Here is a 285,097-nt window from a genome sequence, read left to right as displayed (position 1 = left end):
AGGGAAATGTCATGGTAATGCTCAGCTAGGATGGACTGGAGAACTCATCTAGTGAGGCTTTATAGGTGGAACTGAGTAATAAGAAAGGTATGATCATGTTAATGGGGACTATCCAGGCCACCCAATGATCCCAGTGAATTAGAGGAACAAATTTCCAGAGAGATTGCAGAATGTTGCAAGAAACACAAGGTTGTCATAGTAGGTGATTTTAACTTTCCACGTATTGACTGTGTCTCACATACTGTAAAAGGACTAGATGGGAGAGAGTTTGTCAAATGTGTTCAGGAAAGTTTTCTTAATCAGTATGTAAAAGTCCTGAGAGAGCGTGTGATACATGATCTGCTATTGGGGAATGTGACTGGGCAGGTGACAGAAGTTTGTGTAGGAGAAAACTGCTTCTAGTGATCACAATGCTATCAATGATAAAGTAATTATGCAAAAAGATAGGTCTGGTCCATGGGTTGAGATTCTAAATCGGAGAAAGGCCAATTTTGATGGTATCAGGAACGATCTCTGTGCAAGGACAGGCTGTTTTCTGGCAAATGTGTACTTGATAAATGGGAGGCCTTCAAAAGTGAAATTTTGAGGGTACAAAGCTTGTAAGTGCCTGTCAGAATGAAAGGTTAAGATAACAGGTGTAGGGAACCTGGGTTTTCAAGAGATATTGAGACCTGGTTAAGAAAAAAAGGTGCATTGTAGGTAGAAACAAATGAGGTGCTTACGGAGTATAAGAAATGCAAGAGAACGCAAAAAAATCAGGAGGGCTAAAAGGCAGCATGGGTTTCTTAGCAAATAAAGTGAAGGAGAAATCCAAGGGCTTCTACAGATACATTAAGAACAAAAGAATTGCAAAGGTCAAAATTGGCCCTCTGGTGGATCAGAATGTGTGGAGCCAGACGAAATGGGGGAGATGTTAACTGCACTTTTTGCACCTGCCTCAGGAGATGGATATAGAGCCTATAGAAGCAAGGCAAAACAGCATCAACTTCATGAACTCTATACAGATTAGAAGAGGCAGTGTTTGGTGTCAAGATAAATCCCTAGGGCCTGATGAGGTGTAAAGCCTGATTTATACTTCTGTGTCAAAGTGACGCTGTAGGTACGGCGCTGCCGTGAACCCTACGCAGAGCCCACGCGGATCCCTATGCCGTAGCCTGATGCGCACCTCTCCCAAAATGTAATTACAGCCTAATTTATACTTCTGTGTCAACTTGACCCTGTAACCTACTCAAGTGGCCTACGCGCGTTGTGAACATTTATACTTGTGCGTTGGTGTGTCTGCGTCACTCAACAATTGTGTTTTCCATAATTTCGGAGGTCTGTAAGGCTTTATGGAAAGCATTGCAGCCAGAGTTCCTTCCCTGCCCTTCAGTTGCCCAATGGGAAGCTATTGCAGCGTAGGAGGAAATGCGATGCTACCAAGCAGACCAATCACAGTTGTTGCAGTTTGCATTGCCCCGACGCGTAGTTACATTTTGGGAGAGGTGCGCGTCAGGCTACGGTGTAGGGATCCACGTAGGCTCTGTGTAGGGTTTGCGGCCACACCGTACCTACAGCATCGATTTGACACAGAAGTATAAATCAGGCTTAACCCTGGACCCTACAGGAAGGAAGTGCAGAAATTGCTGGGGCCCCAGCAGAGATATTTAAATCATCTTAGTAGCAGGGGATTAGAGGATAGCCTATGTTCTTCCACTGTTTAAGAAAGATTTCAAAGTAAACCAGGAAATTGTAGGCTGGTGTGCCTGACATCAGGAATGGGAAAGTTTTTGGAAGGTATTCAAAGGGACCTGATATGTGAATATTTGGATAGACACGGACCGATTAGGGATAGTCAGCACAACTTTGTACATGGGAGATTATGTCTAACCAATCTCAAAGTTTTTTGAGGAAGTTACCAGGAATGTTGGATGTTGTCTGAGTGGACTTTAGCAATGCATTTAACAAGGTCTCACATTGGAGGTTTGTCAAGAAGGTTCAGTCACTTGGCATTCAAGATGAGGTAATCAATTGGATTAGACACTGGCTTTGTGGGAGAAGCCAGAGAGTGGCAATAGATGGTTGCCTCTCTGACCGGAGGTTTGTGACTAGTGGAGTGCTGCAGGGATCAATGCTGGCTCTGTTGTTTTTGTCATGTATATCAACAATCTGGATGATAATGTAGTCAACTAGATGAGCAAATTTGTGGATGACAGCATGATTAGGGGTGCAGTAGACAGGGAGGAAGACCATCAAAGCTTGTAGCAGGATCTGGACCAGCTGGAAAATGGGCTGAAAAATGGCAGATGGAATTTAATACAGGCAAGTGCGAGGTGTTGCACTTCGGTAGGACAAAACAGGATAGGTCTTACACAGTGAGTGGTAGGGCACTGAGGAGTGCAGTAGAACAAGTAGAGGTCCATAATTCATTGAAAGTGGTGTCACAGGTAGATAGGGTGGTAAAGAAAGCTTTTGGCACATTGGCCTTTATAAGTCAAAATATTGATTACAGGAGATGGGATGTTATGTTGAAGTTGTACAGGACATTGGTGAAGCCTAATTTGGAAAGATGTAAATAAGGTTGAAAAGAGAACAGAAAACTTACAAGGATGTTGCCCAGTCTAGAACACCTGAGTTATAAGGAAAGATTGAACAGGTTAGGACTTTATTCCTTGGAACATAGAAGATTGAGAGATTTGATAGAGGCGTTCAAAATGAGGAGTCAGAATAGGGTAAATGCAAGCAGGCTTTTTCCACTGAGGGTGGGTGGGACTACAACTAGAGTCATGGGTTAATGGTCAAAACTGAAAAGTTTAAGGGGAACGTTTTTCACTCAGAGGGTCATGAGAGAGTAGAATGACCTGCTAGCTCAGGTAGTGCATGCAAGCTTGATTTCAACAATTAAATTTGGATAGATACATGGATGGTAGGCTATAGTCCTGGTGCAGGAAGTAGGCATTTTAAATGGCTCAGCATGGACTGGATGGGCTGAAAGGCCTTTTCTGCACTGTACTTTTCTATGACAGTTGTTGCCTGTTCTCTCTATCAATTGTCTGGGTTTCAAATTCCCTTCATTTCCCATTTCTAGGAGAAGATACAATTCCTCCTTCTCCAGTATATCTACACTTTTCTTGATTCATAACACTATGGCTCTTTTGACTGCATGTCTTAACATTTATCAAGATATTTTTGTTATAATAAAGTGCATCACATTTTGCTCTGGAACCTGGTGTATTGAAATACCCAAAATGCATTTTGCCTAGCCCATTAGATGAACAAAACACTTGTATATTGAGGAATGACTGTAATTAAGGTTCATTTTCAAAAGCAAGAGCATTCCAGCCGAACATATGCCTCTTGCTTCTCCCTACAGCCCTGCAATTTTTTCAACCTGGTGTCTATTGAATCATCCTTTATTACTTGCCACCTCCAATTTTCTAGATTTTAACCTCTCATTGTATTTGCATATTAGTTTTCAATTACTTTTACTTCATTGTCAGTGATTATCATTCTGAAATTCTTACTGTCCTTCTGAACAATACTCCAATTGTGCTGAACCAATGTTTTATGAAGGTTCATGACTTCTTGCTCTGAAAATGTGCCTCTTTATATAAAAGCCAAGGTCCAGGCTGCTTTCACTAGTTTCCTCATTCTTGTAATTGATTCTTAAACAAGTTTTTTTACTACCCCCTCCCACAGAACTGTAACAGGATTATAGAGTTATTAGGCCATAATTTTACAAGAGCTACATCTCTCTACTTGTGTTTGTACTCTTATTTATAGACTCTAGCTGATAACCTTCTATTGACCATTAGGTATGGCATGATAGGTGATAGTTTTACTTTGGAGGCAGGAGGTTGGCAGTTTAATCCTCAGACTGGAAATCTAATCTAATTTCACAGAAGAAAATGCATTGTGCAAGGTTCCACCCTTGGAATCAGATCTCCTAGGTGCATACATTACTGTTTTGAGAAGGATAGGTGCAAGTTTTTGTTCAGTTGTCTGTTCCCCACATATATTTTAACTGCTATATACAAAATCTCATCAATATCATATCTTTTATGCAAACTGCTGTATACCCTATATTATAATCAGTGGCTATTCACATCATTGCACAAGAATAAAAGAGGTGCTACATAAATGCAGATTTAATTTTAGGATGGGAATACATTTGAAACAAGACACTCAGTATCTTTGAAAGAGAATACAATTGTGAAAGTCGTGCCACCAATGTTACTAGCAGTTAAACTCCAGGTTGCAAACAAATTACTGCAATAGCTGGACTCTTCCTCTACTCTGGAGAAAGCTGAATCATCTTTGATCTGCATATTTTCTATAGCAATTACAGTGTGATTAGAGGAAAGTGCCATTGCCATTCTGGAAATTTGAAATGTAGTGGACTAGGAGAGAAAAATGGATCCAGCAAATTTTATTGGCAGTTATTTAGGATCACATTCCAAATGTGTCTCCATGGAATAACCCATACATCAAAGTGACAAGCCAGTGTCTGAAAGAGAAGTGACATGAGTTAGTAAGAACAAAAAATGTATTAATTGTGTACACATCCATCTCACAGGAACTTAGAACATAGTACAGCACAGTACAGACCTTTCGGCCCACAATGTTCTGCTGACCCTCAAACCCTGCCTCCCATATAAGCCCTCACCTTAAATTCCTCCATATACCTGTCTAGTAGTCTCTTAAACTTCACTAGTGTATCTGCCATTCCACGCACCAACCACTGAGTAAAAAACCCTCCTCTAATATCCCCTTTGAACTTCCCACCCCTTACCTTAAAGCCATGTCCTCTTGTATTGAGCAGTGGTGCCCTGGGGAAGAGGTGCTGGCTATCCACCCTATTCCTCTTATTATCTTGTACACCTCTATCATGTCTCCTCTCATCCTCCTTCTCTCCAAAGAGTAAAGCCCTAGCTTCCTTAACCTCTGATCATAATGCATACTCTCTAAACCAGGCAGCATCCTGGTAAATCTCCTCTGTATCCTTTCCAATGCTTCCACATCCTTCCTATAGTGAGGTGACCAGAACTGGACACAGTACTCCAAGTGTGGCCTAATCAGAGTTTTATAGAGCTGCATCATTACATCGCGACTCTTAAACTCTATCCCTCGACTTATGAAAGCTAACACCCCATAAGCTTTCTTAACTACCCTATCCACCTGTGAGGCAACTTTCAGGGATCTGTGGACATGTACCCTGAGATCCCTCTGCTCCTCCACACTACCAAGTATCCTGCCATTTACTTTGTACTCTGCCTTGGAGTTTGTCCTTCCAAAGTGTACCACCTCACACTTCTCCAAGTTGAACTCCATCTGCCACTTCTCAGCCCACTTCTGCATCCTATCGATGTCTCTCTGCAATCTTTGACAATCCTCTACACTATCTACAACACCACCAACCTTTGTGTCGCCTGCAAACTTGCTAACCCACCCTTCTACCCCCACATCCAGGTTGTTAATAAAAAAAAAATCACAAAAAGTAGAGGTCCCAGAACAGATCCTTGTGGGACACCACTAATCACAATCCTCCAATCTGAATGTACTCCCTCCACCACCACCCTCTGCCTTCTGCAGGCAAGCCAATTGAATCCACCTGGCCAAACTTCCCTGGATCCCATGTCCAACAAGGAATTATAAAGTGCAGAAAGCAGCCATAATGTTAGAAATGACAACTGCCAGCTATCCCCTCCCCATTGTTCTGCGTCTTGTGTTACTTCAGGTACACACTCAGTTGCCACTATTAAGTATCCTGTACACCTGCTTGTTAATGCAGGTATTTAATCAGCCAACTGTGTGGCAGTAGCTCAATGCAGACATGGTCAAGAGGTTCAGTTGTTGTTCAGACCAAACACCAGAATGGGGAAGAAATGTGATCCATGTGACTTCAACCGTGGAATGATTATTGGTGCCAGACGGGAAGATTTGAGCATCTCAAACTGCTCATCTCCAGGGATTTTCATGTACAATAGTCTCTAGAAATGACAGAATGATGTAAAAGAAAAAAATTCGGTGACTGGCAGTTCTTGGATGAAAAAACACCTCATTAATGAGAGGTGAGAGGAGAATGGCCAGTTTGGTTCAAGCTGACATGAAGGAGACAGCAACTCAAATAACCATGTGTTTCAGTAGTGTGCAGAAGAGCATCTGAATTTTGAACCTTGAAATGATCCAGAAGACATACACTACAGGAAGTACCTAATCAAGTGGCCACTGAGTGTACAAATCCCTTTTAAGTATTTCCCCCCGCCGCCCCCAAATCTGGTTTCATTAAGAGCAGCGTCACAGCAGTTAGTACGGTTGTATTGATTCCTGGGACCTGGGTTTGATTCGCACCTTGGGATCAACTCATGGAATGTACATATTCTCTCCATGATCATGTGGCTTTCTTCCAGAAACTGTTTTGTCCCACACCCCAAAGCCATGCTGATTAGCTATTTGTCTGAATTACCCCTGGGAAGTGCAGGAGCATGAAGTATAGAGAAGTAGACAGGTGAGGTAGAGAGCAAGCAACAGGGAAGAGAAAATGAGGGAGATGGTCTGGTGGGATCTGATGAGGTGGGTGAAATGGCCTCCTTTGTATTCAAGATAAAGTTTAATGTCATTCAACCATGCACTTGTATACAGCTAAATGAAACATTTTTTCTGGGGCTAAAGGGGAAAAATATATTCACACACAGCACATACAGTTACGATCCAGCACATGCAGTCGCAAAATAAAATTAGCACAGGTCCCCAAGTGGCAGGGCCTGAAGAATGACAAAGATGTAAAGTGACCAGTGCAGGATGAGAGTGGGTCTAAGAGTTGTGCAGTGGGAGGGCATGATATTCATATGGGGTGTACATGTGTGATGGGTGACAACAGAGTGTAAAGAAGCCAAAAGGCTGGGGGAAGAAGCCATTATCCGGTCTGACAGTTCTGGTTCTCATGTTGCAGTACTTTCTGCTGGATGGCAGGAGGTCAAAGAGATTGTGGGAAAGTTGGAGGGGTCCTTGATCATCCTGGTGGCACTGCATATGTAGTACTTCTGATGTATTATAATTGAATATAGATATTACCTTTTAAATCTAACACACCAGGTATTAAAAATTCCCATTTCCTTTCACTTTCCTTCCCCCAACCCCATTCCAATGCTCTAGACTGAACACCAAACTTTAATTTTGTCCCCATTTACCATCACAGCTTTCTATAGCAAGATTGTCAACTAATAATTTTTCAGAGAATAAAAGGCCAGAACATACAAGATGGTCAAAAGAATAGAAACAAGTAGCAAGAGAGTTTGGGACCAGAGGACATAGCCTCAGAATAGAAGGAATCCCTTTACAGAGATGAGGGGATTTCTCCCCCAGCCAGAGGATGGTGACCCTGTGGAATTCATTACCACAGATGGCTGTGGAGGTCAAGTCACTGGGTATATTTAAAGCAAAGTTTGATAGGTTCTTGATTGGCAAGAGTATCAAAAGTTTTGGGGAGAAGGCAGGAGAATGGGATTGAGAGAAACAATAGATCAGTCACAATTGAAAGGTAGAGCAGTCTTGATGGGCTGAATGACATGATTCTGTTCCCATCTCTTATGGAGACATGGGATTCAGATACAGAAAGTAGAGATTGATAAACTTTAAAAGCAACATTATTGGATCCTTTAAAACACAATGGGAAGGTAAGAAAGGTAGGGTAGCAACATCAAACCATTACAAATAATTCAGTTTTGTTGTCATTAACATTTAGAGACCAGCTTTGGGAAAGTTACTGATGATCTTGCATAGAGTGAATAAACAATTCACTAAGATGATTGCATGTTTAAAAGGAATTGGCACAGAAATTTATAGTAGAGAACAGTATAAGCAAATTAGTGTTCAAAAGGTTCCTCATGAAAGAATATATTTTTTTTTGCAGTCACTTAAAAGGTAAATGGGGCCATTAATTGACTGAATCAAAAAAATTGATTTTAGTAGTTGAAATAAAGCAGAAACTGAAACATTTGGTCCCTTGTGTCTGCACTTCCATTCACATAGATCTTCTACCTTAATTCCACTTTCTGGTACTAATCCTATATTCCCTCAATTCCTCCAAAATCCAAAAAAGAAATGATTTATTGATATCCATCATAATTATATTGTGTGGAGTCTCCACAACTCTTGGACAAGAGTCCTTCCCATTGCTGCCTTGAATGGTTGGCCCTATAGATTTTATTTTTGCAAAGTTCAGTAAGGCAGAAATGCTAATGTTTAGGCACACCGAGTTTAAATGAAGGGAAACAGATGAAAGTGAAGTGAATTTAAAAATCAGTCGCTCTTGGTTTCAACGGTGTTAAAGATTTCCTCCAGCTTGGCAACAATTGGAATCTGCTGGCTGGAGGCCAGGAGCTTCTCACAGGAGAAATCTCTTATCAAAACTTCTGCAGAGTAGAGATCTGTTCCTGATCCAAGAACATTCGCTCTTTAACTTGGAGCTCGGTGCCAAAAGAGGGTGTCACAAAAAAAAGGGGAAAGGTTGCCAACATTTTCCAGGGTTAGTGATTACTTGCTAAGCACAAATTCAATGGAAAAAAGCAGTGATAGGCTTGTGTTGCCATTCGCTAGACCCGCTGAGTTAGTATGTGTTTAAAAAAAAAAAAAATTATTTAAGGTCACCCTATTAAGACCACAAGACATACAACACAACACAGGCTCCCTGCAACACTACCCGGCCCCCACCTGTCTTTGTATCTGCAGACTTGGCTACAAAGCCATCAATTCCATTATCCCAATCATTGACATAATGTGAAAAGAAATGGTCCCCACACTGGCCCCTGCAGAACACCACTAGTCACTAGCACCATCTCGGATCTCAAGACCCTGCAGCGGATAGTGAGGTCAGCTGAGAAGATCATCGGGGTCTCTCTTCCCGCCATTACAGACATTTACACCACACGCTGCATCTGTAAAGCAAACTGCATTATGAAGGACCCCATGCACCCCTCATACAAACTCTTCTCCCTCCTGCCATCTGGCAAAAGGCACCGAAGTATTCAGGCTCTCACAACCAGACTATGTAACAGTTTCTTCCCCCAAGCCATCAGACTCCTCAATACCCAGAGCCTGGACTGACACCAACCTACTGCCCTCTACTGTGCCTATTGTCTTGTTTATTATTTATTGTAATGCCTGCACTGTTTTGTGCACTTTATGCAGTCCTGGGTAGGTCTGTAGTCTAGTGTAGTTTTTGTGTTGTTTTACATAGTTCAGTGTAGTTTTTGTATTGTTTCATGTAGCACCACAGTCCTGAAAAACGTTGTCTCATTTTTACTGTGTACTGTACCAGCAGTTATGGTCAAAATGACAATAAAAAGTGACCTGACTAGCAGCCAACCAGGAAAGGTCCCCTTTATTCCCACTGTACCTTCTGCTAGCCAACCTTCTATCTATGCTAGTACCTTTACTGTTATTCTCTTGTTTGGCAGCCTCATGTGGCTTCTTGTCAAAGGCCTGAACATCCAAGTACACAACATCCACTGACTCTCCTGTGTCTATTCTACCTGTCACTTCCTCAAAAGAATTCCAACAGATTTAAGAAATATTTCCCCTTAATGAAACCGTGCTGATATTTGGAAGGCTGTAGAGGCTTTGGAGAAGGTGCAAAAGAGGTTCACCAGGATGCAGCCCAGATTAGAGGGCATGTGTTACAAGGAGGATTATTTTCTGTGTTTCCCCAGAGTCAACATGTCCAGTAACAGAGCAGGAGGAAGTTCAGAGGAGGTATGCAGGGTAGTTTTATTTTAAACAAAGTAAGGGGTAGTTGGAATTTACTGCCAGAGGTGCTGGAGGCTCTTCTGATGTGGAAGAAGCCTTTAAGAGGCATATGAATGTCCAGAGAACAGAGGGACAAGAACCATGTGCAGGTAGTGGGATTTACCTTAATTAGATTCCATTAGCTTAGTTAGTTTGGCAAAACATCTTGGGATGAAGGGTCTGTTCTTGTGCTGCACTCTTGTTTTATGTAGGGATATGGTAAAGGCTAGAGCAAAAATGGTCTGATTATGTAGGGACGTGTAATCTTTCAGAGCTGTGTTCCAACCACAAAGAAAAAAAAGTCTATGTATCCAGTGTTTCCAATGTGGCCTTCTCCACATTGAGACCCAATGCAAATTGGAGAACTGCTTTGTCGAATACTTCTGCTCCACCTGCAAAAAGCAGGATTTGCCAGTGGCCAACCATTCCTGTTCTGACATGGCAATCCATGACCTCTTCTGCCACATGACACACTCTCAGGCTGGAGGAGGAACACCTCATATTCCAATTAGGTAGCATCCAACCTGATGGCATGAACATTGATTTCTCCTTCTGATAATATTCTCCCTCTCCTTCCCCCTTCTATTCCCCACTCTGGCCTCTAAATCTCTTCTCTTTACCTGCCCATCACCCCCCTTATGCCCTTCTTCCCTTTCTCCCATGGTCCACTCTCCTATCAGATTCCTTCTGCTCCAACCCTTTTACCTTTTCTACCCATCACTTATTAGTCTCTTACTTCATCCCCCCCCCCACCCATTTCCACCTTTTTAAGATGCTGGCATCTTCCCCTTCATTTCCAGTCCTGATGAAGGGTCTAGGCCCCCCCCCCCCCAAAAAATGTTTATTCATGGCCTGACTTGCCAAGTTCTTCCAGCATTGTGTGTTGCTTAAGAAAATAAAGCTAGGTTGTTTTACCTTAATCAATGGTGGGCTTGTTTGAAAGGAGCAGAATTTGAAGTTGTATGGCTTTCCTTTGCGACAGACTGTTCTTCCAATCTCAATGTGCAGAATGTACTTAAGTCCTGCAACAACCTACAAAACAAAACAAGAAAAGTGAATTCCCCTTTTAAGTATCTCCTTGGGACACACTTAATGGACTGGATTTACTCTAAACAACTGAGAGGCAAAGGATGGAATTAGTATCTAGATTTGCTATTCTCATGGCGCAAAGGAAAAACTAAATTCACTACATCTTTGGATTCTTAGCCTAGATCTGCATAATATTTTGAGGTTGATGCTATTTCATGCTAAATATCTTGGGTTAAGAAACAATATCTTTCAATTGGATCAGTGTGGCGTGGCTGCAAATTTCTGGATTGTGTGTACTGGTTTGGGGAGTGAGAATTAGTCTACGGATTCCTGGGTGTTCTGGAAGACTGACTCAGCAACCTTGCTTCAACTCACTGAAGGAGGGTCCAAGCCTTTTGAGTTGGGAAGAGTTGCAAAACCTTGACTCCTGGAGAAAGTAGTTTTCTTTGGAAGAAAGAGGAGACAGAAGATGGAGGGGAGATCTACAAAAAGTCTGACAGGGTGAACATGAAGACCCACTTTCCATGGCAGAGATAGTCAATAAACAAAGTGCGAGGATTGAGAGGGACAAAAGGAAATAAAGTACTTAGCAGTGGAGGCAAACCAAATGGTGCCTGGGTGAACGCAAGAACACAAGTAAGAGCCGAGAAAAGGAAGCAAAAAAAAAAAACAAACAACTTTTTGGGCAGTCTTGGATTAATGGCTTGAATGGCCTGGCTGTCTTCCATTGGATTGTTAGGGATGTAGTAGAAAACCACAGCCCTTAACATCTGAACATGATCCTTCTTACCTGTATCTGTGCTCTTTGTATCTTCCGAACTTTATACAGGTAGATGTCATTTGATCGGTTGTTGTAGTCATAGATTGCTAATATGGTGGCATTTTGAACTCCTGGGTTATTTTTGTCAATATCTTTTGGGGCTCCTGGTTCATCTGAAACATTGTAAGAAACAACGGCAGTGAGAGGAGGAAGGATCTGCATGCCAGTGGGATTGCTAAAGTCCCTTTATCATTAAATGACGGCATCAGATATCAGAGCTTAGATATCACCAACAGAAAATGTTGGAAATATTCAGCAGATTACACAGAAGCTACCTCTTCCTCCAGGTATGATTCTATGACTAGGCTGTGCATGATTGGAACCCAGAATCTGCATTTTGATGGTGTGTTTTGGTGCTGATTGAGCGTTCAGGTGCTTTACTGTCTCCAGGGGAGTTCAATGAGGTTTGGAGCTAAGTATGTGGCCTGGAGGACTGGTAGCCTGGGGACAAGGCACAAACCCATCACTGACTCCACTGTATCTTCCCACTTGGGGCATCGAGCAAGGTTGAAGTTGACTAGGATGAGAGCAGAGGACTGGTGGGTTTTTGGTGCCATATGCCTGTGTTTGCCTGGTTTTCCCTCCTCCTTGCTAGATGCTAATTGGAGGAAAGTGCAAGAGCCTTGGGATCCAAGTTGTTAGGATTGATCAACAAGGCTGTGGACTCATTTTGGGGGACTTTGAAGTTCATGTTAAATTCCCCAATTTAACCCTACCCTAATCAGGGGACAATTTACAATGACCAATTAGCCTACCAACCAGTTGGTCTTTGGACTGTGGGAGGAAACCAGAGCACCCGGAGGAAACCCACATGGTCATGGGAAGATTGTACAATTCCTTACAGGCAGTGGTGGAATTTGAACCAGTCACCTGTACTGTAAGGTGTTGTGCTAACCATTACGTTACCGTGCATGCTGGACATTTGATGTTTTCTTGAATGGGTTCCATGGTGTTTGTTTGTTTCGTGGCTGCCTGTGGAAGGACAAATCACAGTTGTATTCTGTATAGATAGCTTGATAATAAATTTACTTTGAACTGTGCAAAGAGAAAGATTTGACACATACACATTGAAACAGTGAACTGTATTATTTTTCATCAAATTATTTCAGTAATGATTGTACCAGGTAGCCTGCAAGTGTCACCATACTTCTGGTGGCAAGAAAACATGCCCACAACTCACTAACACTAACCATTTGTCTTTGCAATGTGGAAAGAAACTGTAGCACCCAGAGGAAATCCACATAGTCACAGGGAGAGCGTACAGAACGCCTTACAGGCAGTGGTGGGAATCGAATCCTGATCAGTGATCTCTGCCACTGTAAGGCAATTGGGCTAACTGCTGTCTGCATCAACTTGAAACATTGACTGTTTCCTCTTCCCTCAGATGCTGACTGTTCTGCTGAGTATTTCATCTCATTGAAACCTATTGAAGATTGAAAGGTCTCAATAGAGTGGGTGTGGAAAGGATGTTTCCTATAGTGGGGGAGTCTAAGACCAGAGGGTACAGCCACAGAATAGAAGGATGTCCCTTTAGAATAGATAAGGAGGAATTCATTTAGCCAGAGGGTGGTGAATTTGTGTAATTCACTGACATCGGCAGCTGTGGAGGCCAAGTCATTGAGTATATTTAAAGCAGAGGTTTATAGGCTCTCAATTAGTAAGGGCATCAAAGGTTACGAGAAGGCAGGAGAGTGAGGTTCAGAGGGATAATAAATCAGCCATGATGGAATGGCAGAGCAAACTCATTGGAACTGATTCTGCTCCTTTGTCTTAGAGTCTGATGGTCTATGGTTTTTCCAGCAATTTTTGTTTTCAATTTCAGCATCTCCAGTTTAAAAAAAACAGCAAGCATTAGATACCCTCTTTCCAGTGTGGGTACGAAGAGCCTCTGATCTGTGCAGTACAAGTTTCGCTCTAACTCTTGCCCTGAATTCAGGATACTATCCTCGCTGTGACACTAAAACAGTTTATTTTCAGCTTGGCAAAAATTCAAACCTCAAGCAAGGATTCCCAAATAACATGATTTTCCACTCTTTGCTCGAGGCTCAAGTTTCTTTGCACTAATCATGGCCACTGACACACACCCGCACATGCAGATATAAATTCACATCTCACTCTTTGAAACCTATTGAATATTAAAAGGCCTAGATTTAGTGGTTGAGGAGAGGGCGTTTGCAATAGTGGGAGAATTCAGGACCAGAGGCACAGCCTCAATAGAAGGATGTCTCTCTGCAACAGAGATGAAGAGGGCTTTGCTCAGCCAGAGGGTGGCAAATCTGTGGAATTCATTACCACAGACAGCTGCGGAGGTCAAATCTTTGGGTAGATTTATAGTGAAGACTTGTAGGTTCTTGATTAGTAAAGGCACCAAAGGTTATCAGGAGAATGGGGTTGACAGGGTTAATAAATCAGCCATGATAGATTGGAGAAGCAAAAAAAAACTTGAGTTGCATGGCCGAATTCTGCTCCTATGTCTTAATGTTACAAAACCATAAAATAGAATGACAGAACTAAGCAGTTGACATTGAGTTCAGCAAGGCCTTTTATCGTGCTATAGTAGTATTGATAGTGTTCAAATTTGTTCTGTATTCCATTTAAATACCTAATTTAATACTCAGTTTGTCTTTTGTTATACCTATTAATTATTTCCACAAAACTTTTGGCTAATTAGGCTAAAATTTACTGGTCCAGATGTGTCCCAGTTAATCAGAATCCATAGTACAAATAACATGGACAGGGAATTAGGGGTCATGGTTAGCAAGTTTTCTGATGACACGAAGACTGGTGGAGTTGCTGACAGAGTGGAGGGCAGTCCAAGGCTATGAGGTGATATTGATGTGTTGGTGAAATGGGATATCAAAAAACAATGGCAGAAAACAATGTGCAACAATGTATTTTGGGAACCCGAATGAGACCAGGACATATACCACAGATTGTAGGGTCTTGGGGAATATAGAAGAACAGCCGGACCTTGGAGTACAAGTTCATAGGTCATCAAGGTGATTATATGGTTAAGACAGCAAATTGGATACTTTATTAGTGGGGGGGGGCATTGAGTACAAAAACAGGGACACCCTGCTCTGACTTTAAGACATTGATCAGGTCTCGGTTAGAGGACCACGTGCATTTCTGGTCAGCCCATTATAGAAGGGATGTGACAGTGCTGGAGAGGGTGCAGAGGAGATTCATTGTGATATTTGCCTGGGATGGAAGAGTTCATTTATGAGGACAGACTGGAGAGTTGCTATGTCTGTCTGTAAGTGCATACAGAGGAGATTGGAAGGCGACGCAACTGAAATATGAAATGAAGGCTAAGGACAAGTTAAGCTGCAGGAAAAATTTCCCTCAAAGATAATGAAGCTAGAGGTGATAGATTTAGGGCAAGTGGTTAGAGGGGATCTGAAAGGGGGGGGGAGAGACCATCTTCACCCAGAGAGTAGCAAGTAATGTACTGCCTGAGAGAGCGGTGGAAGCCAAGAGGCTGGCAACATTCATGTTTCATCTGGTTCACCCTGGAGGCTTGAGAGAGCTGCAACTTGGATCAGCCTACCACTGGTCCTAAAGAGCTGGAATCATCGTATCACTACAGCCTTTCGCCTTCTTCTGCAAGTCATCCATAGAAAGCTCAGATCGAGCATCAACTTCATGTAGATGTATTAGGACTTGGGCCAAATGGCACTCTGCCAAGTTGCCCACGGTGCAGTAAATCATAAACACAAGAGATTCTGCAGATGCTGTAAATCCAGAGGAGCACACAAGTGCTGGAGCAGCTCAGCAGGTTAGGCAGCACCGGGAGATGATAAACAGCTCTGTATCTTCCTCTCCATAGATGCTGCCTGACCTGCTGAGCTCCTCCAGCATTGTGTTTGTGTTGCTGAGCAACAGCAAGGTTCATAAAAGTGCCAAAACAGTCGGAAACATGTTGCCAAAAATCATCTGACTTGGATGGTGCTATTAAATGGGAACACAACACCAAATGGATATATCCAAGCAAGCAATCTGAATAGTGCATTGCAACACTCAGTTGATGGTTGAAACTATGTGAAACTTTACTTAGATATTCCACTTCCTCTCTATGACCACAGCATTCATGTTGTAGGCGGTTAGATTAAGTTCCAGAACAAACAGTGTAAACACCACTGAAATAAAGATTAAAGAATGCTGGTATAGATTAAAATAACGGACATATGTAGTTAAAGGAGGAACTGTGTCAAATTGATGTGGGGGTGACAATAAGAAAGAAACAAAGTACAATGTGTCAGGAAGCACCCAGGGAGATTATAGAACTTACTGATGAGTCACTATAACCAAATGCATGGCTCAGTGCCTCTGCTTATTCACCACACTTGCCTCCTCACACACCAATGTCCTTCTTCCTTCTACCTCTGGACATAATCTCAGCTCTTTTTGCTTCACAGTTTTTCACCAGGCTATAGGATTCCTGCTCAATGGTGCAAGTCCTTGATTGGTAACACCTTGTTCAGGATCCAGTGCAGTGTGGGGTGGGAGAACTTTCATGATATGGTCAGACAGTACAGGAATAGGCCCTTTAGCCCACACCAGCAGTGTTGGCCAATAATCATCCATTTAAACTAATCCCATTTATTATCTTGCACCCATTCAACTATTAGGCCCTTGGCCCATCGAGTCTGCTCTGCCATTTTGTTATGGCTGAACCACTTCCTCCCCTCAGCCTCAGTCTCCTGCCTTCTCCCAGTATCCTTTAATGCCCTGACTAATCAAGCAGCGATCAACCTCCGCCTTTAATATGACTTGGCCTCCGCAGCTGTCTGTGGCAACAAATTTCACAATTTACTACTCTTGCTAAAGAAATTCCCCTCATCTATTCCAAAAGGACACACCTCTATTCTGAGGCTGTGTCATCTTGTCTTAGACTCCCCAACCATAGGAAGCACCCTCTCCATCAAGACCTTTTATGATTTGATATGTTTCAATGAGGTTACCCCCCCCCCCATTCTTCTGAATTCCAAACAGTAGAGGCCCTGGGTCATCAAATACTCCTCATATGACAAGACTTTCAATCCCAGAATCATTTTTGTGAAGCTTCATTGAACTATCTCCAATATCAGCACATCCTTTCTTAGATAAGGAACACAAAACTGCTCACAAAACTCCAAGTGAGGCCTCACCAGTGCTTTATAAAGCCTCAGCATTACATCCTTGCTTTTACATTCTTCTCCTCTCAAAATGAATGCCAACATTGCCTTTGCCTTCCTCACCACTGACTCAGCCGTTAGGGCATTCTGCACGAGGACTCCCGAGTCCCTTTGCACCTCACATTTTAGACTTTTCTTGCCATTTAGAAAATAGTCTACACTTATTTCTTCTGCTAAAGTTATGACATCTCATACAACATTGTTATTAAAATGTGTCATTTTCCAAAGTGTATTTTCTATTAAAGTTAATAGTATACACAGACACACATGCACTCAACTGGGGGCAGTGTGGTGTAGTGTCCAGGGTGGGACTGGTGCTGTCCACCCCCCCAGTATTCACTCAGTAGAAGACAGGCTCTGTATGGTCATCTGCAGATTTCAGTGGTGTTGGATGGCTTGAGTTTGGACTCTTTTATTAAGTGGCTGTATCTTTATCTCATACATGGCAAGTGTGCTTTGTGCTGTGTGTTATTGTCAGTACAGTACTGTGCTTTTGCATCTTGACCCCTGAGTAACACTGTCTCATTTGACTGTATTCAGGAGTATTCATGCATGGTTGGATGATAATTAAACTTGAAATGAAATGGAATTGGGGGGAAAAGCACAAGAACAATAATAAACTTCACTGCTTTTCTAATATTACAAGGAGCTCATACTGGATTGAACTAATTGTGACACCTTGTCCCATATCCAGAGCAGTGAGGGATGGGAGAAGAACACTATCATAGAAACATAGAAAATAGGTGCAGGAGTAGGCCATTCGGCCCTTCGAGCCTGCACCACCATTTATTATGATCATGGCTGATCATCCAACTCAGAACCCCGCCCCAGCCTTCCCTCCATACCCCTTGACCCCTGCAGCCACAAGGGCCATATCTAACTCCCTCTATCAAGTCAGGGTTGGACAAGCCCTGTAGCCCACGCTAGTTATGTTGGCCAATAAGCATCCAGTTAAACTAACCCCATCTGCTATCACAGCACCAGCAACCCAGGTTCAATTCCCAATATCATCTGTAAAGAGTTTGTGTATTCTCCCCACAAGCACATGGGTTCCCTCCCACATTCTAAAGACACACAGGGCTAGTTGGTTAATTGGTCACGTGCATGTAATAGGGCAGCACAAATTTGTAGGGCTGAATCCCCAAATAAAAACAAAAATAAATAAAACAGCCACAACATACTCCCCAGATCTCTCCCTCATATAAAAAAAATCATTTTCCCCACACTAAAGATTATTTACAGAGGCAAGCAGGGCAGTCTCAAGACATTGCTACCTTTAAAAGCATGGGTTTTTATTTAATGCCTTTAGAAGCTGCATATAAATTGGATACAACATTTGTCCTCAAGAGACTGTTGGAAGAAGTTGCTCAATCTAGCCTACATTTGCATACCATCCCAAATATCATCCTTGTACTCAAACTGTAGCAGAAGCCACATCCTCCCAGAGAGTACAAGCAACACATTTACTGAGCAAAGTGCTACCTCTTTGACTTGTTGCATACACCACTAACAATTCTCCCTCAGTTACTGCTCAGAAAGCATTCCACAAATAAACAGCCACTTCAAAGCAAAACACCATCACAGAAAGAAGAACCACCAGTTACTTGCCATCTGAATGAACTAAACCAGCCAGAAGCAGTAGAGTGACCATCAGCATTGTACCCAGACACTCCACACACACCAACTGCTTTCCTCTTTGACTTCACCATAAGTCAGGAGGGTTCAGCCACAACTGGGCCCTTATTGGTCGTCTCCTAATTACAAGCATCTGTTTGAGCCAATGGAATCGTAGCTCATTGTCATGGTTTTGCAACACATTGTTCAGAAACCACATGCTGCAGAGAGCAGGCAGCAGCCTTTCAGGTACATCTTGAAAATTAAGATATTAATAAGAGTTGACTAGAGGAGCTGGTCCAAAGCAAGTTGAGCATAGAACACCAGTCGGGTCAGAAGGTTCCTCTACTATGATAATGTTTAAATTGGATCAAAAGCCAATGTTACCTTAAATAACTAAAACACACAGCAGATCTGGCCCTAACTTCCAGATCACTTAAAACTGCCCTTGAATAAAAACGTTGTGTGTGAAAGGTAGCAGAGGGGGGTCGGCATGGTAGTGTGGGGTGGGTGGCAGCATGGTAGCGTAACAAGTTTGTATGTTGTCCTGCGATCCCATGGGATTCCTCCGAGTGCTCCAGTTTCCTCCCCCATTCCAAAGACGTACAATGAGGGTTAGTGAGTTGTGGGCATTATTTATTTATATAGAGGTACAGCGCAGTACTGACCTTTCCGAGAGAGAAACAGTTAATACCCTACAACCATCAGACCAATGAACCAGTGTGGATAACTTCACCCCCTGAACTGATTCCACAACCTGCAGTCTCACTTTCAAAGACTCTACAAATCATGTTCTCAGTATTATTTATTTTTTATTTGCACTATTTGTCTTCTTTTGCACATTGATTGCTTGTCAGTCCTTGCTAAATGTATAATTTGCCATAAATTCTATTGTATTTCTTCATTTTCCTGGAACTGCCTGCAAGAAAATTAATCTCGAGGAAGTATATGCCAATGCATATGAACTTTGATAATAAATTTATGTTGATTTGACATTAGCGTTTGGCTAATATCCCTCTAATTCTATCTAATCCACTTTCTGTACCTACCCCAGTTAAAACAATGGCAGACAAGAGTTGGAGGATGTTCTTGGTGTGGAGACGGGAGCTGGGTGCTGGAAGGTGGTTACTCTTACCAGCATCGTCATGGGCTGATAGATCTGCTGCGGTAAAGTCGCTGAAGATGGGGTCAGATAGGTTTATCCGCAGTATTGGTTCACTCAGTCCTTGCCTGACAGCTATGTCTGCTAGGACTCAGCCATTGGGTCACTGATGGCTTTACCAAGCAACTCGTTTGTGATGGACACTGAAGTCTACGCCTATAGTATATTCTGTAAGACCGAGTCCTGCTCCTAATAAGTTTGTTTGTTACTTGAAGTTTAGCTTTATTTGTCACATGTACATTGAAACATTGAAGCATACAGTGAAATCCTCAATTACTTAAAAGGATTGCTCCGGTCAGTCCACAAGAGCTGCCACGATTCTGGTGCCAACACAGCATGTCCACAACTCAATAACCTCACTGTACGTCTCTGGAATGGGAGAGGAAACTGGAGCACTCGGAGGAATCCCACGGGATGGCAGGGACAACATTCAAACTTGTTATTGACCAGGGATAAATCTCAGATCTGGCTCTTGTGGAGAGCTGTGGGCAACCAGCAACTGTAAAGGATGCCCAGTGCAATACGTTACTACACGGTTGGTCATGCCCCTCGCTCTGCCCATCGCGATAAAGTCAAGGGAGCAACCATGGTTCATTGGAGAGCGCGGAAGGTGCAGACACGGGCATCAGCAGGTACCAACCTAGAGCTAGTGCCACATGCCGAATAGACAGCAGGAGCACCATGCCCAGTGGATCAGATCACAGCTCTGCTCTCTTGTCTCACCCAGTAGTTGATGGAGCTGGACAAACAGCAGATGGGAAGAGGAGGTTCTGAGAGCAATACCCCCCCCCCCCCCACCAGCTCCAGCCACCTTGTTACAAACCTGAATAGTTGGCACAGGGGCCTTTTAGAGAACAGTCCAGCAGCAATTGCTGGGCTCCTTTTCTGGTTGGTTGCCGGTGACTAGTGGTGTTCCACAGGGATTGGTGTTGGGACCTCTTCTGTTCACATTATGTGCCAGTGATATAGATGACAGAATTGATGGATTTGTGGCCAAGTTTCAAGGATGATACAAAAGTCAGTGGAGGGGGCAGGTAGTACTGAGGAAGCAGGGAGTCTGCAGAAGGACTCAGACAGATTAGGAAAGAGGCGCCAAATGGAATACAGTGTAGGGAGCAGGCTCGATGGGCCAGATGGCCCACTCCTGCTCCTATTTCTTATGTTCTTATGTTGATCATGCACTTTGGTAGAAAGAATAAACAGGGAGAAAATTTAGAAATCAGAGGCGCAAAGGGACTTGAGAGTCCTCATGCAGGATTCCCTAAAGGTTAACTTGCAGGTTGAGTCGTTGGTGGGGAAGGCGATAGCAATGTTAGCATTCTTTTTGAGAGGACTAGAATATAAAAGCAAAGATGTAATGCCAAGGCTTTATAAAGCGTTGGTCAAACCACACTTAGAGTAATCTGAGCAGCTTCGGCCCCTCATCTTAGAAAGGTTGTGCCGACATTGGAGAGGGTCCAGAGGAGGTTCACATGAATGATGCCGGGAATGGAAGGGTTAACACATGAGGAGCATCTGGCGGCTCTGGGCCGGTACTTGCCAGAGTTTAGAAGAAGGAGGGGAGGATCTCATTGAAATCTATCAAATGTTGAAAGGCCTAGACAGAGTGGATATGGAGAGGATGTTTCCTACAGTGGGCAGTTGGGGTGTCTAGACCACAGGGTGCAACCTCAGAATAGAAGGATGTCTCTTTAGAACAGAGATACGGAGGAATTCCTTCAGTAGAGGGTGATGAATCTATGAAATTTATTGCCATAGATAACTGTGGAATCCAGGTCATTGGTTATATTTAAGGAGAATGTTGATGATTTTTTATTAGTAAGGGCATCAAAGATTACAGGGAGATGGCAGGAGCGATCTTGCTGAGTCAAATGGGCCTAATTCTGCTCCTGTGTCTTATAGTCGAATTTTATTGGTCTTAGTTTTGTTACCTCCATTATTAGCAATCAGCAAAATGCCTTTGAAGAAACTTGCGTTTTCACAGATTGGCTCCATTGCTGAGAAGGGTCATTTCTACCCACTCCAAGGGCTGATGGAGCATTGGTTTAACATCGCAGCTGCAAGCCTGGCCCGACTGAATGCTCCTTTCCCCGGATGTTTCAGCCTCGCTCGTGTCTCCCTCCCCCACTCCCACTAAGTCCCTGGAGCAGGGCTGGAACTTACAACCCACTGACTCTTTCCACTGGGCCACGGTGGAGCAAAGTGCAAGCGAAGCAACGGGGGTGGAGTATGTCACGCTAACATCCTTCAGCACAACATGTGAGTCACCGATGGTTAGCTCATCGGTGAACCCTTGCTAGGGATATTATGGGAACAGAACCTTTGGCTGATTTTACATGGCTGCAGTGGAGGGGTGTCCACTTGGATGAGTTTTACATTGCTTATGTACTTGAAGCACTTGAATTGCCAACATATAGAACCAAGTGGTGATAAACAGACTGCTAAAGTTAACCCCTTGACGTGGTGGGGTTAAGAGCCTGCTTCTGTGCTCTGTGACTTCCATGAAGTGGTTGCTCCTGAAGCTACAGGGGAGAGAGACGCCTGAAGTTCCCCTCCTAGTTTATAACCATGGTTCAGTGGTAACTCTTTGTCCCTGAGATAGAAGATGGTGAGATCAAAACCTGCCTCACAGTGCTGAGTAAAACCTCAAGGTGACACTTTTATTGAGACTAAACCAAGTCCCTGTCTGCCTGCTAATGGATATTGAAGATCCAATGGTATTTAAATTAAAAAAAAACAAAAAGTATCCTGGCCAACGTCTAATTCTCAGCCAGACATACACTCAGTGGCCACTTTATGAGGTAAACCTGTACACAATCATGTGGCAGCAACTCAATGCGTAAACACATGCAGATATGATCAAGATAGCTAGTTGTTGTTCAGACCAAACATCAGAATGGGGAAGAAATGTGATCTAAGTAATTTTGACTGTGCAATAACATTTAGTGCCAGACAGAGTGGTTTGAGTAACTCAGAAACTGCTGATCTCCTGGATTTTCATGCACAACGGGCTCTAGAGATGACAGAGAATGGTGTGAAAGGCAAAAAAAAAAACAGCCAGTGAGCAGTAGTTCTGTGGGCGAAGACATCTTGTTAATGAGAGAGGTCAGAGGAGAACGGCCAGACTGGTTCAAGCTGACAGGAAGGTGACAGCAACTCAGATAACCACGCATCACAATAATGGGGTGCAGAAGAGCATCTCTGAATGCGCAACCTGTCAAACCACAGACATACACGCAGTGGCCACCTTATTAAGTACAGAAGGTACAGGAACTACCTAATAAAGTGGCCACTGAGTGTACCTGTCAGTATTTTAGGTGACTTATTCTTACCTGTGGAATCTTCCTGTGCATACTTTGGCCACAGCATTATCACCTTGCAGCAGTGGTATAAAACTTTGTTAGAGCTACGTATTCAGATTCAAGTTTGTGAAATAAAACACAACCAGATTTGACATCTCTCAAGCGTTGCCACAGTGGTACAGTGGCTTTGTTCAGAGCAGGTATTTCTGATTGCCGTGTAATCTCCTCAGTCAACTGCAAATATCAGGGTTGAACAGAAGAAACGGCGATTGAAGGCGAAACAATATATTATGATATATTAACATTCAGGTCTCTGCTCAAAGAGTAACAGGAACAGAGAAAGCATTTTTCCATGTCAGACTCGCTCAAATAAAAACACATAATGCTGGGGAGACTCAGCTAGTTTGGCAGCATCGATGGAGAGAGGAATGCACTTAATGTTTCAAGTTAAACCTATGCCTTTAGGATTCTTCCTAGTTTATAACCATGGTTAGCGATGTAATGATTTACAGAACAGAAATAGGCCCTTTGGCCTATCTAGTCTGTGCTGAGCAATTATGCTGCCTAGTCCCATTGACCTGCACCTGGACCATAGCTCTCTGTACACCTCCTATTCATATATCAATCGACATTTCTCTTAAAGGTTGAAATTGATCCCACATCCACCACTTCCAGTGGCAGCTCATTCCACACTCACGCTCTCTCTGAGTGAAGAAGATACCTCTCATAGTCCCTTTAAGCATTTCACCCTTCACTCTTAACCCATGACTTCTAGTTCTAACCTCAGCCACTCTCAGTGGAAAAAACCTGCTTGCATTTATCCTTTACCCCTCCTAATTTTGTACGTCTCTATCAAGTTTCCCTCATTCTCCTATGCTGTAAGTAATAAAGTCCTAACCTAGTCAACCTTTCCCTATAACTCACGTTCTCAAGGTCAACAGTGAGATCCAAAGGCCAGGGTGGTGGTTCTCCAACACTTCACGGAGAGCGAAAGGCATGAAAATTCATAGGAGAAGTCACGGTCACCCTCTGCAACTGAGGAAGGCCCCAGTTTGTGACGACTGTTCATACCACTGGACCCAGACTCCCCAGGGCGAGATAGTGGAATTGTCCAAGTGCAATGGCTTTTCCACATTAAAAACCCTCCCCCACACTGTCATTGTCAGATACGATGGACAACCAATCAGTCAGTCATTTTCTCAGCTGTCAGAGTCATCCATGCTAGCTCTGCTAGTGGTGACTTAGAATCAAATTTAACTTCTCTCAATCCCTGTGATCCAATGGAAGGCCATTTCTGACTTGTTACTTGTTACATACACCTGTTAGGGTGCATTCTCCAGATACCTTTTTAGGTAACTGTAGCCTTCAGCCAGGAGCAGACGTCATCAGGTGGTTCCCAACCTTCACCGAGTGTTTCAACCCTTAACCACGATACTCTCCAGTTGGTGGGCCGGCAGTGGTGGCCAAATCACTGCCCATCTGCTCCTGGCTTCCAGCTTCCCTCCTCTAGCCTACTCCAAATCCAACAAGAGGCTCATTCTGCCTCTTCCCCCATCCTACGAGCTGCTTGTTTTTTGCTCCTTTCATCCAGGCCCAGATCTGACAACAACCGCCATGCTGATTTGGCTGGGAAATCTCTGCAGCTGATTTCCACAGGGAACAACCATGCCTGCCATCCCTTGTCTTTACACTCCTGCACTAAGGGCTGGTACTTCAAGGCCTTTCTCTCGTGGGCCTCTTCCCATCCCTCCTCCCACGGCACAGTCAGCTCAACCAGAATTATTTTCTTGTCTTCCGTTGACCACAGTACAATGGCCGGGCATAGGGTTGAGTGCACCACATCCGGGAACTGCAACCTCCTTCCCACATCTCCCAGGACTTGGCCGTTAGCAGCAGATTGGGCTTTGGTTGTTTGATTACGAAAGGCCTGGCTCCCTCTTTGATGAAGGTGATGGCCGTCCTCTTCTTGCATCTCTCTCGCTCTGGTGTGTCAGCAAGAGCCAGAAGCACCTTATCATGGTGCCACCTATACCGTCCTTGAGTTAGAGCTGTTTTACACCCAGACAGCATATGAGCCAGTGTCCCCTTTTGACCACAGAGCTTACAGTTCGGGTCCTCTCTCATCCCCCATGTGTCCAGATGTAATGGTGAAGGAAGGGTGTCATACACGGATCACAAGAAGAAGGAAATACGGAAGGGCTCCAGTCTCCATAACTCTGCCCATGAGATCTTGTGCTTAGGCAGATCCCATTTTGTCCAGGCACCCTGGGACCCTTGTTCCACTGCCTTTGACATCCGCTTCTCTTTCTCCGGATCCGTACTTCTGCCTGTACCATGTCTCGCCTGTTCCTTATGCTTGCGTTTTGCCACTTCTGGAAGTGAACTGAGCCGAGGCCTTGCCGCCCGACACAGGGGTTGCCAATGATAACTCGCAGCTTCAGAGAACACACTGCCTCCTCCACAGCTGCGTTGGCTGCCCACTTGCGCCCTGATCTGGTTGTAACGCCTGCTTGCTTTACCAAGACGTCATTGGAATCTCTCAAGCTTAATAAGACTCTGCATTTTGCCACCTTGAATTCCTCCACAACAGATGACAGGGAAAGCTGCAGTTGCCCAGATCGAATATAGAGGCCCACTGAAGAGAAGCTTGGGGGAGCCCCCAACCATCTCCGCAGGTGCTTGTTGGTTTTCCTCTCGATGCCCTCTATGGCATTCATGGGGAACTCATAAGGTGTGAAGAGCCAGAGAAGCCTGGGCAGAATGCCGTATTGGTACAGCCAGGTCTTGATAAGCATGTATGCAGAACCTTATTTCACACCGTCACAGAATGTGGATATCACCGACAGCTTTATTGTCTATCCCTTTCTCCCATGAGTTAAGCAGGTGGTTAAAGTGCCAGCTACTTTGCTTGTCATGTTACGACTCACATATGTACCAGACTCAGTAAAGAAAGGTCAGATTTCCTGATCAACGTTTCTGAACCAGATGGGGTTTCAAGCCCCAGTCAGTACACCTTGGTCACAACATCTCACCCACACCCACCATCAGCACAGGTGCACCACGAGGCTGCGTGCTTAGCCCCTTGCTCTACTCACTTTATACTTCTGACCGCATGGCTAAACACAGCTCCAATGCCATATTTAACTTTGCTGACAATACCAGTGTTGTTGGCCAACTCAAAGGCGGGGATGAATCAGCGCATAGGGGGGAGACTGAAATATCTGCTTAAGTGCTGTCACAACAACAACCTCTCACTCAACGTCAGCAAGACCAAAGAGCTGATTATCGACTACAGGAGGAAGAAACCAGACTTTCATGAGCCAGAAATCATTGGGGGATTGGAGGTGGAGAGGATCAGTACTTTAATTCCTTGGTCAGCTTTTTTGAACTACGCTCCTCAACTGTGAAATTCAATAGCTAAAACTATCAGGGATGCAGACTCAGTTGGCACTTTTAAATGCCAGCTCAAAACCCATGTATTTAACCTTGCTTTTAACTAACAACATTTTGTCTTTTATTTTCATGTTTATTTTTATTTTAATTTTATATTTGATTTTCATATTTGTACTTTTATCCAATTGTAAACGACATTGACCTATACCATCTCAATGAAAAATGCTCTTTAACTAAAGTCATTACTGATATTATTATTACAGTATTATTATTAACTCTGGACTAATTCCATAACCTACAGGCTCACTTCCAAGGACTCTACAATCAATATTTTCAGTAATATTTATTTATTTTTTATTTATGCAATTTGTCTTCTTTTGCACATTGATTGTTTGTCAGTAAATGCTTATGGTAAATTACAGTAAATGCTTTTTTTCCCATAGATTCCATTGTATTTCTTTATTTTTCCTGAAAAGGAATCTGAAGGTAATACATATACACAAGTAATTCTGCAGATGCCGGAAATCCAAAACGCTGGAGAAACTCAGCAGGCCAGGCAGCACCTATGGAAAACAGTTGACGTTTTGGGCTGAGACCCTTCATCAGGACTGGAAAGGTGGGAAATGCCAGAATAGAAAGTTGGGGAAGGGGCAAGAGGATAGCTTGGAGGTGATCGATGAGGCCAGGTGGGTAGGAAAGGTGAAGTGCTGCTGAGGAAAGAATCTGATTGGAGTGGCGAGTGGACCATCGGAAAAAGGGAAGGAGGAGGAGGGAACTCAGAGTTGCATATACAGTACATACTTTAACAGTAAATTTACTTTCAACATTGATACTGGTTTTAATTTCAGATTTATTTAGTTACCAGAAGTTAATCCCTCAGTTCTTGTACTGGGACTTGAACCCACATCTCTGGATCAATGGTCCAGTCACGGATTGGCACAACAGCTTCTGAATTACCCTCACTCCAATCTGCAGCCTGTAATCCCCCTTTAAGTAATGTATTTTTGAACAGTGTTAACAAACTAGTGATCTCATGATCTTCTGAAGGACTTGATGGACTTAACTCAAGGATATAGCTATGGCACATTTAAGTGGACAAAGGTATATTGCCATGGCTGTACGAGAGGGAGGAGGGGTGGACTCTAAGCCAGACTAAAAGGCCGGGCTAAGAAACTTCCTCTGCTCAGCATCTTGTGAGCAAATATACAGTTGCTGGTGAACAAGACTGAGGACCTACGGGCAAGAATGAAGTATTAGAGAGAAATAAGAAGTTGCTGCGTTTTGTGTCTCACAGAGACTTGGCTCACTCCAGACATGCCAGATTGGCAATCAGACCTGAAGTCTTCTCAGTACACAGCATGGACTGTACTGCTGATTCAGAGAAGGTAAAAAGTGTTTCATGATAAACTCTTCATGGTTCTTGGACACAGTGGTCCTGTCACACTCTTGTTCCCCAGATATGGAACATCTAATGATTGAGCACCAACTATGCTACTTACAGAAAAAGTTCTCTTTCGTGATCCTGACTACTGTTTACATACTGCCAAAGACCAATGTTGAGCAGGCACTTGAGGTACTGAATGCCACCATCAGCAAACAAGAAACAGCCTAACCCTATGCCTTTCACATCATTTTTGGGGAATACAATCAGGCTTGTTGAAAGAAATCTCTGCCCAATTATCATCAACATATTACCTGCAGCACCAGGGATCCCAACATACTTGACCACTGTTATACCTCCACTCAATCTCTAGACCACATTTTGGGAAATATGATCATTTGGATGTCCTCCTCCTACCTGCATACAGGCAGAGGCTAAGGAGCAAGGCTGCAGAAGCAAGGACAATGAAGGGGTGGTTGCAGGTGGCAGAGGTGTGGCTACAGGATGGCTTTGAGCTAACGGACTGGGCTGTTTTCAAGGACTCATCAGAGGATCTGAATGAATACACCACGGTTGTCATGGACTTTATAAAAACAGTTTTAGACAAGTGTAGCCCCACAAAATCATTCAGAGTCTTCCCCAGACAGAAGCTTTGGATGAACCATGAGATCTGCAATCAGCTGAGGGCCACATCAGAGGCATTCAGGTCTGGCAACCAAGTGAAATACAGGAGTTCCAGTACAATCTCCAGAAAGCTATCTCACATGCAAAGCGGTAATTGCAGACCAAACATGAACCACTGAAGGATCATCGACAGCTGTGACAGGACTTGAACGCTTTCTCCTGCTACAAAATGAAACCAAGTGATGTAGGTGACAACAAGGTCTTGCTCACAGAGTGTTCTCTGAGACCTTTAACCTCTCACTTCGGCAGCCTGAGGAACCCACCTGGTTCAAGTAGTCTATAGTTACACCGGTGCCCAAGACTCCTGCCTCAGTGACTGTTGTCCACTGTGATGAAGTGCTTTGAGAGGTTGGTGATGAAACGTATCGACTCCAGCCTGAGAAGCATCTTGGATCCACTCCAATTTCTCTACCGTTACACCAGGTCGACAGCAGGTGTCATTTCATTGGCTCCTTAATCAATTATACAATATCTGGACAGTGAAGATGCATAAATCAGGATGCTCTTCAATGACTACAGCTTGGTGTAAAATACAACCATCCCCTCAAAACTAATCAATAAGCTTCAAGACCTTGGCCTCACTACCACAAACAGGAGAAATCCGAGCAACACACACAAAATGCTGGAGGAACTCAGCAAGCCAGGCAGCATCTGTAGAAAAAAGTACACTTGGTTTCAGGACAAAATCTTTCGGCAGGACCCTCAATACCACTTTTTCTCGCTTGCAGACCCCAGTCAGTTTGGTTTGGCAACAGCATCTCCTCCACAATCTCCATCAGCACAGGTGCACCACCAGCCTGTGTGCTTGGTTCCCTGTTCTGCTTGCTTTATACTTATTTCTATGAGCGTAAGCACAGCTCCAGCACCATCTGCAAGTTTGCTGATGACACCACTGTCATTGGCCGAATCGAAGGGGGTGACAAATCAGCACATAGGAGGGAGATTGAAAATCTGGCTGAGTGACGCCACAGCAACAACCTGTCACTCAATGTCAGCAAGACCTAACAGCTGATTATTCACTTCAGGAGGAAGAAACTGGAGGTACATGAGTCATTAGGGAATCAGAGGTGGAGAGGGTCAGTAACTTTAAATTCTTTTGTGTTAACATTTCAGAGGATCTGTTCTGGTATCAGCATGTACGTGCCGTCACAAGGAAAGCACGACAGCACCTCTACTTCCGTAGATGTTTGCACAGATTGGCCATGTCATCTAAAACTTTGATAAACTTCTATAGATACAGAGTGGAGAGTGTACCACGGCCTGGAATGGAAACTCCAATGCTCAGGAATGGAAAAGTCAACAGAACATGGTGGATACATCACAGCCCATCACAGGCAAAGCCATTGTCAACACGGAGAACATTTACAAGGAGCCTGACAATGATGGTGTCGAGACCAGCGCTTGATTTGGATTTAAGTGAGGGAGAGTTGCACAGCGTCAGCCTCACTCTCTCTTCCCAATTCCCATCTGGATCCAGCGGCAAGACAAGAGTCGAGATGGCTGGAGATGGGACTAGGCGCAGTGGATGACCAGGACATCTTCTGTGTCTTGTCCTACTCTACATGTTCCACGACGCTTGCAGAGACCGCCTTCTTGTCCGTTGGACCTTCCATAGGTCTCGCTAACTCAGTCCGCCGGAGTCTGTCTTCACATGCTGGGATAGACAACTCCCTATCTCACCGAGGGTTTGAGACCCGTCGGCTGCCCTCACCTGGTTTAGCCGGCTTGTCAACTATGCTATAATCTCCACTCAACAACAGCAAAACAAGCAGTGTAACAACAGGAATTCTGCAGATGCTGGAAATTCAAGCAACACACATCAAAGTTGCTGGTGAACGCAGCAGGCCAGGCAGCATCTCTAGGAAGAGGTACAGTCGACGTTTCGGGCCGAGACCCTTCATCAGGACTAACTGAAGGAAGAGTTAGTAAGAGATTTGAAAGTGGGAGGGGGAGGGGGAGATCCAAAATGATAGGAGAAGACAGGAGGGGGAGGGATGGAGCCAAGAGCTGGACAGGTGATTGACAAAGGGGATATGAGAGGATCATGGGACAGGAGGTCCGGGGAGAAAGACGGGGGGGGGAACAGAGGATGGGCAAGGGGTATAGTCAGAGGGACAGAGGGAGAAAAAGGAGAGTGAGAGAAAGAATGTGTGTATAAAAGTAAAAAACAGATGGGGTACGAGGGGGAGGTGGGGCACTAGTGGAAGTTAGAGAAGTTGCTGTTCATGCCATCAGGTTGGAGGCAACCCAGATGGAATATAAGGTGTTGTTCCTCCAACCTGAGTGTGGCTTCATCTTTACAGTAGAGGAGGCCGTGGATAGACATGTCAGAATGGGAATGGGATGTGGAATTAAAATGTGTGGCCACTGGGAGATCCTGCTTTCTCTGGCAGACAGAGCGTAGGTGTTCAGCAAAGCGGTCTCCTAGTCTGCGTTGGGTCTCGCCAATATATAGAAGGCCACATCGGGAGCACCGTACGCAGTATATCACCCCAGCCGACTCACAGGTGAAGTGTCGCCTCACCTGGAAGGACTGTCTGGGGCCCTGAATGGTGGTAAGGGAGGAAGTGTAAGGGCATGTGTAGCACTTGTTCCGCTTACAAGGATAAGTGCCGGGAGGGAGATCAGTGGGGAGGGATGGGGGGGGGCGAATGGACAAGGGAGTCGTGTAGGGAGCGATCCCTGCGGAAAGCAGAGAGAGGGAGTAAGGGAAAGATGTGCTTAGTGGTGGGATCCCGCTGGAGGTGGCGGAAGTTACGGAGAATAATATGTTGGACCCGGAGGCTGGTGGGGTGCTAGGTGAGGACCAGGGGAACCCTATTGCTGGTGGGGCGGCGGGAGGATGGAGTGAGAGCAGATGTGCGTGAAATGGGGGAGATGCGTTTGAGAGCAGAGTTGATAGTGAAGGAAGGGAAGCCCCTTTCTTTAAAAAAGGAGGACATCTCCCTCGTCCTGGAATGAAAAGCCTCATTCTGATAGCAGATGCGTCGGAGACGGAGGAATTGCGAGAAGGGGATGGCATTTTTGCAAGAGACAGGGTGAGAAGAGGAATAGTCTAGATAACTGTGAGCGTCAGTAGGCTCATAGTAGACATCAGTAGATAAGCTGTCTCCAGAGATAGAGACAGAAAGATCTAGAAAAGGGAGGGAGGTGTCGGAAATGGACCAGGTAAACTTGAGAGCAGGGTGAAAGTTGGAGGCAAAGTTAATAAAGTCAACGAGCTCAGCATGCATGCAGGAAGCAGCGCCAATGCAGTCGTCGATGTAGCGAAGGAAAAGTGGGGGACAGATGCCAGAATAGGCACGGAACATAGATTGTTCCACGTGGAGTGGCGGGAGGATGGAGTGAGAGCAGATGTACGTGAAATGGGGGAGATGCGTTTAAGAGCAGAGTTGATAGTGGAGAGGAAGGGAAGCCCCTTTCTTTAAAGCCCCTTACACTTCCTCCCTTACCACCATTCAGGGCCCCAAACAGTCCTTCCAGGTGAGGCGACACTTCACCTGTGAGTCGGCTGGGGTGATACACTGCGCCCGGTGCTCCCGATGTGGCCTTTTATATATTGGCGAGACCCGACGCAGATTGGGAGACCGCTTTGCTGAACACCTACGCTCTGTCCGCCAGAGAAAGCAGGATCTCCCAGTGGCCACACATTTTAATTCCACATCCCATTCCCATTCTGACATGTCTATCCACGGCCTCCTCTACTGTAAAGATGAAGCCACACTCAGGTTGGAGGAACAACACCTTATATTCCGTCTGGGTAGCCTTCAACCTGATGGCATGAACATCGACTTCTCTAACTTCCGCTAATGCCCCAGCTCCCCCTCGTACCCCATCTGTTTTTTACTTTTATACACACATTCTTTCTCTCACTCTCCTTTTTCTCCCTCTGTCACTCTGACTATACCCCTTGCCCATCCTCTGTTCCCCCCCCCGTCTTTCTCCCCGGACCTCCTGTCCCATGATCCTCTCATATCCCCTTTGCCAATCACCTGTCCAGCTCTTGGCTCCATCCCTCCCCCTCCTGTCTTCTCCTATCATTTTGGATCTTCCCCTCCCCCTCTCACTTTCAAATCTATTACTAACTCTTCCTTCAGTTAGTCCTGACGAAGTTAGTCTCGGCCCGAAACGTCGACTGTACCTCTTCCTAGAGATGCTGCCTGGCCTGCTGCGTTCACCAGCAACTTTGATGTGTAAAACAAGCAGTGTTCTTCCTTCCCAAAGCACATCTGCTGTTGTCCCTCTGTTGGACAGGCCATCTCTGACCCCTAGCCTCCAGTGGACTTATGGATTCACAGATAATGCTCTTTGATGTCCCCAGTGGACTCACAGTGCACTCAGGCCTAAGGCCATTGGGTTTTGACTTCCAGACTATCATCGATCTTCCAGCCTCGGTCTTCATTATCAAACGCAGGACCCTGTCTCCAAAGACAAGGACCCCGTACTCCAGGTCTCAAACTCCAGACTCTCCAATGACCAGATCCCCGAACTCCAGGCCTCAGACACTGGAGTTTCCATTGACTGGGACCCAGAACACAGGACTGATGAAGGGTCTCAGCCCGAAACTTTGATTGTACTCTTATCCATAGATGCTGCCCAGCCTGCTGAGTTCCTCCAGCATTTTGTGTGTGTTGCTTGGATTTCCAGCATCTGCAGATTTTCTCTTGTTTGTGTTTAAACTGAGGTTCTTGATTAGTAAGGGAATCAAAAGTTATGGGAAGAAGGTGGGAGAATTGGGTTGGGAGAGATAATAATCAGCCATGAGTGAATGGTGGAATAAATTTGATGGGCTAAATGGCCTAATTCTGCTCCTATGTCTTAAGGCCTTACTCACTCTTCCTTCAGTTAGTCCTGACGAAGGGTCTCGGCCTGAAACGTCGACTGCGCCTCTTCCTATAGATGCTGCCTGGCCTGCTGCGTTCACCAGCAACTTTTATGTGTGTTGCTTGAATTTCCAGCATCTGCAGAATTCCTGTTGTTTGCCTTATAATCTTACTTGATTCCCAAGCCCTGTCTCCTTTCCCCCCACTCCTTCACCAAATAAAGCTCCCTGCATTTCTCCATCTTCTGCCTGACTTCCATCTGAGATATTCATGACCTGAGAACTGTTTTTACATCAATTGTTTCCCTCTGAAGGAGATTCTTGTAAAAGTCGCATTGATTTAATGTTGGATAAACAGCTCGAGTGTGAGTTATGGAAGGGTTCCTACAATTTGAGGCTCATATGAACTTCCCTTTCAATCTTTTCCAGCTCATTTTTGGCCATCCATATTCACATTCATGTTGCTTTGAGAGTGAACTTTCAGAATAATGGGCTCTTTCTTTTATTCACAGATATCGGAGATTTGCGTATACTTCATCAAGATTTTTTTTATTAACTCTTTCCTGTATATCACTTCTACTGTGGACTTGTTCGCCAACTTCTTCCAACCCCTACCTTCTCAAATTCCCTCCACAAAATATCAATATTCTAATTCATTTTTTGCTTGTCATGTGCATTTCTAGTCACCCCATTACGAGAAGGATGTGGAGGCTTTGGAAAGGGTGCAGAAGAGGTTTACGAGGATGTTGTCTGGTTTAGACCATAAGACTTAGGAGCAGAATTAGGGCATTTGGCTCACTGAGTCTGCTCTATCATTCAATCATGGCAGATTTATTATCCTTCTCAACCCCATTCTCCTGCCTTCTCCCTGTAACATATGATACCCTTTCTAATAAAACATAGAAACAAAGAAGCATAGAAAACCTACAGCACAATACAGGCCCTTTGGCCCACAAAGCTGTGCCGAACATGTCCTTGCCTTAGAAATTACCTAGAATTACCAACAGCCCTCTGTTTTTCTGAGCTCCATGTACTTGTCCAGGAGTCTCTTAAAAGACCCTATCGTATCTGCCTCCTCCACCATCACCAGCAGCCCATTCCACGCACTCACCACTCTCTATGTAAAAAACTTACCCCTGATATCTCCTCTGTACCTACTTCCAAGCACCTTAAAACTGTGGCCTCTGATGCTAGTCATTTCAGCCCTGGGAAAAAGCCTCTGACTATCCACACGATCAATGCCTCAATCAGAACCTATCAATGTCCGCTCTAAATATACAGTGGCATGCAAAAGTTTGGGCACCCTGGTCAAGATTTCTGTTACTGTGAATAGCTAAGTGAGTAGAAGATGAACTGATCTCCAAAAATCATAAAGTTAAAGATGAAACATTCTTTTCAACATTTTAAGCAAGATCAGTGTATTATTTTTGTCTCGTACAATTTTAGAGTGAAAAAAAAGGAAAGGAGCACAATGCAAAAGTTTGGGCACCCCAAGAGATTTGAGCTCTCAGATAACTTTTACCAATGGTCTGAGACAATTTGCTTGTTAGGGCTATGGCTTGTTCACAATCATCGTTAGGAAAGGCCAAGTTATACAAATTTCAAAGCTTTATAAATACCCTGACTCCTCAAACCTTGTCCCAACAATCAGCAGCCATGGGCTCCTCGAAGCAGCTGCCTAGCACTCTGAAAATTAAAATAAATGTTGCCCACAAAGCAGGAGAAGGCTATAAGAAGATAGCAAAGCGTTTTCAGGTAGCTGTTTCCTCAGTTTGTAATGTAATTAAGAAATGGCAGTTAACAGGAACGGTGGAGGTCAAGTTGAGGTCTGGAAGACCAAGAAATCTTTCTGAGAGAACTGCCCGTAGGATTGCTAGAAAGGCAAATCAAAACCCCCGTTTGACTGCAAAAGACCTTCAGGAAGATTTAGCAGACTCTGGAGTGGTGGTGCACTGTTCTACTGTACAGTGACACCTGCACAAATATGACCTTCATGGAAGAGTCATCAGAAGAAAACCTTTCCTGCGTCCTTACCACAAAATTCAGTGTCAGAAATTTGCAAAGGAACATCGAAACAAGCCTGATGCATTTTGGAAATAAGTCCTGTGGATTGGTGAAGTTAAAATAAATGTTTTTGGCTGCAATGAGCAAATGTATGTTTGGAGAAAAAAGGGTGCAAAAGTTCATGAAAAGAACCCCTCTTCAACTGTTAAGCAAGGGGGTGGATCAATCATGCTTTGGGCTTGTGTTGCAGCCAGTGGCACGGGGAACATTTCACTGGTAGAGGGAAGAATGAATTCAATTAAATGCCAGCAAATTCTAGAAGCAAACATCACACTGTCTGTAAAAAAGCTGAAGATGAAAAGTGGATGGTTTCTACAACAAGATAATGATCCTAAACACACCTCAAAATCCACAATGGACTACCTCAAGAGGCACAAGCTGAAGGTCTTGCCATGGGCCTCACAGTCCCCTGACCTAAACATCATCGAAAATCTGTAGATAGACCTCAAAAGAGCAGTGCATGCAAGATGACCCAAGAATCTCACAGAACTAGAAGCCTTTTGTAAGGAAGAATGGGTGAAAATCCCCCTAACAAGCATTGAAAGACTCTTAACTGGTTACAGAAAGCATTTACAAGCTGTGATACTTGCCAAAGGGGGTGTTACTAAGTACTGATCATGCAGGGTGCCCAAACTTTTGCTTCAGGCCCTTTTCTTTTTTTGTTATTTTGAAAGTGTAAAAGATGGAAGTAAAAAAAGTAATCTTGCTTAAAATATTAAAGAAATGTGTCATCTTTAACTTTATGCCTTTTGGAAAACAAGTCATCTTTTACTCGCTTAGCTATTCACAGTAACAGAAATTTTGACCAAGGCTCAAAAAAACTTCTGCATGCCACTGTGAGCTGGCCTCCAGAGCCATCTGTGGCAGTGAACTCCACAGTTTCACCACCCTCTAACTCTGCCATGGGTTGCGAAAGGAGGAGAGCTGGGCATGGGACTAGCAACCCCATCCCGTAAAAACCCAGAGCTACAGAAATGCCAACAGAAGCTCCGAAGACCTCATTCCTGGGAGAGGAAGGATCTTCTGTGCGCTACACCCGGGGGCAGCTTGAAAGACTGGCTCAGGGCAGAGGACCCTGTCGAGCTGCTGTTGGTGACCCATGTCCCAGTAGGGGTAATGGGCTAAGGACGAAGAAGAAACACCCTCTGGCTAAAGGCTTAGAGAGTTTTCCCTGGAGCATCAGAGGCCAAGGGAAGACTAGACAGAATTTAAAATTATGAGAGGAAAATTTAGAGTAGACAGTCCGAATCTCCTTCCCAGGGTAGCGATGTCAAACACCAGAGGACAAGCATTTAAGTTGAGAGGAGATAAGTTTAAAGGAGATGTCTGGGGCAAGTTTTTGGTGCCTAGAATGGAGAGTAGTTGAAGCTGATACAATATTGGCATTTTAGAGGCTGTGAGACAGACACATGCTTATTCAGGGATGGAGCGATATGGGTCATGAAGTTAATTAGTTTAATTTGGCATTGTGTTTGGTATGGACATTGTGGGTCAAAGGGCCTGTTTCTGTACTGTTCGATGTTCTGAGTTCTATCAGCCTTTCCTCTTCAGGTCTGGGTCTGTGGAGCTAAGCTGCAGACAGCCTCAATACAAACCTAAGCAGAGACGGGAAGGGCTGGAGACCCACAACACCGAGGACTCGAGGCATTAATCTGCAGACACTTGTTCTGCGCTTCCACCGTCTTCCGTTTTTGGTGCAGTTTACCACCTGGTGGAGAGGTGAGAACAGTGGTCACACAGCTTTTAACATCTAATTTAGCTACTGTATGATGAAATTCTCTGGGGTTAGAGGTGTGATGGAGAATGGGGATGTTTTCTTCACAGATTATGAGTACAGCCAATAGCATATCCTCTAAACAACTTTTGCCCAATAACCCTGTGCTTTCTTTGAAGGAGGCTGCTAATGTGTCAACTCACCATTTTATAATATAATAGCTAAGGCTGATATTATGTGTATTGCTGTTTGCTCTGCCTCACAACTATTTTAATCTCATTTCCTGCCTAGTTGAGACACAGAGCACTGAGCACTACAATGGAGAAACAGACCATTCGGCCCATCGTTTCAGTGCCAACCATGAAGCCAATCCAAACTAATCTCATCTGCCTGCCCATGGATTACATTCCTCTATTCCCTGCCTGTTACCTGGGTCTATCCAAACACCTCTGAAATGTTGCTATTCTTCCTTCCTTCTACCTTGTAAATCTCCTTTAAATATTCCCCTTCTCACCTTAGACCTTTGCCCTCTTCTCTCAGTGGCCATTTTGTTAGTTACACCTGTACATCTGCTCATTAATGCAAATATCTAATCAGCCAATCAGGTGGCAGCATCTCATAAAAACGCGCTGACATGGTCAAGAATTTTAATTGTTGTTGAAACCAAACATCAGAATGGGGAAGAAGTGTGATCTAAGTAACCTTGACCATGGAATAATTGTTGGTGCCAGATGGGGTGATTTAAGTACAATGCACAGCAGTCTCTAGAGTTTACAGAGAGTGGTGCGAAAAGCAAAAAACATTCAGTGAGCGCCAGTTCTGTGGATGAAAATGCCTTGTTAATGAGAGGCCAGAGAGAATGGCCAGACTGGTTGACAGGGAGACGGCAGCAGCTTGAATAATCACGCATTAAACAGTGGTGTGTAGAAGAGCATTTCTGAATGTACAACATGTTAAGCCTTGAGGTGAATGGGAGTACAGCAGCAGAAGACCACGAATATGCACTCAGTGACCACTTTATTAGGTACACTGCCACCCCTGGGAATGAGATTCTATATATCCTACCTATACCTCTCTTAATTTCACATACTTCTATCACTCTCCCCTCAGTTTCTGATGCTCCAGAGAAAATATTGTAAATTTGTCCAACCTATCCTTACCAACAACGTCGTCTAATCCAGGCCACATCCTGAGAATCCTTGTCTATACCCCGTTGAAAGCCTCATTCCTGTAGTGTGGCAGCCAAAACTGCACACAATAGAACATGGAACTTAGAGGAGTTGTCATGGTCTGTCTGTCTGTGTCTTGTTTTACGGCGGTTGGCACCCAGCTTAATGGTGCATTACCGCCACCTTCTGCTCCGGAGTGTGCGATAGACGTACATTCTAAATCCCTTCACCCAATCTCTCTCTCTCATACACACACACACACACACACACACACCCTATCCTATACTTTACCCTCCAATCTTTGGCCATCCTAGTACCCTATCCGTCATATCCTATAAAAAACCCCTGTACCCGTTAAGAAAGCTAAAAATACCCTAATCTGTGCTCTCTCACCCATGCCCAGCAACCCTTTTAATGTGAATTCCTGCACCCCCAATTCCCTTAGTTTAATTCTCATCATCTCTCTCTGTATCCCATACTTCCTGCAACACAAAACTACATGTTCTACTGACTCCTCTTCCTGACATTCCTCACACAATCCTGTCCGGTGTTTCCCTATCATTTTCAATGTTTTGTTTAATGCACAATGCCCCAGCCTTAACCTAGTCCACACAATTTCCTCTCTTCTGTTTCCAGTACCTACTCTAGTAACTGCAACACTTTTTTGTATTTGATATAAATGTCTCCCTTTCCCCTCCCTGTCACATCTTTCTTGCCACATTTGGTTGATTTTTTTCCCTCAGATTACACACTTAACCTCTGCTTTACTGATACTAATGTGCATTTCTATGTTTTCTTTCTTTAACGCCCTCTTGGTCAACTCATCCACTCTCTCATTCCCCTTCACCCCTACATGTGCTGAAACCCACAGAAATTTTACCTGACCTCCCTGATTTGCAATTCTTGCAACTAACTGAAGGACTTCATAAAGTACATCTTGCTGACTGTTTGTGTGAAAAGACCTTAAACTTGCTAGAACTGAGGATGAATCTGAGCATATCAATGCTTTGACTTGTCTGGCTTTCTGCACCCATTGCAACACAACCAACACTGCCAGCATCTCCACGAGTTGTCATGGTCCAGATCGGGGTCTCTTTAAATTTACTTTGTTTATGTTATGATCCAGACCGTTGACTCTCTGTTAACTTTTGGTTCCCTGTTTTCTCGTATCCCTCGGCTTTGGTGATTAGAGGCAATTTACTCTCGGCTGAACCGGGAGTTTATAGTCTCCGGCTTTCAGCTGTTCGGCGCAAGAACGTCTGCAAAGTCACCAAAGGTACGGCGTGCCAATGTCATCTGGCCGGAGCAAGCCTAGTCTCCGCCCAAAGCAAGTGCCGGTAATTCGCCTTTCCTCACCGGAGCAACCCTGTCAAGTTACCTCGCCAAAGCGAGCCTGCAAAGTTTCCTCACCGAGGTGGGTCTGTCAGTTAACCTGCCGGAGGGACTCAAGAACCGCTGTCTACTGTTCCCGGGCCGAGTCGAGAGCTCGCCACTACCTGGAGGCTCCAAGTCAAATCCTGGCTCCGGGGGCATTCAAGTACCAAGTCAAGTCCTGGCCCTGGTGGCATCCAAGTACTGAGTCAAGTCCCAGTCCTGGCGGCATCCAAGTACCGAGTCAAGTCCTGGCCCTGGCGGTCTGTGATTCCTGTCCTACCCCCCAGTCTGAATCTCTTCATTGCCCCTCTCGCCTCTAGCCCTCGTCTGCAGCCCTCGCCTGCCCCTCGGTCTAGGTCTATCGCGGAGCTAAATAGGTACTGTCTGGTGTTCTTTTGTGTTGGTCTTGTCTTGTTTTTGCCTCCACGGGGTAAGTCAGGCCGTCTTGCCGTTGCCCCGCGGGGGGTCATGTCTTGTCTTGTCTTGTCCTCGCCTCCGTGGGGTAAGTCTGGCTGTCTTGCCGTTGCCCCATGGGGGGTCATGTCTTGTCTTGTCCTCGCCTCCGTAGGGTCAATCTAGCCATCTTGCCGTTGCCCCGTGGGGGGTCATGTCTTGTCTTGTCTTGTCCTCGCCTCCGTGGGGTAAGTCAGGCCGTCTTGCCGTTGCCCCGCGAGGGGTCATGAGTCCCGGCCCTATGTCCTGTACCCAAGGAGGGGTCCCGGCTCTGTGTTCTGTGTGTGGGTCCCGGCCCTATGTCCTGTACCTAAGGAGGGGTCCCGACTCTGTGTTCTATGTATGTGTCCATGGTTCCATGTACCTGCTCTCCCAAGACTGAGGCTCTGTTTTTCCATGTTCTTCCTCTCCCTAGCCCATGTCACGTCCATGCCTGGTTCTGGGGTCCGAGCCTGAGGCAAGACCCAGGTACTGGGTCCTTGCTCAGTCTCTGGCTCAGAGTCCATACCGTGTCCTCTTCATGTCGCCGCTAGTTCTAGAATCCGATTCTGAGTCCTAGCCCAGACCCTTGTCCCAGCCTAGTCTAGTCCTCAGTCCTTGTCCAGTTCGCTATTCCTGCTTCTACTTTGCTCTCCTGGTATCAAACAATAAACTCAATTTAATTAACCTCACAAGATGTGTCTTGCATTTGGGTCCACCCTTGCTCCCAATGCCCCCCCCCATTGTAACAGGAGTACAGTTCAGGAACAGGCCATTCAGCCTATACTGCTGTGCCAAATAAGCTAAGAAGTAAATTTAAAAAACCCAAAAACTAATCCCTCCTGCCAACTCAATGTCTATATCCCTCCATCTTCCTCATATCCATGTGCCTATCTAAACATCTCTTAAAAGCCTCTAATGTATTTACCTCTACCACTATACTAGGCAGCACATTCCAGGCATCCACCACTCTCTGAGTAAAAAGCTTACCCCTCATATCTCCTTTGAACCTACCTCCTCTCACCTTCAATGCATGCCCCTGGTATTAGAGATTTCAATCCTGGGGAACAGGTACTCCCTATCTGTGCCTCTCATAAACTTATAAAACTCCATCAGATCTCCCCTCAGCCTCCAGGAGCAGTCTAATCAAACAATTATACAGCTGCAACTTGACTTCCCCAATGTTATTCGTCCTTACCACCGGAAACACATGCGTTACCACTTTCAGGGAGCTATGTGCTTGACCATTTCTGCGCATCAACGCTCCCAATGAGTCTACCATTGACTGTATACTTTCCCCTTACATTTGACCCTCCAAAAGGCACCACCATACACTTGCATGGATGAAACCCCATCTTCCATTGTATATTCTTGAACAACCTTCCTCATAGTCAAGAACTCCACCAATTTTCTTGCATTTCTTAGGGAACAGTTATTACCCTTCAACCATCAGGCTCCTGAACCAATGTGGACATCTTCACTCACCTCAAGGAACTGATCATTAAACACGACCTATGGCTCACTTTCAAGGACTCTGCAACTCATATCCTCAGGGTATTTATTTACTTTTAATAATTATTTAAATTAATATATTATACTATTTATAAAAAAGGAAATTGCCTTTTAATCTCATGAGAGAGCATAGACCATCAACTTTTTTTACTGTTGATGTTTCTGTAGCAGGCAATTTCTTTTTTTACGAGGTGAAGTTGCTAGTTCGATGCTCCACCCAACACGGATGGAAAGCATGTCAAGGGAGCCGGCTGGGTTCGAAATCGAGAGCCTTCGCTCCAAAGTCCGGCGCTGATGCCACTACGCCACCAGCTGGGTATACTATTTATATTATTATATAATTATTATTTATTAATTAAAGTGATGAGGGCAATTGCTGGTGAGAACGCTCTGCCCAGAGAGGGGAGACCGCCTTTTAACCGCTGGTGAGATTGTTCTGCACGTAGAGGAGAGACTGCCTTTTTATCACTGGTGAGAGTGCCCTGCTACGCAGAGGGAGAATGTTGCCCAGGTGTTTGCATTTTGGATGTGGACTTGGACTGTGGACTCTTTTTCAATCTTATGGTTATTTTGTATTCTGTGTTTTTCACACAATCCTTTTTGTTTTTTTGTGTGTGCGTCAGGGGGATTTGGGGGTCAATGTGCCTATTCCAGTTTTGTTCTTTTTTTGTGTGGGGAGGGAGGATTTGGGGGTTGATGATCGTGCTGTTTTTCTTTTCTTTCTTGGTTTCGTGTCTATCTGGAGAAGATGAATTTCAGAGTTGTATACCTTGATAATAAATGACCCTTTGAACTCTTGAACTTTTTTTTGTTATTTGTTTCTTTTTGTATTTGCACAGTTTGTCTTCTTTTGCACACTGGTTGTTTGTCAGTCTTAATATGTTTTTCACTGATTCTATTGTATTTCTTTGCTCTACTGCAAGAAAATGAATCAAGGTAGTATATACTGTGTCCGGTGCTCCCGGTGTGGCCTTCTATATATTGGTGAAACCCGATGCAGACTGGGAGACCATTTCACTGAACACCTACGCTCTGTCCGCCAGAGAAAGCAGGATCTCCCAGTGGCCACACATTTTAATTCCACATCCCATTCCCATTCTGACATGTCTATCCATGGCCTCCTCTACTGTAAAGATGAAGCCACACTCAGGTTGGAGGAACAACACGTTATATTCCGTCTGGGTAGCCTCCAACCTGATGGCATGAACATTGATTTCTCTAACTTCCGTTAATGCCCCTCCTTCCTCTTCTTACCCCATCATTAATTTATTATTTTTTTCTCTCTCTTTCCCTCTCACAATATCTCCTTGCCTGTTCTCCATCTTCCTCTGGTGCTCCCCTCCCCCTTTTATTCTTCCAAGGCCTTCCATCCCATGATACTCCCCCTTCTCCAGCCTTGTATCCCTTTTGCCAATCACCTGTCCAGCTTTTAGCTCCATCCCTCCCCCTCCTATCTTCTCCTATCATTTCAGGTCTCCCCCTCCCCCTCCCACTTACAAATCTCTTACTATCTCTTCTTTCAGTTAGTCCTGATGAAGGGTCTCGACCCGAAACGTCGACTGTACCTCTTCCTATAGATGCTGCCTGGCCTGCTGCGTTCACCAGCATTTTGTGTGTGTTGCTTGGATTTCCAGCATCTGCAGATTTTCTTGTGTCAAGGTAGTATATGGTGACATATATATATACTTCGATCATAAATTACTTTGAGCTTTTTGACTTTGATTTACTTCTTGAATTCCTGCGTGCATTTGCAATTGACTCAATTTCTGCAGTTATTTTCACCAACTCACTTCAAATTCTGTTAATCATTTTGGTGAAACCAGTTATTCCGATCTTCTTGCTTCTGGTGAGCTTCCTTGCCACAGATTGCCCGAGAGGTGGAAATGTTTTACTGCCTAGGGGGTGAAGTGAAATTTGATTCATTGGTACCATTCAGAACAGCAATAGGTTTGAAAAATAAAGGGATAAAATGTAACACACATGTGGGATTGAGGAAGTGATTAGAGTAAAAGTTGTAAATTCTGGGATCACTCTCCACCTCTGTGGGAAGAGAAACAGACTTAATGTATCAAGGCTAAAGACTCTTCATCAGAACTGAGACCAAAGACCACAAACCATAGGAGCAGAATTAGGCCATTTGGCCCATTGAGTCTGTCCCACCAATCCATTATGGCCGATTTATTATTCCCTTCAAACCTGTTCTTCTGCTTTCTCCCTGTAATCTTTGACACTCTTACTAATCAAGAACCTATCAAACTCTGCTTTAAATATACCCAATGAATTGTCCTCCACAGCCGTCTGTGGCAATGAATTCCACATTCCCTCTAGCTAAAGAAAAGCCTCCTGGTTTCTGTTCTAGAGGGACGTCCTTCTATTGTTGCAGTTGGGGAACTGGGGAGGAGACAAGTTCGTTAGGCTGCAGGGTGTGTGGGAAGTGATGATATTTTTTAAGAGGTATAACTGGGGTGAGGAAGATGTAAGCAAGGTTATCTGTTAGTGAATAGGGATAATTAGAGAGTGAGAATATAGACAGAACAAATTCAGATTCAGATTTAGGTTCATTTATTTATCATCTGTACATTGAAACATGCAGTGAAATGCATTGTCTGCCTTAACAACCAACATAAGCTAAGGATGTGCTGGGGTTAGCCTGCACATTCCAGGGCCAACAGAACAGGCTCACAATGTTCGGCAGAGCAACACAGGCAACAAGAACAACAGAATAACAGCAACAAAATGAGCCTCTTATCTCCCTCTTAGACAGACAGACAGGCAGACACACACACACACACACACACACACACACGCACACACACACCCCTCCAATCTCTGGACAGGCCTTGAGCCTCCAGTGGACTTCTGGACTCACTGACACTGGCCTTTGACTTCCTGGAATCTGTGACCCTGTTATCAGTGAGTCCAAGGATTGATATCGAATGTCAAAACCTGATGGCCGAATCACTGGGTCTACGAGTCTGAAGTCTGTTGGGGAAGTACATAGAGCATAGAACATAGAAATCTACAGCACATTACAGGCCCTTCAGCCCACAATATTGTGCCGACCATGTAACCTACTCTAGTAACTACTTAGAATTACCCTACTGCATAGATCTCTATTTTTCCAAGCTCCATGTACCTATCTAAAAGTATCTTAAAAGACCCTGTTGTATCTGCCTTCACCACTGTCACTGGCAGTGCATTCCACACACCCACCACTCTTTGTATGAAAAACTTACCTCCGACATCCCCCCTGTACCTACTTCCAAGCGCTTTAAAACTATGCCTCCTCATGTTAGCCATTTCAGCCCTGGGAAAAAGCCGCTGACTACCCACGCGATCAATGCCTCTCATCGTCTTATACACCTCTATCAAGTTACCTCTCATCCTCCCCCGCTCCAAGGAGAAAAGGCTAAATTCACTCAACCTATTCTCATAAGGCATGCTCCCCAATCCAGGCAACATCCTTGTAAATCTCCTCTGCGCCCTTTCTATAGTTTCCACATCCTTCCTGTAGTGAGGTGACCAGAACTGAGCACAGTACTCCAAGTGGGGTCTGACCAAGGTCTTATACAGCTGTAACATTACCTCTTAACTCTTAAACTCAATCCCACAGTTAATGAAGGCCAGCACACCATACACCGTAACAACACTGTCAACCTGTGTAGCAGCTTTGAGTGTCCTGTGGACACAGACTCCAAGATCTCTCCGATCCACCACACTGCCAAGAATCTTACCATTAATGTTATACATACTGCCTTCAAATTTGACCTTCCAAAATGAACCACTTCACACTTATCTGGGTTGAATATCTATCGCTTCTCAGCCCAGTTCTGCATCCTATCAATGTCGCGCCGTAACCTCTCTGACAACCCTCCAGTCTATCCACAACACCCCCAACCTTTGTGTCATCAGCATACTTACTAACCCATCCCTCCACTTCCTCGTCCAGATCATTTATAAAAATCACAATGAGGAGGGGTCCCAGAACAGGTCCCTGAGGAACACCACTGGCCACCGACTGTCACTACGTTTGGATATGGCCCAAGAGTGGAGCGAAAGACACTGAAGCAGGTTGATAGTTCACAGACTTTAATGTAAACAGAGTTAGAGGGAATAAAAAACAATAAACACTAGGCCAAACAGGGCTGTTAACTAAAATGCTCAAATGGAAAACAAAGCCAACACTGCAGCTGAAAGGAATAACTAAATATAAAACGAATACTGCTGGTCTTCAGAGTCAGTTGATTTGATAGCCCAATTTCTCAGGCAAGTCCAAATGCAAGCAGGCAGTGAAAATTTGCTGTGCTTTGCTCCAGTCTTGAGAAGCACTATGACGAAAAGAATGGAGCTAATTACCATCGCAATAAAATGATAATTAGCTAACGTTCATATTCATGAGAGCCGTTGCCGTATCTGATGCGCTGCCGAATCCGTGGTTGTGACACCAATCTCCACGTAGACTGTGAACCATTTACACCACCCTTAGCCTTCTGTGGGCAAGCCAATTCTGGATCCACAAAGCAAGGTCTCCTTGGATCCCATGCCTCCTTACTTTCGGAAGGAGCCTTGCATGGGGAACCTTATCAAATGCCTTACTGAAATCCATATACACTACATCCACTGGTCTACCTTCATCAGTGTGTTTTGTTACATCCTCAAAGAATTCAATCAGGTTCATGAGGCATGACCTGCTGTTGACAAAGCCATGTTGACTATCCCTAATCTGATTTTGCCTCATAAATGCTCACAAATCCTGCTTCTCAGGATCTTCTCCAACAACTTGCCCACCACTGAAGTAAGACACACTGGTTGATAATTTCCTGGGTTATTTTTACTCCTTTTCTTGAAACAACACACATCAAATTTGCTGGTAAATGCAGCAGGCCAGGCAGCATCTCTAGGAAGAGGTACAGTCGACGTTTCAGGCCGAGACCCTTCGTCAGGACTAACTGAAAGAAGAGCTAGTAAGAGATTTGAAAGTGGGAGGGGAAGGGGGAGATCCAAAATGATAAGAGAAGACTGGAGGGGGAGGGATGGAGCCAAGAGCTGGACAATTGATTGGAAAAAGGGATATGAGAGGATCATGGGACAGGAGGCCCAGGGAGAAAGAAAAGGGGGAAGGGGTTCCCTTTCTTGAACAAGGGAACAACATTTGCAATCCTCTAATCCTCTGGTACTTCTTCCGTCCCTATTGATGATGCAAAGATCATCAAAAGAGTCCCAGCAATCTCCTCCCTCACTTCCCACAGTGGTCTGAGGTATATCCTGTCCTGTCCCAGCGACTTATCCAACTTGATGTTTTTCAAAAGCTCCAGCACACCCTCTTTCTTACTGTCTATACGGTCAAGGGTTTCGGTTGCTGTAAGTCAGCCCCACAATTGCCAAGGTCTTTTTCCCTGGTAACTACTGAAACAAAAGTTAGAGGTAAGTTATCTACGAGTCCCCAAGTCCACTGGAGGCAGGAGGCCCAGAGGCCCATCCTGGGGTTGGAGGCATGTCTGTCTGTCTGTGTGAGTGGATGGGCCAGAGGAAAGGGGTTTTGCTACTTGTTGTGTTCTGTGCTGTTCTGCTGAACACTGTGGGCCTGCCACGTTGGCTCTGGAATGTTTGGTGACAGTTGTGGGCTGCCCTGAGCACAACCTTAGTGTTGCTTGTTAACACGGTCGATGCATTTCACTGTTTGCTTCAACGTACAGGTGACAATTAAATGAACCTGTATCTGAGGTTGTTTCCCATTCTTCTTCACTGCAGAGTCTAGGCCCAGTCTGTTTAACCACTCCCCATGTGGCAAGCCTGTCCCCCCATGTTAGTAACGTGAAGAGGGCATGACCCAGATGGTGAGGGTCTTTGCTTGCTGGACCAGCACATTAACTCTTGCCCATTGATTAGCATGTTGTCTGGATTGCAGGACTTTAGTTACTGACAAAATAGATATGTTGGACTATTGGATTGGAGTGGAGAGACCTGAGAGAAGTGTAACAGATCATAAGAGGCATAGATAGATAGGGCAAATAGTCAAAATCTACTTTTCCCATGGAAGGGGTATTAAAAATAAGAGTGCATGGGTTTAAGGAGAGAGCAAGGAGCTTTAAGGACCAGGGATCAACTTTATTCACCATTTACATTTACATGTATTTGGAACTTGCTGTGGTGTGTTTGTCAGGGCGCGACATGTAACAAAGACAGCATCATTATCAGAATAAAGAACTATATAAAAATAAAGAATTATATATATATGGAAAGTAGGTAATGAAGCTAGAGATTAAAGGATAGATATGGAATAAACTGTGTATAAATAAATACCAGAATGTATGTACAATGTAAATAGTGCTATAGAGGAGGAGGAGCTAAGGATGGCGCCAGAGGGCAACTTCTTCCAGTTCATCTGCGAAAGAGATTAACTTCTTCTCTTTAACGTCTCTTCTTTCCTTTTCAAGGTGCCCGGGGTTCTGTCAGAGTCCGTGATCTTCAGCTGTACTCAAACTGAGGTTCTTCACAGCCGTGGGTTCCTGTTCTCGGAGCCTGGCGAGCGGGCTGGCATTTTCGATATCTCCAGGAGCGGTCTGGAAGGTGTGCGCCTTCTGGGTGCGGCCCTGCGGCACCGTGGACGACCCGGTTCCTTGCCGGTGTCGCCAGCCGGAGCATTGTGGGAGATTAGAACGAGACAGCTGGGTAAGCTGCTGTTGAAATAAGCAACTCTGCGGGCTGCAATATTGGAATAGCGAACTGCTGCCCTCCCTTCTCACTGTTGCAGGAGAGATACCTCTCTTTCCCTCATTAGTGAGAGAGAGAGAGAGAGAGAGAGAGAGAGCCTGTTGGGTGTCGAAGTGCTAGGATGAACAGTGTTTTTTCTCATGGTTTCTTTGGGGGCTTTGTTATTGCTTGCATAGTGGGTGGTGGGGGTTGGAGCTGAGGCAGATGGGGGAGGGTTGATGCTTTACTGCCTCTTGAGCATGGGGGAAGGGGCTTTGGGGTTCTAATGTTTTTCTGTCATTCATTCTTTGGGGTCTTTATTCTGCTTCGTGGCTGTCTGCAAAGAGTAAGAATTTCAGGCTACGTATTAGATACACTCTGACATTAAATGGGACCATTGACCCATTGAACTATGAAACATGGTTTAAAGTGTTTTCAGTGCTGTGACGGGGCAATAGGATAGAGAGATTGGAGGGCAATATAGAATGATTGAACAAATTAACTGCCTGGGGGAAGATGGCGTGAATTTTTTCCAGAAGCAAGTTTTTCATTTGGAAAAAGCGTTTTGCAGGGTGGGTATTGTCCATAGTCATTTTCTCTCCCTGCATCTTTGTCCTGGCTGCATGCAAATCCTGCAGTGATAGTAGACTGCAGCCAGTGACCCTGCCTGCTGTCCTGACCATTTGCTGGAGTTTTCAAATACTCTGGGAGGATGCTGCACCAAAGCAGACAGTGACGGCTGAAGTGAGGATGCTCTCTGTGATGGCAGCGTAGAAGGGCTCTGATGGGTAAGTTCTTCTTTCCCACACAGGAAATGGTTGACATCTGGAGTGCAAGGCCAGAGGAGGTGATGGAGTCTGATGCAGAGAATCAGATTTAAAAGACACTTTGTTGGAATTTAAGCCATTCATCCATCCCTTTACCTTATGATACATTAGCTCTTATTTGAAGAGGGTTTGAGAGAAAGGCTGGAGAAATCTGACTCCATTTGTATAGCATCCTGCCGAGACTGCATTTGGAACATTGTACAGGTCTGGTCTCCCTCCCTAAGGATGGCTGTGGTCAGGGTAGAGCGTTTGCTCAAAGACTGATTGCCTAGTGGCAGGTTTGTCACAAGGGAAGTGATTAAGCAGACTGGGCCTATATTCTCTTCAGTGAAGAACATCTAGAAGCAGTCTACCATCACAGCAGGATGTCTAGGTGTCCAGGGCAGGAAAAGTCATTACAGACACCACCCACCTTGCAAAATGACTTTCCAAATGCTCCATTCGGGAAAGCACTATAGGGCAATTAAAACAAAAACTACACTCCACCTTAAACGTTTTTTCATCCGGGTAGTTAATCTGACTTTCATAATTGCCGAATGTTGTTTTTTCTTGCATGTCCTGCCCTGACCAACACACCACGGCAAATTGCAAGTAAAGTTGATGCTTGGAACACATAATCTGTTACTACATTTATGAAGCTGTCACCATTTAGCCCAATCCTTCACAAGATTCACCGTTCTACGACTTTGGTAATGAACTTGTGACAGCAACACTTGTAAGGCTTAAAAATGCAGCAGCTTACCCAATAAAATCAAGTTGTGACAGTTCCATTGGAAGGAAAGGGACTTTTAGCCAAATGTACTCCTGCCAAACACCCTTGAGATCACCTCTACTATTTTTTGCAACTGAACAATCTCAGTACTTTACAGTTTAATTATAGTTGGTGATTTAAAAACTTAAAATAATTATTTACTTATTTTTAAAACAACACACACAAAATGCTGGAGGAACTCAGCAGGTCAGGCAGTATCTATGGAAATGAATGAACAGTTGACATTTTGGGCCGAGACTCTTCTTCAGGACTGGAAAGGAAGGGGGCAGAATCCAAAACAAGAAGGGAAGGAGGGAGGGAAGGGGGAGGAGTACAAGCTGGTAAGTGGTAGGTGATATTGGGGATGGGGTAAGGGGTATGAAGTGAGAAATGGGAGGTGACAGGTGGAAGAGGTAAAGGACTGAAGAAGAAGGAACCTGTTGGGAGAGGAGAGTGGATCAAGGGCGATTGGGAACGGGGAGGGGCACCAGAGAGAGACAATAGGCAGGTGAGGAGAAGAGGAAGGTTAAAAGGGGAGCCAGAAGGAGGAATGCAAAAAGAGAGAATGTCGGGGGGGCGGGGTGGGGGGAGAAGCTCCGGGAATCGATGTTCATGCCATCAGGTTGGCAGCTACCCAGATGGAGTATGAGACGTTGCTCCTCCAACCTGAATGTGGCCTCATTGTGACAGTAGAGGAGGCCACGGACCGACATGTTAGAATGGAAATGGAAAGTGGGAATAAAATGGGTGGTCACCGGGAGATCCCATGTATTGTGGTGGACGGAGCAAAGGTGCTTGATGAAGCAGTCCCCTAATCTATATCGTGTAAGCCTGATGTAGAGGAGGCCTCACCAGGAGCACGAGATACTGTAGACAATCCCAACAGACGTCACCTCACCTGGAAGGACTGTTTGGGTTCATTCAAATGAAATGCCTCTTGCTTCCTTGGCAGTTTGCTTGTATTTATTTTATTCAAGTTAATTTAGAGCATTGCAAGTGCCCCAAATAACTATTTTGACTATATATACATCCACTGTGTAATTATAGAAGCGGGGAAGGTATGAATTAAATTTTAATTGCTATGTTATTAAATGTTAAATAATAAGAAGAGCTTGTATTGAATTTGTAGTTTATGATCCAATATCCACAGGAAATTGGAAGTCTCTTAGAACCAACGAATTACTCCTGATGTGTAATCACTGTTGCCTGGTGGGAGGTTGTGACAGACAATTTATACACAACGAGATCCCAAATTCAGCATTGGTGGAGGGAACTTTGGCTGACACAGAGAACAGGGGAGGGTACAGGTACACTGAATTATTCTTTTAAACAGGCAGAAAGGTTGCCTTCTGTGTTGTGTAAACCACACACTGTTTAGTATGTGCCCGGGATCTTGTACAAAAGGAAAGCTCCTTTGACACTGCCTCTTTTCTTCCTCACTGCTCTGAATTGTTGGCCGAGTTAAACGATCAATTGCATTGGCTTTTATTAGATTTTATTGCTGGTGGAAACTGAGTGGTGGATTTTACTAGAGACCCACTTTTAAGCTCAAGTCCAAGAGCTCATCAGATGTCTCCAACTCTTTCACCGTGGACTGCGGCTTTAACCCTTCCTTGATATTTTGAATACTTCTGTGATTACAGACAGAAGCCTGATTTTCAAAGCTTCCTGGGCCACAGCTCTCACCAAGTTGAAGTTCAAATTTATTGTCATTCAACTGTACACATGTATACAGCTAAACGAAACAATGTTCCTCAGAGATCAAAGTGCAAAACACACTACATATATCCCACACAGCACATAAAATAATATTAACACAATAATATTAACAGATTTAAAAATTCTGTAGATGTACAAGTTAACATAAAATGGATATATAACATATAGTTAAATACACACCACTATAATGCTACTGGTGCTCTCCTAAGTAATCTGTATTGTGTGGTAGCAGGACGTTCCCATGTCTCACAGCCTGGGGGAAGAAGCTGTTGCCCAGCCTAACAGTCCTTGCTATTGCAGTGTGGTACCTTCTGCCTGATGGTAGGAGGTCAAAGAGATTGTGGGATGGATGGGAGGGGTCCCCAACAATGCCGAGGACTCTGCACTTTTTCCTGGATGGGGCGGGGGGAAGGGGTGCAAAGAGACCCTGATGGTTCTGGCAGCAGTCCTCACAATCTGCTGCAGGGTGTTGCGGTCAGATGCCTTGTAATTCCCATACCAGACAGTGCTACATCAGGTCAGGACACTCGACGATGCTACGGTAGAATGTGGTTAGAATGGGGACGGGAGCCTCGATTGCCTCAGTCTTCTCACTTCTTCCCTAGAGCCACACTCAGTGCAAAATGCAGGCTCCGTCTGACTGAGTTGTCCTCCTGACAAGCTCCACATCACCCTTTTGCTTATCTGGCGATTTAACAAAAAGTCCTCCTGTCAGAATTGAACCCTTTATCGAACCCTTTATCAAAAGCCCTCTGGTTCATTCCTTCCCTATGCTCTTTCACCTTCCCTATCCAAAAACTTGCACTTACATTGGAGGATGGTGGAATACTGAACTCTTTCCTCCACCACCAATCACACCTTCAATAAGGAATCTTTCCCGTCAGAGAAAACAGCTCCTGGTTTCAGAATCCCATTCGCACCTTTTACCCTCTCCAGACCTTCTCGTTGGAAGCTTCCGATTCAGAATCGGGTTTATTTTCACTGACATATGTTGTGAAATTTAGCAGTACAGTGCAATACATAAATATACTGTACATTACAATCAGAAATATACAATATACATTTAAAAATATATGTACAGGCAGAGGAGAAGAAGCTGTTTCTAAAATGTTGAGAGTGTGTCTTCAGGCTCCTGTATCTCCTCTCTGATGGTAGCAGTGAGAAGGAGCATGTCTTGGGGTCCTTAATGATGGATGCCACTTTCTTTGAGGCATTGCCTTTTGAAGATGTCCTTGACGCTGGGGAGACAAGTGGCTATGATGGAGCTGGCTGAGTTCCCGCATGATGTTTGTCATCTTCATTTCTTTACTCTTCCCCAACATGACCCCTTCCTGAGCTTGCAGCATTCCAAGTCCAACCCCACGCAGTGAGTGAAGTAAAGGCAGGAAATGCTGGAAACACACAGCAGGTCAGGCAGCATCTGTAGGGGTGGAAACAGTTGACATTAGAGACACAGGGCCCTTCATTATTTATGATGAAGGGGATTGTTCCTCCCTCCACAGATGCTGCCTGACCTGCTGAGTTTTCCAGCACGTCCTGTTTCTGTTTCAAATTTCCTGTGTGTGCAGTTTAAAAAATGTATTTTCATCATGAAATAACTTTCTGACAGAACACTGGAGAAATCTCCCTATCTCTTACAGAAAATGCCATGGCTCTCTACCTTGACTTCAGAGTATTGATGGACGTTAGCTTATACAGTGCCTATAAAAACTATTCACCTCTCCCTTGGAAGTTTTTATGTTTTATTGGTTTACAACATTGAATTACAATGGATTTAATTTGGCTTTTTTGACACTGATCAACAGAAAACGATTGTTTCATGACAAAGTGAAAACTGATCTTTCCAAAGTGATCTAAATTAATTACAAATATAAAAGACAAAATAATTGATTGCATAAGTATTCACCCCCCTTTATAATGAAACACCAAGTCATCACTGGTGCAGCCAATTGGTTTTAGAAGTCGCATAATTAGTTAAATGGAGATCTGTGTGTAGTCAACGTTATTCAACCGATTGTAGTAAAAATCCACCTGTATCTGCAAGGTCCAGCTGCTGGTGAGTCAATATCCTGGCAAAAACTACACTATGAAGGCAAAAGAACACTCCAAGCAACTCTGCAAAAAGGTTATTGAAAAGTACGTCAGGAGAAGGATACAAGAAAATTTTCAGGTCACTGAATATCCCTTGGAGTACTGTTAAGTCAATCATCAAGAAATGGAAAGAATATGGCGCAGCTGTAAATCTGCCTAGAGCAGGCCATCCTCAAAAACTGAGTGACTGTACAAGAAGGGAGTTAGTGAGGGAGGCCACCAGGAGACCTATGACAGCTCTGGAGGAGTTACAAGTTTCAGTGGCTGAGATGGGAGAGACTGTGCATACAACAATTGTTGCCCGGCTGCTTCACCAGTCACAGTTTTATGGGAGAGTGGCAAAGAGAAAGCCACTGTTGAAAACGAATTCACATGAAATCTCAGCTAGAATTTGGCAGAGGACATGTGGGAGACTCTGAAGTCAGCTGGAAGAAGGTTCTATGGTCTGATGAAACCAAAATGGAGCTTTATGACCAACAGACTAAACACTATGTTTCGCATAAGCCAAACACCGCACAGCATCAAAACACACCATCCCTACTATAAAGCATGGTGGTGGCTGCATCATGCTGTGGGGATGCTTCAGTGTAGTAGGCCCTGGAAAGTTTGTGAAGGTGAAGGGTAAAATGAGTGCAACAAAATACAGAACAGGGAAATCCTGGAGGAAAACCTGATGCAGTCTGCAAGTGAACTGTGACTTGGGAGAAGATTTGCTTTTTAGAAAGACAATGATCCTAAGCATAAAGCCAAAGCTACACAGGAATGGCTTAAAAACAACAAGGCTAATGTCCTGGAGTGGTCAGGTCAGAGTCCAGACCTCAATTCAATTGAGAATTTGCAGCTGAACTTGAAAAAGGCTGTTCACTCATGATCCCCATGCAATCTGACAAAGCTTGAGCAGTTTTGTAAAGAAGAATGGGGAAAAATTGCAGTGTCTAGATGTGCAAAGCTGATAGAGGCTTATCCACACAGACTCAAGGCTGTAATTGCTGCCAAAGTTGCATCTACTAAATACTGACTTGAAGAGGGTAAATACTTATGCAATCAGTTATTTTGTGTTTTATATTTGTAATTAATTTATATCGCTTTGTAGAGCTCTGTTTTCATTTTGACATGAAAGAGTCTTTTTCTGTTGATCAGTGTCAAAAAAAAAGCCAAATTAAATCCACTGCAATTCAATGTTGTAAAACAATAAAACATGAAAACTTCCAAGGAGGGAAGAATACTTTTTCTAGGCACTGTATGTTTAATTGCGAAGTCCTCACCTCTAAGTGTGTAGTGGACCCTCAGTAAAGATCTATATTGTGTGTTTTGTTCTCCAGAACTTGACCCTTTTGACTTAGCTGTACAGCTCATCTCTTGAGCCAAGACTGAAACAGGAAATGAAGAGTCAAGATGAGGTAAAAACAATTTAAAGTATTTCCCACAGCTGTCCTCCCTTTGGGGCTTTTATTTTAGGTCTTTCTTCATTTACCACATTAATTACTTTCTAGACATTATTATCTGATATTAAAACAGTCAGCAAGCTATTTCTATTTGGTGGTCCGATTTCAGTCTGTCTTCTCTTTGCATTGCAACTCTATCCTCACTACGAAACACCTTTTCATAACGAAGTGTAGTTTTCCATTGATTCTATTGTATTTCTTTGTTCTACAATGCCTGTATACAATAAAATGAATCTCAGGGTCATATATAGTGACATATACGTACTTTGATAATAAAGTTATCAAATTTATCAAACTTAAATGATCAAATTTTCTTTGATCTCCTCAGCAGTTTCCAGCTGGAAGAAAATTATATTTTGTTTATGGTTTATGGCCAAAAAAGAAAATCAAAGGTAACAGCAAAACATCTGCCCCACAGTACTGTCACAGCTGTGGTAGGAAATGATCATCTGTTCAGTTTTAAAAACTGCAGATGGGAAGGTTTATTGGAGTGTCAATCCCCTATTTCCTTAATGTCAAAATCAAAGTCAAAGTATATTTACTATCAAAGGACATATATGTCACCATATGCTACCTGCGATTCATTTTCTTGCAGGTTTTCTTACAAGACATACAATAGAATTTATGAAAAACTCTACATAAACTGATAAACAATGAATGTGCAAATCAAGATAAATTATTCAAATAAAAAATAATAGTAAGAATATGAGTTGTAGAGCCCTTGAAAGTGAGTCTGCAGGCTGTGAATTCAGTTCAGAGTTGTGGTCAGTGAAGTTTTCCACGCTAGTTTAGGAGCCTGATGGTTTTAGGATAAGAGCTTTTCCTGAACCCTGGTGGTGTGGGATCTAAGACTCCTGTACCTCCTTCCCGATGGTAGTAGCGAGTTGAGAGAATGGCTTGGATGATGGGGGCCCTTAATGAGAGATTCTGCTTTCTCTGCTTTCTCATGGCAGAGCTCCTGGTAAATGTGCTCGGTGATGGGGGAGGCTTTGCCTGTGTTGTAATGTGCTCTCAATTCCCTTTGGCTTGCATGCTGTCTGTTGTGGCTCAGTGGGAGTATGCTTACTTCTGAGCTGAAACGTAGAATTGTACAGCATGGAAGCAGAAGATTCAGCCTAGTGTGTCCTCACTGACTGATGGGCACTCTGCTGCATAAATCACACTTGCCAGTACTTCCAAGTACAAGGTTCAAAATAAATTTATTATCAATGTACATATATGTCACCATATGCAAACCTGAGATTCATTTGCTTGTGAGCATTCTCGGGAAGTACAAGAAACACGATAGAATTGATGAAAGACCGCACCCAACAGGACAAACAACCAATCTGCAAAAGTCAACAAACTGTGCAAATACAAAAAGAAAGAGAAAAAAAGAAATAATAATAATAAAAGAACAGAAACAATCCAACACATTACAAGATCCTGTAGCAGTTTAACTCAATCTGATTACTTGCCCAGGCACAATCACTGGCAAACATCATTCATCAAAAGCTTGCTTTAAAATACAAGCTCAAAAATGAAATCACACCTCACTATAAATACAAGTGTGATTCAGTTTTAGAGTCAGAATGCCACAAGTTATATTATGAGTGATCAGTTGTTACCGATAGGGCAATCCATAATAACCGTCCGGGTATAATAATATAAGATAAACAAGCAAGAATGACTTATTTAATAGATATAGCCATTTCAAGCGCACATAACATACAGAAATCAATAAGTGAAAAACACCAGAAATATTCTGAATTAAAAGATGAAATTGAAAGATTTTGGAACATGAACAGGGAATATATTGTCCCGATAGTAGTATCTACAATAGCTATCATCCCAAAGGCATTACACAATAAGGGCTACACAGTAATATCTAAGTAAATCTTCAGAAAGCAACGATACTAAACAGAATGGTTCAAAAATTCCTAGCAATTGAAAAATGAATGAATGCATGTACTTGGTTGTACTTGTAACTCAGCTGAGAAAAACTAAAAATACGACAAGAGCATGAGATGAAGAGTCCTTGAAAATGAGCCCATAGGTTGTGGTAACAGTTCAGGGATGGGGCGAGTGAAATTGAGTGAGGTTATCCCTTCAAGTTCAAGAGCATGTTGGTTGAGGAGTAATAACTGTTCCTGAACGTGGTGGGTCAGTATAAAGTGAGTAGAGCAGGGAGCCAAGCACATGGCCTTGTGGTGCACCTGTGCTGATCTAGATTGTGGAGGAGATTTTGTTGCCAATCTGAACTGACTGGGGTCTGCAAGTGAGGAAATCGAGGATCCAATTGTACAAGGAGGTACTGAGGCCACGGCATTGAAGCTTATTGATTAATTTTGAGGGGATGATAGTATTGAATGCTGAGCTGTAGTCAATACAGAGCATCCTGATGTATGCATCTTCACTGTTCAGTTGTTCCAGGGTTGAGTGGAGAGTCAATGAAATGGCATCTGCTTCTGATCTGTCGTGCTGGTAGGCCAATTGGAGCAGATCCAAGTCACTCCTCAGGCAGGAGTTGATATATTTCACCACCAACCTCACAAAGCACTTTGTCACAGTGTATGTAAGTTCTATTGGATGGTAGTCATTGAGCCACGTTCTTCTTAGGCACCAGTATAATAACTGAAGTAGAAGGGTAAACTGGGCTGCCAAAGTGAGATACTAAAGATATGGGTGAACACGTCAGCTTAAGTCTTTAATGCATAGTCCGGTATTCTGACAGGGTCGGATGCTTTCTGTGGGTTCACCCTTTGGAAGGGTACTCTCATGTCGGCCTCGGAGTCCGAAATCACAGGGTCATCGGGGGCTGTGGGAGTTTGTGAGGGTGACCCCATGTTTGGATGGTCAAAGTGAGCATAAAAGGCATTGAGCTCACCTGGAAGTGAAGCCTTGTTGACACCTATGTCACGTGACTTCACTTTATAGGAGGTGATAGCATTCATACTACTTGGTCTATAGTCCATCATGCACATGTTTAAGTGATTTGTGTTCTCACCTAGATACTTCTGAAATGCTGTCATTGATGCAACGTCCTTCACTCTCTGAGGCAGGGCCTTCCAGGTACCTGTCACTCTCTGGCAAAGAGGTCCTTCTCTTAATCTCTCCATGAGAGAGGTCCCTCTCATATCCCCTCTAAACCTCTTCCCTTTAACTGAAATCCACGTCCTCTTGTTTTACTTACATCTGATATGGGGACATGTTTCCTAAAGTATCCCCTGCCATAATTTTATATACACCAGTCACATCCCCCTTAACAACCTCAGCTCCAAGGAGAATAGATGTAACTTCAAAGTTCAAAGTAAAATTTATTATCAGAGTACATACATGTCACCCACATGCAACTCTGCGATTCTTTTTCTGTGGGCATACTTAGTGAATCTATAGAACAGTAACTGTAAACAGGATCATTGGACAACAAACTGCAAATACAAAATAGATTTTAATAATAACGAGCATGAAATAACTGGATAAAGAGTTCTTAAAGTGGGACTATTGGTTGTGGTAACACCAGAAATAGAATAAGTGTAGTTATTCTCCATGTTCAAGAGCCTGATGTTTGAGGGGTAGTAACTGTTCTTGAACCTGGTGGTGCAAGTCCTGAGGTACCTGTACCTTCTACCAGGTGGCAGCAGCAAGAAAAGAGCATGGCCTGGGTGGTGAGGATCTTTGATAATGGATGCTCTTTTTCCACGGTAACATTTCATGTAGATGTGCTGTATAGTTGGGAAGGTTTCATCTGTGATGTACTGGGCTGAATCCACTACCTTTTGTAGGATTTTCCACTCCAAGGCATTGGTGTTCCCATACCAGGCCGTAATACAGCCAGTCAGCACACTTTCCACCAAACATCTATTGAAGTTTGCCAAGGTTTAAATGACATGACAAATCTCTGCAGACTCCCGAAAAAAGTAGAAGTGCTGTTGCACTTTTATCGCAATTATATTTATATGATGGATCCAGGACAGGTCCTCTGAGATAGTGACACCCAGGAATTTAAGGTTACTGACCCTCTCATTCTCTGATCCTCCAATAATTACAGGCTCATGGACCTCTGGTTTTCTTCTCCTGAAGTCTACAATTGTTGCTATTACACCACTCAGCCAATCTCCCTCCTTATGCTGATTCATCACCAACTTTAATGCAGCCGGCAACAGTGGTGTTGTCAGCAAACTTGTATATGGTGTTGGAGCTGAACTTGGCCACACAGTCACCGGTGTAAAATGAGTAGAGCAGGGGGATAAGCACACATCCCTGTAGTGCTCCTGAGCTGGTGGAAATTGTGGAGGAGATGTTTTTGCTAATCCGAACTGGCTGACGTCTACAAGTGAGGAAATCCAGGATCCAATTGCACAAGGGAGTATTGAGGTCCAGGTCTTGGAGCTTACTGATTAGTCTTGAGGAGATTATGATGTTAAATGCTGAACTGTAGTCGCTAAGGAGCATTTTGATGTATTCATCTTTGCTATACAGATGTTCTAGGGTTGTGTGAAGAGCCAATGAGATAGCATCTGCTGTAGACCTGTTGCTTCGGTAGGTGAATTGGAGTGGAACCAAGTCACCATTCAGACAGGAGCCGATATGCTTCAACACTAGCCTCTCATACACCTCATCACTGTGGATGTAATTGCCACTGGGCCATAGTCATTGAGACAAGTTACTACACTCTCCTTGGGCACTGGTATCATTGAAGGCTGTTTGAAGCAGGTGGGTACCACATACTGCTGGAGCAAAAGGTTGAAGATATCTGTGATTAGTTCTTCAATTCTCCCCTCATAACAGAACAGCTTCATTCCAGGCAGCATCCTGATGAATCTCCTTCGTGCCCTCTCCAGTGCTCTCACATCCTTCCTATAATACAACGACCAGAACAGCACACAGTACTCTAGCTGCAGTCTGACCGAGGTTTTATAAAGTTCACTACTTCTGTATTCATAGTCCTCACTAATGAAGGCCTGTATTCCTTTGGCCTTCCTAACCACATTGTCGACCTAATTTGCCATCTTCAAGGATCTATAGAAATACCACATGTTTCAGCCCTACCTCTGTGATTTAAGGAGCTAATTGACCCTTGCGCAGCTGAAGGAATGTTGCTCTTATTTGGCAAGTGATACCACCTACGAACTGACCACCAAGCCCTCGTTTTCACCAGTCTTATTTTATTCTGCCCACTTTTCCATCCACTCCTTCCCGGATTCTCCCACAATGGGTGCAATGAGACCTGTCACACATCTCATTGTGGGAAGAGATGGAAGCATGGGGTGTCGCAGGGAGGACACATCAACTCCACTGTGGTAGTGCTGGAGGTCAGGATCGAACCAGGATCATTGAAGCTCCACCTACTAGTCCACACTGCTGCCCCCCGGTGTGTGCCTGCACTCACTGCAGCTGGGAACAAAGGGAAGTGATGCAGTTGGAGTGGTTAATGGAGGTCAGTTTTCTTGGCCGATAAGCTCAGATCCAGTTGCATCTGCCAGGAAGAAAATGAAGGAGCATTTGTCTGCTCAGGGGTTGAGCATCTTTGGAAGTTGTGATCCCAGAGGCTCTGAGATTCCAAATTCAATGTGTCTGGAGCATGGAATTCTGTTATTGGTTAGCCTGGTGGGTTGGTGGGTGGTGGGGTCGATAAGGAAGAATGAAGTCCGCAAGTCAAAGCCTGGTGGCCAGAGCCCAGAGACTGGAGACGTATCCTGTGTGCGGGTAGGTGGGAGGGAGGAACGGGACTTGCTTTGCTCTTGTTGTTTTGTTGCTTGTTGTGTTCCGTGTTGTTCTTCCGAGTATTGTGGGTATGCTATGTTGGCACTGGAATATGTGGTGATCGTTGTGGGCTGTCCCCAGTACAACCTTGGGTGTGTGGGTTGTTAACAAAAGTGACACATTTCACTGCATGCATCAATGTACACGTGATAAACAAATCTGAAAAATGAATTTCCGAAGTTATAGGATTAAGGGGATTGGGAGAAGAGCGAAACTGAGATGTTGGTTTTCCCAGGAGTAGATGGTCCTGTCTGTGGCTCTGGGCAGATGTAAATTTTTCCTAGGACTCCTAGAAGAATAAGCGGTGGAGCTATCTATCACCGTGAGTCAATAGGACACCTGGCTGATAGTTCTGTGTAATGAGTTGGATTTTGCTGGGTTACAATGAACACATCATTGTAAAGTGTCTCTCAGATGATGGGAATTGGCTGTAGGCCAGATTCCAGGTGCTATGTAAATTAAAGCCTCACCTTTAAAGCAGTGTTCATCTGCACCCAGAGGAACACTCGGTGTGCGGCTCTGTGATCGAGCAAACCAGCTCCTGATGCGCTTACGTTTGGAGTAGTTGGCTGAAATTTGGAAATGCACTCAGCAAGTCCCCCAGACAGCATTCATCCTTATAGAGACCCCAGGATGCACCAGAATTGCAGAAAATCAGAAACAAAATGCGAAATCTGGAAATCTGGAAGTGCCAAAAACACTCCAGATCAGAGGACTTTCGTTATCTGTAGAGATTGGGTAGGCTTGTTTTGTTTTCGCTGGTTGAGGGGTGATTTCCCCAGGCAGTTAATCCACTTCTAGTCATACCCCCCAACTCCCCTTTATCTATCACACTTGTCACTGTGCTGTACTGGCATTTATTTATGGACACCTTAATCAATGTCCGTCCTTTAACCTCCAATTCTATTTATTTTTAATATATAATGCTTAATTTTTTATATAATTCTTCTTTCTTTATAATTTCTGAATGTTCTGTTTGGTGTTGCATATCACACAGTAAATTCCTAGTACAAGTAAACGCACATGATGAATAAGATTGATCCTTGAAAAAGTTGACCTGATGGAAGCATTTAAAATCACGGGAGGCACAGATAAGGCAGCGAGTGAAAACTGATGTCTTAATTAAGAGGTGTTTAGACAGACATTTATACAGGTGAGGCGTAGAAGGAGATTGTCCTAATGCAGGCAAATGGGATCAGTGTAGATGACCACAAAGGCCAGCGTATATATAATGGACTGAAGGGTCTGCTTCTGCACTGGCCAGCTCTATAACTCTATGGCTCAGCAGGTCAGGCAGCATCTGTGGAGTGAGAAACAGTCAACGTTTTTGATTGAGGACCTTTGAAGGAACACTAAGTGCTTCTCTTTCCACAGACACCGATGAGTGTTTCCAGCATTTTCAGAATTCATGAAATCCTTCCACATAACTGTTATACTCCACCAACACATCTCATTATGTTCAGTACAGAGGCATCGGTGGTTAATAATTTTCATTTTGCTTTGTATTCCCTTCATGGGTAATTCAATAAATTCAAGAAAGTAACATATTGTGAGGTATTAACATTTGACCATCAAATGATAAACTGTATGACTAAACATTATAATTCTTGCTAGGATTTAGTAATTACTTTGTGGTTTAAAGGATAATACTGTTTGTACAACTATTCTTGCCTGCAGTCTATGAGAGATTGCTGTCTGAGAAATAATTAAACTGAAAGGGATTTAATAGTACATTACTGGAGAATATAATTCTAACAGACTGGTTCTGCTGCTTGTTGGATGAAGGTGAGGATGGATACTCTGAATAATCATTGTATAATATAACCATTGTTAATTGCGCTCAGAGATAGCATCGGCACCTCTCTGTCAGATTGCTGGGGCCTCAATTCCTAAACTAGAATTTGAAATGGAGCTGCAAATCAGTTACAGACCTTCAACGTGGAACCTTAACCATGTTTCTCTCTCCACAGATGCTGTCTGACCTGCTGGGTGTTTCCAATATTTACTGTTTTCTGAGGGAGTGCCAGACAGTCAGAACTTGATGTCTTCAAGTGGAATTGTGGACACATCTTAGACCATCATGAATACCAGCCTCCCCTGGATGGACTCTCTCTACACTTGTTAATGCCTCGGTAAAGCAGCCAGCATATTCAAAGACCCCACCCACCTCGCTTCTCCCCTCTCCCCTTGGACAGAAGGTACAGCAACCTGAGAGCACGAGCCATCAGGCTCAAGGACAGCTTCTAGCCTGTGGTCATTTGACCTTTAAATGGTTACTTAGAATGATAAGATGGACTCTTGACCTCACAATCTGCCTTGTTGTGATCGTACACCTTACTGTTTATTTATTTATTTATTGAGGTATAGCATGGAGTAAGCCCTTTCAGCCTTTTGAGACATGCTGTCCAGCAACCCCTAATTTAACACTAACCTAACCATGGGACGATTTCCAATGACCAATTAACCTACTCTCCAGCGTGTGGACTGTGGGAGGAAATAGGAGCACTTGGAGAAAACCCACTTGGTGATGGGGAGGACATACAAACTCCTACAGACAGCAGCGGGAATTGAACCCCGGTTGCTGGTACTGAAAAGCGTTGTGCTAGCCAACACGCTACCGCATCGCTACTGTCAAGTGCCATCGCACTTCATCTCCTGTTGCTACACTTCATTCTGCACTCTGTTGTTGTTCGCTTTTGCATTGGTTCAAGAAGCACCTTGAACTAGAGTCGTGCCTCTGGAGAAGGAGCCCCCACAGGGGGGAGCAAGTTCATGGATTCAGTAGGTTTCCACGTCAGGATGGTGCCCTCCAGTGTGTGGTCTCCCCATGCGCCACCTTCTTTTCTCGGTGCTTTCGGAGCTGTTGTTGGAGTAGGTGCAGTTCGTCTTGCAGATGGGGCGCCTTTCGACCCTCTGGTGAAGGGAGAAGTGAATGTTTAGGGTGATGGTGGGTTGCTGGTTAAGCTGGCTGCATTGTTCTGGATGTTGTGAGCTTCTTGGACATCGTTGGAAACGTCAGTCAAGTGGATATTATTCCATCACACTGCTGGTTCGCGGCTGGTAGATGGCGGAAAGGCTTTAGGTGACATGATCTTTAGATACAGAGCTCTCCTGTTCCTACCAAGTCTCTGACAGTTTTCTGCTTTGGATGGTCAGACTTCCCTCTTGGTTCTCCTAATTACCAGGGAGGAATATTGCACACTTGCAACATGTTAAAGTGGATAAATCCCCAGGGCCTGACTGAGTGCATCTTCAGACATTGTGGGCGACTAGATAAGAAATTGTGGAGACCCCTGCAGTGGTACTTAATTCATTGTTAGCCACTGGTAAAGTTCCTTAAGAGTGGAAGGTGGTTAACATTGTTCCATTTAAGAAAGGTGGCAAGGACAAGCCAGGAAACTCCAGGCCGACCAGCCTGATATCAACAGTGGGTGAATTACTGGAGAGAATTCTGAGGGACAGGATCTACCAACATTTGGATAGAGAACGTATAATTAGAAGGAGTCATCGTGGTCTGTGTGCGGAATGGAAAGTTGCATTTGATAATTTGTAAGAAATTTTTTTAAAGGAGTTTTTTTTGAAGAAGTAACCAAAAGGGTAAATGATGGTAGGACAATAAATGTTCTTTATTTGGACTTTAGCAAGGCCTTCAACAACATCCCACATGGTAGGCTAGTCTGGAAGGTTAGATCCCATGAAATCTACGGAGAGCTATTAAGGCGGATTCAGAAACGGATTGGAGTTAGGAAGGTTGTATTTTGGTATGGAGACTGGTGACTAGTGGTGTGTCGGGGGGAAGGTGCTATTGTTTATTTAAATAATTGGGATATGAGTGTCTAAGTCCTGATGAAATGCCTTGCCTGAAATGTTGAATGTTTATTCCTCTCCCTAGATCTCCATACCTGATTTGCTGAGTTCTTCTAGCATTTTATGTGTGATATTCTAGATTACCAGCATCAGAAGAATCTCTTCATTTAGATTTGATCAGTAAGTTAGAGGATGATACAAAATTAGGTGATGTTGCTAATAGTTGAGAAGGTCATCATAAAATACAAGGATCTCTTGATCAGTGAGGAAAATGGGCTGAGAGTAGCAAATGGATTTCAATTCTGATAAGTGTGGGGTGATGCATTTTGTAAAGTCATTGAGTATCGGACTGATGTTATGAATGGTAAGGCACTATGGAGTATGATAGAACCGTGGGACTTAGGGGTACAAGTGCATAGTTTGTTGAAAGTCTAACCTAGTACATCACAGACAAAGCCCACCACCCAGGCTATGTTCTCTTCTTGCTATGACCATCAGGAAAGAGGTACAGGAGCCCTAGGTCCCACACCACCCGATTCTGGGGCACTTATTACCCTACAACCATCAGGCCCCTGAACCAGCGTGGACAACATCACTCAGCACAACTCTGAACTGATTATACAACCTACAGACTCACTTTCAAGAGCTTTGTGACTCATGTTCTCAGTATTATCACAGTACTGAACAAAAGTCTTAAGCACAGGTGAAGCGAAGATGTTTTCAAAAATAGTTAATCTCAAAGTACCTGGGTTTCATCTCCTAAGTTACAAAGAAAGGTTGAACAAGTTGGGTCTTTATTCTTTGGAGCATAGAAGGTTGAGGGGGGACTTAAATAGAGGTATTTAAAATTATGAGGGGGATGAATAGAGTTGACGTGGATAGGCTTTTTCCATTGAGAGTGGGGGAGATTCAAACAAGAGAACATGAGTTGAGAGTTAAAGGGCAAAAGTTTAGGGGTAACATGAGGGAGAACTTCTTTACTCAGAGAGTGGTAGCTGTGTGGAATGAGCTTCCAGCAGAAGTGGTAGAGGCAGGTTCGATGTTGTCATTTAAAGTTAAATTGGATAGTTATATGGACAGGAAAGGAATGGAGGGTTATGGGCTGAGTGCAGGTTGGTGGGACTAGGTGAGAGTAAGCGTTCGGCACGGACTAGAAGGGCCGAGATGGCCTGTTTCCGTGCTGTAATTGTTATATGGTTATATGGTTAAAGTAGTATAAGTTAACACATACATACTTTGCTACTAAACCTACTCTGACTTGACTTCAACTTTGAAAGCACCATCACAGGTAGACAGGATAGTGATAAAGACATTTAGCGTACTGGCCTTCATCAGTCTGGGCGTGGTTGGGACATTATGGTTCAGTTGTACTAGTCGTTGGTGAGGCTGCACTTGGAGTATAAGAAAGGTGTGGCTAAACTGGAAATAGCACAGAAAAATTTTACAAGGACAAGAGAGCCTGAGTTATAGGGGTAGATTGTCCAGACTACAGTAGGTCTTTATTCCTTGGAATGTAGAATAAAGATGACCTTATAGAAATGTTTAACATTATGAGAGGCATAGATAAGGTGGGCAGTGATAGTCTTTTCCCCAGGGAAGCGGAGACCAAAAGTAGGGAGTATAGATTTAGGGAGAGGGGGGAAAAGTTTAAAAGGGAACTGAGGGACAACTTTTTCACACAGAGGGTGCTGTGTTTATGGACCAAGTTGCCAGGGAAAGTAGTTGAGGCAGGCACAATAGCATCATTTAAGAATCTCTAGGATAGGTATATGGAGCGGAGGGACTTAGAGGGATATGGGCTGAATGCCGGATATTGGGACTAGCTGGGTGGACACCACTGTTCCCTTTAGGCTCTGTGGGTGCACAGCCACACAGTAACTGAAATGCTCCCATGCACAGAGCCTATATTGCCTTGCAGTTGGAATTTTCTTTTATATAAAATGATAATATCATTTTGAAATTAAGCTAATATATTTGAAAACTATGTTAATATCATTATGAGGATGTAACTAGTAGAGTGGATAGGGGAGAACCAGTGGATGTGGTATATTTGGATTTTCAAAAGGCTTTTGACAAGGTCCCACACAGGAGATTAGTGTGCAAACTTAAAGCACACGGTATTGGGGGTAAGGTATTGGTGTGGGTGGAGAATTGGTTAGCAGACAGGAAGCAAAGAGTGGGAATAAACGGGACCTTTTCAGAATGGCAGGCGGTGACTAGTGGGGTACCGCAAGGCTCAGTGCTGGGACCCCAGTTGTTTACAATATATATTAATGACTTGGATGAGGGAATTAAATGCAGCATCTCCAAGTTTGCGGATGACACGAAGCTGGGTGGCAGTGTTAGCTGTGAGGAGGATGCTAAGAGGATGCAGAGTGACTTGGATATGTTGGGTGAGTGGGCAAATTCATGGCAGATGCAATTTAATGTGGATAAATGTGAAGTTATCCACTTTGGTGGCAAAAATAGGAAAACAGATTATTATCTGAATGGTGGCCGATTAGGAAAAGGGGAGGTGCAACGAGACCTGGGTGTCATTATACACCAGTCATTGAAAGTGGGCATGCAGGTACAGCAGGCGGTGAAAAAGGCGAATGGTATGCTGGCATTTATAGCGAGAGGATTCGAGTACAGGAGCAGGGAGGTACTACTGCAGTTGTACAAGGCCTTGGTGAGACCACACCTGGAGTATTGTGTGCAGTTTTGGTCCCCTAATCTGAGGAAAGACATCTTTGCCATAGAGGGAGTACAAAGAAGGTTCACCAGATTGATTCCTGGGATGGCAGGACTTTCATATGGAGAAAGACTGGATGAACTGGGCTTGTACTCGTTGGAATTTAGAAGATTGAGGGGGGATCTGATTGAAACGTATAAGATCCTAAAGGGATTGGACAGGCTAGATGCAGGAAGATTGTTCCCGATGTTGGGGAAGTCCAGAATGAGGGGCCACAGTTTGAGGATAGAGGGGAAGCCTTTTAGGACCGAGATTAGGAAAAACTTCTTCACACAGAGAGTGGTGAATCTGTGGAATTCTCTGCCACAGGAAACAGTTGAGGCCAGTTCATTGGCTATATTTAAGAGGGAGTTAGATATGGCCCTTGTGGCTACGGGGGTCAGGGGGTATGGAGGGAAGGCTGGGGCGGGGTTCTGAGTTGGATGATCAGCCATGATCATAATAAATGGCGGTGCAGGCTTGAAGGGCTGAATGGCCTACTCCTGCACCTATTTTCTATGTTTCTATGTTTCTATGAAATACCCTGTAATTAATTATGTGTTAATGAATGTAATTCAAAATTTTTCTTAAAAATAAATGTACCACAACCTTTGTTTTGAAACATTTTAGAGCTTCAACGTATTTCCATTGTCAGTGTTTCAAATTACAACATTGTTACAAAATGTAACAATAAACAGAATGAATGTCGGAAGCTCATTGTTAATAAACCGTAGGCTCATCGAACGCTGATCCCATCTAGTCAAAACATTTTATTTTTGTCATTATACCCTTCAGTTAATAAATAATATCAAAAGTACATGATTTTTCAGTTTTACGTATATTACTAATAGGTATCATAGACTGTGATGAGACAACCTATAGGGAGGAGGTACAGCATTTGACAGAATGGTGTTGTCATAATAACCTGGACTTGAACATCACAAAAACCAAGGAGCTGATAGTAGACTTCAGGAAATCAAAGCGCGTCGAGCACTCTGCTCTGCACATATACGGGAAAGAGGTGGAGAGAGTAGAGAGTTTCAAGTTCCTTGGCGTCCACATCTCGGCTGACCTCACCTGGACTGCCCATATCTCTTATCAGGTGGGGAAGGCCCAACAGAGGCTCTACTTCCTAAGGAAGCTAAAGCACGCTCTCCTCCCTCATCACCTGCTGATCAACTTCTATCGGACAACTATAGAGAGCCTCCTGACGTATTGCTGTGCAGTGTGGTTTGCCAGCTGCACAGAACAGAACAGGAGGACTTGCAGCGTGTGGTGAGGGTAGCAGAGCGGGTTATTGGCACAACATTACCCTCCCTCAGAGACATTTATACTGGCAGACTTCAAAAGAAGGCTACTCGTATTTCAAAGGATCCCACTCATCCTGGACATCACCTGTTTTCCCCTCTACCTTCTGGGAAGAGATACAGAGCATTAAGGACGAAAAGAAAGAGACTCCTTAACAGCTTCTACCCACAAGCAGTGAAATGTATAACACCCCCTTCCCTTCTGCTGTCCCCCTCCTAAGACGGTGGCAGCTAAATGCATCACACTTCCAGGAATGGCGGGTGTGCAATAGTCCTACCCCGCTCCCCCAATCCATATATTATTAATTTTGGACTGCACTCCTGAGGTTTTAGAGTTTGTTGTATGTATATATTCTTTGTCATGCTGCAAAACCTTGAGCTGCTAAACTGTGTTTCATTGCTCCACAACAATGACAATAAAGATATTCTTCTTCTTCTTCTTCTTACAAAATAAACATTTAAACTGCCACGCAGTTTTCATTCAGTGTAACCATTTCCTGCTCGGAGCAATGGTTGGTTCACGCGGCCATAAAAAGACTAGAGGGAATATTGGTGGGCACCATCATCAGCAAAGACTCGTTGGACCATAGGGCTTGAATTGTGCTGTATTGCACAATGACTGTATGACTCTAATGGAACAAGCTACTGAATCTGCAATAAAATCATATCTGTCAGTTGCCTTTACTATGTGTCCATATTTCTTCCAACAGAGAGGCTGGCATAAGTTATTTCTAAGTATTTGACCTTTCTCGGAGCAGATGTTCATATCATTGGAGCTATTAATCATACAATATTGGCTGTGTTGACAGGACTGCGAGCCACCGCTACTAATATCCTCCTATCCATGCTGCCTGAAGTCCCAGATAGTGTGACAAAGGCAGTGGCTCACATGCCCTTTGCATGAATTGTCCTGCTGTGCTGGTTCAAACCATTCTACTGATCTCGCTCACTAACACAAGGGGAGAGAAGCACAGCTTGGCTACTCAGCCACCAAGCCTGCTCCTGGAATTCAGTATAACCTTGGCTGATCTACTCTGGCCTCAACTCCTCTTTTGTAGCAGCTTCCCATCACCCTAAATCCCTTCATTTTTCTAATATTTAATTATCTCCACTGTAATGATCTGGCTTCCACAGCCCTCTTGGGTTGAGAATTTCAGAGAGTCACAACTCTTGGAGCAAAGAAATCTCTACTCTCGTCAGTTTTAAGTAACTGTCCCCTTATCAGCGTGTTTGACATTCTCACGTTGATGAACCGTTGACACTACCCTGCCATAAGACCATAAGAAATAGGAGCAGAATTAGGCTGTTTGGCCCATTGAGTCTACTCCGGCATTTCACCATGGCTGATTTACTATCCCTCTCAACCCCATTCTTCTTGTAACCTTTGACACCCTTACTAATCAAGAACCCATCAAACCCTGCTTTAAGTGTACCCAATGACTTGGCCTCCACAGCCGTGTGAGGCAATGAATTCCAGAGATTCATCACCCTCTGGCTAAAGAAATTCCTCCTCATCTCTGTTCTAAAGAGACATTCTTCTTTTCCGAGGCCATGTCCTTAGGTTATCAAAATCTGAATCAGTTTTATTATCACTGGCATTTGTTTCCTTGCAGTGACATTACAATGTAATATATAATTTTTGTTTATAAGTTACAATAGGAGTTAAAAAATAAGTAGAAAGAGAATGAAAATAATGACGTTTATGGGTTTATGAACAGTTCAGAAAAAGGTAACCTGCCTGAACAACTGACATCCTATCGCACTCATCTCAATAATAAGCCAAAGCTTTGAGAGGCTGGTCGGGGACCACATCTGCAGCTTGCTACCATCCAAACTGGACCCCTTACAATTCGCCTGCCAACACAACTGATTGGCAGACGATGCAATAGCCACTGCTCTATGTACCGTCCTTACACATCTGGAGAAGAAGGATGCTTATGTGAGAATGCTATTCTTAGACTACAGTTCAGCATTCAACACCATAGTTCCCTTCAGGCTCGACAAGAAGCTCAGAGACCTCGGCCTTCACCCTGCCTTGTGCAACTGGATCCTAGATCGCCAGCAGGTGGTAAGAGTGGGCTCCCTCACCTCTGCCCCTCTGACTCTCAACACAGGTGCCCCTTGGGGCTGTCTCCTAAGCCCCCTCCTTTACTCTCTGTATACCCATGACTGTGTCACCACCCACAGCTCCAATCTGCTAATTAAATTTACTGATGATACTATATTGATTAGCCTTATCTCTCTCTTTTCTTTCTTTTTAAATCTTCTTATTAATTATTATTGAAAATCAACAACAGAAAAAAATACATCAAAATAATCAAGATAACATATCCATATGTAGAGTAAAAGTTAAGCTATCAACCAGACTAAGCAGTATATCAATAATAATCAAAAAACAAAGTATTAAAGCTTTTTTTTATGGAAAAGAGGAAAGGAGGAAAAAAAAGAACCCCTACTAACTAAAACAGAGAAAAATCCCTAATAACTAAAAAAAAGGGAAACAAAAACAACCCATTTGGAGCACAACCCCGGAGCTATGCGCCATACAAACTTCCATTAAAAAAAAGTCATCAAACCACCAACCAAATTCATATAACCAAGCATCAGAAAAGGACCATCTTAATTAACTCAAGTTAATTATCTCAAATAATTATGAGGTAGCCTACAGAGAAGAAGTCATCACCCTGACACAATGCTGTCAAGAAAACCACTTCTCCTTCAATGTCACAAAAACAAAGGAGCTGGTTGTGGATTACAGGAGGAATGGAGACGGGCTAGTCCCTATTGACATCAATGGATCTGGGGTTGAGAAGGTAAACAGCCTTAATTTCCTCAGCATTCGCATCACTGAGGAGCTCACATGGTCTGTACACACCAGGTGTGTGGTGAAAAAGGCACCACAGCACCTCTTTCACCTCAGACGGTTGAGGAAGTTTGGTATGGGCCCCCAAAACCTAAGAACTTTCTACAGGGGCACAATTGGGAGCTTCCTGACTGGCTGCATCACTACCTGGTATGGGAACTGTACTTCCCTCAATCACAGGACTCTGCAGAGAGTGGTGCGGACAGCCCAGTGCATCGGTAGATGTGAACTTCCCACTATTCAGGACATTTACAAAGACAGGTGTGTAAAAAGGCCCGAAGGATCATTGGGGACCCAAGTCACCCCAACCACAAACTCTCCCAGCTGCTATCATCCGGGAAATGGTACCGCAGCATAAAAACCGGGACCAACAGGCTCTGGGACAGCTTCTTCCACCAGGCCATCAGACTGATGAACTTATGCTAATTTGAGTGTATTTCTATGTTACATTGACTGTTCTATTTATTATAAATTATTATAAATTACAATGATTGCACATTGCACATTTAGACGGAGATGTAACGTAAAGATTTTTACTCCTCATGTGTATGAAGGATGTAAGAAATAAAGTCAATTCAATTCAACCTAATGAATTATTGCCTGTGCCACGTGAGTGAGTATAGGAATAGAATGAGGTGGAGGATAAATGTGTGGCTGAGGGATTGGAGCAGGGGGCAGGGATTCAGATTTCTGGATCATTGGGACCTCTTTTGGGGCAGACGTGACCTGTACAAAAGGGACGGGTTGCACTTGAATCCAAGGGGGGTCCAATATCCTGGCAGGGAGGTTTGCTAAGGCTATTGGGGAGAGTTTAAACTAGAATTGCTGGGGGGGTGGGAACTGAACTGAAGAGACGGAGGAAGGGGTGGTTGGCTCACAAATAGAGAAAGCTTGTAGGCAGTGTGAGAGGGAGGATAGGCAGGTGATGGAGAAGGGATATGCTCTGACTGATGGTTTGAAATGTGTCTATTTTAGTGCAAGGAGTATCATGAACAAAGCATGTGAGCTTAGAGTGTGGATCGGTACTTGGAGCTATGATGTTGTGGCCATTACGGAATAGCTCAGAGGCAGGAATGGCTACTAAGACTGCCAGGCTTTAGATGTTTCAGAAAGGACAGGGAGGGAGGCAAAAAATGTGGGGCGTGTCACTGTTCATCAGAGATAGTGTCACGGCTGCAGAAAAGGAGGAAGTCATCGAGGGATTGAATATGGAGTCTCTGTGGAGAGGCTGTACTTGATCTGGTATTGGGAAATGAACCTGGTCAGGTGTCAGGTCTCTCAGTGGGAGAACATTTTGGAAATGGTGATCACGATTCTATCTCCTTTACCAGAGCATTGGAGAGGGATAGGAACAGATAAGTTAGGAAAGCATTTAATTGGAGTAAGGGGAAATATGAAGCTATCAAGCAGGAACTTGAAAGCATAACTTGGGAATAGATGATCTTGGGGAAATATATGGCAGAAATGTGACAAATATTCAGGGGATATTTGCATGGGGTTCTGCATAGGTATGTTCCAATGAGACAGGGAAAGGACGGTAAGGTACAGGAACCATGGTGTACAAAGGCTGTTGAAAATCTAGTCAAGAAGGACAGAAAAGCTTAGGAAAGGTTCAGAAAACTAAGTAACGATAGAGATCTAGAAAATTGTAAGGCTAGCAGGAAGGAGCTTCAGAATGAAATTAGGAGAGCCAGAAGGAGCCATGAGAAGGCCTTGGTGAGCAGGATTAAGGAAAACCCCAAGGCATTCTACAAGCTTGTGAAGAGCAAGAGGATAAGATGTGAGAGAATAGGACCAATCAAGTGTGACAGCAGAAAAGTGTGTATGCAACCGGAGGAGATAGCGGAGGTACTTGATAAATAACTTCGCTTCAGTATTCAGTACCGAAAAGGACCTTAGTAATTGTAGGGATGACTTACAGTGGACTGATAAGCTTGAGCATATAGACATTAAGAAAGAGGATGTGCTGGAGCTTTTGGAAAACATCAAGTTGGATAAGTCACCAGGACCAGATGAGATATACCCCAGGAGATTGCTCAGCCTCTGGCAATGATCTTTGCATCATCAACGGGGACAGGAGAGGTTCTGGAGGATTGGAGGGTTGCAGATGTTGTTCCCTTATTCAAGAAAGGGAGTAAGGATAGCCCAGGAAATTATAGACCAGTGAGTTTTACTTCAGTGCTGGTAAGTTGACGGAGAAGATCCTGAGAGGCAGGATTTATGAACATTTGGAGAGCCATGATATGATTAGGAATAGTCAGCATGGCTTTTTCAAGGACAGGTCATGCCTGATTGAATTTTTTGAGGATATGACTAAACACATTGATGCAGGTAAAGCAGTAGATGTAGTGTATATGGATTTCATCAAGGCATTTGATAAGGTACCCCATGCCAGGCTTATTGAGAAAGTAAGGAGGCATGGGATCCAAGGGGACCTTGCTTTGTGGATTCAGTATTGGCTAGCCCACAGAAGGCAAAGAGTGGTTGTAGATGGGTCATATTCTACATGGAGGTCGGTGACCAGTGGTGTGCCTCAGAGCTCTGTTCTGGGACCCCTTCTCTTCGTGATTTTTATAAATGACCTGCATGAGGAAGTGGGGGGATGGGTTAGTAAGTTTGCTGATGACACAAAGGTTGGGGGTGTTGTGGATAGTGTGGAGGGCTGTCAGAGGCTACAGCGGGACATTGATAGGATGCAAAACTGGGTTGAAAGTGGCAGATGGAGTTCAACCCATATAAGTGTGAGGTGGTTCATTTTGGTAGGTCAAATATGATGGCAGAATATAGTATTAATGGTAAGACTCTTGGCAGTGTGGAGGATCAGAGGGATCTTGGGGTCCGAGTCCATAGGACACTCAAAGCTGCTGTGAAGTTTGACTCTGTGGTTAAGGCAGCATACGGTGCATTGGCCTTCATTAATTGTGGAATTGAGTTTAAGAGCCGAGAGGTAATGTTGCAGCTACATAGGACCCTGGTCAGACCCCACTTGGAGTACTGTGCTCAGTTCTGGTCACCTCACTACAGGAAGGATGTGGAAACTATAGAAAGGGTGCAGAGGAGATTTACAAGGATGTTGCCTGGATTGGGCAGCATGCCTTATGAAAATAGGTTGAGTGAACTCAGCCTTTTCTCCTTGGAGCGACGGAGGATGAGGGGTGACCTGATGGAGGTGTACAAGATAAGAAGAGGCATTGATCGTGTGGATAGTCAGAGGTTTTTTCCCAGGGCTGAAATGGCTAAAACGAGAGGGCATAGTTTTGAGGTGCTTGGAAGTAGGTACAGAGGAGGTGTCATGGGTAAGTTTTTTACGCAGAGAGTGGTGAGTGTGTGGAATGGGCTGCCGGCAACAGTGGTGGAGGCAGATACGATAGGGTCTTTTCAGAGGCTCCTGGATAGGTACATGTAGCTGAGAAAGATAGAGGGCTATGGGTAACCCTAGGTAATTTCTAAAGTAGGGACATGTACAGCATTGTGGGCCGAAGGGCCTGTGTTGTGCTGTAGGTTTTCCATGTTTCTATGTTTCTAATGGCAGAGGGCAAGAAGCTGTTCCTAAAATGTTGAGTGCGTATCTTCAGGTCTCCTGTAACTTTTCCCCGAAGGTAGTAATGAGAAGGGGGCATGTCCTTAGTGGTGGGTGTCCTTAACGATGGATGCTGCCTTCTTGAAGCATTTTAAGGATGCGACTGGATAGGAGGAGAGAGTGGGAAATTGGTGGCGAGGACGAAGTTGGTTCAGGCATGATCTTACTGAATGGTGAGGCAGGTTCTTGGAGCTGCTGGTTTACTCTGCTCCTTGCCTTCTCGTGTACTGTTTCATTACACCAGACAGCGCATATGCAGCCTACTAATTACAGACTGTGAAGTGTTGACACCAAAGTGTTGACTGCACAGGATGACCAGCAATATTGCTGGTCGAGAATGTTAGCTTCCTTTCTAATTTCCCTGGCATATTTTTAGAAATTCTTACCACACGAGGTTTAAAATAACTGCAAGTGACTTGGCTTATTTGAAAATGTTTTTCTTCACTGAACTGCTGAATTTGATTGTTTTCCAGATCGACTACCTCATTGCTTAAAGGGGAAAATAACTTTGGTTAGGGCATATAATTGAACCATATCAAATCGATTGCGAGAATGTGGCAACTGAGCATGGAGCTAATTGATTGTGGTGAATCGACTGTGTCTCCTACGCATGGAAGTCCCTCTCTTTTTCACAGGGTTTCAAGTACGTGCGTGTTTCATCTCGGTGGGCTCCCAGAGTTTGCTGCTCCCGCACTGTAAATTGCCCAGCATATTCCGTGGCTAATGTAACTCAGTTAAAATGTTTAATCCTTCTGCTCTGTTGTCATTCCTGTTCCATGCATATGTAACAATAGCTGGGATGTTAGGATTTATTTTAATGCTAACAATTAAAATAGTGAAAGATACTCTGAACAGGCATCAGCCCACTCACTCATGGCATTTCAACCTCTCGGTCAAAATATGTGACCTCAAATCATTACTTAAAACCAATGCATTAGAATTCCAGAGCAGAACTTTCAACAATCATGTTGTTCATGCAAAACTAGCCAATCATTTTACAGCTAATACACTGAATGTCACATACAATAAGCTATCTTTAAAATCGAACTCGTTTCTCTGGGACGGAGGGTAGCAGACTTGAAATAATGGAAATCGTTCTCGGCGCACATCCCTGGGGAGAGCGTATGGGGCACAGAGACATGCCAGAGACATGTGTGCAGGAACGTCCAAGGCACAGAAAAGGCCCTTCAGCCCAGAATGTCCAGGTTGACCATTGAGAGTTGATCTAGATTAATCCCATTTACCACCACTTAGTGAGTTAAGTGCTCGTCCAGATCCTTCTTTAATGTGAGAATATTGGATCTGGGATAGATGTGCTTTCAGACTCTATCACTAGAGGCCATTCCAGCTTCAAGTAAGTAGGTCTATCTCCTCTGCCATGGTGACTGACAGACCTTAGATAAGTGAGACCCCTGTCACGCAGTTGTTCAGGGTGAATCTCGGCAAAGACCCTTGCAGTTTTTTTTGGACCTTCTTGGCAACTGCACAGATGACAATGAGGTCATAGAGTCTTGGTGTTGTTCCGAGCAGAAGCTCCATGCAGCCGATGCAGAGACTCTGTGGGGAAGGACCACAATCTGTGAGTGTGTTGGGGTTATATACTATGTCTCTTGGTGTGGCCTCTTGTATATCTGTGAGACCCGACATAGATTGGGAGACTGCTTTGCCGGGCACCTACTCTCCATCCGCCAGAAGAAGCAGGATCTCCCAGTGGCCACACATTTTAATTCCACTTCCCATTCCCATTCTGATATGTCCATCCACGGCCTCCTCTACTGTCGTGATGAGGCCACACCCAGGTTGAAAGAACAACACCTTATATTCCGTCTGCGTAGCCTCCAACCTCATGGCATGAACATTGATTTCTCGAACTTCCCATAATTGCCCCCCCCGTTCAATAGTCTCCATCCCCTTTTCCTTCTCTCACCTTATCTCCTTGCCCCCATCACCTCCCTCTGGTGCTTCTCCCCCCTTTTCTTTCTTCCATGGGTTTCTGTCCTCTCCTATCAGACTCCAGCCCTGTATCTTTTTCACCGATCAACTTCCCAGCTCTTTACTGCACCCCTCCCCTTCTCAGTTGCACCTATCACCTCGTGTTTCTCCCTCCCTTCCCTCCCAGTTTTTAAATCTACTCCACACCTTTTTTTCTCCAGTCCTGCTGAAGGGTCTCGGCTTGAAACGTTGACTGTACTCTTTCCCATCGATGCTGCCTGGCCTGCTGAGTTCCTCCAGCATTCTGTGTGTGTGGCTCAGATTTCCAGCGTCTGCAGACTCCCTCTTGTTTGTGGTTGGATAAACTGTGCCACTTTTGTTTTGGAGTGGCAGAGGCTGAGGGGAGATCTGATAGAAGTTTATAAAATTATGAGAAGTATAAACAGGGTAGAGAGTTGTTATATCTTCCCAGAAGATATAACTGTACATTCCAAACCAAAAGCTGTGGATGAACCAGGAGGTACGTTGTCTGCTGAAGGCTAGATCTGTAGCATTCAAGTCTGGCGACCCAGGCCCATACTGTACTACGAAACCAGGTATGATTCACAGAGGGCTATTTCAAGGACAAAGAGACAATTTCAAACGAGGTTGGAGGTGACATCTGATGCACAGCAACTCTGGCAGGGTCTGCAAGACATTACTTCCGACAAAGCGAAACCCAACAGCATGAATGGCAGCGATGCTTCACTACCAGATGAACTCAACGCTTTCTATGCCCACCTTGAAAGGGAGAACACAACTACAGCTGTGAAGATCCCTGCTGCACCTGATGACCCTGTAATCTCCGTCTCAGAGGCCAATGTTAGGCTGTCTTTAAAGAGAGTGAACCCTCGCAAAACAGAAGGTTCAGATGGAGTACCTGGTAAGGCTCTGAAAACCTGTGCCAACCAACTAGTGGGAGTATTCAAGGACATTTTCAACCTATCACTGCCACGGGCGGAAGTTCCCACTTGCTTCAAAAAGGCAACAATTATATCAGTGCCTAAGAAGAAGAATGTGATCTGCCTTAATGACTATCGCCCAGTAGCACACACCTCTACAGTGATGAAATGCTTTGAGAGGTTGGTCATGACTAGACTGAACTCCTGCCTCAGCAAGGACCTGGACCCATTACAATTTGCTTATTGCCACAATAGGTCAATGGCAGAGTGGCCAAGTGGTTAAGGCGTTTGTCTAGTGATCTGAAGGTCACGAGTTCGGGCCTTGGCTGAGGCAGCATGTGTGTCCTTGAGCAAGGCATTTAACCACACATTGCTCTGCGACAACACCGGTGCCAAGCTGTATGGGTCCTAATGCCCCTCCCTTGTTCAACATCGGTGGTGTGGAGAGGGGAGACTTGCAGCATGGGCAACTGCTGGTCTTCCATACAACCTTGCCCAGGCCTGCGCCCTGGAAACTTTCCAAGGCGCAAATCCATGTTCTCATGAGACTAATGGATGCCTATTAAAAAATTAGGTCAATGGCAGACACAATCTCAATGGCTCTCCACACGGTTTTAGACCACCTGGACAACACAGACACCTATGTCAGGATGCTGTTCATCAACTATAGCTCAGCATTTAAAACCATTATTCCTACAATCCAGATTGAGAAGTTGCAGAATCTGGGCCTCTGTACCTCCCTCTGCAATTGGATTCTTGACTTCCTAACCAGAAGACCACAATCTGTGTGGATTGGTGATGACATATCCTCCTCGCTGACGATCAACACTGGCGCACCTCAGGGGTGTGTGCTTAGCCCACTGCTCTTCTCTCTGTATACACATGACTGTGTGGCTAGGCATAGCTCAAATACCACCTATCAATTTGCTGACAATACAACCATTGTTGATAGAATCTCAGGTGGTGACGAGAGGGTGTACAGGAGTGAGATATGCCAACTAGTGGAGTGGTGTCGCAGCAACAACCTGGCACTCAATGTCAGTAAGACGAAAGAGCTGATTGTGGAATTCAGGAAGGGTAAATGAAGGAACACATACCAATCCTCATAGAGGGATCAGAAGTGGAGAGAGTGAGCAGCTTCAAGTTCCTGGGTGTCAAGATCTCTGAGGATCTAACATGGTCCCAACATAATCTATGCAGTTATAAAGAAGGCAGGACAGCAGCTATACTTCATTAGGAGTTTGAAGAGATTTGGCATGTCAACAAGTGCACTCAAAAACTTCTATTGTTGTACTTGAGAGCATTCTGACAGGCTGCATCACTGTCTGGTATGGAGGGGCTACTGCACAGGACCGAAAGAAGCTGCAGAGAGTTGTAAATCTAGTCAGCTCCATCTTGGGCACTAGCCTACAAAGTACCCAGAATATCTTCAGGGAGTGGTGTCTCAGAAAGGCAGCATCCATTATTAAGGACCTCCAGCACCCAGGACATGCCCTTTTCTCACTGTTATATAAGGTAGGAGGTACAGAAGCTTGAAGGCACAAACTCAGCGATTCAGGAACAGCTTCTTCCCCTCTGCCATCCGATTCCTAAATGGACATTGAATATTTGGACACTATCTCACTTAAAAAAAAAATATACAGCACTTCTGTTTTTTACACGATTTTTAATCTATCCAATATACGTTTATTGTATACTGTATACGGTACATGGAGCTTAGAAAAATAGAGGGCTATGGGCAACTTGACGTAATTTCTAAAGTAAGTACATGTTCGGCACAGCATTGTGGGCCGAATGGCTTGTATTGTGCTGTAGGTTTTCTATGTTTCTATGTAATCAATCAATCAATCAATTTATTTATTTATTTATCTATCGATCTATTAATTAATTAATTATATATATTTTTTCTCTATATTATGTATTGCATTGATCTGCTGCTGCTAAGTTAACAAATTTCACATCACATGCCAGTGATAATAAACCTGATTCTGATTCTGATTCTGAAGTGTTAAGTACTAGAGGACATGCACTTAAGGTGGCTGTGGGGGGTAAATGCAGAAGAGATCCGTGGGGCAAGTTTTTTTTACGTAGAGGGTGGTAGGTGTCTGGTACATGTTGCCAGGGGTGATGGTGGAAACAGATAAATTGTGGCACTTAAGAAGCTTTTAGACAGGCACATGACTGTGCAGAGAATGGAGGGATACAGATAATCTGCAGACAGAAGGCATCATTAGGTTAATTAGTTCAGCACAACATTGCGGGACGAATGGCCTCTCCCTATGCTAGCCTCTCCTACGTTCTACGTAAGAGTGCAGAATCATTCTTTCGAGTCTCAATTCTGTTTTTGTGAACAAGCGTATTATGGGATGGTGGTTAGAAGGCCATACAAATAAATGTGTGCTTACAAGAATTACTGGATTAGAATTGATAAGTATTGCTGGTGGAGGAAATGCAGAACCATTTCCATTAAAGGATTAGCACTCTGTGTATTTGCCTTTAGCTTCACATGCTGAATGGTTTAGTGCCTGCTGCGGAGTTAGATAATCACCGCTTAACATTACAATTACTCAAGACAGCTTCCCGACATAGCTAAAAACTGCTGGAACCTGAAAACTTAGAGCCAGTTGTATTGTTTGGTGAACTTGCATACTTGCCTCTCAAGTCTGTGGATTTGCAGTATATGCTTGAAGTAGTTTATTCTGCTCACTGATCTCAGTTATTCTGCCTTTTGCTACCTTTACAAATCCCTGGGCACCCAAAATCCCCCAGCGTGCTGTCTATCTGACTTAAAGGCAGGAGAAACAGAGTTGTGTCAGAGAGAGATATGGCACAGAAACAAACCCTTCAGCTCACCAGGTATGTGTGTAAACCGCCATCTGCCTGTTTGCTCTAATCCTATTTTTTATTATTTCCATATTTTCACTGTCCACAATCTGCTGAGGGCCAGATCAGAGGCATTCAAGTCCGGTGACCAAGAAAGTTACAAGAGGTCCAGGTACCATTTCCAGAAAGCCATCTCATGGGCAAAGTGGTAATTCCAGACTAAACTTGAATCGATGAAGGATGCTGGACAGTTGTGGCAGGGCTTGAATATTATCACCTGTTATAAAGTAAAATTAGGCAACGTGGGTGACAGCAGGGCTTCACTACCAGATGAGTCTAATGTCTTCTATGCTCATTTTGACCATAAAGACACAGAGGAGCCATCATGAATTCCCATAGATCTCGACGATCCAGTGATTTTAGTCTCTGTGGCCAACGTGCAAGCAGCCTTTAAAGATTTCACATCACTGAGATCTTCAACTTCTCACTTCGGCAGTCTGCGGTGTGGACCTTTTGTAACTTCCTTGGTACCCACCTGCTTCAAGCAGGCTTCAATAATGCCGGTGCCTAAGAAGAATATGGTGACCTGCCTCAAAGACTATCATCCAGTAGCACTGACATCCACAGTGACAAAATGGTTTGAGAGGCTGGTATTGAAACATATCAAGTCCTGCCTGAGAAATGACTTGGATCCACTCCAAATTACCTACTGGAGCAACAGGTCCACAGTAGATGCTATTTCATTGGCTTTTTACTCAACCATGGAACATCTGGACAGAAAAGATGCATACATCAGGATGCTGTTTATCAACTACAGCTCAACATTCAATACTATCATCCTCTCAAAGTAATCAATAAGCTCCAAGACCGTGGCCTCAACACCTCCTTGTGCAATTGGATCCTCAATTTCCTCACTTGCAGACCCCAGTCAGTTCAGATTGGCAACAACATCTCCTCCACAATCTCCATCAGGAAGATGCACCGCAAGGCTGTGTACATAGCCCCCTGCTCTACTCACTTTACACTTATGCCTGTGTGGCTGAGCACAGCTCCAGCACCATATTCAAACTTGCTGATGACACCACTGTCACAGGCCGAATTAAATGTGGTGACAAATTAACCTAGAGGAGGGAGGTTGAAGATTTGGCTGAGTGGTGCCACAATAACAATCTCTCATTCAATGTCAGCAAGACCAAGGAGCTGATTATTGACTTCAGGAGAAGGAGACCAGAGGCCCATGAGCCAGTCCTCATCAGAGGAGCTGAGGTGGAGAGGGTCAGCAACTTTAAATTCCTCAATGTTATTATTTGTCCTGGGCCCAGCACATAAGTGAAGAAAGCACAGCAACACCTTTATCTCCTTAGGAGTTTGCGAAGATTTGGCATGACATCTAAAACTTTGACAAACTTCTATAGATGTGTAAGGTAGAGTATACTGATTGGCTGCATCACAGCTTGGTATGGAAACATCAATGCTCTTGAATGGAAAATCCTACAAAAAGTAGTGGATATGGCTTCGTACATTATGGGTAAAGCCCTCCCCACCATTGAGCACACCTGTTTGAAACACTGTGGCAGGAAGGCACCATCCATCATCAGGGACATACTCTCCTCCCACTGCTGCCATCAGGAAAAAGTTCCAGAAGCCTCAGGACTCACACCACCAGGTTCAGGCACAGTTATTACCCCTCAACCATCGGGCTCTTGAACCAAAGGGGATAACTTCACTCAACTTCACTTGTCCCATCATTGCAATGTTCCCACAACCTATAGATTCACTTTCAAGAACTCTTCATCTCATGTTCTTGCTATTTATTGCTAATTTATTTATTATAATTATTTCTTTCTTTTTGTACTTGCACAGTTTGTTGTCTTTTGCACAGTAGTTGAAGGCCCAAATTGGTGCAGTCTTTCATTGATTCTGTAGTGGTTATTATTCTATGTATTTATTGAGTAAGCCCACAAGATAATGAATCTCAGGGCTGTGTATGATGAGATTATATGTACTCTGATAATAAATTTACTTTGAACTTTGAACTTCTTGCAGTCTTTATCACTCACCTACACAGGAGGGGCAACTTACAGCAGCCAGTTAATTCACCAACCCTCGCCACTTTGGGATGTTGGAGGAAACTAGAGCATACAGAGGGAACACAGTCACAGGGAGAACTTTCGGACTCCGCACAGACAGCACAGTAATCAGGACTTTTCCAGGGTCTCTGGAGCAGTGAGGCAATGGCTCTACCTGCTGTACCACTGAGCCAACCTTAACACGACCAGCAAATTCATCTGGCTTGAGTTCTTGTTAGCTAAAGGAAGATGATTGGCCATCTGTCTCTGGCCAAATGAAGAAGGGTGGCTTTGTGGCCAAGTTTGCAGATGATGTGGAGGTAAGTGGAGGGGCAGGAAGCATTAAGGATATAGGGAGTCTGCAGAAGGACTTAAACAGATTGGGGGAATGGTCAAGGAAGTGGCAGATGGAAGATAGTGTAAGGAAGTGTATTGTCATGCACTTTGGTAGAAGGAATCAAGGCATAGACTAATTTCTAAATGGGGAGAAAATGGGGAAGTCTAAAGTGGAAGTTGATAGGTTCCTGATTAGTAAGGATAGAAACATAGAAACATAGAAAATAGGTGCAGGAGTAGGCCATTCAGCCCTTCGAGCCTGCACCGCCATTTATTATGATCATGGCTGATCATCCAACTCAGGACCCCGCCCCAGCCTTCCCTCCATGCCCCCTGATCCCCATAGCCACAAGGGCCATATCTAACTCCCTCTTAAATATAGCCAATGAACTGGCCTCAACTGTTTCCTGTGGCAGAGAATTCCACAGATTCACCACTGTCTGTGTGAAGAAGTTTTTCCTAATCTCGGTCCTAAAAGGCTTCCCCTTCATCCTCAAACTGTGGCCCCTTGTTCTGGACTTCCCCAACATCGGGAACAATCTTCCTGCATCTAGCCTGTCCAATCCCTTTAGGATTTTATACGTTTCAATCAGATCCCCCCTCAATCTTCTAAATTCCAACGAGTACAAGCCCAGTTCATCCAGTTTTTCCTCATATGAAAGTCCTGCCATCCCAGGAATCAATCTGGTGAACCTTCTTTGTACTCCCTCTATGGCAAGGATGTCTTTCCTCAGATTAGGGGACCAAAACTGCACACAATACTCCAGGTGTGGTCTCACCAAGGCCTTGTACAACTGCAGTAGTACCTTCCTGCTCCTGTACTCGAATTCTCTCGCTATAAATGTCAGCATACCATTCGCCTTTTTCACCGCCTGCTGTACCTGCATGCCCACTTTCAAGGACTGGTGTATAATGACACCCAGGTCTCGTTGCACCTCCCCTTTTCCTAATCAGCCACCATTCAGATAATAATCTGTTTTCCTATTTTTGCCACCAAAGTGAGTAACTTCACATTTATCCACATTAAATTGCATCTGCCATGAATTTGCCCACTCACCCAACATATCCAAGTCACTCTGCATCCTCTTAGCATCCTCCTCACAGCTAACACTGCCACCCAGCTTCGTGTCATCCGCAAACTTGGAGATGCTGCATTTAATTCCCTCATCCAAGTCATTAATATATATTGTAAACAACTGGGGTCCCAGCACTGAGCCTTGCGGTACCCCACTAGTCACCGCCTGCCATTCTGAAAAGGTCCCGTTTATTCCCACTCTTTGCTTCCTGTCTGCGAACCAATTCTCCATCCACATCAATACCTTGCCCCCAATACCGTGTGCTTTAAGTTTGCACACTAATCTCCTGTGTGGGACCTTGTCAAAAGCCTTTTGAAAATCCAAATATACCACATCCACTGGTTCTCCCCTATCCACTCTACTAGTTACATCCTCAAAAAATTCTATGAGATTCGTCAGACATGATTTTCCTTTCACAAATCCATGCTGACTTTGTCCGATGATTTCACCGCTTTCCAAATGTGCTGTTATCACATCTTTGATAACTGACTCCAGCAGTTTCCCCACCACCGATGTTAGGCTAACCGGTCTATAATTCCCCGGTTTCTCTCTCCCTCCTTTTTTAAAAAGTGGGGTTACATTAGCCACCCTCCAATCCTCTAGGATGCAGACCATCTGGCCCTGGGGATTTATCTGCCTTCAATCCCTCCAATTTATCTAACACCACTTCCCTACTAACATGTATTTCGCTCAGTTCCTCCATCTCACTGGACCCTCTGTCCCCTACTATTTCTGGAAGATTATTTATGTCCTCCTTAGTGAAGACAGAACCAAAGTAATTATTCAATTGGTCTGCCATGTCCTTGCTCCCCATAATCAATTCACCTGCTTCTGTCTGTAGGAGACCTACATTTGTCTTTACCAGTCTTTTCCTTTTTACATATCTATAAAAGCTTTTACAGTCAGTTTTTATGTTCCCTGCCAGTTTTCTCTCATAATCTTTTTTCCCCTTCCTAATTAAGCCCTTTGTCCTCCTCTGCTGAACTCTGAATTTCTCCCAGTCCTCAGGTGAGCCACTTTCTCTGGCTAATTTGTATGCTTCTTCTTTGGAATTGATACTATCCCTAATTTCTCTTGTCAGCCACGGGTGCACTACCTTCCTTGATTTATTCTTTTGCCAAACTGGGATGAACAACTGTTGTAGTTCATCCATGCAATCTTTAAATGCTTGCCATTGCATATCCACCGTCAATCCTTTAAGTGTCATTTGCCAGTCTATCTTAGCTAATTCACGTCTCATACCTTCAAAGTTACCCCTCTTTAAGTTCAGAACCTTTGTTTCTGAATTAACTATGTCACTCTCCATCTTAATGAAGAATTCCACCATATTATGGTCACTCTTACCCAAGGGGCCTCTCACGACAAGATCGCTAATTAACCCTTCCTCATTGCTCAAAACCCAGTCTAGAATAGCCTGCTCTCTAGTTGGTTCCTCAACATGTTGGTTCAAAAAACCATCCCGCATACATTCCAAGAAATCCTCTTCCTCAGCACCTTTACCAATTTGGTTCACCCAATCTATATGTAGATTGAAGTCACCCATTATAACTGCTGTTCCTTTATTGCACACATTTCTAATTTCCTGTTTAATACCATCTCCGACTTCACTACTACTGTTAGGTGGCCTGTACACAACTCCCACCAGCGTCTTCTGCCCCTTAGTGTTACGCAGCTCTACCCATATCGATTACACATCTTCCCGGCTTATGTCCTTCCTTTCTATTGCGTTAATCTCTTCTTTAATGTCAAAGGTTATGGGGTTAAGGCAGGAGAATGGTGTTGAGAGGGTTAATAAACCAGCCATGACGGAATGGCAGAGCAGACTCAATGGGCTGAATAGCCTAATGCTGCTCCCATGTCTTATGATCTTATGGTTGGAAGAACAGCTAGGTATGTGTCCTATTGAACCTAGATGCTGAGAACTGATTTATCAAGGTTTTTAAAAGGTGGGCGTATTAGATGATGACGATTAACAAGATATTATATCCTCAGCTGGAATAGTCCAGGAAAAGAGGGCATGTGGTCATTGGACCAAAGTATAGGGGGGACTCAGAGGTAAAATTTTTTTACACAAAGTTCCTGGGTCCACAACACTGAAGATCTATGCTGGGCCCAAAATATTGATGCAATTACAAAGAAGGCATATCAGTGGTGACATTTTATCAGGAAACTGAGGAGATTTGGCATGTCACCAAAGACCGTAGCAGATTTCTACAGATGTACTGTGGGGAGCATTCTGACTGATTGTATCATGGTCTGATTGGAGGGGGCCACAGCACAGGGTCAGAAAAGGCTGCCGAGGGTTGTGAACGCTGCCTGTTCTGTCATGGGCACGAGCCTTCCCAGCATTGCCGACATCTTCAAATGTTGATGCCTCCAAAAGTGGCTTCTGTCATTCTGGACCCTCGTCACCCGTGCTCTCTTCTTATTACCACCATCAAAGAGGAGAACAGGCGCCTGAAGAAACACACTCAACATTTCAAGAACAGCTTCTTCCCCTCTGTTATCAGATTTCTGAACGGCAATGAACCAACCCAAGCCACTGTCTCACTATGTTTGCTTCCTTTTTTGCTCTACGCATTTAATTTATTTTATTTATATTCCCTCAGTGGCCCTTTTTTTTAGTACACCTCCATACCGGGGAGGGGGGGACATCAGTGGTGAGAGTGTGGAGTGGGCTGCCAGAGGAAGTGGTGAATGCAGGAGCGATTTCAATATTTAAGAGAAATTTGGATGGATACATGGATGGGAGGGGAATGGCGGGCTATGATCAGGGTGTAGGTCAATGGGACAAGGCAGATTAATAGTTCGACCGTCTATAACAGCGACAAACCATGGAGGAAGCATTCCTCAAGGGCTTTGATTGAAATGCCTTCAGGTTTCTAATGCAACCGATCGGCTATTAATCAGCATGCAGAGGATGGTGAGCAGCGGGCTCCCTTGAGACAGTGATGCTCCAAGCTGCACTGCGTCGAAACATCTATATCGTAGCAGCCATGGAAATTCAATCACAGACCTCACACCCACTATTTTTCCAGGCTCCCTGATCAATTGTCTAGTCCTTCAGCTTGAAGCAGCGTGGATAACATCACTCACCTCAACGCTGAACTGATTCCACAACCTATAGACTCACTTCCAAGCATTCTACAACTCATGTTCTCACTATTAATTATTCACTTATTTATTATTATTATTATTATAATTATTATATATTATTATCGTGTACTTGCACAGTTTGTCTTCTGTTGCACATTGATAGTCTGAATTTGTGTGCAGTTTTTCATCGATTATATTGTATTTCCTTGCTCTACCATGAATGCCTGTAAGAAAATGAATCTTGGAGTAGTATATGATGACAGATATGTAATTTGCTAATAACTTCACTTTGAAGTGTACAGTGCTGTACATCAGCCGGGGTGGTGGTCGAGGCAGATACATTAGGGACAGTTAAAAGACTCTTAGATAGGCATATGGATGATAAAAAAAAGTGAGAACAATGTGGGAGGGAAGGGTACGATTGATCTTGGAGTAGGTTAAAAGATTGACACAGCATCCAGGCGTCGAATAGCAGGCTTGCTGATGACGGACTCTGTAATCCAGGCCTCAAATACCAGACTTGCCTTTGAAAGACCAAGTTCCAGGCTGCAAACTCGGGGCTCACTGACTCGCGTATCTGGACGGTCTCCAGCCCTCGTACCTTCTGCCTGCACAGACTTCTGATCCCAATGACCCCACTGGGGAATTACTGACCTGGGGGGGATGTGGTGGCTCCTCCTCACTGACTTGCTGTACCTGCCGGTCCAGCATCCAGTACAGATATCCTTCATCCACATTGTCACTGGCTTTCAACGGCGGAGTTCAGAGTGGAAGCCTCGTCTCTGGCCTGACCTCTTATCTCTCCTCCCTGGTCATAAACCCGAACCTGACCTCTAACTCTCACTCAGTCCCTAAAAACATCCTTACGAGCTTAAAAAAATAATAGAGTCTGAATTATAACCTCAATGGAGACAGCAGTTCGGTGCCATATTGATCAGTCCCTTCCCTGCCCCCCTGCACCCCACTCAGGTGCTGCTCAGTCTGCTGTGTTCCTGCAGAAGACTGCCTACTGCCCCAGATTCCAGCGTCTGCCCTCTCTTGTGTCACCTTGTCTCTGCTTGGAAAACCTTCCCCGAAGGACTCCAGATCAAAGTTTCGCCACCACATTCTCAAGGGCAATAAATGCTGGATTTGTCACTGACAGCCAGATCCACAGGAAGGGTTAATTTCACCCACAAAAGTTGGGATGCAGTGACTGGTGAAGAGAGTAGTAATTAGCTTTGGGGCAGTGCCTACCCCTTTGCACAGACGTCTTTTGTAGACCTGATCCTTTCTCGATCAACAGTGCAAGTGTATCAGCAAGCGTTCAGTGCAAATCGTCGTCAGGACAATTCAGTTCCTGGTGTGACCTGAGCGATGAAGTAGAAAGCTGCACTCATTGGCCACGGTATTGGGTACAGGGGTGGAAGCCAGTGCGGTCTTCTGCTGCTGTAGCCCATCCACTTCAAGGTTTGAGGGGTTGTGCATTCAGAGATGCTTCTATGCACATCGCTGTTGTAATGGTGTGGTTCTTCAAGTTCTATTTATTTAATTAGAGGTACAGTGTAGAACAGACCCTTCTGGCCCAACATTATGCATGACACAGTCATGGAAGTAATTATCAAGTTGCAGTTGGATACTTTGAGTTCTACCAGCAGCAGAGAATAAGAGGTGTGACTACGCACAATGGCTGGACTGAAGAGAGGGGATGGAAGAGAGGAGATTGTGGTCCATCTGGTCAGTGACATCAAGCATTATAAAACCAAACCCAGCACAACTAATGGACCAAGGTTACCTGTCGATGTACAATTCTCTGTTATTGGGCAAGTCATAGTTTGTGATCAATGACACCTGAGGGACATCCAAACCTCTATGGAAATGAGTTACTGTCACCTTCCTATCAGCTTGAACCTGTCTAGCCGTTACCCTCTCATTATCAATTGCCTGCAGAACAGCCACTCAATGGATGTTTTTTTTTTGTTTTTTTGCACTATTCTCTGTAAGCTCTAGGAACTGTTGTCTGGGAAAATTCCAGGAGATCAGCAGTTTCTGAGATCCATAAACCACTCCATCCGGCACCAACAATCATTCCAAGGCCAAAATCACTTAGATCACATTTCTTACCCATTCTGATGTTTTGACTGAACCTCCTGACCATGTCTGCATGCTTGTGTGCACTGAGATGCTGCCACATGATTGGCTGAAAGATGCTTGCACTAACGAGCAAGTGTACCTAATAAAGTGGCCACTGAGTGTAAGTATTTCACATGGTTATGTGAATTATTGCAGCAATACAGTGGTGGAGGGCCATTCCCTCTCTAGCCTGCACCAGCATTCAATACTTCACGTGTGCGTCAGGACCTCATTCCATCCACCTGCTCATTGTGTCACCAAAACCCCAATATCCATCATTCTCAGACTGAAGAGGAATAATTGAACCCGAATTACCACTGTTTGTGAGAGTGAGTTTCCACTGTCACTCCAGCCTGATCTCTTCTGGTAGCATCTCTCTCCCTGTCGCTGTCTCTTAGACCAAAAGACCAAAAGACCAAAAGACCAAAAGACATAGGAGAAAAATTAGGCCACTCGACCTTATAGTGGCTGCCCCACCATTCCATCATGACTGATTTATTATCCATCTCAACCCCATTCTCCTGCCTTCTCCCTGGAACCTTTGACACCCTGATTAATGGAGAACCTATCAATCTCCACTTTAAATATACCTAATGACTGTCTGTAGCAATCATTTCCACAGATTCACCACCCTCTGGCTAAAGAAATTCCTTCTCACATCTGTTCTAAAGGGACGTCCTTGTATTCTGACCCTGTGTCCTGTGGTCCTAGACTTCCCCATTACAGGAAACATCCTCTCCATACCTACTCCATCGAGTCCTTTCAATGTTCAATGAGACCCTCTCTCAATCCCACTCCCTGTCTTTGACCCTCTCTCTGTTCTTCTGTTTCCCTCCCTGTCGCTGTACTTATCTCTGCCCCTCATCCCTGCCCAGTCTCTGTTTCCGACACTTCTCTCGACCCGGCACAGTGGTGTAGCAGTTAGCATAGCACTATTGCAACACCAGTGACCCGTGTTCTGCTCCCGTCACTGTCTGTAAGGAGTTTGTACGTTTTCCCAGTGACTGCAGGGATCTCCCCCAGGTGCTCCAGTTTCCTCCCACAGTCCAAAGACAGCGGCCAGTAGGCCAATAGGACACATTGGATGGCGTGGGCTCATTGCTCTGGACAGATCTGTTACTGGGTTGTGTCTAAATAAGATGAATGAAGTAAACCCCATGGGTTTCTCAGAATAGCATTTCCTTTAAAAATGATATTAACTAAAGGACATTTCGACCTCTGTGTTACAGCTATTTTGATTTCACGTCTTGGGAAAGGTTGTTAGCATCTGTGCTGCACTGCTACCTGGGCCAGTGCTACCTTTCCAAGATACGGTGTTGCAGTTTGCTCAGTAGTAACAACACCTCGTCACATAGCTGGAAGGGCCAGTACACTGAGCTCATCCGATAGTTTTGTACCTGGGCAGACCGTGCACTCCTCTTTGAATGTTAATATTTCCTCCGTCCGGAAGTGGTCCACAAGGTGACCTTGACTTTCACCCAATAGCACCTGTAGAGAGCCCACACTTTATGGGCTACACTGAAGTCATTATGATGGGTAACCGCAGAGGGACTTTTGTCTCTCTATTTGCAGAACCAGAGCTGGTTTGCTGAGAAAGACTTTGAACTAGTTAAGCATGGAGCATTCACAGATATCTCCACTATACATCTTCTCACCCTGTCACTTGTAAAAATGACATCCCCTTCTCTCAGTTCCCCAGTGTCCGCCACATCTGAAGTATTTTTATTCCAGACCAACTGAGATCTCCTCCTTCTTCAAAGAAAGGGTCTTCTCTTCCTCCACCATCAATGCTGCCCTCACCCACATCTCTTCCATTTTGCACATATCTGCCCTCACCCTAACCTCCTAGTGGATAACCCTAACCACACCGGAGATAGGGTTCCTCTTGTCCTCACCTACCACCCCACCAACCTCTGAGTCCAGCACATAATTCTTTGTAACTTCCACCATCTCCAATGGGATCCCACCGTCAAGAACATCTTTCCCTCCCACCACTTTCCGCTTTCTGCAGGGATTGCTCCCTATGTCTATTCATCCCTCCAGACTGATCTCCCTCCTGGTACTTATCCCTGCAAGCGGAACAAGTGCTACACCTGCCCCTACACCTCCTCCCTCACTACCATTCGAGGTCCCAAACAGTCCTTCCAGGTGAGGTGATACTTCGCCTAGGAATCTGTTTGGGTCATTTACTGTGTCCGGTGCTCCCGATGTGGCCTCCTGTAGGTCAGTGAGACTCGAAGTAGATTGGGATACCGCTTCATATGGAATTTCCGGATGGCCATCCATTTCAATTCTACTTCCCATTCCAACATGTCAGTCCATGGCCTCTTCTACTGCCACGATGAGGTCCCACTCAGGTTGGAGGAGCAGCACCTTATATTCCGACAGGGTAGCCTCCAACCTGATGGCATGAACATCAATTTCTTGAACTTCTAGTAAATGCCCCTCTCCCCCCACTTCACCATTCCTCATCCCTGTTTCCCTCTCTCACCTTAACTCCTTACCTGCCCTATTGTCTGGTGCTCCTCCCCATTCCCTTTCTTTCATGGTCTTCTGTCCTCTCCTATCAGATTCCCCTTCTCCAGCCCTTTATCTCTTTCACCAATGGACTTCCCAGCTCTTTACTTCACCCCTTCCCCTCTCCAGGTTTCTCAGAATATCACCTGCCACCTTCCTCCCCTCCCCCCACCTTTTTAGTCTGACTCCTTCCCCCATTCCTTTCCAGTCCCGATGAACGATCTTGGCCCGCAATGTGCTGCCTGGCCTGCTGAGTTCCTCCAGCATTGTGTGTGTGTGGTGCTTTGGATTTCCAGCACCTGCTGATTTTCTTGTGTTTTTAAAGAGAGGTGAAGTGTAATGGTGATGCCTCACTTGCAGTATTGTGAGGAGTTTTGGGACCCTTATCGTAGAAAGGATGTGCTGAAACTGGTTCAAAGGAGGCTCAGGAAAATGATTCCAGGAATGAATGGGTTGGCCTGTATTCACTAGAATTCAGAAGAATGAGGGATGACCTCATTGAAACCTATTGAACGGAGAAAAGGCTTGGTAGAGTGGATGTGAAGAGGATGCTTTCTATGGTGGGAGAGTTTAAGACTAGAGAACACAGCCTCAGAATAGAGGGGCATCCCTTTAGAAAGGAGATGAGGAGGAATTTCTTCAACCAGAGAGTGGAGGATCTGTGAAATTCTTTACCACAGCCAGCTGTGGAGGCCAATTCTTTATATATATTTAAGGCAGAGGTTGGTAGATTCTTTTCTGGTCAGGGCGTGAAGGGATACGGGGAGAAGGCAGGAGACTGGGTTGAGAGAAAAACTGGATCAGCCACGATGAGATGGCGGAGCAGACTAGATGGGCCAAATGGCCTCATTCTTCTCCTATGTCTTATGGTCTTATGGTCAAGTAATGAAGAGAAATGAAGTAAGGAGGAGGGCTCATATTTCAAGTGACTGGAATTGAAAGCACAGATGCAATGAGAATAAATAATTACACACATTAAATTCTATGTTCAGGAATTCACTAAACAAAGGATGGTGGAAGCAGATTCAATAATTACGCAAAAGGAAATTAAATCAATAATTGAAGGGGAAGATATTGCGGAGCTGAACAGGGGTAACACACATAAAATGCTGGTGGACCTCAGCAGGTCAGGCAGCATCCATGGAAATGAACGTTCTGGACCGAGCCTTTTCATTGGGATTGGAGAGGAAGGGGGAAGAAGCTGGGATAAGTAGGCGGTGGGGGGGGGGGAGGAGAAGGAGGAGGACAAGGTAGAAAGTGATAGGTGAAGACAGGCAGGTGGGGGAGGGGTGGTGATAAAGTAAGAAGCTGGAAGGGGAGAAGTGGAAAAGGCAAACGGCTGAAGAAGAGGGAATCTGATAGGAGAGGAAGGTGGACCATGGGAGAATGGGAAGAAGGGGCACCAGGGGGAGGTAATGAGAAGAGGTAATAGGGCACGTGGGGAAATACAGAAGAGGGAAAGGGAGAGGAAAAGTTTTCCGGAAGTTGGAGAAATGGATGTTCTTGCCATCAGGCTGCAGGCCACCTGGACAGAATATGAGGTACTGCATAGATATTTTATTTCAACCTTTATCTTGTTAAACACAAAGAGTGTATTTTACCTAAGTCATAGCTCAGTTAGACCTGAAGATAATGTTTTAATCTGTTTATCATTGAACAGAGTACATCACTCCCACCTTAAAATCAAAGAGGCTATTTTATTTAAATCCCTTTTGAGTTAATACTCAAGAGAACACATACTTAAATAAAAGACTGAATCTCTCCATAAGATTATCTTATCTAATAAGAACTAATTAATATTGAATAAGTATTTTATTTTAAATTTAATTTTAAGGATGAAATTTATATTTAAACTCTAATGTAGTTCTCCTAGGCCCTCTGTTGGTTAGAGTTGACCATGGATGTTACTTCAAAGCTGTTTGTGTCACAGTTGATAGACAGGTCAGGGCAGTTAGATATGGAGAGCAGTCTGTTGCCTGTGCAGCAGGAACCCCTCTCCACACAGCTGACAAACCAAAGTTTAGCACCAACGGCGTCGCAGGAGTTGCCAGTCAGTGTTGAACTCAACGTAGGACTGCCTTAGAGACTCGAGCTGTGGATTTTTCCTCAGGGTTTACTCCCAAAGCTTTCCTCATGAGTGGGTCCAGCTGCAAGATGGTGGAGATTTGAGATCAGTTTTCCTTCTCCTAGACGAGCTGCCAACCACAGCTGATGAGCCATATCTGCCCTGAAATGCCTGGTTTTAAGGTGCCAGTAACCTCCTTTTGTCCCTTCTCCTGTCAGTAGAACTGGTTCTTTGGGGCTTAGTAACCAAGCCACACGTGAAGGTCAGGAGCTGGATGTGGCCTTCAGAAGCTATTTGAGGTGCACGCCATTGGGAGCTTGTCCGCATCAATTTCCACTCCCCACTCACCGCTCCCCAGCTACGACATCCTTAGGAACCAGGTTCTAGTACAGACTATCTAATGTCATTACAATCAAAATCAGAATCAAATCAGATTGATCCCTGACACTTGATGTGAAATTTGTTGCTTTGCAGCAGCAGTTCGTGCAAAGACATACTATTTCCAGAAAGCACAATAAATAAATAAGAAAAGGTAGCAAGTTAGCATTTGTGGTTCATGGATCATTCATATATCTAATGACAGAGTGGAAGAAGCTACTTGTTAATCAGGGTCTTCAATCTCTTCCCTGACACTGGAACAAGTCGAGTACCCCTTCTACAAAATGCAGGGGGCCAGAGGTGTTTTGCATTTTAGATTTTGAATACATAATGGGATAGCTTGGGATCACCATCATATCCAACTCTGAATTTATGCGCTATGAGTAAGCAGGTTTTGTCTTACACTTGTTCATCACAAGTATGTACCTAACAGTAAAAATTGTTACAAACCATTCATGTAATGAAAATATAATGTGTGCAGGGTAACAATAGCAGCATAGCGGCATCGGGACAATACCTGAATCAGCTGCTGAGTAATAACACGTAACGGCAGGCTTTCAGTCTCCGCCTGCCATGGTGAGTTTTGACTAAAAGATTACAGTGTTCGTATTTTACTTTTTCTAGGTTTTATGTAAGGCATAAAGTCAACCAGTATTGTAGACTTGTAATGGGGCTAGATTTTCATCAGCGATACTTTAAGTTAATGCCATTTTGTTAAGGTATAAAAATAATCAGCATTGTAGACTTGCTCTGATGTTAGATTTTCATCAGCAAGATACGTAAAAAATTTAATGCTATGCCTTTTCTTCAATTTCTGCAAGCAGCCTGCTGAATATTCACAATTATCTTTAATCTTGAGTTCATCATGATAGATTTTTGCTTGTTTCATGATCAATATACCATTAAGTGGCATATGTTCACTCTGATGCTGATAATATATGATTGCAATCTTCATTTTTCCCTTTATGCAAACACGAGGAAATCTGCAGATGCTGGAAATTTAAGCAACACACACAAAAATGCTGGTGAGCGCAGCAGGCCAGGCAGCATCTATAGGAAAGGGTACTGTCAACGTTGACTGTACTTCTTCCTATAGATGCTGCCTGGCCTGCTGCGCTCACCAGCATTTTTTGTGTGTGTTTCCCTTTATGCGGTGTTTTTCTATTTTGTATTAATTTCTGTTCACCTTTCAGAACTGTCTATGGTGCTTAGAGACCTGCACATCACCTGGGAACCTTTCCTGTGTCTTGTGGAATTTTCCATTTGAGATGGCATGTCAGCACTGAAAAAAAAACAACTTGGATTTTGGAGGCTTTCGGATTTTGCAATTTCGGATAAGGTGTACTCAATCTATAAAAAGATAAAAGTATATCTAGGCTAGCGAGGGTCCTTAGTGATGGATATTACCTCTTGAAGATGTCTTTGATGGCGAGGAGGGTTATGCCTATGATGGTGCTGGCTGAGTCTACAATAGGTTGATACCTGAAACAGTATTTTACTTGAACTTTATTTGTTAATATTGATGAATTACTTTTTTTTAAAAGATTGTCAGCTGGTTTCTATCTTGCCTTAATGTAATTAGTATCAAGAAGGGTATTTCACTTATATCTTAATCTAAAGGGTAATTTAATTTGGCTTTATGTTATTAGAATAGAAGAGGCATACATCATGGAAACCATTCTCACATCAGCCATTACTGTCTGGTTTAGTGCAGCATCTTCTCACAATGTACGAAAACTACAGTGGAACTCCCGAGTCAGTAGAAGACGTCACTGGCTGCAGTCCACCATCTCCGCAGGACCTGTATGTGCCCAGGACAAAGAAGTGGGCAGGATGAATCATTCCGGGCACTACCCATCCTGCAAACTGCCTTTTCCAGAAGATCCTATCTGGAAAGCACTTTCGGACTATTAAAACAAAAACTTCCCACTGTCTTCCCCCAGGCAGTTAATTTGATGGACTGTTCTAGTTTGTCCCACCCCACCCCCACTATCTATTACTTCAGTCACTGCACTGTAAACACTTCAAGTCACTTTTATAATGCTGCTTACAATGTAAATACATGCTGGTATTTATGTATTTAGGCACATTCTATTTCACATGCCTCTAAATCTACTTTTATATAAATCTTTATTCTTTTAATTGTTGACTGTCTTTTGTTGCATGTGGTGCCCTGATAAACACACTACAGTAAATTCCTAACCCATGGAAATCTGCATGGCAGATAAAGCAAATTCTTGAGTACTTGAACTCAGTGTGTAATGCCTCTGGCGAAGGTCTGATGCTGTTAACAGCCGTAAGGCATCTATTCCTGTCACGATAATAACAGCACTTAAATTTGATATGCTGGCGTTCAATCTTTAATAAAAAAAAACAATGACTCCCAAAGGTTTGGGAGCAGCATAGGCTCTGTCAATCTTGGTTGCTACTTTTGGAACACCGATGTTTCTAAGCCAATGTACTGAATCATTTTTATCGATCCAGAACACTCAGTACAATTTATTTCATTTTATTTTTCCGTGCGTTTGTGTGATTAACAGACTCTTCATTTTAAAACCGATTCCTCCCTCATGAAAGCTGCTTGACCCGAATGTAGTTGTACATGGCTGGGACAAAAGAGATTGCTCTGCTCTGAGGCAGGCGAGACTAGATGGGCCAAATGCCTCTTTCTCTGTTATAACCACTCCGTGATCCTATGATAGCCGTTCTTGGTCTTTGGAGTGAACCTAGTCTGTGTTTAAACCCACCAATCCTTTCACTATCACCTCACACCCATGGCTTTGACTTGAACAGGATATTATTTATGAGGCAGACCTATCTGAGGCTAGGCTGTTTCATTTTATCAGTCTCTCATAAGGAGTTTCTTTACCTCCTACATTACTGAAAAATGCAGCTACACCTTTGACTGATGAGAAGAATCAATTCCTCTTTAAACAGTCTCCTCTGACATATGGATTATCAATCTCCTCTCTGGGAAAGACACGTAAACCTGGCCACATGAGATTGGTTGGTGGTGTTGCAGGGATAATAAGTACATTTCTAACTGACTGTAGGAGTGTTAGGGCAGGATATTCAATATGCTGCAGGAACTCAGCTTCTACGGAAAGGAATAAAGAAAAAAATGTTGTTTCAGGCTAAGACCCTTAAGTGTGCTGCTCTTGATATCCAGTATCTGAAGAATCTCTTGTGCTCGTGTTAAGGCAGGGATGTAACGTGAAGTTTGATGGATGTTATTACAGAATGGCTCCTTAGGACTAGCACACTGCTCCTGACCCAATATCTACTTAAGAATTAACATTTGCTAAAAGTGACTCTGATCCTCTATGAAATGATGGGTTCAATATACTCTTCCTGAGTTGTGCCCTCAGATCTATGCACTGTACCGCAAATGTATGCTAAATCTCGACATAAAGGCAGCACCAGGGGTGTTTGTGCAATGGTGGAGAGTGTGAATAAGTTTATGATTATATCCCATCCAATTAGCTTTTCCAATAACTGGCCTATTATTCAGAAGAAGAATAAATCCCAGCTGAATGATCAACACGCATTCAAGAAACTCTCAGGATCAGAGCAGAAGTCAGAGTGAGATTAATGAACAATTACAGTAACAAATCACAGATGCATAAACAATATGGAGGTGTTTTTATTTTTAAATACTTTCTTTATAGATTCATAAATCTTTAAATCAAGATACTGATTGCTGGTCCCAATGAATGACTTTGGGCAATGGTTCTTGTGGAGTGTTCACTCTCTGTTGAGAATTCTTCCTATCCACGGGTTTGATGGACACCTATCATAATGGCCAAATGACCATCGCTAATGGACACTAGCTACAGTCTCTCTGTATGCTGTAACCATTCATTCTTCATGAAAACAAAGCATATAAAAAGGTTCTGTTTAAGGAATGAAGCAGACCCTATCCACAAATAATCAGAAGATATATACAGTAAATTTGCCAGTTTCTATTTACATTTATATCAACGGGAAAATCCAGTGTGCAATTCAATTAATACACATCCAATTTTACATGCAAACAGAACTTAAACCATTAACACAAGAGATTCTGCCAATGCCGGAAATCCAGAGTAACACACACAAAACGCTGGAGGAACTCAGCAGGTCAGACAGCTTCTAACTTAAACTTAAACCATTGTTTTAATAACAGGGCATTCATTAGTTGTTAAATTTGAATAAAGAGATATTTTGTTGCTTTTGCATTTTCTGCATGCTTGACTTTCAGAAAGCGTGGCAAGTGGCTGAAACGATACGTCGAACTTGTTCCTCAGTTGAGTTTCGCATGACTTCAGTGCTGCGGGAACACCGTCCAGCCTGGGTTTGACCAGATTTCCGCACTGAGTTGGCAATGAGCTGAATTCCAGAAACATTGCCATTAAGGTCAGCACTAAAGAGCCGCCCCTCCCTATGCCCCGTGGTGAGAAATAGCGTATGCTGTTGGCACTCTGAGGAATTCTGCGAAGTGCAAGCAGAACTCTGTGGCAAATCAGGCACTCTGATGCAGATCAATGCAGGAGGCAAAACCTGAACAGCAGGGGTGAGGCTTAGTAAAGCAAAGCTTTCCACTTCTGGTCCCAGGCTCTCGGAGCAATTTGGCAGGTGCGACCACCGGCGTGGTTAGTATCAGTTATCAGTTTACTCCCATGATAAGCAGATGCAGTGTCCTTGTCACTTTAATGGATCATAGACTCGAACAGAATGTGTAATGTGATCAGCTAATTTGGACACTACAAGTTCCAAAAGCAGAAGTGAGATAATTAACAGATAACTGATAACAGTTGAAAGATGAATATTGATCGCAGGGAGAATTCTGCATTGCTTCAGAATACTGCATTGGGATTTATTACCTGACGGGAAACATCTCAAATAGGATAGTATCTCCACATGTGGATCAGTCCCCCAACAGTATAATGGGTATGTCAAACTGCATTGTTGATCTAGAGCTAAACCAATGACCTCTGGTCGACTAAACCAAAGTTTTGCTCAGTGGAAATAATTGCATGGTGATAGATTAAGGAGATAAGTTTGGACCATATCAAGAAACATGTTAAGAAACAATTGAAGGGAAGGGAACTGGTTGGGGAACACAGAGAGTGGGAAGTTGGGAGGAGAGAAGTTACAAGATGATTGGCAAACTGTTGGTGCTTAAAGCACAAGGGCCAAGTTCTGATGAAGGACCCTTTTGTCCATTACTTATATAGAACAACTGATCACTAAATGATGCCCAGCCTCAACTTCCTGACATGGTTAGGAAGTGGTGAATTACTATGCAAACCGTTTGGTGATGATGTTATTACCATTAATAGTATGAAACTTCAAAGTCAGTGGAAGCTAACTGCTATGAGAGAACATAAGTCACAAGTGATATTGCTAATATGAAACAAATTTTGTTATGCTTTTGAATCGATGTGGCAAGAGAAGGAATAACAACTCATCCACTATGTCTTTATTGACATTCGTTTGATTCCCAGCTCAGCATTCCCTGCAAAGTGGGAATGGGTGGGACATCAAATTGTTGGGATGTGAGTGGAATCCCAGAAGAGGCAGCAATTACCACACTTGGAATATATTGAGTAGTCTTAGGCCCCTTATGTAAGAAAAGTTGTGCTGGCATTGGAGAGGGTCCAGAGAAGGTTCATGAGAATGATCCTGGGAATGAAAGGGTTAATCTATGAGTTGCATTTGATGGCTCTGGGCCTGTACTTGCTAGAGTTTAAAACAATGATTGAAACCTACCGAAGATTGAAAGGCCTGGATAGAGTGGATGTGGAGAGGATGTTTCCTTTAGTGGGAGAGTCTAGGACAAAAGGGTACAGCCTCAGAATAGAAGGACGTTCCTTTAGAACACAGATGAGGAGGAATTTCTTTAACCAGAGGGTGGTGAATCTGTGGAATTCATTGGCACACATGGCTATGGAGACCAAGTCACTGAGTATATTTAAAGTGGAGGTTGAAAGGTTCTTGATTAGTACGGATGTCAAAGGTTACAGGAAGAATAGCATTGAGAGGGATAATAAAATATTCATGATGGAATGGAAGAGGAGTCTTAATGGGCCAAAAGGCCTATGCCATTTGGTCTTATGGTCTCATGCCTTCCCACACTGCTGGAATCCAATACTCTACATAAATCTATCTGGGGCTCCAGCTGACCTGAAGCCACAGGAGGCTTTCAGGAGGGAATGCTCTGGCAAAACAGGAGTCACTTCATGACCTCACTCCACCTTGTAATGTTGCAATTATTTGCCCCTTGTCCTGGACCACCATGAAGAGAAATGTTAGGAAACTAAGTTATCGGTTGGATTCAGCCAAAGGTCAAGTGCCTTAGCTGAAGATGAAATGGGAGAAGATGCTTTGTTTGGACACTTGGGACCATCTGCCTCTTCAGGACCGTGTGCTCTGGCCCTTTTGCATTGCTCTGTGGATCCAGGTGCAGCTGATACCTCCAGATGATTTCTCTCTCATGGGACGTGGTGGCTGTGCCTGTGCCTGTCTGGAAGGATTTCACATGGGGTCTATCAGTAAAGTTGAATGCCTTATGCTGTAGTCAGACCACAGGCCAGTGGCTGGAGAGTCCATTGCAGGTTTTGCTGATCACTGGAGAGTGGCCGAACCTCGTCCCATCCCAGTGGAAGGGCAGTCTAATTGATTGGAAACACTTGCTCTGTGTGATGTTGTTGGCTGGCTTTGGTAGACTCACAGCAGGTCCGGAGGGAGAAATGGAATTTGAAGACCACCTGCGTGTCACAAACAGGTGTGGGTTCTACTGCTTGCCACAGAGATGGGTGGTGTAGAGGACTGGAGGGGCCTCTGATTATGCCTCCTATGTTCTAAGGAACCGAGTGCTAGGCTGCCCACTGACCAGTTTCACTGTGAAATTAACAGGAGGCCTTAGGGCGGGCAGTGCCTCGACACAGCCAATGAAAAGGCCGAGCGAAGAAACAGATGGAGTGGCAAAAGGCTGCAGATGCTGGAAATCTGAAATAAAAAACAGAGCAGCACGAAATACTCATCATCTGCGAGAAGGGAGAATAGATTGCAGGCAGCTGCATTTCAACAAAAGTTTGTCGACTTGAAAGCTGGAGTCCACTTCCCTCCCCATGGTCGCCGCTTGACTTCCCAGCAATTTCTGTTTCTCTTTGAGTCGGGGTGAGCGGAGAATGGATTCCAGACTCAATGTAACCTCTGTGAGAGCTGCACCGTGCTCATTTAATGCAGTTCCATACTCCCTGGAATTTAAGTCACTGCGTGGCACACTTTGGAGAAAGCACGCCCGTCTCTCCCTTAGCTGTGCCGATTGATGCTTCTTAGTGAGGTCAACACTCTGCTGCCTCCTCGCCCTGCTGCTGTGTACTGATATGATTAATTGCTGAATGAACACACCGAGAGATTTTGCGATGGATGGATCGTTCCGTTGACCACGTCTGAGACAGTCAGCTTGCCATCTGACTGGGGATTCTCCAGTGTAGCCTTTCCACGACGTTGGATGTTGTTTCCTGCCAACTCCTACCCACCCCCACCGATGGCAGCGGAGCGCTCTGCCGGCCAGCACCCTACAAATGGTTGTTCTTCGACAGGTAGGCGATCAGTGCCACAGCCACGCCCACGTAAATGCCAGTTCCAATGGTGATGGAGAGGACTGCCAGGAACAGGGCACGCTTGGAACTGGAGCTCGCGTGGTGATAGTCGCCCTTTGCCACCCCCTTGTTGGTCTGCAATGGAATCAAGAGAAAAGAAAACAACTCAGTGAGAAATGGCAAACTTGTGAAGAGCAGGTCAGTAAAGGCTGAGCTTTCTTTGCAAGAGGACTCAGTGCCCTGATTGAGGAAGGCCACCTGTGATGCCACTTTCTGGGCACCATGTTCTTGTAATCACAGGGCCCTCTGTTCTACAACACTGCCCCGCTCCACACCTACCAAATCAACATGTAAAAACAGGCTATTTGGTCCATCTGGGCCCTGCCAACCTAGATGCCCATCTCAGCTAGTCCCATTTGCCAGCGTTTGGCTCGTATCTTTCCAACCCTTCCCTATCCATGCACCTGTCCAAGTGTCTTTCAAATGTTGTTATCGTACATGATTCAACCAATTCCTCTGGCAGTTTGTTCCATATACGGAACACCCTCTGGGTGAAGAAGTTTCCCTTTAGTTTCCTATTAAATCCTTCCCCTCTAACCTTAAACATAAGCCCTCAATTCCCCAACCCTGGGGGAGAAAAAGAGTGTGTGCATCCACCCGAAACTATGCCTCTCATGAATTTGTATATCTCTATAAGATCACCCCCTTAGTCTCCTACCTCTGATGAATAAAATTCTGCCCAGCCTCTCATTATAAGCCAGTTCCTTGAGTCCTGGCAACATCCTCGTAAATCTCCTCTGTATTCTTTCCAGTTTAGTGGCACTGTTTTTCTATAGCAGAGTAACCAAAATTGAACAATGCTCCAAGTGTGGCTTCACCAGCACTCTGTGAAACTGCACCATTTTATACGCAAAGCTCTGATTGATGAAGAGCAGCACAATACAGCCTTCCACACCACACCATCTACCTGTGATGCCACTTTGAGGGTGCCATGGTTTTGTATTCCTAGGTCCCTCTGGTCTACAACACTCCCCAAGGCCTTCCCATTCTCTGTGAAAATTGACCCTGGATTAACTTCCCAAAGTGCAACCCCTCACACTTACAAGAATTAAACTCCATTTGCCACTCTTTGACCCGCTTACCCATCTGATCGTTGATTCAGAAGGGTGAGAACTCCTTCAAACTTCCTGAAGGGTTTTATTTCCTGTTGTCCAGAAGCAAAGGCATATAAACCCTCTTGGGGAGTGTTAGGAGCTACCAAAGCAGAAGGGCGTTGACTGCAGGCAGCAGAAGCCCAAAGGTCGAAGGGCGAGAATACCAACTAGAGGTGAACTTGGATCGAGGGAGATACATAGTACTCAGGATCTCAAACTCTGTTGGATTTACCCATCCTGGCATCCCTTCTATTAGCCATTTCCACCTGACTCTCCTCTTGATCCAGGCCTCTTATCACCTTGTACATCTCTATCAAGTCACCTCTCATCCTCCTTTATTCCAAAGAGAAAAGCCCTAACTTGCTCCAGGTATCCTCATAAGACATGCTCTCCAATCCAGTCAGCATCCTGGTAAATCTCCTCTGCACCCTCTCTAAAGCTTCCTTGTCCTTTTTATAATGAGGTGACCATACTATTCCAACTGTGGCCTGATCAGGATTTTGTAGAGCTGCGGCATTACATCACAGCTCTTGAACTCAAACTCCAAAATATTAAGTCCAATGCCACACACGTTTTCCTAATAGCCCTAACAATGTGCGTAGCAGCTTTGATCTATCTATGGATGTAGACCTCAAGATCCCTCTGTTCTTCCACATTGCTGTGAATCCTACCATTAACCCTGGATTTTGCCTTAAAATTCGACCTTCCAAAGTGAATCACTTCACACTTTTCTGGGTTGAACTCCACCTACCACTTCTCAGCCCAGCTCTACATCCTGTCAATATCCCACTGACAACTGCAACAACCCTCCACACCTCCACCAACCTTTGTGTCATTTGCAAATTTACTAACGCACCCTTCCACTTCCTCATCCAAATCATTTATAAAAATTACAAAGAGCAGGGTCCCCAGAACAGATCCCAGCGGAACACCACTGGACAACGATCTCCAGGCAGAATATTCGCCATTTACAACCACCCTCTACCTTCTGTGAGCAAACCAGTTCTGAACCCACACAGTCAGGTTTCCCTCGATTCCATACTTCCTGACTTTCTGAATGAGCCTACCACGGGGAAACCTGTCAAACAATTCACTAAAATCCATGTACACTGCATCCACTGCTCAACCTTCATCAATGTGCTTCATCACATCCTCAAAAAATTCAATCAGGCTCATGAGGCATGACCAGCTTCTCAGAAAGCCATGCTGACGATCCCTAATCAGATAATGCTTCTCCAAACGCTTGTAAATCCTGACGCTTAAGAATCTTCTCCAATATTCTTCACCACTGAAGTAAGGCTCACTTTTCCATAATTCCTTATTAATATCCTTGAACAAAGGACTAAAATTTGCTACACTCCGATCTTCTGGGACTACTCCTGTAACCTAGAGTACATCCCTTCCGGGGACTTACAGTACTGAGCAAAAGTCTTGAGCACGTAAATATAGCTAGGGTGCTAAGAGTTTTGCTTGGTAATGTATTTGTCAACATGGAGCACAGAACGAGTTTGCAAATGTGGCAGGAGCAAAGGATGTTGGGAATGGTGAGGGTGGAGAACCATGGGAGGGGTGTGGGACAGGTGGCAGAGAAGCAGTGCTGGGGCGGGGGGTGGCACAGGTGCAGACACACCCAGCCCTGGGACACCAGGCAAGGTCATTTAATTCCAAACAATAGGAATATTGATCACTACAGAATGTCTCTCTGGTGCTTCCCACTCCCACCCCTCAACCTTTCCTTTTTTCCTAACCGTGATTCCCCTCTCTCTGCCCCATTCCCACTCTCAGTCCACAATAGAGACCCATATCAGAATCAGATATATCATCACTCACATGTCATGAAATCTGCTTTTTTTGCGGCAGCAGTGCAGAGCAATACCTAACATTACCTCAGTACCATGCAAAAGTCTTAGGCTAAGACTTTTACACAGTACTGTATCTGTTATTAAAAAGTTCCAACACATCCTTTTTTAATATCAACATGTACTAGCATATCATCCTAATTTACACTGTCCCAGAAATATCGCATTCCCTCTCACAGGTGGATACTGACTTCCCCCACCTCCTCTGACTCCAGGCACATTTCCTTTTCTATCCCTGATCAATCCAATCCTCACTCTGGCCCTCCTCCTATTTTCCACACACATGTAGAACACTTTAGGTGTTTCCTTAATCCTACTCGCCAAGGCCCCCTTCTAGCTCTTCTAAGTCATTTCTTCAGCTCCTTCGTGGCTACCTTGTAACTCTAGAGTCCTGTCTGATTCTTGATTCCTAAACCTTAAGTATTTTGTTTTCTTCCTCTTGAGTAGATGTTCCACATCTCTTGACATCCATGGTTCTTTCATCCTTCCATCCTTTCCCTGCCTCTGTGGGACAAACCTATCCACAACCCCATGCAAATACACCCAAAACATCCAACATATTTCCATTCCCTGAGTACACCTGTTCCTGCCTTATGCTCTCAAATTCCTGCCTAACAGCATTATAATTCCCTTCCCCCTATTAAATACTGTCTGATCCTGTCCTTTTCCAAGACTATGGTAGAGGTCAGGGAGCTGTGGTCACTGGCTCTGGAATGCTCACCCACGAGAGGTCTGTCATCTGACCAGGTTCATTGCCTGGTGCTAGACCCAGCATGCTCTCTCCTCTAGTCGGCTTGTCCACATATTGTGTCAGCAATCCTTACTGGAGACATCTAACAAGTCCCACCCCATCTCAACCTTTTGTCATAAGGAGGTGCCAATCGATCTTAGGGAAGTTCATCACCCATGCCAAAAGCCCCGCTATTTTTGCACCTTTCCAAAATCTGCCTCTCGATCTGTTTCTCGGTGCCTCTGTTGCCATTGGGGGTCTATTGAAAACTCCTAGTAGTGTGGTTGCTCACTCCTTGTTTGATTTCCATCCACAGTGAATCAGTAGACAATCCCTCCATGATGTCCTCCCTTTCTACAACCATGATGCTATCCCTGATCAGCAATGCTACTCCCACCTCTTTTAACCCCCTCCCTGTTCCTTTGGAAACATCTAAACCCTGGAACACACCTGCCCTTATGACAGCTATGCCAAACCATTTAAACTGCTGATTCCCAATGACTGGTACTGGGACCATATCCCGACATACCTTTAACATTCATGTACCTATCCAAAATCCTCTTAAACCTTGAAATCGAGCTTGCATGTACCAATTGTGCTGGCAGCTTGTTCCACACTCACACAAATCTGAATGAAGAAGTTTCCCCTTCTGTTCCCCTTTCACACTTAACCCATGACTTCTGGTCATAGTCCCACCCAACCTCAGTGGAAAAAAGCCTGCTTGCATTTACCCTCTCTATACCTCAATTTTGTGTAACTTTATCAAATCTCCTCATAATATTGTATGTTCTTGTCAGGGCACTGGAGCATGGATCCAATTGCAGACCCAGGAATGTGCACACGGTGATATTAATTGATGAAGGTGGGAGGAGAGAGAGCAGCACGCCGCGCGGGCGCAGCCCTCCGGTGAAAATGATATCGTATCTGTTAAATAGGGGCCGTGGACAATTCTGATTTGATGGAGACGGGTGTGAAAGCACAGAGGAACATCTGGAGAAATTTCTGAAACACTCATTTGCTGCTGTTGTTACTGCGCGGTCGAGAATCTTCCAGAGGGAAGGCCTCAAAATCCCCGGCTTTGCCTGCTGTTGGCAACTGAGATTGAGGTCGAATAGTTCGGACAGAGATGGCACTCTGTGTCGGAGAGCTGATTCGGAGGCTCGAAGTTTTCAGATGACTCAGAGACGGATTGTGGTCGGGCATGGCAGGGAGAATTTTTCTTCCTTCTCCCGTCTGCATGAGATGTGGGACATTTGAGAGACTGAACTTTTTACTGTGCTCATGGACTTCTTCATCCAGTTATGGTATTGTTGCACTGTTGTGACTATATGTTATAATTATGTGGTTTTGTCAGTTTTTTCATTCTTGGTCTGTCCTGTGTTTTGTGATATCACACTGGAGGAAATATTGTATCATTTCTTAATGCATGCATTACTAAATGACAATAAAAGGGGACTGCGTGTCTTCATAATCTAATTGAGTAACAAATCCCAAGGTGCAAACAAAGTCAATGTCAACGTTCAGGCAGAGATCAAAACATCCAGAGAAGTCCAAAAATCAGAATTGGGAAACAGGCAGAGTCAATATTCAGACAGAGTATAGATGCAAACGCTGGAAAGACTCAGGAAAATTCACTAGCACAAACAGTTGAAAAGACAGGACTGAAATACACTGAGTAATAAACAGAGGGGCAGATGATAGGTGAAGCACAGTGAGACACAGGTGGCAGCAATACAGGTAATAATGAGAAACAGGTGAGAGACGGAGTACTCAGTAATACAGGGGCCGGAGTAGAGCAGGAGAGGGGACAGGAGCACATGGCAATACAAAACTACAGACTGACAGCCAGGGGGAAACACACAAAAAAACAGAGTTCAACTGGAGGTATTGACAGTTCTAAGGAATAAAGCCCTAAACCTATTCAATCTTTCCTTATAACTCAGGTCCTTCAGACTCAGCAACATCCTGTAAAGTTTCTCTGCACTCTTTCAAATTTATTTACATATTTCTGGTACGTGGGTTACCAAAACCACACGTAATACTGCAAATTAGGCCTCACGAATGTCTTAAACAATTTCAGCATGACATCTCATCTCCTGCACTCAGTACTTTGATTTATGAAGGCCAATGTGTCAAAAGCTTTCTTTATAACCCTATCTATTTGTGATGGCTGTACTCCCAGCCTTTGTCCTACCACACCCATAAGTGCCTACCGTTCACTGTGTTGGTCCTACTGAAGTGCAACATCTCCCACTTGCCTGCATTAAGTTCTATCTGCAAATTTTTTTAGCCCATTTTTCCAGCTGGTCCATATCCCACTACAAGCCATGATAGCCTTCCTCGCTATCCAGTACACCCCTAATCTTGGTGTCATCTGCTTACTTGCCAGTCCAGTTCACCACATTAACATCCAGGTTGTTGATATAGATGACAAACAACAATGGACCCAGCACCAATCCCTGGGACACTCCACTAGTTACAGGCTTCCAGTCAGACAGGCAACCATCTACTACCACTCTCTGTCTTCTCCCACAAAGCCAATGTCTAAACCAATTTACTACCCCATCTTGAATGCCGAGCGACTGAACCTTCTTGACCAACCTCCCATGCGGCACCTTGTTGAATGACTTGCTAACGTCCATGCAGGCAACATCCACTGCCTTGTCTTCATCAACTTTCCTGGAAATATCCACGAAAAACTCTATAAGATTGGTTAGACATGACCTATCATGCTGATTATCCTCAATTAATCCATGTCTAACCAAGTACTTATATATCCAGTCACTCAGAATACCTTCCAATAACTTTCCCACTATACTTCTTGCATTAAAACCCACAGACCAGGCCCATCTTTTTGCACATTTAATTTGAAACTAATGGCATTGTGATCACTAGATGCAAAGTGATCCCTTACACAAACTTCTGTTACCTGCCCTGTCTCATTCACTAATAGCAGATCAAGTATCACACACTCTCTCGTAGGGACTTCCATTTCCTAATTAATAAAATTTTCTTGAACACATTTGACAGACTCTAGCTCATCTAGTCCTTTTACAGTATGGGAGTCCCAGTCAACCTGTTGCTTCCTGACTTTGTCTGAGGTCTTGCTCCACAACCTCTCCACTAACTGTTCTTGCACTCTGGTTCCAATCCCTCTGCAACTCTAGTTTAAACCACACTGTGCAGCTTAAACAAACATTCCTGCTAGTATACTAGTCCTCCTCCAGGTCAGATGGAGACTGTCTCTCCTGATTTCCTGGAAGCGAGCCCAATCATCCAAAAATCTTATGCCTCCCTCCTACACCAACTTCTTTCCCACATAGGGGAGGGGAGGAGAAGATGGCGGCGCGACGCAGCGTGCGTGGCCGCTCCGAAATGATATCGTATTTGTTAAGTAGGTGCCGTGCACAATCCAGATTTGATGGAGACAGACGTGAGAAGCACGGAGGAACATCTGGAGAAACTTCTGAAATGCCTGCTTCGCTGCCGCTGCTACTGTGCGATCGAGAATCTCCGGAGGGGAAGGCCTCGAGTCCTCGGCTTTGCCTATTGCCTGTTGCCAGGGCCGGGGTTGAAGCGCTCGGCAGAGATAGTGTTTGGTGCTCGGTGTCAGAGGGCTGGTTAGAGGCTCGAAGTTTTCGGACAGACTCAAGAGTCAGCTGTGGTCGGGTGCTTCCAGGGTGCTGCATTGGCAAGTTTGCGGTGCTGGAGGTTCATGGCAAGAAGAGAGTTTCTCTTCCTTCTACCGTCTGCGTGAGATGATCGGACTTTCAAGAGACTTTGACACTTTTTTTTACCGTGCCCATGGTTTGTTCTTTATCAAATTATGGTATTGCTTTGCACTGTTGTAACTATATGTTATAATTATGTGGTTTTTGTCAGTTTTTTTAAGTCTTGGTTTGTCTTGTGTTTCTGTGATATCTTTCTGGAGGAACATTGTATCATTTCTTAATGCATGCATTACTAAATGACAATAAAAGAGGACTGCGTGTCCTCACAATCTAATCTAATCTAATATTAAACTGTATAATCTTCCTAGTACTGGGCTCACTAACACGTGGCAATGCTGAGATCATAACCCTAGATGTCCTTCTCTTTCACTTAGCACCTAACCCCCTGAACAAACATTGCAGAACCTTCTCGGTCTTCCTACCCATGTTTTTGGTATCCACATGGAGCACAACCTCTGGGTGTTCACCCTCCCACTTAAGAATGCTGAGCACCTGATTCAAAATTTTCCGAACCCTAGCACCTGGGAGGCAATGTACCATACGGGCATCTTGTTCTCATCCACTGAGCCTCCTTTCTGTTCCCCTAACTAATGAATTCTCTATCACCATAGCTTGCCTCTTCTCCCCCCTTCCCTTCTGAGTTGCAGAGTCAAACTCGGTGCCAGAGATGTGACTGCTGTGACCTTCCTTTGCTAGGTCGATCCCCCAACAGTATCCAAGGTGGTATACCTGTTGCTGAGGGGCATGGCAACAGGGGCACTCTGCACTGGCTCTATAACCCTTTTTCCCCTTCCTGACTGTCACCCAGTCTCCTGTGCCCTGCACCTTGGGTGAAACCACCTCTCTACATGTCCTATCACCCACTCAGCCTCCTGAATGATCACGAGTTTATCCAGTTCCAGCTCCAGCTCCTTAACATGGATTGTTAGAAGCTGCAGCTGGATCCACTTCTCCTAGTTGTAGTGGTCAGGGATACTGGCGGTCTCCCTGCCTTCCCACATCCCACAAGATGAGCATTCCACTATCCTGCCTGGCATCTGGACAATTCTAACTGAGCCGATACAAAGGAAGAACAATAAACTGTTGGGGAGGGGGGTGGGGAGATCTCTACATGCAGCTTTTTTGCCTTCTCTCACTGAAGCCTCAAAGAGCTAAGGTCTCAAATTCTCCGCTCTAACCCTGTGCCCTCCAATGATGGCCGCTCTGCTTGCCCCAGCCTTACTTTAATTTGTTCTTGCCCATCAATCCCGAATGCTAATTGGCCGCTGCTCAAAGCTCCATACTGCCACAAGTCACTGCCTTATCTCTTCCATCAGCAAACCTGAATGAGGTAAGTCTTCTCGGGCTTCCGATCTCGCCTATCGGGTGCTCTCAAAGCATCAAAACAGACACCTTTCAACCCATTCTACCGACTGCAATTTTGCAATGCCAACAGTCTCTCTGCAAGCAACTGCCCCACCCTCTGTCCTATCACTCTGGTTCCCGTGCTCCTACCGAACTAGTTTAAATCCTGCCTAGCAGCTTTAGCAGATCTGTCCAGAGGGATATTGGGCCCCCTCAAGTTCAGCTGTAACATGTCTGTTTTGTAAAGGTTATACCTTCCCCACTTTGCTTTGCATTCCCTTTATAATTGTGTTGAAAAACTGATTTCATTGTAGCTCTCCAGTTTAGAGTCCAAAGTCTCCTGTCCCAGGGATCCCTGTAAAGCACCTCACCTAATTATCAGGCAGGCAACTTCTCAGGCAGTCTAAGTTGTGCCTTAGCACCCCCCCCCACCCCAAATGAAAATCAGGGACCAAGTTCTGCAACAGAGCTGACTGCTGTGCTGGGCCACAAAAGGTTTGCTCCAGATCCTCAGAGAATGCAATGAAATTATTCTCAGTATCTCCTCTGTGGAATTAGGAATAACTGTTGACAAGGCATCTCATTGTTGTGGCTATCCCTCAAGGTCAAGGATGATAGTCTTCATTCTGTTGATCTATTTATGGGCTTGCAACTGGCTTATGAGTCCAATCTTGGCTTGCAAGTTCTTCCGCATTCAGGACAGGTAGTTCCAGATGGCAGATCGGGCTTTGGTTGTTAACACAAAATAATCTGCAGATGCTGTGATCAAAGCAACACTCACAGTACGTTGGAGGAACTCAGTAGGTCGGGCAGCGTCAGTGGAAACAATGATTCGACGTCGACTCATTGTTTCCACTGATGCGACCCGACCTGCTGAGTTCCTCCAGTGTACTGTGAGTGGAGCTTTGGTTGTTGCTGCCTCTCTTTCCATTTTCTTCTCTTTTCTTCTAAATCTGCACATCTGTTGGCTTCGAAAGTTGCTATTCCTTCTCAGATGATGGCTTGCCAGAGTTTCCTGTACTTGGCCTGTCCTTGTTGATGTCGATGTTACATTTCTTCATATTGGCTTTGAAGACGTCTTTGAATCTCTTCTGTTGTCCGCCTCTTTTACGTTTGCCTTCTTTAAGCTGGGAGTAGAAGATTTGTTTCGGCAGACGTTCGTCTTTCATCCAAACAACATGACCGCTCCATCTTAGTTGGTTCTTGATGACGTAGGCTTCAATGCTTGTTGTTTTTGCTTCATTTAGCACACTGACTTTGGTTCTTCTATCTTCCCAGCTGATACTTAAGATGTTTCAAAGACAGCATTGATGGAACTTTTCAAGTGCCTTCAGATGTTGTCGGTATGTTGTCCAGGTTTCTGATGTATACAGGAGCGTTGGGATTACCGTTGCTTTGTACCCTAACATTTTGGTGTCTGTTCGGATGTCACAATCATGAAAGACTCTTGTTTGGAGACATCCAAAAGCTGTTCCAGCGTATTTAAGACGATGTTGGATCTCATCATTAAGGTCGACAATGAAGACGTGCCACCAGACTTTAGAGACTCAGCAATTGTTACCATCTACAAAAGGAAAGGCGATCGATCCGAATAAGGAAACTATTGTGGAATTTCCCTGTTAGCAACAGCAGGAGAGATCCTCACCCGCATCATGAACAACCGGCTCAAGCCTTTAGCCAAGAAGATCCTTCTGGAGACACAAGCCGGTTTTAGACCATCACGTGGAGCAATCGACGTGATCTTCACACAGCATCTGAACACTTGTGATAATGGCCTTCCATGTCCCACCCTCCCTCTTTCTCCCTTCTCCTCTCTGCCTGAATATCTCCCCCTCTCCCCCTGGTGTTATCATTTCAAAAGATCCGTCCTAGGCGCAGCACACAAGTGCAATTATGAAGAAAGCACAGTATCACCCCCTTAGACGTTAGCAAAGATTTAGCATGACATCTAAAACTTTGACGAGCTTCTATATATGTGTGTGGTGGAGAGTATATTGACTGGTTTCATCACAGCCTGGTATGGAAACACCAATGCCCTTTAACAGAAAATGCTACAACAATAGTAACGGATACAGCCCAGTCCTTCACGGGTAAAGCCTTCCCCACCATTGAGCACATCTACATGGAGTGCTGCTGCAAGAAAGCAGCATCCATCATCAAGGACGCCCACCATCCAGGCCATGCTCCTGGAGGTACTGGAGCGTTGGGACTGACACCACCAGGTTCAGGAACGGTTATTACTCCTTAACCATCAGGCTCTGAGCCAGAGGGGATAACTTCACTCAACTTCACTTGCCCCATCACTGAACTGTTCCCACAATCTATCAACTCACTTTCAAGGAGTCCTCATCTCATGTTCATGATATTTATTGCTTATTTATTTATTATTATCATTTCTTTTCTTTTGTGTTTGCAGTTTGTTGTCTTTTGCACATTGGTTGTCTGTCCGGTTGGGTGTGGTTTTTCATTGATTCTAATACATAGAAACATAGAAAACCTACAGCAAAATACAGGCCCTTCGGCCCACAAAGTTGTGCCAAACATGTCCCTACCTTAGAAATTACTAGGGTTACCCATAGCCCTCTATTTTTCTAAGCTCCATGTACCTATCCAAAAGTCTCTTAAAAGACCCTATTGTATCCGCCTCCACACCACCGTTGCCGGCAGCCCATTCCACGCACTCACCACTCTCTGAGTAAAAAATTTACCCCTGGCATCTCCTCTGTACCTACTCCCCAGCACCTTACACCTGTGCCCTCTTGTGGCAACCATTTCAGCCCTGGGAAAAAACCTCTGACTATCCGCCCGATCAATACCTCTCATCATCTTATACACCTCTATCAGGTCACCTCTCATCCTGCGTCGCTCCAAGGAGAAAAGGCTGAGTTTACTCAACCTATTCTCATAAGGCATGCTCCCTAATCCAGGCAACATCCTTGTAAGAAATCCATTTCTTGAATTTACTGAGTATGTGCACAAGAAAATGAATCTCAGGGTTGTATGTGGTGACATATGTGTACTTTGATTATACATTTAGTTTGAACTATGTATCTTCCCCATCCTCTCCCTCCTTTTGCTCTCCTCTCCTATTTTGCTCTCCTCTCATGCTCTCTCCTTCCCTCTCTCAGCATCAATTCCCCTTTTCTCTTTCCATCCTCACTTCCTCCATCTTCCTCCCTCTCAGCTACCCCCTCCCTCTCATCACCTTTGTCCTTCTTCCTCCTTTGCCTGCTGCTCCTGATTCCCTCCTTCCTCCCCCTGCCTGTATTACTCTTTTCCACTTTCTGCTTCCACCACCTCTCCCTCCTTCATAACCTCACTGCTCCCACCACCGAGCCTCCTGGCCGAGCTGAAGATATTTTTTCCCGAGTGGGGCACATGCACTGAACACATCTGTGACACAAGTCCCTGGTCCTGTGGTGTCACAGCACTTCTCCTCTGCTTTACCAGTGGTACTCCTTATGCTGGGAATGTGACGATTCACGTGAAAGGCAGCCAGAGAAAGCCTGCATCAATACTTCAATACTGCTCCCCCCCAGAAGTTACCAAGCTAGGAGGATGTTCTTAATTACATCACCACTATCATAACCTTGAGAACAGCAAGTTCTTGCAAACATTTATTATCACAGAACATCAGAGATAGAAGCTGCAGCTGCTGCACGAACAGTAAAACCTGCACTACGACTCACAACACCAATGTCTCACCCTCCCTTCCCCACACCTTAGGTACTGAGTCGTTCCAGCCACTCTGTCCCTTACAAGGGTTGTGCTCTGTAAATGTCAACATAGTTGACTAGCATAGTCCAGAGAGAGAGAGAGAAAAAAAAGGAGAGACAGAGAGAGAGAGAGGAAAAGAGGAGAGAGAGAAAAAGAGGAGGGAGAGAGAGAGAGAGAGAGAGCGAGAGAGAAATAGGAACTCCCTTTGGTCCTACAAGTTGTCACCCATTCGTCTCCACTACCACTTCCCCCCCACTTGGCAATTAGTTCAGTATAACCAGCAGCCACTGTTGAAAAAATATACCTTTCCAGCCCCTTTGAATTTCTTCCCCTCACACCTTAAGCCTGTAAAGCCTGTCTAGAACCTTAGTTCTAGACTCTCCAGCCCTGGGAAGAAGTTCGGGCTACACGGAGGCATAGCGATTAACGTATTACAGCGTCAGTGACTCGGGTTCATTTCCCGCCGCTGTCTGTAAGGAGTTTGTACGTTCTCCCCATGACCTTGTCAATTTTCTCCGAGTGCCCCAGCTCCCTCCCACAATCCAGAGACGTCTGGGTCAGCAGGTTAACTGGACACATGAGTATATTGGGTGGTGTGGGCTTGTTGGGCCAGGAGGGCCTAGTACCATGCTGTAGCTCTCAATATATAGAAAAAAAAATAAAAAAAGATTGTCTGTCCTAACCAAATCCCTCAACAAGGTCTTTATTATAAACCTTGATCGACAAGGTCACTCCACAGCCTTCTACGTTCCAGTGAAAATAACCCCAGTCAATCAAACGCCTTGATGTTCCAACATTGAAACTCAATACTTCACTTACAAAGGCAAGCGATACCCTTGTCACTATCCCCCCGGTCGCAAATCTTTGCAGCTGTTCCTCAGGAGGCAGTAGAAGGGGAGTCTGGTTATTTTTAAGTTACCATCCATGCTGTGCCCTCTCATTGCTGCCTGAGAAGGCTCTCGGCCCAGATCATTGACTCTTTCTTCCTTTTCATAGATGCTGCCTGACATGTTGAGATACTCCAGCATTTTGTACATGTTGCCCTGGATTTCCAGCATTTGCAGAATCCCTTGTGTTTTTCATTGCTGTGATTAGGCAGGAGGTACAGGAGCCCAAAGACCCACACCTTAAAGTTTAACAGTAGCTTCTGCCATCGATATTCTTGAATTGACCCGGAAAACCCGAACTACCTCAGACTATATTTCCCTCAACTTGCACTCATTTTGTTTTGTTTACATTGTGGTGAAAATGTTAATTGGTTTATGCTTGTCATGTTTTTAATCTGCTATGCTGCTGCTGTAAGACAATAGTTTTCGTGGCACTGATACCCTGGTTATGCATGTCCCCAACACTAAGCTTGAACCTTGATTAGAAATGGGCACATGATTAGACAGGAATATGGGGTTGCCATTACAATCAAATTTTATGAAGTGGTAGATCTGGAGCAAGGGCTATACTGTTACTTTTGCTTCTGATCTGTATATCTGTCAGGCCACTATCCCCAGTCTGAAGCCATTACAGTCAGTGAATGTTATTCATCATGCTTTGATTGATTTGTCCTTCGCAGAGTAATTAGAAAAACAATTGGCAGCTGCTTGAATGACCTAGCTCTTTAACCTTCCCAAATGTTCATAAGATGTTCAAGTCTAACAGAGCACAAGGTACTCCGTTCTTCAACAGATTCTTCAGAGCACTGCCGTTACCGGATAAAACATAGAGGGGCTCTTAGCAACCAAGTTAGTTACTAGGCAACAGACATGTAATTCAATAGATAATGAAGGAGTGCAGATTTGAGTAATTGTAGCCTATTCCTAAGGCTTTTGATTTGTTTCCCTGATTAAGAAATTATGGCTGACATTATATTTTACACAGTGAATTTTTTGAATTTGTATTGTCAGTTGAGTCTCCAAGATAAGTGATACAGACTTACAAAATAGAATGCTAAGATATTCTTGCATGAACATGCAACACCATTAAAAGACTGTGGTGTATCAGTGTGGGAGACTTTCTTTCCAAGTTAGAAGTTGTGCTTTTATTTATTATTTCGAGATACAGTGCATAATAGACCCTTCAACCCTTTGAGCCTGCTGTCGGCAATCCTAGCTTTAACCCTCGCCTAATCAAGGGACAATTTACTACGACCAATTAACCGGTATATCTTTGGACTTGTGGGCACGTTTACTCTTCTATCCCTGATCGGTCCCACCCTCACTCTGGCCAGCCTCCTGTTCTTCACATTTGTGTAGAATGCCTTGCAGTTTTCCTTACTCCTACTTGCCAAACCCTAAGGTCCCTCTCACTGGTGAATACTGAAGCAAAACATCATAAAGGACCCCAAACACGAGGAAATCTGCAGATGCTGGAATTTCAAGCAACACACATAAAAAGTTGCTAGTGAACGCAGCAGGCCAGGCAGCATCTCTGGGAAGAGGTACAGTCAACGTTTTGGGCCGAGACCCTTCGTCAGGACCAACTGAAGAAAGAGCTAGTAAGAGATTTGAAAGTGTGAGGGGGAGGGGGAGATCCAAAATGATGGGAGAAGACAGGAGGGGGAGGGATGGAGCCGAGCTGGACAGGTGATTAACAAAAGGGATATGAGAGGATCATGGGACAGAAGGCCCAGGGAGAAAGGAAAGTGGGAAGGGGGGAAAGCCCAGAGGATGGGCAAGGGGTATAGTCAGAGGGACAGAGTGAGAAAAAGTAAAGAGATAGAAAGAATGTGTGTATATAAATAAATAAATAACGGATGGGGTATGAAGGGGAGGTGGGGCAATAGTGGAAGTTTGAGAAGTCAATGTTCATGCCATCAGGTTGGAGGCTACCCAAATGGAATATAAGGTGTTGTTCCTCCAACCTGAGTGTGGCTTCGTCTTTACAGTAGAGGAGGCCGTGGATAGACATATCAGAATGGGAATGGGATGTGGAATTAAAATGTGTGGCCACTGGGAGATCCTGCTTTCTCTGGCGGACCGAGCGTAGGTGTTCAGCGAAACGATCTCCCAGTGTGCGTTGGGTCTCTTCGATGTATAGAAGGCCACATCGGGAGCACTGGACGCAGTATATCACCCCAGCCGACTCACAGGTGAAGTGTCGCCTCACCTGGAAGGACTGTTTGGGGCCCTGAATGGTGGTGAGGGAGGAAGTGTAAGGGCATGTGTAGCACTTGTTCTGCTTACAAGGATAAGTGCCAGGAGGGAGATCGGTGGGAAGGGATGGGGGGGACAAATGGACAAGGGAGTCATGTAGGGAGCGATCCCTGCGGAAAGCAGAGAGAGGGGGGGAGGGAAAGATGTGCTTAGTGGTGGGATCCCGTTGGAGGTGGTGGAAGTTACGGAGAATTATATGTTGGACCCGGAGGCTGGTGGGGTGGTAAGTGAGGACAAGGGGAACACTATTCCTAGTGGGTGGTGGGAGGATGGAGTGAGAGCAGATGTGCGTGAAATGGGGGAGATGCTTTTGAGAGCAGAGTTGATGGTGGAGGAAGGGAAGCCCCTTTCTTTAAAAAAGGAGGACATCTCCCTCGTCCTGGAATGAAAAGCCTCATCCTGAGAGCAGATGCGTGGAGACGGAGGAATTTTGAGAAGGGGATGGCATTTTTGCAAGAGACAGGGTGAGAAGAGGAATAATCCAGATAGCTGTGAGAGTCAGTAGGCTTATAGTAGACATCAGTAGATAAGCTGTCTCCAGAGATAGAGACAGAAAGATCTAGAAAGGGCCCCACCTACCTCCTCTGACTCCAGGCACATGTTTCCTCTTCTATTCCTAACCAGTCCTAGCCTGACTACGGCCATCCTCCTGTTCTTTATGTACATGTAGAGCGCTTTGGGGTTTACCTTAATCTAGTCACCCACTGCCTTCTCATGGCCCCTTCTCCCTCCCTTAACTCTATTTTTTCAGAATCGCCTTCCTGTTTAACTTGCAACTCTCTAGAGCCCTGTCTGATCTTTGCTTCCTTCTTCCTGATGACCCACATCTCTTGTCATGGTTTTCTCACCCTACGAACCTTTCCCTGCCTCACTGGGACAGACCTATCCAGAGCCTCCTACAGGACCCAGGAGACAACTTCTTCACGCTTATGGTACAAGCGGCCAGAGAAGGTAGTTGAGGACAACATCTGCAAAAACATCTGGATAAGTATAGGTACATGGAAAGGAACACTGGAAAATGGGGCCTTCTTTGGAATGCACCCTGAGCAAGTTGGGATAAGGGGCCTGTTTCTGTGACATTTTATTATATGGCACTACAGGGTGGAAGTTAATAGTCCCTTGTCCAGATGGAGAATACAGAACTCAGAGAAGAGTTTAGCCACTTCACTAAGTTGAGGAGATATTTCTTCAGTCAGGGGACTGGACACTCAAAAGTTCTCTTCCTCAGACCAAGAGACATAGGAACAGAATTAGACCATTTGGCCCATCGAATCTGCTCTGCCATTCGACCATGACTGATCTATTGTCCCTCTCGCTCTCCCCGTAACCTTTGAAACCCTTACTAATCAGGAACCTATCAACCTCTGCTTTAGATACTGTATACCCAATGACTCAGCCATGTGTGGCAATGAATTGCATTGATTCACCACCCTCTAGCTAAAGATATTCTCCCTCACCTCTAAAGCGACGTCCTTGTATTCTGAAGCTGTGCCTTCTGGCCCTGGAGGATCCCCCTCTATAGGAAACACCCTCTGCATATCTACTTCTATCCAGGACTTTGAATATTCAATAGGTTTCAATGAGAAGCACCCCGCTTCATTCTTCTGAACTCCAGCAAGTACATACCCAGAGCCATCAAATGCTCCTCATATGTTAATCCTTCCATTCTGGAATCATTCTGGTGAACCTCCTCTGGACCCTCTCTAGTACCAGCAAACCCATTCTCAGACAAGGCACCCAAAACTGCTCACAGTACTCCATGATCAGAGGGTCAGGCATGATGGGCATTGAGATTATTTAAGGATGGGACTGCAGAACATTTTGGCACCGTGCGAATAGGGAGCTGGTGGCAAGGTGGATGAAACATATGGTCAGCCAATAAACCTTGGAGCAGCTCTGCAGGACCGACTACATGACACATTCCAGCTTCAGTAGATGTTTATATATTGGCCAGGAAGCTCTTCTTCTCCAGTAGTGTCACAATGTTTAAAGTTTAACTTCCCAGATGACAGAAAGTAGAACATAGAGCAATACAGCACGGGAACGGGCCATTCAGCCCACAAAGTTCTGCCAAACCAGCTAAAAATCAAAAACCCAATCAAAAACCCAAACATTAATTCTTCCCAGCTACACTGTTGATCATTTCTCTCCACCTTCCTTACATCTATGTGCTTATCCAAATGTCTCTCAAATGCCTGTAATGTATTTGCCTCTACCACCATACCAGGCAGCACATTCCAGGCATCTATGACTCTCTGAGTAAAATACTTACTCCTCACATCACCTTTGAACCTACCCCCTCTCACCTTCAATGCATGCCCCCTGGTATTAGACAGTTCAATCCTGGGAAACAGATACTCTCTGTCCATTCTATCTATGCCTCTCATAATCTGATAAACCTCCATCACATCTACCCTCAGCTTCCGACACTCCAGAGAAACCCAAGCTTTTCCAGCCTCTCGTGACAGCACTCACCCTCTAAACCAGGCAGCATCTGGTAAGCCTCTTCTGCACCCTCTCCAAAGCTCCAAGATCCTTCTGATAATGGGGCATCCAAAACTGTATGCAATACTCCAAATGTCGTCTAACCAGAGTTTTATAATGTTGCAATGTAATCGCCTGACTTTTGAACTCAGTGCCTTGACTAATAAAAGTAAGCATTCCATAGGCCTGCTTAACCACCTTATCGATCCGTGTAGCCACTTTCAAAGAGCTATGAACTTGGATCCCAAAATCTCTCTGCTCAGCAACATGTGAAGGATTTTGCCCTTAACAGTGTCTTCTTGCACTGTGTCCTTGCATTTGCCCTACCAAGGTGCAAGGAGACACACTGCCTCCTTCAATAACCTGGGGTAAATCCCATAGGCCCTGGGGACTTATCTACCTCATACTCAATAGGAAGCCCAACATTTCCTCCTCCTTGACGTCTAAACACCCTAAAGTATTTATACACAGCACTGATCTGGTCATCCATATCCTTTTCCTTGGTAAATACTGAAGCAAAGTATTCATTAAGTACCTCACTCACATTATCTGCAATGAAGCAAATGTTTCCCCCTTTATCCTTGAGTGGTCCTACCCCCTCCCTAGCTATCCTCTTGTTCTTGATGTATGTGTAGACTGCCTTGGGATTCACCTCAATCCTACTTGCCGAGGACTTCTCATGGCCCCTCCTGGCCGTCCTAGTTCCCTGCTTTAGTTCTTTACTGGCTTCTTTACACTCCTCATGTGCTTCATTTGGTTCCAAGTTCCAAAGCTTTACATACTTTTCCCTTTTTCTTCTTAATAAATTAATCATCTCTCTGGACATCCAAAGTTCTCTTTTCTTTCCAACCCTGTCCTTCCTTCCAACAGGAACGTACCTTTCCTGTACTCTATGCAATTGATCTTTAAACACCCTCCACGTGTCTCATGTGGACTTGCCAGAAAAAGAGGTTTTCCCAATTAGCACTTCTTACTACCTACCTAATGCTCTCATAATTTGCCCTACTCCAATTCAAAATTCTCCCACAAGGACCATACCTATCCTTATTCGATAGCTATCATGAAAGTTAAGAAGTTGTGGTCACTGTTCCCGAACTGTTCATCCACAGAAGGGTCAGTCAGCTGCCCGAGCTCATTAACCAACACTGGGTCTAGTGTGGCCTCTCCTCTCATTGGACCATCCACATACTGATTTAAGAAAACTTTCTGGATCCACTTAACAAATTCAGCCCCATATAAACCCCTTACATTAAGAAGGTCCCAATTTATATTTGGGAAGTTGAAATCCCCCATGACAACAACCCTATTATTTTTACATATCTCTTTAATCTGATTACGTATCTGTTCCTCAATGTCCTGGTGCCTATTAGGGGGTCTGTAGCACAATCCCATCAGTGTAATTGCACCCTTTCCTTTTCACGAGTTCCATCCAAAGTGTTTGACTCCTCCATTATGTCTCACCTGAGTGCAGCTGTGGTTCTTCCTGATTAGTAATGCAACTCCCCCCACCCCCCAGCACTCTTTTACTGCCTCCTCTATTTTTCTAAAACTTTGAAAACCTGGTACATTAATCACCGATTCCTGCCCCTCTCTCAACCTAGTTTCAGTAATGGCAATGACATCGTAGTTCCATGCACTGATCCATAAGAGCATAAGACATAGGAGCAGATTAGGCCATTTGGCCCATCGCGCCTGCACCGCCATTCAATCATGGCTGATCCTTTATTCCCCTCCTCAGCCCCACTCCCCGGCCTTCTCCACACAACCTTTGATGCTGTGTCCAGTCAAGAATCTATCAATCTCCACCTTAAATACACCCAATGACTTGGCCTCCACAGCTGCCTGTGGTAACAAATTCCACAAGTTCACCACCCTCTGGCTAAAGAAATTTCTCTGCATCTCTGTTTTAAATGTACGCCCCTCTATCCTGAGGCTGCACCCTCTTGTCCTAGACTCCCCCACCACATCTTTCAACATTTGAAAGGTTTCAATGAGATTTCCCCCCATCCTTCTGAATTCCAGTGAGTACAGACCCAGAGCCATCAAACGTTCCTCGTATGATAACCCTTTCATTCTTGGAATCATTCTTGTGAACCTCCTCTGAACCTTCTCCAATGCCAGCACATCTTTTCTTAGATAAGAAGCCCCAGACTGTACACAATACTCAAGGTGAGGCCTCACAAGAGCCTTATAAAGCCTCAGTATCACATTCCTGCTCTTATATTCTAGGCCTCTTGAAATGAATGCCAACATTGCATTTGCCTTCCTCACCACCAATTCAACCTTCAAGTTAACTTTTAGGCTGTTCTGCGCAAGAACTCCCAAGTCCCTTCGCATTTCAGATTTTTGTATTTTCTCCCCATTCAGAAAAAAGTCTGCGCATTTATTTCTTCTACCAAAGTGCATGACCATACATTTTCCAACATTGTATTTCATTTGCCACTTTCTTGCCTATTCTCCTAATGTCTAAGTCCTTCTGCAGCCTACCTGTTTCCTCAATACTACCTGCCCCTCCATCAATCTTTGTATCATCTGCAAACTTGGCAACGAAGCCATCTATTCTATCACCCAAATCATTTATATACAGCATAAAAAGAAATGGTCCCAACACTAACCCCTGCAGTACACAACTAGTCACTGGCAGCCAACCAGAAAAGGATTCTTTTATTCCCACTCGCTGCCTCCTACTGATTAGCCAATGCTCTAACCATGCCAGTAACTTTCCTGTAATACCATGGGCTCTTAACTTGGTAAGCATTCTCATGTGTGGCACCTTGTCAAAGGCCTTCTGAAAATCCAAATATACAACATCCACTGCATCTCCTTTATCCATCCGACTTGTCATCTCCTCAAAGAATTCCAACAGGTTTGTCAGCCAAGACTTTCCCTTATGGAAGCCATGCTGACTTTGTCCTATCTTGTTCTGTGTCCCCAACCTCATCCTTAACAACTGACTCCAACATCTTCCCAACTACTGAGGTCAGACTAACTGGTTTATAATTTCCTTTCTGCAGCCTCCCTTCTTTCTTAAAGAGTGGAAGTTGCTTTCATATTTCATCTTTTCCCCCTCATGATTCTTTTAGTTGATTTCTGTAGGTTTTTAAAATCTTCCCAATCCTCTAACTTCCCGTGAATTTTTGCTTGTTGTATGCCCTCTGTTTTGCTTTTACAACAGCTTTGACTTCTCTTTTGAGCTACGGTTGTATTATTTTGCCATTTAAGCATTTCTTTGTTTTTGGAATATATCTAACCTGCACCTTCCTCATTTTTCCCAGAAACTCAAGCCATTGCTGCTCTTCTGTCATCCCTGCCAGCATCTCCTTCCAATTTACTTAGCCAACTCCTCTCTCATACCACTGTAATTTCCTTTACTCCACTGAAATATGTCAGACTTCACTTTCTCCCAATCAAATTTCAAATTGAACTCAGTCATATTGTGATCACTGGCTCCTAAAATTTCCTTTCCCTAATTGCCTCCAGTTCATTACATAATACCCAATTCAGTATAGCTGATCCCCTAGTAGGATCAATGACAAACTGCTCTGAAAAGCCATCCCTTAGGCATTCCTGACAGTCTGACTGCATGTTATCTTTGCTTTTTTACCATCCGTCCTATCCTGAGTCCCTTCACTCTGGTTCCCAAACCCCTGCCAAATTAGTTTAAAACCTCCCCAAAAGCTCTAACAAACCTGTTCATGAGAATATTACGCCCCCACCCCCACCCCCGGGTTCAGGTGCAACCTGTCCCTTTTGTACCTGTGCCAGAAGAGATCCCAATGAACCAAGAACCTGAAGCCCTACCCCCACAACAGCTTCTCAGCCACGCACTTATCTGCCAAATTATCCTGTTTCTATCCTCATTTGCGCATGGCACAGGAGAGGTCCTGCTTCCCAGCTTTCTGCCTAGCTCCCTGAATTCTCTCTTCAGGATATCTTTGCTTTTCCTTCCTATGTTATTGGTATCAATTCGTACCAAGACATGTGGCTGCTCTCCCTGCCCCTCCAAAATGCTCTAAGCTCATCACCCTTGCTCATAATACTCCTAGCATTAAAGTATAGACACGTCCAACTATCCGACCCATCATACCTGTTATTTCGATTTTGTCTGTCAATACTTTCCCCGACATCTACCTTCTGGTCCGATCCTTCCCTTACTGCCCTGGGGCTCCGGTTCCCAGCCCCTGCAAAACTGGTTTACACTCTCCGGAGGAACATCAGCAAACCTCCCGGCCAGGATATTGGTTCTCCTCCAGTTCAGTCGCAATCCGCAACCACTCCTTCATCTGTGCCATCACCCCGTTCCTAGCTGCACTAGCCCGTGGCACAGGGAGTAGTCCGGAGATTGCAACATGCTGATGAGACTATATTGCACTCCATTTTATCTGTGCGCCCCAACGGGCTACCAAGCATGAATGAAAACACAGAGACATTGGGTCGTACAACGTGGAAACTGTCACAACCGTGGACTCCGTTGCAGGGTCTATGGCCCAGCTGGCAGGCTGCACAGCAGATTCGGCAATTACGCTCGTGAATATGCACGTGTCAGCTAATTATTATTTTGTTACGGCATATTTAACTCCTTTCTGTTCGCTTGTCGAGAAGTCAGCAAAGCACAGCATCTGCTGCTTGCTTGCAGTCAGCCTTGCCTAAGGGAAGTGGACCATCAAGTTGACTGACGCTGAAGACTAGCGGTATGCCTTTTACATTCCTCTCAGCCACAGTGTTGGCATCTAGCTGTCCATTTGAGAGTTTCGGTTAACGGCACTGTTTGGCCTAGCGTTTATTGCTTTCTTTTCCCTTAAAATACATTTCACGTTAAAGTCTGTGAACGATCTACCCGCTTTAGTGTCGCTCCCTCTGCCCTTTGGCCACATCTGAACATTCTGACAGAAACAGGCCCTCTGGCCCAACTGGTTCGTGCTGACCAAGCTTGACCCGTTAGCCTGTACTTGGAGTAAATCCCTCTAAATCAGGTGTTCCCAACATGGGGTCCATAGGCCCCTTGCTTAATGGCGTAAGAAAGGACGGGAACCACTACTGTAAATCATTCCTTTCCGAGCACCCGTCCATTATAATTGTAGCTGCCCCTAGCACTTCCTCTGGCAGCTCATCCCAGACACCAGCCTCTGTGTCTGCTCAGGTCCCTTTCAAGCCATTTCTCACCTTAATTCCATATCCTCTGGTTTTTGACTGGGGGGGGTGGGGGGAGACTGCAAAGACAATTTACACCCTTCAAGATTTTCTAAGCTTCTGAGATCACCGCTCAGCCTCCATGTGTCAAAAGTGAGGAACGGTGGGAAAGAGGTGCACTTGTCTAGCCCCAACCCCAACCCAGGGAATTGCCAAACAGACTATGGAGCACAAACACGGGGAAAATCTGTAGATGCTGGAAATCCGAGCAACACACACAAAATGCTGGATTATGAAGTATATTCAAAATGTAATCACTTCTAAAGCAAGAGGTTTAGCAAGGAGGACGACTTTATCAGTAGGCAAGAAGCTGGTGACCTGGGCTGTGCCAGGTGGTATACCAGATTTATGGTATATCACAAGACTGCGTTCGGTGCTCCTGGTGTGGCCTCCTGCATATGGGTGAGACCTGATGTAGTTTGGGAAACTGCTTCGCTGAGCACCAATGCTTTGTCCACCAGAAGAAGTGGGATCTCCCAGTAGCCATCCATTTTAATTCCACTTCCCATTCCCATTCTGATAAGTCCATCCATGGCCTCCTCCACTGTCGTGATGAGGCCACACTTGGGTTGGAGGAGCAACACCTTCTAATCCGTTTGGGTAGCCTCCGATCTGATGGCATGAACATCGATTTCTCAAACCCCCAATACCCCCAACCCCACCCCCTCCTTCTCAATTTCCCATCCCCTTTCACCTCATCTCCTTGCTCGCCCATCGCCTCCCTCTGGTGCTCCTTCCCCCTTTTTCTTCCTTCCATGGCCTTGCCTCTTTCACCAATCACCTTCCCAGGGCTTTACTTCATCCCCCCCCCCCCCCCGTTTCACGTATCACCTGGTGCTTCTCTCTCCCCTCCCCCACCTTTTAAATCTACTCCTCAGCTTTTTCTCTCCAGTTCTGCCAAAGAGGTTCGGCCCAAAATGTTGACTGTACTTCTTTTATTCCCCACAAATGCTGCCTGGCCTGCTGAGTTCCTCCAGCATTTTGTGCATGTTGCTCGGATTTCCAGTGTCTGCAGATTTCCTCTTGTTTGTATACCACAGGGCCAATGCTCCCCTGGGTGCTAGGGATTTTGCACAGAATGGGCGGGAGGGAAGGCCAATGTCTCCAGGAGGGAAGTCGGGTAAAACTTGGATTGATATAGCAGCCTCTGTCCTGTCCACCCCTTGTCTCTGAATCGAGACTTGGCCTGGTTGCATTTGGCTTTCCCCTCTCAGCCAGTGTGGCCATCAGAGTGAATAATATCTCAGTTATTTAATTTCACTTCAGAGGGGCCGGCTGCTATATGACAAAGTGAAGTACCTCCGTGCAAGTCCTCAAGGAGCGATTGGGCAACACGAGAGCAGCATTGCCTCAGGGTCTGAAGTGCAAACAGTAAACCTTCCCCTCCGAGGTTCCTGCTGAGTAAGATCATATCTGCCTGATTCTGACAGGGCTTTCTACCATTTCTGCATTGCAGTCTCAGCATTGGATAAAACAATGAGCAGCGTGTCACAGAGCACATCCCTCTGCTCTGCACGTGTTCAACTCAAATCCAGAACAATTATCTTTAATGACAGTCTCTGCTGACTGAATGAAATTTGCCCACACACTACACCTCCCCCAGCAATTAATAACCGGCTATTCATACACAATATTCCGCCACCACTGTTCTGTGTGGAGTACTTGGGCTGTTGGAACGTGTCCACTGAAACACTTGCTGGAAAAATAAAGCTCTGCAGTACCAAAAACAAGTGAAATAAAGGTGAAGCAAAAGGCAAATATGGAAAATGTACCAGATTGTGCTGTTTCTCCAGTGTTTACCCAGCTTCAGTCGTAAATCCATTTGCTGGATCTCAGTCAAGATCTGACTCCTCGAACTCTCACTATGAACAAATCGCAATGCTCCCAGTGGGCACCGCCCCTTCTCAGCAACCCTTCCAGTGGGCACTGCCCTTTCTCAGCAACCCTTCCAGTGGGCACTGCCCTTTCTCAGCAACCCTTCCAGTGGGCACTGCTGTTTTTCCACTACTTCCAGTAGATACTGTTCTTCCTTGGCAATACTTCCAGTGAGCACTGGAGACATAATAGACTACAGATGCTGGAATCTGGAGCCATTAGGCCAGAAGGAATGCAGCAAAAGAAGCAAAACTTAATGGCCTGATGCCAGCCAGCACACTTGCTCACCCTGTCTGAATGCCCTGCTGCTTCTCCCTTCCCCCACCCCCCACCTCACAGACACACTCTCATCCCGCACAGGCACTTCTCATCTGTTATTGCTGCTTTGTCATATATCCATACCACCGCTTGCTTAATTATAGTGCCAGTAATGTTATGCTGTCTTACATAAATGTGCCCTTCACACTTCATGTCAACCTGTCAATCTCCAGTCCATACCACTCAGGGACTCGTGCGCATACTTGGTGACTGTATGTGCTGGATTTTAACTCTGTGTGCTGTTTGTGACCATGTGTCCTGTGTTTTCCAGAGGAACAAAGTTTCATTTAGCTGTACACACGCCTATGGTTGAATGACAATCAACCTGAACTTGAAAAACAAACTGCTGGAGGAACTCAGTGCGTTGAGCAGCACTTGTGGAGAAAGCTTCAGGGCAAGACGTCTCAGGTTGAGACCTCGCTCCACCACCAGTGTAGGGTCTGGGAATTGAGGTGTTGACAATTCTCTTTTCTCTACAGGTGATGCTCGACTCCTTGAGTTCCTCTGGGAGTTTGTTTCTTTTCCCCCCAATGGACACTGTCTTGCCTCAACAGGGAATGTATTATAGCATGACACAGATGGTAACGGACATTCCTTGAGGGCACAGCTTTAAGACCATAAGATATAGGAGCAGAATTAGGCTGTTTTTCGCTTTGAGTCTGCTCCACAATTTCATTATGGCTGACCCATTTTCCCTCTCAGTCCCAATCTGCTGCTTTCTGCCCATATCCCTTCACACCCTAATTAATCAAGAATCTATCAACCTCTGCCTTAAATATAGCCAATGATTTGGCCTCCATGGCTGCCTGTGGCAGTGAATTGCATAGATTCACCACCCTTTGGCTAAAGAAATTCCTCCTCATCTCCGTTCCAAAAGAAAACCCCTTTCTTCTGAGGCTGTGTCCTCTGGTCTTAGACTCTCCCAACAGAGGAAACATCCTCTCCACATCCACTCTATCAGGGCCTTTCCCATCAGGTTTCAATGAGGTCACCCCTCATTCTTCTGCATTCTAGTGAATACAGGCCCAGGGCCATCAAACACTCTTCATATGACAAGTCATTCAATCCTGGAATCACTTTGAACCCTCCCCAGTTTCAGCACATCTTTTCTTAGGCAAGGGGCCCAAAACTGTTCACAATAATCCAAGCGCATTATAAAGCATAAACATTACATCCTTGCTTTTATATTCTAGTCCTCTTGAAATCCCACACAAGGACTCCCAAGTCTCTTTGCACCTCAGATTTTTGAATTTTCTCTCCATTTAGAAAATAGTCTATGATTTTATTTCTTCTACCAAAGTGCATGACCATACACTTTCAAACACCGTATTCCATCTGCCACTCCTTTGCCCATTCTCCTAATTGGTCTAAGTCCTTCTGTAGCCTCTCTACTTCCTCAAAACTACCTGCCCCTTGATGTATCTTCATATCATCTGCAAACTTTGCCACAAAGCCATCAATTCCATCATCCAAATCATTAATATATAATGTAAAAAGAAGCGGTCCCAATACAGACCCCTATGGAACACCACTAGTCACCGGCAGCCAACCAGAAAAGGCTCACTTTATTCCCATTCTTTGCCTCCTGCCGATCAGCCATGGTTTAGCCATGGTTTAGCCATGTTAGTATCTTTCCCATAACACTATGCACTCTTAACTTGTTAAGCAGCCTTATGTGTGGCACCTTGTTAAAGGCCTTCTAAAAACCCATGTACACAACATCCACCAATTCTCCTTTGTCTATCCTGCTTGTTATTTCTTCAACGAATTCCAACAGATTTTTCAGGCAAGGTTTTCCCTTGAGGAAACCATGCTTACCACAACCTATTTTTATCATATGCCTCCATGTGCCCCATGACCACATACTTAACAACTGACTCCAACATTTTCCCAACCACTGAGATCAGACTAACTGGCATATAATTTCCTTTCTTCTGCTTCTCTCCCTTTTAAAAGAGTGGAGTGATATTTGCAATTTTCCAGTCCTTCAGAACCATTCCAGAATCTAGTGATTCTTGAAAGATCATTACTAATGCCTCCACAATCTCTTCAGCCATCTGTTTCAGAACCCTGGGTTGTACACCATCTGGTCCATGTGACTTGTCTACCTTCAGACCTTTCAGTTTCCCAAGAACCTTCTCCCCAGTAATGGCAACTTCACATACTTCTTCCCCGTGATGTTTTCAAACTTCCAGCATACTGCTAGTGTCTTCCACAGTGAAGACTGGTGCAAAATAGTTATTCAGTTCATCCGCCATTTCCTTGTTTCCCATTACTACCTGTTCAGCATCATTTTCCTGTGGTCCGATATCCACTCTCGCCTCTCTTTTACACTTTATGTATCTGAAGAAACTTTTGGTATCCTCTTTAATATTATTGGCTAGCTTACCATTGAATTCCATTTTTTAGTTGCCTTCTGTTGGTTTTTTAAAGCTTCCCAATTTCTCACTAATTTTTGCTCTATTATATACCCTTTCTTTGGCTTTTATGTTGGCTTTCACTTCCCTTCTTAGCCATGGCTGGGTCACCTTGCTTTTAGAATACTTCTTCCTCATTGAGATGTATATATCCTGTGCCTTCCCAATTGCTTTCAGAAATTTCAACCACTGCTGCTCTACCATCATCCTTGCCACTGTTCTTTTCCAGTCAATTCCGGTTAGTTCCTTTCTTATGCCTCTGTAACTTCCTTTACTCTACTGTAATACTGATACATCTGACGTTAGCTTCTCCTTCTCAAATTGCAGGGTGAATTCGATCATATTATGACCACATTCCCCTCAGAGTTCCTTTACCTGAAGCTCTCTAATCAATTCTGGTTCATTGCACAACACCCAGTCCAGAAGAGCTGATCCCCTAGTGGGCTACTCCTTGAGCTGCTTTAAAAAACCATCTCATAGGCATTTAAGAAATTCCCCAACTTGGGATCCAGTACCAACCTGCATATTGAAATCCCTCATGACTATTGTACATTGCCCTTTTGTCAAGCATTTTCTATCTCCTGTTGTAATTTGTAGATCACATCCTTACTACTGTTTGGGGTCTGTATACAACTCCTAAAAGGGTCTTCTTATGCTTGCAGTTACTTAGCTTGACCCACAATGATCCAATACCTTCCAACCCTATGCTACCTCTTTCTATTGATCTGATTTCAATTTTTACCAGAAGAGCCACACCACCCTCTCTGCCTTCCTGTCTGTCCTTTCAATACACTGTGTATCCTTGGACGTTAAGCTCCCAGCTGTAATCTTCTTTCAACCGTGATTCAGTGATGTCCACGTCATACATGCCGTTGTGGTGAAAGGGGGAAAAGAGGGCATTTGAAGGAGATGTGTGTGCAAGAATATTTTTTTCACACACACACACACACACACACACACACACACACACACACACACAGTGGTGATGCCTCAGATGGGTTGCCAGGGGAGGAGGTGGTAGTAGATACAATAGCAATGTTTTAGAAGCATTTAGGCAGGCACATGATCAGTCAGGAAATGGAGGGATACTGACCATGTGCAGTTTAAATTGGCTTTCTTTTCAGCACAGCCACCATAGGCTGAAAGACCTGTTCCTGTATTCTACTATTCTATAGTATCACACAGAACACAGCAGGTCAGTAGAATCTATGGAAAGGAATAAACTGTCAATATTTCGGGCAGAGACCTTTCATCAGAGCTCCTATGTTTTGTTCTATGCTCTATCCCAATGCCAGAGGCTGAAGCTGTCAGTCGGGTTTCCCAATACCCGAATGGAAAGTATTTCACTTCACCCAATACCATACATGGGGAGACAGGATGAACGGGCCAGGAGCCATCAGTACCCAACTGGACGCTGACGCTGGGTTGTTGGATAGCTTTGCTGGGACACAGTAGTTGGAGGGGATGAAGAGCAGGAACTTTGCAGCAACAGAGGTACCAGGAAGAGAAGCTCTGGTAGGCAGATTATCTGATGGCGCTGGATGAACGTCAATGGAACCTCAGGCAATGGCCGTGGGGAGGCAGCGAACGGGAGATATTGTCAACCACCAGTAGTCAGGACGAGAGGAACAACCAGGGACAGATGATCACTGTCACAAACCTCGTATCACTAGTAACTACTAATGAATGCGGAGCTTAGGAGGGTTAATGGCGCCTAACGGCGACTCCTTTGCATGCATCTTTGGAAACAGCTCTATTTCAATCTTTAATATCTCTATTTATCCCTTTCAGGGTTCGTCTGAAGACCCTGACCTGGAGTCACATACTGACTATGGTTCTATGCGGGAATGGGACTGGCTCTCAGGGTTTCATGACTGGACGTTATTCAGTACGCCAAGGGCTTGGCCTAAGAGCTCCGCACACCTTCGGAGGACCGAGTTTTCGTGGCTGTGGAGACCGGGGGAATTGGAAGTTGGTGTCCGAGCAGAAGACTTTTGTGTCATGGGAGATGGAAGGTCTCTGGTTGTGTGCCCAGAGACACGCGATCTTTGGGCGCAGAGCTCAGAAAAAGTGACGCAACAGACTTTTAACATCGTAAACCAGTGAGTTGTTTGTTGTGACTCCCCTCTCGCTGTGAAACGGAGACACCTCTTTCTCCCTTATTAGGGAGAGAGAGAGCTTGTGGTATGCTGAATACTGGGTGAACAATGTAGTCTTTGGGGTACTGCAAGTCCGTGTCTTTGTTGCTGCTTTGCTCATGCGTGAGTGCTCGGTGGTGGGTGCTGATGCTTTGTTTTGCTGATGGGGGGAGGAGGGATTGTTGCTTTGCTGCCGCTTACACGCGGGAAGGAGGGGACCTTGGGGTCCTAACATTTAACTGTCATTCATTCTTTGGGGGCACTCCTCTGCTTTCATGGATGGTTGTGAAGAAAAAGCATTTCAGGATGTATATCGTATACATTTCTCTGACATTAGATGTACCTTTGAACCCTGCTGAGGTTGTGGGGACAGGAGCCCTCAGTGGCATTGCTGCCTTCAAATCAACAGCCACATTTTATTCATTAGAACAGCGAGCAGAGTTAATAGATAGTGACTGTGTTGACTTGAGGACTGCACTTGATCAACGTAAACACTTCATCTTTCCCCGTGACGGATTTCTGGACATTGGGAGAATGGAGGAAGATGGGGGTAGTGCAGTACGGGGCCCTGAATTGGAATTCTAGCCATAATCTTAATGAATAGTGGAGCTCTCTCAAAGGGCAAAATGGCTTGGTCCTGCCCCTATTTTGTTCTTAAATTCTAAGATTATGACACTACAATGTATTGTTGAAGGGATCGAATTCAGTCCCAGTATTTGGAATGACGTGACCCTCTCGGCACTGAACAACACTAACATCAGCAAGAGTCACATTTTTACAATGTACAACCTCAGGCTGTGTTACTTCTGTCCTGTTTTAAATTTTAAATGTTGGTGTTGTACCTGCAGTGCATTCCATATAGATGCGACCCTCTCTAAACAAGTTGTTCTCTCAAATTCCTGTTGAAATTTCCTTCTCACTTTAAACTGGTGTCCTCTAGTTCTTAGTCTCCCCTACTCTGGACGGAAGCCTGTGTATTCACCCTGTTGATGCCACGCATGTTTGTATACAGCTCAAGAACATCTCTCTTCAAACTTCTACGCTCCAAGGTGAGGTCTTACCCTGTCCAATCTCTCCCTGTGACTCAGTACCTTGAGTCTTGGGAACATTCTCAACATCTTTTCTGCATGCTTTGCAGCTTAATGCCATCTTTCCGATTGTGGGGTGACCAAAATTAAAAGCAATACTTCCAACTTCTAAACTCAACATCTGCAGCATTTTGCTTGTGGACCACCTTCCTGTCTTGGTGTTACTTGGGAGCCAAAGAATTTAATCGCTGGAATGGTGCTGCTCTGGAACCCAGCATCAACTCTCTCCTGTGCTGACTGTTGAAAGGACTGGATAAGGTGGGCATGCAGAGGATGTTTCCTCTGGTGAGGCTATCCAGAACCAGAGGGCACGGCCTCAAAACTGAGGGGTGACCATTTAGAACAGAAGTAAAGAGGATTTATTTTAGCCAAAGAGTGGTGAATCTGTGGAATGCTCTGTCACAGACTATGGTGCAGGACAATTCCGTGGGTATATTAAAAGCAGAAGTTGATAGATTCCTGATTGATTGGGGCATCAAGGGATATGGTGAGAGGGCAGTTGTATGGGGTTGAATGGAATCCTGGATCACCCATGATGAAATGGCAGAGTGGACTCGATGGGCTGAATGGCCTAATTTTGCTCCTGTACCTTATGCTCTTACATATCAAGAAAAAAATGAAGATATTGCATTATTGTACGTATGACCATAGCCATATTGAAAGGACTAGACAGACCAAACATAGAGAGTATGTTTCCAATAGTGTGGGGGGTGGTAGGGACAGTAGTCTAGGACCAGGTCCCACAGCCTCAGATTATCAAGACTTCAGAAAAGAGAGGAGGAGGCATTTCTTTAGTCAGAGGATGGTGAATCTGTGGAATGAATTGTCACAGATGGCAGTGGAGGCCAAGTTTTTGGGTTTATTCAAAGCGGAGGTTGATAGATTCTTGATTAGTAGGGGCATCAGAGGCAATGTGGAGAAGGCAGGAGAATGGGGTTGAGAGGGAAAATGGATCAGTCATGATGGAATGGCGGAGAAGACTCGATGTGCTAAATGGTTTAATTCTGCTCCCATGTACTGTATGTCTCACGGTCTTCTGGTCTTAAGAAAGCTGGAGGAATTTTGATACTGCCTGCATGTTAATAGGCTTTATCAACATTTAAATGGGAAGCAATGTTAAAGCTCCATGCAGCAGCTGGAAAGATTCAGTTATTTTGTAAGCAATGGAGCACAACATTAATCTAATAGAGAATGATCATCTGCGTTCCAGAACCAGCGAATTTATCACAGTATCTATCACTTGCTTCCATAATACTAGCATGGACAGGAGGGTCTCATCCACATTTATGAATGTTCTCTTTGGGGAGTTGTAAAGGGTAGCGGGCATCAAGAAGGAAAGGATTAATGAACACAAGTCAGTATAGGAGTGAGCTGCATATCGGACTACCTGCGATGAAAGGTCTTCAGATTTATTCAGTGCGCAGACACTATAGTAGATTCACAGGTATACATCTCCAGGGACAGCATATCTTTCATGGAGCAGTGCAACACAGCACTGGCCCTTTGGCCCATGATATTGTGCCAACCTTTTAACTCTCTTCAAGGTGAATCTAACCCTTCCCTCCCACAAAACCCTCCGCATGAGTTTTTTCATTCATGTGCCTATCTAAGGGTCTCTTAATTCTCCTTAATGCATCTGCCTCCACCATCACCCCAGGCAAGGTGTTCAAAGTACGGTCCACTCTCCGTGTAAAAACATCCCCTGAAACTGAGTTACACTATCTGTGCCGTGTGTGATAGAAGAGTCAAATTGGAGGCAGTAAAATCCTGCAACCTACCAATCACAGCAGCTATTACAGAGACTTGGATCCAAAGTGGGAATCTACCTCTGACATCCCCTCTGACAACACCTGAAAGTTATGCCCCCTTGTATTAGCCAGTCCTGCCCTTGGAAGATGTTTCTAGACATCCACTAAGTGAATGCTTCTTATTGTCTTAAACATCTCCATCAACTCAGCTCTCATCTTCCTCCTTACCAATGATGTGGGGGATACCATTATGTAGACCTTCCCTAACCTGTATGTATTTCTCTTAAATACTTAGGTTCATTTTCCACTACCATATGTGATAATGAAGCCTCCTATTTGTATTCCTTATGTAAAGAGTTGGGAAGAAGTCTTGCACATGTGAGAAATTGGTTTCCTAATTCTTATTATTTCACTCTTCCGGTCAATTAATTCTGTGTTATTTAAAATCCTCTAAATAGTGTTCTTTTTTCATATACACACAGTAGCCATTTTATTAGGTACACCTGCACCTGCCCATTATTGCAAATATCTAATCAGCTAATTGTGTGGCAGCAATTCAAAACATAAAAGCATGCAGACATGGTCAAGAGATTTAGCTCAGACTAAACATTAGAACGGTGATCTAAGTGACTTTGACCATGGAATGATTGCTGGTGCCAGACAGGGTGGTTTGAGTATCTCCAAAACTGCTGATCTCCTGGGATGGTGCAAAAACAAAAAGGAAAACATCTAGGGATGGGCAGTTCTGTGGGCAAAAACACTTTGTTAATGCGAGAGGTCAGAGGAGATTAAGCTGACAGGAAGGTGACAGTAACTCAAATACCCATGCGTTACAACAGTGGTGTGCAGAAGAGCATCTCTGAATGCACAATATGTGGAATTTTGAAGTGGATGGGCTACAGCAGGAGAAGACCATGAACATGCCCTCAGTGCTCACTTTACTAGGGACAGGAGTGCCCATTTCACTGCCTCATTTGCAAATTTCTTCCTTCAGCTCCTTTCTAACTTGTGGATCATCATTCTTATTGCTATTACTCCTTCAATGTCTATATTCTCTTCATCTCATTTAGGTTACCCAGCGACTACCTGAGTGTTTCCTTGTCTCATTGCCTTCCTTTGTACAGACTGTCCACCAGTGCTTTACTCCATCTTTCTGCAATAGTTTGCAGGTTCTGCGGTGTTTATTCCCACTTTGGATCCAAGTCTCAGTAATAGCTGCTGTGATTGGAAGGTTGCAAGATTTTACTGCCTCCAATTTGACTCTTCTATTACACACAGTACAGATAGCGTAACTCAGTTTAATAGCAGTTCTCCTTTGTGTTCATTTTTAATTATCTTTTTATCACCCTCATGCTGGAGCTCACATTATCTAAAAGAACATAAGAACATAAGAAATAGGAGCAGGAGTCGGCCACCTGGCCCTTCGAGCCTGCTCTGCCATTCAATAAGATCATGCCTAATCTGGCCATGGACTCATCTCCACCTACCTGCCTTTTCCCCATAACTCCTAATTCCCCTACTATGCAAAAACCTATCCAACCTTGTCTTAAATATATTTACTGAGGTAGCCTCCTGCTTCATCGGGCAGAGAATTCCAGTTCAATTGTGCAAGTTTTTTTGTTAGTGTCGTTTAGGAGAATGGGCATCGCACTAAAATGTTCCTTCCTTCTGCTGTACTAGCTTGGTCATTTGGAGTGATTTCTGGGTCAGGTCAGTTGTTTCTCCTCCTGAGCCATGCTATGGGGAGCTGGGACTCCCTGGGTTGGGCATCTGCAATTCGGTTCTCCATGTGATATTCTCAGCATTGAACTGTCTGACCCAACGAGGCTGCGCTCTTCTCCACCCCCTCAATGTGGATTGCTGCTCGTCACCCCGCCCCTCTCATGGAGTCAGTGAAACAACACAGAAACAGGCCTTTCTGTCCATCTCACCCATGCCAACAAGGTGTCTGCCTCAGCTAGCCTCACTTACCTGACTTTGGCTCACACCCCTCTAAACCAGGGGTTCCCAACCTGGGATCCATGTAATGGCATAAAAAAGGTTGGGAACTGCTGCTTTAAGCCTTTCCTTTTCCATGCGTCTGTCCAAATGTCCTTTAAATGTTGTCAGCGTACCCTGCCTCAACCACTTCCTCTGGCAGCTTGTTCTATATGGCCACCACCCTCTCTGTGAAGAAGTGGCCCCTCACGTCCTTTTTAAATCTTTCCTCCCTCATCTTAAAACGATGCCCTCTAGGGATAGCCTCACCAAGCCTGGGAAAAAGTCTGTGACCTTCATCTTGTGTATATCCCTCATGATTTTCTATACCTCTGTAAGGTCACCCCTTAGCCGTCTGCTCTCCAGGGAAATCAGTCCCAATCCAGCCTGCCCTTGCACATCAAGCTCTCCAGTCCTGATTATATCCTTAGCAATCTTTTCTGCACCTTTTCCAGCTTTACGACAATCCTCCTTATCGCTGGGCAACCATATCTGCACACAATAGTCAAGTGCAAGAGTCCAAAAGCAGAGCAGTTTGATTCCCCCAATTCAGGCACAATAGTTCAATTCCTGACGCTGACTGTGAGGAATTTGTAAGTACGTTCTCCCCAAGACCGCGTGGTTTTCCTCTGCATGCTGCAGTTTCCAAAGGCGCACGGTTAGGGTTAGTAAGCAATGGACGTGCTTTGTTAGTGCCAGAAGTATGGCAACACAATCCCCACTGGTCTGATCTGATGCAAACAGTGCATTTCACTGCATGTGACAAATAAAGCTAATGTTTACTTGTAAGTATGGTCTCACCAACACCTTGTACAACTATAACATGATGTCCCGACAATACTGGATGCCTTGGTTGACAAAGGCAAGTGTGTCAAATGCCTCCTTCACAGCCTGTTACCTGTGTCACTGCTTTTCACTATGGTGTACCTGCACGCTGGGTCTCTGTCCTGCAATAAGACCCCGGGCTCTACCACTAGTTTACTTTCCCCTCGCAATACACACAAGCTCCCACACACAGGACTCCCCACACTCCGCAAATTCCACTTTTCTTCCCACCATGATGGCCCAGCAGCTTAACGCAGCCGTGTGTCAAAGGCTCGGTGTGGGAAAGTGCACACTTGCTGTCCCAGTCTCTGGGTGGGAAGGGCAGGGGGACTGGTGCCTGGAGGAGAGGGACAGGCACAGGCTGCGTTGAGCTGCTGGACTACCCTCATGCTTTCATCATGTTCCTGGCTCTTTACGGGCCCTCCCTTCAGCCTGACCTCTCTGTCCTCCTCCCCTGTTTTGTTCATGCTTTGGCTTTTTAAAAATTTCTTGTCCCCTATTTGACCGGTTTAAAGACTCTGCCACTTGGTTCCCTGGTTCGTGTGGCACCTGCCTCCTTCCTACACTGGTACAAGGGCACAGAGCGTACCAACTTGTCTGAACTTAATGTTTGAATGGAGACTTAAGCGCCATGCTGAATCAGGAAGGTCAGTTACGGGCTGAATCGAGGTGGTGAAGTTCAGGCCCCAGAGCACATTGAGGTGATTGAACCCAATGTTTGGTTGTCAATTCAGTCATCGGTCCAGATTGAGAAAGGTCAAGGTGTCAGGACTCTCTTCTGGACTTCAGTTCAGGATGCTATTCGCTTGCGTTTTCTTTTCCCTGCACATTGGGCATACGTCGGTCTTCATTTTATAGGGGTTCTTTTTTTTATGGTTCTTTTTATACGGGCATGATAGATGTTTTTCTCTCTACGCATTTGCTGTTTGGCGGTCTTTTTTATAAATGGGTATTTTGCGTTTTTTTGTTTCGAGGCTGCCTGTTGGGAGGCAAATCTGAAGGTTGTATGATGTATACATACTTTGATAATAAATGTTTTTTGAACTTTGAACATACTGTGAAGACCCATGCATACATTCTCCTGATCTGACTGCCCTTCCCTCGCCAGTAATCCAGATGTCATATCCTTGAATGCCACATTTTATTTCAGAAACTCATTCCTGAAATTCTCTCTGTACTTGGGATTGTACTTGTGTTGTCCTTCTCCCCCTCCCCTTCCAAATTTCCCTCCTGTAGTGCTGTCTGGATTAGAGAGTTTCGGCTTTAGTAAAGGAGGATGAGAGGTGACCTGATAGAGGCATAAATCGAGTGGACAGCCAGGTTGGAAATGGCTAATAAGTGAGGGCATAACTTGAAGATGATTGTAGAAATGCGTAGGGGAGATGTCAGAGATAAGTTCTTTACACAGGGAGTGATGGGTGCGTGGAACGCGCTGCCAGGGGTGGTGGTAGAGGCAGATACATTAGGGACATCGAAGAGACTCTAGGTGGGCACGTGGGTGACAGGAAAATGAAGGGCTGTGTTGGAGAGGTTGATCTTGGAGTACAATAAAAGGTCGACACAACACCATGGGCTGAAGGGTCTGTACTGTGTTGTAATATTGAATGTTCTGTGTAATCTGAGTTTGTTTGGGCCCTCTGATCCTTCTCTATGAAAACACAACAGCTGGCGTACAGGAATATATAAAGTAGAAGCAGGAATGGGCATTCAGCCCATCGTGCTTGTTCAATAAGACCTTGGCTGCTCTTTTACCTCAGCAATATTCTAACTCCATATCAATCAGTTCCCCAAATATCCAAAAATTTATCCATCTCTGTATCGACTATATTCAGCAATTGAACCTCTCAGAGAACTCCCTGGGTGAACTGAACCAGTCTGGATTTGTTTCATGAGAACAGGCCCTCCAGCACACAATGTCGTGTCGACCCTTTAACCTACACTAATATCAGTCTAACACTTCCCTCCCACATAGGCATCCACTTTTCTTTCTTCCACATGCCTAGGTAAGAGTTTCTTCAATATCTGCCTCTATCATCACCCTTGGCAGTGTGTACCACTGAACTACCACATGCTGTGTAAAAAAATAAATAAATTTACCTCTGACATCCCCCCACCCCCCCCCCCCACAGTTTTCTCCAATCACCTTAAAGTTATGATCCCACATATTAGCTATTTCCACTCTGGGGGAAAAATGTCTCTGGCTGACTATTTTATAAATGCCTCTTATCATCTTGTACATCTCTATCAAGTCACCTTCAGTCCAACAAGAAAAACCCTGGCTTGTTCAACCTACCTTCATAAGACATGCTCTCTGATCCAGGCAGCATCCTGTTAAATCTCTTCTGTACCATCTCTACAGCATCCACATCCTTCCTATACTAATCTCCCACATCTTGCACTAGGGATACACCACTGACCTGGGATCCAGCTGGGCACTAATAGATAAGAGAGAAACCTGACTGAAATATCAACCGAGCCTCAGCCTCTCCTTGCCAGAGCCTCTTGAGCCAATTCCTCAAGCTTCTCCACTCCAACCCTGTCTCTGCTTAAACCCACCATTCTTCCTATTGGCCCTTTCCAAAGGGCCTATTAACCCAAATGATCTCAATCTCTGCGGAAAGTCCCGATTGGCCCAGCTCGCTTTCTAAATCTGGCACTCAAAAACTGCACAAGCCTCTGTCTCCGCGATCTCATCCTTCTCAGAAAGTGGTCCAGCTAAGAAAATGAGAAAAGCCACACTGTCACTCTATGCTCCCACACCAGCTGCTATTTGACAGTGGACTACGACACTCCCAGTGGGCATTTGCCCAGCAACCTTTCAGCCCGAACCTACCTCATGTGAAAGGTAGAAGGCGGCAATTCCCAAAGGCCAGAAGCAGCACAGCATGGAGAAGACGCTGAGGCCCAAATGGTCCTTGGGTGGGAGCAGGAGAAAGTTGTCTTCACTCTCTGTGTCACTCGAATAATCGCTCTGCACAAGATGATAGGGAAAGGCAGGTTACGTATGCACTGCTTGGTATGAATTCCTCATTGTTTTATTGCAGCAACACAGCAGGACCCTGCTAAGCATTTAATGAACTTGGATCTAACTGTGTCCTGCATCACAGATGCTTAACTTCTGGTTGGGTTGAGGTGTTCTCTAATCGTTTGCAAGTAAACTGTCAGATAGGAGAACCACCCAACAACCACCCGAGCTACACATTTTCTGACATTTCCAGCTTAACTTCTACTGTACCAAGTCAGTGGATTACATATGAGACACCTCCTTCCCACCAATATCATGAACCATTGCTAAAGTCAAATAGAATGGAACCTGTCAAACAACTTATTAACTCTAAGCAACAAACAAACTTCTGGAGGAATTCAGTGGGTCAGGAAAATAGACAGTTGATGTTTTGGGTCAAGACCATAAGACAAAGGAGCAGAATTAGGCCATTTAGCCCATTGAGTCTACTCTGCCATTCCAGCATGGCTGATTTATTAACTCTCTCAGCCCCATTCTCCTACCTTCTCCCCATAACATTTGATGCCCTTACTAAAAGTAAGGAAAACAAAGCATGGAAAGTAGTCTTTGATTAAATATATTCATTTTACAACCAAATGGGGCCTAGGTTACGGGTGTGTGGAACCTCACATTGAATCATTGTACTGTAATTCTATATGCTATGACAAAAGCTTAAGATTGTTTGATTTGATACAACAATATGGAAAATATCATGACATTGATAAAACTCCAGAAATCTCTCCAAATAAGGTTTTTGTTTTACCTCTTGCGGGGTGGGGTAACATTTTCTGCTGTACTGATGTTAATATGGAATATATACAAAAAGTGGTTACTTATTTGAATTCCTGAATAAGTTCTCCACAAACCCATGTGATGATGTGTGTCCTAGGGTTTTTATTGACTTTTCCAAAATAAACAACAGACAAATATTTTTCTAAAACTGAAATGATTCACTCTATTGAAATTGGGCACTGTACTGCGAGTGCCACCAATGACATAGCTTTCAATGTAGAATTTTATAGCAACATTTGATGAAAAGTGCTTGAACTCAGCTATCATTGTGAAAAATTTCAATGTTGAGAGATCACTGATGACAAAATACCACTAGGTTAAATATATATGTTGTACTTTATATTGGCCACTTATCAGAAATGCATATTTTAGGGTAGTGTTATAAAATGCATGATAGCACATATAAAGCTACCACTGGTGCCATGCTATCACAGATGTTCTAACTCTAGAGATGTATACCTTGCCAAAAATCACTATGAGCATTATTCCCCTCAGATGGTACCGACCAACCCGACTGGCTCATGGACTATAATCAAGAACCTATTAACCTCCACTTTAGATATACCCATTGACTTTGCCTTCGCAGCCGTCCATGGCAATGAATTCCATAGGTTCACCAAAAGAAATCCTCCTCTTCTCTGCTCTAAAGGGATATCCTTGCATTCTGAGGCTGTGCCCTCTGATCCTGAACTTGCCCAATGTAGGAGATATTCTCTCCATGCCCATTCTGTCTACGGCCTTCAATATTCAATAGGTCTAATGAGATTCCACCCCCCCATTCTTTTAAACTTCAATGAGTACAGGCCCAGGGCCATCAAATGCTCCTGGTACATTAACCCTTCCATTCCCAGGATCATTCTTGTGAGCTTTCTCTAGACCCTCTCCAATATCAGCAGATCATTTCTTAGATAAGGGTTCCAAAAATGATCACCACCATCTTTTATCTGGATTGAAAAACACGGGGTAGATAGCCACCATAAAGAGGCGAGGGGAAGAGGTGGGGTGAGAGCTGGTATACAACTGATGGATTTAGGAGAGGAAGGAGGGGAAGTGGAAATGGTGGCTGAGACTGGAAGGTGATGGGTAGAGCCAACGAAGGGCTGCAGATGATGGAAACAGGAGAACAAGATGGGGCGTGGAATCAAATAATGGAGGCAAGGTGGGCAGGTCTGAACAGGGGGAGGGATGGGTTGAGGAGGGGACTCAGCGGGGGGCCTGTGTGTGTGTGTGTGATGGGCAGATGGAGCAGGCAGAGGAGGGGACCGGGGGGGGGGTAGTGTGTGTGTGTGTGTGATGGGCAGATGGGGGGGGCAGAGGAGGGGAAAGAGACAGGATGATGGGGGCTGGTGTGGGAGCGGGAGGAACTGAATGGAGTAGGAGGAGAAAGGAAAGGGACAGAGGGGGTTTCGTTCATCAAAATTTGGAGAATTTAGTGCTTATGTCATCAGGTTGTAGACGGTCCAGGTGAAATATGAGGTGCTGTTCCTCATCCTGATCTACCCAGCAATATTGACATTGTGTCAGGGGTAAGGGAACCACTGATGAAGGGTTTTTGACCAGAAACATTGGCAATTTTTCCCTCTCCATAGAGGCTGCTTGACCTGTTGAGTGTTTCCAGTGTTCCAGATTACTAACAATGACAATTGCTTTTATATTTCAACGTTAACCTTGAGTCTGAAGACATTCATACCACAGGCAGTCTGTTCACTAGCAAAATGAAAGAGCTTGCAACCAAATCGGTTCTCATTAGTGGAGACTGCCAGAAACTGGTGGTGATTTTTTAAAATCTTTGCCTCCTACGCTCTCAGTAGAAGAACTGAGCAGTGCTGGTGACGATAAACCAATTTGCAATTTTATTTGTTATTTTCCCTAAGCTTTCTGGCTTTGCTCTGCTTCTGAAAACTGAAGACAGGAACCTGGATGAGTTCTGCTTGAAGAGATGAGCTTCTACGGGTGAAGGAACAGAGCCAGCAGATTTGGAAACCTCAAACCTCAAGAGGTAAATAGGGAAAAGCAAAGGTGAAATGCTGCAGTCACCAGTAATGGAACTGACTTTGTAATTACCTGTAATATTAAGAAACTATTTCAAACCTTTTGCAAACTTAAAGCAATTTCACAGTTCTGATGAACACTTGTTGGAAACATGGTAATTCCATTAGTAAAGTACAGGAAGATCCTATGGTGACTAAAAAAATAATTTCAATAACACGGAGGCCAGAGTAACTCCCCTGAGTATTTTATCAGAGGCATGATGCCGCTTATTTCCACCTGAGAGCATTGGTTAAATTGCACCCAGCGTTTTAACAGTCACAAAATCATACAGAATGACAGCAGGCCTTTCTTCCCATCTTGTCCATGCTGACCAAGATGACTATCGGAGCATATCCCATTTACCTGTTTTTGACCTATATCCCTTGCGGTCTTTTTTTTATCCATGTACCTATTTAAATGTCTTTTAAACAGAGTGTGTGGTATAGATCAGACAGACAGACACTCCCTAATGGATGTTGAATAAACTTTAATTTGTGTTGTTGAGGAATATATACACCACAACTAGTGTGTGGAGCACTGCCCATGCTGTGAGATGACTCAGGTAGTGCAAAAATTGAGCAAAGATAATGAGGTAGTGTTCAGGGTCCATTGAAAAATCTGTTAGCGGAGAATCAATAGAGAGGATAGATTGAATCACTTGAGAGAGAAAGGGGGAAGTGGGGAGAAAGGGAGAGGGAAAAGAAGAAGAGAGAAAGAGGGAGTGGAAAGGAGAGAGAAGAGGGACAAAGGCAGAGAAAGAGTGAAAGGGATAGGTGAAGAGGTGAGGAGAGGTCGAGAGAGAAAGTGAGAGAATGAGAAAGAGTGGGAAAAGTGGATCAGTAATGAGAGAGGGAGAAGGAAAGGAATCAGATAGAGTAAGAGGTGGTGATGCTTTCTCAGGGGAATTCAAGAGGACCAGGGCCTTGACAGCTGACACTTCCGCCACTCGTGTGTGGGGATTAAAGTTGGGAAGGAATGCGAGACAAGGAAGAGTGTGGCTATTTATCGATGTTATGGGTCTGGAGGAGATCATAAAACCGAGGAGAGATAAGACCTTAGGAGCATCTGTAAACAAGGACGAGATTGTCACAATCACACCATTAGAAGCTGGTGCAGGTCAGGAAGTACCAGAGATCTTGGAGATGACTCTTTCTTGGATTTTCCCAGGACTTCCTGACCCTGGCGAGAAACCAACAGGCTGCTTCCTCTCGGTGGGATTCAAAGCCATGGAAGGCTTGTCCAGCAAGCCTGGTGTGTAACAAATTACCGGTCACGTTGCCAGCCCCTACTTGAAGCCAAGCTTGAATAACTATTTATCCCTCACATCTCACACCATGGCACGACAGCGTATCTGGTATTACAACACTATTAAAGTGCCAGTGACCTGGGTCCAATCCGCCGCTGACTATATGTTCTTCCCCTGTACCCCTGGCTCTCTTCTGGGTCCTCTGGTTTCCTCGCACTTCCCAAAGACGTCCAGGTCAGTAGGTTAGTTGGATATAAGGGTGCAACTGGGTGACGGGGGCTTGCTGGGTCAGAAGGGCCCGGTACAGGGCTGTATCTCAAAATAAAATTAAATTAAAAATACATTTCCAAGAGCATAGTGTGGTGTTGAGGGAGGAGGTGGGGGATAAGCCTTTTGAGAACATGATTTCTATGGATCCTTCCTACTTTACCATTTAGTGTCTGTCAGAAATAAAAAAAAGAAACAGCTGATATTATTACTCAGAGCAGAAAGCACTCCATCTGAAGGCTGCTTAACAAATTCCCACGCAATTCACTAACTTACAAAACAGAAAGGTGCAGATTTGACCAAATTAAATGGAGTACATTCTGGCAGAAATATGTTTAAATTGTAAATGGTGAGTTCCTCCAACTTTTTGTGTGAGTTGCACGAGAACAAGGGCTGTCAGGCTGGGTAACAGCTTCTTCGCACAAGCTGTGGGACTTCTGAACACTCTGCCACCACCCAGTACACATTATTGATGACAGTGCCAGTAGCATTATACTGTTGTATGTTTAACTAGATGTAATATGTGCACTTTATGTCGACTTGTACATCTACAAAATAATTTTTATTATCTGTTAATAATATTTTATGTGCTGAATGTGATATATGTACTGTATTTTTCACTTTGGTCCGAGGAATGATGTTTCATTTAACTGCAGGTAGGAATGACAATAAACTTGAACTTGACCTTGAAAACAATTAACCTTCCAGGCTGGTGTCTCTGCAGATGCTGCCTGACCTGCTGAGCGTTTCCAGCCTTTTCTGATTTCACTGCAGACCTTTAGCATTCAAACAGGGTAACGACGGGAGCAAATGACTTGTTTGGTTACGGTCTGATTAGGGATAGTCAGCATGGCTTTGTGAGGGGCAGCTCAAGCCTCACAGGCCTGACTGAATTTTTTGAGGATATGACAAAGCATGTTGATGAAGATAGAGCAGTGGGTGTGGTGTATATAGACAAAACTCCCCACAGTGGGCTCATTCAGAACGTCAGGAAGCCTGGGATCTAGGGAAACTTGGCTGGATTCAGAATTGGCTTGCCCATAGGAGGTAGAGGGTGGTTGTACATGGAGTGTATCTTTAAGAAACTCTTCGATAACCACATGGATGAGTGAAAAAATGGAGGGCTATGTAGGAAGGAAGGGTGCGATTGATCTAAGAGTAGGATAAAGGGAGCCAGGGGGCCTGTGCTATGCTGTAGTGTTCCATGTTCAAGTTGGTGTCTCTGCAGATCTGCCAAGTGTTTCCAGCTTTTCCTGTTTCTGGTGTGGATTTCCAGCACTCAAACAGGGACAAACTGAAGCAAGTGGCTTGGGGGAAGATGTTCTGACAACACCATGGTAGATAATAAGCAGAACAGCATGAAAGCAAAAAGCTGATGGAGCAGGTCAAGTACACGCAGCAGAAACCTGCAGGCTGGGACCAGCGGATAGACAAATGAACCAGAACAGAGGGGACAACTACCCCTTAGAAAGACTTGTGGAAAGGTGCAGGAAAGATGGACCAGCAGTGGAAGTCTAGGACAATAACAGCATAATACATAGGAGCAGAATTAGGCCATTCAGCCCATTGAGTCTGCTCTGCCATTTCCTTATGGCTGACTTATTGTACTTCTCGACCCCATTCTCTTGCCTTCTCCCTGTAATCTTTGACATCCTTACTAATCAAGAACCTATCAACCTCTGCTTTAAATATAGCCAATGACTTGGCCTCCACAGCTGACAATGAATTTCACAATGAGATCCCCACCCCACTCCCATTCCCCCATTCTTCTAAACTCCAGTGAGTCATCAAACACTCCTGGTATGTTAACCCTTCCTTTCATAGGATCATTCTCATGAACCTCTTCAGGACCCTCTCCAGGGAAGATTAATCATTGACTCAATGTGGTAAACTTTATCAAGGGATCAACTTTATTCCCCATATGTACAGAGCTACAACAGTGCTAGGGAGTGGCTTCTTCGAGCTCATCTGCAGAAACAGCTTAATTTCTACCTTTAATGTCTTCTTCTTTCCTTATCAAGGTAGATGGGGTTATGTCGTAGTCTTGGACCTACAGGTGTACTCAAACTTCAGTTCTTTATAGTGACAGTACCCGGTCCTGAGGCTCACCAGTCGGCTGTCCTTTGATATCCCAAGAATGCAGCATAGAAGACGAGTTTGCCCTGGGAGGGCTGAGGCTCTGCTGCCCTAGGGACAAGCCAATTCTATGCCAGTGTCACTGACTGAAGCGTTGTGGGAGGAAAGGAATTTCATGAACTCTGCATCAGCTGTCGGAGGGCTCTGCACTCAGTGAATTGCTATCTCCCTCTCTCCTTCTCTTGTTGGTGGGGAGAGAGTTTGTTGCTGATTCTCGATTTGGAAAACTTTAACACGGCAGAATTTAACATCGTATATCTGCAAGTGGTTTTTTTTTTGTCTTGTTAGCCCCCCTCTCGCCATGTGACACCTCTCTGCCCCTTTATTAGGGGGAGACAGAGCCTGTGGTATGTCGAATTGTCGGATGAACAGTTAGTTTTTGTTGTACTACAGAACATGGTCTTTCTTGAGGCCTTTGCTATTGCTTGCTTGGTGGGTGGAGGGTGCTGATGCTTTTTGCTGCAGTAAGCGGGGGTGGGTGAGGGTTGATGCTTTGTTGCTGCTTGTGCATGGGTGTGGGGGAGTAGAGGGGGCTTCGGGGTTCTAACAGTTTTATTGTCACTCATTCTTAGAGGTACCCTTCTGCTTTCATGGATGTCTGTGAAAAACACGAAAGTCAGGTTGTATAATGTATACATTCGTGAATATTAAATGGAAGTATTGAATGATATGAACTTACATATTTTAGGAATTTGCTGTGGTGTGTTGGTATGACATGCAATGAAAACAACATTCAATGAAAAGAATAAAGACATACTGTATGTAAAATAAACTCAGAGGTTAAAGTACAGATATTGAATAAAATATACAAAATACCAGCATGATTTAACAACATTATATAAAGTGTTTTAAACTGTTTACCGTGCAGTGAAGGGGGTAATAGATGGAGGGGAGTGGGGACCTGACTAGAATGGTTGATCAGATTCATTGTCTGGTGGAAGAAACTTTCAAGACAACATGAAGTTTTTGTTTTAATAGCCCTACACTGTAGTGTTTTCCAGAAGGGAGTTTAAAGAATTCTCACTTAACAGGAATGCACAGCAGTCAATCCATTTGAGTGATGATGGGCTGATGGGAAAATATTATCCAGGGATTATTGATCATTCTCTTTATAAATGTTGCTTTGGGGTAACTAACGTGCAGCTGGTCAGTTCTGAAACATTACACTGCACTCTCTCAGGTAGAGTTGGGTGTGGAAGCACAAAGATACCCAAAACCGAGAATGGCCACAATATGGCAAATACTGTACCCTGCAAGATCATTTCCTCCGTCTCTTCATGAGAGTGAGTGAAAATTGTCACCACTCGAGCACTCAGGTTTTACGGACCTATAGGGCTCCATGCATCTTCACCAATAGTTGGTGTTGATCAGTGAGCTGCCAACAGGTGCAGGGAAGGAACATCTCAGTCACTGAATGCGCAGGGTTATTGTGGGGGACATCAGGAGATGAGAAACAGACAGTGGTAAATGTATACATTTAAATGGATGGTCACAACAGTGACAGATACATCTAGACCCATCAAGTCAACGGAACCTGACCTAGAGAAGTGAGAATGAGTTTTATCAGAGTAACTAAGATCAGGAAACAACAGCCCATGCAGGTCTAGGTGGTGAAGACTCTAGCTGATCAACTTCACTTACATCTTTGAGAAAGTGACTGGCTCACAGGAAAAGCACCATGGAATAGACACCCAGTGACCACTTTATTAGATATATACCACCTGTACCTAACAAAGTGGCCATTGAGTGTATGTTTGTGGTCTTCTGCTGCTGTGGTCCATCCATTTCAAGGTTTGTCATGTATTTTGTAGGGGGATGCTCTTCCGCACACCTCCGCTGTAACACATGGTTATTTGAGTTACTGTCGCCTTCCTGTCAGCTTGAACCAGTCTGGCCATTCTTTTCTGACTTCTCTCATTAACAAGGCATTTTCACCTCAGAAATGGCACTCACTGTCTGTGTTTTTTGTTTTTTGCACCATTCTCTGTAAACTCGGGAGACTGTTGTGCATGAAAATCCCAGGAGATCAGCAGTGTCTGAGATACTCAAACCACCCCATCTGGCACCAACAATCATTCCATGGTCAAAGTCACTTAGGTCACATTTCTACCCCATTCTGATGTTTTGCCTGAACAACAACTGAACCTCCTAACCATATCTGCACGCTTTTATGCATTGTTGCTGCCATATGGTTGTCTGATTAGATATTTGCATTAACGAGCAGGTGTACACCAAAAAATGTGACAACTGAGTGGAAAATATAGAACAGTAGAGAGCAGGACCAGGCCGTTTGATGGCAATGTCTGTGCTGACTGCGATGTCAAATTAAAATGATTCTCTTCTGTCTACATGCAATCCAGATCCTTCCTCTCTCTGCATGTTCATCTGCCTATCGAAAAACCTCTGAAATGCAGCTGTCATATCTGACTCCACCATCTCCCCTGGCAGCATCTTCCGAGCACCCACTCTCTGTGTGAATAAACCTGCCCCGCACATCTCCTTAAACTTTCCCTCTCTCACCTCAAGTCAGGACTCGGCCTGAAACGTTGACTGTTTGTTCCCCTCCATAGCTGCTGTCTGACCTACTGATTTCCTCCAGCATTTTGCGTGTTGCTGGAATTGATAATAATGTGTATTTAAGATTAATAGCTTGTCAAAGTAAAAAGGTACCATTAGTTTCCAGGCAGAGGAGAGGAGACTAACGTACTGGCATTAAACAGAGACAGGAAAAAAAATATCGAGCTGCTGGAGGAACTCAGAGTGTCAGGCAGCATTTGTGGAGGGAAAGAGGCAGTAGTCATTTTGGGTTGAGACCCTTCATCAGGACTTACGGAGGAGGTGGCCAGATTCCAGCATCCGCAGTCTCCTGTATCTTCATAGGACTGTGTGGAGGATGCTCACTTTACCAGATGGTGGAATTAAGATGTCCATCTTATCTATGTCAGTGCTAACTTCACTTTGATATTTTGTTCAGCACGTTGACTGTGCTGTTCCATAATGGGATAATTTATATAAGACACTCAATATGATAAATATAGACAGAATATGATGGCTTTATTCACTTGACAGAAGAAACTCGCCCACAGACATGGGCAAAGAAACATACACACCAACATACAAAACAAAACATAACAACAGGCTGATTAGAATACCACATGATAACCCGTTCGAGGAACAAATGCTGGAAAAGCTCAAGGGGACAGGTGGCACTTGTGGAGGGAAATGGACAGTCAACATTTTTGGGTCGAGAACCTTCACCTGGACTCACCTGGACTTTCCGTTCCTCCGTCTATCACCCCTCCTCATCTGGATCCACCTGTCGCTTGTCTGCTCTTGTTCACGCATTCCCCTCGCCTCTTTGTACCGGCTACCAACTCCCATCTTTCAGTCCAGATCAAGGGCCCCCGACCAGAAACGTCGACTGTCCATTCCTCCTCCTCAAATGCTGCCTGACCCAGCCGTTTGCTTTCCGAGCTCCAGATTCCAGCACCTGCAGCCTCCTGAGTAGCCGCAACTGTGTCGGCAGCGCGCACAGCGGCGAATGGCTATGCTGTGCGCTTGCGGAAAAGCACTTGCTGAGTTCACCTGGTGAATATCACAATACTCACTCAGTGGCCCACTTTATTAGGTACACCTGCACATCCGCTGGTTGAAGCAAATATCTAACCAGCCAATCATTTGGCAGCCGCTCTGCATAAAAGTGTGCAGACATGGTTAAGGGGTTCGGATAATGTCTTTATTATTTAGAGATATAGTGTAGAGCAGGCCCTTGTGTCCCAATGAGCCACACTGCCCAACAATCCAGCTATTTAACCCTAGCCTAATCACAGGACAATTTACAATCACCAATTCATCTACTAACCGGTCCGGCTTTGGACTGTGGGAGGAAACTGGAGCACCCGGAGGAAACCCACGCAATCATGGGGAGAACATATACACTCACTACAGACAACGCAGGAACCGAATTACGCACTCCGATGGCCCGAGCTGTAATAGCCTCCTGATAACCGCCATGCTCCCATGGCGTGCAGTTGTTGATCAGACCAAACATCAGAATGGGGAAGACATTAGGTGCATATATGTAACAAAGTACTACTTTCACCCCATTAATAAGTGCATCTATACAAATTACCCCATCTTCCTTGTCCTTAAGTTCCCCAAGCAATACAAAACTAAGTTTTTTGTTAACTAAGATCATTGTCCCATTTTGTTTGCTATTAAATGATGAATAGAATACCTGGCCCACCCAATCTCTTCTAAATTTCAGTGCTTCAACATCTTTAAAATGTGTTTCCTGGACAAATGCAACATCAATTTGTTTACCTTTAAGGTATGATAAAATCTTTTTCCCCTTGATTGGATTTCCACACCCATTAATGTTCCATGATATGAAATGAACCATTTTCATGTCCTAAACTTCATGCACGCATGTGCAATAATATACATTCACCCAGATGGCTGAGTCTGGAATGCAATAAAATGAAAACTCCAAAAAAAAACCTGTACTCTATCCCCATGCTCAATTATTACCAACAAACTCTGCAAATGCTGCGCTCTCAAACAACAAGTAAAAAAACCAACATAACCCAAAAACATAGAAATAATATATTCCTGCCAGATTAACTAACAAATAAAAACAAACAGGCGGGATAAACTCCACAAGGAAACAGGAAAGAAAAAGACACACGATATGGTCCGCAAAGTGCCATGCCCCCTAGTAAGCCTAGCCCTAATCTTCAAGTGAGCAAAACAAAAATAGATAAACAGATCACAAAAATCATCCAGTGAGCAGCAATTCTGTGGGTGAAAACACCTTGTTAATGAGAGAGGTCAGAGGAGAACAGCCAGACTGGTTCAAGCTGACAGGAAGGTGACAGTAACTCAGATAACCGTGTGTCATGACAATGGTGTGCAGAAGAGCATCTCTGAATACACAACACATCAAACTTTGACGCGGATGGCCTATAGCAGCAGAAGACCACGAACATGCGCTCAATTGCCACCTTATCAGGTACCTAATAAAAAGTGGACACGAGGAATCGTGAAAACAACATCTGTAGACTCTAACGGCAAATGAGGAATCGACGGCTATTATGCCAGGACACACTCTTTGAAGGAGATATCCAATTAATCTTTCTTCCCCTGCTTTTGCCCACGGCCACCCTGCCTGAACTCTCTTCCTTCTCAGAATGTGCAATACAGATCACAACGATTCCCCACGCAACAAACACTCCTCTCATCTCCCTTCTGCCAATTACCCTCAAACTATATCCTCATTAAGTGAACTCAGAATGGCTGGAGATGTTTTCAGGTAATGACATACTCAACATGACTCCTCCATGCATCGCCTCCCACACAGTAATTACTGTCTAGTCCAGAGATGTGTCCTTACTTACATTTTCACAAATATAGCCGAGGGAAACAATTATCCTCAGGACTGAAATCTGAACCTACGACCCACCAATTAACTCAGCAGATTACCTGCCGCAGTTTTGATAACAACTCTTGCACTCTGACATGTTCGGTGTAACACAGAGCCGTGCGGAACAGCTGCTGAGGTTAGTTTGCTGGCCACATGTTTGCCTCAGGGGAAGCCCTTGCCGTGAGTCTGAAGTTGGTCGGATCAAGCCAACTGTAATGGGGTCTTGTGATGGGAGAATGTAAACATTGTTGGAGGTACGTACTCTGAATCAGAATCAGGTTTACAGTATTATCACTGACAGATGTTATGAGATGTGTCGTTTTGCATCAGCAGTTCAGTGCAACACATTAAAAATTACTAAGCTGCAATAAGAAACATATAAAAATATAACTAAGTACTGCAAAAAGTAAAAGTTTTTACACACCCATCAGAAATTTGAAGGCGGCGAGGAAGAGGCTGTTCCTAAAATATTGAGCATGTGTTGTCAGGCTCCTGTATGTCCTCCCTGATGGTCGTAATGAGAAGAGGACGTTTTCTGGGTGGTGAGGGTCCTTAATCATGGATTCAGCCTTTCTGAGGCAGCGCCTATTGTAGATGTCTGATCAGTATTAACCTGGGGCTTTGGCAACACTCTGAGATTTAAAGGATTTTATGAAAGGCATGCATATTAGTTGCCGTATGTTCTTAGAAAACATGGAACATTGTAACTGACTCTATGATCAACCTAACCTTCCCTCCTCCTTTTTTCTATCATCCATGTGCCTACCTAAGTTTCTTAAATGTCCCCAGTGTATTTGCCTCTACCACCACTCCCAGCAGATGCTAGAAATCAGAAATAGAACATAATATATAGAATAATACAGCAGAGCACATGTCCTTCTGCCCACGATGTTGTGCCAACTTTTTAACCTACTCTACAATCAATCTAACCCTACTCTCCTACACAGCCTCCACTTTGCTATCATCCTTGTGTTGCAATCTATTATATTTCGACAGAAATGGTTTATAGATTAAAAAAAGATAAGACTATAAGACCATAAGACAAAGGAGCAGAAGTCGGCCATTCGGCCCATCGAGTCTGCTCCGCCATTTTATCATGAGCTGATCCATTCTCCCATTTAGTCCCACTCCCCCGCCTTCTCACCATAACCTTTGGTGCCCTGACTACTCAGATACCTATCAATCTCGGCCTTAAATACACCCAATGACTTGGCCCCCACTGCTGCCCGTGGCAACAAATTCCTTAGATTCATCACCCTCTGACTAAAAAAATTTCTTCGCATTTCTGTTCTGAATGGGAAACAACTCTGCCACATCCACTCTGTCCATGCCTTTCAACATTCAAAATGTTTCTATGAGGTCTCCCCTCATTCTTCTAAACTCCAAGGAATACAGTCCAAGAGTGGACAAACGTTCCTCTTATGTTAACCCTCTCATTCCCGGAATCATTCTAGTGAATCTTCTCTGTACCTTCTCCAATGTCAGCACATCCTTTCTTAAATAAGGAGACCAAAACTGCCCACAGTACTCCAAGTGAGGTCTCACCAGCGCCTTATAGAGCCTCAACATCACATCCCTGCTCCTATACTCTATTCCTCTAGAAATGAATGCCAACATTGCATTCGCCTTCTTCACCACCGACTCAACCTGGAGATTAACCTTAAGGGTATCCTGTATGAGGACTCCCAAGTCCCGTTGCATCTCAGAACTTTGAATTCTTTCCCCATTTAAATAATAATCTGCCCATTTATTTCTTCTGCCAAAGTGCATAACCATACACTTTCCAACATTGTATTTCATTTGCCACTTCTTTGCCCATCCTTCCAATCTATCCAAGTCTCTCTGCAGACTCTCCATTTCCTCAGCACTACCGGCCCCTCCACCTATCTTTGTATCATCAGCAAACTTAGCCACAAAGATAAAGATTAGCTTTATTTGCCACATGTGCATCGAAACATCAAAATGTATAGTGATATGTTGTTTTTGCACCAATGACCAACACAACCCAAAGATTGTGCTGGGACAGCCACAAGTGTCACCACACTTCTGTGCCAACATGGTACGCCCACAACTCGCTACCCCTAAGCCAGCACGTCTTTGAGTTGTGGGAGGAAACCGGAGCATCCGGAGGAAACGCAAGCAGTCACAGGGAGAACATAAATGGTTAGAGTTAGTTCGGTTGCACTATAGGGTGTCACAGTAGCGGTTAGTGTGACGCTATTAGAGCTTGGGGGCTCAGTGTTCAGTTCCGGCACTGTCTGTATGTTCTCCCCGTGAACGTACTGGTTTCCTTCAGGTGATCCGGTTCTCTGCCGCAGTCTAAAGACGTACCGGGTAGTAGGTTAAATAGCCATCGTAAATGGTCCTGTGATGAGGCTAGAGTTAAGCAGGTGGGTTGCTGGGTGCTGTGGCTCGTTGGGCCAGAAGGACCTACTCCATTCTGTATCTCTAAATAAACAAATAAGAAAACATGGCAACTAATATGCATGCAGCGGCCTCTCCCAAAATAAAAGCTCCTGTGTTCCGAATGGTTTACACGAATGTAAACCAAGGAGATCGGCCTTTCAGAGAATCTATTACCATTGAGGTGGAACGTCCACTGTGAAAAAAAAAGAAACATTGCCACCTTCTACGTAGCTTACACCTACGTAGAACAGAGAAATGTAAAACACAGGGACAGACCCATCAGCTCACAATGTTTCTGCTGACCATGATGCCAAATTAAACCAATCCCATCAGGGTCCACATTGCCCGTCTCCCTGCATTCCCTGCCTGTCCACATGTCTGTCGAAATGCTTCTGAAACGTTGCTACTGACTCTGTTTCCGAAACCTCCCCTGGCAGCTCGTTCCGTGTTCTGACCACTCCCTGGGTGAAAAGTTGCCCCTCAGTTTCCATTACATTTTTCCCCTCTCACCTTAAACCTATGCCCTCTAGTTCTGGGGAAAAGACTGCAGATTCACCCTGCGTTTGCCCCTCATAACTTTATACACCTCTATACATTCACCACCCCTCCCCCATTCTTTTATGCTGCAAGCAGATGTTCAAACCTGTTTGTAGGAGCCATGCATCTGGTCTCTGCGTTGTGCATTTATTATGGTAGCGAGTCACATGGGTGGGGGCAGAATAAAAGTGAAGGGAATAAGTTACCTCTTTGTACTTTGTTTATGGCAGATTGCAGCTGGGGGCCAATGAAAGTCATATCTTTTGTTGACTGCTCAATTTCGCTTAACTATGTTCAACTATGCTTAATTTATACTTGGATAAGCTTAAGTTTCATCGCTTCATCAAAGAGGGAGCCAGGCCTTTCGTAATCAAACAACCAAAGCCCAATCTGCTGCTAACGGCCAGGTCCTGGGAGATGAGGGTCGACGTGGGAAGGAGGTTGCAGTTCCCGGATGTGGTTGACACAACTCTACGCCCGGCCATTGTACTGTGGTCAACCGAAGACAAGAAAATAATTCTGGTTGAGCTGACTGTGCCGTGGGAGGAGGGATGGGAAGAGGCCCACGAGAGAAAGGCCTTGAAGTACCAGCCCTTAGTGCAGGAGTGCAAAGACAAGGGATGGCAGGCATGGTTGTTCCCTGTGGAGATCGGCTGCAGAGATTTCCCAGCCAAATCAGCATGGCGGTTGTTGTCAGATCTGGGCCTGGATGAAAGGAGCGAAAAACAAGCAGCTCGTAGGATGGGGGAAGAGGCAGAACGAGCCTCTTGTTGGATTTGGAGTAGGCTAGCGGAGGGAAGCTGGAAGCCAGGAGCAGATGGGCAGTGATTTGGCCACCACTTCTGGCCCACCAACTGGAGAGTGTCGTGGTTAAGGGTTGAAACACTCGGTGAAGGTTGGGAACCACCTGATGACATCTGCTCCTGGCTGAAACCTTATAAGGTAACTGGAGAATGCACCCTAACAGGTGTATGTAACAAGTAAGTTTGTTAATTGGTAATAGAGGATCAAATACATACAGTACCTCCAGCTTAGGAACAATCATTATTGGAGGTGAGGGCATGTCATAGAAATATAATAAATCCATATGGGTCGCCAACAGCGGCAATTGGTTTGGTTAGAATTGGCTGCTGAACAGCTCAACCTCCTTCTATAACTCAGTCCCTCATGTCCCGGCTAAAATTGGGTGAAATACAAGCTGGACTGAACTCTGCGCTCATTCCCATCGGTTGCATTAGATTACAAGTACCTCCCAGTACCCCGCAGCCATTCCGAGCCTCAGGATGTCCTACCTCCAGCTCTTGGAACTCGTCTTCATCCTCCACGTCGTAAGAGAGTGTCTGAAGTTTGCCGTCAGCTGTGGACAGGTCTATAAGGTGGTCCTCCCCGTAGTCCAGACTGTCCTTTATGGGCGATCTGCTTTCAATAAAAGTTGTTTCACAGCAGTCTGTGCTGCCGATCTCCCCCCAGGCTCTCAGCACACTCTCCGAGTGCATAAAGATACTAGGTCGGTACTGGGTCTCGACAGTGTGCTGAAGGGTGCGGGGGTTCAGCACCTGTTGCTGACTGGAGCCATTTCTGCCCTGTTCTATGTAATTCAGAGACGGAAAGCTCCCCAGCACGTAGCCCTGGTACTGAGGAGCCGAGTACAGAGACACCAGGCCATCCTTGCTGTCTGTCTTCAGGTCTTTGGTATTGATCAACCCATTCTTCTTCCCAGGTTTGGGACTTGTGCCTTTGCTTTGATCCAGACTGCCCTCCATTCTCTTTACCACACCCCTCCCAGCTGCTTCCCTGATGATTCCCAGCGCCGTCGAGGAGGAAAGGTTATCAAAGTGGAGCTCACATCTGACTTTTGGGTCTTCCTCCTATTGTGCAAATGAAAAAAAAATTATTATTAGCATTACATGCCAAGGGACCACCCTGTACAGCAGTAGACTTACGCAACTTGTTAGATACACCTGTACACCTGCTTTTTAATGCAAATATCTAATCAGCTGGTCATGTGACAGCAACTCAATGCATAGTAGCATGTACACATGGTCAAGAAGTTCAGTTGTTGTTTAGACTAAACATCAGAACGGGGAAGAAATGTGATGTAAGTGACTTTGACCATAGAATGATTGTTGGTGCCAGAAGGGGTGGTTTGAGTATCTCAGAAACTGCTGATCGCCTGGGATTTTCACACACAACAGTCGCTAGAGTTTATATAGGATGATGCAACAAATAACATCCAGTGAGCAGCAGTTCTGTGGGCAAAAATGCTTTGTTATTGAGAGAGATCAGAGGAGAATGGCCAGACTGGTTCAAGCTGACGGGGAGATGACAGTAACTCAAATAACCACACATTATAACAGTGGAGTGCAGAAGAGCATCTCTGAATGCACAACACATTGAACCTTGGAGTGGATGGGCTACAGTCGCAGAAGACCACGAACATACACTCAGTGGCCACTTTATTAGGTACGGGAGAAACCTAATAAAGTGGCTAATGAGTGTACAGCTGCCTCTGTCTACTTTATTGATGTCCTGGGAATGATGCTTGATAAATCTTGATACTGAGCTGTGGATTCAGTTGCAGGCTAGATGGCCAATGGGACTGGATTTGTTGTGACTTTCGGAGATCAAACGTAAAGACATGAAGCTCAGAGAAAGAAAGAAAATTAACAAATTTGATGTACAGAGGGATCTTAGAGTCCAAGTCCACATCTCCCTGAAAGTGGCTGTATAGGTGGATAGGATAGTAAAGAAGGAATAAAAATGACCTGCTTGCCTTTATTAATCAAGGCATTGAATAGGAGCTTGAGCTTCATAAAGTAATGTTGCAGTTTTTTAAAAATCTAGTTCGGTTCACATCTGGTATATTGCATTCAGTTCTGGTTCCCCATTATGGGAAGGGCATGGAAGCTTTGGAGGGGACACAGAAGAGGTTTGCCAGAATCAATTTTGGCCGATTAGAGGGCATGTACTGTGAGGAGAGGTTAGCAAACTTGTCTCTGAGCTGTACTGTCCTATGTCCCATGTGCTGAGAAGGAGGGTGGTCAAGAGGAGGAAGGACAGTGAGAGGCCGTGATGCACAAGAGGTCAGGACTGAAGGAAGTCAGAGTACTCAGGTGGCTGTAAGGCAGGAGGAGGATACAGAGGGACAATGTTGTGGAGAGGTTTCGAACATCGAACATCAAACATCATAGCACAGGGACAGGCCCTTTGCACCTTGATGTCTGTACTGACCATGAAGACAATTTAAACTGATCCCATCTGCCTGCACATGGTCTATGATCAATCCATCCCCCAGTTAAATGCCTCTTCATTGTCACTACCATATCTGCTTCTGACAGCCGGTTCAAGGCACCTACCATTCCCTGTGTAAAAAAACTTCTTTAAACTTTCTCTCATTGTCTTCAAAGCATGGCCTCCAGTATTTGACACTTCTACCCTGAGGAAAAGATTCTGATTGTCGACCTCTCATAACTTCATGAACTTTCAGATCTCCCCTCTGATGCTTCAGATGAAAAGAAAACTATTTGTCCAACCTCTCCTTGTACTGTAGTTCATTTCCTCCAATCCAAGCAGAATCCTGTTTCTATTCTGTTTCCAAAGTCTCCACATCCTTCCAGTGACCAGAACTGCAAATAATACTCCAAGTGCAGTCTAAACAAAGTTTTATCCATCTGCGATATGACTTCCTGACTCTAACACTCAATGCCAGTGAAGGCAAGCATGCCATTTGGGTTCTTTACCACCCTACCTACTTATACAGCCAGATAAAACATTCCACTGTGGTGGATGGCAATCAGTTATTTTAGTTTTTGCTACAGTACCCATACCTCATTTGGCACTGCATCTGACTGCATAATAGAGGTCAGGTTCAGTGGTGATGTCCTGACTCATGAAGCAGTTATTGGACTGCCCCCGTGGTCTGCCTAAGGAGTGCTGACAGTGGATGGGGAAGGTCTATTATCCAGGCAGGATTTAAAGGGAAGCTATCAAGGGACCAAGTATGTTTTTCATTATCCCACATTTTACAGAGCCATCTTTCACGGAAACAGGGCCTTCAGCACAACTGGCCCCTGCAGATCAAGAAGTCCCTCTAAGCAAGTCACATTTGGACTAAATCACTCAAAAACTTTCCAATCCATCTACCCGTCCAATTGCCACGGATCAAATGCTACTGCTTGAGCCTCAATCACTGCCTCTGGCAGATCGTTCCATATGAGCGCCACTTTCCGCTTGACAAAATTGTCCCTCAGGCCCCTAGTCATTCCTTCCCCTCTCATCTTCGATCTTTGTAAATCGTTTCTGCATTCTTTCCAGCCTTATAGCAGGCTGACCTAAACTGTACACGGTACTCCAATGTCCTACATAACTGCAAATAGCACTGTACACTTCTGTATTCCGTGACCTGGCTGATGAGCACCAGATTGTCAACTGTCTTCAATACCCTTTTCAATGTCTCCATATCCTTCCTGTAATGCGCTGACCAGAACTGAACATAATACTCCAAGTGGACTCTAAATGAAGTTTTATCCATCTGCAACATGACTTCTTGGCTCTTATACTCAATGCCAGTGAAGGCAAGCATGCTTAGTAATCCTGAGATTACTACCCTTGAGGTCCTGCTTCTCAGTTAGGAAGGAAGCTGAGAAGCAGGGCCTCAAAGGTAGTGATCTCAGGATTGCTGCCTGTTCCACGCGACAGTAAGGACAGGAATAGAATAAGGCGACAGATAAATGCATGGCTGAAGAATTGGAGCAGGGGACAGGGATTCAGATTTCTGGATCATTGGGACCTCTTCCAGGGCAGGTCTGACCTGTACAAAAGGGATGGGTTGCACTTGAATCCGAAGGGGACCAATATCTTTGCGGGCAGGTTTGCTAGAACTGTTGGGAGTGGTTTAAACTAATATGGCAGGGGGATGGGAATCAGCATGACAGAGCTGAGGATGAGCCAGCAGGTTTACAAGCCGATGATGGGTGTAACATGAATGTAGGGAAGGACAAGCCAAGGAGAGGGTACAACTACAGACAGAGCAAAGAGTTAAGTTGTACCACAGAGGCAAAATTCAAAAGGGCGAAAAATGCAGGACTGAAGGTGCTGCATTTAAATATGCGTAGCGTTCAGAATCGGATGGATGAACTCGTGGCGCAATTAAAGATTGGTAGATATGACGTTGTGGCATCACTGAGTCATGGCTGAAAGAAGGCCATAGTTGGGAGCTTAGCATCAAAGGGACAGGCAGGAAGGCATAGGTGGTGGTGTGGCTCTGTTGGTAAGAGATGGGATTACAACTTTTTAGAAAGAAGTGGCATAAGGTCAGAGAATGTTGAGTCTTTGTCGGTGGAGTTAATTGCAATGGGAAAATCAGGCTGGTATCGGATTGCAAGAGACGGAATTTGTTGAATGGCTACGAGATGGCTTTTTAAGAGCAGCTTGTGCTTGAGCCTACTCGGGAAAAGCTATCTTAGATTGGGTGTTGTGTAATAACCCAGATCTCATTAGGGAGCTTAGCGTAAAGGAACCCTTAGGAGGCAGTGACCATAATATGATGGAATTCATACTGCAATTTCAGAGGGAGAAGCACAAGTCACATGTATCAGTATCACAATGCAATAATGGAAATTACAGAGGCATGGGAGAGGAGCTTGCCCAGGTGGATTGGAGGAGTATACTGGGGGGGATGACGGCAGAGCAGAAATGGCTGAAGTTTCTGGGAATAGTTCACAAGGCGCAGGATAGATATGTCCCACAGAGGAAGAAGTTCTCAAATGGCAGGGGTAGGCAACCGTAGCTGACAACGGAAGTTAAGGACCGCATAAAATCCAAGGAGAGGGCATATAAGGTTGCAAAAGTGAATGGGAAGTTGAATGATTGGGAAGCTTTTAAAATCCAACATAAGGCCATCATCAAAGCTATAAAAAGGGAAAAGATGAAATATGAGGGCAGACTAGCCAATAATATAAAGCAGGATACCAAAAGATTTTTCAGCTATATAAAGAGTAAAAGAGAGGTGATTTCAAGCCATACCTGATTTTATTCCTAAGTCTTTCTTTGATTCTTTAGATTCGACTCTTTCTTCCTATATATGGAAGAACAGAAAACCCCAATTATTGGGCAATTAACATACGAAGTCTCACATTCTGGTTATAATATATTAATCGTGAGGATTGTCCAATATGGGTCTTTTTGGAAGCCAACTCTGTAACTAAATTTTCTATTATTTCTCTTCTCGGATCCTCTCTTCCTTTATTGTTAAATAAATTAACTGACAATTTGGTGGTTAAACACACTTTGAGGATCTGGCTACAGTTTAGAAAACATATCGGTTAATTGAGATTTTCTCTTTCTAGTCCTATTTTTTCTATTTTTTTTAAACCATCTATGACCGATTTGTTTTTTAGAGAATGGGATAGATTAGGTATTAAATGATTTCAGGATCTGTTTGTTGGAGGGATCCTTTCTTCTTTTGAGCGGCTCTCAGTGAAATATAATTTATCAAATACCCACTTTTTTCGATATCTACAGATTAGAGATTTTACAGATCTACAGATTAGAAATACATATATTGCCTACCAGCCCAGAAAAGAACATAATAGATGTAATTTTTAATTTGAAACCTTTTGACAATGGCTCAATATCTTATATTTATGATCTGTTGTTGGGACTGAGAATGGCTCCTTTAGACAAAATTGAAAAAGATTGGGAAAAGGATTTACAGACTTCATTATCTGATGAGACCTAGAGGGCTATTTTCAAAATGGTTAATGCTTTATCATTATGCGCTCGTCATTCCCTCCTACAATTTAAAGTGGTACAGAGGGCTCATATATCTAAAGACAAGCTCTCTTCTTTTTTTGCAGATATATCTCCCTATTGTGACAGATGTAATAATGGAGAGGCTTCATTAATTCATATGTTTTGGTCATGTTCAAGCCTTGAAAAATATTGGAAAGATGTATTCCAAACTTTTTCTGTACTTTTTAAAGTTAATTTTAAGCCCAATCCTTTGACTGCCTTATTTGGTATTGTTGAGGAAGGAGCTATAACTCGGAAGCCTCCTCATTTGCGGGTACTGGTTTTTATTTCTCTTACGGCTTGGCGGGCAATCTTGCTTAATGGAAGGAGGTTGCCCCCCCCCACACACATGCTCAATGGTTATGTGATGTTATGTCATGTTTAAATTCATTGTTCAATTTCTGATTCTAATCAAGATTTTCAAACGTTATGGGGACCCTTTCTGAACTATTTTGAAAATATTTGAATGGTTATTGTTATTAAAATATAGATCTGGGCTATTATTATAAAACACTATATGGTAAAGTGCTCTTTTTTTTCATTTTTTTTAACCAACCAGCTTTGTCTTGGTAGTGAGTGTAGATTTTTAAAAATAATATAATTAACCATATTATTGTATTTCATAATTCAATTTATTTTATTTGATTGATCATGAATATGGGGTACCGTGATTGTATCACTGTGATTTATATATAGTGCATTACGTGCTACCTTACTTTGATTTATAAGTATCCTTATGAATTCTGTATTTATGTATATGAAATTTAATAAATTTAATAAAAATGTTGGGAAAAGAAAAGAAAGAGAGGTGAGAGTTGATATTGGACCACTGGGAAATGATGCTGGTGAGGTAGTAATGGGGGACAAAGAAATGGCAGATGAACTTAATGGGTGCTTTGCATCAGTCTTCACTGTGGAAGACACCAGCAGTGTGCTAGAGATCCATGAGTGTCAGGGAGCAGGAGTGAGTGCCATTGCTATTACAAAGGAAAACGTGCTAGGCAAACTGAAGGTCTTAAGGTGGAGAACTCACCTGGACCAGCTGGACTACATCCAGAGTCCTGAGAGAGGTTGCTAAGAGATAATGCATGCATTGGTCATGACCTTTCAAGAATCACTTGACTCTGGCATGGTCCCAGAGGACTAGAAGATTGGAAACATCACTCCACTCTTTAAGAAGGGAGGAAGGCAAAACAAAGGAAATCATAGGCCAGTTAGCCTAACCTCAGTGGTTGGGAAAGTGTTGGAGTCTATTATTAAGGATGAAGTTTTGAGGTACTTGGAGACTAATGATAAAATAAGTCAAAATCAACATGGTTTCTGTAAAGGGAAATCTTCTGACAAATCTGTTAGAATTCTTCAAGGAAGCAACAAGCAGGGTGGACAAAGGAGAGGTAGTGGATGTCATTTACTTGGATTTTCAGAAGGCATTTGATAAGGTGCCATACATGAGGCTGCTGAACAGGATAAAATCCTATGGAGTTACAGGAAAGATATTGGCATGGATAGTGGAATGGCTGACTGGCAGGAGACAGTGAGTGGGAATAAAACTGGTTGGCTGCCAGTGACTAGTGGTGTTCCTCAGGGGTCAGTATTGGGTTGCTACTTTTCACATTGTCAATGATTTGCATAATGGAATTGATGGCTTTGTAGCAAAGTTTGTGGATGATACGAAGATAGATGAAGGGGTAGGTGGCGCTAAGGAAGCAATGTGATTGTAGCAGGGTTTAGACAAATTGGAAGAATTGGCAAAATAGTGGCAGATGGAATGCAGTGTTGGGAAATGTATGATAATGCATTTTGGTAAAAGGAATGATAGTGCAAACTATTATCTAAATAGGGAGAAAACTCAAACATTAGAAGTGTAAAGGGACTTAGGAGTCCTTGTGCAAGACTCCCAGAAGGTTAATTTACAGGGTGACTCTGTGGTAAAAAAGACAAATGCAATGTTGGCATTCATTTCGAGAATAGAATATAAAAGTGAGGAGATAATGCTGAGGCTTTATAAGACACTAGTCAGGCCGCACTTAGAGTACTGCCAACAGTTTTGTGCCCAATATCTCAGAAAGGATGCGTTGTCATTGGAGAGAGTCCAGAGGAGGTACACGAGGATGATTCTGGGAATGAAAGAGTTATTATATGAGCAGCATTTGGCAGCTTTGGGCCTGTACTCACTGGAATTTAGAAGAATGAGAGAGATCTCAGTGAAACCTACTGAATGTTGAAAAGACTAGATAGGGTTGGTGTAGAGAGGATATTTGCTATGGTGGGGGTATCCAGAACTAGAGGGCACAGACTCAAAACTGAGGGGAAGCCCTTTAGAACAGAGGTAAAGAGGAATTTTTTAAGCTAGAGACTTGCCACAGACTGCGGTGGAGGCCAAGTCAGTGCATATATTTAAGGTGGAAGTTGATCGTTTCCTGATTGATCAGGACATCAAAGGATATGGCGAGAAGGCAGGTGTATGGGCTTGAGTGGGATCCAGGATCAGCCATGATGGAATAGCAGAGCAGACTCGATGGGCTGAATGGTCTGATTCTGCTCCTATGTCTTATCTGCCCATCACCTCCCTTTAGCACTCCTCCCCGTTCCTTTCCTTCCATGGTTTTCTACTCTTTCCTACCAGATTCCCCCCCTCTCCTCTCCTTTATCTCTTTCACCTATCAACTTCCCAGCTCTTTATTTCAGCCCCTTCCCCTCTCTCCCGGTTTCACCCATTACTTTCCACCTTGTACTTCTTCCTTCCCTCGTCCCACCTTCTTACTCTGACTTCTCATCTTCTTTTCCAGTCCTGATGGTGAAGGGTCTCAGCCCAAAGCGTTGACTGTTCTCTCTTTTCCATAGATGCTGCCTGGCCTGCTGAGTTCCTCCAGCATTTTGTCTGTGTGGAGTTTGCACGTTCCCTCTGTGTCTCTCTGGGTTTCCCTCGGCAACCTGGTCTCCTCCCACATCTCAAAGATGTGCCCTCTGGCTGATTGATTGGCCGCTGTAAAGTGACCCGTGTGTAGGTGTGTGTGGAAAATCTGGGGGCAGTCGACGGGCATGTGCAAGGCATAAAACTGGATTAATATAAGATCGTTTTAAATGGGTGGTTGATGGTCAGCTTGAACTTGATGGGCCGAAGGGTCTGTATCCGTGTTCTATTGCTCTTTTATTCCATGGCTGTATGAGTTCAAAGTACATTTATTATCAAAGTATGTACAGTGCCTAGAGAAACTGGAATGTACAGTGCCTAGAGAAACTGGTATGTACAGTGCCTAGAGAATCAACCCCCACACTATTTTCACATTTTACTGTCTCATTTTCTAAATTTAAAATATATTGAAGTAAGATTTTTGGAGCTGATCTAGAAAACATTGTGTACCATGTCAAGTTAAAAGAAAAATTCCAAAACCTGTCAACAATTTCCTGAAAGTTAAAAATCAAAATTGTGAGCCTGAAAAATGATTCATCCCCTTTGCAATTACTACACTAACTTTCCTCAGGTGTAATATTGTAATACCACCTGACAACTCACCCAATTTGCTGATGTAGAAAATTGGAGGATCTCCTGTTTTCAATAGATTCATAAGAATAAATATCGCCTCTCTATGTAAGGCCCAACAGTATGGTAGATTTTTAACAGACCAAACCAAAGTTAAAAGAAGAGCATTCAAGACAAGTTAGGGAAATGATAATAGAGAAGCACAAACCAGGGGAAGGGTATAAGACAATCTCAAAGATACTGAACATACCTTGGAGCTCAGTGCAGTCCACGGTGAAAAAGTGGAAAAAATATGAAACCATAGCCACACTGCCTCGGTCAGGTAACTCCTCTAAATTGAGTCACCAGAGAAAAATTAAGAGAGGCTACTGTGACACCAACAGTCACACTGGGTGAGATGCAGAAGTCAGTGGATGCAACTGGAGATGAAGTTCATGGCTCACGATTTCTAAGGCCTTGCGCAAAAAGGGTATTTATGGAAGAGTGGCAAGGAGGAACGTCTCTGGTGAGACCTCAAGGTTGCTGTCCACTGTCTCTCCCCAACTACCCTGGCACAGCTTGAGCAATTTTGCAAGGAGGGATGGGCAAATCTTGCTCCATCACATTTTGCACAGCTAATAGAGACTTATTCAAAACAAATACTGGCTGTAATAGCTGTGAGAGGTGGTTCAACTAAGTAATGAGCAAATGGCGATGAATACTTTTGTACTGCTGGCATTTCAGTTTTTGAATTTTGAGTTTTCCAAGCTTTACAATTTCCCTGCTTTTTGGGCACTACTGTGAAAAAAGGAGCATGTGAATCACAGATAAAAATTCTCAGTTAAATTGATCAACATCTCTGGTTGTAATACTCACTTATGTGAACAAAGGGTTGGGGGCTGAATACTTACAGAAGACACTGTATACCATACATAACCTTGACATTTATCTTCTTGCGGGCAGGCACAAAACAAAAAAGCACAATGGCACAATAGAACCCATGAAAAACCCCACACAACTAAGACCATTAAGTAAACAGCATGTGAAAATTAACAAGTAGTGCAAAACAATTAAAAAGTAAGCAAATAACACACAGAACATAAACTGTAGAGTCCCTGAAAGTGAGTCCACAGCTACAGAGCCAGGTCAGCGCTGCAGCTGCTCCAGGAGCCCGATGGCTGTGGGCCGCAGCCGCTCCAGGAGCCCGATGGCTGTGGGCCGCAGCCGGTCCAGGAGCCTGATGGCTGTGGGCCGCAGCCGGTCCAGGAACCCGATGGCTGTAGGCCGCAGCCGCTCCAGGAGCCCGATGGCTGTAGGCCGCAGCCGCTCCAGGAGCCCGATGGCTGTGGGCCGCAGCCGGTCCAGGAGCCCGATGGCTGTAGGCCGCAGCCGCTCCAGGAGCCCGATGGCTGTAGGCCGCAGCTGGAGAGTCAGTTCAGTACTGAGGCAAGTAAAGCCTCACAGAGTAGTGAGCTGAACACTGGTTTGTCCTTACCCTCAGCCTTGGCGTCTTCATCTTTTAAATCTGCCTTGGTGCTTAAATTGGCTAAACACCAGTTTGATTTTCACTCTCAGGGCTGGGCCCCGCTGCTGCGATCGGGCCCGAAGTTTCAATCTGGCCATGCCCACCGCGGCCGTACCTGCATTCTTGAGAGTCCAGTTCGCAGAATCCTTTAGGATACCCCAAAAACGCTGGGTCGTACAGACGGTTCAAAGCACAGCTCCCAGAGAGAAATTACAGGCTGTGATTGCAGTGATCATAGTCCAGAGAAAGTATATTTAGTAGAATAGTTAGTAGTTTTGTTAGCTGCTCGCAAAACGTCGCTGTGCCACCTTGCAGGGCAGGACTGGAGTTACCCATGACCCATTCCAGAAGGACATTAAATCTACCTGTGTCTTCTCCAATGACAATCCAGGAGCATTCAAGGGGATGCTTGCTGGCACAATGCATCATAAGTTCAGAGTGACAGGATCCCTCAGCTGCCAAGGCATGATGTTTTCTGTTTTCCTAACATCTAGTACAGGAATCCCTCTGCTTGCCAGGCTGGATGACACCCATGATCATTTCGTAGCTTGTCACACCAGACAGTCAGCCGTTCTTGTCTGGCACGTAATGTCAGGATTGGTCTCCTTTTGGATTAACCGGGTCACGGTATAAACGTTCCTGACTCTGTAGTAATGTGAGCATTATTGAAAGTAAGTTAATACTAATTAGGATAATGGCGGGTGTTACTTCCGTTCTTTTTACTTTGGGTGTGCTTTGTATATAGTGTTCCTACCATGCCGCATGGGTTGTGAAAGCCTCTGTTCGAGATAAAATTGTTTCTTGGGCATGAAGTTGTCGAGTGTGCCTTCTTTCAAAGTAGAAGTTACTACATATTTTTGGCGACGAGGTAAACTGGTTTTGTGGACGTGTTGGCACGTTTCAAATGGGAGCAGCAGCGCCGATAGGGGCCTCACGTTCGGATTGCTACGTTTGGGACTATCGGTGAATTTGTGGAGTTAACGGAGGACTGGCTGGAGTACGAGGAAAGGTTGGGATACTTTTTCTCTGCTAATGGAATTACGGAGGAGGCTAAGAAGCGCTCTATTCTCCTGAGTGTGTGTGGGGCGAAGACTTACAAGCTAATAAGGAATTTAGCCACACGGTGGAAACCGGGGGACATTCCATATGACGAACTGGTCAAGCGCATGGGGAGCCACTACAATCTGAAACCTTCTGTGATAGTCCAATGGTGTAAGTTTCACAGCTGTTTCAGGAAGCCAGGTCGGTCTGTGCCCGATTTCATGGCCGAGCTTCAGCAGCTGTCGGAGCATTGTGATTTCGGAGTGGTTTTGGGTGACATGCTCCGTGATAGAATGATATGCGGCATTAATAATAACGGCATACAACACCGCCTGTTAGGGGAAATCCTACTGTTGACTTTCAAGAAAGCCTTAGAGATTGCCTGAGGCATGGAGATGGCTGCTAATATTGTCAAGGATATCCAGAAAGGACATGGGGATCACAGTTGGCGGCCGTGCACCAAGTCAGGAGGGAGACTGGTAGACAGGCAAGGCGGGTGGAATGTTCCTGGTGTGGAGGGACGTGCTATGCAAATGACTGCAAATTCAAAGACACTGTCTGCCATGCTTGTAGCAAAAAGGGGCATTTAGCTAACAAGTGCAGAAGTTCAAAGGGTAAGATGAAGCCTGGGCAGGGCAAGGCTCAACAGGCCCAGGCAGCCACACACCATCGAGAAGAAGCAGATGAAAAGGCAGCGTGTGCCTACAACATGTTTGCAGTGGAAACAGATGAGGAACCACCTGAACCATATTATGCCACAGTCACTGTCAGGGGAAAGGACATTAAGTTTGAGATTGATTCACGGGCTACTGCATCGGTCATTAGTGAGGAGACCTACAGGAGGACCTGGGGGTCCAACCTGCCTTCCATTAGACCATCAAAGCTCAAACTCAGGACCTATACAGGGCAGCCCATACCTCATTTAGGGGTGTTATATGTGGACATTTCAGCCGGGGGTCAGAAGGCTGAAGCCAGGCTAGTGATAGCTAAGGGCAGGGGACCCAGTCTTTTGGGGCGCGATTGGCTTCGCAAAATCCGGCAAAACTGGCATGAAATTAAGTATGCACACATGATGGAGGACATTCTGCAGCGGTACAGTGACGTTTTCAGGGACTAGCTAGGAACACTGAAGGGTATGACAGTGAAACTCCATGTCGACCCTGAGGCCACACCACGTTTTTTAAAGCCCAGGTCGGTGCCCTATGCCATGAAAGGCAAAGTCGAGGACGAGCTGGAACGTTTACAGAGGCTGGGCATTATTGAGCCAGTCCAGTTTTCAAGGTGGGCAGCTCCCATTATTCCAGTTTTGAAGGCAGACAAAACGGTGAGGATATGTGGGGATTATAAACTGACGGTGAATCAGGTCTCTAGGCTGGAACAGTACCCACTGCCACGGGTGGATGAGCTATTTGCGACCCTGTCAGGGGTTAAACTGTTCACAACCTGGACATGAGCCACGCCTACCAACAGCTGCTGCTCGACGAGGATTCAAAGGAGTACATCACAATTAATATGCACAGGGGATTATTCAAGTACAATCGCCTGGTGTTTGGAGTGGCGTCCAGCCCCGCCATTTTCCAAAGGACAATGGACACTTTGCTGCAGGGGATTCCACACGTAGCAGTGTACCTTGATGATATTTTGATCACAGGTTACGGAGGTGGAGCATTTGGCTAATTTAGAACGGGTGCTGAAGATGCTCTCAGACACAGGGCTGCGGTTAAAACGCGGAAAACGTGTGTTCCTGGCATTGAGTGTGACTTACCTGGGACACAAGATCACAGCTGACGGGCTTTGCCCCGTGGAGGACCAAATGAGAGCTATTAAGGAAGCCCCAAGCCCTAAGACCGTCACTGATCTCAGATCATTTTTGGGCATGGTGAATTATTATGGCAAGTTTCTTCCTGACCTCTCAAGGGTTTTGACCCCACTGTATAACCTGCTTCACAATGACACTAAGTGGCAGTGGGGTGAAGAGCAGGAGAAAGCTTTCAAGGAAGTGAAAGAACTCCTCCACTCAGCGAAGCTGCTTGTTCACTATGACCCAGACAGGGAGATCACCCTTGCATGCGATGCCTCGCCCTATGGAGTCGTGGCAGTTCTCTCACATGTAATGGAGGACTGTTCAGAGAAGCCTATTGGTTTTGCTTCACGTACCCTGACAGCTGCTGAGAAGGGATATTCACAGCTAGACAAAAACGGTCTGGCCATTTTTTGTGGTCAAATGCTTTCATCAGTATCTTTATGGATGCACATTTACAATTTATACGGACCATAAACCACTGATGAGCCTGTTCAGTGAGACTAGATGCATCTCACCGCTAGCCTCAGCCAGGATACGGCATTGGGCTCTTACATTGTCAGCTTACCAGTATATTATAGTGTACAGAGTGGGTGAGGATAATGCAAACGCCGATGCACTGAATCTGCTACCTTTACCTGAGACACCTGTTACTACATATGTGTCTCCAGAGACTGTTTTCATTGGAGAGGCTGTCAGAGACACCTGTAAAGGTGACCCAGATCAAGCAGTGGACAGATAGGGACCCAGTCCTGTCCCAAGTCAAGACTTTTCTTTTACAAGGTTGGTCCAGAGTCGTGGAAGGAGAGGAACTGAGGCCTTATGCCAAATGCAAGACAGAACCCAGTCTGCAGGATGGCTGCATTTTCTGGGGGGGCGAGGGTCATCGAGCCTCCCCCTGGCTGTTCACAGAGTGTGGAGGAAATTCATGAGGCTCACCTAGGAGTGTCTTGAATGAAAAGCCTTGCAAGATCCTATGTTTGGTGGCCAAGGATGGATCAGGATCTGCAGAACAAGGTAAGATCATGCACGCAATGTCAGACTAATCAGAATATGCCACCACCAGCACCCATGGGAGTGACCAGACCACCCCTGTTCTAGGCTACATTTGGACTTTGCTGGCCCTTTTATGGGGCAGATGTTTATTGTAATGACAGATGTGCACTCTGAATGGATTGAAGCTCACATCATGAGCAACACCACAGCCCCCTCAACCATAGACAAACTCAGGCAAGTGTTTGCAGTCCACGGGTTGCCTGACACTCTGGTCACTGATAATGGCCTGACGTTCACCAGTGAACTGTTCAGTGAGTTTATGCAGCAGAATGGCATTCATCACATTCGGACGGCCCCTTTCCACCCAGCCTCCAATGGTTTGGCTGAGGGGGCTGTTCAGACAGTGAAGGAAGGCCTGAAGTGGATGACAGGGGACTCTCTTAGCATTCAGCTTTCATGTTTCCTGTTTAAATACCACCTCACACCACAGACTACGACTGCCCGCACTCCAGCAGAGATGTTGATGTGGCGTAGGCCCAAGTCAAGATTGGACCTGCTGCGCCCGGACATGAAGGCGAAAGTGGAGAGAAAGCAGGAAAAGCAGAAGGAGGGACATGATCAACATGCGCGAGAGAGACAGTTAAAACCGGATGACAATGTCTACGTGAGAAACAATCAGCAATGGTTGCCTGGGGTTATTCTTAAGCAGAGTGGTCCCGTCTCCTATGTTGTTAAGCTGACTGATGGGTGTGTTTTCTGCAGACATCAGGACCATGGGCGCCTGCGTCATGATACCGGCTCAGAGGCAGACAGTTCCATGGAGTTTCCATTTGTGAGACAGACCACGGTGGAAGCATGTCCACCAGTGACCAACCAGGTCCAATGCCATTGCACGACACACATAATCTATCATGAGCGTTCACTGGCTGAGCAACTGCATTGGCACGCCATGGTAGAGGTTCTCATGCAGGAGAGAAGACCTGGGAGACATTTGACCCCACAATCCAACAATCAGCCCTGTCTGGATTAAGAATAACGGAATCCATTGTCCTACAGCGTGCAGCTCGATGAGATGAATAGCTAGCCTCTGTACCGGAACAAGTCTGAGATTCTGGGACCAGTATGCAATTGACTAATTGCCATTCAACAGAAGCAGCTCTGCCTGCAAGTCTTCTTCAGAATGCAACACTGCATGAGAAAACAGGTTGTACCTTCAACTGATCCAGCATCAAGAGCAATGGGGAAGAGTCTGAGCTGTACTCTGGCAGAGCAGGTTAACGTGGGGAAGGTGCAGGTGGAATTGGAATTAGAGTCATCACGTGCACTGAAATGCAGTGAAAAGCTTGAGCTGACCAATTCGTTACAGAGTGCTTTGAGATAGAACAGCAGCAGAATGCAGAATGAAATGCAACACACAGAGAGAATGCAGCGAGAGAAAGGGGAAGGAGAGAGGGAGAGGGAGGGGGGAGGAGAGAGGGAAGGGAGAGGGAGGGGGAGGAGAGAGGGAAGGGAGGGTGTGGAGAGAGGGAAGGGAGGGTTGTGGAGAGAGGGAAGGAGGGGTTGTGGAGAGAGGGAAGGAAGGGTTGTGGAAAGAGGGAAGGGAGGGTGTAGAGAGAGGGAAGGGAGGATTGTGGAGAGAGGGAAGGGAGGGTTGTGGAGAGAGGGAAGGAAGTGGTGGGAAAAGGAAGGGTGGAGAGATGGGTAGGGAGAAGGTGGAGAGAGAGAGAAAGGCAGGGGAGAGTGAAAGGGGGTGAGGAGGAGGGAGAGGGGTGGGGAGAGGGAAATGGGGTGGGAGAAGTGAAGGGGAGGGTGGAAAGAGAGAGAAGACGAGGTGGATAGAGGGAAGAGGAGGATGGAGAGAGGGAAGAGAGGGTGCGGAAAGAGGGAAGGGAGGCGGTGGGGAAAAGGAAGGGTGGAGAGAGAGTAGCGAGGTAGTGGGGAGAGGGAAAGAGGGGTGGAGAGAGAGAAAGGGAAGGTGGAGGGAGGGAAGGGGATTGTGGAGAGAGGGAAAGCGGGAGTGGAGAGAGGGAAGGTGGAGTTGGGGAGAGGGAAGTGTGGAATGGGGAGTGGGGAGAGATGAGGGTGGAGAGAGTGAAGGGGTGCAGAGTGGGAAGGGGTGGACAGGGAAGGAGGTGTGGAAAGAAAGTAGAAAGGTCGACAGTGGGAGAGAGTAGAAGGAGTTGAGGGGGAAGGGGTGGTGGGGGGAGGAGAGGGGCAAGGAGGGGTGGAGGGAGGGCAGGAAGGGTGGAGAGAGGGCAGGAGAGTTGACTAGAGGGAAGTATATGGAGAGAAGAAAGAAGGAGGTGGAGAGAAAGAAGAAGAAGTGGAGAGAAGGAAGAAGAGGTGGAGAGAGATGAGGAGCCGAGAGAGGAATGGAGGGGTGGTGGAGAGAAGAAGAGGTGAAGAAGGGAAGAGGGAGGGAACAGAGTTTGGAGAGAAGGAAACGGGGTGGAGAGGCAGAAGCATGGGAAGCAGGGGTGGAGGAAAGGAGAGGTGGAGAGAGAAGGAGGAGTGGAGAGAGAGTAGGAGGTTTTGTTAGAGGGAAGTGTATGGAGAGGAAGAGGGAGTGGAGAGAAGGAAGAGGAAGTGGAGAGAGATGAAGAGTGGAGAAAGGGAAGGAGGGTGGGGGAGATGAGAAGGTGAAGGAGTGGAGGAGAGATGTGGGTTAGTGAAAGGGAACTGGAGATGGAGAGAAGGACTGAGGGTGGAGAAGGAAAGGAGGGGTGGAGGTAGGGAAGTAGGGGAGGGGAAAAGGAGGGGGAGGAGGGAAGCAGTGGAGGAGGGGGGAGTGTGTGGAGAGAAGGAAGACAGAGTGGAGACATGGAAGAGGAGGGGGAGAGAAGGAAGTGGGGGAGAGAGATGAGGAGTGGGGTGTGAAAAGAAGGGATGGAGAGGGAGAAGGGAGAAGGGAGGGTGGAGAGTTGGAAACGGTTTGGAGAGAGGGAAGAGCGGGTGGTGAAAAGGGTGGAAAGAGTGAAGGAGGGGTGAAAAGAGGGAAGATGGTGCGATCAGGAAGAGGGGATGGAGAGGAGGGAGAGGGGATGGAGAGAAGGAAAAGAGGGATGGAGAGAGGTGAATGGAGGAGGGAGGGAACAAGGTGTGGGGTAGAGAAGAGTATGTGAAGTAGGGTTGAAGTAATGGCTGTGGGAGAGCAGGAAAGGGGGTGAGGAGAGGAAAGGGTGTGGGGAGAGAGGAGGGGCAGAGTGCTGAAGGGGGAGAAGCAGGGAGGAGAGGGGGAAGGAGGGGTGGAGGGGGTAGATAGGGATGGGGGGATTGAGGAGTAGAAAGGAGGAAGGAGGGCGGAAGGTGGGTAGCAAGGTTGGCTAGAGGGAGGAAGTTGAAAAAAGGAAGAGGGTAGGGAGATGAGAAGCAAAGAGAGGAACTAAGGGGTGGGGGTGAGAATGGAAGGAGGGAAGGAGGGGTGGAGAGAGGGAGGGAGATGTGGAGAGAGGGAAGGAGATGTGGAGAGAGGGAAGGAGAGGTGGAGAGAAGGAAGGAGAGGTGGAGAGAAGGAAGGAGAGGTAGAGAGAGGGAAGGAGAGGTGGAAACTGGGAAGGAGAGGTGGAAACTGGGAAGGAGAGGTGGAGAGAGGGAAGGAGAGGTGGAGGGGAGGAGGGGAGGTGAGGGGTTGGAGGGAAGGTGAGGGGGTAGGAGGGGTGGAGGGGAGGAGGGGCAGAGAGAGGGTAGGAGGGGCAGAGAGAGGGAAAGTGTGAAAGCAGGGATTGGAGGTTAGTTGGGGAGACTGTAGGGGAGGTCAGGAGAGGGAAGTTGTGGAGAGAAGAAAGGGGGATGGGGGAAAGGGCAGGGGAGAGAAGGGAAATGCAGAGAGGAAGGGAGAAAGAAAGTTGTGAGAGAGAGAACAAGGATGGAAAGTGTGAAGGGGATAGAGGGAGAAATGTGTAATGGAGAGAGAGAGAAGAGGATGGAGAGAAGGTGAAGAGGTTGGAGATAGAGAAGGGAATAGATAGCGGGAGGGGACGAGGATGGGGAAGCGGGCGTGGAGGAGGGGGAAATAGACGGGGGGTTGGGAGGGGGATGAGGAAGGAAGGGATGGGGATGGCGAGAGGGGGATGTAGATGGAGAGTGAGGGAAGGAGATGGAAAGAGAGGTTGGGATGATGGGGATGGAGGGAGGGAGTGAAGCGAAAGAAAGAAGGGGTTTGCTAGAGTGAGTGAGAGACTGTAATGGAGAGAGAGAGACTGGGATGGGGAGAGAGAGGATGGGATGGGGAGAAAAGGGAAACAGAGAGAAGGAAGGGGATGGAGAGAGGGGATGGATGGGATTGAAGAGAGAGAAGGGGAATGGAGAGAGAGAGAAGCGGTTGGATAGATTGAGAGCGAGATGGGGATGGAGAGAGATAGACGGGGATGGAGAGAGAAAGACGGGGATGGAGGGAGAAAGACGGGGATGGAGAGAGAGAGAGAGGGTGGAAAGAGAAAAGGGGATGAAGAGAGAAAAGAGTTTGGTAGAGTGAGAGAGAGATGGGGATGGAGAGAGAGATAGGGAGAGAGAGAGGGGGATACCGAGAGAGAAATGGGGATGATAGGGATGGAGAGAGAGAGGTGAAGAGAGAGAAAGGGATGAAAAGAGAGAGAAGGGGTTGGTAGAGTGAGAGAGAGATGGGGATGGAGAGGGCGAGATGGGGATAGAAAGAGAGAGAGAGGCAGGGATGGAGTGAGAGAAGGGGATGAAGAGAGACAGAGAGAGAAGGGGGTGAAGAGTGAAAAGGGGATGGGTAAAGAGAGAGAAGAGGATGAAGAGAGAGGTGGATGAAGAGAGAGGAGGGGATGAAGAGAGAGAGGAGGGGCTGGGTAGTGAGTGACAGAGAGGTGTTTGATGGAGAAAAGAGAAGGGGCATGGATATAGTGGAGGGTGGATGGAGAGGGGGTAAGGGGAGAGTAGAAAGGTGGATGCAGAGAGTGGAGAGGGAAGGGGAAAGTGGAGAGGGGAAGGGGAGAGGGGGAAGGGGAAGAGTTGAGGTGGATGGGAGGACTTGTAAGAGGAGATTCGGGAGAGGAGAGGGGTGTTGGGGAGGGATGGGGGAGAGGAGAGGGGGTTTGGAGAGGGATGGGAAGAGGAGAGGGGGGTTGGGGAGGGATGGGGAGAGGAGAGGGGGGTTGGGGAGGGATGGGGAAAGGAGAGGGGGTTTGGGCAGGGATGGGGAGACAAGAGATGGGGGTTGGGGAGGGATGGGGAGAGGAGAGGGGGGTTGGGGAGGGATGGGGAAAGGAGAGGGGGTTTGGGCAGGGATGGGGAGACGAGATGGGGGTTGGGGAGGGATGGGGAGAGGAGAGGGTGTTGGGGAGGGATGTGGAGAGGAGAGGGTGTTGGGGAGGGATGGGGAGAGGAGAGGAGAGGGTGGTTGGGGAGGGAGGGGGAGGGGGGTTGGGGAGGGAGGGGGAGAGGAGGGGGGTTGGGGAGGGATGGGTGAGCAGTGGGGGTTGGGGAGGGATGGGGAGAGCAGTGGGGGTTGGGGAGAGGGGGGTTGGGGAGGGATGGGGAGAGGAGTGGGGGGTTGGGGAGGGATGGGGAGAGCAGAGGGGGTCTGGGGAGAGGTGAGGGAGAGCAGAGGGGGTCTGGGGAGAGGTGAGGGAGTTGGGGAGGAATGGGGAGAAGGGGGTTGGGCAGGGATGGGCTGAGGACAGAGGGTTGGGGAGAGGAGAGGTTGGTTGGGGAGGGATGGGGAGAAGGGGTTGGGGAGGGATGGGGAGAGGGGTTTGGGGTGAGATGGGGAGAGGAGAGGGGTTTGGGGAAAGATGGGGAGAGCAGAGGGGGATTGGGGAGGGATGGGGAGAGCAGAGGGTCGTTGGGGAGGGATGGGAAGAGGAGAGGGTGGTTGGGGAGGGATGGAGAGAGTGGGGTTGGGGAGGGATGGGGAGAGCAGAGGGGGTTGGGGAGGGATGGGGAGAGGGGTTTGGGGAGGGATGGGGAGAGGAGAGGGGTTTGGGGAGGGATGGGGAGAAGGGGTTGGGGAGGGATGGGGAGAGGGGGGTTCGGGAGGGATGGGGAGAGGTGAGGGGGTTGGGGAGGAATGGGGAGAGCAGAGAAGGGTGGGGGAGGGATGGGGAGAGCAGAGGGTAGTTGGGGAGGGATGGGAAGAGCAGAGGGTGGTTGGGGAGGGATGGGAAGACGAGAGGGTGGTTTGGGAGGGATGGAGAGTGGGGGGTTGGGGAGGGATGGGGAGAGCAGAGGGGGGTTGGGGAGGGATCGGGAGAGGAGGGGGCTTTGGGGAGGGATGGGGAGAGCAGAGGGGGGTTGGGGAATGATGGGGAGAGGGGGGTTGGGGAGTGATGGGGAGAGGGGGGTTAGGGAAGGGTGGGGAGAGGAAATGGGGGTTGGGGAGGGATGGGGAGGTCAGAGGGGGGTTGGGGAGGGATGGGGAGAGCAGAGGGGGTTTGGGGAGTGATGGGTAGAGGGGGGTTGGGGAGGGATGGGGAGAGGGGGTTGGGGAGGGATGGTGAGAGGGGTTTGGGGAGGGATGGGGAGAGGAGAGGGGTTTGGGGAGGGATGGGGAGAGGAGAGGGAGGTTGGGGAGGGATGGGGAGAGCAGAGGGGGGTTGGGGAATGATGGGTAGAGGGGGGTTGGGGATGGATGGGGAGGGGGGGTTGGGGAAGGGTTGGGAGAGGAGATGGGGTTTGGGGAGGGATGGGGAGAGCAGAGGGGGGTTGGGGAGGGATGGGGAGAGCAGAGGAGGGTTGGGGAGGGATGGGGAGAGCAGAGGGGGGTTGGGGAGGGGTGGGAAGAGGAGGGTGGTTTGGGGAGCGATGGGGAGAGCAGAGGGGGTCTGGGGAGGGATGGGGTGACTAGAGGGGGTTTGGGGAGGGATGGGGAGAGCAGAGGGGGGTTGGGGAGGGATGGGGAGATTAGAGGGGGTTTGGGGAGGGATGGGGAGAGCAGAGGGGGTTTAGGGAAGGATGGGGAGAGCAGAGGGGGGTTGGGGAGGGATGGGGAGAGCAGAGGGGGTCTGGGGAGGGATGGGGAGAGCAGAGGGGGTCTGGGGAGGGATGGGGAGAGCAGAGGGGGGTTGGGGAGTGATGGGGAGAGGAGAGGGGGGTTGGGGAGGGATGGGGAGGGGGGGTTGGGTAGGGTTGGGGAGAGGAGAGGGTGGTTGGGGAGGGATGTGGAGAGGGGGCTTCAGGAGGGATGGGGAGAGGTGAGGGGGCTGGGGAAGGATGGGGAGAGGGGGGTTGGGCAGGGATAGGGAGAGGAGAGCGTGGTTGGGGAAGGATTAGGAGAGGGGGTTGGGGAGGGATGGGGAGAGGAGATGGCGGTTGGGGAGGGATGGGGAGAGGGGTTTGGGGAGGGATGGGGAGTTGAGAGGGGTTTGGGTACGGTTGGGGAGAGGAGAGGGGGGTTGGGGAGGGATGGGGAGAGGAGAGGGGTGTTGGGGAGGGATGGGGAGAGGAGAAGGGGCTTGGGGAGGGATGGGGAGAGGAGAAGGGGGTTGGGGAGGGATGGGGAGAGGAGAAGGGGTTGGGGAGGGATGGGGAGAGGAGAACGGGGCTGGGGAGGGATGCGGAGAGGAGAGGGGGTTTGGGGAGGGATGGGGAGAGGAGAGTGGTGTTGGGGAGGAATGGGGAGAGCAGGGGGGGGTTGGGGAATGATGGGGAGAGTGGGGTTGGGGAGTGATGGGGAGAGGGGTGTTGGGGAAGGGTGGGGTGAGGAGATGGGGGTTGGGGAGGGATGGGGAGAGGAGAGGGGGTTGGGGAGGGCTGCGGAGGTCAGAGGGGGGTTGGGGAGGGATGGGGAGAGCAGAGGGGGGTTGGGGAGTGATGGGTAGAGGGGGATTGAGGAGGGATGGGGAGAGGGGGGTTGGGGAAGGGTGGGGAGAGGAGATGGGGTTTGGGGAGGGATGGGGAGAGGAGAGGGGGGTTGGGAGGGATGGGGAGGGGTGTTGGGGAGTGGTGGGGAGAGGAGAAGGGTGTTGGGGAGAGATGGGGAGGGGTTTTGGGGAGAGATGGGGAGGGGTTTTGGGGAGTGATGGGGAGAGGGGGGTTGGGGAGGGATGTGGAGAGGGGGCTTCAGGAGGGATAGGGAGAGGAGAGGGTGGTTGGGGAGGGATTAGGAGAAGGGGTTGGGGAGGGATGGGGAGAGGGGGTTGGGGAGAGGAGAAAGGGGTTGGGGAGGGATGGATAGAGCAGAGGGGGGGTTGGGGAGGGATGGGGAGAGGAGATGGCAGTTGGGGAGGGATGGGGAGAGGGGTTTGGGGAGGGATGGGGAGTTGAGAGGGGTTTGGGTACGGATGGGGAGAGGAGAGGGGGGTTGGGGAGGGATGGGGAGAGGAGAGGGGTGTTGGGGAGGGATGGGGAGAAGAGAAGGGTGTTGGGGAGGGATAGGGAGGGGTTTTGGGGAGTGATGGGGAGAGGGTGGTTGGGGAGAGATGTGGAGAGGGGGCTTCAGGAGGGATGGGGAGAGGTGAGGGGGTTGGGGAGGGATGGGGAGAGGGGGGTTGGGCAGGGATAGGGAGAGGAGAGGGTGGTTGGGGAGGGATTAGGAGAGGGGGTTGGGGAGTGATGGGGACAGGGGGTTGGGGAGAGGAGAAAGGGGTTGGGGAGGGATGGATAGAGCAGAGGGGGGTTGGGGAGGGATGGGGAGAGGAGATGACAGTTGGGGAGGGATGGGGAGAGGGGTTTGGGGAGGGATGGGGAGTTGAGAGGGGTTTGGGTACGGATGGGGAGAGGAGAGGGGGGTTGGGGAGGGATGGGGAGAGGAGAAGGGGGTTGGGGAGGGATGGGGAGAGGAGAAGGGGGTTGGGGAGGGATGGGGAGAGGAGAACGGGGCTGGGGAGGGATGCGGAGAGGAGAGGGGGTTTGCGGAGGATGGGGAGAGGAGAGTGGTGTTGGGGAGGGATGGGGAGAGCAGGGGGGGTTGGGGAATGATGGGGAGAGTGGGGTTGGGGAGTGATGGGGAGAGGGGTGTTGGGGAAGGATGCGGTGAGGAGATGGGGGTTGGGGAGGGATGGGGAGAGGAGGGGGGGTTGGGAGGGATGGGGAGAGCAGAAGGGGTTGGGGAGGGATGGGGAGGGGTGTTGGGGAGTGGTGGGGAGAGGAGAAGGGTGTTGGGGAGGGATGGGGAGGGGTTTTGGGGAGTGATGGGGAGAGGGGGGTTGGGGAGGGATGGGGTGAGGAGACGGGGGTTGCGGAGGGATGGGGAGAGCAGAGGGGGGTTGGGGAGGGATGGGGAGAGGAGAGGGTGGTTGTGGAGGGATGGGGAGAAGAGGTTGGGGAGGGATGGCGAGAGGGGTTTGGGGAGGGATGGGGAGAGGAGAGGTGTTTGTGGAGGGATAGGGAGAGCAGAGTGGGATTGGGGAGGGATGGGGAGAGCAGAGTGGGGTTGGGGAGGGATGGGGAGAAGAGAGGGGGGTTGGGGAATGATGGGGGGTGTTGGGGAGTGATGGGTAGAGGGGTGTTGGTGAGGGATGGGGAGCGGGGGGTTGGGGAAGGGTGTGGAGAGGAGATGGGGTTTGGGGAGGGATGGGGAGAGGAGAGGGGGGTTGGGGAGGGATGGGGAGAGCAGAAGGGGTTGGGGTGGGATGGGGAGGGGAGTTGGGGAGTGATGGGGAGAGGAGAAGGGTGTTGGGGAGGGATGGGGAGGGGGTTTGGGGAGGGATGGGGTGAGGAGAAGGGGGTTGGGGAGGGATGGGGAGAGCAGAGAGGGTTTGGGGAGGGATGGGGAGAGGAGGGGGGGTCTGGGGAGTGATGGGGAGAGCAGAGGGGGTCTGGGGAGAGGTGAGGGGGTTGGGGAGGAATGGGGAGAGCAGAGGAGGGTTGGGGAATGATGGGGAGAGCAGAGGGGCGTTGGGGAGGGGTGGGAAGAGGAGGGTGGTTTGGGGAGCGATGGGGAGAGCAGAGGGGGTCTGGGGAGGGATGGGGTGACTAGAGGGGGTTTGGGGAGGGATGGGGAGAGCAGAGGGGGGAGGGGGAGGGATGGGGAGAGTAGAGGGGGTTTGGGGGTGGGATGGGGAGAGCAGAGGGGGTTTAGGGAAGGATGGGGAGAGCAGAGGGGGGTTGGGGAGGGATGGGGAGAGCAGAGGGGGTCTGGGGAGGGATGGGGAGAGCAGAGGGGGTCTGGGGAGGGATGGGGAGAGCAGAGGGGGGTTGGGGAGTGATGGGGAGAGCAGAGGGGGTTTAGGGAAGGATGGGGAGAGCAGAGGGGGGTTGGGGAGGGATGGGGAGAGCAGAGGGGGTCTGGGGAGGGATGGGGAGAGCAGAGGGGGTCTGGGGAGGGATGGGGAGAGCAGAGGGGGGTTGGGGAGTGATGGGGAGAGGAGAGGGGGGTTGGGGAGGGATGGGGAGGGGGGGTTGGGCAGGGTTGGGGAGAGGAGAGGGTGGTTGGGGAGGGATGTGGAGAGGGGGCTTCAGGAGGGATGGGGAGAGGTGAGGGGGCTGGGGAAGGATGGGGAATAGGGAGAGGAGAGCGTGGTTGGGGAAGGATTAGGAGAGGGGGTTGGGGAGGGATGGGGAGAGGAGATGGCGGTTGGGGAGGGATGGGGAGAGGGGTTTGGGGAGGGATGGGGAGTTGAGAGGGGTTTGGGTACGGTTGGGGAGAGGAGAGGGGGGTTGGGGAGGGATGGGGAGAGGAGAGGGGTGTTGGGGAGGGATGGGGAGAGGAGAAGGGGCTTGGGGAGGGATGGGGAGAGGAGAAGGGGGTTGGGGAGGGATGGGGAGAGGAGAAGGGGTTGGGGAGGGATGGGGAGAGGAGAACGGGGCTGGGGAGGGATGCGGAGAGGAGAGGGGGTTTGGGGAGGGATGGGGAGAGGAGAGTGGTGTTGGGGAGGAATGGGGAGAGCAGGGGGGGGTTGGGGAATGATGGGGAGAGTGGGGTTGGGGAGTGATGGGGAGAGGGGTGTTGGGGAAGGGTGGGGTGAGGAGATGGGGGTTGGGGAGGGATGGGGAGAGGAGAGGGGGTTGGGGAGGGCTGCGGAGGTCAGGAGGGGGGTTGGGGAGGGATGGGGAGAGCAGAGGGGGGTTGGGGAATGATGGGGAGAGCAGAGGGGCGTTGGGGAGGGGTGGGAAGAGGAGGGTGGTTTGGGGAGCGATGGGGAGAGCAGAGGGGGTCTGGGGAGGGATGGGGTGACTAGAGGGGGTTTGGGGAGGGATGGGGAGAGCAGAGGGGGGTTGGGGAGGGATGGGGAGAGTAGAGGGGGTTTGGGGAGGGATGGGGAGAGCAGAGGGGGTTTAGGGAAGGATGGGGAGAGCAGAGGGGGGTTGGGGAGGGATGGGGAGAGCAGAGGGGGTCTGGGGAGGGATGGGGAGAGCAGAGGGGGTCTGGGGAGGGATGGGGAGAGCAGAGGGGGGTTGGGGAGTGATGGGGAGAGCAGAGGGGGTTTAGGGAAGGATGGGGAGAGCAGAGGGGGGTTGGGGAGGGATGGGGAGAGCAGAGGGGGTCTGGGGAGGGATGGGGAGAGCAGAGGGGGTCTGGGGAGGGATGGGGAGAGCAGAGGGGGGTTGGGGAGTGATGGGGAGAGGAGAGGGGGGTTGGGGAGGGATGGGGAGGGGGGGTTGGGCAGGGTTGGGGAGAGGAGAGGGTGGTTGGGGAGGGATGTGGAGAGGGGGCTTCAGGAGGGATGGGGAGAGGTGAGGGGGCTGGGGAAGGATGGGGAGAGGGGGGTTGGGCAGGGATAGGGAGAGGAGAGCGTGGTTGGGGAAGGATTAGGAGAGGGGGTTGGGGAGGGATGGGGAGAGATGGCGGTTGGGGAGGGATGGGGAGAGGGGTTTGGGGAGGGATGGGGAGTTGAGAGGGGTTTGGGTACGGTTGGGGAGAGGAGGGATGGGGAGAGGTGAGGGATGGGGAGAAGGGTGGGGAAGGATGGGGAGAGGGGGGTTGGGGGGAAGGGAGAGACGTGGGCTTGGGGAGGGATGGGGAGAGGGGTTTGGGGAGGGATGGGGAGTTGAGAGGGGTTTGGGTCGTTGGGGAGAGGAGAGGGGGGTTGGGGAGGGATGGGGAGAGGAGAGGGGTGTTGGGGAGGGATGGGGAGAGGAGAAGGGGCTTGGGGAGGGATGGGGAGAGGAGAAGGGGGTTGGGGAGGGATGGGGAGAGGAGAAGGGGTTGGGGAGGGATGGGGAGAGGAGAACGGGGCTGGGGAGGGATGCGGAGAGGAGAGGGGGTTTGGGGAGGGATGGGGAGAGGAGAGTGGTGTTGGGGAGGAATGGGGAGAGCAGGGGGGGGTTGGGGAATGATGGGGAGAGTGGGGTTGGGGAGTGATGGGGAGAGGGGTGTTGGGGAAGGGTGGGGTGAGGAGATGGGGGTTGGGGAGGGATGGGGAGAGGAGAGGGGGTTGGGGAGGGCTGCGGAGGTCAGAGGGGGGTTGGGGAGGGATGGGGAGAGCAGAGGGGGGTTGGGGAGTGATGGGTAGAGGGGGATTGAGGAGGGATGGGGAGAGGGGGGTTGGGGAAGGGTGGGGAGAGGAGATGGGGTTTGGGGAGGGATGGGGAGAGGAGAGGGGGGTTGGGAGGGATGGGGAGGGGTGTTGGGGAGTGGTGGGGAGAGGAGAAGGGTGTTGGGGAGAGATGGGGAGGGGTTTTGGGGAGAGATGGGGAGGGGTTTTGGGGAGTGATGGGGAGAGGGGGGTTGGGGAGGGATGTGGAGAGGGGGCTTCAGGAGGGATAGGGAGAGGAGAGGGTGGTTGGGGAGGGATTAGGAGAAGGGGTTGGGGAGGGATGGGGAGAGGGGGTTGGGGAGAGGAGAAAGGGGTTGGGGAGGGATGGATAGAGCAGAGGGGGGGTTGGGGAGGGATGGGGAGAGGAGATGGCAGTTGGGGAGGGATGGGGAGAGGGGTTTGGGGAGGGATGGGGAGTTGAGAGGGGTTTGGGTACGGATGGGGAGAGGAGAGGGGGGTTGGGGAGGGATGGGGAGAGGAGAGGGGTGTTGGGGAGGGATGGGGAGAAGAGAAGGGTGTTGGGGAGGGATAGGGAGGGGTTTTGGGGAGTGATGGGGAGAGGGTGGTTGGGGAGAGATGTGGAGAGGGGGCTTCAGGAGGGATGGGGAGAGGTGAGGGGGTTGGGGAGGGATGGGGAGAGGGGGGTTGGGCAGGGATAGGGAGAGGAGAGGGTGGTTGGGGAGGGATTAGGAGAGGGGGTTGGGGAGAGTGATGGGGACAGGGGGTTGGGGAGAGGAGAAAGGGGTTGGGGAGGGATGGATAGAGCAGAGGGGGGTTGGGGAGGGATGGGGAGAGGAGATGACAGTTGGGGAGGGATGGGGAGAGGGGTTTGGGGAGGGATGGGGAGTTGAGAGGGGTTTGGGTACGGATGGGGAGAGGAGAGAGGGGGGTTGGGGAGGGATGGGGAGAGGAGAAGGGGGTTGGGGAGGGATGGGGAGAGGAGAAGGGGGTTGGGGAGGGATGGGGAGAGGAGAACGGGGCTGGGGAGGGATGCGGAGAGGAGAGGGGGTTTGCGGAGGATGGGGAGAGGAGAGTGGTGTTGGGGAGGGATGGGGAGAGCAGGGGGGGTTGGGGAATGATGGGGAGAGTGGGGTTGGGGAGTGATGGGGAGAGGGGTGTTGGGGAAGGATGCGGTGAGGAGATGGGGGTTGGGGAGGGATGGGGAGAGGAGGGGGGGTTGGGAGGGATGGGGAGAGCAGAAGGGGTTGGGGAGGGATGGGGAGGGGTGTTGGGGAGTGGTGGGGAGAGGAGAAGGGTGTTGGGGAGGGATGGGGAGGGGTTTTGGGGAGTGATGGGGAGAGGGGGGTTGGGGAGGGATGGGGTGAGGAGACGGGGGTTGCGGAGGGATGGGGAGAGCAGAGGGGGGTTGGGGAGGGATGGGGAGAGGAGAGGGGGGTTGGGGAGGGATGGGGAGAGCAGAAGGGGTTGGGGAGGGATGGGGAGGGGAGTTGGGGAGTGATGGGGAGAGGAGAAGGGTGTTGGGGAGGGATGGGGAGGGGGTTTGGGGAGGGATGGGGTGAGGAGAAGGGGGTTGGGGAGGGATGGGGAGAGCAGAGAGGGTTTGGGGAGGGATGGGGAGAGGAGGGGGGGTCTGGGGAGTGATGGGGAGAGCAGAGGGGGTCTGGGGAGAGGTGAGGGGGTTGGGGAGGAATGGGGAGAAGGGGGTTGGGCAGGGATGGGGTGAGGACAGGGGGTTGGGGAGAGGAGAGGTTGGTTGGATAGGGATGGGGAGGGATGGGGAGAAGAGATGGGCGTTGGGGAGGGATGGAGAGAGTGGGGTTGGGGAGGGATTGGGAGAGCAGAGGGGGGTTTGGGAGGGATGGGGAGAGCATTGCGGGGTTGGGGAGGGATGGGGAGAGGAGGGGGGTCTGGGGAGTGATGGGGAGAGCAGAGGGGGTCTGGGGAGAGGTGACGGGGTTGTGGAGGAATGGGGAGAAGGGGGTTGGGCAGGGATTGGGTGAGGACAGGGGGTTGGGGAGAGGAGAGGTTGGTTGGGGAGGGATGGGGAGAAGGGGTTGGGGAGGGATGGGGAGAGGGGTTTGGGTTGAGATGGGGAGAGGAGAGGGGTTTGGGGAGGGATGGGGAGAGCAGAGGGGGATTGGGGAGGGATGGGGAGAGCAGAGGGTGGTTGGGGAGGGATGGGAAGAGGAGAGGGTGGTTGGGGAGGGATGGAGAGAGTGGGGTTGGGGAGGGATGGGGAGAGGAGAGGGCTTTGGGGAGGGATGGGGAGGTCAGAGGGGGGTTGGGGAGGGATGGGGAGAGGACAGGGGGTTGGGGAGAGGAGAGGGTGGTTGGGAAGGGATGGGGAGAAGGGGTTGGGGAGGGATGGGGAGAAGGGGTTTGGGGAGGGATGGGGAGAGCAGAGGGGGTTTGGGGAGGGATGGGGAGAGGAGGGGGTTTGGGGAGGGATGGGGAGAGCAGAGGGTGGTTGGGGAGGGATGGGAAGAGGAGGGGGGGTCTGGGGAGTGATGGGGAGAGCAGAGGGGGTCTGGGGAGAGGTGAGGGGGTTGGGGAGGAATGGGGAGAAGGGGGTTGGGCAGGGATGGGGTGAGGACAGGGTGTTGGGGAGAAGAGAGGGTGGTTGGGGAGGGATGGAGAGAGGGGGGTTGGGGAGGGATGGGGAGAGCAGAGGGGGGTTGGGGAGGGATGGGGAGAGCAGAGGGGGGTTGGGGAGGGATGGGGAGAAGGGGTTGGGGAGGGATGGGGAGAGGGGTTTGGGTTGAGATGGGGAGAGGAGAGGGGTTTGGGGAGGGATGGGGAGAGCAGAGGGGGTTGGGGAGGAATGGGGAGAAGGGGGTTGGGCAGGGATGGGGTGAGGACAGAGTGTTGGGGAGAAGAGAGGGTGGTTGGGGAGGGATGGAGAGGGGGGAGTTGGGGAGGGATGGGGAGAGCAGAGGGGGGTTGGGGAGGGATGGGGAGAGCAGAGGGGGGTTGCGGAGTGATGGGTAGAGGGGGGTTGGGGAGGGATGGGGAGAGGTGGGTTGGGGAAGGGTGGGGAGAGCAGAAGGGGTTTGGGGAGGGATGGGGAGGGGAGTTGGGGAGTGATGGGGAGAGGAGATGGGTGTTGGGGAGGGATGGGGAAGGGTGTTGGGGAGTGGTGGGGAGAGGAGAAGGGTGTTGGGGAGGGATGGGGAGGGGTTTTGGGGAGTGATGGGGAGAGGGGGGTTGGGGAGGGATGTGGAGAGGGGGCTTCAGGAGGGATGGGGAGAGGTGAGGGGGTTGGGGAGGGATGGGGAGAGGGGGATTGGGCAGGGATAGGGAGAGGAGAGGGTGGTTGGGGAGGGATTAGGAGGGGGGTTGGGGAGGGATGGGGAGAGGGGTTGGGGAGAGGAGAAAGGGGTTGGGGAGGGATGGATAGAGCAGAGGGGGGTTGGGGAGGGATGGGGAGAGGGGTTTGGGGAGGGATGGGGAGAGGGGTTTGGGGAGGGATGGGGAGTTGAGAGGGGTTTGGGTACGGATGGGGAGAGGAAAGGGGGGTTGGGGAGGGATGTGGAGAGGAGAGGGGTGTTGGGGAGGGATGGGGAGAGGAGAAGGGTGTTGGGGAGGGATGGGGAGGGGTTTTGGGGAGTGATGGGGAGAGGGTGGTTGGGGAGGGATGTGGAGAGGGGGCTTCAGGAGGGATGGGGAGAGGTGAGGGGGTTGGGGAGGGATGGGGTGAGGGGGGTTGGGCAGGGATAGGGAGAGGACAGGGTGGTTGGGGAGGGATTAGGAGAGGGGGTTGGGGAGGGATGGGGAGAGGGGGTTGGGGAGAGTGGAAAGGGGTTGGGGAGGGATGGATAGAGCAGAGGGGGGTTGGGGAGGGATGGGGAGAGGAGATGGCAGTTGGGGAGGGATGGGGAGAGGGGTTTGGGGAGGGATGGGGAGTTGAGAGGGGTTTGGGTACGGATGGGGAGAGGAGAAGGGGGTTGGGGAGGGATGGGGAGAGGAGAGGGGTGTTGGGGAGGGATGGGGAGAGGAGAAGGGGCTTGGGGAGGGATGGGGAGAGGAGAAGGGGGTTGGGGAGGGATGGGGAGAGGAGAAGGGGGTTGGGGAGGGATGGAGAGAGGAGAAGGGGGTTGGGGAGGGATGGGGAGAGGAGAACGGGGCTGGGGAGGGATGCGGAGAGGAGAGGGGGTTTGCGGAGGGATGGGGAGAGGAGAGTGGTGTTGGGGAGGGATGGGGAGAGCAGGGGGGGCTGGGGAATGATGGGGAGAGTGGGGTTGGGGAGTGATGGGGAGAGGGGTGTTGGGGAAGGGTGCGGTGAGGAGATGGGGGTTGGGGAGGGATGGGGAGAGGAGAGGGGGGTTGGGAGGGATGGGGAGAGCAGAAGGGGTTGGGGAGGGATGGGGAGGGGTGTTGGGGAGTGGTGGGGAGAGGAGAAGGGTGTTGGGGAGGGATGGGGAGGGGTTTTGGGGAGTGATGGGGAGAGGGGGGTTGGGGAGGGATGGGGTGAGGAGACGGGGGTTGCGGAGGGATGGGGAGAGCAGAGGGGGGTTGGGAAGGGATGGGGAGAGTAGAGGGTGGTTGTGGAGGGATGGGGAGAAGGGGTTGGGGAGGGATGGCGAGAGGGGTTTGGGGAGGGATGGGGAGAGGAGAGGGGTTTGTGGAGGGATAGGGAGAGCAGAGTGGGATTGGGGAGGGATGGGGAGAGCAGAGTGGTGATGGGGAGGGATGGGGAGAAGAGAGGGGGGTTGGGGAATGATGGGGGGGTGTTGGGGAGTGATGGGTAGAGGGGTGTTGGTGAGGGATGGGGAGCGGGGTGTTGGGGAAGGGTGTGGAGAGGAGATGGGGTTTGGGAGGGATGGGGAGAGCAGAGCGGGGTTGGGGAGGGATGGGGGAGAGGAGGGGGGTTTGGGGAGGGATGGGGAGAGGAGGGGGGGTCTGGGGAGTGATGGGGAGAGCAGAGGGGGTCTGGGGAGAGGTGACGGGGTTGTGGAGGAATGGGGAGAAGGGGGTTGGGCAGGGATTGGGTGAGGACAGGGGGTTGGGGAGAGGAGAGGTTGGTTGGGGAGGGATGGGGAGAAGGGGTTGGGGAGGGATGGGGAGAGGGGTTTGGGTTGAGATGGGGAGAGGAGAGGGGTTTGGGGAGGGATGGGGAGAGCAGAGGGTGGTTGGGGAGGGATGGGAAGAGGAGGGGGGGTCTGGGGAGTGATGGGGAGAGCAGAGGGGGTCTGGGGAGAGGTGAGGGGGTTGGGGAGGACTGGGGAGAAGGGGGTTGGGCAGGGATGGGGTGAGGACAGGGTGTTGGGGAGAAGAGAGGGTGGTTGGGGAGGGATGGAGAGAGGGGGGTTGGGGAGGGATGGGGAGAGCAGAGGGGGGTTGGGGAGGGATGGGGAGAGCAGAGGGGTTTGGGGAGTGATGGGTAGAGGGGGGTTGGGGAGGGATGGGGAGAAGGGGTTGGGGAGGGATGGGGAGAGGGGTTTGGGTTGAGATGGGGAGAGGAGAGGGGTTTGGGGAGGGATGGGGAGAGCAGAGGGGGATTGGGGAGGGATGGGGAGAGCAGAGGGTGGTTGGGGAGGGATGGGAAGAGGAGAGGGTGGTTGGGGAGGGATGGAGAGAGTGGGGTTGGGGAGGGATGGGGAGAGGAGAGGGGTTTGGGGAGGGATGGGGAGGTCAGAGGGGGGTTGGGGAGGGATGGGGAGAGGACAGGGGGTTGGGGAGAGGAGAGGGTGGTTGGGAAGGGATGGGGAGAAGGGGTTGGGGAGGGATGGGGAGAAGGGGTTTGGGGAGGGATGGGGAGAGCAGAGGGAGTTTGGGGAGGGATGGGGAGAGGAGGGGGGTTTGGGGAGGGATGGGGAGAGCGGGGGTCTGAGGAGTGATGGGGAGAGGTGAGGGGGTTGGGGAGGAATGGGGAGAAGGGGGTTGGGCAGGGATGGGGTGAGGACAGGGTGTTGGGGAGAAGAGAGGGTGGTTGGGGAGGGATGGAGAGAGGGGGGTTGGGGAGGGATGGGGAGAGCAGAGGGGGGTTGGGGAGGGATGGGGAGAGCAGAGGGGGGTTGGGGAGTGATGGGTAGAGGGGGGTTGGGGAGGGATGGGGAGAAGGGGTTGGGGAGGGATGGGGAGAGGGGGTTTGGGTTGAGATGGGGAGAGGAGAGGGGTTTGGGGAGGGATGGGGAGAGCAGAGGGGGATTGGGGAGGGATGGGGAGAGCAGAGGGTGGTTGGGGAGGGATGGGAAGAGGAGAGGGTGGTTGGGGAGGGATGGAGAGAGTGGGGTTGGGGAGGGATGGGGAGAGGAGAGGGGTTTGGGGAGGGATGGGGAGGTCAGAGGGGGGTTGGGGAGGGATGGGGAGAAGGGGTTGGGGAGGGATGGGGAGAGGGGTTTGGGTTGAGATGGGGAGAGGAGAGGGGTTTGGGGAGGGATGGGGAGAGCAGAGGGGGATTGGGGAGGGATGGGGAGAGCAGAGGGTGGTTGGGGAGGGATGGGAAGAGGAGAAGGGGTTGGGGAGGGATGGGGAGAAGGGGTTTGGGGAGGGATGGGGAGAGCAGAGGGGGTTTGGGGAGGGATGGGGAGAGGAGGGGGGTTTGGGGAGGGATGGGGAGAGCGGGGGTCTGGGGAGTGATGGGGAGAGGTGAGGGGGTTGGGGAGGAATGGGGAGAAGGGGGTTGGGCAGGGATGGGGTGAGGACAGGGTGTTGGGGAGAAGAGACGGTGGTTGGGGAGGGATGGAGAGAGGGGGGTTGGGGAGGGATGGGGAGAGCAGAGGGGGGTTGGGGAGGGATGGGGAGAGCAGAGGGGGGTTGGGGAGGGATGGGGAGAGCAGAGGGGGGTTGGGGAGTGATGGGTAGAGGAGGGTTGGGGAGGGATGGGGAGAGGTGGGTTGGGGAAGGGTGGGGAGAGGAGATGGGGTTTGGGGAGGGATGGGGAGAGGAGAGGTGGGTTGGGGAGGGATGGGGAGAGCAGAAGTGGTTGGGGAGGGATGGGGAGGGGAGTTGGGGAGTGATGGGGAGAGGAGATGCGTGTTGGGGAGGGATGGGGAGGGGGTTTGGGGAGTGATGGGGAGAGGGAGGTTGGGGAGGGATGGGGTGAGGAGAAGGGTTGGGGAGGGATGGGGAGAGTAGAGGGTGGTTGGGGAGGGATGGGGAGAAGGGTTGGGGAGGGATGGGGAGAGGAGGGGGGTTTGGGGAGGGATGGGGAGAGGAGGGGGGGTCTGGGGAGTGATGGGGAGAGCAGAGGGGGTCTGGGGAGAGGTGACGGTGTTGTGGAGGAATGGGGAGAAGGGGGTTGGGCAGGGATTGGGTGAGGACAGGGGGTTGGGGAGAGGAGAGGTTGGTTGGGGAGGGATGGGGAGAAGGGGTTGGGGAGGGATGGGGAGAGGGGTTTGGGTTGAGATGGGGAGAGGAGAGGGGTTTGGGGAGGGATGGGGAGAGCAGAGGGGGATTGGGGAGGGATGGCGAGAGCAGAGGGTGGTTGGGGAGGGATGGGAAGAGGAGAGGGTGGTTGGGGAGGGATGGAGAGAGTGGGGTTGGGGAGGGATGGGGAGAGGAGAGGGCTTTGGGGAGGGATGGGGAGGTCAGAGGGGGGTTGGGGAGGGATGGGGAGAGGACAGGGGGTTGGGGAGAGGAGAGGGTGGTTGGGAAGGGATGGGGAGAAGGGGTTGGGGAGGGATGGGGAGAAGGGGTTTGGGGAGGGATGGGGAGAGCAGAGGGGGTTTGGGGAGGGATAGGGAGAGGAGGGGGGTTTGGGGAGGGATGGGGAGAGCGGGGGTCTGGGGAGTGATGGGGAGAGGTGAGGGGGTTGGGGAGGAATGGGGAGAAGGGGGTTGGGCAGGGATGGGGTGAGGACAGAGTGTTGGGGAGAAGAGAGGGTGGTTGGGGAGGGACAGAGAGAGGGGGGTTGGGAAGGGATGGGGAGAGCAGAGGGTGGTTGGGGAGTGATGGGTAGAGGGGGTTGGGGAGGGATGGGGAGAGGTGGGCTGGGGAAGGGTGGGGAGAGGAGATGGGGTTTGGGGAGGGATGGGGAGAGGAGAGGTGGGTTGGGGAGGGGTGGGGAGAGCAGAAGGGGTTGGGGAGGGATGGGGAGGGGAGTTGGGGAGTGATCGGGAGAGGAGATGGGTGTTGGGGAGGGATGGGGAGGGGGTTTGGGGAGTGATGGGGAGAGGGGGGTTGGGGAGGGATGGGGTGAGGAGAAGGGTTGGGGAGGGATGGGGAGAGTAGAGGGTGGTTGGGGAGGGATGGGGAGAAGGGTTGGGGAGGAATGGCGAGAGGGGTTTGGGGAGGGATGGGGAGAGGAGCGGGGTTTGGGGAGGGAAGGGGAGAGCAGAGGAGGGTTGGGGAGGGATGGGGAGAGGAGGGGGGTTTGGGGAGGGATGGGGAGAGGAGGGTTTCTGGGGAGTGATGGGGAGAGCAGAGGGGGTCTGGGGAAGGATGGCGAGAGGTGAGGGATGGGGAGAGGGGGGTTGGGCAGGGATGGGGAGAGGAGAGGGTGGTTGGGGAGGGATGGGGAGATGAGAGGGGTTTGGGGAGGGATGGGGAGAGCAGAGTGGGATTGGGGAGGGATGGGGAGAGCAGAGTGGTGTTGGGGAGGGATGGGGAGAGCAGAGGGGGGTTTTGGAATGATGGGAGAGGGCGGTTGGGGAATGATGGGGAGAGGGGGGTTGGGGAAGGGTGGGGAGAGGAGATGGGGGTTGGGGAGGGATGGGGAGAGGAGAGGGTGTTGGGGATGGATGGGGAGAGGAGAGGGGGTTTGGGGAGGGATGGGGAGAGGGGGGTTGGGCAGGAATGGGGAGAGGAGAGGGTGGTTGGGTAGGGATTAGGAGAGGGGGTTGGGGAGGGATGGGGAGAGGGGGTTGGGGAGAGGAGAAAGGGGTTGGGGAGGGATGGATAGAGCAGAGGGGGGTTGGGGAGGGATGGGGAGAGGAGATGGCAGTTGGGGAGGGATGGGGAGAGGGGTTTGGGGACGGATGGGGAGTTGAGAGGGGTTTGGGGAAGGATGGGGAGAGGAAAGGGGGTTTGGGGAGGGATGGGGAGAGGAGAGGGGTGTTGGGGAGGGATGGGTAGAGGAGAAGGGGCTTGGGGAGGGATGGGGAGAGGAGAAGGGGGTTGGGGAGGGATGGGGAGAGAAGAAGGGGGTTGGGGAGGGATGGGGAGAGGAGAAGGGGGTTGGGGAGGGAAGGGGAGAGGAGAACGGGGTTGGGGAGGGATGCGGAGAGGAGAGGGGGTTTGGGGAGGGATGCGGAGAGGAGAGGGGGTTTGGGGAGGGATGGGGAGAGCAGAGTGGGATTGGGGAGGGATGGGGAGAGGGGGGTTGGGGAGTGATGGGGAGAGGGGGGTTGGGGAGTGATGGGGAGAGGAGATGGGGTTGGGGAGGGATGGGGAGAGCAGAGGGGGATTGGGGAGTGATGGGTAGAGGGGGTTGGGGAGGGATGGGGAGAGGGGGGTTGGGGAAAGGTGGGGAGAGGAGATGGGGTATGGGGAGGGATGGGGAGAGGAGAGGGGGGTTGGGGAGGGATGGGGAGAGCAGAAGGGGTTGGGGAGGAATGGGGAGGGGAGTTGGGGAGTGATGGGGAGAGGGGGGTTGGGGAAGGGTGGGGAGAGGAGATGGGGGTTGGGGGGGCATGGGGAGGTCAGAGGGGGGTTGGGGAGGGATGGGGAGAGCAGAGGGGGGTTTGGGAGTGATGGGTAGAGGGGGGTTGGGGAGGGATGGGGAGAGGGGGGTTGGGGAAGGGTGGGGAGAGGAGATGGGGTTTGGGTAGGGATGGGGAGAGCAGAAGGGGTTGGGGAGGAATGGGGATGGGAGTTGGGGAGTGATGGGGAGAGGGGGGTTGGGGAAGGGTGGGGAGAGGAGATGGGGTTGGGGAGGGATGGGGAGAGGAGAGGGGGTTGGGGAGGGATGGGGAAGTCAGAGGGGGGTTGGGGAGGGATGGGGAGAGCAGAGGGGGGTTGGGGAGTGATGGGTAGAGGGGGTTGGGGAGGGATGGGGAGAGGGGTGTTGGGGAAGGGTGGGGAGAGGAGATGGGGTATGGGGAGGGATGGGGAGAGGAGAGGGGGGTTGGGGAGGGATGGGGAGAGCAGAAGGGGTTGGGGAGGAATGGGGAGGGGAGTTGGGGAGTGATGGGTAGAGAACGGTGTTGGGGAGGGATGGGGAGGGGGATTGGGGAGTGATGGGGAGAGGGGGGTTGGGGAAGGGTGGGGAGAGGAGATGGGGGTTGGGGAGGCATGGGGAGGTCAGCGGGGGGTTGGGGAGGGATGGGGAGAGCAGAAGGGGGTTTGGGAGTGATGGGTAGAGGGGAGTTGGGGAGGGATGGGGAGAGGGGGGTTGGGGAAGGGTGGTGAGAGGAGATGGGGTTTGGATAGGGATGGGGAGGAATGGGGATGGGAGTTGGGGAGTGATGGGGAGAGGAGAAGGGTGTTGGGGAGTGATGGAGAGGGGGTTTGGGGAGTGATGGGGAGAGGGGGTTGGGGAGGGATGGGGTGAGGGGGGGTCTGGGGAGTGATGGGGAGAGCTGAGGGGGTTGGGGAGGAATGGGGAGAAGGGGGTTGGGCAGGGATGGGGTGAGGACAGGGTGCTGGGGAGAAGAGAGGGTGGTTGGGGAGAGATGGAGAGAGGGTGGTTGGGGAGGGATGGGGAGTTGAGAGGGGTTTGGGGAAGGATGGGGAGAGGAAAGGGGGGTTGGGGAGGGATGGGGAGAGGAGAGGGGTGTTGGGGAGGGATGGATAGAGGAGAAGCGGCTTGGGGAGGGATGGGGAGAGGAGAAGGGGGTTGGGGAGGGATGGGGAGAGGAGAAGGGGGTTGGGGAGGGATGGGGAGAGCAGAGTGGGATTGGGGAGGGATGGGGAGAGCAGAGTGGTGTTGGGGAGGGATGGGGAGAGCAGAGGGGGGTTGGGGAATGATGGGGAGAGCAGAGGGGGGTTGGGGAGTGATGGGTAGAGGGGGTTGGGGAGGGATGGGGAGAGGGGGGTTGGGGAAGGGTGGGGAGAGGAGATGGGGTATGGGGAGGGATGGGGAGAGGAGAGTGGGATTGGGGAGGGATGGGGAGAGCAGAGTGGTGTTGGGGAGGGATGGGGAGAGCAGAAGGGGGTTGGGGAATGATGGGGAGAGGGGGGTTGGGGAGTGATGGGGAGAGGGGGGTTGGGGAAGGGTGGGGAGAGGAGATGGGGGTTGGGGAGGGATGGGGAGAGGAGAGGGGGTTGGGGAGGGATGGGGAAGTCAGAGGGGGGTTGGGGAGGGATGGGGAGAGCAGAGGGGGGTTGGGGAGGGATGGGTAGAGGGGGTTGGGGAGGGATGGGGAGAGGGGGGTTGGGGAAGGGTGGGGAGAGGAGATGGGGTATGGGGAGGGATGGGGAGAGGAGAGGGGGGTTGGGGGGGATGGGGAGAGCAGAAGGGGTTGGGGAGGAATGGGGAGAGGAGTTGGGGAGTGATGGGTAGAGAACGGTGTTGCGGAAGGATGGGGAGGGGGTTTGGGGAGTGATGGGGAGAGGGGGGTTGGGGAAGGGTGGGGAGAGGAGATGGGGGTTGGGGAGGCATGGGGAGGTCAGAGGGGGGTTGGGGAGGGATGGGGAGAGCAGAGGGGGGTTTGGGAGTGATGGGTAGAGGGGGGTTGGGGAGGGATGGGGAGAGGGGGGTTGGGGAAGGGTGGGGAGAGGAGATGGGGTTGGGGAGGAATGGGGATGGGAGTTGGGGAGTGATGGGGAGAGGAGAAGGGTGTTAGGGAGTGATGGAGAGGGGGTTTGGGGAGTGATGGGGAGAGGGGGTTTGGGGAGGGATGGGGAGAGGAGGGGGTTTGGGGAGGGATGGGGAGAGCAGAGGGTGGTTGGGGAGGGATGGGAAGAGGAGGGGGGGTCTGGGGAGTGATGGGGAGAGCAGAGGGGGTCTGGGGAGAGGTGAGGGGGTTGGGGAGGAATGGGGAGAAGGGGGTTGGGCAGGGATGGGGTGAGGACAGGGTGTTGGGGAGAAGAGAGGGTGGTTGGGGAGGGATGGAGAGAGGGGGGTTGGGGAGGGATGGGGAGAGCAGAGGGGGGTTGGGGAGGGATGGGGAGAGCAGAGGGGGGTTGGGGAGGGATGGGGAGAAGGGGTTGGGGAGGGATGGGGAGAGGGGTTTGGGTTGAGATGGGGAGAGGAGAGGGGTTTGGGGAGGGATGGGGAGAGCAGAGGGGGTTGGGGAGGAATGGGGAGAAGGGGGTTGGGCAGGGATGGGGTGAGGACAGAGTGTTGGGGAGAAGAGAGGGTGGTTGGGGAGGGATGGAGAGGGGGGAGTTGGGGAGGGATGGGGAGAGCAGAGGGGGGTTGGGGAGGGATGGGGAGAGCAGAGGGGGGTTGCGGAGTGATGGGTAGAGGGGGGTTGGGGAGGGATGGGGAGAGGTGGGTTGGGGAAGGGTGGGGAGAGCAGAAGGGGTTTGGGGAGGGATGGGGAGGGGAGTTGGGGAGTGATGGGGAGAGGAGATGGGTGTTGGGGAGGGATGGGGAAGGGTGTTGGGGAGTGGTGGGGAGAGGAGAAGGGTGTTGGGGAGGGATGGGGAGGGGTTTTGGGGAGTGATGGGGAGAGGGGGGTTGGGGAGGGATGTGGAGAGGGGGCTTCAGGAGGGATGGGGAGAGGTGAGGGGGTTGGGGAGGGATGGGGAGAGGGGGATTGGGCAGGGATAGGGAGAGGAGAGGGTGGTTGGGGAGGGATTAGGAGGGGGGTTGGGGAGGGATGGGGAGAGGGGTTGGGGAGAGGAGAAAGGGGTTGGGGAGGGATGGATAGAGCAGAGGGGGGTTGGGGAGGGATGGGGAGAGGGGTTTGGGGAGGGATGGGGAGAGGGGTTTGGGGAGGGATGGGGAGTTGAGAGGGGTTTGGGTACGGATGGGGAGAGGAAAGGGGGGTTGGGGAGGGATGTGGAGAGGAGAGGGGTGTTGGGGAGGGATGGGGAGAGGAGAAGGGTGTTGGGGAGGGATGGGGAGGGGTTTTGGGGAGTGATGGGGAGAGGGTGGTTGGGGAGGGATGTGGAGAGGGGGCTTCAGGAGGGATGGGGAGAGGTGAGGGGGTTGGGGAGGGATGGGGTGAGGGGGGTTGGGCAGGGATAGGGAGAGGACAGGGTGGTTGGGGAGGGATTAGGAGAGGGGGTTGGGGAGGGATGGGGAGAGGGGGTTGGGGAGAGTGGAAAGGGGTTGGGGAGGGATGGATAGAGCAGAGGGGGGTTGGGGAGGGATGGGGAGAGGAGATGGCAGTTGGGGAGGGATGGGGAGAGGGGTTTGGGGAGGGATGGGGAGTTGAGAGGGGTTTGGGTACGGATGGGGAGAGGAGAAGGGGGTTGGGGAGGGATGGGGAGAGGAGAGGGGTGTTGGGGAGGGATGGGGAGAGGAGAAGGGGCTTGGGGAGGGATGGGGAGAGGAGAAGGGGGTTGGGGAGGGATGGGGAGAGGAGAAGGGGGTTGGGGAGGGATGGAGAGAGGAGAAGGGGGTTGGGGAGGGATGGGGAGAGGAGAACGGGGCTGGGGAGGGATGCGGAGAGGAGAGGGGGTTTGCGGAGGGATGGGGAGAGGAGAGTGGTGTTGGGGAGGGATGGGGAGAGCAGGGGGGGCTGGGGAATGATGGGGAGAGTGGGGTTGGGGAGTGATGGGGAGAGGGGTGTTGGGGAAGGGTGCGGTGAGGAGATGGGGGTTGGGGAGGGATGGGGAGAGGAGAGGGGGGTTGGGAGGGATGGGGAGAGCAGAAGGGGTTGGGGAGGGATGGGGAGGGGTGTTGGGGAGTGGTGGGGAGAGGAGAAGGGTGTTGGGGAGGGATGGGGAGGGGTTTTGGGGAGTGATGGGGAGAGGGGGGTTGGGGAGGGATGGGGTGAGGAGACGGGGGTTGCGGAGGGATGGGGAGAGCAGAGGGGGGTTGGGAAGGGATGGGGAGAGTAGAGGGTGGTTGTGGAGGGATGGGGAGAAGGGGTTGGGGAGGGATGGCGAGAGGGGTTTGGGGAGGGATGGGGAGAGGAGAGGGGTTTGTGGAGGGATAGGGAGAGCAGAGTGGGATTGGGGAGGGATGGGGAGAGCAGAGTGGTGATGGGGAGGGATGGGGAGAAGAGAGGGGGGTTGGGGAATGATGGGGGGGTGTTGGGGAGTGATGGGTAGAGGGGTGTTGGTGAGGGATGGGGAGCGGGGTGTTGGGGAAGGGTGTGGAGAGGAGATGGGGTTTGGGAGGGATGGGGAGAGCAGAGCGGGGTTGGGGAGGGATGGGGGAGAGGAGGGGGGTTTGGGGAGGGATGGGGAGAGGAGGGGGGGTCTGGGGAGTGATGGGGAGAGCAGAGGGGGTCTGGGGAGAGGTGACGGGGTTGTGGAGGAATGGGGAGAAGGGGGTTGGGCAGGGATTGGGTGAGGACAGGGGGTTGGGGAGAGGAGAGGTTGGTTGGGGAGGGATGGGGAGAAGGGGTTGGGGAGGGATGGGGAGAGGGGTTTGGGTTGAGATGGGGAGAGGAGAGGGGTTTGGGGAGGGATGGGGAGAGCAGAGGGGGATTGGGGAGGGATGGGGAGAGCAGAGGGTGGTTGGGGAGGGATGGGAAGAGGAGAGGGTGGTTGGGGAGGGATGGAGAGAGTGGGGTTGGGGAGGGATGGGGAGAGCAGGGGGGGCTGGGGAATGATGGGGAGAGTGGGGTTGGGGAGTGATGGGGAGAGGGGTGTTGGGGAAGGGTGCGGTGAGGAGATGGGGGTTGGGGAGGGATGGGGAGAGGAGAGGGGGGTTGGGAGGGATGGGGAGAGCAGAAGGGGTTGGGGAGGGATGGGGAGGGGTGTTGGGGAGTGGTGGGGAGAGGAGAAGGGTGTTGGGGAGGGATGGGGAGGGGTTTTGGGGAGTCATGGGGAGAGGGGGGTTGGGGAGGGATGGGGTGAGGAGACGGGGGTTGCGGAGGGATGGGGAGAGCAGAGGGGGGTTGGGAAGGGATGGGGAGAGTAGAGGGTGGTTGTGGAGGGATGGGGAGAAGGGGTTGGGGAGGGATGGCGAGAGGGGTTTGGGGAGGGATGGGGAGAGCAGAGTGGGATTGGGGAGGGATGGGGAGAGCAGAGTGGTGATGGGGAGGGATGGGGAGAAGAGAGGGGGGTTGGGGAATGATGGGGGGGTGTTGGGGAGTGATGGGTAGAGGGGTGTTGGTGAGGGATGGGGAGCGGGGTGTTGGGGAAGGGTGTGGAGAGGAGATGGGGTTTGGGAGGGATGGGGAGAGCAGAGCGGGGTTGGGGAGGGATGGGGGAGAGGAGGGGGGTTTGGGGAGGGATGGGGAGAGGAGGGGGGGTCTGGGGAGTGATGGGGAGAGCAGAGGGGGTCTGGGGAGAGGTGACGGGGTTGTGGAGGAATGGGGAGAAGGGGGTTGGGCAGGGATTGGGTGAGGACGAGGTTGGTTGGGGAGGGATGGGGAGAAGGGGTTGGGGAGGGATGGGGAGAGGGGTTTGGGTTGAGATGGGGAGAGGAGAGGGGTTTGGGGAGGGATGGGGAGAGCAGAGGGTGGTTGGGGAGGGATGGGAAGAGGAGGGGGGGTCTGGGGAGTGATGGGGAGAGCAGAGGGGGTCTGGGGAGAGGTGAGGGGGTTGGGGAGGACTGGGGAGAAGGGGGTGGGGCAGGGATGGGGTGAGGACAGGGTGTTGGGGAGAAGAGAGGGTGGTTGGGGAGGGATGGAGAGAGGGGGGTTGGGGAGGGATGGGGAGAGCAGAGGGGGGTTGGGGAGGGATGGGGAGAGCAGAGGGGTTTGGGGAGTGATGGGTAGAGGGGGGTTGGGGAGGGATGGGGAGAAGGGGTTGGGGAGGGATGGGGAGAGGGGTTTGGGTTGAGATGGGGAGAGGAGAGGGGTTTGGGGAGGGATGGGGAGAGCAGAGGGGGATTGGGGAGGGATGGGGAGAGCAGAGGGTGGTTGGGGAGGGATGGGAAGAGGAGAGGGTGGTTGGGGAGGGATGGAGAGAGTGGGGTTGGGGAGGGATGGGGAGAGGAGAGGGGTTTGGGGAGGGATGGGGAGGTCAGAGGGGGGTTGGGGAGGGATGGGGAGAGGACAGGGGGTTGGGGAGAGGAGAGGGTGGTTGGGAAGGGATGGGGAGAAGGGGTTGGGGAGGGATGGGGAGAAGGGGTTTGGGGAGGGATGGGGAGAGCAGAGGGGGTTTGGGGAGGGATGGGGAGAGGAGGGGGGTTTGGGGAGGGATGGGGAGAGCGGGGGTCTGAGGAGTGATGGGGAGAGGTGAGGGGGTTGGGGAGGAATGGGGAGAAGGGGGTTGGGCAGGGATGGGGTGAGGACAGGGTGTTGGGGAGAAGAGAGGGTGGTTGGGGAGGGATGGAGAGAGGGGGGTTGGGGAGGGATGGGGAGAGCAGAGGGGGGTTGGGGAGGGATGGGGAGAGCAGAGGGGGGTTGGGGAGTGATGGGTAGAGGGGGGTTGGGGAGGGATGGGGAGAAGGGGTTGGGGAGGGATGGGGAGAGGGGGTTTGGGTTGAGATGGGGAGAGGAGAGGGGTTTGGGGAGGGATGGGGAGAGCAGAGGGGGATTGGGGAGGGATGGGGAGAGCAGAGGGTGGTTGGGGAGGGATGGGAAGAGGAGAGGGTGGTTGGGGAGGGATGGAGAGAGTGGGGTTGGGGAGGGATGGGGAGAGGAGAGGGGTTTGGGGAGGGATGGGGAGGTCAGAGGGGGGTTGGGGAGGGATGGGGAGAAGGGGTTGGGGAGGGATGGGGAGAGGGGTTTGGGTTGAGATGGGGAGAGGAGAGGGGTTTGGGGAGGGATGGGGAGAGCAGAGGGGGATTGGGGAGGGATGGGGAGAGCAGAGGGTGGTTGGGGAGGGATGGGAAGAGGAGAAGGGGTTGGGGAGGGATGGGGAGAAGGGGTTTGGGGAGGGATGGGGAGAGCAGAGGGGGTTTGGGGAGGGATGGGGAGAGGAGGGGGGTTTGGGGAGGGATGGGGAGAGCGGGGGTCTGGGGAGTGATGGGGAGAGGTGAGGGGGTTGGGGAGGAATGGGGAGAAGGGGGTTGGGCAGGGATGGGGTGAGGACAGGGTGTTGGGGAGAAGAGACGGTGGTTGGGGAGGGATGGAGAGAGGGGGGTTGGGGAGGGATGGGGAGAGCAGAGGGGGGTTGGGGAGGGATGGGGAGAGCAGAGGGGGGTTGGGGAGGGATGGGGAGAGCAGAGGGGGGTTGGGGAGTGATGGGTAGAGGAGGGTTGGGGAGGGATGGGGAGAGGTGGGTTGGGGAAGGGTGGGGAGAGGAGATGGGGTTTGGGGAGGGATGGGGAGAGGAGAGGTGGGTTGGGGAGGGATGGGGAGAGCAGAAGTGGTTGGGGAGGGATGGGGAGGGGAGTTGGGGAGTGATGGGGAGAGGAGATGCGTGTTGGGGAGGGATGGGGAGGGGGTTTGGGGAGTGATGGGGAGAGGGAGTTTGGGGAGGGATGGGGTGAGGAGAAGGGTTGGGGAGGGATGGGGAGAGTAGAGGGTGGTTGGGGAGGGATGGGGAGAAGGGTTGGGGAGGGATGGGGAGAGGAGGGGGGTTTGGGGAGGGATGGGGAGAGGAGGGGGGGTCTGGGGAGTGATGGGGAGAGCAGAGGGGGTCTGGGGAGAGGTGACGGTGTTGTGGAGGAATGGGGAGAAGGGGGTTGGGCAGGGATTGGGTGAGGACAGGGGGTTGGGGAGAGGAGAGGTTGGTTGGGGAGGGATGGGGAGAAGGGGTTGGGGAGGGATGGGGAGAGGGGTTTGGGTTGAGATGGGGAGAGGAGAGGGGTTTGGGAGGGATGGGGAGAGCAGAGGGGGATTGGGGAGGGATGGGGAGAGCAGAGGGTGGTTGGGGAGGGATGGGAAGAGGAGAGGGTGGTTGGGGAGGGATGGAGAGAGTGGGGTTGGGGAGGGATGGGGAGAGGAGAGGGCTTTGGGGAGGGATGGGGAGGTCAGAGGGGGGTTGGGGAGGGATGGGGAGAGGACAGGGGGTTGGGGAGAGGAGAGGGTGGTTGGGAAGGGATGGGGAGAAGGGGTTGGGGAGGGATGGGGAGAAGGGGTTTGGGGAGGGATGGGGAGAGCAGAGGGGGTTTGGGGAGGGATAGGGAGAGGAGGGGGGTTTGGGGAGGGATGGGGAGAGCGGGGGTCTGGGGAGTGATGGGGAGAGGTGAGGGGGTTGGGGAGGAATGGGGAGAAGGGGGTTGGGCAGGGATGGGGTGAGGACAGAGTGTTGGGGAGAAGAGAGGGTGGTTGGGGAGGGACAGAGAGAGGGGGGTTGGGAAGGGATGGGGAGAGCAGAGGGTGGTTGGGGAGTGATGGGTAGAGGGGGTTGGGGAGGGATGGGGAGAGGTGGGCTGGGGAAGGGTGGGGAGAGGAGATGGGGTTTGGGGAGGGATGGGGAGAGGAGAGGTGGGTTGGGGAGGGGTGGGGAGAGCAGAAGGGGTTGGGGAGGGATGGGGAGGGGAGTTGGGGAGTGATCGGGAGAGGAGATGGGTGTTGGGGAGGGATGGGGAGGGGGTTTGGGGAGTGATGGGGAGAGGGGGGTTGGGGAGGGATGGGGTGAGGAGAAGGGTTGGGGAGGGATGGGGAGAGTAGAGGGTGGTTGGGGAGGGATGGGGAGAAGGGTTGGGGAGGAATGGCGAGAGGGGTTTGGGGAGGGATGGGGAGAGGAGCGGGGTTTGGGGAGGGAAGGGGAGAGCAGAGGAGGGTTGGGGAGGGATGGGGAGAGGAGGGGGGTTTGGGGAGGGATGGGGAGAGGAGGGTTTCTGGGGAGTGATGGGGAGAGCAGAGGGGGTCTGGGGAAGGATGGCGAGAGGTGAGGGATGGGGAGAGGGGGGTTGGGCAGGGATGGGGAGAGGAGAGGGTGGTTGGGGAGGGATGGGGAGATGAGAGGGGTTTGGGGAGGGATGGGGAGAGCAGAGTGGGATTGGGGAGGGATGGGGAGAGCAGAGTGGTGTTGGGGAGGGATGGGGAGAGCAGAGGGGGGTTTTGGAATGATGGGAGAGGGCGGTTGGGGAATGATGGGGAGAGGGGGGTTGGGGAAGGGTGGGGAGAGGAGATGGGGGTTGGGGAGGGATGGGGAGAGGAGAGGGTGTTGGGGATGGATGGGGAGAGGAGAGGGGGTTTGGGGAGGGATGGGGAGAGGGGGGTTGGGCAGGAATGGGGAGAGGAGAGGGTGGTTGGGTAGGGATTAGGAGAGGGGGTTGGGGAGGGATGGGGAGAGGGGGTTGGGGAGAGGAGAAAGGGGTTGGGGAGGGATGGATAGAGCAGAGGGGGGTTGGGGAGGGATGGGGAGAGGAGATGGCAGTTGGGGAGGGATGGGGAGAGGGGTTTGGGGACGGATGGGGAGTTGAGAGGGGTTTGGGGAAGGATGGGGAGAGGAAAGGGGGTTTGGGGAGGGATGGGGAGAGGAGAGGGGTGTTGGGGAGGGATGGGTAGAGGAGAAGGGGCTTGGGGAGGGATGGGGAGAGGAGAAGGGGGTTGGGGAGGGATGGGGAGAGAAGAAGGGGGTTGGGGAGGGATGGGGAGAGGAGAAGGGGGTTGGGGAGGGAAGGGGAGAGGAGAACGGGGTTGGGGAGGGATGCGGAGAGGAGAGGGGGTTTGGGGAGGGATGCGGAGAGGAGAGGGGGTTTGGGGAGGGATGGGGAGAGCAGAGTGGGATTGGGGAGGGATGGGGAGAGGGGGGTTGGGGAGTGATGGGGAGAGGGGGGTTGGGGAGTGATGGGGAGAGGAGATGGGGTTGGGGAGGGATGGGGAGAGCAGAGGGGGATTGGGGAGTGATGGGTAGAGGGGGTTGGGGAGGGATGGGGAGAGGGGGGTTGGGGAAAGGTGGGGAGAGGAGATGGGGTATGGGGAGGGATGGGGAGAGGAGAGGGGGGTTGGGGAGGGATGGGGAGAGCAGAAGGGGTTGGGGAGGAATGGGGAGGGGAGTTGGGGAGTGATGGGGAGAGGGGGGTTGGGGAAGGGTGGGGAGAGGAGATGGGGGTTGGGGGGGCATGGGGAGGTCAGAGGGGGGTTGGGGAGGGATGGGGAGAGCAGAGGGGGGTTTGGGAGTGATGGGTAGAGGGGGGTTGGGGAGGGATGGGGAGAGGGGGGTTGGGGAAGGGTGGGGAGAGGAGATGGGGTTTGGGTAGGGATGGGGAGAGCAGAAGGGGTTGGGGAGGAATGGGGATGGGAGTTGGGGAGTGATGGGGAGAGGGGGGTTGGGGAAGGGTGGGGAGAGGAGATGGGGTTGGGGAGGGATGGGGAGAGGAGAGGGGGTTGGGGAGGGATGGGGAAGTCAGAGGGGGGTTGGGGAGGGATGGGGAGAGCAGAGGGGGGTTGGGGAGTGATGGGTAGAGGGGGTTGGGGAGGGATGGGGAGAGGGGTGTTGGGGAAGGGTGGGGAGAGGAGATGGGGTATGGGGAGGGATGGGGAGAGGAGAGGGGGGTTGGGGAGGGATGGGGAGAGCAGAAGGGGTTGGGGAGGAATGGGGAGGGGAGTTGGGGAGTGATGGGTAGAGAACGGTGTTGGGGAGGGATGGGGAGGGGGATTGGGGAGTGATGGGGAGAGGGGGGTTGGGGAAGGGTGGGGAGAGGAGATGGGGGTTGGGGAGGCATGGGGAGGTCAGCGGGGGGTTGGGGAGGGATGGGGAGAGCAGAAGGGGGTTTGGGAGTGATGGGTAGAGGGGAGTTGGGGAGGGATGGGGAGAGGGGGGTTGGGGAAGGGTGGGGAGAGGAGATGGGGTTTGGATAGGGATGGGGAGGAATGGGGATGGGAGTTGGGGAGTGATGGGGAGAGGAGAAGGGTGTTGGGGAGTGATGGAGAGGGGGTTTGGGGAGTGATGGGGAGAGGGGGTTGGGGAGGGATGGGGTGAGGGGGGGTCTGGGGAGTGATGGGGAGAGCTGAGGGGGTTGGGGAGGAATGGGGAGAAGGGGGTTGGGCAGGGATGGGGTGAGGACAGGGTGCTGGGGAGAAGAGAGGGTGGTTGGGGAGAGATGGAGAGAGGGTGGTTGGGGAGGGATGGGGAGTTGAGAGGGGTTTGGGGAAGGATGGGGAGAGGAAAGGGGGGTTGGGGAGGGATGGGGAGAGGAGAGGGGTGTTGGGGAGGGATGGATAGAGGAGAAGCGGCTTGGGGAGGGATGGGGAGAGGAGAAGGGGGTTGGGGAGGGATGGGGAGAGGAGAAGGGGGTTGGGGAGGGATGGGGAGAGCAGAGTGGGATTGGGGAGGGATGGGGAGAGCAGAGTGGTGTTGGGGAGGGATGGGGAGAGCAGAGGGGGGTTGGGGAATGATGGGGAGAGCAGAGGGGGGTTGGGGAGTGATGGGTAGAGGGGGTTGGGGAGGGATGGGGAGAGGGGGGTTGGGGAAGGGTGGGGAGAGGAGATGGGGTATGGGGAGGGATGGGGAGAGGAGAGTGGGATTGGGGAGGGATGGGGAGAGCAGAGTGGTGTTGGGGAGGGATGGGGAGAGCAGAAGGGGGTTGGGGAATGATGGGGAGAGGGGGGTTGGGGAGTGATGGGGAGAGGGGGGTTGGGGAAGGGTGGGGAGAGGAGATGGGGGTTGGGGAGGGATGGGGAGAGGAGAGGGGGTTGGGGAGGGATGGGGAAGTCAGAGGGGGGTTGGGGAGGGATGGGGAGAGCAGAGGGGGGTTGGGGAGGGATGGGTAGAGGGGGTTGGGGAGGGATGGGGAGAGGGGGGTTGGGGAAGGGTGGGGAGAGGAGATGGGGTATGGGGAGGGATGGGGAGAGGAGAGGGGGGTTGGGGGGGATGGGGAGAGCAGAAGGGGTTGGGGAGGAATGGGGAGAGGAGTTGGGGAGTGATGGGTAGAGAACGGTGTTGCGGAAGGATGGGGAGGGGGTTTGGGGAGTGATGGGGAGAGGGGGGTTGGGGAAGGGTGGGGAGAGGAGATGGGGGTTGGGGAGGCATGGGGAGGTCAGAGGGGGGTTGGGGAGGGATGGGGAGAGCAGAGGGGGGTTTGGGAGTGATGGGTAGAGGGGGGTTGGGGAGGGATGGGGAGAGGGGGGTTGGGGAAGGGTGGGGAGAGGAGATGGGGTTGGGGAGGAATGGGGATGGGAGTTGGGGAGTGATGGGGAGAGGAGAAGGGTGTTAGGGAGTGATGGAGAGGGGGTTTGGGGAGTGATGGGGAGAGGGGGTTGGGGAGGGATGGGGTGAGGGGGGGTCTGGGGAGTGATGGGGAGAGCTGAGGGGGTTGGGGAGGAATGGGGAGAAGGGGGTTGGGCAGGGATGGAGAGAGGGGGGTTGGGGAGGGATGGGGAGAGCAGAGGGGGGTTGGGGAGTGATGGGTAGAGGGGGGTTGGGGAGGGATGGGGAGGGGGTTTGGGGAGTGATGGGGAGAGGGTGGTTGGGAAGGGATGGGGTGAGGAGAAGGGTTGGGGAGGGATGGGGAGAGTAGAGGGTGGTTGGGGAGGGATGGGGAGAAAGGGTTGGGGAGGGATGGCGAGAGGGGTTTGGGGAGGGATGGGGAGAGGAGAGGGGTTTGGGGAGGGAAGTGGAGAGGAGAGGGAGGTTGGGGAGTGATGGGGAGGGGAGGGGGTTGGAGAGGGATGGGGAGAGGGGGGTTGGGGAGGGATGAGGAGAGGTGAGAGGGTTGGGGAGGGATGCGGAGAGGGGGGTTGGTGAAGGGTGGGGAGAGGAGATTGGGGTTGGGGAGGGATGGAGAGAGGGGGTTTGGGGAGGGATGGGGAGAGCAGAGTGGGGTTGGGGAGGGATGGGGAGAGCAGAGGAGGGTTGGGGAGGGATGGGGAGAGGAAGGGGGTTTGGGGAGGGATGGGGAGAGGAGAGGGAGGTTGGGGAGTGATGGGGAGGGGAGGGGGTTGGGGAGGGATGGGGAGAGGGGGGTTGGGGAGGGATGAGGAGAGGTGAGGGGGTTGGGGAGGGATGTGGAGAGGGGGGTTGGGGAAGGGTGGGGAGAGGAGAGGGGGGTTGGGGAGGGATGGAGAGAGGGGGGTTGGGGAGGGATGGGGAGAGCAGAGTGGGGTTGGGGAGGGATGGGGAGAGCAGAGGAGAGTTGGGGAGGGATGGGGAGAGGAGGGGAGTTTGGGGAGGGATGGGGAGAGGAGGGGTTCTGGGGAGTGATGGGGAGAGCAGAGGGGGTCTGGGGAGGGATGGCGAGAGGTGAGGGATGGTGAGAGGGGGGTTGGGCAGGGATGGGGAGAGGAGAGGGTTGTTGGGGAGGGATGGGGAGAGGAGAGGGGTTTGGGGAGGGATGGGGAGTGCAGAGTGGGATTGGGGAGGGATGGGGAGAGCAGAGTGGTGTTGGGGAGGGATGGGGAGAGCAGAGGGGGGTTGGGGAATGATGGGGAGAGGGCGGTTGGGGAATGATGGGGAGAGGGGGGTTGGGGAAGGGTGGGGAGAGGAGATGGGGGTTGGGGAGGGATGGGGAGAGGAGAGGGTGTTGGGGATGGATGGGGAGAGGAGAGGGGGTTTGGGGAGGGATGGGGAGAGGGGGGTTGGGCAGGAATGGGGAGAGGAGAGGGTGGTTGGGGAGGGATTAGGAGAGGGGGTTGGGGAGGGATGGGGAGAGGGGGTTGGGGAGGGATGGATAGAGCAGAGGGGGTTGGGGAGGGATGGGGAGAGGGGTTTGGGGAGGGATGTGGAGTTGAGAGGGGTTTGGGGAAGGATGGGGATAGGAAAGGGGGGTTGGGGAGGGATGGGGAGAGGAGAGGGGTGTTGGGGAGGGATGGGGAGAGGAGAAGGGGCTTGGGGAGGGATGGGGAGAGGAGAAGGGGGTTCGGGAGGGATGGGGAGAGAAGAAGGGGGTTGGGGAGGGATGGGGAGAGGAGAAGGGGGTTGGGGAGGGATGGGGAGAGGAGAACGGGGTTGGAGAGGGATGCGGAGAGGAGATGGGGTATGGGGAGGGATGGGGAGAGCAGAAGGGCTTGGGGAGGAATGGGGAGGGGAGTTGGGGAGTGATGGGTAGAGAATGGTGTTGGGGAGGGATGGGGAGTGATGGGGAGAGGGGGGTTGGGGAAGGGTGGGGAGAGGAGATGAGGGTTGGGGAGGGATGGGGAAAGGAGAACGGGGTTGGAGAGGGATGCGGAGAGGAGAGGGGGTTTGGGGAAGGATGGGGAGAGCAGAGTTGGATTGGGGAGTGATGGGGAGGGGGGGTGGGGAAGGGTGGGTAGAGGAGATGGGGTATGGGGAGGGATGGGGAGAGCAGAAGATGTTGGGGAGGAATGGGGAGGGGAGTTGGGGAGTGATGGGTAGAGAGGGTGTTGGGGAGGGATGGGGAGGGTGTTTGGGGAGTGATGGGGAGAGGGGGGTTGGGGAAGGGTGGGGAGAGGAGATGGGGGTTGGGGAGGGATGGGGAGCTCAGAGGGGGGTTGGGGAGGGATGGGGAGAGCAGAGGGGGGTTGGGGAGTGAAGGGTAGAGGGGGGTTGGGGAGGAATGGGGAGGAGAGTTGGGGAGTGATGGGGAGAGGAGAAGGGTGTTGGGGAGTGATGGAGAGGGGGTTTGGGGAGTGATGGGGAGAGGGGGTTGGGGAGGGATGGGGTGAGGAGAAGGGGGTTGGGGAGGGATGGGGAGAGCAGAGGGTGGTTGGGGAGAGCAGAGTGGGATTGGGGAGGGATGGGGAGAGCAGAGGGGGGTTGGGGAATGATGGGGAGGGGGGGTTGGGGAGTGATGGGGAGAGGCGGGTTGGGGAAGGGTGGGGAGAGGAGAGGGGGTTGGGGAGGGATGGGGAGAGGAGAGGGGGGTTGGGGAAGGATGGGGAGAGCAGAAGCGGTTGGGGAGGAATGGGGAGGGGAGTTGGGGAGTGATGGGGAGAGGAGAATGGTGTCGGGGAGGGATGGGGAGGGGGTTTAGGGAGTGATGGGGAGAGGGGATTTGGGGAGGGATGGGGTGAGGAGAAGGGGGTTGGGGAGGGTTGGGGAGAGCAGAGGGTGGTTGGGGAGGGATGGGGAGAGCAGAGTGGGATTGGGGAGGGATGGGGAGAGCAGAGTGGTGTTGCGGAGGGATGGGGAGAGCAGAGGGGGGTTGGGGAATGATGGGGAGAGGGGGGTTGGGGAGTGATGGGGAGAGGGGGGTTGGGGAGTGATGGGGAGAGGCGGGTTGGGGAGGGATGGGGAGAGGAGAGGGGGTTGGGGAGGGATGGGGAGAGGAGAGGGGGTTGGGGAGGGATGGGGTGATCAGAGGGGGGTTGGGGAGGGATGGGGAGAGTGGGGTTGGGGAAGGTTGGGGAGAGGAGATGGGGTTTGGGTAGGAATGGGGAGAGCAGAAGGGGTTGGGGAGGAATGGGGAGGGGAGTTGGGGAGTGATGGGGAGAGGAGAATGGTGTTGGGGAGGGATGGGGAGGGGGTTTGGGGAGCGATGGGGAGAGGGGGTTTGGGCAGGGATGGGGTGAGGAGAAGGGGGTTGGGGAGGGATGGGGAGAGCAGAGGGTGTTTGGGGAGGGATGGGGAGAGCAGAGTGGTGTTGGGGAGGGATGGGGAGAGCAGCGGGGGGATGGGGAATGTTGGGGAGAGGGGGGTTGGGGAAGGGTGGGGAGAGAAGATGGGAGTTGGGGAGGGATGGGGAGAGGAGAGGGGGTTGGGGAGGGATGGGGAGATCAAAGGGGGGTTGGGGAGGGATGGGGAGAGCAGGGGGGGTTGGGGAGTGATGGGTAGAGGGGTGTTGGGGAGGGATGCGGAGACGAGGGTTGGGGAAGGGTGGGGAGAGGAGATGGGGTTTGGGGAGGGATGGGGAGAGCAGAAGGGGTTGGGGATGGATGGGGAGAGGAGAGGGGGTTGGGGAGGTCAGAGGGGGGTTGGGGAGGGATGGGGAGAGCAGAGGGGGGTTGGGGAGTGATGGGGAGAGGGGGGTTGGGGAGGGATGGGGAGAGGGGGGTTGGGGAGGGATGGGGAGAGGGGGGTTGGGGAAGGGTGGGGAGAGGAGATGGGGTTTGGGGAGGGATTGGGACAGGAGATGGGGGTTGGGGAGTGATGGGGAGAGCAGAAGGGGTTGGGAAGGGATGGGTAGCGGAGTTGGGGAGTGATGGGGAGAGGAGAAGGGTGTTGGGGAGGGATGGGGAGGGGGTTTGGGGAGTGATGGGGAGGGGGGGTTGAGGAGGGATGGGGTGAGGAGAAGGGGGTTAGGGAGGGATGGGGAGAGCAGAGGGGGTTTGGGGAGGGATGGGGTGAGTAGAGGGTGGTTGGGGAGGGATGGGGAGAAGGGCTTGGGGAGGGATGGCGAGAGGGGTTTGGGGAGCGATGGGGAGAGGAGAGGGGTTTGGGGAGGGATGGGGAGAGGAGAGGGAGGTTGGGGAGGGATGGGGAGAGCAGAGTGGGATTGGGGAGGGATAGGGAGAGCAGAGGGGGGTTGGGGAATGATGGGGAGGGGGTGTTGGGGAGTGATGGGGAGAGGCGGGTTGGGGAAGGGTGGGGAGAGGAGAGGGGGTTGGGGAGGGATGGGGAGAGGAGAGGGGGGTTGGGGAAGGATGGGGAGGAATGGGGAGGGGAGTTGGGGAGTGATGGGGAGAGGAGAATGGTGTTGGGGAGGGATGGGGAGGGGGTTTAGGGAGTGATGGGGAGAGGGGATTTGGGGAGGGATGGGGTGAGGAGAAGGGGGTTGGGGAGGGTTGGGGAGAGCAGAGGGTGGTTGGGGAGGGATGGGGAGAGCAGAGTGGGATTGGGGAGGGATGGGGAGAGCAGAGTGGTGTTGCGGAGGGATGGGGTGAGCAGAGGGGGGTTGGGGAATGATGGGGAGAGGGGGGTTGGGGAGTGATGGGGAGAGGGGGGTTGGGGAGTGATTGGGAGAGGCGGGTTGGGGAGTGATGTGGAGAGGAGAGGGGGTTGGGGAGGGATGGGGAGAGGAGAGGGGGTTGGGGAGGGATGGGGTGGTCAGAGAGATGTTGGGGAGGGATGGGGAGAGTGGGGTTGGGGAAGGTTGGGGAGAGGAGATGGGGTTTGGGTAGGGATGGGGAGAGCAGAAGGGGTTGGGGAGGAATGGGGAGGGGAGTTGGGGAGTGATGGGGAGAGGAGAATGGTGTTGGGGAGGGATGGGGAGGGGGTTTGGGGAGCGATGGGGAGAGGGGGTTTGGGCAAGGATGGGGTGAGGAGAAGGCGGTTGGGGAGGGATGGGGAGAGCAGAGGGTGGTTGGGGAGGGATGGGGAGAGCAGAGTGGTGTTGGGGAGGGATGGGGAGAGCAGCGGGGGGATGGGGAATGATGGGGAGAGGGGGGTTGGGGAAGGGTGGGGAGAGGAGATGGGAGTTGGGGAGGGATGGGGAGAGGAGAGGGGGTTGGGGAGGGATGGGGAGGTCAAAGGGGGGTTGGGGAGGGATGGGGAGAGCAGGGGGGGTTGGGGAGTGAAGGGTAGAGGGGTGTTGGGGAGGGATGGGGAGACGAGGGTTGGGGAAGGGTGGGGAGAGGAGATGGGGTTTGGGGAGGGATGGGGAGAGCAGAAGGGGTTGGGGAGGAATGGGGAGTGGAGTTGGGGAGTGATGGGGAGAAGGGGGTTGGGGAGGGATGGGGTGAGGAGAAGGGGGTTGGGGAGGGATGGGGTGAGGAGAAGGGGGTTGGGGAGGGATGGGGAGAGCAGAGGGTGGTTGGGGAGGGATGGGGAGAGTAGAGGGTGGTTGGGGAGGTATGGGGAGAAGGGTTTGGGGAAGGATGGCGAGAGGGGTTTGGGGAGGGATCGGGAGAGGAGAGGGGTTTGGGGAGGGTTGGGGAGAGCAGAGTGGGATTGGGGAGGGATGGGGAGAGCAGAGTGGTGTTGGGGAGGGATGGGGAGAGCAGAGGGGGGTTGGGGAATGAGGGGGAGAGGGGGGTTGGGGAGTGATGGGAAGAGGGGGGTTGGGGAAGGGTGGGGAGAGGAGATAGGGGTTGGGGAAGTCAGAGGGGGGTTGGGGAGGGATGGGGAGAGCAGAGGGGGGTTGGGGAGTGATGGGGAGAGGGGGGTTGGGGAGGGATGGGGAGAGGGGGGTTGGGGAAGAGTGGGGAGAGGAGATGGGGTTTGGGGAGGGATTGGGACAGGAGATGGGGGTTGGGGAGGGATGGGGAGAGCAGAAGGGGTTGGGGAGGGATGGGTAGGGGAGTTGGGGAGTGATGGGGAGAGGAGAAGGGTGTTGGGGAGGGATGGGGAGGTGGTTTGGGGAGTGATGGGGAGGGGGGGTTGAGGAGGGATGGGGTGAGGAGAAGGGGGTTAGGGAGGGATGGGGAGAGAAGAGGGGGTTTGGGGAGGGATGGGGTGAGTAGAGGGTGGTTGGGGAGGGATGGGGAGAAGGGCTTGGTGAGGGATGGCGAGAGGGGTTTGGGGAGCGATGGGGAGATGAGAGGGGTTTGGGGAGGGATGGGGAGAGGAGAGGGAGGTTGGGGAGGGATGGGGAGAGCAGAGGGGGGTTGGGAGGGATGGGGAGAGCAGAGGGTGGTTGGGGAGAGCAGAGTGGGATTGGGGAGGGATGGGGAGGTGGGGTTGGGGAGTGATGGGGAGAGGCGGGTTGGGGAAGGGTGGGGAGAGGAGAGGGGGTTGGGGAGGGATGGGGAGAGGAGAGGGGGGTTGGGGAAGGATGGGGAGAGCAGAAGCGGTTGGGGAGGAATGGGGAGGGGAGTTGGGGAGTGATGGGGAGAGGAGAATGGTGTTGGGGAGGGATGGGGAGGGGGTTTAGGGAGTGATGGGGAGAGGGGATTTGGGGAGGGATGGGGTGAGGAGAAGGGGGTTGGGGAGGGTTGGGGAGAGCAGAGGGTGGTTGGGGAGGGATGGGGAGAGCAGAGTGGGATTGGGGAGGGATGGGAAGAGCAGAGTGGTGTTGCGGAGGGATGGGGAGAGCAGAGGGGGGTTGGGGAATGATGGGGAGAGGGGGTTTGGGGAGTGATGGGGAGAGGGGGGTTGGGGAGTGATGGGGAGAGGCGGGTTGGGGAGGGATGGGGAGAGGAGAGGGGGTTGGGGAGGGATGGGGAGAGGAGAGGGGGTTGGGGAGGGATGGGGAGGTCAGAGGGGGGTTGGGGAGGGATGGGGAGAGGGGGGTTGGGGAAGGTTGGGGAGAGGAGATGGGGTTTGGGTAGGGATGGGGAGAGCAGAAGGGGTTGGGGAGGAATGGGGAGGGGAGTTGGGGAGTGATGGGGAGAGGAGAATGGTGTTGGGGAGGGATGGGGAGGGGGTTTGGGGAGCGATGGGGAGAGGGGGTTTGGGCAGGGATGGGGTGAGGAGAAGGGGGTTGGGGAGGGATGGGGAGAGCAGAGGGTGGTTGGGGAGGGATGGGGAGAGCAGAGTGGTGTTGGGGAGGGATGGGGAGAGCAGAGGGGGATGGGGAATGATGGGGAGAGGGGGGTTGGGGAAGGGTGGGGAGAGGAGATGGGAGTTGGGGAGGGATGGGGAGAGGAGAGGGGGTTCGGGAGGGATGGGGAGGTCAAAGGGGGGTTGGGGAGGGATGGGGAGAGCAGGGGGGGTTGGGGAGTGATGGGTAGAGGGGTGTTGGGGAGGGATGGGCAGACGGGGGTTGGGGAAGCGTGGGGAGAGGAGATGGGGTTTGGGGAGGGATGGGGAGAGCAGAAGGGGTTGGGGAGGAATGGGGAGTGGAGTTGGGGAGTGATGGGGAGAAGGGGTTTGGGGAGGGATGGGGTGAGGAGAAGGGGGTTGGGGAGGGATGGGGAGAGCAGAGGGTGGTTGGGGAGGGATGGGGAGAGTAGAGGGTGGTTGGGGAGGTATGGGGAGAAGCGTTTGGGGAAGGATGGCGAGAGGGGTTTGGGGAGGGATCGGGAGAGGAGAGGGGTTTGGGGAGGGATGGGGAGAGGGGTTTGGGGAGGGATCGGGAGAGGAGAGGGGTTTGGGGAAAGATGGGGAGAGCAGAGTGGGATTGGGGAGGGATGGGGAGAGCAGAGTGGTGTTGGGGAGGGATGGGGAGAGCAGAGGGGGGTTGGGGAATGATGGGGAGAGGGGGTTGGGGAGTGATGGGAAGAGGGGGGTTGGGGAAGGGTGGGGAGAGGAGATAGGGGTTGGGGATGGATGGGGAGAGGAGGGGGGTTGGGGAGGTCAGAGGGGGGTTGGGGAGGGATGGGGAGAGCAGAGGGGGGTTGGGGAGTGATGGTGAGAGGGGGGTTGGGGAGGGATGGGGAGAGGGGGGTTGGGGAAGGGTGGGGAGAGGAGATGGGGTTTGGGGAGGGATTGGGACAGGAGATGGGGGTTGGGGAGGGATGGGGAGAGCAGAAGGGGTTGGGGAGGGATGGGTAGAGGAGTTGGGGAGTGATGGGGAGAGGAGAAGGGTGTTGGGGAGGGATGGGGAAGGGGTTTGGGGAGTGATGGGGAGGGGGTTTGAGGAGGGATGGGGTGAGGAGAAGGGGGTTAGGGAGGGATGGGGAGAGCAGAGGGGGTTTGGGGAGGGATGGGGTGAGTAGAGGGTGGTTGGGGAGGGATGGGGAGAAGGGCTTGGGGAGGGATGGCGAGAGGGGTTTGGGGAGCGATGGGGAGAGGAGAGGGGTTTGGGGAGGGATGGGGAGAGGAGAGGGAGGTTGGGGAGGGATGGGGAGAGCAGAGGGGGGTTGGGAGGGATGGGGAGAGCAGAGGGGGGTTGTGGAGGGATGGGGAGAAGGGGTTGGGGAGGGATGGCGAGAGGGGTTTGGGGAGCGATGGGGAGAGGAGAGGGGTTTGGGGAGGGATGGGGAGAGGAGAGGGAGGTTGGGGAGGGATGGGGAGAGCAGAGGGGGGTTGGGGAGGGATTGGGAGAGCAGAGGAGGGTTGGGGAGGGATGGGGAGAGCAGAGGGGGGTTGGGGAGGGATGGGGAGAGCAGAGGGGGGTTGGGGAGGGGTGGGAAGAGGAGGGTGGTTTGGGGAGGGATGGGGAGAGCAGAGGGGGTCTGGAGAGGGATGGGGAGAGCAGAGGGAGTTTGGGGAGTGATGGGGAGAGCAGAGAGGGGTTGGGGAGGGATGGGGAGAGCAGAAGGGATCTGGGGGGATGGGGAGAGCAGAGGGCGGTTGGGGAGTGATGGGGAGAGCAGAGGAGGGTTGGGGAGTGATGGGGAGAGCAGAGGGGGGTTGGGGAATGATGGGGAGAGGGGGGTTGTGGAGGGATGGGGAGAGGGGGTTCGGGAGGGATGGGGAGAGGAGAAGGGGTTGGGGAGGGATGGGGAGGTCACAGGGGGGTTGGGGAGAAATGGGGAGAGCAGAGGGGGGTTGGGGAGTGATGGGTAGAGGGGGGTTGGGGAATGATGGGAAGATGGGAGTTGGGGAGTGATGGGGAGGGGGTGTTGAGGAGGGATGGGGTGAGGAGAAGGGGGTTGGGGGATGGGGAGAGCAGAGGGGGTTTGGGGAGGGATGGGGAGAGTAGAGGGTGGTTGGGGAGGGATGGGGAGAAGGGGTTGGGGAGGGCTGGCGAGTGGGGTTTGGGGAGCGATGGGGAGAGGAGAGGGGTTTGGGGAGGGATGGGGAGAGTAGAGGGAGGTTGGGGAGGGATGGGGAGAGCAGAGGGGGGTTGGGGAATGATGGGTAGAGTGGGGTTGGGGAGTGTTGGGGAGAGCAGAAGGGGTTGGGGAGGGATGCGGAGGGGGGTTGGGCATGGATGGGGAGAGGTGGGTTGGTGAGGGATGGGGAGAGCAGAGTGGGGTTGGGGAATGATGGGGAGAGTGGGGTTGGGGAGGGATGGGGAGAGGGGGGTTGGGGAGGGATGGGGAGAGGAGAGGGGGTTGGGGAGGGTTTGGGAGGTCACAGGGGGGTTGGGGAGAAATGGGGAGAGCAGAGGGGGGTTGGGGAGTGATGGGTAGAGGGGGGTTGGGGAGGGATGGGGAGACGGGGGTTGGGGAGGGATGGAAAGAGGGGAGTTGGGGAGGGATTGGGAGAGGAGAGGGGGCTTGGGGAAGGATGGGGAGAGCAGAAGGGGTTGGGGAGGGATGGGGAGGGGAGTTGGCGAGTGATGGGGAGAGGGAAGGGTGTTGGGGAGGGATGGGGAGGGGGTTTGGGGAGTGATGGGGAGGGGGGTTTGAGGAGGGATGGGGTGAGGAGAAGGGGGTTGGGGGGGATGGGGAGAGCAGAGGGGGTTTGGGGAGGGATGGGGAGAGTAGAGGGTGGTTGGGGAGGGATGGGGAGAAGGGGAGGGGTTTGGGGAGGGATGGGGAGAGCAGAGGGGGGTTGGGGAATGATGGGTAGAGGGGGGTTGGGGAGTGTTGGGGAGTGTTGGGGAGATCAGAAGGGGTTGGGGAGGGATGGGGATAGGAGAGGGGTTGGGCAGGGATGGGGAGAGGGGAGGGGGTTTGGGGCGGGATGGGGAGAGGGGAGGGTATTTGGGTAGGGATGGGGAGAGTAGAGGGGGTTGGGGAGGGATGCGGAGAGGGGGGTTGGGGAAGGGTGGAGAGAGGAGATGGGGGTTGGGGAGGGATGGAGAGAGGGGGGTTGGGGAGGGATGGGGAGAAGGGGTTGGGGAGGGATGGCGAGAGGGGTTTGGGGTGAGATGGGGAGAGGAGAAGGGTTTGGGGAGGGATGGGGAGAGCAGATGGGGTTTGGAGAGGGATGGGGTGAGCAGAGGGTGGTTGGGGAGGGATGGGAAGAGGAGAGGGTGGTTGGGGCGGCATGGAGAGAGTGGGGTTGGGGAGGGATGGGGAGAGCAGAGGGGGTTGGGGAGGGATGGGTAGAGCAGAGCGGGGTTGGGGAGAGATGGGGAGAGCATAGGGGGGTTGGGGAGCGGTGGGAAGAGGAGGGTGGTTTGGGGAGGGATGGGGAGAGTAGAGGGGGTCTGGGGAGGGATGGGAGAGCAGAGGGGGTCTGGGAAGGGATGGGGAGAGCAGAGGGGGTCTGGGGAGGGATGGGGAGAGCAGAGGGAGTTTGGGGAGGGATGGGGAGAGCAGAGGGGGTGTGGGGAGGGATGGGGAGAGCAGAGGGGGTCTGGGGAGGGATGGGGAGAGCAGAGGGGGTCTGGAGAGGCATGGGGAGAGCAGAGGGAGTTTGCGGAGGGATGGGGAGAGCAGAGAGGGGTAGGGGAGGGATGGGGAGAGCAGAGGGGTTCTGGTGAGGGATGGGGAGAGCAGAGGGAGTTTGGGGAGTGATGGGGAGAGGAGAGGAGGGTTGGGGAGTGATGGGGAGAGGGGTTTGGGGAAGTGTGGGGAGAGGAGATGGGGTTGGGGAGGGATGGGGAGAGGAGAGGGAGGTTGGGGAGGGATGGGGAGAGCAGAGGGGGGTTGGGAGGGATGGGGAGAGCAGAGGGGGGTTGGGGAGGGATGGGGAGGGGAGGGTATTTGGGTAGGGATGGGGAGAGGTGAGGGGGTTGGGGAGGGATGCGGAGAGGGGGGTTGGGGAAGGGTGGGGAGAGGAGAGGGGGGTTTGGGAGGGATGGGGAGAGCAGAGGGTGGTTGGGGAGGGATGGGGAGCGCAGAGGGGGGTTTGGGGAGGGATGGGGAGAGGAGGGGGGTCTGGGGAGTGATGGGGAGAGCAGAAGGGGTCTGGGGAGAGGTGAAGGGGTTGGGGAGGAATGGGGAGAAGGGGATTGGGCAGGGATGGGGTGAGGACAGGGGGTTGGGGAGAGGGGTTTGGGGTGAGATGGGGAGAGGAGAGGGGTTTGGGTAGGGATGGGAAGAGGAGAGGGTGTTTGGGGAGGGATGGAGAGACTGGGGTTGGGGAGGGATGGGGAGAGCAGAGGGGGTTGGGGAGGGATGAGATGAGGACAGGGGGTTGGGGAGAGGAGAGGTTGGTTGGGGAGGGATGGGGAGAAGGGGTTGGGGAGGGATGGGGAGAGGGGTTTGGGGTGAGATGGGGAGAGGAGAGGGGGTTGGGGAGGGATTGGGAGAGCAGAGGAGGGTTGGGGAGGGATGGGGAGAGCAGAGGGGGGTTGGGGAAGGGTGGGAAGAGGAGGGTGGTTTGGGGAGGGATGGGGAGAGTAGAGGGGGTCTGCGGAGGGATGGGGAGAGCAGAGGGGGTCTGGGAAGGGATGGGGAGAGCAGAGAGGGTCTGGGGAGGGATGGGGAGAGCAGAGGGGGTTTGGGGCGGGATGGGGAGTGTAGAGGGGGGTTGGAGAGGGATGGGGAGAGTAGAGGGGGGTTGGGGAGGGATGGGGAGAGCAGAGGGGGTTTGGGGAGGGTGTTGGGCAGGGATGGGGAGAGGAGAGGGGGTTTGGGGCGGGATGGCGAGAGGGGAGGGTATTTGGGTAGGGATGGGGAGAGGAGAGGAGGGTTGAAGACGGATGGGCATAGGAGAGGGGGTTTGGGGAGGGATGGGAAGAGGAGGGTTGGGGAAGGGTGGGGAGAGGAGATAGGGGTTGGGGAAGTCAGAGGGGGGTTGGGGAGGGATGGGGAGAGCAGAGGGGGGTTGGGGAGTGATGGGGAGAGGGGGGTTGGGGAGGGATGGGCAGACGGGGGTTGGGGAAGCGTGGGGAGAGGAGATGGGGTTTGGGGAGGGATGGGGAGAGCAGAAGGGGTTGGGGAGGAATGGGGAGTGGAGTTGGGGAGTGATGGGGAGAAGGGGTTTGGGGAGGGATGGGGTGAGGAGAAGGGGGTTGGGGAGGGATGGGGAGAGCAGAGGGTGGTTGGGGAGGGATGGGGAGAGTAGAGGGTGGTTGGGGAGGTATGGGGAGAAGGGTTTGGGGAAGGATGGCGAGAGGGGTTTGGGGAGGGATCGGGAGAGGAGAGGGGTTTGGGGAGGGATGGGGAGAGGGGTTTGGGGAGGGATCGGGAGAGGAGAGGGGTTTGGGGAAAGATGGGGAGAGCAGAGTGGGATTGGGGAGGGATGGGGAGAGCAGAGTGGTGTTGGGGAGGGATGGGGAGAGCAGAGGGGGGTTGGGGAATGATGGGAAGAGGGGGGTTGGGGAAGGGTGGGGAGAGGAGATAGGGGTTGGGGATGGATGGGGAGAGGAGGGGGGTTGGGGAGGTCAGAGGGGGGTTGGGGAGGGATGGGGAGAGCAGAGGGGTGTTGGGGAGTGATGGGGAGAGGGGGGTTGGGGAGGGATGGGGAGAGGGGGGTTGGGGAAGGGTGGGGAGAGGAGATGGGGTTTGGGGAGGGATTGGGACAGGAGATGGGGGTTGGGGAGGGATGGGGAGAGCAGAAGGGGTTGGGGAGGGATGGGTAGGGGAGTTGGGGAGTGATGGGGAGAGGAGAAGGGTGTTGGGGAGGGATGGGGAGGGGGTTTGGGGAGTGATGGGGAGGGGGGGTTGAGGAGGATTGGGGTGAGGAGAAGGGGGTTAGGGAGGGATGGGGAGAGCAGAGGGGGTTTGGGGAGGGATGGGGTGAGTAGAGGGTGGTTGGGGAGGGATGGGGAGAAGGGCTTGGGGAGGGATGGCGAGAGGGGTTTGGGGAGCGATGGGGAGAGGAGAGGGGTTTGGGGAGGGATGGGGAGAGGAGAGGGAGGTTGGGGAGGGATGGGGAGAGCAGAGGGGGGTTGTGGAGGGATGGGGAGAAGGGGTTGGGGAGGGATGGCGAGAGTAGAGGGGGTCTGCGGAGGGATGGGGAGAGCAGAGGGGGTCTGGGGAGGGATGGGGAGAGGGGGCTTCAGGAGGGATGGGGAGAGGTGAGGGGGTTGGGGAGGGATGGGGAGAGCAGAGGGGGTCTGCGGAGGGATGGGGAGAGCAGAGGGAGTTTGGGGAGGGATGGGGAGAGCAGAGGGGGGTTGGGGAGGGATTGGGAGAGCAGAGGAGGGTTGGGGAGGGATGGGGAGAGCAGAGGGGGGTTGGGGAGGGATGGGGAGAGCAGAGGGGGGTTGGGGAGGGGTGGGAAGAGGAGGGTGGTTTGGGGAGGGATGGGGAGAGTAGAGGGGGTCTGCGGAGGGATGGGGAGAGCAGAGGGGGTCTGGGGAGGGATGGGGAGAGGGGGCTTCAGGAGGGATGGGGAGAGGTGAGGGGGTTGGGGAGGGATGGGGAGAGCAGAGGGGGTCTGCGGAGGGATGGGGAGAGCAGAGGGAGTTTGGGGAGGGATGGGGAGAGCAGAGGGGGTCTGAGGAGGGATGGGGAGAGCAGAGGGGTCTGGAGAGGGATGGGGAGAGCAGAGGGAGTTTGGGGAGTGATGGGGAGAGCAGAGAGGGGTTGGGGAGGGATGGGGAGAGCAGAAGGGATCTGGGGGGATGGGGAGAGCAGAGGGCGGTTGGGGAGTGATGGGGAGAGCAGAGGAGGGTTGGGGAGTGATGGGGAGAGCAGAGGGGGGTTGGGGAATGATGGGGAGAGGGGGGTTGGGGAGGGATGGGGAGAGGGGGTTCGGGAGGGATGGGGAGAGGAGAAGGGGTTGGGGAGGGATGGGGAGGTCACAGGGGGGTTGGGGAGAAATGGGGAGAGCAGAGGGGGGTTGGGGAGTGATGGGTGGGGGGGGTTGGGGAATGATGGGAAGATGGGAGTTGGGGAGTGATGGGGAGGGGGTGTTGAGGAGGGATGGGGTGAGGAGAAGGGGGTTGGGGGATGGGGAGAGCAGAGGGGGTTTGGGGAGGGATGGGGAGAGTAGAGGGTGGTTGGGGAGGGATGGGGAGAAGGGGTTGGGGAGGGCTGGCGAGTGGGGTTTGGGGAGCGATGGGGAGAGGAGAGGGGTTTGGGGAGGGATGGGGAGAGTAGAGGGAGGTTGGGGAGGGATGGGGAGAGCAGAGGGGGGTTGGGGAATGATGGGTAGAGTGGGGTTGGGGAGTGTTGGGGAGAGCAGAAGGGGTTGGGGAGGGATGGGGAGGGGGGTTGGGCAGGGATGGGGAGAGGTGGGTTGGTGAGGGATGGGGAGAGCAGAGTGGGATTGGGGAGGGATGGGGAGAGCAGAGTGGTGTTGGGGAGGGATGGGGAGAGCAGAGGGGGGTTGGGGAATGATGGGGAGAGTGGGGTTGGGGAGGGATGGGGAGAGGGGGGTTGGGGAGGGATGGGGAGAGGAGAGGGGGTTGGGGAGGGATGGGGAGGTCACAGGGGGGTTGGGGAGAAATGGGGAGAGCAGAGGGGGGTTGGGGAGTGATGGGTAGAGGGGGGTTGGGGAGGGATGGGGAGACGGGGGTTGGGGAGGGATGGAAAGAGGGGAGTTGGGGAGGGATTGGGAGAGGAGAGGGGGCTTGGGCAAGGATGGGGAGAGCAGAAGGGGTTGGGGAGGGATGGGGAGGGGAGTTGGCGAGTGATGGGGAGAGGAGAAGGGTGTTGGGGAGGGATGGGGAGGGGGTTTGGGGAGTGATGGGGAGGGGGGTTTGAGGAGGGATGGGGTGAGGAGAAGGGGGTTGGGGGGGATGGGGAGAGCAGAGGGGGTTTGGGGAGGGATGGGGAGAGTAGAGGGTGGTTGGGGAGGGATGGGGAGAAGGGGAGGGGTTTGGGGAGGGATGGGGAGAGCAGAGGGGGGTTGGGGAATGATGGGTAGAGGGGGGTTGGGGAGTGTTGGGGAGTGTTGGGGAGATCAGAAGGGGTTGGGGAGGGATGGGGATAGGAGAGGGGTTGGGCAGGGATGGGGAGAGGAGAGGGGGTTTGGGGCGGGATGGGGAGAGGGGAGGGTATTTGGGTAGGGATGGGGAGAGTAGAGGGGGTTGGGGAGGGATGCGGAGAGGGGGGTTGGGGAAGGGTGGAGAGAGGAGATGGGGGTTGGGGAGGGATGGAGAGAGGGGGGTTGGGGAGGGATGGGGAGAAGGGGTTGGGGAGGGATGGCGAGAGGGGTTTGGGGTGAGATGGGGAGAGGAGAAGGGTTTGGGGAGGGATGGGGAGAGCAGATGGGGATTGGAGAGGGATGGGGTGAGCAGGGGGTGGTTGGGGAGGGATGGGAAGAGGAGAGGGTGGTTGGGGCGGCATGGAGAGAGTGGGGTTGGGGAGGGATGGGGAGAGCAGAGTGGGTTGGGGAGGGATGGGTAGAGCAGAGCGGGGTTGGGGAGAGATGGGGAGAGCATAGGGGGGTTGGGGAGCGGTGGGTAGAGGAGGGTGGTTTGGGGAGGGATGGGGAGAGTAGAGGGGGTCTGGGGAGGGATGGAAGAGCAGAGGGGGTCTGGGAAGGGATGGGGAGAGCAGAGGGGGTCTGGGGAGGGATGGGGAGAGCAGAGGGAGTTTGGGGAGGGATGGGGAGAGCAGAGGGAGTTTGGGGAGGGATGGGGAGAGTAGAGGGAGGTTGGGGAGGGATGGGAAGAGCAGAGGGGGGTTGGGGAATGATGGGTAGAGTGGGGTTGGGGAGTGTTGGGGAGAGCAGAAGGGGTTGGGGAGGGATGGGGAGGGGGGTTGGGCAGGGATGGGGAGAGGTGGGTTGGTGAGGGATGGGGAGAGCAGAGTGGGATTGGGGAGGGTTGGGGAGAGCAGTGTGGTGTTGGGGAGGGATGGGGAGAGCAGAGGGGGGTTGGGGAATGATGGGGAGAGTGGGGTTGGGGAGGGATGGGGAGAGGGGGGTTGGGGAGGGATGGGGAGAGGAGAGGGGGTTGGGGAGGGATGGGGAGGTCACAGGGGGGTTGGGGAGAAATGGGGAGAGCAGAGGGGGGTTGGGGAGTGATGGGTAGAGGGGGGTTGGGGAGGGATGGGGAGACGGGGGTTGGGGAGGGATGGAAAGAGGGGAGTTGGGGAGGGATTGGGAGAGGAGAGGGGGCTTGGGCAAGGATGGGGAGAGCAGAAGGGGTTGGGGAGGGATGGGGAGGGGAGTTGGCGAGTGATGGGGAGAGGAGAAGGGTGTTGGGGAGGGATGGGGAGGGGGTTTGGGGAGTGATGGGGAGGGGGGTTTGAGGAAGGATGGGGTGAGGAGAAGGGGGTTGGGGGGGATGGGGAGAGCAGAGGGGGTTTGGGGAGGGATGGGGAGAGTAGAGGGTGGTTGGGGAGGGATGGGGAGAAGGGGAGGGGTTTGGGGAGGGATGGGGAGAGCAGAGGGGGGTTGGGGAATGATGGGTAGAGGGGGGTTGGGGAGTGTTGGGGAGTGTTGGGGAGATCAGAAGGGGTTGGGGAGGGATGGGGATAGGAGAGGGGTTGGGCAGGGATGGGGAGAGGAGAGGGGGTTTGGGGCGGGATGGGGAGAGGGGAGGGTATTTGGGTAGGGATGGGGAGAGTAGAGGGGGTTGGGGAGGGATGCGGAGAGGGGGGTTGGGGAAGGGTGGAGAGAGGAGATGGGGGTTGGGGAGGGATGGAGAGAGGGGGGTTGGGGAGGGATGGGGAGAAGGGGTTGGGGAGGGATGGCGAGAGGGGTTTGGGGTGAGATGGGGAGAGGAGAAGGGTTTGGGGAGGGATGGGGAGAGCAGATGGGGATTGGAGAGGGATGGGGTGAGCAGAGGGTGGTTGGGGAGGGATGGGAAGAGGAGAGGGTGGTTGGGGCGGCATGGAGAGAGTGGGGTTGGGGAGGGATGGGGAGAGCAGAGTGGGTTGGGGAGGGATGGGTAGAGCAGAGCGGGGTTGGGGAGAGATGGGGAGAGCATAGGGGGGTTGGGGAGCGGTGGGGAGAGGAGGGTGGTTTGGGGAGGGATGGGGAGAGTAGAGGGGGTCTGGGGAGGGATGGGAGAGCAGAGGGGGTCTGGGAAGGGATGGGGAGAGCAGAGGGGGTCTGGGGAGGGATGGGGAGAGCAGAGGGAGTTTGGGGAGGGATGGGGAGAGCAGAGGGAGTTTGGGGAGGGATGGGGAGAGCAGAGGGGGTCTGGGGTGGGATGGGGAGAGCAGAGGGGGTCTGGAGAGGGATGGGGAGAGCAGTGGGAGTTTGCGGAGGGATGGGGAGAGCAGAGAGGGGTAGGGGAGGGATGGGGAGAGCAGAGGGGGTCTGGAGAGGGATGGGGAGAGCAGAGGGAGTTTGGGGAGTGATGGGGAGAGGAGAGGAGGGTTGGGGAGTGATGGGGAGAGGGGTTTGGGGAAGTGTGGGGAGAGGAGATGGGGTTGGGGAGGGATGGGGAGAGGAGAGGGAGGTTGGGGAGGGATGGGGAGAGCAGAGGGTGGTTGGGAGGGATGGGGAGAGCAGAGGGGGGTTGGGGAGGGATGGGGAGGGGAGAGTATTTGGGTAGGGATGGGGAGAGGTGAGGGGGTTGGGGAGGGATGCGGAGAGGGGGGTTGGGGAAGGGTGGGGAGAGGAGAGGGGGGTTTGGGAGGGATGGGGAGAGCAGAGGGGGGTTGGGGAGGGATGGGGAGCGCAGAGGGGGGTTTGGGGAGGGATGGGGAGAGGAGGGGGGTCTGGGGAGTGATGGGGAGAGCAGAAGCGGTCTGGGGAGAGGTGAAGGGGTTGGGGAGGAATGGGGAGAAGGGGATTGGGCAGGGATGGGGTGAGGACAGGGGGTTGGGGAGAGGGGTTTGGGGTGAGATGGGGAGAGGAGAGGGGTTTGGGTAGGGATGGGAAGAGGAGAGGGTGTTTGGGGAGGGATGGAGAGACTGGGGTTGGGGAGGGATGGGGAGAGCAGAGGGGGTTGGGGAGGGATGAGATGAGGACAGGGGGTTGGGGAGAGGAGAGGTTGGTTGGGGAGGGATGGGGAGAAGGGGTTGGGGAGGGATGGGGAGAGGGGTTTGGGGTGAGATGGGGAGAGGAGAGGGGGTTGGGGAGGGATTGGGAGAGCAGAGGATGGTTGGGGAGGGATGGGGAGAGCAGAGGGGGGTTGGGGAGGGATGGGGAGAGCAGAGGGGGGTTGGGGAGGGGTGGGAAGAGGAGGGTGGTTTAGGGAGGGATGGGGAGAGTAGAGGGGGTCTGCGGAGGGATGGGGAGAGCAGAGGGGGTCTGGGAAGGGATGGGGAGAGCAGAGAGGGTCTGGGGAGGGATGGGGAGAGGAGAGGGAGGTTGGGGAGGGATGGGGAGTGCAGAGGGGGCTTGGGAGGGATGGGGAGAGCAGAGGGGGGTTGGGGAGGGATGGGGAGGGGAGGGTATTTGGGTAGGGATGGGGAGAGGTGAGGGGGTTGGGGAGGGATGCGGAGAGGGGGGTTGGGGAAGGGTGGGGAGAGGAGAGGGGGGTTTTGGAGGGATGGGGAGAGCAGAGGGGGGTTGGGGAGGGATGGGGAGCGCAGAGGGGGGTTTGGGGAGGGATGGGGAGAGGAGGGGGGTCTGGGGAGTGATGGGGAGAGCAGAAGGGGTCTGGGGAGAGGTGAAGGGGTTGGGGAGGAATGGGGAGAAGATGATTGGGCAGGGATGGGGTGAGGACAGGGGGTTGGGGAGAGGGGTTTGGGGTGAGATGGGGAGAGGAGAGGGGTTTGGGTAGGGATGGGAAGAGGAGAGGGTGTTTGGGGAGGGATGGAGAGACTGGGGTTGGGGAGGGATGGGGAGAGCAGAGGGGGTTGGGGAGGGATGAGATGAGGACAGGGGGTTGGGGAGAGGAGAGGTTGGTTGGGGAGGGATGGGGAGAAGGGGTTGGGGAGGGATGGGGAGAGGGGTTTGGGGTGAGATGGGGAGAGGAGAGGGGGTTGGGGAGGGATTGGGAGAGCAGAGGAGGGTTGGGGAGGGATGGGGAGAGCAGAGGGGGGTTGGGGAGGGATGGGGAGAGCAGAGGGGGGTTGGGGAGGGGTGGGAAGAGGAGGGTGGTTTAGGGAGGGATGGGGAGAGTAGAGGGGGTCTGCGGAGGGATGGGGAGAGCAGAGGGGGTCTGGGAAGGGATGGGGAGAGCAGAGAGGGTCTGGGGAGGGATGGGGAGAGCAGAGGGGGTTTGGGGCGGGATGGGGAGTGTAGAGGGGGGTTGGAGAGGGATGGGGAGAGTAGAGGGGGTTTGGGGAGGGATGGGGAGAGCCGAGGGGGTTTGGGGAGGGTGTTGGGCAGGGATGGGGAGAGGAGAGGGAGGTTGGGGAGGGATGGGGAGTGCAGAGGGGGCTTGGGAGGGATGGGGAGAGCAGAGGGGGGTTGGGGAGGGATGGGGAGGGGAGGGTATTTGGGTAGGGATGGGGAGAGGTGAGGGGGTTGGGGAGGGATGCGGAGAGGGGGGTTGGGGAAGGGTGGGGAGAGGAGAGGGGGGTTTTGGAGGGATGGGGAGAGCAGAGGGGGGTTGGGGAGGGATGGGGAGCGCAGAGGGGGGTTTGGGGAGGGATGGGGAGAGGAGGGGGGTCTGGGGAGTGATGGGGAGAGCAGAAGGGGTCTGGGGAGAGGTGAAGGGGTTGGGGAGGAATGGGGAGAAGATGATTGGGCAGGGATGGGGTGAGGACAGGGGGTTGGGGAGAGGGGTTTGGGGTGAGATGGGGAGAGGAGAGGGGTTTGGGTAGGGATGGGAAGAGGAGAGGGTGTTTGGGGAGGGATGGAGAGACTGGGGTTGGGGAGGGATGGGGAGAGCAGAGGGGGTTGGGGAGGGATGAGATGAGGACAGGGGGTTGGGGAGAGGAGAGGTTGGTTGGGGAGGGATGGGGAGAAGGGGTTGGGGAGGGATGGGGAGAGGGGTTTGGGGTGAGATGGGGAGAGGAGAGGGGGTTGGGGAGGGATTGGGAGAGCAGAGGAGGGTTGGGGAGGGATGGGGAGAGCAGAGGGGGGTTGGGGAGGGATGGGGAGAGCAGAGGGGGGTTGGGGAGGGGTGGGAAGAGGAGGGTGGTTTAGGGAGGGATGGGGAGAGTAGAGGGGGTCTGCGGAGGGATGGGGAGAGCAGAGGGGGTCTGGGAAGGGATGGGGAGAGCAGAGAGGGTCTGGGGAGGGATGGGGAGAGCAGAGGGGGTTTGGGGCGGGATGGGGAGTGTAGAGGGGGGTTGGAGAGGGATGGGGAGAGTAGAGGGGGTTTGGGGAGGGATGGGGAGAGCCGAGGGGGTTTGGGGAGGGTGTTGGGCAGGGATGGGGAGAGGAGAGGGAGGTTGGGGAGGGATGGGGAGTGCAGAGGGGGCTTGGGAGGGATGGGGAGAGCAGAGGGGGGTTGGGGAGGGATGGGGAGGGGAGGGTATTTGGGTAGGGATGGGGAGAGGTGAGGGGGTTGGGGAGGGATGCGGAGAGGGGGGTTGGGGAAGGGTGGGGAGAGGAGAGGGGGGTTTTGGAGGGATGGGGAGAGCAGAGGGGGGTTGGGGAGGGATGGGGAGCGCAGAGGGGGGTTTGGGGAGGGATGGGGAGAGGAGGGGGGTCTGGGGAGTGATGGGGAGAGCAGAAGGGGTCTGGGGAGAGGTGAAGGGGTTGGGGAGGAATGGGGAGAAGATGATTGGGCAGGGATGGGGTGAGGACAGGGGGTTGGGGAGAGGGGTTTGGGGTGAGATGGGGAGAGGAGAGGGGTTTGGGTAGGGATGGGAAGAGGAGAGGGTGTTTGGGGAGGGATGGAGAGACTGGGGTTGGGGAGGGATGGGGAGAGCAGAGGGGGGTTGGGGAGGGATGGGGAGAGCAGAGGGGGTTTGGGGAGGGTGTTGGGCAGGGATGGGGAGAGGAGAGGGGGTTTGGGGCGGGATGGCGAGAGGGGAGGGTATTTGGGTAGGGATGGGGAGAGGAGAGGAGGGTTGAAGACGGATGGGCATAGAAGAGGGGGTTTGGGGAGGGATGGGAAGAGGAGGGTTGGGGAGGGATGGGGAGAGGTGAGGGGGTTGAGGAGGGATGCGGAGAGGGGGGTTGGGGAAGGGTGGGGAGAGGAGATGGGGGTTGGGGAGGGATGGAGAGAGGGGGGTTGGGGAGGGATGGGGAGAGCAGAGGGGGGTTTGGGAGGGATGGGGAGAGCAGAGGGGGGTTGGGGAGGGATGGGGAGAGGAGGGGGGTCTGGGGAGTGATGGGGAGAGCAGAAGGGGTCTGGGGAGAGGTGAGGGGGTTGGGTAGGAATGGGGAGAAGGGGGTTGGGCAGGGATGGGGTGAGGACAGGGGGTTGGGGAGAGGAGAGGTTGGTTGGGGAGGGATGGGGAGAAGGGGTTGGAGAGGGATGGGGAGAGGGGTTTGGGGTGAGATGGGGAGAGGAGAGGGGTTTGGGGAGGGATAGGGAGAGCAGAGGGGGATTGGGAAGGGATGGGGAGAGCAGAGGGTGGTTGGGGAGGGATGGGAAGAGGAGAGGGTGGTTGGGGAGGGATGGAGAGAGTGGGGTTGGGGAGGGATGAGGAGAGCAGACGGGGTTGGGGAGGGATGCGGAGAGCAGAGGGGGTTGGGCAGGGATGGGGAGAGCAGAGGGGGGTTGGGGAGGGATTGGGAGAGTAGAGGGGGACTGGGGAGGGATGGGGAGAGCAGAGGGGGTTTGGGGAGGGATGGGGAGAGCAGAGGGGGGTTTGGGGAGGGATGGGGAGAGGAGGGGGTGGTCTGGGGAGTGATGGGGAGAGCAGAAGGGGTCTGGGGAGAGGTGAGGGGGTTGGGGAGGAATGGGGAGAAAGGGATTGGGCAGGGGTGGGGAGAGGAGAGGTTGGTTGGGGAGGGATGGGGAGAGGGGTTTGGGGTGAGATGGGGAGAAGAGAGGGGTTTGGGGAGGGATGGGAAGAGGAGAGGGTGTTTGGGGAGGGATGGAGAGACTGGGGTTGGGGAGGGATGGGGAGAGCAGAGGGGGTTGGGGAGGGATGAGGTGAGGACAGGGGGTTGGGGAGAGGAGAGGTTGGTTGGGGAGGGATGGGGAGAAGGGGTTGGGGAGGGATGGGGAGAGGGGTTTGGGGTGAGATGGGGAGAGGAGAGGGGGTTGGGGAGGGATGGGAAGAGCAGAGGGGGTTGGGCAGGGATGGGGAGAGCAGAGGGGGGTTGGGGAGGGATTGGGAGAGCAGAGGAGGGTTGGGGAGGGATGGGGAGAGCAGAGGGGGTTGGGGAGGGATGGGGAGAGCAGAGGGGGGTTGGGGAGGGGTGGGAAGAGGAGGGTGGTTTGGGGAGTGATGGGGAGAGCAGAAGGGGTCTGGGGAGAGGTGAGGGGGTTGGGTAGGAATGGGGAGAAGGGGGTTGGGCAGGGATGGGGTGAGGACAGGGGGTTGGGGAGAGGAGAGGTTGGTTGGGGAGGGATGGGGAGAAGGGGTTGGGGAGGGATGGGGAGAGGGGTTTGGGGTGAGATGGGGAGAGGAGAGGGGTTTGGGGAGGGATAGGGAGAGCAGAGGGGGATTGGGAAGGGATGGGGAGAGCAGAGGGTGGTTGGGGAGGGATGGGAAGAGGAGAGGGTGGTTGTGGAGGGATGGAGAGAGTGGGGTTGGGGAGGGATGAGGAGAGCAGACGGGGTTGGGGAGGGATGGGGAGAGCAGAGGGGGTTGGGCAGGGATGGGGAGAGCAGAGGGGGTTTGGGGAGGGATGGGGAGAGCAGAGGGGGGTTTGGGGAGGGATGGGGAGAGGAGGGGGTGGTCTGGGGAGTGATGGGGAGAGCAGAAGGGGTCTGGGGAGAGGTGAGGGGGTTGGGGAGGAATGGGGAGAAAGGGATTGGGCAGGGGTGGGGAGAGGAGAGGTTGGTTGGGGAGGGATGGGGAGAGGGGTTTGGGGTGAGATGGGGAGAAGAGAGGGGTTTGGGGAGGGATGGGAAGAGGAGAGGGTGTTTGGGGAGGGATGGAGAGACTGGGGTTGGGGAGGGATGGGGAGAGCAGAGGGGGTTGGGGAGGGATGAGGTGAGGACAGGGGGTTGGGGAGAGGAGAGGTTGGTTGGGGAGGGATGGGGAGAAGGGGTTGGGGAGGGATGGGGAGAGGGGTTTGGGGTGAGATGGGGAGAGGAGAGGGGGTTGGGGAGGGATGGGGAGAGCAGAGGGGGTTGGGCAGGGATGGGGAGAGCAGAGGGGGGTTGGGGAGGGATTGGGAGAGCAGAGGAGGGTTGGGGAGGGATGGGGAGAGCAGAGGGGGTTGGGGAGGGATGGGGAGAGCAGAGGGGGGTTGGGGAGTGGTGGGAAGAGGAGGGTGGTTTGGGGAGGGATAGGGAGAGTAGAGGGGGTCTGCGGAGGGATGGGGAGAGCAGAGGGGATCTGGGAAGGGATGGGGAGAGCAGAGAGGGTCTGGGGAGGGATGGGGAGAGCAGAGGGGGTTTGGGGCGGGATGGGGAGTGTAGAGGGGGGTTGGAGAGGGATGGGGAGAGTAGAGGGTGGTTGGGGAGGGATGGGAAGAGGAAAGGGTGGTTGGTGAGGGATGGAGAGAGTGGGGTTGGGGAGGGATAGGGAGAGCAGAGGGGGTTGGGGAGGGATGGGGAGAGCAGAGGGGGTTGGGCAGGGATGGGGAGAGCAGAGGGGGGTTGGGGAGGGATTGGGAGAGTAGAGGGGGACTGGGGAGGGATGGGGAGAGCAGAGGGGGTTTGGGGAAGGATGGGGAGAGCAGAGGGAGTGTGGGGAGTAATGGGAAGAGCAGAGGGAGGTTGGGGAGTGATGCGGAGAGGAGAGGGGGGTTGGGTAGGGATGGGGAGAGGGGGGTTGGGGAGTGATGGGGAGGGGGGGTTGGGCTGGGAAGGGGAGAGGAGAGGGGGTCTGCGGAGAGATGGGGAGAGCAGAGGGAGTTTGGGGAGGGATGGGGAGAGCAGAGGGGGTCTGAGGAGGGATGGGGAGAGCAGAGGGGGTCTGGAGAGGGATGGGGAGAGCAGAGGGAGTTTGGGGAGGGATGGGGAGAGCAGAGAGGGGTTGGCGAGGGATGGGGAGAGCAGAAGGGGTCTGGGGGGATGGGGAGAGCAGAGGGGGGTTTGGGGAGGGATGGGGAGAGGAGGGGGGGTCTGGGGAGTGATGGGGAGAGCAGAAGGGGTCTGGGGAGAGGTGAGGGGGTTGGGGAGGAATGGGGAGAAAGGGATTGGGCAGGGATGGGGTGAGGACAGGGGGTTGGGGAGAGGAGAGGTTGGTTGGGGAGGGATGGGGAGAGGGGTTTGGGGTGAGATGAGGCCAGGAGAGGGGTTTGGGGAGGGATGGGAAGAGGAGAGGGTGTTTGGGGAGGGATGGAGAGACTGGGGTTGGGGAGGGATGGGGAGAGTAGAGGGGGTTGGGGAGGGATGAGGTGAGGACAGGGGGTTGGGGAGAGGAGAGGTTGGTTGGGGAGGGATGGGGAGAAGGGGTTGGGGAGGGATGGGGAGAGGGGTTTGGGGTGAGATGGGGAGAGGAGAGGGGGTTGGGGAGGGATTGGGAGAGCAGAGGGGGTTGGGCAGGGATGGGGAGAGCAGATGGGGGTTGGGGAGGGATTGGGAGAGCAGAGGAGGGTTGGGGAGGGATGGGGAGAGCAGAGGGGGGTTGGGGAGGGATGGGGAGAGCAGAGGGGGGTTGGGGAGGGGTGGGAAGAGGAGGGTGGTTTGGGGAGGGATAGGGAGAGTAGAGGGGGTCTGCGGAGGGATGGGAAGAGCAGAGGGGGTCTGGGAAGGGATGGGGAGAGCAGAGAGGGTCTGGGGAAGGATGGGGACAGAGGGGGGTTGGAGAGGGATGGGGAGAGTAGAGGGTGGTTGGGGAGGGATGGGAAGAGGAGAGGGTGGTTGGGGAGGGATGGAGAAAGTGGGGTTGGGGAGGGATAGGGAGAGCAGAGGGGGTTGGGGAGAGCAGAGGGGGTTGGGCAGGGATGGGGAGAGCAGAGGGGGGTTGGGGAGGGATTGGGAGAGTAGAGGGGGACTGGGGAGGGATGGGGAGAGCAGAGGGGGTTTGGGGCGGGATGGGGAGAGTAGAGGGGGGTTTGGGAGGGATGGGGAGAGCAGAGAGGGTCTGGGGAGGGATGGGGAGAGCAGAGGGGGTTTGGGGCGGGATGGGGAGTGTAGAGGGGGGTTGGAGAGGGATGGGGAGAGTAGAGGGTGGTTGGGGAGGGATGGGAAGAGGAAAGGGTGGTTGGTGAGGGATGGAGAGAGTGGGGTTGGGGAGGGATAGGGAGAGCAGAGGGGGTTGGGGAGGGATGGGGAGAGCAGAGGGGGTTGGGCAGGGATGGGGAGAGCAGAGGGGGGTTGGGGAGGGATTGGGAGAGTAGAGGGGGACTGGGGAGGGATGGGGAGAGCAGAGGGGGTTTGGGGCGGGATGGGGAGAGTAGAGGGGGGTTTGGGAGGGATGGGGAGAGTAGAGGGGGGTTGGGGAAGGATGGGGAGAGCAGAGGGAGTGTGGGGAGTAATGGGAAGAGCAGAGGGAGGTTGGGGAGTGATGCGGAGAGGAGAGGGGGGTTGGGTAGGGATGGGGAGAGGGGGGTTGGGGAGTGATGGGGAGGGGGGGTTGGGCTGGGAAGGGGAGAGGAGAGGGGGTCTGCGGAGAGATGGGGAGAGCAGAGGGAGTTTGGGGAGGGATGGGGAGAGCAGAGGGGGTCTGGAGAGGGATGGGGAGAGCAGAGGGAGTTTGGGGAGGGATGGGGAGAGCAGAGAGGGGTTGGCGAGGGATGGGGAGAGCGAAGGGGTCTGGGGGGATGGGGAGAGCAGAGGGGGGTTTGGGGAGGGATGGGGAGAGGAGGGGGGGTCTGGGGAGTGATGGGGAGAGCAGAAGGGGTCTGGGGAGAGGTGAGGGGGTTGGGGAGGAATGGGGAGAAAGGGATTGGGCAGGGATGGGGTGAGGACAGGGGGTTGGGGAGAGGAGAGGTTGGTTGGGGAGGGATGGGGAGAGGGGTTTGGGGTGAGATGGGGCCAGGAGAGGGGTTTGGGGAGGGATGGGAAGAGGAGAGGGTGTTTGGGGAGGGATGGAGAGACTGGGGTTGGGGAGGGATGGGGAGAGTAGAGGGGGTTGGGGAGGGATGAGGTGAGGACAGGGGGTTGGGGAGAGGAGAGGTTGGTTGGGGAGGGATGGGGAGAAGGGGTTGGGGAGGGATGGGGAGAGGGGTTTGGGGTGAGATGGGGAGAGGAGAGGGGGTTGGGGAGGGATTGGGAGAGCAGAGGGGGTTGGGCAGGGATGGGGAGAGCAGATGGGGGTTGGGGAGGGATTGGGAGAGCAGAGGAGGGTTGGGGAGGGATGGGGAGAGCAGAGGGGGGTTGGGGAGGGATGGGGAGAGCAGAGGGGGGTTGGGGAGGGGTGGGAAGAGGAGGGTGGTTTGGGGAGGGATAGGGAGAGTAGAGGGGGTCTGCGGAGGGATGGGAAGAGCAGAGGGGGTCTGGGAAGGGATGGGGAGAGCAGAGAGGGTCTGGGGAAGGATGGGGAGAGCAGAGGGGGGTTGGAGAGGGATGGGGAGAGTAGAGGGTGGTTGGGGAGGGATGGGAAGAGGAGAGGGTGGTTGGGGAGGGATGGAGAAAGTGGGGTTGGGGAGGGATAGGGAGAGCAGAGGGGGTTGGGGAGAGCAGAGGGGGTTGGGCAGGGATGGGGAGAGCAGAGGGGGGTTGGGGAGGGATTGGGAGAGTAGAGGGGGACTGGGGAGGGATGGGGAGAGCAGAGGGGGTTTGGGGCGGGATGGGGAGAGTAGAGGGGGGTTTGGGAGGGATGGGGAGAGTAGAGGGGGGTTGGGGAAGGATGCGGAGAGCAGAGGGAGTGTGGGGAGTGATGGGAAGAGCAGAGGGAGGTTGTGGAGCGATGGGGAGAGGAGAGGGTGGTTGGGTAAAGATAGGGAGAGGGGGGTTGGGGAGGGATGGGGAGAGGGGGGTTGGGCTGGGAAGGGGAGAGGAGAGGGGGTCTGCGGAAGGATGGGGAGAGCAGAGGGAGTTTGGGGAGGGATGGGGAGAGCAGAGGGGGTCTGAGGAGGGATGTGGAGAGCAGAGGGGGTCTGGAGAGGGATGGGGAGAGCAGAGGGAGTTTGGGGAGGGATGGGGAGAGCAGAGAGGGGTTGGGGAGGGATGGGGAGAGCAGAAGGGGTCTGGGGGGATGGGGAGAGCAGAGGGGGGTTGGGGAGTGATGGGGAGAGGAGAGGTGGGTTGGGGAGTGATGGGGAGAGGGGGGTTGGGGGTGGGGAGAGGAGATGGGGGTTGGGGAGGGATGGGGACAGGAGAGGGGGTTGGGGAGGGATGGGGAGGTCAGAGGGGGGTTGGGGAGGGATGGGGAGAGCAGAGGGGCGTTGGGGAGGGATGGGGAGAGGAGAGGGGTTTGGGGAGGGATGGGGAGAGCAGAGTGGGATTGGGGAGGGATGGGGAGAGCAGAGTGGTGTTGGGGAGGGATGGGGAGAGCAGAGGGGGGTTGGGGAATGATGGGGAGAGGGGGGTTGGGGAGGGATGGGGAGAGGGGGTTCGGGAGGGATGGGGAGAGGAGAGGGGGTTGGGGAGGGATGGGGAGGTCACAGGGGGTTTGGGGAGAAATGGGGAGAGCAGAGGGGGGTTGGGGAGTGATGGGTAGAGGGGGGTTGGGGAATGATGGGAAGAGGGGGGTTGGGGAATGATGGGTAGAGGGGGGTTGGGGAGTGTTGGGGAGAGCAGAAGGGGTTGGGGAGGGATGGGGAGGGGGTTTGGGCAGGGATGGGGAGAGGGGGGTTGGTGAGGGATGGGGAGAGGAGAGGGGGTTGGGGAGGGATGGGGAGGGCAGAGTGGGGTTGGGGAATGATGGGGAGAGTGGGGTTGGGGAGGGATGGGGAGAGGGAGGTTGGGGAGGGATGGGGAGAGGGAGGTTGGGGAGGGATGGGGAGAGGAGAGGGGGTTGGGGAGGGATGGGGAGGTCACAGGGGGGTTGGGGAGAAATGGGGAGAGCAGAGGGGGGGAGTGATGGGTAGAGGGGGGTTGGGGAGGGATGGGGAGACGGGGTTGGGGAGGGATGGGAAGAGGGGAGTTGGGGAGGGATTGGGAGAGGAGAGGGGGCTTGGGGAAGGATGGGGAGAGCAGAAGGGGTTGGGGAGGGATGGGGAGGGGAGTTGGCGAGTGATGGGGAGAGGAGAAGGGTGTTGGGGAGGGATGGGGAGGGGGTTTGGGGAGTGATGGGGAGGGGGGTTTGAGGAGGGATGGGGTGAGGAGAAGGGGGTTGGGGGGGGATGGGGAGAGCAGAGGGGGTTTGGGGAGGGATGGGGAGAAGGGGTTGGGGAGGGATGGCGAGAGGGGTTTGGGGAGCGATGGGGATAGGAGAGGGGTTTGGGGAGGGATGGGGAGAGCAGAGGGGGGTTGGGGAATGATGGGTAGAGGGGGGTTGGGGAGTGTTGGGGAGATCAGAAGGGGTTGGGGAGGGATGGGGAGGGGGGTTGGGCAGGGATGGGGAGAGGAGAGAGGGTTTGGGTGGGATGCGGAGAGGGGGGTTGGGGAAGGGTGGGGAGAGGAGATGGGGGTTGGGGAGGGATGGAGAGAGGGGGGTTGGGGAGGGATGGGGAGAAGGGGTTGGGGAGGGATGGCGAGAGGGGTTTGGGGTGAGATGGGGAGAGGAGAAGGGTTTGAGGAGGGATGGGGAGTGCAGATGGGGATTGGAGAGGGATGGGGTGAGCAGAGGGTGGTTGGGGAGGGATGGGAAGAGGAGAGGGTGGTTGGGGCGGGATGGAGAGAGTGGGGTTGGGGAGCGATGGGGAGAGCAGAGGGGGTTGGGGAGGGATGGGGAGAGCAGAGGGGGTTGGGGAGGGATGGGTAGAGCAGAGGGGGGTTGGGGAGAGATGGGGAGAGCATAGGTGGGTTGGGGAGCTGTGGGAAGAGGAGGGTGGTTTGGGGAGGGATGGGGAGAGTAGAGGGGGTCTGGGGAGGGATGGGGAGAGCAGAGGGGGTCTGGGAAGGGATGGGGAGAGCAGAGGGGGTCTGGGGAGGGATGGGGAGAGCAGAGGGAGTTTGGGGAGGGATGGGGAGAGCAGAGGGAGTTTGGGGAGGGATGGGGAGAGCAGAGGGGGTTTGGGGAGGGATGGGAAGAGCAGAGGGGGTCTGGGGAGGGATGGGGAGAGCAGAGGGGGTCTGGAGAGGGATGGGGAGAGCAGAGGGAGTTTGGGGAGGGATGGGGAGAGCAGAGAGGGGTAGGGGAGGGATGGGGAGAGCAGAGGGGGTCTGGAGAGGGATGGGGAGAGCAGAGGGAGTTTGGGGAGTGATGGGGAGAGGAGAGGAGGGTTGGGGAGTGATGGGGAGAGGGGTTTGGGGAAGTGTGGGGGTGGGGAGAGGAGATGGGGGTTGGGGAGGGATGGGGACAGGAGAGGGGGTTGGGGAGGGATGGGGAGGATAGAGGGGGGTTGGGGAGGGATGGGGACAGCAGAGGGGCGTTGGGGAGTGATGGGTAGAGCGGGGTTGGGGAGGGATGGGGAGAGGAGAGGGGTTTGGGGAGGGATGGGGAGAGCAGAGTGGGATTGGGGAGGGTGGGGAGAGCAGAGGGGGTTTGGGGAATGATGGGGAGAGGGGGGTTGGGGAGGGATGGGGAGAGGGAGGTTGGGGAGGGATGGGGAGGTCACAGGGGGGTTGGGGAGAAATGGGGAGAGCAGAGGGGGGTTGGGGAGTGATGGGTAGAGGGGGGTTGGGGAGGGATGGGGAGAGGGGGGTTGGGGAGGGTTGGGAAGAGGGGAGTTGAGGGATTGGGAGAGGAGAGGGGGGTTGGGGAAGGATGGGGAGAGCAGAAGGGGTTGGGGAGGGATGGGGAGGGGAGTTGGCGAGTGATGGGGAGAGGAGAAGGGTGTTGGGGAGGGATGGGGAGAGCAAAGGTGGGTTGGGGAGCTGTGGGAAGAGGAGGGTGGTTTGGGGAGGGATGGGGAGAGTAGAGGGGGTCTGGGGAGGGATGGGGAGAGCAGAGGGGGTCTGGGAAGGGATGGGGAGAGCAGAGGGGGTCTGGGGAGGGATGGGGAGAGCAGAGGGAGTTTGGGGAGGGATGGGGAGAGCAGAGGGAGTTTGGGGAGGGATGGGGAGAGCAGAGGGGGTCTGGGGAGGGATGGGGAGAGCAGAGGGGGTCTGGGGAGGGATGGGGAGAGCAGAGGGAGTTTGGGGAGTGATGGGGAGAGGAGAGGAGGGTTGGGGAGTGATGGGGAGAGGGGTTTGGGGAAGTGTGGGGAGAGGAGATGGGGGTTGGGGAGGGATGGGGACAGGAGAGGGGGTTGGGGAGGGATGGGGAGGTTAGAGGGGGTTTGGGGAGGGATGGGGAGAGCAGAGGGGCGTTGGGGAGTGATGGGTAGAGCGGGGTTGGGGAGGGATGGGGAGAGGAGAGGGGTTTGGGGAGGGATGGGGAGAGCAGAGTGGGATTGGGGAGGGTGGGGAGAGCAGAGTGGGATTGGGGAGGGTGGGGAGAGCAGAGGGGGTTTGGGGAATGATGGGGAGAGGGGGGTTGGGGAGGGATGGGGAGAGGGGGTTGAGGAGGGATGGGGTGAGGAGAAGGGGGTTGGGGGATGGGGAGAGCAGAGGGGGTTTGGGGAGGGATGGGGAGAGTAGAGGGTGGTTGGGGAGGGATGGGGAGAAGGGGTTGGGGAGGGATGGCGAGTGGGGTTTGGGGAGCGATGGGGAGAGGAGAGGGGTTTGGGGAGGGATGGGGAGAGGAGAGGGGTTTGGGGAGGGATGGGGAGAGCAGAGGGGGGTTGGGGAATGATGGGTAGAGGGGGGTTGGGGAGTGTTGGGGAGAGCAGAAGGGGTTGGGGAGGGATGGGGAGGGGGGTTGGGCAGGGATGGGGAGAGGGGGGTTGGTGAGGGATGGGGCGAGCAGAGTGGGATTGGGGAGGGATGGGGAGAGCAGAGTGGTGTTGGGGAGGGATGGGGAGAGCAGAGTGGGGTTGGGGAATGATGGGGAGAGTGGGGTTGGGGAGGGATGGGGAGAGGGAGGTTGGGGAGGGATGGGGAGAGGGAGGTTGGGGAGGGATGGGGAGAGGAGAGGGGGTTGGGGAGGGATGGGGAGGTCACAGGGGGGTTGGGGAGAAATGGGGAGAGCAGGGGGGGGAGTGATGGGTAGAGGGGGGTTCGGGAGGGATGGGGAGACGGGGTTGGGGAGGGATGGGAAGAGGGGAGTTGGGGAGGGATTGGGAGAGGAGAGGGGGCTTGGGGAAGGATGGGGAGAGCAGAAGGGGTTGGGGAGGGATGGGGAGGGGAGTTGGCGAGTGATGGGGAGAGGAGAAGGGTGTTGGGGAGGGATGGGGAGGGGTTTTGGGGAGTGATGGGGAGGGGGGTTTGAGGAGGGATGGGGTGAGGAGAAGGGGGTTGGGGGGGGATGGGGAGAGCAGAGGGGGTTTGGGGAGGGATGGGGAGAAGGGGTTGGGGAGGGATGGCGAGAGGGGTTTGGGGAGCGATGGGGATAGGAGAGGGGTTTGGGGAGGGATGGGGAGAGCAGAGGGGGGTTGGGGAATGATGGGTAGAGGGGGGTTGGGGAGTGTTGGGGAGAGATCAGAAGGGGTTGGGGAGGGATGGGGAGGGGGGTTGGGCAGGGATGGGGAGAGGAGAGAGGGTTTGGGTGGGATGGGGAGTGCAGATGGGGATTGGAGAGGGATGGGGTGAGCAGAGGGTGGTTGGGGAGGGATGGCGAGAGGGGTTTGGGGAGCGATGGGGATAGGAGAGGGGTTTGGGGAAGGGTGGGGAGAGGAGATGGGGGTTGGGGAGGGATGGAGAGAGGGGGGTTGGGGAGGGATGGGGAGAAGGGGTTGGGGAGGAATGGCGAGAGGGGTTTGGGGTGAGATGGGGAGAGGAGAAGGGTTTGATGAGGGATGGGGAGTGCAGATGGGGATTGGAGAGGGATGGGGTGAGCAGAGGGTGGTTGGGGAGGGATGGGAAGAGGAGAGGGTGGTTGGGGCGGGATGGAGAGAGTGGGGTTGGGGAGGGATGGGGAGAGCAGAGGGGGTTGGGGAGGGATGGGGAGAGCAGAGGGGGTTGGGGAGGGATGGGTAGAGCAGAGGGGGGTTGGGGAGAGATGGGGAGAGCATAGGTGGGTTGGGGAGCTGTGGGAAGAGGAGGGTGGTTTGGGGAGGGATGGGGAGAGTAGAGGGGGTCTGGGGAGGGATTGGGAGAGCAGAGGGGGTCTGGGAAGGGATGGGGAGAGCAGAGGGGGTCTGGGGAGGGATGGGGAGAGCAGAGGGAGTTTGGGGAGGGATGGGGAGAGCAGAGGGAGTTTGGGGAGGGATGGGGAGAGCAGAGGGGGTCTGGGGAGGGATGGGGAGAGCAGAGGGGGTCTGGGGAGGGATGGGGAGAGCAGAGGGGGTCTGGAGAGGGATGGGGAGAGCAGAGGGAGTTTGGGGAGGGATGGGGAGAGCAGAGAGGGGTAGGGGAGGGATGGGGAGAGCAGAGGGGGTCTGGAGAGGGATGGGGAGAGCAGAGGGAGTTTGGGGAGTGATGGGGAGAGGAGAGGAGGGTTGGGGAGTGATGGGGAGAGGGGTTTGGGGAAGTGTGGGGAGAGGAGATGGGGGTTGGGGAGGGATGGGGACAGGAGAGGGGGTTGGGGAGGTTAGAGGGGGTTTGGGGAGGGATGGGGAGAGCAGAGGGGCGTTGGGGAGTGATGGGTAGAGCGGGGTTGGGGAGGGATGGGGAGAGGAGAGGGGTTTGGGGAGGGATGGGGAGAGCAGAGTGGGATTGGGGAGGGTGGGGAGAGCAGAGGGGGTTTGGGGAATGATGGGGAGAGGGGGGTTGGGGAGGGATGGGGAGAGGGAGGTTGGGGAGGGATGGGGAGGTCACAGGGGGGTTGGGGAGAAATGGGGAGAGCAGAGGGGGGTTGGGGAGTGATGGGGAGAGCAGAGGGAGTTTGGGGAGGGATGGGGAGAGCAGAGGGAGTTTGGGGAGGGATGGGGAGAGCAGAGGGGGTCTGGGGAGGGATGGGGAGAGCAGAGGGGGTCTGGAGAGGGATGGGGAGAGCAGAGGGAGTTTGGGGAGGGATGGGGAGAGCAGAGAGGGGTAGGGGAGGGATGGGGAGAGCAGAGGGGGTCTGGAGAGGGATGGGGAGAGCAGAGGGAGTTTGGGGAGTGATGGGGAGAGGAGAGGAGGGTTGGGGAGTGATGGGGAGAGGGGTTTGGGGAAGTGTGGGGAGAGGAGATGGGGGTTGGGGAGGGATGGGGACAGGAGAGGGGGTTGGGGAGGTTAGAGGGGGTTTGGGGAGGGATGGGGAGAGCAGAGGGGCGTTGGGGAGTGATGGGTAGAGCGGGGTTGGGGAGGGATGGGGAGAGGAGAGGGGTTTGGGGAGGGATGGGGAGAGCAGAGTGGGATTGGGGAGGGTGGGGAGAGCAGAGGGGGTTTGGGGAATGATGGGGAGAGGGGGGATGGGGAGAGGGGGTTTGGGGAGGGATGGGGAGAGGGAGGTTGGGGAGGGATGGGGAGGTCACAGGGGGGTTGGGGAGAAATGGGGAGAGCAGAGGGGGGTTGGGGAGTGATGGGTAGAGGGGGGTTGGGGAGGGATGGGGAGAGGGGGGTTGGGGAGGGTTGGGAAGAGGGGAGTTGAGGGATTGGGAGAGGAGAGGGGGGTTGGGGAAGGATGGGGAGAGCAGAAGGGGTTGGGGAGGGATGGGGAGGGGAGTTGGCGAGTGATGGGGAGAGGAGAAGGGTGTTGGGGAGGGATGGGGAGAGCATAGGTGGGTTGGGGAGCTGTGGGAAGAGGAGGGTGGTTTGGGGAGGGATGGGGAGAGTAGAGGGGGTCTGGGGAGGGATGGGGAGAGCAGAGGGGGTCTGGGAAGGGATGGGGAGAGCAGAGGGAGTTTGGGGAGGGATGGGGAGAGCAGAGGGGGTCTGGGGAGGGATGTGGAGAGAGGGGTTGGGGAGGGTTGGGAAGAGGGGAGTTGAGGGATTGGGAGAGGAGAGGGGGGTTGGGGAAGGATGGGGAGAGCAGAAGGGGTTGGGGAGGGATGGGGAGGGGAGTTGGCGAGTGATGGGGAGAGGAGAATGGTGTTGGGGAGGGATGGGGAGGGGGTTTGGGGAGTGTTGGGGAGGGGGGGGTTGAGGAGGGATGGGGTGAGGAGAAGGGGGTTGGGGGGAATGGGGAGAGCCGAGGGGGTTTGGGGAGGGATGGGGAGAGTAGAGGGTGGTTGGGGAGGGATGGGGAGAAGGGGTTGGGGAGGGATGGCGAGAGGGGTTTGGGGAGCGATGGGGAGAGGAGAGGGGTTTGGGGAGGTATGGGGAGAGTAGAGGGAGGTTGGGGAGGGATGGGGAGAGCAGAGGGAGTTTAGGGAGGGATGGGGACAGCAGAGGGAGTTTGGGGAGGGATGGGGAGAGCAGAGGGGGTCTGGGGAGGGATGGGGAGAGCAGAGGGGCGTTGGGGAGTGATGGGTAGAGCGGGGTTGGGGAGGGATGGGGAGAGGAGAGGGGTTTGGGGAGGGATGGGGAGAGAAGAGTGGGATTGGGGAGGGATGGGGAGGTCACAGGGGGGTTGGGGAGAAATGGGGAGAGCAGAGGGGGGTTGGGGAGTGATGGGTAGAGGGGGGTTGGGGAGGGATGGGGAGTGATGGGAAGAGGGGAGTTGGTGATGGATTGGGAGAGGAGAGGGGGGTTGGGGAAGGATGGGGAGAGCAGAAGGGGTTGGGGAGGGGAGTTGGCGAGTGATGGGGAGAGGAGAAGGGTGTTGGGGAGGGGGTTTGGGGAGTGATGGGGAGCGGGGGTTGAGGAGGGATGGGGTGAGGAGAAGGGGGTTGGGGGGATGGGGAGAGGGGGTTTGGGGAGGGATGGGGATAGTAGAGGGTGGTTGGGGAGGGATGGGGAGAAGGGGTTGGGGAGGGATGGCGAGAGGGGTTTGGGGAGCGATGGAGAGAGGAGAGGGGTTTGGGGAGGTATGGGGAGAGTAGAGGGAGGTTGGGGAGGGATGGGGAGAGCAGAGGGAGTATGGGGAGGGATGGGGAGAGCAGAGGGAGTTTGGGGAGGGATGGGGAGAGCAGAGGGGGTCTGGGGAGGGATGGGGATAGCAGAGGGGCTCTGGAGAGGGATGCGGAGAGTAGAGGGAGTTTGGGGAGGGATGGGGAGAGCAGAGAGGGATGGGGAGAGCAGAGAGGGGTTGGGGAGGGATGGGGAGCAGAAGGGGTCTGGGGGGATGGGGAGAGCAGAGGGGGGTTGGGGATTGATGGGGAGAGGAGAGGAGGGTTGGGGAGTGATGGGGAGAGGGGGGTTGGGGAAGTGTGGGGAGAGGAGATGGGGGTTGGGGAGGGATGGGGACAGGAGAGGGGGTTGGGGAGGGATGGGGAGGTCAGAGGGGGTTTGGGGAGGGATGGGGAGAGCAGAGGGGCGTTGGGGAGTGATGGGTAGAGCGGGGTTGGGGAGGGATGGGGAGAGGAGAGGGGTTTGGGGAGGGATGGGGAGAGCAGAGTGGGATTGGGGAGGGTGGGGAGAGCAGAGTGGTGTTGGGGAGGGATGGGGAGAGCAGAGGGGGGTTGGGGAATGATGGGGAGAGGGGGGTTGGGGAGGGATGGGGAGAGGGGGGTTGGGGAGGGATGGGAGAGCAGAGGGGGTTGGGGAGGGATGGGGAGAGCAGAGGGGGTTGGGGAGGGATGGGTAGAGCAGAGGGGGGTTGGGGAGGGATGGGGAGAGCATAGGGGGGTTGGGGAGCGGTGGGAAGAGGAGGGTGGTTTGGGGAGGGATGGGGAGAGTAGAGGGGGTCTGGGGAGGGATGGGGAGAGCAGAGGGGGTCTGGGAAGGGATGGGGAGAGCAGAGGGGGTCTGGGGAGGGATGGGGAGAGCAGAGGGAGTTTGGGGAGGGATGGGGAGAGCAGAGGGGGTCTGGGAAGGGATGGGGAGAGCAGAGGGGGTCTGGAGAGGGATGGGGAGAGCAGAGGGAGTTTGGGGAGGGATGGGGAGAGCAGAGAGGGGTTGGGGAGGGATGGGGAGAGCAGAAGGGGTCTGGGGGATGGGAAGAGCAGAGGGGGGTTGGGGAGGGATGGGTCGAGCAGAGTGGGGTTGGGGAGGGATGGGGAGAGCAGAGGGGGTTGGGGAGGGATGGGTAGAGCAGAGGGGGGTTGGGGAGGGATGGGGAGAGCATAGGGGGGTTGGGGAGCGGTGGGAAGAGGAGGGTGGTTTGGGGAGGGATGGGGAGAGTAGAGGGGGTCTGGGGAGGGATGGGGAGAGCAGAGGGGGTCTGGAAAGGGATGGGGAGAGCAGAGGGGGTCTGGGGAGGGATGGGGAGAGCAGAGGGGGTCTGGGGAGGGATGGGGAGAGCAGAGGGGGTCTGGGAAGGGATGGGGAGAGCAGAGGGGGTCTGGAGAGGGATGGGAGAGCAGAGGGAGTTTGGGGAGGGATGGGGAGAGCAGAGGGAGTTTGGGGAGGGATGGGGAGAGCAGAGAGGGGTTGGGGAGGGATGGGGAGAGCAGAAGGGGTCTGGGGGATGGGAAGAGCAGAGGGGGGTTGGGGAGTGATGGGGAGAGGAGAGGAGGGTTTTGCGAGTGATGGAGAGAGGGGGGTTGAGGAAGTGTGGGGAGTGCAGATGGGGGTTGGGGAGGGATGGGGACAGGAGAGGGGGTTGGGGAGGGATGGGGAGAGCAGAGGGGGTCTGAGGAGGGATGGGGAGAGCAGAGGGGCTCTGGAGAGGGATGCGGAGAGTAGAGGGAGTTTGGGGAGGGATGGGGAGAGCAGAGAGGGATGGGGAGAGCAGAGAGGGGTTGGGGAGGGATGGTGAGAGCAGAAGGGGTCTGGGGGGATGGGGAGAGCAGAGGGGGGTTGGGGATTGATGGGGAGAGGAGAGGAGGGTTGGGGAGTGATGGGGAGAGGGGGGTTGGGGAAGTGTGGGGAGAGGAGATGGGGGTTGGGGAGGGATGGGGACAGGAGAGGGGGTGGGGGAGGGATGGGGAGGTCAGAGGGGGTTTGGGGAGGGATGGGGAGAGCAGAGGGGCGTTGGGGAGTGATGGGTAGAGCGGGGTAGGGGAGGGATGGGGAGAGGAGAGGGGGTTGGGGAGGGATGGGGAGAGCAGAGTGGGATTGGGGAGGGTGGGGAGAGCAGAGTGGTGTTGGGGAGGGATGGGGAGAGCAGAGGGGGGTTGGGGAATGATGGGGAGATGGGGGTTGGGGAATGATGGGGAGAGGGGGGTTGGGGTGGGATGGGGAGAGGGGGGTTGGGGAGGGATGGGGAGAGGAGAGGGGGTTGCGGAGGGATGGGGAGGTCACAGGGGGGTTGGGGAGAAATGGGGAGAGCAGAGGGGGGTTGGGGAGTGATGGGTAGAGGGGGGTTGGGGAGGGATGGGGAGAGGGGGGTTGGGGAGGAATGGGAAGAGGGGATTTGGGGAGGGATTGGGAGAGGAGAGGGGGGTTGGGGAAGGATGGGGAGAGCAGAAGGGGTTGGGGAGGGATGGGGAGGGGAGTTGGCGAGTGATGGGGAGAGGAGAAGGGTGTTGGGGAGGGATGGGGAGGGGGTTTGGGGAGTGATGGGGAGGGGGGGTTGAGGAGGGATGGGGTGAGGAGAAGGGGGTTGGAGAGGGATGGGGAGAGTAGAGGGTGGTTGGGGAGGGATGGGGAGAAGGGGTTGGGGAGGGATGGGGTGATGACAGGGGGTTGGGGAGAGGAGAGGTTGGTTGGGGAGGGATGGGGAGAAGGAGTTGGGGAGGGATGGGGAGAGGGGTTTGGGGTGAGATGGGGAGAGGAGAGGGGTTTGGGGAGGGATGGGGTGAGCAGATGGGGATTGGTTAGGGATGGGGTGAGTAGAGGGTGGTTGGGGAGGGATGGGAAGAGGAGAGGGTGGTTGGGGCGGGATGAAGAGAGTGGGGTTGGGGAGGGGTGGGGAGAGCAGAGGGGGTTGGGGAGGGATGGGGAGAGCAGAGGGGGTTGGGGAGGGATGGGTAGAGCAGAGGGGGGTTGGGGAGGGATTGGTAGAGCAGAGGGGGTCTGGGAAGGGATGGGGAGAGCAGAGGGGGTCTGGGGAGGGATGGGGAGAGCAGAGGGAGTTTGGGGAGGGATGGGGAGAGCAGAGGGGGTCTGGGAAGGGATGGGGAGAGCAGAGGGGGTCTGGAGAGGGATGGGGAGAGCAGAGGGAGTTTGGGGAGGGATGGGGAGAGCAGAGAGGGGTTGGGGAGGGATGGGGAGAGCAGAAGGGGTCTGGGGGATGGGAAGAGCAGAGGGGGGTTGGGGAGGGATGGGTAGAGCAGAGTGGGGTTGGGGAGGGATGGGGAGAGCAGAGGGGGTTGGGGAGGGATGGGTAGAGCAGAGGGGGGTTGGGGAGGGATGGGGAGAGCATAGGGGGGTTGGGGAGCGGTGGGAAGAGGAGGGTGGTTTGGGGAGGGATGGGGAGAGTAGAGGGGGTCTGGGGAGGGATGGGGAGAGCAGAGAGGGTCTGGGAAGGGATGGGGAGAGCAGAGGGGGTCTGGGGAGGGATGGGGAGAGCAGAGGGGGTCTGGGGAGGGATGGGGAGTGCAGAGGGGGTCTGGGGAGGGATGGGGAGAGCAGAGGGGGTCTGGGAAGGGATGGGGAGAGCAGAGGGGGTCTGGAGAGGGATGGGAGAGCAGAGGGAGTTTGGGGAGGGATGGGGAGAGCAGAGGGAGTTTGGGGAGGGATGGGGAGAGCAGAGAGGGGTTGGGGAGGGATGGGGAGAGCAGAAGGGGTCTGGGGGATGGGAAGAGCAGAGGGGGGTTGGGGAGTGATGGGGAGAGGAGAGGAGGGTTTTGCGAGTGATGGAGAGAGGGGGGTTGAGGAAGTGTGGGGAGTGGAGATGGGGGTTGGGGAGGGATGGGGACAGGAGAGGGGGTTGGGGAGGGATGGGGAGGTCAGAGGGGGTTTGGGGAGGGATGGGGAGAGCAGAGGGGCGTTAGGGAGTGATGGGTAGAGCGGGGTTGGGGAGGGATGGGGAGAGGAGAGGGGTTTGGGGAGGGATGGGGAGAGCAGAGTGGGATTGGGGAGGGCGGGGAGAGCAGAGTGGTGTTGGGGAGGGATGGGGAGAGCAGAGGGGGGGTTGGGGAATGATGGGGAGAGGGGGTTGGGGAGGGATGGGGAGAGGAGAGGGGGTTGGGGAGGTCACAGGGGGGTTGGGGAGAAATGGGGAGAGCAGAGGGGGGTTGGGGAATGATGGGTAGAGGGGGGTTGGGGAGGAATGGGGAGAGGGGGGTTGGGGAGGGATGGGGAGGGGAGTTGGCAAGTGATGGGGAGAGGAGAAGGGTGTTGGGGAGGGATGGGGAGGGGGTTTGAGGAGTGATCGGGAGGGGGGTTGAGGAGGGATGGGGTGAGGAGAAGGGGGTTGGGGGGATGGGGAGAGCAGAGGGGGTTTGGGGAGGGATGGGGAGAGTAGAGGGTGGTTGGGGAGGGATGGGGAGAAGGGGTTGGGAAGGGATGGCGAGAGGGGTTTGGGGAGCGATGGGGAGAGGAGAGGGGTTTGGGGAGGGATGGGGAGAGTAGTGGGAGGTTGGGGAGGGATGGGTAGAGCAGAGGGGGGTTGGGGAATGATAGGTAGAGGGGGGTTGGGGAGTGTTGGGGAGAGCAGAAGGGGTTGGGGAGGTATGGGGAGGGGGGTTGGGCAGGGATGGGGAGAGGAGAGGGGGTTTGGGGCGGGATGGGGAGAGGGGGGTTGGGGAGGGATGGGGAGAGGTGAGGGGGTTGGAGAGGGATGGAGAGAGGGTGGTTGGGGAGGGATGGGGAGAGCAGAGGGGGGGTTGGGAGGGATGGGGAGAGGATGGGGGGTCTGGGGAGTGATGGGGAGAGCAGAAGGGGTCTGGGGAGAGGTGAGGGTGTTGGGGAGGAATGGGGAGAAGGGGGTTGGGCAGGGATGGGGTGAGGACAGGGGGTTGGGGAGAGGAGAGGTTGGTTGGGGAGGGATGGGGAGAAGGGGTTGGGGAGGGATAGGGAGAGGGGTTTGGGGTGAGATGGGGAGAGGAGAGGGGTTTGGGGAGGGATGGGGAGAGCAGATGGGGATTGGAGAGGGATGGGGTGAGCAGAGGGTGGTTGGGGAGGGATGGGAAGAGGAGAGGGTGGTTGGGGCGTGATGGAGTGAGTGGGGTTGGGGAGGGATGGGGAGAGCAGAGGGGGTTGGGGAGGGATGGGTAGAGCAGAGCGGGGTTGGGGAGGGATGGGTAGAGCAGAGGGGGGTTGGGGAGGGATGGGGAGAGCATAGGGGGGTTGGGGAGCGGTGGGAAGAGGAGGGTGATTTGGGGAGGGATGGGGAGAGTAGAGGGGGTCTGGGAAGGAATGGGGAGAGCAGAGGGGGTCTGGGGAGGGATGGGGAGAGCAGAGGGGGGTTGGGGAGGGATGGGGAGAGCAGAGGGTGATTTGGGGAGGGATGGGGAGAGTAGAGGGGGTCTGGGAAGGAATGGGGAGAGCAGAGGGGGGTTGGGGAGGGATGGGGAGAGGGGGGTTGGGCGGGGATGGGGAGAGGAGAGGGTGGTTGGGGAGGGATGGGGAGAGGGGGCTTCAGGAGGGATGGGGAGAGGTGAGGGGGTTGGGGAGGGATGGGGAGAGCAGAGGGGATCTGGGGAGGGATGGGGAGAGCAGAGGGGGTCTGGGGAGGGATGGGGAGAGCAGAGGCGGTCTGGGGAGGGATGGCGAGAGCAGAGGGAGTTTGGGGAGGGATGGGGAGAGCAGAGAGGGGTTTGCGAGGGATGGGGAGAGCAGAGGGGATCTGGGGGGATGGGGAGAGCAGAGGGGGGTTGCGGAGTGATGGGGAGAGGAGAGGAGGGTTGGGGAAGTGTGGGGAGAGGAGATGGGGTTTGGGGAGGGATGGGGAGAGGGGAGGGCGGTTGGGGAGGGATGGGGTGAGCAGAAGGGGTTGGGGAGGGATGGGTGTGATGGGGAGAGGAGAAGGGTGTTGGGGAGGGATGGCGAGCGGGTTTGGGGAGTGATGGGGAGAGGGGGGTTGAGGAGGGTTGGGGAGAGGAGAGGGTGTTGGGGAAGGATGGGGAGAGGAGAGGGGGGTTGTTGAGGGATGGAGCGGGGGGGTTGGGGAAGGATGGGGAGAGGAGAGGGGGTTGGGGAGGGATGGGGAGAGGAGTGGGGGTTGGGGTGGGATGGGGCGAGGTGGATTGGGTAGGGATGGGGAGAGGAGTGGGGGGTTGGGGAGGGATGGGGAGAGGGGTGTTTGGGGAGTGATGGGGAGAGGAGGGGGATCTGGGGAGGGATGGAGAGAGCAGAGGGGATCTGGGGAGGGATGGGGAGAGCAGAGGATGTTTGAGGAGGGATGGGGAGAGCAGAGTGTGGTTGAGGAGTGATGGGGACAGGATAGGGGGCTTGGGGAGGGATGGGGAGAGGAGATGGGGGTTGGGGAGGGATGGGGAGAGCCGAGGCGTGTTGGGGAGGGATGGGGAGAGCAGAGGGGGGTTGGGGAGGGATGGGGAGAGGAGATGGGGGTTGGGGAGGGATAGGGAGAGCAGAGGTGTGTTGGGGAGGGATGGGGAGAGCAGGGGGGGTTGGGGAGGGATGGGGAGAGGAGATGGGGGTTGGGAAGGGATGGGGAGAGAAGAGGGGGTTGGGGTGGGATGGAGAGAGAAGAGGGGGATTGTGGAGGGATGGGGAGAGCAGAGGGGGGTTGGGGAGGGATGGCGAGAGGAGGGGGGGTTGGGGAGGGATGGGTAGAGCAGAGGGGTTTGGGGAGGGATGGGGAGAGCAGAGGGGTTTGGGGAGCGGTGGGAACAGGAGGGTGGTTTGGGGAGGGATGGGGAGAGTAGAGGGGGCTGGGGAGGGATGGGGAGAGCAGAGGGGGTCTGGGAAGGTATGGGGAGAGCAGAGGGGGTCTGGGGAGGGATGGGGAGAGCAGAGAGGGTTTGGGGAGGGATGGGAAGAGTAGAGGGAGGATGGGGAGGGATGGGGAGAGTAGAAGGGGGTTGGGGAGGGATGGGGAGAGCAGAGGGGGTTTGGGGAGTGATGGGGAGAGCAGAGGGAGGTTGGGGAGTGATGGGGAGAGGAGAAGGGGGTTGGGGAGGGATGGGGAGAGGGGGGTTGGGCGCGATGGGGAGAGGAGAGGGTGGTTGGGGAGGGATGGGGAGAGGGGGCTTCAGGAGGGATGGGGAGAGGTGAGGGGGTTGGGAAGGGATGGGGAGAGCAGAGGGGATCTGGGGAGGGATGGGGAGAGCAGAGGGGGTCTGGGGAGAGCAGAGGCGGTCTGGGGAGGGATGGGGAGAGCAGAGGGAGTTTGGGGAGGGATGGGGAGAGCAGAGGGGGTCTGGGAGGTTGGGGAGAGCAGAGGGGGTCTGGGAGGTTGGGGAGAGCAGAGGGGGTCTGGGAGGTTGGGGAGAGCAGAGGGGGGTTGCGGAGTGATGGGGAGAGGAGAGGAGGGTTGGGGAGTGATGGGGAGAGGGGGGTTAGGGAAGTGTGGGGAGAGGAGATGGGGTTTGGGGAGGGATGGGGAGAGGAGAGGGCGGTTGGGGAGGGATGGGGTGAGCAGAAGGGGTTGGGGAGGGATGGGTGTGATGGGGAGAGGAGAAGGGTGTTGGGGAGGGATGGCGAACGGGTTTGGGGAGTGATGGGGAGAGGGGGGTTGGGGAGGGTTGGGGAGAGGAGAGGGTGTTGGGGAAGGATGGGGAGAGGAGAGGGGGTTTGGGAGTGATGGGGAGAGCAGAGGGGGTTGGGGAGTGATGGGGAGAGGAGGGGGGTTTGGGAGTGATGGGGAGAGGAGTGGGGGTTGGGGTGGGATGGGGAGGGGGGATTGGGTAGGGATGGGGAGAGGAGTGGGGGGTTGGGGAGGGATGGGGAGAGGGGTGTTTGGGGAGTGATGGGGAGAGGAGGGGGGTTCTGGGGAGGGATGGGGAGAGCAGAGGGGGTCTGGGGAGGAATGGGGAGAGCAGAGGGGATCTGGGGAGGGATGGGGAGAGCAGAGGGGGTCTGGGGATGGTTGGGTAGAGCAGATAGGGTCTGGGGAGGGATGGGGAGAGCAGAGGGTGTTTGAGGAGGGATGGGGAGAGCAGAGTGGGGTTGAGGAGTGATGGGGACAGTAGAGGGGGCTTGGGGAGGGATGGGGAGAGGAGATGGGGGTTGGGGAGGGATGGGGAGAGCAGAGGCGTGTTGGGGAGGGATGGGGAGAGCAGAGGGGGGTTGGGGAGGGATGGGGAGAGGAGAGGGGGGTTGGGGAGGGATAGGGAGAGCAGAGGTGTGTTGGGGAGGGATGGGGAGAGCAGAGGGGGGTTGGGGAGGGTTCGGGAGAGGAGATGGGGGTTGGGAAGGGATGGGGAGAGGAGAGGGGGTTGGGGTGGGATGGGGAGAGAAGAGGGGGATTGTGGAGGGATGGGGAGAGCAGAGGGGGGTTGGGGAGGGATGGCGTGAGGAGGGGGGTTGGGGAGGGATGGGGAGAGCAGAGAGGGGTTGGGGAGGGATGGGGAGAGCAGAGTGTGTCTGGGGAGGGATGGGGAGAGCAGAGGGGGGTTGGGGAGTGATGGGGAGAGGAGAGGGGGTTTGGGGAGGGATGGGGAGAGGGGGGTTGGGCAGGGATGGGGAGAGGAGTGGGTGGTTGGGGAGGGATGGGGAGAGGAGAGGGGTTTGGTGAAGGATGGGGGAGGATGGGGGTTGGGGATGGATGGGGGGAGGAGAGGGGGTTGGGGATGAATGGAGAGAGGAGAAGGGGTTGGGAAGGGATGCGGAGAGCAGAGGGGGTGTTGGGGAGGGATGGGGAGAGCAGAGGGGGGTTGAGGAGGGATGGGGAGAGGAGACGGGGGTTGGGGAGAGGAGAGGGGGTTGGGCTGGGATGGGGAGAGGGGGGTTGGGCGGGGTGGGATGGGGAGAAGGGGGTTGGGCGGGATGGGGAGAGGAGTGGGGGTTGGGGAGGAATGGGGATAAGGGGGTTGGGCGGGATGGGGAGAGGAGAGGGGGTTGGGGAGGAATGGGGAGAGGAGAGGGGTTGGGGTGGGATGGGGAGAGAGGTTTGGGGTAGATGGGGAGAGGAGAGGGGTTTGGGGAGGGATGGGGAGAGGAGAGGGGGATTGGGGAGGGATGGGGAGAGCAGAGGGGGTTTGGGGAGGGATGGGGAGAGTAGAGGGGGGTTGGGGAGGGATGGGGAGAGGGGGGTTGGGCGGGATGGGCAGAGCAGAGTGGGATTGGGGAGGGATGGGGAGAGCAGAGGGGTGTTGGGGAGGGATGGGGAGAGCAGAGGGGGTTTGGGGAGAGGGGGGTTGGGGTGTGATGGGGAGAGGGGGGGTGGGGAAGGGTAAGGAGAGGAGATGGGGGTTAGGGAGGGATGGGGACAAGAGAGGGGGTTGGGGAGGGATGGGGAGGTCAGAGGGGGGTTGGGTAGGGATGGGGCGAGCATAGGGGGGTTGGGGAGTGATGGGTAGTGCGGGGTTGGGGAAGGATGGGGAGAGGGGGGTTGGGGAAGGGTGGGGAGAGGAGATGGGGTCTGGGGAGGGATGGGGAGAGGAGAGGGCGGTTGGGGAGGGATGGGGAGAGCAGAAGGGGTTGGGGAGGGATGGGTGTGATGGGGAGAGGAGAAGGGTGTTGGGGAGGGATGGGGAGCGGGTTTGGGGAGTGATGGGGAGAGGGGGGTTGGGGAGGGTTGGGGACAGGAGAGGGTGTTGGGGAAGGATGGGGAGAGGAGAGGGGGGTTGTGGAGGGATCGGAAGAGGAGAGGGTGGTTGTTGAGGGATGGAGAGGGTGGGTTGGGGAGGGATGGGAAGAGCAGAGGGGGTTGGGGAGGGATCGGGAGAGGAGAGGGGGGTTTGGGAGGGATGGGGAGAGGAGTGGAGGTTGGGGTGGGATGGGGAGAGGGGGATTGGGTTGGGATGGGGAGAGGAGTGGGGGGTTGGGGAGGGATGGGGAGAGGGGTGTTTGGGGAGTGATGGGGAGAGGAGGGGGGTTCTGGGGAGGGATGGGGAAAGCAGAGGGGGTCTGGGGAGGAATGGGGAGAGCAGAGGGGATCTGGGGAGGGATGGGGACAGGAGAGGGGGCTTGGGGAGGGATGGGGAGAGGAGATGGGGGTTGGGGAGGGATGGGGAGAGCAGAGGCGTGTTGGGGAGGGATTGGGAGAGCAGAGGGGGGTTGGGGAGGGATGGGGAGAGGAGATGGGGGTTGGGGAGGGATAGGGAGAGCAGAGGTGTGTTGGGGAGGGATGGGGAGAGCAGAGGGGGGTTGGGGAGGGATGGGGAGAGGAGAGGGTGGTTGTTGAGGGATGGAGAGGGTGGGTTGGGGAGGGATGGGAAGAGCAGAGGGGGTTGGGGAGGGATCGGGAGAGGAGGGGGGGTTTGGGAGGGATGGGGAGAGGAGTGGAGGTTGGGGTGGGATGGGGAGAGGGGGATTGGGTTGGGATGGGGAGAGGAGTGGGGGGGTTGGGGAGGGATGGGGAGAGGGGTGTTTGGGGAGTGATGGGGAGAGGAGGGGGGTTCTGGGGAGGGATGGGGAGAGCAGAGGGGGTCTGGGGAGGAATGGGGAGAGCAGAGGGGATCTGGGGAGGGATGGGGACAGGAGAGGGGGCTTGGGGAGGGATGGGGAGTGGAGATGGGGGTTGGGGAGGGATGGGGAGAGCAGAGGCGTGTTGGGGAGGGATTGGGAGAGCAGAGGGGGGTTGGGGAGGGATGGGGAGAGGAGAGGGGGTTGGGGTGGGATGGGGAAAGAAGTGGGGGATTGTGGAGGGATGGGGAGAGCAGAGGGGGGTTGGGGAGGGATGGCGAGAGGAGGGGGGTTGGGGAGGGATGGGGAGAGTAGAGGCGGGTTGGGGAGTAATGGGGAGAGCAGAGGGTGGTTGTGGAGGTATGAGAAGACGAGAGGGTGGTTGGGGAGGGATGGAGGGGGGGGTTGGGGAGGGATCAGGAGAGCAGAGGGGGTTGGGGAGGGATGGAGAGAGCAGAGTGGGGTTGGGGAGGGATGGCGAGAGCAGAGGGGGGTTGGGGAGAGGAGGGTGGTTTGGGGAGGGATGGGGAGAGCAGAGGGGGTCTGGGGAGGGATGGGGAGAGCAGAGGGGGTCTGGGAGGAATGGGGAGAGCAGAGGGGGTCTGGGAGGAATGGGGAGAGCAGAGGGGGTCTGGAGAGGGATGGGGAGAGCAGAGGGAGTTTGGGGAGGGATGGGGTGAACAGAGAGGGGTTGGGGAGGGATGGGGAGAGCAGAGGGGGGTTGGTGAGTGATGGGGAGAGCAGAGGGGGGTTGGGGAGAGGAGGGTGGTTTGGGGAGGGATGGGGAGAGCAGAGGGGGTCTGGGGAGGGATGGGGAGAGCAGAGGGGGTCTGGGAGGAATGGGGAGAGCAGAGGGGGTCTGGAGAGGGATGGGGAGAGCAGAGGGAGTTTGGGGAGGGATGGGGTGAACAGAGAGGGGTTGGGGAGGGATGGGGAGAGCAGAGGGGGGTTGGTGAGTGATGGGGAGAGGAGATGGGGTTGGGGAGGAATGGGGAGAGGGGCGTTGGGCAGGGATGGGGAGAGGAGAGGGTGGTTGGGGAGGGATGGGGAGAGGAGAGGGGTTTGGGGATGGATGGGGGGAGGAGAGGGGGTTGGGGATGGATGGAGAGAGGAGAAGGGGTTGGGGAGGGTTGGGGAGAGGAGGGTGGTTTGGGGAGGGATGGGGAGAGCAGAGGGGGTCTGGGGAGGGATGGGGAGAGCAGAGGGGGTCTGGGGAGGGATGGGGAGAGCAAAGGGAGTTTGGGGAGGGATGGGGAGAGCAGAGAGGGGTTGGGGAGGGATGGGTGTGATGGGGAGAGGAGAAGGGTGTTGGGGAGGGATGGGGAGCGGGTTTGGGGAGTGATGGGGAGAGGGGGGTTGGGGAGGGTTGGGGACAGGAGAGGGTGTTGGGGAAGGATGGGGAGAGGAGAGGGGGGTTGTGGAGGGATCGGAAGAGGAGAGGGTGGTTGTTGAGGGATGGAGAGGGTGGGTTGGGGAGGGATGGGAAGAGCAGAGGGGGTTGGGGAGGGATCGGGAGAGGAGAGGGGGGTTTGGGAGGGATGGGGAGAGGAGTGGAGGTTGGGGTGGGATGGGGAGAGGGGGATTGGGTTGGGATGGGGAGAGGAGTGGGGGGTTGGGGAGGGATGGGGAGAGGGGTGTTTGGGGAGTGATGGGGAGAGGAGGGGGGTTCTGGGGAGGGATGGGGAAAGCAGAGGGGGTCTGGGGAGGAATGGGGAGAGCAGAGGGGATCTGGGGAGGGATGGGGACAGGAGAGGGGGCTTGGGGAGGGATGGGGAGAGGAGATGGGGGTTGGGGAGGGATGGGGAGAGCAGAGGCGTGTTGGGGAGGGATTGGGAGAGCAGAGGGGGGTTGGGGAGGGATGGGGAGAGGAGATGGGGGTTGGGGAGGGATAGGGAGAGCAGAGGTGTGTTGGGGAGGGATGGGGAGAGCAGAGGGGGGTTGGGGAGGGATGGGGAGAGGAGAGGGTGGTTGTTGAGGGATGGAGAGGGTGGGTTGGGGAGGGATGGGAAGAGCAGAGGGGGTTGGGGAGGGATCGGGAGAGGAGGGGGGGTTTGGGAGGGATGGGGAGAGGAGTGGAGGTTGGGGTGGGATGGGGAGAGGGGGATTGGGTTGGGATGGGGAGAGGAGTGGGGGGTTGGGGAGGGATGGGGAGAGGGGTGTTTGGGGAGTGATGGGGAGAGGAGGGGGGTTCTGGGGAGGGATGGGGAGAGCAGAGGGGGTCTGGGGAGGAATGGGGAGAGCAGAGGGGATCTGGGGAGGGATGGGGACAGGAGAGGGGGCTTGGGGAGGGATGGGGAGTGGAGATGGGGGTTGGGGAGGGATGGGGAGAGCAGAGGCGTGTTGGGGAGGGATTGGGAGAGCAGAGGGGGGTTGGGGAGGGATGGGGAGAGGAGAGGGGGTTGGGGTGGGATGGGGAAAGAAGTGGGGGATTGTGGAGGGATGGGGAGAGCAGAGGGGGGTTGGGGAGGGATGGCGAGAGGAGGGGGGTTGGGGAGGGATGGGGAGAGTAGAGGCGGGTTGGGGAGTAATGGGGAGAGCAGAGGGTGGTTGTGGAGGTATGAGAAGACGAGAGGGTGGTTGGGGAGGGATGGAGGGGGGGGGGTTGGGGAGGGATCAGGAGAGCAGAGGGGGTTGGGGAGGGATGGAGAGAGCAGAGTGGGGTTGGGGAGGGATGGCGAGAGCAGAGGGGGGTTGGGGAGAGGAGGGTGGTTTGGGGAGGGATGGGGAGAGCAGAGGGGGTCTGGGGAGGGATGGGGAGAGCAGAGGGGGTCTGGGAGGAATGGGGAGAGCAGAGGGGGTCTGGGAGGAATGGGGAGAGCAGAGGGGGTCTGGAGAGGGATGGGGAGAGCAGAGGGAGTTTGGGGAGGGATGGGGTGAACAGAGAGGGGTTGGGGAGGGATGGGGAGAGCAGAGGGGGGTTGGTGAGTGATGGGGAGAGCAGAGGGGGGTTGGGGAGAGGAGGGTGGTTTGGGGAGGGATGGGGAGAGCAGAGGGGGTTTGGGGAGGGATGGGGAGAGCAGAGGGGGTCTGGGAGGAATGGGGAGAGCAGAGGGGCTCTGGAGAGGGATGGGGAGAGCAGAGGGAGTTTGGGGAGGGATGGGGTGAACAGAGAGGGGTTGGGGAGGGATGGGGAGAGCAGAGGGGGGTTGGTGAGTGATGGGGAGAGGAGATGGGGTTGGGGAGGAATGGGGAGAGGGGCGTTGGGCAGGGATGGGGAGAGGAGAGGGTGGTTGGGGAGGGATGGGGAGAGGAGAGGGGTTTGGGGATGGATGGGGGGAGGAGAGGGGGTTGGGGATGGATGGAGAGAGGAGAAGGGGTTGGGGAGGGTTGGGGAGAGGAGGGTGGTTTGGGGAGGGATGGGGAGAGCAGAGGGGGTCTGGGGAGGGATGGGGAGAGCAGAGTGGGTCTGGGGAGGGATGGGGAGAGCAGAGGGGGTCTGGGGAGGGATGGGGAGAGCAAAGGGAGTTTGGGGAGGGATGGGGAGAGCAGAGAGGGGTTGGGGAGGGATAGGGAGAGCAGAGGGTGTCTGGGGAGGGATGGGGAGAGCAGAGGGGGGTTGGGGAGTGATGGGGAGAGGAGAGGGGGGTTGGGGAGGGATGGGGAGAGGGGGGTTGGGCAGGGATGAGGAGTGGAGAGGGTGGTTGGGGAGGGATGGGGAGAGGAGAGGGGTTTGGGGAAGGATGGGGGAGGAGAGGGGGTTGGGGATGGATGGAGAGAGGAGAAGCGGTTGGGGAGGGATGCGAAGAGCAGAGGGGGGTTGGGGAGGGATGGGCAGAGGAGATGGGGGTTGGGGAGTGATGGGGAGAAGAGAGGGATTGGAGATGGATGGGGGAGGAGAGGGGGTTGGGGATGGATGGAGAGAGGAGAAGGGGTTGGGAAGGGATGCGGAGAGCAGAGGGGGTGTTGGGGAGGGATGGGGAGAGCAGAGGGGGGTTGAGGAGGGATGGGGAGAAGAGCTGGGGGTTGGGGAGAGGAGAGGGGGTTGGGGTGGGATGGGGAGAGGGGTTTGGGCGGGGTGGGATGGTGAGAAGGGGGTTGGGCGGAATGGGGAGAGGAGAGGGGTTGGGGTGGGATGGGGAGAGGGGTTTGGGGTGAGATGGGGAGAGGAGAGGGGTTTGGGGAGGGATGGGGAGAGGAGAGGGGGTCTGGGGAGGGATGGGGAGAGCAGAGGGGGTTTGGGGAGGGATGGGGAGAGTAGAGGGGGGTTGGGGAGGGATGGGGAGAGTGGGGTTGGGCGGGATGGGCAGAGCAGATTGGGATTGGGGAGGGATGGGGAGAGCAGAGGGGTGTTGGGGAGGGATGGGGAGAGCAGAGGGGGTTTGGGGAGAGGGGGGTTGGGGAGTGATGGGGAGAGCGGGGTTGGGGAAGGGTGGGGAGAGGAGATGGGGGTTGGGGAGGGATGGGGACAAGAGAGGGGGTTGGGGAGGGATGGGGAGGTCAGAGGGGGGTTGGGGAGGGATGGGGCGAGCATAGGGGGGTTGGGGAGTGATGGGTAGAGCGGGGTTGGGGAAGGATGGGGAGAGGGGTGTTAGGGAAGGGTGGGGAGAGGAGATGGGGTCTGGGGAGGGATGGGGAGAGGAGAGGGCGGTTGGGGAGGGATGGGGAGAGCAGAAGGGGTTGGGGAGGGATGAGTGTGATGGGGAGAGGAGAAGGGTGTTGGGGAGGGATGGGGAGGGGGTTTGGGGAGTGATGGGGAGGGGGTTTGGGGAGTGATGGGGAGAGGAGAGGGTGTTGGGGAAGGATGGGGAGAGGAGAGGGGGGTTGTGGAGGGATCAGAAGAGGACAGGGTGGTTGGGAAGGGATGGAGAGAGTGGGGTTGGGGAGGGATGGGGAGAGCAGAGGGGGTTGGGGAGGGATGGGGCGAGCAGAGGGGGATTGGGGAGGGATGGGGAGCGGAGAGGGGGGTTTGGGAGGGATGGGGAGAGGTGTTGGGGGTTGGGGAGGGATGGGGTGAGGGGTGTTTGGTGAGTGATGGGGAGAGGAGGGGGGTCTGGGGAGGGATGGGGAGAGCAGAGGGTGTCTGGACAGAGCAGAGGGGATCTGGGGAGGGATGGGGAGAGCAGAGAGGGTCTGGGGAAGGATGTGGAGAGCAGAGGTTGTTTGGGGAGGGATGGGGAGAGGAGAGGGGGGTTGGGGAGTGATGGGGAGAGGAGAGGGGGGTTGGGGAGGGATGGGGAGAGGGGGGTTGGGCAGGGATGAGGAGTGGAGAGGGTGGTTGGGGAGGGATGGGGAGAGGAGAGGGGTTTGGGGAAGGATGGGGGAGGAGAGGGGGTTGGGGATGGATGGAGAGAGGAGAAGCGGTTGGGGAGGGATGCGGAGAGCAGAGGGGGGTTGGGGAGGGATGGGGAGAGCAGAGGGGGGTTGAGGAGGGATGGGGAGAGGAGCTGGGGGTTGGGGAGAGGAGAGGGGGTTGGGGTGGGATGGGGAGAGGGGTTTGGGCGGGGTGGGATGGGGAGAAGGGGGTTGGGCGGAATGGGGAGAGGAGAGGGGTTGGGGTGGGATGGGGAGAGGGGTTTGGGGTGAGATGGGGAGAGGAGAGGGGTTTGGGGAGGGATGGGGAGAGGAGAGGGGGTCTGGGGAGGGATGGGGAGAGCAGAGGGGGTTTGGGGAGGGATGGGGAGAGTGGGGTTGGGCGGGATGGGCAGAGCAGAGTGGGATTGGGGAGGGATGGGGAGAGCAGAGGGGTGTTGGGGAGGGATGGGGAGAGCAGAGGGGGTTTGGGGAGAGGGGGGTTGGGGAGTGATGGGGGGAGCGGGGTTGGGGAAGGGTGGGGAGAGGAGATGGGGGTTGGGGAGGGATGGGGACAAGAGAGGGGGTTGGGGAGGGATGGGGAGGTCAGAGGGGGGTTGGGGAGGGATGGGGCGAGCATAGGGGGGTTGGGGAGTGATGGGTAGAGCGGGGTTGGGGAAGGATGGGGAGAGGGGTGTTAGGGAAGGGTGGGGAGAGGAGATGGGGTCTGGGGAGGGATGGGGAGAGGAGAGGGCGGTTGGGGAGGGATGGGGAGAGCAGAAGGGGTTTGGGAGGGATGAGTGTGATGGGGAGAGGAGAAGGGTGTTGGGGAGGGATGGGGAGGGGGTTTGGGGAGTGATGGGGAGGGGGTTTGGGGAGTGATGGGGAGAGGAGAGGGTGTTGGGGAAGGATGGGGAGAGGAGAGGGGGGTTGTGGAGGGATCGGAAGAGGAGAGGGTGGTTGGGAAGGGATGGAGAGAGTGGGGTTGGGGAGGGATGGGGAGAGCAGAGGGGGTTGGGGAGGGATGGGGCGAGCAGAGGGTGATTGGGGAGGGATGGGGAGCGGAGAGGGGGGTTTGGGAGGGATGGGGAGAGGTGTGGGGGGTTGGGGAGGGATGGGGTGAGGGGTGTTTGGTGAGTGATGGGGAGAGGAGGGGGGTCTGGGGAGGGATGGGGAGAGCAGAGGGTGTCTGGAGAGAGCAGAGGGGATCTGGGGAGGGATGGGGAGAGCAGAGAGGGTCTGGGGAAGGATGTGGAGAGCAGAGGTTGTTTGGGGAGGGATGGGGAGAGGAGAGGGGGGTTGGGGAGGGATGGGGAGAGGAGAGGGAGGTTGGGGAGTGATGGGGAGAGGAGAGGGGGGTTGGGGAGGGATGGGGAGAGGGGGGTTCGGCGGGGATGGGGAGAGGAGAGGGTGGTTGGGGAGGGATGGGGAGAGGGGGCTTCAGGAGGGATGGGGAGAGGTGAGGGGGTTGGGGAGGGATGGGGAGAGCAGAGGGGATCTGGGGAGGGATGAGGAGAGCAGAGGGGATCTGGGGACGGATGGGGAGAGCAGAGGGGGTCTGTGGAGGGATGGGGAGAGAAGAGGGGGTCTGGGGAGGGATGGGGAGAGCAGAGGTTGTTTGGGGAGGGATGGGGAGAGGAGAGGGGGGTTGGGGAGTAATGGGGAGAGGAGAGGGGGGTTGGGGAGGGATGGGGAGAGGGGGGTTGGGCGGGGATGGGGAGAGGAGAGGGTGGTTGGGGAGGGATGGGGAGAGGGGGCTTCAGGAGGGATGGGGAGAGGTGAGGGGGTTGGGGAGGGATGGGGAGAGCAGAGGGGATCTGGGGAGGGATGGGGAGAGCAGAGGGGTTCTGGGGAGGGATGGGGAGAGCAGAGGGGGTCTGTGGAGGGATGGGGAGAGCAGAGGGGGTCTGGGGAGAGCAGAGGGGGTCTGGGGAGGGATGAGGAGAGCAGAGGGAGTTTGGGGAGGGATGGGGAGAGCAGAGAGGGGTTGGGGAGGGATGGGGAGAGCAGAGGGGGTCTGGGGGGATGGGGAGAGCAGAGGGGGGTTTCGGAGTGATGGGGAGAGGAGAGGAGGGTTGGGGAGTGATGGGGAGAGGGGGGTTGGGGAAGTGTAGGGAGAGGAGATGGGGGTTGGGGAGGGATGGGGACAGGAGAGGGGGTTGGGGAGGGATGGGGAGGTCAGAGGAGGGTTGGGGAGGGCTGGGGAGAGCAGAGGGGGGTTGGGGAGTGATGGGTAGAGCGGCGTTGGGGAGAGATGGGGAGAGGGGGGTTGGGGAAGGGTGGGGAGAGGAGATGGGGTTTGGGGAGGGATGGGGAGAGGGGAGGGCGGTTGGGGACGGATGGGGTGAGCAGAAGGGGTTGGGGAGGGATGGGTGTGATGGGGAGAGGAGAAGGGTGTTGGGGAGGGATGGGGAGAGGAGACGGGGGTTGGGGAGAGGAGAGGGGGTTGGGGTGGGATGGGGAGAGTGCCGTTGGGCGGGGTGGGATGGGGAGAAGGGGGTTGGGCGGGATGGGGAGAGGAGTGGGGGTTGGGGAGGAATGGGGATAAGGGGGTTGTGCAGGATGGGGAGAGGAGACGGGTTGGCGTGGGATGGGGAGAGGGGTTTGGGGTTAGATGGGGAGAGCAGAGGGGATCTGGGGAGGGATGGGGAGAGGAGATGGGGTTTGGGGAGGGATGGGGAGAGGAGATGGGGTTTGGGGAGGGATGGGGAGAGCAGAGGAGTGTTGGGGAGGCATAGGGAGAGCAGAGGGGGGTTGGGGAGGGATGGGGGTTGGGGAGGGATAGGGAGATCAGAGGCGTGTTGGGGAGGCATGGGGAGAGCAGAGGGGGATTGGGGAGGGATGGGGAGAGCAGAGGGGGATTGGGGAGGGATGGGGAAAGCAGAGGGGGGTTGGGGAGGGATGGCGAGGGGACGGGGGAAGAGGAGGGATGGGGAGAGTAGAGGGGGGTTGGGGAGTGATGGGGAGAGCGGGGTTGGGGAGTGATGGGGTGAGGGGGGTTGGGGAGGGATGGGGAGAGGGGGGCTGGGGAAGGGTGTGGAGAGGAGATGGGTTTGGGAAGAGGAGAGGGGGTTGGGGAGGGATGGGGAGAGGAGAGGGGGTTGGGGATGGTTGGGGACTGCAGAGGGTGGTTGCGAGGGCTGGGGAGAGGAGACGGGGGTTGGGGAGGGATGGAGAGAGGAGAAGGGGTTGGGGAGGGATGCGGAGAGCAGAGGGGGGGTTGCGGAGGGATGGGGAGCGCAGAGGGGGATTGGGGAGGGATGGGGAGAGGAGATGGGGGTTGGGGAGGGATGGGGAGAGGAGAAGGGGTTGGGGAGGAATGGGGAGAGGAGAGGGTGTTTAGGGAGGGATGGAGAGAGGAGGGTTGGGGAGGGATGGGGAGAGCAGAGAGGGACTGGGGAGGGATGGGGAGAGCAGAGGGGGTCTGGGGAGGGATGGGGAGAGCAGAGGGGGTCTGGGGACGGATGGGGAGAGCAGAGGGGGGTTGGGGAGGGATGGGGAGAGCAGAGGGGGTCTGGGGAGGGATGGGCAGAGCAGAGGGGGTTTGGGGAGGGATGGGGAGAGCAGAGGGGGTTGGGAAGGGATGGGGAGAGGGGAGGGGTTTGGGGAGGGATGGGGAGAGCACAGGGGGTTTGGGGAGGGATGGGGAGAGGAGAGGGGGGTTGGGGAGGGATGGGGAGCGGAGAGGGTGTTGGGGAGAGGAGTGGGTGTGGGGAGGGATGGGGAGAGGAGAGGGGGTTGAGGAGGGAAGGGGAGAGGAGAGGGTGGTTGGGGAGGGATGGGGAGAGGAGAGGGGGGTTGGGGAGAGGAGAGGGGGTTGGTGTGGGATGGGGAGAGGGGGGTTGGGCGGGGTGGGATGGGGAGAAGTGGGTTGGGCGGGATGGGGAGAGGAGTGGGGGTTGGGGAGGAATGGGGATAAGGGGGTTGGGCGGGATGGGGAGAGGAGAGGGGGTTGGGGAGGAATGGGGAGAGGAGAGGGGTTGGGGTGGGATGGGGAGAGGGGTTTGGGGTGAGATGGGGAGAGGAGAGGGGTTTGGGGAGGGATGGGGAGAGGAGAGGGGGATTGGGGAGGGATGGGGAGAGCAGAGGGTGGTTGTGGAGGGTTTGAAGAGGAGGGGGTGGATGGAGAGGGATGGAAAGAGGGGGGTTGGGAAGGGATGGGGAGAGCAGAGGGGGCTGGGGAGGGATGGGGAGAGCAGAGGGGGTCTGGGGAGGGATGGGGAGAGTAGAGGGGGTTTGGGCAGGGATGGGGAGAGGGGGGTTGGGCGGGATGGGCAGAGCAGAATGGGATTGGGGAGGGATGGGGAGAGCAGAGGAGTGTTGGGGAGGGATGGGGAGAGCAGAGGGGGTTTGGGGAGAGGGTGGTTGGGGAGTGATGGGGAGAGGGGGGTTGGGGAAGGGTGGGGAGAGGAGATGGGGGTTGGGGAGGGATGGGGACAAGAAAGGGGGTTGCGGAGGGATGGGGAGGTCAGAGGGGGGTTGGGGAGGGATGGGGCGAGCATAGTGGGGCTGGGGAGTGATGGGTAGTGCGGGGTTGGGGAAGGATGGGGAGAGGGGGGTTGCGGAAGGGTGGGGAGAGGAGATGGGGTCTGGGGAGGGATGGGGAGAGGAGAGGGCGGTTGGGGAGGGATGGGGAGAGCAGAAGGGGTTGGGGAGGGATGGGTGTGATGGGGAGAGGAGAAGGGTGTTGGGGAGGGATGGGGAGCGGGTTTGGTGAGTGATGGGGACAGGGGTGTTGGGGAGTGTTGGGGAGAGGAGAGGCTGTTGGGGAAGGATGGGGAGAGGAGAGGGGGGTTGTGGAGGGATCGGAAGAGGAGAGGGTGGTTGTTGAGGGATGGAGAGGGGGGGTTGGGGAGGGATGGGGAGAGCAGAGGGGGTTGGGGAGGGATGGGGAGAGGAGAGGGGGGTTTGGGAGGGATGGGGAGAGGAGTGGGGGTTGGGGTGGGATGGGGAGAGGGGGATTGGGTTGGGATGGGGAGAGGAGTGGGGGGTTGGGGAGGGATGGGGAGAGGGGTGTTTGGGGAGTGATGGCGAGAGGAGGGGGGTTCTGGGGAGGGATGGGGAGAGCAGAGGGGGTCTGGGGAGGAATGGGGAGAGCAGAGGGGATCTGGGGAGGGACGGGGAGAGCAGAGGGGGTCTGGGGATGGTTGGGTAGAGCAGATAGGGTCTGGGGAGGGATGGGGAGAGCAGAGGGTGTTTGAGGAGGGATGGGGAGAGCAAAGTGGGGTTTAGGAGTGATGGGAACAGGAGAGGGGCTTGGGGAGGGATGGGGAGAGGTGATGGGGGTTGGGGAGGGATGGGGAGAGCAGAGGCGTGTTGGGGAGGGATTGGGAGAACAGAGGGGGGTTGGGGAGGGATGGGGAGAGGAGATGGGGGTTGGGAGGGATTGGGAGAGCAGAGGTGTGTTAGGGAGGGATGGGGAGAGGAGATGGGGGTTGGGAAGGGTTGGGGAGAGGAGAGGGGGTTGGTGTGGGATGGGGAGAGAAGAGGGGGATTGTGGAGGGATGGGGAGAGCAGAGGGGGGTTGGGGAGGGATGGCGAGAGGAGGGGGGGTTGGGGAGTGATGGGGAGTGTAGAGGGGGTTGGGGAGTGATGGGGAGAGCAGAGGGTGGTTGTGGAGGGATGAGAAGACGAGAGGGTGGTTGGGGAGGGATGGAGAGAGGGGGGTTGGGGAGGGATCGGGAGAGCAGAGGGGGTTGGGGAGTGATGGGGAGTGTAGAGGGGGTTGGGGAGTGATGGGGAGAGCAGAGGGTGGTTGTGGAGGGATGAGAAGACGAGAGGGTGGTTGGGGAGGGATGGAGAGAGGGGGGTTGGGGAGGGATCGGGAGAGCAGAGGGGGTTGGGGAGGGATGGGGAGAGCAGAGTGGGGTTGGGGAGGGATGGCGAGAGCAGAGGGGGGTTGGGGAGAGGAGGGTGGTTTGGGGAGGGATGGGGAGAGCAGAGGGGGTCTGGGGAGGGATAGGGAGAGCAGAGGGGATCTGGGGAGGGATGGGGAGAGCAGAGGGGGTCTGGGAGGAATGGGGAGAGCAGTGGGGGTCTGGAGAGGGATGGGGAGAGCAGAGGGAGTTTGGGGAGGGATGGGGTGAGCAGAGAGGGGTTGGGGAGGGATGGGGAGAGCAGAGGGGGGTTGGTGAGTGATGGGGAGAGGAGATGGGGTTGGGGAGGGATGGGGAGAGGGGCGTTGGGCAGGGATGGGGAGAGGAGAGGGTGGTTGGGGAGGGATGGGGAGAGGAGAGGGGTTGGGGATGGATGGGGGAGGAGAGGGGGTTGGAGATGGATGGAGAGAGGAGAAGGGGTTGGGGAGGGTTGGGGAGAGGAGGGTGGTTTGGGGAGGGATGGGGAGAGCAGAAGGGGTCTGGGGAGGGTTGGGGAGAGCAGAGGGGGTCTGGGGAGGGATGGGGAGAGCAGAGGGGGTCTGGGGAGGGATGGGGAGAGCAGAGGGCGTCTGGGGAGGGATGGGGAGAGCAGAGGGAGTTTGGGGAGGGATGGGGAGAGCAGAGAGGGGTTGGGGAGGGATGCGGAGAGCAGAGTGTGTCTGGGGAGGGATGGGGAGAGCAGAGGGGGGTTGGGGAGTGATGGGGAGAGGAGAGGGGGGTTGGGGAGGGATGGGGAGAGGGGGGTTGGGCAGGGATGGGGAGTGGAGAGGGTGGTTGGGGAGGGATGGGGAGAGGAGAGGGGTTTGGGGAAGGATGGGGGAGGAGAGGGGGTTGGGGATGGATGGAGAGAGGAGAAGGGATTGGGGAGGGATGCGGAGAGCAGAGGGGGGTTGGGGAGGGATGGGCAGAGGAGATGGGGGTTGGGGAGTGATGGGGAGAGGAGAGGGGTTTGGGGATGGATGGGGGGAGGAGAGGGGGTTGGGGATGGATGGAGAGAGGAGAAGGGGTTGGGAAGGGATGCAGAGAGCAGAGGGGGTGTTGGGGAGGGATGGGGAGAGCAGAGGGGGGTTGAGGAGGGATGGGGAGAGGAGACGGGGGTTGGGGAGAGGAGAGGGGGTTGGGGTGGGATGGGGAGAGGGGGGTTGGGCGGGGTGGGATGGGGAGAAGGGGGTTGGGCGGGATGGGGAGAGGAGTGGGGGTTGGGGAGGAATGGGGATAAGGGTGTTGGGCGGGATGGGGAGAGGAGAGGGGGTTGGGGAGGAATGGGGAGAGGAGAGGGGTTGGGGTGGGATGGGGAGAGGGTTTTGGGGTGAGATGGGGAGAGGAGAGGGGTTTGGGGAGCGATGGGGAGTGGAGAGGGGGATTGGGGAGGGATGGGGAGAGCAGAGGGTGGTTGTGGAGGGTTTGAAGAGGAGGGGGTGGATGGAGAGGGATGGAAAGAGGGGGGTTGGGGAGGGATGGGGAGAGCAGAGGGGGCTGGGGAGGGATGGGGAGAGCAGAGGGGGTCTGGGGAGGGATGGGGAGAGCAGAGGGGGTTTGGGGAGGGATGGGGAGAGTAGAGGGGGGTTGGGGAGGGATGGGGAGAGGGGGTTTGGGCGGGATGGGCAGAGCAGAGTGGGATTGGGGAGGGATGGGGAGAGCAGAGGGGTGTTGGGGAGGGATGGGGAGAGCAGAGGGGGTTTGGGGAGAGGGGGGTTGGGGAGTGATGGGGAGAGCGGGGTTGGGGAAGGGTGGGGAGAGGAGACGGGGGTTGGGGAGGGATGGGGAGGTCAGAGGGGGGTTGGGGAGGGATGGGGCGAGCATAGGTGGGTTGGGGAGTGATGGGTAGAGCGGGGTTGGGGAAGGATGGGGAGAGGGGGGTTGGGGAAGGGTGGGGAGAGGAGATGGGGTCTGGGGAGGAATGGGGAGAGGAGAGGGCGGTTGGGGAGGGATGGGGCGAGCAGAAGGGGTTGGGGAAGGATGGGTGTGATGGGGAGAGGAGAAGGGTGATGGGGAGAGGAGAAGGGTGTTGGGGAGGGATGGGGATGGGGTTTGGGGAGTGATGGGGGTGGGGGTTTGGGGAGTGATGGGGAGAGGAGAGGGTGTTGGGGAAGGATGGGGACAGGAGAGGTGGGTTGTGGAGGGATCGGAAGAGGAGAGGGTGGTTGGGGAGGGATGGAGAGAGTGGGGTTGGGGAGGGATGGGGAGAGCAGCGGGGGTTGGGGAGGGATGGGGAGAGCAGAGGGGGATTGGGGAGGGATGGGGAGCGGAGAGGGGGGTTTGGGAGGGATGGGGAGAGCAGAGGGGGTCTGGGGAGAGCAGAGGGGTTCTGGGGACGGATGGGGAAAGCAGAGTGGTTCTGGGGAGGGATGGGGAGAGGAGAGGGGGGTTGGGGAGGGATGGGGAGAGGAGAGGGAGGTTGGGGAGTGATGGGGAGAGGAGAGGGGGGTTGGGGAGGGATGGGGAGAGGGGGGTTGGGCGGGGATGGGGAGAGGAGAGGGTGGTTGGGGAGGGATGGGGAGAGTGGGCTTCAGGAGGGATGGGGAGAGGTGAGGGGGTTGGGGAGGGATGGGGAGAGCAGAGGGGATCTGGGGAGGGATGGGGAGAGCAGAGGCGGTCTGGGGAGGGATGGGGAGAGCAGAGGGGGTCTGGGGAGGGATGGGGAGAGCAGAGGGAGTTTGGGGAGGGATGTGGAGAGCAGAGAGGGGTTGGGGAGGGATGGGGAGAGCAGAGGGCGTCTGGGGGGATGGGGAGAGCAGAGGGGGGTTTCGGAGTGATGGGGAGAGGAGAGGAGGGTTGGGGAGTGATGGGGAGAGGGGCGTTGGGGAAGTGTGGGGAGAGGAGATGGGGGTTGGGGAGGGATGGGGACAGGAGAGGGGGTTGGGGAGGGATGGGGAAGTCAGAGAAGGGTTGGGGAGGGATGGGGAGAGCAGAGGGGGGTTGGGGAGTGATGGGTAGAGCGGCGTTGGGGAGAGATGGGGAGAGGGAGGTTGGGGAAGGGTGGGGAGAGGAGATGGGGTTTGTGGAGGGATGGGGAGAGGAGAGGGCGGTTGGGGAGGGATGGGGTGAGCAGAAGGGGTTGGGGAGGGATGGGTGTGATGGGGAGAGGAGAAGGGTGTTGGGGAGGGATGGGGAGAGGAGACAGGGGTTGGGGAGAGGAGAGGGGGTTGGGGTGGGATGGGGAGAGTGGGGTTGGGCGGGGTGGGATGGGGAGAAGGGGGTTGGGCGGGGTGGGATGGGGAGAAGGGGGTTGGGCGGGATGGGGAGAGGAGTGGGGGTTGGGGAGGAATGGGGATAAGGGGGTTTGGCAGGATGGGGAGAGGAGATGGGTTGGGGTGGGATGGGGAGAGGGGTTTGGGGTGAGATGGGGAGAGGAGAGGGGTTTAGGGAGGGATGGGGAGAGGAGAGGGGGATTGAGGAGGGATGGGGAGAGCAGAGGGTGGTTGTGGAGGGTTTGAAGAGGAGAGGGTGGATGGAGAGGGATGGAAAAGGGGGGTTGGGGAGGGATGGGGAGAGCAGAGGGGGCTGGGGAGGGATGGGGAGAGCAGCGGGGGTCTGGGGAGGGATGGGGAGAGCAGAAGGGGTTTGGGGAGGGATGGGGAGAGTAGAGGGGGGTTGGTGAGTGATGGGGAGAGGAGAGCGGGTTTGGGGAGGGATGGGGAGAGGGGATTTGGGCAGGGATCGGGAGAGGGGGGTTGGGCAGGCATGGGGAGAGAAGAGGGGGTTGGGGAGGGATGGGGAGAGGGGGGTTGGGCGGGATGGGCAGAGCAGAGTGGGATTGGGGAGGGATGGGGAGAGCAGAGGGGTGTTGGGGAGGGATGGGGAGAGCAGAGGGGGGTTGGGGAGTGATGGGTAGAGCGGCGTTGGGGAGAGATGGGGAGAGGGGGGTTGGGGAAGGGTGGGGAGAGGAGATGGGGTTTGTGGAGGGATGGGGAGAGGAGAGGGCGGTTGGGGAGGGATGGGGTGAGCAGAAGGGGTTGGGGAGGGATGGGTGTGATGGGGAGAGGAGAAGGGTGTTGGGGAGGGATGGGTGTGATGGGGAGAGGAGAAGGGTGTTGGGGAGGGATGGGGAGAGGAGACAGGGGTTGGGGAGAGGAGAGGGGTTTGGGGTGGGATGGGGAGAGTGGGGTTGGGCGGGGTGGGATGGGGAGAAGGGGGTTGGGCGGGATGGGGAGAAGAGAGGGTGGTTGGGGAGGGATGGGGAGAGTGGGCTTCAGGAGGGATGGGGAGAGGTGAGGGGGTTGGGGAGGGATGGGGAGAGCAGAGGGGATCTGGGGAGGGATGGGGAGAGCAGAGGGGATCTGGGGAGGGATGGGGAGAGCAGAGGCGGTCTGGGGAGGGATGGGGAGAGCAGAGGGGGTCTGGGGAGGGATGGGGAGAGCAGAGGGAGTTTGGGGAGGGTTGTGGAGAGCAGAGCGGGGTTGGTGAGGGATGGGGAGAGCAGAGGGCGTCTGGGGGGATGGGGAGAGCAGAGGGGGGTTTCGGAGTGATGGGGAGAGGAGAGGAGGGTTGGGGAGTGATGGGGAGAGGGGGGTTGGGGAAGTGTGGGGAGAGGAGATGGGGGTTGGGGAGGGATGGGGACAGGAGAGGGGGTTGGGGAGGGATGGGGAGGTCAGAGGAGGGTTGAGGAGGGATGGGGAGAGCAGAGGGGGGTTGGGGAGTGATGGGTAGAGCGGCGTTGGGGAGAGATGGGGAGAGGGGGGTTGGGGAAGGGTGGGGAGAGGAGATGGGGTTTGTGGAGGGATGGGGAGAGGAGAGGGCGGTTGGGGAGGGATGGGGTGAGCAGAAGGGGTTGGGGAGGGATGGGTGTGATGGGGAGAGGAGAAGGGTGTTGGGGAGGGATGGGGAGAGGAGACAGGGGTTGGGGAGAGGAGAGGGGGTTGGGGTGGGATGGGGAGAGTGGGGTTGGGCGGGGTGGGATGGGGAGAAGGGGGTTGGGCGGGGTGGGATGGGGAGAAGGGGGTTGGGCGGGATGGGGAGAGGAGTGGGGGTTGGGGAGGAATGGGGATAAGGGGGTTTGGCAGGATGGGGAGAGGAGATGGGTTGGGGTGGGATGGGGAGAGGGGTTTGGGGTGAGATGGGGAGAGGAGAGGGGTTTAGGGAGGGATGGGGAGAGGAGAGGGGGATTGAGGAGGGATGGGGAGAGCAGAGGGTGGTTGTGGAGGGTTTGAAGAGGAGAGGGTGGATGGAGAGGGATGGAAAAGGGGGGTCGGGGAGGGATGGGGAGAGCAGAGGGGGCTGGGGAGGAATGGGGAGAGCAGCGGGGGTCTGGGGAGGGATGGGGAGAGCAGAAGGGGTTTGGGGAGGGATGGGGAGAGTAGATGGGGGTTGGTGAGTGATGGGGAGAGGAGAGCGGGTTTGGGGAGGGATGGGGAGAGGGGATTTGGGCAGGGATCGGGAGAGGGGGGTTGGGCAGGCATGGGGAGAGAAGAGGGGGTTGGGGAGGGATGGGGAGAGGGGGGTTGGGCGGGATGGGCAGAGCAGAGTGGGATTGGGGAGGGATGGGGAGAGCAGAGGGGTGTTGGGGAGGGATGGGGAGAGCAGAGGGGGGTTGGGGAGTGATGGGTAGAGCGGCGTTGGGGAGAGATGGGGAGAGGGGTGTTGGGGAAGGGTGGGGAGAGGAGATGGGGTTTGGGGAGGGATGGGGAGAGGAGAGGGCGGTTGGGGAGGGATGGGGTGAGCAGAAGGGGTTGGGGAGGGATGGGTGTGATGGGGAGAGGAGAAGGGTGTTGGGGAGGGATGGGGAGAGGAGTGGGGGTTGGGGAGGAATGGGGATAAGGGGGTTTGGCAGGATGGGGAGAGGAGATGGGTTGGGGTGGGATGGGGAGAGGGGTTTGGGGTGAGATGGGGAGAGGAGAGGGGTTTAGGGAGGGATGGGGAGAGGAGAGGGGGATTGAGGAGGGATGGGGAGAGCAGAGGGTGGTTGTGGAGGGTTTGAAGAGGAGAGGGTGGATGGAGAGGGATGGAAAAGGGGGGTTGGGGAGGGATGGGGAGAGCAGAGGGGGCTGGGGAGGGATGGGGAGAGCAGCGGGGGTCTGGGGAGGGATGGGGAGAGCAGAAGGGGTTTGGGGAGGGATGGGGAGAGTAGAGGGGGGTTGGTGAGTGATGGGGAGAGGAGAGCGGGTTTGGGGAGGGATGGGGAGAGGGGATTTGGGCAGGGATCGGGAGAGGGGGGTTGGGCAGGCATGGGGAGAGAAGAGGGGGTTGGGGAGGGATGGGGAGAGGGGGGTTGGGCGGGATGGGCAGAGCAGAGTGGGATTGGGGAGGGATGGGGAGAGCAGAGGGGTGTTGGGGAGGGATGGGGAGAGCAGAGGGGGGTTGGGGAGTGATGGGTAGAGCGGCGTTGGGGAGAGATGGGGAGAGGGGGGTTGGGGAAGGGTGGGGAGAGGAGATGGGGTTTGTGGAGGGATGGGGAGAGGAGAGGGCGGTTGGGGAGGGATGGGGTGAGCAGAAGGGGTTGGGGAGGGATGGGTGTGATGGGGAGAGGAGAAGGGTGTTGGGGAGGGATGGGGAGAGGAGACAGGGGTTGGGGAGAGGAGAGGGGTTTGGGGTGGGATGGGGAGAGTGGGGTTGGGCGGGGTGGGATGGGGAGAAGGGGGTTGGGCGGGATGGGGAGAGGAGAGGGTGGTTGGGGAGGGATGGGGAGAGTGGGCTTCAGGAGGGATGGGGAGAGGTGAGGGGGTTGGGGAGGGATGGGGAGAGCAGAGGGGATCTGGGGAGGGATGGAGAGAGCAGAGGGGATCTGGGGAGGGATGGGGAGAGCAGAGGCGGTCTGGGGAGGGATGGGGAGAGCAGAGGGGGTCTGGGGAGGGATGGGGAGAGCAGAGGGAGTTTGGGGAGGGATGTGGAGAGCAGAGAGGGGTTGGTGAGGGATGGGGAGAGCAGAGGGCGTCTGGGGGGATGGGGAGAGCAGAGGGGGGTTTCGGAGTGATGGGGAGAGGAGAGGAGGGTTGGGGAGTGATGGGGAGAGGGGGGTTGGGGAAGTGTGGGGAGAGGAGATGGGGGTTGGGGAGGGATGGGGACAGGAGAGGGGGTTGGGGAGGGATGGGGAGGTCAGAGGAGGGTTGAGGAGGGATGGGGAGAGCAGAGGGGGGTTGGGGAGTGATGGGTAGAGCGGCGTTGGGGAGAGATGGGGAGAGGGGGGTTGGGGAAGGGTGGGGAGAGGAGATGGGGTTTGTGGAGGGATGGGGAGAGGAGAGGGCGGTTGGGGAGGGATGGGGTGAGCAGAAGGGGTTGGGGAGGGATGGGTGTGATGGGGAGAGGAGAAGGGTGTTGGGGAGGGATGGGGAGAGGAGACAGGGGTTGGGGAGAGGAGAGGGGGTTGGGGTGGGATGGGGAGAGTGGGGTTGGGCGGGGTGGGATGGGGAGAAGGGGGTTGGGCGGGGTGGGATGGGGAGAAGGGGGTTGGGCGGGATGGGGAGAGGAGTGGGGGTTGGGGAGGAATGGGGATAAGGGGGTTTGGCAGGATGGGGAGAGGAGATGGGTTGGGGTGGGATGGGGAGAGGGGTTTGGGGTGAGATGGGGAGAGGAGAGGGGTTTAGGGAGGGATGGGGAGAGGAGAGGGGGATTGAGGAGGGATGGGGAGAGCAGAGGGTGGTTGTGGAGGGTTTGAAGAGGAGAGGGTGGATGGAGAGGGATGGAAAAGGGGGGTTGGGGAGGGATGGGGAGAGCAGAGGGGGCTGGGGAGGAATGGGGAGAGCAGCGGGGGTCTGGGGAGGGATGGGGAGAGCAGAAGGGGTTTGGGGAGGGATGGGGAGAGTAGATGGGGGTTGGTGAGTGATGGGGAGAGGAGAGCGGGTTTGGGGAGGGATGGGGAGAGGGGATTTGGGCAGGGATCGGGAGAGGGGGGTTGGGCAGGCATGGGGAGAGAAGAGGGGGTTGGGGAGGGATGGGGAGAGGGGGGTTGGGCGGGATGGGCAGAGCAGAGTGGGATTGGGGAGGGATGGGGAGAGCAGAGGGGTGTTGGGGAGGGATGGGGAGAGCAGAGGGGGGTTGGGGAGTGATGGGTAGAGCGGCGTTGGGGAGAGATGGGGAGAGGGGTGTTGGGGAAGGGTGGGGAGAGGAGATGGGGTTTGGGGAGGGATGGGGAGAGGAGAGGGCGGTTGGGGAGGGATGGGGTGAGCAGAAGGGGTTGGGGAGGGATGGGTGTGATGGGGAGAGGAGAATGGTGTTGGGGAGGGATGGGGAGAGGAGACGGGGGTTGGGGAGAGGAGAGGGGGTTGGATTGGGATGGGGAGAGTGGGGTTGGGCGGGATGGGGAGAGGAGTGGGGGTTGGGGAGGAATGGGGATAAGGGGGTTTGGCAGGATGGGGAGAGGAGATGGGTTGGGGTGGGATGGGGAGAGGGGTTTGGGGTGAGATGGGGAGAGGAGAGGGGTTTAGGGAGGGATGGGGAGAGCAGAGGGGGTCTGGGGAGGGATGGGGAGAGCAGAGGGGGTTTGGGGAGGGATGGGGAGAGCAGAGGGGGGTTGGGGAGGGATGGGGAGAGGAGAGGGGGTTGGGGAGGGATGGGGAGAGCACAGGGGGTTTGGGGAGGGATGGGGAGAGGAGGGGGGGTTGGGGAGGGATGGGGAACGGAGAGGGTGTTGGGGAGAGGAGTGGGTGTGGGGAGGGATGGGGAGAGGAGAGGGGGTTGAGGAGGGAAGGGGAGAGGAGAGGGTGGTTGGGGAGGGATGGGGAGAGGAGAGGGGGGTTGGGGAGTGATGGAGAGAGGAGAGGGGGGTTGGGGAGGGATGGGGAGAGGCGAATGGGGTTGGGGAGGGATGGGGAGAGGTGGGTTGGGGAGGGATGGGGAGAGGGGAGTTGGGCAGGAATGGGGAGAGGAGAGGGGGTTGGGGAGGGTTGGGGAGTGATGGGGAGGGGTGGTTGGGGAGGGATGGGGAGAGGGGGATGGGTAGGGATGGGTAGAGGGTGTTGGGGAGGGATGGGGAGAGGGAGGTTGGGGAGGGATTGGTAGAGGGGGGTTGGGGAGGGATGGGGAGAGGGATGGAGAGAGCGGAGAGAGGGACGGGGAATGGAGAGAGAGGGACCGGGAGTGGAGAGAGATGGGGAGAGGAATGGGGAGAGGTGAGAGAAGGATGGGGAAAGGAGAAAGAGGGTTGGGGAGAAGGGAGAGAGGGATGGAGAGGGGGAGGGAGGGATGGACGGGCAGAGGAGAGAGAGGGAGGGAGAGAGGGGAGAGAGGAGAGAGGGAGAGGAGAGTGGAGAGAGGGACGGGGAGAGAGGGTGGAGGGGAGAGAGGGAGGGGAGAGGGGAGAGAGGGTCGGGGAGAGGGGAGAGAGGGTCGGGGAGAGCAGAGAGAGGGATGGGGAGAGCAGAGAGAGGGACTGGGAGTGGAGAGAGAGGGACAGGGAGAGGAATGGGGAGAGTTGAGAGAAGGATGGGGATAGGAGAAAGAGGGTTGGGGAGAAGGGAGAGAGGGACGGAGAGGGGGAGGGAGGGATGGGCAGAGGAGAGAGGGGGGAGGAGAGCAGAGAGAGGGATGGGGAGAGGAGAGAGGGGAGAGGTTAGAGAGGGAGAGGAGAGTGGAGAGAGGGACAGGGAAAGAGGGGAGAGCAGAGAGAGGGATGGGGAGAGGAGAGAGGGACGGGGAGAGGAGAGAGGGGAGAGCGGAGAGAGGGAGGGGAGAGTGGAGAGATGGTCATGGAGAGTGGAGAGAGGGACGGGGAGAGCGGAGAGAGAGGGATGGGGAGAGGGGAGAGGGGGATGGGGAGAGTAGAGAGATGGTCATGCAGAGTGGAGAGTGGGACGGGGAGAGTGGAGAGATGGTCATGGAGAGAGGGAGGGGAGAGTAGAGATGGGGACGGGGAGAGGAGAGAGGGACGGGGAGAGGAGAGAGCGGGGGCGGGGAGAGTGAAGAGATGGTCATGGAGAGTGGAGAGAGGGATGGGGAGAGTAGAGAGGGGGATGGGGAGAGTAGAGAAGGGGATGGGGAGAGCGGAGAGATGGTCATGGAAAGTGGAGAGAGGGACGGGGAGAGGGGAGAGGGGGACGGGGAGAGCGGAGAGATGGTCATGGAGAGCGGAGTGAGGGACAGGGAGAGTAGAGAGGGGGACGGCTAGAGTAGAGAGAGGGACGGGGAGAGCGGAGAGAGGGACGGGGAGAGTAGAGAGGGGGGACGGGGAGAGCGGAGAGATGGTCATGGAGAGTGGAGAGAAGGTTGGAGAGAGTGGAGAGAGGGGGATGGGGAGAGCGGAGAGATGGTCATGGAGAGTGGAGAGAGGGACGGGGAGAGGGGAGAGGGGGACGGGGAGAGCGGAGAGATGGTCATGGAGAGCGGAGTGAGGGACGGGGAGAGTAGAGAGGGGGATGGGGAGAGTAGAGAGGGGGACGGGGAGAACGGAGAGATGGTCATGGAGAGTGGAGAGCGGGAGGGGAGAGCAGAGAGATGGTCATGGAGAGTGGAGAGAGGGACGGGGAGAGCGGAGAGAGAGGGACGGGGAGAGTGGAGAGATGGTCATGGAGAGTGGAGAGAGGGACGGGGAGAGTGGAGAGAGAGGGAGGGGAGAGCGGAGAGATGGTCATGGAGAGCGGAGAGAGGGATGGGAAGAGCGGAGAGAGGGACGGGAAGAGCGGAGAGATGGTTATGGAGAGCGGAGAGAGGGATGGGAAGAGCGGAGAGAGGGACGGGAAGAGCAGAGAGGGGGACGGGGAGAGTAGAGAGGGGGACGGGGAGAGTAGAGAGGGGGACAGGGAGAGCGGAGAGATGATCATGGAGAGTGGAGAGAGGGACGGGGAGAGTAGAGAGAGGGATGGGGAGAGGAGAGAGGGGGGTGGGGAAAGGAGAGAGGGGGACGGGGAGAGGGGAGAGAGGGATGGGGAGAGGGGAGAGATGGTCATGGAGAGTGGAGAGAAGGACTGGGAGAGGGGAGAGAGGGAGAGAAAGAGAGAAGGGTATGGAGAGAAAGTGAAGGACATGGAGGGAGAGAGAAGCTCTTGCTCCTTTCTCATTTTCCCACTCCCCAGACTATAATGCAATTACATCCCATGTGATATCTGTCCTTTCCTTTGAATCAGGCATTGAACCCTAGTTTTGTCACTTTGCTTGCACAGTGCAGCAGCTTTAAAGAAACAGCCGCAGCAGTAGATGTTCGACAATGCATGCCAAGTTCCAAGTATTGCTTGGCGTTCTCCCCTCATTTGATGGGAATCCCTTGGAGTGCTACAGTTAAAAAAGTGTTGCCTTCTCCAACACTCCTCCACTCTCAAACACAAGGGATTCTGCAGATGCTGGAAATCTTAAGCAACACACACAAAATGCTGGAGGAACTCAGCAGGTTCAGGCAGAATCTATGGAGAGGAATAAATAGTTAACATTTCCTGAGGAAGGGCCTTGGCCCAAAATGTTGACTGTAGGTGTTGCCAGCATGGTGATTGTGTTACTCCTCTCAACTGACGTGGAAGATGTGCGATTCAAAGAATATTTCCCCTTGTAGAATTGGCAAGCCTGTCTTCGCACAGCAGAACAACATTCAAATATTGCACGGCTTGAATTCTCATTGTAGTTCATTCAGATTATTTTGTGCTCATTTTATAGTTCATAAAGACCTTTACTATTTGCTGAAATAAATAGAGCTACCACTGCTTTGGAGACAATGATACCATAATTAACCATATGTCAGTGCTGTAAAACAGAATCAAACTCCTACGTTACACACTGCCAATATTATCGATCATGGTATCACAAGGATTGGGGGTCTGTTTGAAGGCAGACTGCAGAAACAGCTCCAGGACACACATGCAAAATCAGCTGGCTTTTTTGCCTACAGTTGATCAAATCGACAAGGACTGCAGCAACGACCTACTTGCAAACCACCAACCCCCTTTCCTTTAACAATTTGGCTTATGCAAGGCCATGCAAAAAAGGAGCTTCAATCATTTCCATCTTTATGTGAACTCCCAACAGCCTCTGCTAACACACATACTCATACAAACATACCCACACACTCAGACTCACACCCTCACACACACACACAAACACACAGGAACAACACCCACAGAATGCTGGAGAAACTCAGCATATCAGACAGCATCCATGGAGAGGAATAAACAGCTGATGTTTTTTCCAGCCAAGACACTTCATCAGGACTTGGATCTCCGCCTGAAAAGTTGACTGTTTATTCCTCTCCATGGATGCCACCTGGCCTGCTGAGATCTTCCAGCAATTTGTGTATGTTCCTCTGGATTTTCAGCATCTACAGAATCCCTTGTGTTTAACAGGCATACACACACCAGATGCATCATAAGCACACATAGGACGAGTCTCTCTCTGTCTCTCTCTCTCTCTCTCTCTCTCTCTCTCACACACACACACGTTCCTATAGCAGGGGATATTAAAAACAAGAGTGCATACATTTAAGGTGTGTGGATGGTTTTTTAAGGGGGAACTAGAGGAAGAGTTTTTACTTAAACAGAGGGCCATTGATATGTGGAACTCACAGCCTGAGGAGATGGTGCAGTTGGACATAATGACCACCTTTCAGAAAGGCTTAGAAGAATATGGACCTAATATAGTCAAACGGGGATTAGAGGAGACTGGCAAAAAGTTGGGCATGGATGTGATGGGCTGAACGGCCTTTTCCTGTACCGTACAGCATGACAAAAATAATGTACATAGATGCAAAAGGCAGCACACAGATCTAGAGTTACAGGCACACACACACACACACACAGGTGTTCGCCCAGTCTTACGGAAAGATGCAGACACACGAAGGGAGGCACACAGGACCGTCAGATACGACTCACTACAGCGGCAGGATTTCTCAAATCCCCGCACGCACAACAGCCACGGCGGGGCTTCGGTTACAAACCAGCCGGGGCGCTTATTTGTGAAGCAGAACTCATCCCCCTGCTCTGCAGTGTCCGGGAAATGATGCGTGGCCCCGAGTTACTGTGTGGAATGTGGAATGTATACGTGTGTGGGTGTCTATATAACCGCGCTGCTTCACATTCTTCGCTTACAACATTTTGCTTTAAATGCACGGCAGCCTTCTCTCCCTCCTACCTCACCTTCCTCGTTTAATAACCCTGCCGAATGCCCCTCTCAGTCCGTGGGGTTGTTGGACGAGCCTTCTTACACTCAGGAGTCCCTCCGGGAGGTGTGAGCCGCATGATAAGGCAGCGGGACTGCTGCATTGTGAAAGGGAAGCCACCACATCGCCTGTCCTGACGCCCGCACCTCCGGAGCAGCCTATCCCGCTGACCGCAGCTCGCAACCCCGCAGACCCTCCGGAGGTCTCCGGCTACAACCTGCACACTTTGGCGGGAGGCGTCAAATGGTGTATCTATACATATAAATATGTACAGGTAAACATGAGTGTCTGTGTGCCGAAAGAACACGGGTGCGCAGACATACCGATACATATACGTATGTTTACATAGCCGTGCGTACAAACCGTGTTAAATTAGTGTGAGTACACACACACACACACACACACACACACACACACACACATCATACACGCATGTAGGTCACATAATATACTTATAACGCATTTTGTTTATAAATTCATGTTTGCATTAGTATAAAGTGCATTCATGTATAATTAAATGTGCACGTGAGTGTTGCCATGTATAAAACACTGGATGTGTGTCTGTTCGGTATGTGCGTGAGTCTGTGTATGTGTGTGAGATTGTGTAAAGGTGTGCATACGGCAATGCCCAAGCGTGTGTGTGTGTGTGTGTGTGAGAGAGAGAGAGAGAAAGAGAGAAAGAGAAGGCGTGTGATAAAGTGCGATAGACTTTTCCCCTTTCCCGCCCCGTTGACACGTACTAACGTTGGTTAAGGTTGTTTTGGGGGGCTCTCACCATCAAATTGGAGTAACCGGCGACCCAGTCACGATGTATTTCCACCACCCCCTAACATCCAGTAAGGCACGTTTCTTTAAAAGTTCTCCCACTCTAGAATTGAGTCTCCCCGCTCACCAGGCAGTCCAGAGGCATAGTGTGCGTCCAGAACTCCAGACCCAAGTGCAATGCTTCCACAGTTCTGCTGCCCACCGGTTTAGACGGTCCGGATACAGAACTGCCGCCGGGTTTTAACTCGCACAATCCTTTCGACAGTCCGGCTACCGGCGATGTAGGGAGGGGGGTTCTTCTTGACCCATGTTTGCAGTATGAGGCTGTCTCTGCTCACGTTGTTTGTGGATATTCGCCCAGCTTCCTCTGTGCACACGGCCGCCGTGCCTGTTCGCTCCTTTATAGTAACAATTCAGCTGCACCGGTTTTCAGGCACACGGAAAATGCCAGTTCCTTGTTATGTGGGCAACATTTATCGGTGCAGCTTTCTTTACCCGCGGAAACCACTGCAACTGAGGGGGAGGGGGAGGGGGAGGGGGAGCAGGTTCGCCCACATCTGAGCAGATTTCCGCATTGTTCGGCTCCTGTGCCTTGGCGGACAGTTCAGCTCTACTCCCCTCCCTCCCAACGCCTTACCCCGGGAAAATGATTGCTTTCAGCCACTGGGAGTTTCCCCGAGAATGACCAGTAACCAGCGGCGCCGGACTACGACAGAGACATGGAATCTGGGGAGAATAGATGGCAGGGGAAATTAGTGAAGGATGGAACTGCTGATATATGATTCAATGGGCCGAACGGTCACTTTGGTAAGAATATAGAGCTACATCAGAAACACTAGAGATTCTGCGAATGCTGGAAATCCAAAGCAACACGCACAAAATGCCGGAGGAGCTCAGCAGGTCAGGCAGCATCTATGGAGAGGAATTGTGTGGACGTTTCAGATGAAACCACAAAGCGACGACTCTATTCCCTTCCATAGACGCTGCCTGACCTGCTGAGTTCCTCCAGCGTTTTTTTTTGTGTGTTACTAGAACTACATCAGGGTGTAGATTAATAACAAACGAAAGCTTAAATAAAAACGTAATAGATCATTGATGTTGACTTGCGGAGGTCCATTGGAGAATCAGTGTTCTTCCCATCGCTTAAGTGGTGCTGGGGTCTAAGCCACATCAAGATTTTGCTACATTCAGCCACTTCACAGAACTTGCCTGATATTCATCTCCATGGCCTTTGAGTTCATACTGCCTGAGAGGAGGCCCTTCGGGCCACTGCGTCAGTGCTAGGCATCAATCGTACCTCAGGGGCACACCGAAGTCCATTGTGAACAGCAGAGAAGGGGCCCTGCTTGCGAGTTTAGATTCGACCACGTGTTCCTCTGGTTGCTGGGGTTCCCTAGAACATAGAAATGTACGGAGACACAAGGGGCGGCAGATGCTGGTGGAACCTGCAGCAAGAACCAACCTGCTGACAGAACTCAGCGGGTCAACCAGCATCCGGGGAGGGAAATGAACAATCCACGTTTTGGATCAAGGGCCTCCTCTGATTGAGGGAGAGGAGATAATCTGGCTATACTGGCCTGTTCGTTCATTCATTATGTGCCGTCTTGTATGACGTGGGTGATCTTTATCTTTCCACGACCAGGACAAGACGGGTGACCACAGCCATTATCTATGCTCTTTAGAGATTGTCTGCCTGGCGTCGGTGGTTACATAATCAGGACTTAATATGCATCAGTTGCTCATATGACCATCCACCACTTGTTCCCATGGCTTCTCATGACTCCGACTGGGCGGGGCTAAACACCTTACCCAAGGGCGACCTCTCAGCGAGCACCTTGCTCCGCTTTTGATAGAGATGCATATCCACCCGCCCACCCATAAACCAGCGATCTCCCTATAACAAAAATCAGCTTTGATATCACATACTGCATGTTTTATGGCAGCCACACAGCGCAGTACATAAAAACTATAAATTGCAATTATAAATATATTTTAAAAATGAAATAAGTAATGCACAAACAGAGCAAAAATGATGAGGTACATGGGTTGGTTCAATGTCCTTTCAGAAATCTGATGGCAAAGGGGAAGAAGCTGTTCCTAAAATATTGAGTGCGTGCCTTCAGCCTTCTGTACCTCCTCCCTGATGGTGGGAATGAGAAGAGAGCATGTCCTAGGTGATGGGGGTCCGTACTGCATTTTGAGGCTTTTCGAAGGTGTCATCGGTACTGGGGAGACGAGTGCCCATGATGGAGCACTCTCTGCAGCTTTTTCTGATCCTGTGGAGAGACCCCCTCCATACCAGACAGTGGATGCAACCAGTTAGAATGCTCTCCACAGTACACCTGTAGAAATCTTTGCTGACATACCAGATCTCCTCAAACTCCTCAGGAAGTATGCCTTCTTTGTAATCGCATCAATATGCTGGGCCAAAGGATAGATCTTCAGAGATGCTGACAACCAGGAACTTGAAACTCCTTGCCCTGTCCTTCAGTGCAGATGAAGGGTCTGGACCCACAACACTGACTCTCCATTTTCCTCCATAGATGCTGCCTGACCTGTTGAGTTCCTTCAAGCTTTGTGTGTTGCCATAGAACAGTACAGTACAGTATAGGACAGGGTCAGGACTTTTATCCCCTCACCTCTGCATGAAACAAAATGCCAAATTAAAATAAATTTCTTCAGCCTACACATGATCATGTGTATAACAGCCTCTGAAACACCACTATCCTACCTGCTTCAACCGTTACCTCTGGCGGCCCACATTCTCTGTGTTAAAAAGTTGCTCTGCATATCTCTGTTAAACTTTCCCCCTCTCAACTTTGATAGTTGTCCTCTAGTACTCGACATTTCTACTGTGGGAAAAAAGATTCTGCCCATCTCAGATCCCTCACACATCCCAAGGTGTACATGGTCAGTGGTGAATTGGCCACAGTAAATTGCCCCTAGTTTGTAGGTGAGGGATAGGATTTCCAGGGGAAATGCTGGGAGAATAAAGCGGGACTAGTGCTTGATGGTCAACATAGACACGATGGGCCAAAAGGCCTATTTCCATACTGTATCACTCTATGAGACCCTTCCATGTCTGCAGAAGAGTCTGCAGTTCCAACAGTGGCCTCATCAATTTTCTCACAGTGCAGTGGTGGCAGGAAATCCTCCTGAGAGATTGCCTAAGTGGAAGAAGAAGGATACAGAGTTAGGGCTTTTCCCCAGGGTTGGGAAATCAAGAAGTAGAGGGCATACACTTAAGGTGAGAGGGGAGAGTCTTGCAGGGGACCTGAGGGACAACTTCTTCTCCAGAGGGTGGTCCATATCTGGAAAGACCTCCAGAGGAAGTAATTTGAAGCTGGTACAATAACAACATATAAAATATTGAATAGGACTTTCAGCGCATGATGTTGTGCCAACCTGTTAACCTTCTCTAAGATCAATCTAATCATTCCCACCTACATAGCCCTCCATTTTGTTTTTCTCCATTTGCCTGTCTAAAGTTTCCTACATGTTCCTAATGTATTTGCCTCTACCCCTGCCCCTGGTAGAGCATTCTAAATACCCACAGATCTCTGTGTAAAAAAAATTACTTCACTTATCACCCCTCCCCCAACCATACTTTCCTCCAATCACCTTCAAGTTACGCCCCCTCATATTAGCTACTTCTGCCATGGGAAAATGTTAATCTACTCAGTCTATGCCCAATCTCATCTTGTACACTGCTGTCAGGTCACCTCTTTTCCTCCTTCGCTCCAAAGAGAAAGGGCCTAGCTTGCTCAAGCTAGTCCTCAGTTGCTATTTAAAAGACATTTGGATAACGACGTTGATAGGAAAGGTGTAGAGGGATGCGGGCACCTTGGTCAGCATGTGCCCAATGTACTGAAGGGCCTGATTTCATGCTGTATTATTCCATCAGTCTCTGACTCTATGGGACAATGTCTGCAGTCTTCTGAGGGGTTATTAGTCTTCTGCTGGCTTTACTGCTAACCTTCCTTCCCCAGTTGCTTTCTTGCAAGTTCGACGTTCAAGTCTGAGTGAGAGGTTAGGCTGACGTCCCAAGTGGAAACTTGAGTGAGAACTGCACTCTCAGAGGTGTACTCTTTTGGTGGAGATACTGAAGGGATTTAAAGATAGAGAATGCCAGAACTGCACAGCAGTCAGGGTGTCACGCTGCTGTACTGGTTAGCACATCGCTTTACAGTACAGGTGACTTGGGTTCGATTCCCAATGATGCTTGTAAGGAGTTTGTACATTCTCCCCATGACCAAATGCATTTCCTCCCACGGTCCAAAGATGTACTGGCTGGTAGATTAATTTGTAAATTGCCTGTGATCAGGCTAAGGTTAAATCAGAGGATTGCTGGGCGATGTGGTTCGAGAGGCTGGACTGACCTATTCCACAAGGTATCTCAATAATTTAAAATAAATCAGGCAGCATCAATGAGGAAAGTTCAGGTCTACTGATGTCCGTACCTAACAAGAAGCAGCTCAGACACAAGTCTTCAAGCTGGAGCTTCAAGTCTACAGTGTTAGCCAGGAAAGAGCTGCTGCAGGATTGGAGGATAGCTAATGTTGTTCCATTGTTTAAGAAAGGTTCTAAGAATAAGCTGGCAAATTACAGACTGGTTTGCCTGATGTCAGCAGTGGGTAAGTTATTGCAAGGTATTCTAAGGGACTGGATATATAAATATTTGGGAAGTCAGGTTCTGATTAGGGATTGTCAACATGCCTTTGTTTAAGATAGGTCATGTCCAACCAATTACCAGGAAAGTTGATGAAGGAAAGATCAGTAGATGTTGTCTGCATGGACTTTATCAAGGCATTTGTCAATGGCCCGTATGTGAGGTTGGTCAAGACAGTTCAGTCAGGATGGGGTAGTAAATTGAATTGGACATTGGTTTCGCAGGAGAAGCCAGAGAGTGGTAGAAGATAGCAGCCTCCCTGACTGGAGGCCTGCAACTAGTGCTGTGTAGCAGGGATCGGTTCTGTGTCTGTTGTTGTTAGTCATCTACAGTACATCAACAATATTGATGATAATGTGTAAACCAGATCAGCAAATTTACAGATGACACCAAGATTGGGGCTGTAGTGGACAGCTAGGAAAGCTATCAAAGCTTGCAGTGGGGTCTGAACAGGGTGTAAAAGTGGGCTGGAAAATGGCAGGTGGAATTTAATGCAGACAAGTGTGAGTTGTTGCACTTTGGAAGGACAAACCAGGAAAGGACTTATACAACGCACTCAGTAGGGAACATTGGAGTGTGGTAGAACAGAGGGATCATGGAGTACTGATCCATAATTCCTTGAAAATGGCATCACGTGTAGATAGGGTGCAAAGAAAGCTTTGGACACATAGGCCTTCATGAATCAAAGTATTGCGTACAGGCATTGGGATGTTATGTTGTTGTAGAAGACATTGGCGAGGCCTAATTTGGAGTATTAGGTCCATAAGACCATCAGATATAGGAGCAAAATTAGGCCATTTGGCCCATCGAGTCTGCTCCACCATTTCATTATCGCTGATCCAATTTTCCTCTCAGCCTCAATCTCCTGCCTTCTGTCCATATCACTTCATGCCCCAACCAATCAAGAAGCTACCAACCTCTGCCTTAAGTATTCTTAAAGACTTGGCCTGTGGCAAAGAATTCCGCAGTTCACCATTCTCTCACCTGCACCTTCTCATCTCTGTTCTAAAAGCACGCCCCTCTATTCTGAGGCTGTGTCCTCTGGTCTTAGACTCCCCCATCATAGCAAACAACCTCTCCACATCTACTCTATCAAGGCCTTTCACCATTTGATAGGTTTCAATGAGGTCACTCTTCATTCTTCTGAATTCTAGTGAATTGAGACCCAGAGCTATCAAATGCTCATCATATGACAAGCCATTGAATCCTGGAAACATTTTCGAGAACCTCCTTTGAACCCTCTCCAGTTTCAACACATTCTTTCAAAGATAAGGGCCCAAACTGCTCACAATACTCCAAGTAAGGCCTCACCAGTGCTTTATAAAGTCTCAGCATTACGTCCTTGCTTTTATATTCTAGTCCTCTCGAAGTGAATGCTAACATTGCATTTGCGTTCCTCACCACAGACTCAACCTACAAGTTAACCCTTAGGGAACCCTGCACAAGGACTCTCAAGTCCCTTTGTTCCTCAGGCTTTTGTATTTTCTCTCCATTTAGAAAATAGTCAACTCTTTCATGTCTTCGAGCAAAGTGCATGACCATACACTTCCTGACACTGTATTCAATCTGCAATTTCTTTGCCCATTCTGTTAATCTGTCTAAGTTTTTCTGTAGCCTCCCTGCTTCCTCAAGACTACCTGACCCTTCACTTATCTTCATATCACGGGCAAACTTTGCAACAAAGCCATCAATTCCATCATCCAAATCATTGACATATAATGTAAAAAGAATTGTTCCCTACACAGACTCCCATGGAACACTACTAGTCACCAGCACACAGCCAGAAAAGACTCCCTTTGTCCCACTCTTTGCCCCCTGACAATCAGCCACTGCTTTATCCATGCTAGAATCCCAATGTACGTGCATATTCAAATCCCCCATGACTATTGTAACATTGCCCTTTCGACATGCATTTTCTATCCTCCGTTGTAATTTGTAGACCACATCCTTACTACAGTTTGGGGGTCTATGTACAACTCCCTTCAGGATCTTTTTATCCTTGCTGTTCATTAGCTCTATCCACAATGATTCAACACCTTCCAACCCTATATCACCTCCCTCTAATGATTTGATTTCATTTTTTACCAACAGAGCAACACTGCCCCCTCTGCTTTCCTGCCTGTCCTTTCGATATAATGTATTTCCTTGGACATTACACTCCCAGCTGTAATCTTCTTTCAGCCATGATTCAGTGATGTTTACCACATCATACCCGCCAATCTGTAACTGTGCTGCAAGTTCATCTACCTTATTCCGTTTACTGTGTGTAATCAAACAGGACCTTCAGTCCTGCTTTCACCCTTTATAATTTTGTCTGTCTTTTCCATTGCAACTTATCCAGTTGACTGCAATTTTGCCCTATCAACAGCTTCTCCTCACTACACATCACCTCTGTTCATGAACCAGCTACCTCACCTTCAGCTCTATCATCCGCCTTTCCTACAATATTTCTTGCATTGAAGTATACAGTATGTAGCTCAGGACACTAGTCACACCATGCTCAACCTTTTGATTCTTAACTTTGTCTGAGGCCTTACCAACCTCTCCACTAACTGTTCTGGCTTTCCATCTCCCTGTAACTCTAGTTTAAACTCCACAGTGCAGCGGTAACAGACCTTCCTGCAAGGATATTAGTCCCCCTCCAGTTCAGGTGCACACTGTCTCGTCTGTACAGGTTCCATCTTCCCTGGAAAAGATCCATAAATCTTATACCCTCCTTCCTACACCAACTCCTCAGCCACACATTAAACTGTATAATCTCCCAGTTCTGGCCTCACTAGCACATGGCACAGATGGCAATCCTGAGATCACAACCCTGGAGGTTCTGCCCTTTAATTTAGCACCCAGCTCCCTGAAATCCCTATGCAGAACCTTGTCACTTATCCTACCCATGTCATTGGTACCTATATGGACCACAATTTCTCACTGTTCACCTTCCCACTTAAGAATGCTGAAGACTTGATCTGAGATATCCTGAACCCTGGGACCAGGGAGGCAACATACCATCTGGGAATCTTGTTCTTGTCCATAGAGCTTCCTGTTCGTTCCCTTAATTAACGAATCCCCTATCACCACAGCGTGCCTCTTCTCCCCTCTTCCCTTCTGAGTCACAGCGCCAGACTCAGTGCCAGAGACCAGCCACTGTGACTTTTCCCTGTTAGGTTAATTCCCCCCAACAGTGCCCAAAGTGATAAACCTGTTAATGAGGGTGATGGTCGCAGGGGTACTCTACACTGGCTCCTTAACATCTTTCCCCTTCCTGACTGTCACCCAGTCTCCTGTGTCCTGCACCTTGAGTGTAACTAGCTCTCTATATGTCCAATCTATCACCCCACAGCCTCTGGAATGATTCAGAGTTCAGCCAGTTCCAGCTCCAACTCCTTAACGCGGATTGTTAGAAGCTGCAGCTGGATGCACTTCTTGCAGTTGTAGTCATCAGGGACACTGGAGGTCTCCCTGGCTTCCCACATCCCTCAAAAGGAGCATTCCACTATCTTGTCTGGCATCTCTACTGTCCTAGCTGAGCAGGTATAAAGAAGGGAAGGGAAGAAAAACTTAACCTAAAACTTCTCCTTCCTTTGCTTTTTCTGAGTGAAGCCTCGAAGAGCTAAAGCCTCAAGATCACCACCCTGACTCTGTCCACTCAGATGATGGCTTCTACACTTGCCCCTGCCTTCCTTTAATTTGCTCTTGCTGATCAATCCCAAACGCCAATTGGTCACTTGTCCAAGCTCTTTTTCATCCTCTTTTGCTGATTTTCTACTCGGGTAGTGGATCTGAGTGAAATCATTCCTCTCAAAACCTCTGATGTCTGGATTGGTCGCTGATCAAATCTCTTTTACTGTGTGGTTCTGGTCACTTACCTGCAGGAAAGATATCCATAAGAGCAGAATTAGGCCATTCAGCCCAACAAGTCTACTCCACCATTCCATCATGGCTGATTTATTATCCCCCTCAACCCCATTCTCCTGCCTTCTCCTCATAACCTTTGACACCTTTACTAATCAAGAACCTATCAACGTCAGCTTTAAATATATCCAATGATTTGGCCTTCACAGTCATCTGTGACAACGAATTCCACAGATTCATCACCCTCTGGCTAAAGAGAAAATTTTCAATGAGTTTGGTTGGTCCCGAGGACCTGAGTTATAGGGAAAGGTTGAATAGGCTAGGACTTTACTCCCTGGAGTGTAGGGGAATGAGGGAAGATTAGATAAAGGTATACAAAATGATGAAATGTATAGATAGGTTAAATACAAATAGGCTTTTTCTACTGAGGTTAGGTAAGACCTGAACTAGAGGTCATGGGTTAAGGGTGAAAGGTGAAATGTTTAAGGAGAACATGAGGGAGAACTACTTTACTCAGAGGATGGAGCAAGTGTGGAATAAGCTGTCAGCAGAAGTGGTGGATCCAAATTCAATTTGAACATTTAAGAGAAGTTTGGATAAGTGCGTGGATAGGAGAGGTGTGGAGAGCTATGGACCAGGTACTGGTCGATGGGTCTAGGCAGAGTAACAGTTCAGAATGGACTAGATGGGCCAAAGGGTCTGCTTCTGTGCTGTGGTTCGCTATGACTACGACACTCTCAACAGACGCTGTCTGACCTGCTGAGTGTTTCTGGCACTTTGTTTTCATTTTGCAATTACAACATTTGCAGGCTTTTAGTCATGCAACATTAAACTGAGGTCTTGTCTGCCCATCTTAACTGGGTCAAGTTTGACAAAGGCCAGTGGATAGTTATTCTTGAAGCAACGCCACCAAATGTTTATCTTCTCATTTCAGCCTTGGGATCTTGCTGTGCATTCTTTGTCATTTTTTCATTGTTTT

At 51.9% G+C, this 285,097-nt stretch overlaps 2 protein-coding genes across 3 annotated transcripts; both read right to left on the bottom strand.

Annotated features, from left to right (window-relative positions):
- Positions 1–4,093: 4,093 nt before the first annotated feature.
- LOC134350170 (cystatin-F-like) lies at positions 4,094–18,500 on the bottom strand. The gene is given in 6 exon segments (XM_063055138.1): positions 4,094–4,486; positions 10,681–10,797; positions 11,585–11,727; positions 12,521–12,582; positions 18,396–18,470; positions 18,472–18,500. Coding segments are annotated over 6 exon segments (504 nt in total). The 3' UTR covers positions 4,094–4,408.
- A 79,442-nt stretch (positions 18,501–97,942) lies between these two features.
- Positions 97,943–276,049, bottom strand: LOC134350169 (synapse differentiation-inducing gene protein 1). 2 transcript variants are annotated; one of them, XM_063055137.1, is made up of 5 exons: positions 275,728–276,049; positions 161,496–161,547; positions 156,764–157,339; positions 140,464–140,601; positions 97,943–102,024 (listed from the first exon to the last, which is right to left on the bottom strand). In XM_063055137.1, exons 3-5 carry the CDS (start codon positions 157,232–157,234, stop codon positions 101,866–101,868), a joined length of 768 nt encoding a protein of 255 aa, XP_062911207.1. In that variant the 5' UTR covers positions 157,235–157,339; positions 161,496–161,547; positions 275,728–276,049; the 3' UTR covers positions 97,943–101,865. The 2 variants fall into 2 exon arrangements, with proteins under 2 accessions (XP_062911207.1, XP_062911206.1); XM_063055136.1 differs by lacking the exon at positions 161,496–161,547.
- Positions 276,050–285,097: the final 9,048 nt, after the last annotated feature.

Source organism: Mobula hypostoma, chromosome 8, assembly GCF_963921235.1.
Source record: "Mobula hypostoma chromosome 8, sMobHyp1.1, whole genome shotgun sequence".
NCBI lineage: Eukaryota > Metazoa > Chordata > Chondrichthyes > Myliobatiformes > Myliobatidae > Mobula > Mobula hypostoma.
The sequence above is the reverse complement of the archived record's forward strand: the minus strand, read 5'-3'. Positions and strand labels throughout refer to the sequence as shown.

What these genes read in the sequence shown, in the direction of transcription:
- LOC134350169 (XM_063055136.1), bottom strand. An exon ending in ACGAGTTCCAAGAGCTGGAG is followed by an intron (nt 140,602 to 156,763) that starts GTAGGACATCCT and finishes CATCTTGTGCAG; the next exon opens with AGCGATTATTCGAGTGACAC. An exon ending in CCTTCTACCTTTCACATGAG is followed by an intron (nt 102,025 to 140,463) that starts GTAGGTTCGGGC and finishes ATTCCATTGCAG; the next exon opens with ACCAACAAGGGGGTGGCAAA.